The 288,358-nt window shown below is 42.1% G+C and overlaps 11 protein-coding genes and 1 pseudogene across 19 annotated transcripts; 7 read left to right on the top strand and 5 right to left on the bottom strand.

Annotated features, from left to right (window-relative positions):
• Positions 1-1,729: 1,729 nt before the first annotated feature.
• Positions 1,730-2,071, bottom strand: LOC120634654. Its single transcript, XM_039905384.1, has one exon. It carries the CDS (start codon positions 2,069-2,071, stop codon positions 1,730-1,732), a length of 342 nt encoding a protein of 113 aa, XP_039761318.1.
• LOC120634493 (transcriptional activator protein Pur-beta) lies at positions 2,046-27,989 on the bottom strand. Of its 3 annotated transcripts, none has more exons than XM_039905140.1 (9): positions 27,892-27,989; positions 15,882-15,926; positions 10,475-10,587; positions 7,029-7,193; positions 6,409-6,587; positions 5,507-5,630; positions 3,538-3,663; positions 2,911-2,994; positions 2,046-2,100 (listed from the first exon to the last, which is right to left on the bottom strand). In XM_039905140.1, the coding sequence occupies exons 1-9, from the start codon at positions 27,932-27,934 to the stop codon at positions 2,071-2,073; spliced, it is 909 nt and encodes a 302-aa protein (XP_039761074.1). In that variant the 5' UTR covers positions 27,935-27,989; the 3' UTR covers positions 2,046-2,070. The 3 variants fall into 3 exon arrangements, with proteins under 3 accessions (XP_039761074.1, XP_039761075.1, XP_039761076.1); XM_039905141.1 differs by lacking the exon at positions 27,892-27,989 and adding an exon at positions 27,486-27,580; XM_039905142.1 differs by lacking the exon at positions 27,892-27,989 and adding an exon at positions 26,869-27,479.
• A 3,709-nt stretch (positions 27,990-31,698) lies between these two features.
• On the bottom strand, positions 31,699-110,042 carry LOC120634531 (basic proline-rich protein). Of its 5 annotated transcripts, none has more exons than XM_039905215.1 (15): positions 109,552-110,042; positions 68,634-68,889; positions 67,906-68,225; positions 50,293-50,443; positions 49,476-49,607; positions 48,145-48,375; positions 47,235-47,428; positions 45,940-46,454; positions 45,221-45,870; positions 45,028-45,157; positions 43,678-43,747; positions 43,150-43,238; positions 41,816-42,077; positions 41,413-41,590; positions 31,699-40,579 (listed from the first exon to the last, which is right to left on the bottom strand). In XM_039905215.1, exons 1-15 carry the CDS (start codon positions 109,587-109,589, stop codon positions 40,457-40,459), a joined length of 3,339 nt encoding a protein of 1,112 aa, XP_039761149.1. In that variant the 5' UTR covers positions 109,590-110,042; the 3' UTR covers positions 31,699-40,456. The 5 variants fall into 5 exon arrangements, with proteins under 5 accessions (XP_039761149.1, XP_039761145.1, XP_039761147.1 ...); XM_039905211.1 differs by having other exon boundaries at positions 41,816-42,122; XM_039905213.1 differs by having other exon boundaries at positions 45,940-46,469.
• Positions 110,043-122,035: 11,993 nt separating this feature from the next.
• Positions 122,036-136,703, top strand: LOC120634655 (zinc finger protein 696-like). Its single transcript, XM_039905385.1, has 10 exons — positions 122,036-122,236; positions 122,308-122,411; positions 123,146-123,396; positions 124,399-124,544; positions 129,718-129,812; positions 130,367-130,448; positions 131,027-131,147; positions 132,724-132,823; positions 133,875-134,366; positions 136,582-136,703. Exons 1-10 carry the CDS (start codon positions 122,129-122,131, stop codon positions 136,595-136,597), a joined length of 1,515 nt encoding a protein of 504 aa, XP_039761319.1. The 5' UTR covers positions 122,036-122,128; the 3' UTR covers positions 136,598-136,703.
• A 7,875-nt stretch (positions 136,704-144,578) lies between these two features.
• LOC120634588 (hexokinase HKDC1-like) lies at positions 144,579-187,100 on the top strand. 3 transcript variants are annotated; one of them, XM_039905313.1, is made up of 11 exons: positions 144,579-144,777; positions 166,761-166,964; positions 177,032-177,185; positions 177,541-177,652; positions 178,684-178,790; positions 179,316-179,536; positions 180,096-180,304; positions 180,883-181,020; positions 182,262-182,404; positions 183,368-183,501; positions 184,501-187,100. In XM_039905313.1, exons 2-11 carry the CDS (start codon positions 166,791-166,793, stop codon positions 184,588-184,590), a joined length of 1,482 nt encoding a protein of 493 aa, XP_039761247.1. In that variant the 5' UTR covers positions 144,579-144,777; positions 166,761-166,790; the 3' UTR covers positions 184,591-187,100. The 3 variants fall into 3 exon arrangements, with proteins under 3 accessions (XP_039761247.1, XP_039761248.1, XP_039761249.1); XM_039905314.1 differs by lacking the exon at positions 144,579-144,777 and adding an exon at positions 159,686-159,882; XM_039905315.1 differs by lacking the exon at positions 144,579-144,777 and adding an exon at positions 159,686-159,882 and having other exon boundaries at positions 166,767-166,964.
• Positions 187,101-187,315: 215 nt separating this feature from the next.
• Positions 187,316-228,758, bottom strand: LOC120634591 (epidermal growth factor receptor kinase substrate 8-like). Its single transcript, XM_039905318.1, has 17 exons — positions 228,676-228,758; positions 210,817-211,061; positions 210,643-210,713; positions 209,883-210,088; positions 208,647-208,740; positions 199,397-199,575; positions 198,927-199,319; positions 197,951-198,043; positions 197,372-197,545; positions 196,828-196,916; positions 195,933-196,057; positions 195,252-195,407; positions 195,133-195,180; positions 192,155-192,275; positions 191,462-191,577; positions 190,378-190,566; positions 187,316-188,644 (listed from the first exon to the last, which is right to left on the bottom strand). Exons 2-17 carry the CDS (start codon positions 210,995-210,997, stop codon positions 188,573-188,575), a joined length of 2,307 nt encoding a protein of 768 aa, XP_039761252.1. The 5' UTR covers positions 210,998-211,061; positions 228,676-228,758; the 3' UTR covers positions 187,316-188,572.
• On the top strand, positions 200,878-202,945 carry LOC120634589. The gene is made up of 2 exons (XM_039905316.1): positions 200,878-201,490; positions 202,156-202,945. Exons 1-2 carry the CDS (start codon positions 201,044-201,046, stop codon positions 202,894-202,896), a joined length of 1,188 nt encoding a protein of 395 aa, XP_039761250.1. The 5' UTR covers positions 200,878-201,043; the 3' UTR covers positions 202,897-202,945.
• Positions 203,049-204,845, bottom strand: LOC120634590. The gene is made up of 2 exons (XM_039905317.1): positions 204,366-204,845; positions 203,049-203,582 (listed from the first exon to the last, which is right to left on the bottom strand). The coding sequence occupies exons 1-2, from the start codon at positions 204,714-204,716 to the stop codon at positions 203,103-203,105; spliced, it is 831 nt and encodes a 276-aa protein (XP_039761251.1). The 5' UTR covers positions 204,717-204,845; the 3' UTR covers positions 203,049-203,102.
• Positions 228,759-228,870: 112 nt separating the features above from the next.
• LOC120634503 (Na(+)/H(+) exchange regulatory cofactor NHE-RF2) lies at positions 228,871-229,613 on the top strand. The gene has a single exon (XM_039905161.1). The coding sequence runs from the start codon at positions 228,875-228,877 to the stop codon at positions 229,385-229,387; it is 513 nt and encodes a 170-aa protein (XP_039761095.1). The 5' UTR covers positions 228,871-228,874; the 3' UTR covers positions 229,388-229,613.
• A 16,114-nt stretch (positions 229,614-245,727) lies between these two features.
• On the top strand, positions 245,728-249,993 carry LOC120634656 (annotated as a pseudogene).
• A 1,245-nt stretch (positions 249,994-251,238) lies between these two features.
• LOC120634657 lies at positions 251,239-252,870 on the top strand. Its single transcript, XM_039905388.1, has one exon. It carries the CDS (start codon positions 251,239-251,241, stop codon positions 252,868-252,870), a length of 1,632 nt encoding a protein of 543 aa, XP_039761322.1.
• A 2,593-nt stretch (positions 252,871-255,463) lies between these two features.
• Positions 255,464-258,496, top strand: LOC120634658 (the record flags this gene model as incomplete). The annotated part of the gene is made up of 3 exons (XM_039905389.1): positions 255,464-255,970; positions 257,021-257,419; positions 257,561-258,496. Coding segments are annotated over 3 exons (1,842 nt in total), but the record flags the coding sequence as incomplete, so codon positions are not given.
• Positions 258,497-288,358: the final 29,862 nt, after the last annotated feature.

The raw sequence follows: 288,358 nt of genomic DNA on the forward strand, positions 1-288,358 counted from the left end.
TACTGAAGTGGTGTTCCGCATTTATTATTTTTACTGTCAGTTTAGTTCAGTTTCATGTTTTATATACAAGATAATCAGCACATTCGTGTACAAGAAGCTTCACAACAAAATAAAGCAGTTATTTAGTATATTATTTCATTTAGGAGTGTCTAAAAACTAGGAAATGATTCTACCGCCGGTTTTCCCTCCCGTGCCTGTTAAAAACATTGCAATCAATGTAACAGACAAAACGCTATAATTAAACAATTTATGATAATTAAAAAAAACACATACACCTACAATCTAAATTAGTGGCATATTATAACATTACTTTATCTCCCGAATTAATTATTATGTTTATTTTACAGATCTACCGCCGGGGACGCCTCCGTATTGATAAAAATTTAGATTCCGCACAAAACCGAACCTTTTCACTCCCCGTTCCATTGGTTCCCCGGTAGACATTAGTTGAAACTTAACAGACAAAAATGAAATATATATATATATATGACTTATACCGAAGTTGCTTCAGCCGCTAAATTTTACATGTACAAAGACGGCTAACGCCTCCAAGAGATCGGATGCGTACGAACAATTGTTACTGCGACTCTACCGACAGCTTACAAATATTGGTGAGGCGACATTTGACCTTGAAGGAAAATTGTTTCCTTAAAACCAGACATATTTAACTTTAGTCATGATGCCGTAGTGATATATTATTAAGTTAAAACCGTATCGGACTTTGGGAACCATACTTTCTCTAGTTCACATGAAATATTGCTAATTCAATGAAAATCTTGTGTTACTTTTCAAGGGCATTAATTAAAACCAATAATTGAATTGAGAAAACGGTGTTGCGTTCATCTGTTGAATTTACATCGAGTTGTCCTGTCACGATGTGTCAATATAAATGGACAGATTAACGCTGACGCCGTATTTAAGTTTGTTTCGAAACATTGAACTTTTCCCACGTGCGCGGTTTCCGTGTACACGGCAGGAGACATTTGACGCAGCATTTATCGGTGCGTTCAGCTGAGATGTCAATGTATTCACGAACGTGCCGTGTCTGTGTGTAAGAGTTCGTACTGCGTCATCACGTTTACGGCACGATCGCGGTACGATATGAAGGTTCCGTTTACACGGAAACCATACGGATTTTTAGTCCGATACGATTGCAAATGAACCGCAAGCTAACAATTTTTGACATTAGTACCCTTTGTCCGAGACTAGTATGTTAGCAATCGTAAAGTCGTTTTCAAGAATCGAAACGCTCGAATCTCAAAGTAAAATAGTACTTATCTTAAATTGATTAAAGTTCAAATTTGTTTACAATTCTACAGTAAGTTCTCTTAGAACCTTTGTAATTGTATAACAACATTTGTAATTTAATTTAAAATGACATTATTACCTATTTCTGACTATTGTATTTTTTTTTAATTGTAATGTAATTTTTATTTTATTTCTTATTTTTAAAACATTAAAATAATATGAGTAGCACCGAATTTGCGGCTCTAAGACGAGTGATTTTAGGTATTTTTTGCTACGGCGTTATTGTTCGATACGCGGAAGCGACTCAAAGATGCAAATCTTATAGAAGGGACAAGGGTACAGTATTTTCCTCACGAATTCGAAATGAATTCAGTATGAAAACACTAGCTTTTCACGTCTATTTTCCGATACGATTGCAATTCATCGCTTAAGAATATATTTAAAAATGTTATGGCAAGAGTGGTCTGTGGAGTCTTCGACCTCATGTCTGATGTCGTAGCGTCGTCAAGTCCGAGTCGCGAGTAACAGGATTGGAACGCATCCGCTCCGCGCGACACCGACAGCGCCGCGGAGTCGCCGCAGCGCATATCCGCACGTCCAGCGGCCGCCGGAGCGAGGCGCGGCGCCGGCGTGCGGCGCCGGCGCGCAGTGCGGCGCGCAGTGCGGCGCGGGCGCGCAGTGCGGCGCGGGCGCGCAGTGCGGCGCGGGCGCGCAGTGCGGCGCGGGCGCGCAGTGCGGCGCGGGCGCGCAGTGCGGCGCGGGCGCGCAGTGCGGCGCGGGCGCGCAGTGCGGCGCGGGCGCTCAGTGCGGCACGCTGTCGCATCAAATCCGCGAGCCCGACGCGAAGGGTTCCTGCGAATGGCGCCGACTACACTACCCGAGCATTTGCCCCGGGCGGCAGGAAGATGGTTTAAAATCCACCTGCCATGCACCAGGGTCGATAATTTTTAAAACCAAAAAAAATAGTAGTAGGATTAAACCCATTAGAAAAGGAGGGGAATATTATAAAAATAAAAGGAAAAATTATTTACGGGCCATCTAAGGTCCGGAAGGGGATGGGGTGAGTTTTTAAGGGTAAAAAACGGTTTTTCTCGATTTCCGGCAAAACTAAAAGTCCTATCGAAAAAAGTCAAATGGCAAAGTTGTAGGTTATAAAAAGATCGTTCGTTCGTATCGTATTTACACCCTTTAAAATTTAAACCCTGGTCTATGCGGGCCATGAAGATCTAGAATTACCAACATGTCTGCACCAGTTGCAATGCTTGGAAATGGCGCATATAATATATGTATATACGGCATCGGTCCATCGGTATCCCCATTGCGAGCAGGCGATCTCGAAAAATAGTTTTATCGAGTGGTACTTCTATCGGTTGATATGTTGATGATGGTAACGGTTTGAGCAGTCTATTTCTGTCTGTAACACCCACTCAATCGTCCCGAAACTCTAGATCTTTTGATAGCAGGGTAGTAACAAAAGAGTCCAAAGTTTCTCCCGAGACCGGATCAAAGAAAATTCCGAATTCACAAATTGTCAAATTGCACGCGCCGGATCGCCCCCCCTTTGGGAACAGCGCTCCCCCACGAGCCAGGGAGGTCGCTAAAATGACGGTCCTTGTCCTCTACTGTGTCACTGTCTCTGTGTGCTTGTCCCGGGCTACTCACGGCGTCTCTCGCGGGTTGCGCGCTGCCCGCCCGCGGGCCCGCCGCGCCGCCCGCCGCCCCCGCGCCGCCCGCGCCGCTGCCGCCCTGCTAACAAAGGGTTTTCTTATTTACACACCAACGCGGACTCACACTTGGTTGTAGCTGATGGTGCGGCCTGCGATAGACGGCACTTGCCTAAAGGGAGGTGGACACTGAAAACTCAAATCATTGGAAATAGATACATTTAGTATTAAAACGGCTAACAGTTTAACCAATTTAAAAACGGATTGTTTTTTTTTAACAATAATGCGATAGTAGCAACCGTTGCCAAAAACTTCGTCGGCTAGCAACGTATGCCAAGTAAATTTTTGAAATACAAACCTTCATCCGCTTCTCTTCACATACCCCGACGAGTTGCGATGCCCACCACCGATTTTACAATTTTTCTCAAGAATGGAGCCAATCCACATAATTATTAGCCCGGTCAAAAAAAAAATATATATAAGAAAGATAAATGTCAATATTTCAATTCCTATTTTATAAAAATCAACTTTATCTGTTTTTGGAGGCTCTACCAGCGACAAAAATACTGAGAGGTTATTTTTGTCCGAAACCATTGTTGTCGATGGGGCGGCGGCTAGGCCTCACCTGGTGGTGGTCCGCGGAGTCGGAGTGCGCGCGGTTCATCTTGTCGCAGTAGTCGGCGAGGATGTCGCGGAAGCGCGTCCAGCACTTCTCGGGCACCGTGATGGCCGTGCGGAAGTTGCTCTTCACCTGCGGACACGCGCGCGTGGAGGACCCGTCAAAAGCCCGTGCCGCCCCTCCCAGCGGAGGGGACGGTAAGGGGCTTATTTATTTTTTTGGCAAGGTGTTTTTACAAATCCCTTGGAAACTTTTTGATTTCCTGGGATAAAGAGTACCGTCCTTTCAACTTGCACTATGCCAATTTAAGTCGCTTTGTTAGGGACTGTAAGGAGGACAAACGAACAAACAAACACACATTCCATTTATAATAAGAATTTAAAGTAAGAAAAGACTAGACGCCTAACGTCGTTAGACAACACATTAGAGTTCGTGAAACCTTTTTTTTTTTTTTAAATAGGAATTCCCAAAATCACTAGGTATCCGATTAAGACGATTCCTAGCTTTAGTGAAAACGGGCATCGGGCATAACGATTTAGGCGATGTCTATCGAAAAAAACATTTCACCAACTCTTAGGTGACTATTGGTGAACGGTTGATGGATGCCTAGGTATCTCCTTCGATTAGGCGTAACTCATTCAGGCATTGCTTTGTAGATCATAAGTGAAAACGGGCATTAGAGTCGCAAATACTGTAATTATAATACTTGATTCTGTCAACAAAAGCCCGAGCTAAATAATTTTAGGCAAATGTGAACTTTAATACAAAGCCAATGAAAATCCACTTTACTCCGATATTCAAGTATTTACGTACTAGAAAACGACTACTCGATTGCGAGAGTACAATCGAGGTGTCGATCGTCATCGTTGTAAGATAGGACGTGCTTGCCAAGAAGATTGGTATGTTTTAAAGACACCCAGGTTATAAGAATTAGGAAACACTGAACAAGAACTCGGAAGGACGTTCCAAACCCCAGCCAGGCGTATAACAAAAAAATGAACTCTTATATACTTATAACAAAAAGTAAAAGTTTGTGATACATGCTTAATGAGAATTCACTTGAAACATTCATGATGGATATATAACACGTAAAATCTGCTGAGTGGATTGTGTGTGGATTCCTGTTAAATGAAGCACTCGGAAAGACATTGTCCATGATTAACCGGGAACTGGTGTAGGTACCGCTGAAACGTTCTTGAAGAAATTTGGCACATAGACTTGCATGGTGAAGTTTTGGCGGAATCTTAAAAGTTACTTATGCGCTATAAAACTAAAAGAACAAAAAAAGCTTCATTAAAACTTTTTGCCGTTTCTCTCCTTACAGACGTTTTGTGTTTTAGCAGTCTATAATTCCATGTCTGTATGTTTAACGAATCTCTGTAAAATCCCAAATTTGTGGAATTGACTATATGGATGGACGGATCCAAAAGTACGTAATAAAAGTAAGTAAGTCGACTTTACTGTGTTCTTACGTCACTCACTATTGTTAAATAGATATAAACCGTGCAGACATTTTGTCATTTTGGTTGAACGTTTTGGCTTTCAAAATCGTTCTTATCCAAAAGAAAATATAAGTAAATGAAACTTCATTATTGAACTTAATAACATAAATAAAGCATGCGGGTAGTAACGGAAACAATCGTAAACGAAAAAGTGCACTACGGGTCACGACAGTTGAAACTCGATATGTTGACCGTGGTTGTAGAGACAGATATATTTACAGGTACTGTCTAGCGATCCGCGACCAGTCTACACTTCGAACGTTAAAAATTGTTTTAATTTTATCAATTCAACTCAATGAACGTTTAATTTTAGATTTTCCATTGGGATCGTGTACTACAAGCGTACCCTCAGCCCCCGAGAGGATCGCTGCGGGAACGGAACGTTTCAAGGTCAGCGGTTCAAGTGTCGCGACCCGGCGCGGGCTCGGGGCGTAAGGAGGCATGCATTAGTAGTGGCGCGGCTTCACAATTACTTGCAACGAAGGTACCACCTCGCTGACTTTCATGTAGATGCCGCGGTTGTTCTGGCCGATGTCGAAGTAGAAGTTCTTGTTGTCCACGCGCAGGTGGCGGCCCTCGGGCAGCTCGCCCTTGAACCTGCGCACAACGACTCGGTACAAACACAGCGGCGCGACCGGCACCCGCTACGTCTGCTACTTATTTTGCAGCAAAACTTCATACACATATATATATATAAATGGAGCTAAAGAAGTTTTGCTTCAGTCGTGTGGTCAGTGACGTTGTTATAATTGACGGTCAAACAGATGGCCCACTATATGGTAAGTGGACAATACTCTCCTAAAGGGCAACAATAAGCAGGGCATGCAACGAACACATCCTGCAACGTGCCGCCCTCTGTTTATCGGAAAGAATTTACCACTTAAATTGAATTCGAATTTTTGGAAATGGAATGCAGTAGCAAATTAATCAGTGTTGAAGAAATCATGAATACTATGTTATACTAAGTTTTTTCTTCCAATCTAAATTATTGTAATCGATTGTCTCAGGGATACTGGAGCATTTAACCTGCAAGGAAGAATAGTAAGCAGTAAGCTTTAAAATAAATTTCCAATGGAAACTATGAGCGGGTGGAGAAGTCACAGCATGGAGCAGAACACAGGAATAAGGAACCAAGGGAAATCTGGAGTCTGGAAGCGAAACAAGATAATTTGGAGAAAGTAGGAACTAGGATTTTTTTGAGGAATTAATTAACAAGTAGAACAATTAAGAACCTAGTAAGAAGAACATTTAAAGGCAGTAAGAAAAGTAAGCAACTGTTAAGGGATTCTGAAAGCTGGAAGTGAGGAACCGTTACGGTTAAGGGTATGCACTGAGCAGGATGACGTGAAATGGGGGAAAGCCCTACGGCACGCACCCGCCGTCGTCGGTGCCGAAGTCGTCCAGCAGGTCGGTGAGCGCGTCGCGGAACTCGATCATGCCCTGCGCCGGCAGCGCCACCTGCGAGCGCGGGCCGCCGCGCGTGATGGTCTGCGACACGCGCAGGAAGCGCCCGCGAGAGTTCTCCTTCAGGTCCAGGTAGTAGCGCCGGTTGTCCTGCAACGCGCCGCGCACGTGTCAATCGAGCCGAAGTAGTACTTCGCGGGCGTCGCGGGGACATATGTACTGTCCCTGGGAAACCGACACCTAATAGCTTTTGACTAAACCACTGCTATAGTTTTTACTGAAGGAAATCATGTGACTCCTGACACTTTACTATGCGCGTTTCGCTATTTTATCTTCAATAGGGTTGTCACAAGTAAACACTTAGATTGTTTTGAATTCGTTTGTATGGTAAAATAAATATAGTTCTTTTAATATATTTTTACGGGGTAATTCCTTATAAAATATACTTATGCATCCTTCAACATTATTACACGTTGGATAATGTGAATCTCGGAAATTGCGACAACCATTTCCATGAAATTTGGTATCCAGGAGGTTTCGAGTCCATACGTCGATCTACTAGGTTCCATTTTTAGGAGCACGATGCATTACCTTGAGCATCATCTCTGATTTGAGCTTGCCGTCGTCTGGCACGTTGTCTGGATTGGGGGGGCCGAGCGAGGAGTAGAAGTCGCTAAACGCGGACAAGTGGTCCCGGAACTCCGCCGCTGTGGACATCGCCAGAAATATTTGGCTGCGGCGCCCGTCCGCGCCGATCTGAAACGAAACGAGGCCCTTGAAATTAAATCGCGGTTAACTTCTGATGTCCTGTTTTTTTGTAACTTAGGAAAAATTTTAACACTTTAAAATCAATGACTATTATTCTTCTTTCCTCGTAATAATAGCAATAAGACCGACGCTGAACCATTAATGTTACATCATTCGAATAGTACCGTGAAGACAACTCGGAGTCACGAGCGTCCAGAACAGTGGTTCTCACACTACGAGAAGAAGGTAAGCTTGCGATGTGCAACTAAAAAGTATGTGCCAAATCTTATGAGAAGACTTCGATGATCGAGATCCTCATAACCAACTGTGTTGTATGCGTGCCCCAAAAGCAAATAACTTTGTTCCACGAAAAAATAAATTGTTCGTCCCTTCTTGCAGAACTGCTGCCCGAAGCATCCCGCATTCACAGTAGTCATTCAATGCGCTTTTAGACAGCAATGTTTGATGGTATTGATTCTATGACGGGTGGACGGCATTGTTCCATGAGTTGTTGAGGTACTCTGTGAATATTGAATGACCTTTATTTGAATATTCGCCGAGTACCACTACAGTACGCTATATTAATATAATGTCTTTTATGTTTAATGTCATCTTTCATTCATTTGTGTTATAGTAATCTATAAATAATGTAGTTTGGTCTAGTTAGTGTAAGTGTCCTCGCCGTACTAAACAGATGAATAAAAAAATTACATAACTTTGTCTGATATTTATATAAAACTCATTAATTTAATCCTTTCGCGGTAGGTCTTTTGTAGGGTGGTAACAAGGCACGGCCGAAGCCACAAACCAGACCAGAGAAATTCAATTTCTCCTATTGGCCCTACAAAGGCGCAGTGACCTTCCAACGACAACTATGAAGAGCCTCCTAATAGTTGCTTATGACGACCATCCAATATTTTCCTCAGTAAGGCTCTTGAGAAAACTTTAGAGATTATTTAGTAACAAAATAAATGTTAGGACAATAGTCAAGACTTGAGATTGAATTTTAACCTATGACTCCTAGAATTTAATTCGGCCTCTTAAAACTGTTGAGCTATTGCGATTATTGCGTTTGTAGTCGTGTCGATGCTCCGCGGTACACGGTATCCGATCTTAGTTTCCTCACACCTGTTACAATTCACTATAATTACATCTCAGTGATTGGTTCGTAAGAACTAAATTACAATACAATTAGTTATTATACATTACTACGGTTGAATTACAAGCAGCACCAACTGCGGCCGATAACGCTAATAGGCTAAGAGCTCACTGCAAAAAATAACAATACAACTACATGAATAAGAATAAACTTCATAGAACCCAGAGCCAGAAATTCAATTATAACTATATACTTTTATGCACAAGTGCCTAAAATTGAGTTTTGGACCGCCTAAACAAAACCTAAAGTAAAATGTTAAGAGCATGAGAAGTTAAAAATCAATTTTTTACCGCCAGCTGAGCCATGAAGATTTAATTTTAAACTTTATGCGTAATGTCATACTGAGCATTCTGAAAAATAAGGTGTTTTCTGTTTCTATGCAAGTTCAGTTATTTTTCACGAAGAAACGTAGTTTTTCAATTAATGACGTGCCCAATACAACAACTCGCGTGCCGTCTTTGGCACGCATGCCAATGGGTCATTCCTCCTGTAAAATAATAATGTCAGTTGGATATGCACGTGGTCATAAGCTGTGTGGTCATACGTCTTAAAAGATTAAGCTAGACATAGCTTTTTTTTTTGTTCACTAGGATATTTTTAACTTTATTCGTTTATTTTATATTTCCCGATTACGGAGGGAGGATAATGCTTTTAATAAATAAAACTTTACGAAGATGTGCGAATGAATCCCAATCCGCTTTGACGCACTGATGTGGTACTTGGTAGAATTAAAAGAAATGATTCTGTCTAAAAAGGCTGTATTGCCCGCCGTATACAAACCAACAAAAAATGTGGGTATTAGATGGTTTATATTATGATGTCGACTGAAGTCTGTTATTCAACGAGCTAGTCTGTATTTGTGCCGTTGGACTCTCGGCCTACAGTATCCAAACTCGCAACAATCGATTAAGATACAAGTACTCGGCTTATCTTCATATCTGTTACATCAGCACCTCCTATCAGCCGTTACATAAGGTGGTGGATAACAGCCGGCGAATGAAAATTGTTTAATGGAAACTAAGTGCCGTGTGGTGACGGCAGATCAGAATAGTTCAGATCAGAATAGTAACAGATCAGTTTTCAACACTCCTCTTCTTCCCACGGGTCTCGTACGAGGCGACTAAGGGAATACAAAGGAGAACGGGCTCCAGCGTCCTCTGTGTTACCAGTACCATCTATTGCGATCACCAACCCTTCTACCCAGCTTGGTAATTATGGGTAAACCTTATGGTAGTTTAGTCCAGCGGTGGACTGTTAAAGGCTATTGATGAATGGACCATACATAGAACTACCTACCTATTACGTCACGCTGCTAGGCAAGGACCCATCACGCTGCTCCAATGCGATGCCGCGGGCTTAGATGATTATTGTCCTTAAACGTGACAAGACACTGCTGGAACGAATTCTTTTTTTGACCGAGAAAGCCTGATACAAAGTTGAATATCTTAAACACTAAATATAACAAATCCAAAATCAATTGTTTTAGTATTGTATTGTGTGTATTGTCATCAATTTCCTTGCCAGCTATTCGTTGCCAATAAAAAGACACTGTAGGAGAGACCCGTTGCTTTGTAGTTCTGTTGCGAACGGAAATTGGAAAACATCGATTGCTTTCATCCTGACAGCAGATGAAAAGTTCCACCGGTGAAAGCTGACGGAATTTACGTTATGCGACAAATACATTACGATCTTCAGATTTTCATTTTCGTTATCATAATATTACTTATTAGTCCTTAGTCTATGTCAAAGTCAGTCCGCGAAACCATGAGCGGTTGTCTTGATCCAGCTGTTTCAAATTAATTTTGCAAAGTTGCAGCCTATTTAAGTGCTGAACACCGGTCTCGCCTCTCATAGAAGGGACGGTTTTACAGCATTAACCCACCTCACTGCTCCAATACTAGCGTGTGGACTTCAACCAACCTATAAATAGTTATCAACATTTCAGCTTGTGGACGACTACTGCCGGCCTGTCCCGGCGTTTCCACAATATTCAAGCATCAATGGGAAATCTTAGGAATTACGCGAGCGAAGTTCTATGTGCACCGAGAAAGCGATTTCTGTCACGCGCCACGCTGAAGCCTAGCTAGCTAGCCTAGTGGGTAACAATCCAGACATATGTTGCACATGTTACCTCTGCAACTTTGATGAACCGCCCCCTCCTGTTCTGCTTCACGTCGAGGTAGAACCTCTTTGACTGTATCTGTAGCATCTTTGTCGCCAACTCCTGCTCCTGTGGCTGTTGACCTGCAACCATGCAAATATGTGGTGAGAGACATTCCGACGAATATATAGTACCGAGATCTCTCAGTACGCAAGTGGATTTATTATACAGCGCATATTTTGAACTAATTGCCCGTGACTATATCTGCATTTTGCTGGTTTATTGTTTTTCTGGGATAAAAGGTAGCAAATGGATTGATGCAAAATAAAAAAGTTAAGTGAAATTTTGTGATTTTTTGATAATTTCAGTAGTAGAAATATCATGTTCTACACTGTTTCTTTTTTTTTATAGAGCAAAATTAATGGGAAAGCCATTCACCATTAAATTTGTTAATATTAGAGAAATCGGCTAAAGATAATGGTTGCAAATTAAAATTAACATTATTCTGGCATTATCGACTATAGATTAAAATTATATAAATTAACAAAAATCTTAGTTTCCAAATTGAAAATGGGATGTCAAATTAATGTATTATCATTGGTCCTTGATATTTCTACAAAGTTTGAACGCAATCAGACTTTTGTAGAGGGTCAAAATCCATTCCAAAGGAGTAGATTACAAACATACAAACAAACATACAGGTGTAGGTAACTTCTTATGAAATGTTCATACATTCACCCGAACACACCAATACACAGGTAACCAACAAAGAAACAAAAGCACAGACGCGGGTATCAATATATTAATATGGATTTACATTAAACATTCAAATTAATCCATACTCACTACTATTCAAATTCGAAATCAACAATTTATTTTAACCTTTCCACGCAAAAACTGATCCGATTTCAATATTAGGCAAGATACTTGCACCGACCAACATGTTGCGTGTAGTTTATATATTTTCAATGTTTTATAATGATCACCCAACAGGTCCTCCAAAATATCCTCTCCGACACTGATGCAAACGATGACAAAGAAGAATTCCGAAGATTATGCTCAAGAGTTATTCAACCTACTGACCCCCTCACTTTTGCACCTACAATTGAACCACGAATAAGTCTGCATTGTTACGTAGTTCGTATTCCACGGATACGAACAAAGCGTTACGCTACCCCGATTCTAATTAACCTGGAATGCCGAGATTGCCCTTTCGGTGTCTGTCCGTACAGAACCACTTATTATGGACATTATCTAAATATAACCTAATCACAACATTTTTGTTGAATCAAAATAACTTGGAAAGTGCAGTCAGTCAACTAACTAATTAATAAAATTGAATTTAAGTTCTCTGATGCTTCCCAATCTGCAAAAAAGATCGCTTCCAATAAATTAATCCAGATTCTCCTGCTTTTCGCGGAGTATGTGGAAAATTTAGCTTAATTTTAATACCAAATTAATCGTTTTTTTTAACCGTTTATTGTACAACCAGAAAATAAATGATTTGCAAAAGGCGGACTTCATTTATTGATAGGTAATTTCGTCTTAACGAATGTGTTTTAACACTAAGTTTAGACTTATAATAAAATATAAGCGGGCCTACACCCTCAGCACGGCTAGCGTGGGCAGGAGACAATTAACTCCGCGGGGAAAGGATAAAAATTATATATACTCGTATGTAATAATAAACAGGCTTAAACTTCTACTATTCCCTGTTGCCGTGCTTTAGCAGGTGGTCACGTTAATTATATCCCGTGTCAGGAGATATCCGGGGAGTATAAATTTGTCTCCTGCCTCTGCTAGCCCTGCGGCACAGTTAGTATAGACATGAGACTAAAATGATAAAATTAACGTGTTTTTATTATATTTTATTACTTGTCCCTCTTTCAAGATATATCTATTATTACCACCAGTGTGCTCGGAGAGTTGATAAAGCTGTATGAGAAGATAACATTTTGTCCTATCCCCGGGGAGAATATCTAAAGTCCATGCTAGCCGTAAAGGGGCATGTTACAAAAGCTAATCACCCTAGAAATTCTTTTCAATGGTAAAAATAATGTGGTTACGTTTCTGTTCATAATCATCCTCATTAACCAATCCAATACCAACCATCTATAGGGCACTAGTCTCCAGGAAGAATGGGATGGCTTTACGCCGTAGTACACCACTGGCCAAATGCAGATTGGTAGACTTTACACGCCAATGAAAGCATTACGACGAACTCTCAGGCATGCAAGGTTTGCTCACGATTTTTTAAGCAAGTGTCATTTTAATTGTTTAAATAAAAATCACGTAACTAATATCAGCTGGCCGATTCTGTACCTCAGTTCACACCAAATTTAGCTAGCCAGGGTGGAAAATTTGTCACCAAATAAGGTGTTATATCCGTATTTCAACTGTGTTCATTTCATTTCGGTTGACATACAGAATAAAGTGGCAAGTGATATACAAAATAGCCTTACAGTTGGAGGTGCGTGCCGGGCTCAACCTAATCCCCGCGAAGGCCCTCCCCCTGGTCCTGTTCTGTTAGATATAAAACATAACAGAATTACGAAATACTGTTGAAGGGTAAGTATATTTCATAAGGAATCAATCCGTAAAATTATTAAATCAAAAGGAGCATATTTATTTTTCCTTACAAGCTAATTTAAAACATTTTAAGTGTTTGCTTTTGACAACCCTATAGAAGACAAAAGAAAGACACGTGCATAGTACGTTACGAAACGCTTATTTAATAAAGTGACAGGAGTCACTTGATTTAAATGTTGCATGTGATGTTAGGGCTGTATCTGATTCCTTCAATAAAAACTATGGCAGTTGTTCGCTTAAAAACTACAAGTGTTCTTCTTAAAGACAGTAAATAATGTACCTCTGAAGCATGTTAAACAATATTTCGGTTTTCGTTTACACGTTGTATAAGTTAACTAACTAGTCAATTGTTATAAAAAAGAAACAAGAACCCAATAAAAGGATATCACGTGATGAATTAATAACGATATCAATTTTATGAGCGGCGACCGACCGTATCGATTAACATGCTTCTTACACCTGCCCGCGACTGCTAGTGCCCCTCCCCTCCCCGCAAACGTTAGTTCCGCTGGACGCCTTCAATTTATATTAATAGAGCTTGCACGCCATGTAAGTCTAGACTTGTAAATTTCAAGTAATATAACCATAGTAATTTTAATAAAAAGACACTAAATGCCCTATAGAAAAGCATTGTCGTCGAACGACGGTTCCTAGCGGCCACTACGAGAACGCGCACGCGCATGGAGTCATACATTTCTGTTTTTCACAACAGCGTACACTAGGTGTTTTAGAGCGTAACAAGCAATGTAGTTTAAAAGTTAAGTCACTAATGCCCGTATTCGCTAACGTCGAACAAGGCGATGCACAAATAAGTGACGTGTAATCAAAGGAAATTCCTAGGCATATATCAACCGCTCACAAATAGTTGCCACTTAGAGTTTTTTTTTCCATAGACATCGACTTAATCATCAGGCAACCGATTGAGTTGATGCCTAGGTTTAGTGGAAACGGGCCTCACTGTTACAAATGTTTAAATGCTCTTATTCTCGTTCGCGGCGACAAGATTACGCGGTCACAACATTTCTATGAATATGCTGGTGTTATATTGATACTATTTTGTACTGCAGAAGAGGGCTGTTCGAGCAATATATAAAATGGGCCCAAGAGAGTCTTTAAGAGATAAATTTAAAGCAGCTAAAATTATGACGGTGCATAATCAATACATATTAGAAAATTAAATTTATGTAGGTACATAAAATATAACAAATTTTAAAAAGAAAGTGGACTGTAACAATATTAATAGTAGTAGTATAAAATAAACTTGTAGTGCAGTTTACTAGGCTGCATAAAATTAGTAATTCATTTAAGAGTAATTGGATATCTTTTTATAACAAATTACCAGATGCAATCCTTGAGATGTCTCTCAATAAGTTCAAAGTTTATTTAAAACGTAAGCTTATTGAAAAAGCCTATTCTAATATTAAGGATTACATGTATGATAAAAAAGCTTGAGTATGAATTGCTCTTACTTCATAGCTCAACATTAACTAGACTATGAGATGGTGATAACAAAAAAAAACCTGGCTAAGTTTGTTGTGGGCTCTCCTAGACCAGGGCGCGTTTGGAACCCTCCTGTAATAAGGTCTACATGAATAAAACATTTTTGAATTTGACATTGTACGATAAAGACTATAAGCGCTGGCTGTAATCAAACCCGATGGTAACAACATGTAGCAGGACGCGCTTGGCAGCTCCTATTAGGAGCTCCTAATCATGTGAATCCATACATATACCACATAGCTCAACTAGAAAAAGGAAATTCAGATTTGATTTTGATTCGATTTGTTATCTTCCTCTTCCAGGAGAAGCGGCTTTGTAGGATTTGACCAATCTAACCAAGGACCATGTCACGTTAACTATTGCTGATCTATTACGATCGCCACTATCTAGAGCCTAAACCTAAAGGCAAATCCTCATCAGCGGACAGCGAGTCACCAGCGAGCGCAGCCAAAGCAGAACGGGCGGCGGCGCGTGACCGGCGCGCCGCGTTGTAATCGATCGCGATTTCTAATTACGGCCACTCCAGTTTCCACACCTGCTGTGGTGATGATCAACTCGCATATTGACTATTGCGCACCTATTGAGTATTGACACTCGAGACAACTTTACGAACTTTTAATTACTGCCAATTAAGTGCCATTCCTATGCATATTACGTGTCTGCCTCGATTGTCCAGTAGTTAAGTAAGTTCTATCACGAGAGGTTGGGTATTGAGATTTCCCATGACCAAGTCCTTACAAAATGGGCCAAAGAGACTAGTTTAGGATAGTGATAAGAAAAAGGCATCTTGGAAACGACGAGTGATTTAAGTATCGATGAAGCTTTTGAGCAAGCAAGGCTAGGTAAAGTGAGACATGGTGAAAGCTGGAGTAAATTCAACTCGTTCTAGCCAACATCATCACCATCATAAAAGCCTTACCCATACCCATCAAGGGCCACTACATAGCACGGGTCTCCTCTCAATATGAGAAGGCAGTACATACTATTGATAATTATACCTAGTTACTAGAACAAAGGGGGTAAGGAAGTGCACCTCCATCTTCGCACTCCACTCTTATGACAACCTCATCGCTGACTCTAATAAACAAACGACGCTCTAACTAACGGACGAATCCCAACCGATAAATGGGCGGTATATCCATTTCAAATTGGCTTGATTGGATACATTTCGCATAAACGTATAATCAATCTAGACCTGCGATGACCAGCTCACCTATACCCAACGTGGTCATTAGGGGCCAAAACTGCAACAGAAAACGGCCAATATATCGTATTATATGCCCAGCTATAACTCTATCGGCTGAAATGATGATGACGATGATAAAAGGATCAAACAGATTGAACTTACCGGAGTCAAAATTATTTCCACCCGCGTCCATGCCTTGACCATATTCTGAAAAAGAAAGAAAACCATTAATTAATTAGGGACATTGAAAGTTGTCACAAAAACAGACGAGGTTGCATAAATAAAACCACCATTTTATTATTTATTTTTAATATCGAAATATGCTTTTGTCATTCACAAAGCACAACATTTTACGAATATTCATGATTCCACTGTCATTGATGCACTACCCATTAAGTGGAGACGAGTGGAGAAGAGCCAAGAAGACATGATCAAATTATACCTACCGCTCCTTTCTACTTAGGAGACAATCAATACAGACAAATAGAGGTCACTGTCCTGTCGGTTTCATCAGTGACGATGAAAAGATTGCATACAATTTATATGAATCCGCACACACTCGGCCGCAAAGGGAATCCGCACGGAAAGTGTTTAAAGCATACTAGTGGACTGTAGCAATTCACTCTACCCGGACGAATCATATATTGTCAAATTTAGAACCAAAACTGAAGACACTCATGTGGATTTCCTCATGTATATGTTGCTGTGTATGTTTGTATATTCCAACCATCAGCATTATCCTGGACTTTCACATGCTTGCAGGATCTTAGGTCCGCCGCGCTTCTATTCATTGAGTTTTACCTATGTTCCTAAATTTCGTTTCTGTTAATTGGAATAAAAAAAATAACACTAACGGCACATCTCAGGGGTTCCATGTTTGTGTCCTCTTCACAAAAAGCCCTGACCCTGATGACTGATAAAAAGGGACCCTGAAACACTTGGCCTGAGGATATCTTATTCCGCCAAAATGTACGTTCTACCTTATTATGCTGTTGTATTTGTATCTCTGTAAATTTTCTCTGTGGTGCACAATAAAAGTGTATTCATTCATTCATCTTAACAGATTAGTTTTTTTTATTTGTTTTGAATAAAATGTTTATTCACGTTCAACTAATTAACAACCTAAGAGGTAAAATGAAATCGTGTGTTAGAGGCGATTTTTGCAACACCCCTAGCACGCAACGTATTGCAAATGTCGATACCGTGACTGACGTAAGACCTGCTCTTGTATTACAAAGCTTGACGATTGTTTCCAATATTATAGTTATTATGAAGGGGTGTCTTCAAAAGGATTTCCTTTCATTGGGCAATACTTGAGTACGGTCATTCAATCCATTACACAACGAGTTGAATAAGCCGATTTCTCGTGTGAGCGTTGACAGAGTTGACTGGCCGCTTGTGTTTGATCTCGCACATAAGAGCATACATGCGGAGCTGCGGGAGTACTTTTTTTGACATGGTTTATTGAACTAGTGTGTTAGCTAGTATACGTTACTTTTTTAAATGAATAATTATTGAACACTTATCCTTAAATTACTGAACTGAAATTTGAATCTAATATGGTGGACTTCCAATGTAGGACTAATTATTTTTATGGGAAAAGAAAGAAAATTTGGTTGAAAATAATTTGCTTTAAATAAAAAATGTTTGTCCGTCTCCAGCTACGTGAATTAACACAATTATTGGTGTCAAAATATAATAAACCTTGAATTACTTGTGAATTTTAAAATATCATCTATATTAACAAGCAACAGTAACAGAACAAAATATGCGTGTGTCAGTATGCTAGTAGATGTTTGTAGTAAAAGCTAATAGCTTTCTTTTAGAAATTAAGTGTTTTAGTTATATCTTCAGCCAAGATTCATCATCCCTAGAATTAACACTTGTTAAGAAAGGTAGACCTTGACAATACGTTGTCCTCTTACAGTTTTGATATAATTATGTATATTGTAAGATGGGCATGGGAAGGCACTTCAGAATTTGTTTTCGCCATGGGTTTTCACTTAATTGAAGTAGTTGCACGAGTATCAGCTAACAACGAGGATAGCGATTACCATCAGGCCAGCTTCAAAGGTTCGTAATAAAGGCCCTGCTCCGCACAGTTATATTATCAGCAGGCACGCGAGCGGCGCGCCAGTTAGGCTAATAAGGCCATTTGCTCGCTTCGTTACTTTCATCGAACCATGATGCCATTCAGGGGCTCTGCTCTGTAATTGAAACATAATATCAGGGTTGACGTTTCTGTGTCAACTAGCTTCAAATACATAGTTTTATTATAGAGAGCTTGAGATTATTGTCGTTATTAAAGCGATATAAAAATAAATCGTTCTCAATTCAATGCAATCCTTGATGATTTGCCAGGAAGCAATTGGCCTCTGAGACATGATACAGTAGGATTGTGGGAGTTCTCACAAGAGATAAACAGCAGTGCACGTCAAACGAAAGCAATGTAGTAGGCATATGCTATACGAAATCCGCTTTTTAAACGCGGGGGCAATTTGGAAATTTTTCTGAACTTGTTTGCTTCAGTTATGGTTAGTTACTACCCTTTAGATTTAGCATGTCGGTACGATTCCGTGCAGCATCACAAAACTATTCTTTAGTTGCAGAAGGAAGTATTGAATCCTATTTAAATTTCATTATGGGGAATGGGACTGGCGATCGTATAGCCATTATTCCGTGTCAGAACTTAATATCTACAATAGAAGTCTATGCCAATTGCTAGTATGAGAAAAGGAGTTTTGAGCTTGTGTTACACAATAACAGGCGATGCGCACTACAAATGTATAGATGTCTCTTTGACACGCAAGTCGCATTCGGAATCGGAGTAGTGTGCCTAGAGTCCAGTGGACTCGGCCGAGTGGGCCGTCTCGGGTTGCACCGGACTACTTTGTTGCTCAGGCAGTCAAACAACGGATCCGCTGCAATTTCCAAGTCAAAAGAAAGGATATATGTACGTACAATTTTTTCCATTGCAGTGACCTTATATATGTACCAAGTTAACGAATACGGTGGTGTTCGTTCGCTAAAGCTACGAGTGTTACAAGTAACGCCTGCTTGTATCGAATATATGAAAGAGTTTGGTTAAAAGAGACTAGCTAATTATAAAAACATACGGTAAAGCAGCCTGCTCATTATCAAACTGCTCACGTGCCAGTTCGCACCAGGCTCTGACCTGCCACCGGCCTCCACGCCAAGACAATCAGGTCACCCGGGGCGCCGCACAATATATTATTTACATAAGCAATCAATACTTATAACGGAGTGATAGTTGCGGAATAGCCTCCCAAGGTGCTTCCCCATTGTTAGGTGTGTGTGTTGCAATCAAGCTGAAAAGATCATCTTCACATATGATGATGACCATCATATCGTGTGGTTATGGTAAAAGCCCTAGATATCGAAACTATATTTATATGTAAACTTTAATCACACGAATCCCTCCTAGAGAAATTTAATCAAATAGGTATACTTACTGTAGCTTCACAATATATTTATAATAATATAGTATTTGTAAGTCATAATATACGCATTTTTAATATGATTACTAAGGTAATTTTGGACCAACAAAAAGAAAGAGTCAGACAGACTAGACGTTTCAAATCTGCTTATAAGGTAAGCCTACTTGAAATAAATGAATTTTGAATTTGGAACCGATCGAGTTCACCGGCATTTTTGCATCTCGTACACATCACTATTAGATATTTCGTTCGAGCTATGATCGGCGTTCATTACCACTTAGCATCCAATACAAAAGACCCTAACCTAATTACTTTCCCCGCGCGGAGTTGTGCTAAGAATGTATGCTTACATTGAATAATTTACGTATGCTAAGTTGTAAACGTAAAAAAACAGAATATAACCCAATATGGCAAAAATTGAAACGACCACCAGTTCAGAAAATCGCGTTGTCCACCTCGTATCTCTATCTATTATCAGCTTGTGATAATATATAATCGTTATAGCCCACCCGAATTGGAGCAAGGAGGATATAAGCCCTAAATCCCTCTAACCCTTGTGTCTGAGCCTTAAATTCTTCTGTCCCATAAGAGAGCAGTCCTATGCCCAAAATTTGGATATTAGTGTTTTGAGAATGATGATGACTATGACCTATTTACATATTCTACCACGACTATATCAGCATGGCAACGCTTTCGTCGCTCTGCATAAGTTTAAGATACATTTTCTCGGAGAAGGCCGAACTCTTTTGATGTGCGTCATCCGCACCGACGAGCAAATCCCAAAAAGTGACTATTAAAAGAATTAGTGTCGTCGGCCGGCGGCAGTGAAATGTTGCTATCTCTAGAGTCCGCACAGTACCGCAAAGGCGGTTACACCTTACTTGTAGTTGTAGTATACAGACCTGAGTAATAAATCCTAAATAATGAAAGTGGCAGTGTGAGACTACCTCGTTTTCAGAAAATGCACGGATCCTGTGGGATGCATCTTAAGCTCAATACTCTGTTATTACCTCATCACGCTACAATAGCCTAACTACCTCTTGTGTTACACATGATAATAATTCCATTTATATTTTTGCAATCTGGATGTGGGAACATCTCAATAGGGATCACAAAACAAATTAATAATCATGATGTGACGAAGTAATTCCGAAATGTATAACTGCTGAATATACTACCGCAGACAGCATATATGTACTATTGATCAAATACAGATTAATATTAGCGTTTATAAACATGTTCAAAGCTTAAGTATCTACCTAAATTTTTATGGTCATTTCTACTTTAATCCAAAAATGTTAACACGAAAGAAGGGTATATACCCAGACAAAGATAACTTTAAAGGTGGCCGGGACGTGGCTAGATAGGTGGACGGCAGGTGGAGATACGCAGAGCCTACGTCGAGTTGACAAGTAGTTTGTGATGGGGGAGTTCGTTTGATTATCCTTTAATACATGAACAGAACAAATTTTATTATTTCTAAATTTCCTTTGGTCTGATTCTTTGGGAGGTTCCTTGCCAACAAAGACGTGCCGCTAAGCGATTTAAGCATAGAAACAGAATGGTGGTATCGGTTCGGTTTGCACTACCCGTCCTATTAGAAAAATATTTATTGCATTAGCCAGTTTATTGAGAAAGATTATAGGCTATGTAGTAACGCGATGCGTCCCATCGTTAACTCGAGAGAGGCCGCGGGGCCGTGCTAGTGTCAAATAAAGCTAATAAGGCTATGTAGCACGGTTATGTAAGTGGTTCAAGGCGGGTCGTTGACCGAAACATAATTTAGCCACAGACAAGAGCCAGACGGACAAAAAAGTGAAACCCATAATTTTTTGTTGAGTAATCACCACAGCGGCGCGAGGGGGCCTTTTACATCGCGGTTACTAAACTTCTGACGGCGTGAACCTTTAATTACGATAACTTTATTGTTACATAAAACTTTATTAATACATTTACGACACTCTTTTGCGTAGCGTTGTCCAGCAGCCTATTTCGGTTCCTGACGCGGGTAGATTTGGGATTTTTGAAGTACATTGGCTTGCGACCGGTCTGACGGCAGCTTTCGGCTGAGATTGGTTACTTCTCTACTGACGAACCGCCTTTTTCAATAATCTATCTATTCTTCATATTTGTAACCGTACTATAAATCTATCACTTTTTAGCTAACTGTCGTCGGGAGGAAGGATAACCTGAGATAGGAACGCTTATAGAAAACGTTTTTATAGTGAACCTACCCACTAAATAGCGTGGGAAAAAAACGACTTTGTTAAACATGATGTAGAATTGGAATAGGTAATTTTTTTTTATTTATTAATATGAATTTATCATAACAGCGTTAACCTCATTCGATAAATAATGACGTAGTGATTATGGGTGTGGGTTACAGGTTAATGCGCTGGGACAGGTTACACTAATAATTGTACTAATATAATCTATACTAATGTAATAAAATGTAATAAAAACTAAATAGTTCATTAAATCAAAATAGTTTTTGAGCATCAAGCTTACTCGCGATCTAGGGATGTCTTCATGTGGAGATCAGTTTCGACATCCTTCAGAGAGACGCATTTGCTGTCTTTCGTTTTCATTGAGCATGTATGTAGGCGTCGCACTTATCCTCGCTGAACCTACCTACCAATAGGATGTTCAAGACTAAACGTTCTTTGAGTAACTGGATACTATCCAGTTACTCAAAGAACCAGTTACTCCGTTACTCCGTCCTTTCAACTAACTGTACGCCAAAAATCAAGGTGATTGGTTGCTTAGTTAAGAGCTAGGGCGTGAAGGAAGGACAAACAAACAAACAAACTTTCGCATTTATAACATTCGTATAATCAAACCGATTAAAAAAATATCGGATTTGATCTGAATCTGAAATCTGGAAAAACCAACGAAACTCCTCAAATATTATAGACACAACTATAGCTATTTTCCCATCAGGAAAAGCAATGTTTTGGTTACTGATGGTTAGAACTTAGATAATTACAAAACCACTAAAAATTGTTTTTTTAGTGGGTTTGTAATTATCTAAGTTCTGCTTGCAACGCAATGCTTTTTCTTGTTGCTTATTTTTCAAACTATTATTTCGCCCTGAAATCTAATCATTACTAAATTAAAATCTAGCTTACTACCCACTCAAAACGTAGCATTCCATAGGAAAAAGATTTCTATAATTCCCCATACCCTATTGCGTGTTTCTATTATACCTTGTCTTATTGTCCTAGTGTAAAAGATCCCTTAGAAATGGCCCAACATGCTAATGGATAGGTATATAATAACGCAAAGTAAAGTAACAAAATTCGCAGTTCGCGAGTAGTTCCGTTTCACAACACTTGGCCAACGCGCTGGCAGCAACGATGGGCCGCTGGGCAAAGTGAATCGATTAGCAGTTGTTGCGCTTCGGTGATTAATGATTGATTTATTAATCGATATTAATATTCGATATTAGTAATGCAATTATGCGTATTTCTTTGGCGTCATATTTAAAGCTAGGCTTATTACTACTAGCAGTAGTCGCCTAAATTATATACTCGCTCTAGCCAAGAATGGCAGGATGGCGAGAAGCGGGCGTTAGAGTTCAGAGAGCGCAATCTCACTTAGTCTGCGCACTCTAAACCATACATTTGTCAACTTTAAGGTAACTAAAAAAAGTATTTTTATTCATATATGGGTGATTTTTGTTAATATGTGGGTCCTAATAGGTTAAATGACAGCACAGTACTATTTGTTGGTAGCATAATGGGTATTATGCGTTACCTTTTACACTATAAACAATACCTTTAGTGGTGCAAACCGGTAGTGTTAACAAGTCCAAAATTAAACAAAGCATCCTCCTTAAACTCAGCACTGATAACTATTACAACATCCATCACATTTAAAAATCAATTGAATTAAATATTTTTATTTAAAGAGTCCTGCTTTTAATCATTTGTAAACCCTGTTTACCGAGTGAACTCTAGTAGTAGTTATACATACAAGGTGGTGGCATGCACAGTTGAACAAAAGCTTTGACAACTTTAAGTTTTAGCTTATATAGCAAAGGTTATATGCCTACTTGTGTCAAGATTTCATTCAATTACCTACCAAGGAAATACTAAAACCATAAAAATTTATTTAGCACTGCTGGGAATAAACCTCTTCTCTTATAGATGGTGGGCATCATGAGTTTTCCACTGCGCTGCATATAGATCAGAAAGCTAAATAACAAACGTGTTAGTGATAATCCAATCACCAATCAAAGGAAATCAATCACCGCTTAATATAGCAGAAAGATAAGGGTTTAAGTCATTAAACTATCCAGCTATTGACTTTGCTGCAATAGTCGTTGGTGTAACTATGAAACCAAGGGTGCCAGGGCAATAATGACATTGGGGCTCTATAGAACTATATTCTTAATACCTATAATAAAAAATCAATTGCCACATGTATTTGACAATGGTTTGATTAATGTGGATTGTTTTTTTCAGTGAGATTGATGAGATTTTATGAAAGATTATTTTTGGAAAACTCACTGGATAATATCACCTACTCAAAACTGGGATTAACTGACCATAATATTATTGAAGTGTAAGTTTGCTTGTCAAGTTAGCTTTCACATCAACTATTGTATCACTTTGGATGGAACTTCACTCTCAAATAGAAGGTGCTTATAGTAAATGCAAAAACACTTTTGGACTTAGTTCATGTTCTGGAGCTGGAGCCCCAGGATGTTAAGAAGCACTGCACCATCTAATAACTTAACAATAGAAGGATATAATTGAAACTTCTAGGGCGTATGAGGAAATCGAACTTGGTGGAATATTGCCATTCCTTGATAGAAAAGCAAAAATACCTTCAAAACAAAAAAAATATATCCCTTTTGTTTGAGACATTTTTCCTTGTTATTTTTTTAATATGAAACAATAAAAAGATACAACCTTCATAGTATTTTAAAAAGTACAATCATCCTAAATGTGTATATAAGAATAGACTAGATTAAATAATTCATCTAAAAATCACAACATAAGTAAAAATGTTGCTAACCAGCTCAGATGTTTATTTACCAAAGCTAAAAATGGGAGAATCTATAAAAATATTAAATAAATAGCACATTCATTGATGCTATGTTATATTTTTATTTTATTTTAATTTAGTTTAAAATCCTAATGTTTCACTAATGTTTGTTGTACCACCTACTAATTTCGTATAGCATTTTCTTGTATGCCTTTGGTTGCCTGGAAGAAATCGCTATTTAGCGATAAGGCCGCCAAATTGTACGTTCTAACTAATAGTGCAATAACTAATAGTGTAATAGTTTTTTCAGTGGTGTATTCATTAATTCATTCATCTTATTTAATGACACTAAAGATTTCCCATATTGTGTAAAATATAAATGTAGGGCCTGCATTATGTTAATCTGTCAAATTTGCCTGATGGACATAATATATATTATTACTTAAAGCTTTCCACTACTTCTAGTGATCTGCAACGATGCACATTATATAAGCAAACAGCATATTAAGGGTGTGATTTGTGTTATCATCAAAGCAATAATTGATAAGTTCAGTAAGATATATATTTTGTACTACTTACTGTGTTTTTTAAATTATCATTGTATATAAAAATATATTTAGGCAATCAATCTTTTACATCATGTAATATTTTGTGTGTATTCCATAATAACCCTACTTAAGATACCGCCTTGAAAAAACATTGTTAAATAAATTGTTTTGTAGGGAATCGTTGTTGCCATTGTGTTGCAACCTTTACTGACACACTGCACTGTTATTTAATATCAAAAATCTGACCTTTGCTGCTCACACCCTAATTAAAGGGCTTAATGAAATAAATAAGTGGTTGACTCAATGGTAAATTAAAGTAAATGCATCCAAATCAAACCATATAACAAAACACAGTAAGTAAAGGAGATTGTCCTCCAGAACACCTGGCAAATAAGGTCTTCCTCACTCTGACAGAGTTAAAATACTTTGAACATAAAATACAGAACCATACTTTGGCTGCTCAGACAAATCAGCAAATTGTCAACGGACAATAAATTCTTAATCTACAAAATGATTCTCAAACCAGTTTGGATGTATGGAAAACTGCCAGAAAGCTCTAGAGAAGCACTAGAATCTCAAATATTGCCATGAACAAAGATCACAGAATATCATTTTGTATACCATCTTTAATTTTCCTTGGTTTATCACAAACAATGAAATTCATGAGAACCTAAAAGAACGGTGTAGCCTTGATCCAAACATGCAAATTAGTAGATTGCAATGGTTAAGCAATGATAACTTAAGTTGGTAAATGTATGGACATTCAACCTTGGACCATAATGGGGCACCTTTTGCTATGTGCTTCTCAGAATATTTAAGCACAAGCAATCAACTAATTTGTACTGCCACAACTAGGTCACCCAACCACACTTGACAACAATGTTATACGGAATTAGGTAGGATTGTGATACACAACAAAGTGAAGCCATGGAACAACCCAGTATTTCATGTGTACATAATCTTATATCTAGCTACCAGTATAAGCACTAACAATCACTGGCTAAGGTTGCAAGTTTATGTATTTAATGCATAATCTAAAGGGCTGTACATTCATTATATTAATTTAGATCATGAGAAACCCCTTTTGTGAAAAACTTTAAGACAGGTACACAAGACGAGTTAAGAATTTATAATATAATTCAGAAGCAAATTTTGGACCTAACAATGAGTAAGTTAAACAATGTGTTACAATTCATTTGTCACATGAAGGTTCCTATCCATTTGATGAATTTTAATGACAAGGCTGCATGGGAGCCGGCTGCTTTGCTTTAATCTCACGCAAGATAGTATAAATATTGTTGGTCAATAGCCACTGCTGAGTTTATTGCCAGCTTCTTCTAAGGAAGAAACATTACACTCATTCCTTAAAAGTATGCAGGAAGGCACAGTAAAGGATAATTTCATAAGAAATTCATCATTCATTGATGGTGGAAAATTGTAATGATTTAAATGAATAATTTAGGATCCCATTATTTATTTTTCTACAATCCATTTAGGGATAGGTATTAAACTAGTGAATTATGCTTGTTTTATAGAAAAACAACAGTTCTAAACAGACATTAGCTAGCATCTGTAGACAAGAAAAACTTTGTTTATCTTGAAAGACCGAACACTTATGTAATTTAACTCTAATACACAAGAAATTGAAAGTCAAAAAACTAAGAACCAGAAAAAAGAATCAATTCGCACTGCAATCTCACATAGTAGACTTTAATAAAAACTCAACATTTAATTGAACACGGTTGCAGGTTTGTCATCATTCAACCCTTTTATAATAATGTTGTTTACTTACTACCAATACATATATTAGTTGTCAACTGGGCATGTGCCTGTAGTAACTCTAAATAAGCAGTATATAAAAAGATTATTCTTGTTTAGGGGTCTAAACAGAGCACAACAACCCAAGGTGACCAGTTTCATATGCCTTTGGATCAGTGATATAGGACTCACAGCAGAACTTCTTATATATACTTATTTAAAAATCATTAGCAAATACACTTTGGTTCCCACATTTCTTCAAGAGGTCTGCATCCTGCAGTGGGACACATATGGGATATTGATGATCACTGTTGTAAGGTTAGGATAAAAGTTCCTCAGTCCACTTTTGTTGAACAGTATTGAAAGTAGTGTTACAAGGTTGAACAGTCTTACCTTCTGTCATTATCAGCTGTTACAACTTACTACCTTCCTCAGTGGCACCTGGAGCCACTCACACACTAGCACTGTGAGATTGCACAACTATTGCTTCTGAAGACACATAATTATATTTCTTTTTCTTGTATTGCTTTGATTTTAATTTGCTTAATTAAGTATTATTTTCCTGTCTTATTCATTAACAGTTCTTATTGGAATCTTACTGGAATAGCATTCCATGTGCAATTGCAGTCTATGGTATGCCTTCACTCCCTTCATTATAAAACTCAATCAATAAGTAGTCATGTAGTTTCAATGCTGAGTATGAGATTGTATGCAACAGACATTTCCTTTGTCTTTCTTACTGATATTTGATGTTTTGATAAAAGGTGTGATTTTAACGTTCAGCTCAGCAACTCTACTCAAAAGCTAACACTTCTTGCACTGACACTAGAAAATCACCACAGCACTGATCACTAGATCACTTGGGAACAAAGGAATGCCACACTTGGGGTAAGCTTAATAAGACAGGTTGGGCTAGGAATGAGTTGATGATGCCCTGAGCCAAGTTCGAGACCCCTAGAACGACGAGGCAGGAACCCAGCACCCCTTGAGGCCTGGCGGAGGGCACTGACCTGCCATGCCTGCCATGGAGCGTCAGCTGACAAGGCGGCGGCTGGGACCCGGGGCAGTGCGAGCCCCGCCAGCTGAGCTACCCTCACCAGACATCGGCCCGCCCGCCGACGAGAGGTCGCAGACGAAAAAATCGATAGGTCGTCAACCTCCGCCGGCGCTGACGACGGGCCGGGCCAGCCGCCGCGCCGTCGCCCGCCGCCGCACCAGCAACCCACCGAGGCCTCCCGCCCCGTCGCCCGGCGGATAACAGACTCGCAGACCCTAATTCGCCATTTTGAAACGGGAACAATGAGATATTTACTTTCAAACGTTACGACCGCTAAAACACTCGACCGCGAGGTGCAACGGAAACGGCGCGAAACGAAACACCCTTCGGACTCTGCGCCACTGTAAATAAATACGTACTCTGACTAGAAACCCCTTCGTCACCGCTGCCGATATCCGACATTTCAATCCACACACCGAAATCTACAGGCAATCCACCGATCTTTTCGGACCTCTTGTAGAACTAGACTAGAAGTCAAATTGTCTATGGTTTCGAAGCCATCAAACTAAGGTTCTTTATGATGTAATAATTGAATTTAATACTCTCGAGGTACAATTTTTTTTTTAAACGCTTACTGATTTATCAAGAATTACGACCAAGTATTATTTTATCAAGGGGCTATTAAAAATCAATACACATGTTTTAATAGGTTCATAAAATCTTCGCAAAATTATATTTACGTTTACATAAAAAAGTTGACACGTAAAGAACCTTATAACTTTTGTCGTCAAGTAGACTTCGGTACATAGATATCCGAAGTATGTATAGCATTTCAATCCAGCTGTGTCAACTGAAGATCTCGGTTTTGAATTTCCTTCATTTTTGGCTCTAAATAAAAATGCATTTTTCAGCTAGATTTCGCTACAAAAATGGAATAAACAACAAAACTATATTTATTCTCCCTGAATCTTTATTCTTAAGAAGTTGTATAAAGGATATGTACAATATTTCTATATAAAATGTAGATAATTTTCAATAAACTTTATTCAGAAGAAAATATCAAGGATTTTTCGTTTTTTTTACAACACAAAAAATAATCGGGGGGCACGGCAGTGCCCCGCCAAGTATCGTTTACCTGATATATTCAATATTTAAACCATAGACATTAAAAATCTATGTTACTCTTAAAATACTTCCATAGTTCTTATATATCTGTGCCACAGTGACAGCGAATAATATGGAGGGTAGAGGTAAGGAGAGTCATCTGTGTATATGAAAAAGTGTCGTCAAAATGTATTAAATTAGGATGGCGCCACATTTGCATCAGGGTAACTCTTAAAAGAAGCGCCAAATATAAATATTGTTAGAGTAGGCTTGAAAAATAAACAAGGAAGTATGGAGATACAAGGAAGTAAGGTTATATTTACCACAATATTTTGTACAACGTAAGTTGTTGAAATTCTCAATAATTAACTACTTTAGTCGATAATGACATTAAATTTTTTAACTCGGCATACTTCAATTCATCTACGATTGGTACATTCATACCATAACCTGTGCATCCTCCAGCGCCATTGTGGAGGATTTTTGAACTGTTATTTAGCGCAACAACTGGACACTTTTTCAACTTTACTCCCATATAAGATGACTCTCCTTACCTCTACCCTCCATAGCGAATAAGGAGGCAATAAGTTTTCCCGCCAGTTTTGAATGAACATAAAAGTAAAAGTGAATAATGTAATAATCAACAATCAAGAAACAAACCTGTTATGCCTTCAGCTGACGTAGGTAATTATTTATTGTGTTCTGTGTTTCCATAATATGTCAAAATCCATACTTTTTTCTACATGACTTAAATTTCCAAATAATAGGTTTTAAAAATTTAAAGAACATTTATTTGATTGGGATCCGATAGATAGTCAGTTTCGGAAGCAATTCAGAGTTATTTGCTGCTGCCCGTTGAGGAATAGGTAGTTCAGATCAGAGGTGGAGATTTACTATCTCATCACATCGATTTTCGACGATTTTCAACAAGATTGGTTCAACGGTTGAGCCGAACATAGGTAACAAACAAACAAGCACGCTATGTCATATATTATAAAACCTAGTATGGAATTGCAATGAAAATAAAAACAAGAGCTAACTGTAATCTACATTGCCCCCGCAGATTCATCTTGAAATAACTTCGGATTCCGTAAAAATTCTTCTCTGCGAGACTCAACGGCGTTGAACAACATTAATATTCAGGTACCTAAATAATATTACAAAGTCACTCACACCATTAAATACTTCTAAGGTTTTAAATGTCAAACTATCGACTACCTACTGCAATACCTATATCCACAATAATACTACAACAGCGAAATACCTAAGAACTACCTATTTTATGTTTATTTAAGTCCTTACAAATCAATATTTGATTAAGATTGTACCTACCACTGTTCTTTATTGATTGTGATCAATTAAAAAACTTATGGCGTGTGCGGTGCCCTTATAACTGTCCCCGCGTGTGCTCACGAACTTATAATCTAGTTCCTCCATCGCCATTCTACCGCAAAACAGCGACTCGCTGTGAGCGATGGCAAGTTATATTGTTGACATCCAGACTATGAAACATACACACATACATACATACGAAACGTCTTTCATGTGCTCTTTTGCCATGTTTCCCGCCACGTTTTTAACTTAATACCTACATTAAAGCCAAGCAAGTGTATAGGTATTTTCTGGTGTACCGCGTCCCAATCTTTGTGATGTGTCATAATTTCGTATCTATACGGGCGCTCAAGCGTAGCAATATAAAGAGCTCCCATTGAGCTGGTGTTGTGCTAGGTAACAATTTCCAACTGTTCGTCTTTGATAAATTATATTTTATACCGCTCCCATTTGTGTAAACTCCAAAAGCGTGATGTAGGATCTTGTGGCGCCACCTAGTTTGGTAATTTGGAGACAGCCACATCTCTCTCTCTCTCTATGGTTGTTCCTTCATTACGGATATGGAGGGTAGAGGTAAGGAGAGTCATCTTATATGGGAGAAAAGTTGAAAAAGTGTCCAGTTGTATGCGCTAAATAACAGTTCAAAAATCCTCCACAATGGCGCTGGTGGATGCACAGGGTATGGTATGAATGTAGCAATCGTAGATGAATTGAAGTATGCCGAGTTAAAAAATTTAATGTCATTATCGACTAAAGTAGTTAATTATTGAGAATTTCAACAACTTACGTTGTACAAAATATTGTGGTAAATATAACCTTACTTCCTTGTTTATTTTTCAAGCCTACTCTAACAATATTTATATTTGGCGCTTCTTTTAAGAGTTACCTTGATGCAAATGTGGCGCCATCCTAATTTAATACATTTTGACGACACTTTTTCATATACACAGATGATCCTCCTTACCTCTACCCTCCATAATTACGGAAGATCTCAGCTTCGAGTGGGTAAATTGTCTCCATCGGCTTCAGTTTTTTTTTGACGATTTGTAATAACCGCCACGAGTTTGTCTTTTTCAACTGGTCAGCCCGTCTCGTGGGGGACCGCCATATTAGTAGGTATAGACAAAGTCGACCATGAGTAAATTACAAACGCTGTCAAATTATGCGTCTTATGTTCAGATCAGGTGGCAATTTTTTGATAAAGCTACTGAACTTGGCAGCTTTCGTAATAGGTTAAGGTGATTATAGCTAGAAAAGCTATTTATCGTTACGGTTTAATGAACTGCCACACCCGTTCTATTTTAAACAGTATTCGCACTAACCTCCAGATGAGATCGCAGTCAAGCTAGGTTTATTAGCAAATTAAGAAACAAAGGCTATAAATAAACAAGACGTGGTAAACATGTTAAGTACAACAAACTTATCATACCCCGGTAGACAAATAGAACTATAACGACATATTGCAAACTAAGCCAATAGCAGAACTATGCTTATAATATTTTATTTATTAAAGCTCCCGGATAGATCTTGATTTCTGGTACTATAAACAAACAGCATAATTGCGTATAAAAACAGGAATATAGAAACTTTCAAGTGCTATTAATTCCAATGTTTTTTATCTCGTCTGGTTGACTCTACTTTACTAGTGTTACCATATTTTTAAAAATAATAAAGATACATTAAGGAAAATAAATTAGGTATAGGGCAGAATAAAACATCACTATAATATTACAAATGACTATAATTTTGTCACAATTTTTCCATACAATGTTAATAACTTTTTACCTTACACCTATTTTATAATACATTACTTAATATTAAGTTGTATTTTATTATTTAAAATTTTCCAGTTTAATTTCTAATTACATCCTACGGAGTCAGTTTCCAATGAGACGTACAATATTATATTCCAAATGAAACCTCACGTACGATCTTAAAATGAAATTTAGAAAAACCTCGAGTACTTTATTATGTTACACTAGAATGTAATTCGATTAGATCTTACCATATACTAAAATAATTCTTGCTTAGTTCACTACGAGAAGTTCGTTTAAAAACTGTACAAACATATCAACTGTTACCGCTAGCGTAAATATATCAACGGACACTCAGACCTCTCGGCGGTCGCGTCGGCGACTGGCGACGCGACGACAACAGTAGCACTACCATATCGTAATAATTCATAATAATAGAGATAAAGGTATATCGATAAATTGTACTCTATAGCGCGCTCGCGGACGCGGCGAGCGGGGCGGCAGTAATTGACTCTCGGCAGAGGCCGCGAGCAGCGTCCGACTACAACATAAGCACCGTGGTCCTTCGGCCGCCCGTCTCGCGCGGGCGGGACTGATAACAAGCGAGTTGCGATAATAAATTACAATAATTAAGTATCAATAAAATTGAGCTAGGTTCGAGCTCCGTCAACTGTCGGGCTCTGCTGAGTCGCGATAACAATATACAATAGAACGTCCAGTATTATTGGCGATACAAACTTCCGATACGGACGCTGTTGGCAGTCGAAGGATTATTGCTTTTCGGTTGAGACTACATTGTAAAAATATTGCTTCGGAGATCCTGCATCGGGTAGGGTTTGGCACGGCAATACTGCGACGTTGGAGCCGTGGCCCCGCTGCACGCGGGCCACGGCTCGGGGCGAGCGGCCGACGGAGCCGCCAGCGACATTCACAACCAAGCGCGCGCACGGCGCACAACTACTCTACGTGCGTCCCCGCACGCCGCCACCGCGCCGCGGCCGACCCGCGCCTCTGTGCCGACCTCTCGCACGCAATGGCGTCGAAGTTCACTTTCTTTATCTAGTTTCGTTCTATCCGGTGCTCTGGTGATTAGCACCATTTAGAGGCCTCGTACATTTGTATCGGCGACATCACAAAATGTAATGCAAAATGTGCGACAGGCATTCCCAACTAGCACGATGAGTGTATGAGCATGAACAGTGAGTTAGCAGGCTTTCGGGGCTATATAGCTGCTTTAGAGTTCGTACAGCTTCTTTGTCTATCAACGTTTGCGAGCAAAATATACTGTGCATCTAATTTGTCGGATATCATCCGAACTAAATGGTTGGCTTGCAGATCCAGTTTAAGGCGTTGCCATTGTCAGCCTAATTACCGGCCCACTGCTGGGCATAGGCTTCATCTCTCTTTGTATGTTCATTTGACTTCTACAGTGTGCTCCAATCCGGATTAGCAGTAGTAACTGTTACTAGGTGGGAAAGCAACCGACCATCCAGTTTCTACTGCCTACCCTAGCCGTCTATGGCTCGCTGGAGTATATTGACATTGTAATTGGAACTGCCCGTGCTAGTCGGGTCGGGCGGGGTCGCGCAGCGGGCGGCTCGTGTGAGGGACTCCTTAATATTTAGACTGCGGTGCGAGCGTGAGTCGTGCAACTACATACGTCACGTGAGAACGGCTCGCGCGGTCGGCGCGGACGCCGTCGCACGAAGCGAAGCGCACCGGACCATTTGCCAGCTTAATTTAGCAACCTGCATCGCAACACCACCACTTTATCAATTTCACCGCTTTGTAAATGTGTAATAATAGAACATAAACAAATGGCATTACGTGGATTATCTCTTAAGTAGGAATATGTTTTGAAGTTACCATTTTCCTGAAATATTACTGAGTCGATTTGAATGCGGTGTTTTGTAATACACAGGTAAACGGCGCGTTACCTTAAATTTCAACTTTTACGGTACTGTAACGGGGTTTTGAGAAACCGCGGCCGAAACGTTACAAAGTTTCAGACCGTAGTCAATTTAGAAATTATTAATTTTCCGAATTGGTTTCCAATTCCGGGAATCTATCCTAGCCAAACACCGCTGCAAGTAGTAGCCAAACCAGAGTAGTCAAGCATCTCCTTTCCATAACAGCACTCTTGCGGAGGAAAAGTATAAGCACTATTAACTATTGCATTTGATTGATGCCGAAATTCCAGTTTGTAGTGGTGGTTAAAGTAAGGAATTTTAACCACCGCCACGAACTGGACGGCACAATCTTTCAGATAAAACGAATTAGTTCCGATTTAAAGGAAACGATGAAAAATTTGATATATTCGGGGCTCAAGGTGTGGCGCTGCGATGCGAGCTAGGTCAAGTACTATATACGCTCAGCTTCGTTCGGCGGATCCGACGCTCCAATACCCCTAGCGGTGATGTTCTCGTTCGCCCCTCGATGCCGAAGTGCGGAGCGGTGACCGAAACGAACCAAACATTATAACAATTGTACTAAATATCAATAGTATTAGAGATAAATTTTAAAATTTTATAATATTGCCACAAGTTAGAACGAATTTTACAAAAATATACATACTGTACAAAATAGTTGAGCGACTCAACGCGCGCGCCGCCTCGCGCCGCGCGCCTACTACTTACACCGGCGGCGCGTGCGGCGCACGCCTCGCGCTCACTAACACTAACTCGTTGATAGAGACTTACACTAGCTACGGCTCCGAGCCCTGCGCCTATCCCTAGCGTGGCTCGCGCGCGTGGCGCGGGGACCCGGGCCGCTCTTGTGGAGCTCGCAGTGCCCGCGACAGCCGACCCGCAGCCGGCACGTCACCCGCGCCACGTCTCCGCGTTGGCCACGTCGAGCCGAAAATCCCGCCGGGAACGATAAGTAAACGTAACAAAACTTGAATTCGAACTAATAGCCGTCGCGGGAACATGTATTCGAAGGCGCATGTATTCGAGAAAGTAAATACGACTAACGATCACAAACGGGTCGTGTCGCACCGGGGTGGCACTAGCCCGCTCCCCGGGGCCGCCTGCGTCTCTAGCAACCTATATATCGCGTAGTATCTATGACTATGCCGCCGAAAATACGTCCTAATACCGCCTAACACTTTACATTGTTAAGGACGTATTGCCTCTATAGTGATAGGAATAAACCGAAAATGGCTATCGATTATGTTAAAGTTATAATTTGGGACGAATTGAAAAGAGATAATAGAGTTCTACAAAAAAGGCAGAACAATATTGTGCTAATGCGAATAGTCTCAAATTCTACTGAATGCATTGACTGATACGAAAATATTGTATCCCTTTCATGTGGGATCGACCTCACAGTATTTCTAGACCAGACACACTTTAATGAGTCAACCTTGGACAGAATGTTGTTCTTAAGGTAACATATGATGGTTGGACTGATTTAAGTCTACACGCTCCTGAGCTAAGGTTTGAACTCTACGTCCTGTAATAAGAACTTCGGGGTCTTGGCTTCGCCAGCAAAAAGGCTGTGCAGAATGACTGGTCTAAAATTAGCTATCGCACTGCACGCGTTTGAAATATATTGAATTTCTGATAGAGACGACGATACAGTTTAGACATTTGATCCTTATAATTTATCAACGCGTAAATATCGTTAACTGGATACGCAGGCGACCCTTGCGACGCGATCCACAATAATTAATAAAAACGTTGTTACAAAAGCAAAAAATACATTACAAAGTAAATAAAAATATAGTAATATCAAAAAAGCGTAATAAAGCACTCATTATGTACAAAGGCGATATTATGTGCTCGTTGAGACGAACTTTTACGCTACGGATCAAAGCGAATCGCTGCAAATACTATTGTGTTTTCACATACTAAACCCCTTTTGGCACTTTTAATAGGTATGTACTTCTGGTGATCCGGAACCTCCGAATATCTGCTGATGGCTCAAAAGGGACTGTAAAACCCACAACACTCGCGTTGATACCGATAAACCTAGTACACAGAACGATTGGTTATCTAGAGAAATGTTCCATAATGATGGCTACACATCAGGAGCTGGCTAAACACACGTGGTAACCAGCCACGACCTCACACTACACAACCCGAAAGTTAAGCAAGGTTTAGTACCGTAAAACTTTCTTATAAACATTGCATAACCTTCAAAAAGGATTTAAAATATTCCATCACTTTTATGATGAAGACTGAACGCAGTACATATTCTATGATTAACAAACTTAACATACAATCAATTTCAGCAACCGAATATTTGTAAACAACAGTAGTCGCTAAAAATTAAGTACGATTGCAATGATCTAACAATAAATTAGATTTTAGTACCCAAATAGCGCGAAGAGGAGTAAAAACGCTATTACAGCTGTATAATGGTTTTAGTGCTCTGCTAGTAGTTTGCCATTATGCAACTCCGATAGTTGCTCTTCGTGCTAGCAGGGTAATTGTTTAAAGCAGACTGCGCACCAAAGTCGGCCCCGCCAGGATTATTACATCGTTGAAAAGCTGGCGGCAGGAGACATAGTATTTTAAGACCGTTTGCTTTGATATGCCGAATGCTTTGAGTTTTAAAATCACTCTGATTAAATTTTTTGCACAAAACGAAATCATTTCGGCCAACGGTGTCATTTATCACTGTTTACAAAATGTGTTTCTTTCTCACTCGCACGAGGGCGTTCCTAGCCTTAGTTAGGTTAGTTAGATAGGCTTTTTAATTCCATTTCATTTGATTCAACATACAGCCTTAGTACAAGATTTTCTCGCTCGCAATTGAAGAGTCGTTTTCAAGTGCAAATACTTGAATATCGGAGTAAAGTGAATATTATTGCGTTGCATTAAAATCTAGTTCAAATTAGCCTACAATTCTTTAGCTCGGGCTTTTCACAGAACTTTTCTGAAACAAAAATTAGAAGAACAGGATTTGCGACTCTAAAACGAGTAACATTATGTCCATTATAAATTGCATTATGTCCATTATAAATTGACGACACAGAGTTTGATATAAGATTCCTCTATGGCGAGCGAGCAAATCTTGTACAAAGGCTAAAGACGTGGCATGATCATAGTGTTATGGAAATTGTATTCATATTAGTAAGCGAGTGACAGAGACATTGCCGTAATTCTTTCAATTTCGTGCGTGAACTTTAGTTGTAGTTGCAGTAAAATATACTAGAATTTAAAGGAAGCGTAAAAGTCGGACCCAACAAGCCCAGCCCTGACACCAATCTACTAATGTCCACTTATACGCATAAGAAAACCTTTTAGTGTACTGATTGAACGTATATTTCCCACCTAACTTAGTGTAAAAGCTAAGAGTGGGTTCGATAATAGGCCTACGAGTATGGTTCCACATGTACATACAAACAATACTATGAACGACCGATCATATTATAGAAAGATGTCATAATATCTGAGCTACACGGCCCCTACAAGTATTGATGTTTAAATCAAAAATATCGGTCTTAATTTCCAGAGTAGAGAGACGAAATATAAGTAAAAATTTAACAAATAATAAACATTACCCCTCTATGTGTGTTAATGGGTATGTATGTAACGGAATATATTTTAATATTTGTATTAGAGATTCTATGTCGATTTATGCATGTACTAACTATGTATATCTAATACTGTCAAAGATGTTATAAATCAAATATCGATTAACATAATAATAGAGGTGAGGGCATGATAAAATGGTTATAACGAAGGAACAAAATTTTATTATTTTTCTATCTAACTATATAAAAACCAATTCTCATCTAACTAGGTTATCCCAAACATAATTTCCCATGTTTCTTATCAGCATTTGCATATTTGTAACATGCACAAAAAAAAACATCACAAATAAACTGTATTGTTTGCAGGTGAGTGTCAGGGCGGAGCTCCCACTTGGAAGTCGATAAACAACATCAATACAGTGAAGCTGTCCGTTCACAACCGTGCAGCGTCAGCAATGTAGCCGGGACAGAGCCAGAAAGATATACCGCAAGGTACAATTTATATGAGATCATAATCATCCTTTGTGTAACGTGTCGTGATTACATTCCTTGTAATATCAGCGTATAATATACGTAACGTGGCATGAGTTTTAATAATATTCCGCATACCAATACATGTCATGATTTATTTAGAAATACTTTGCGCCCAGAATTTGGTAATAGTGGGCCATAAAGTGCTTCTTTATATAAATGAGCTCACCTAAACCCACACGGTTGTGCGCGGATGCTCCTTTAAATAACGCTAAAAAAAACGCGCGCACGCACACGAAAAAATAAAAATAAATATAAAATAATATCTCTTACGCAATCTTAAATACCCTGTTGATTTCATTTTATAAACTTATCAAATTTCCACCTGAATGACGAACTAAATAAATAAATAGAAAACGCGTTTAGAACAGTGCGACCTCGGCGACACCTCGCGGCTTCTACCGCCAACGTTACAACCTACTTATATAGCACACTTCCGCAGTCTACGATGCACAACTTGCCCCTCTCGTTCCCTGGCTGTTTGTCGAGCCTCGCAGCCCGGCAACGCACCCCTCGCATCAAACTTTAACAGATCGCTACATTGTTCTGATTGGCTAAAAGTATTATAAACTCAGTCATAACAACAATTGTAGGGTCATCGCGATAGCCAATCACAAGATTGATGTTAGGAGTAGGTGTTACAAACATCCATTAAAGTTACTTTATAACAATTTGATCATCAACAAATTAAATCTCTAAGAGAATATTCTTCCCTTCGAATAACTAATCCTTCCTATACAAAAAAAAAACAGTATATTACCCTAAAAAGAAGGGACTCGCCCGGGGTTTTACAGTGAGACTTCCTTCACGTGTCACAATACAATGTGAACATAATCTAGGCCGGTATACACCGGGCGGGAGCACAGCCATATTTATAGTTTAATTTTCCAAATTCATGAAACGAATTCTATTATAATATGCCATATTTAATTATATTTAAAACCAATTGAAAGAAAATTGTAACGCGCGTGTATCAGGAATACGAGATACAGTCTCCAGATAAAACAGATTAAGTGTTGATGATTAAAGTTTTAGAAAGTAACCACTTTGATCCGACTTATTTTAATTTAAATAAAAGGTAATACAAGAAGACCATTCTGTCATTACGTCACACTTTAGAACACGCGACCCCCCCTTTTCACCTTTGCAGTACAAAATATAGTCTCTGCTACACACATGTAGACACCTCCCAGGTTGTGTGTGACGCAACGCATGCACGCAACAGACTGAAGTCAAAATACGTTTTTAGACATTCCCAAACCTATACTACTCTTTGATGTGAGATCGCTGCACTACCAGCGCCTTGAGCACGAGTCGACTCCACTCCACTCCACATCACTATAATATATATAAATTCTTTCGAGTAAACCTATTATTAACGTATATGTCTTTCTTACGTATGTTATTTCGTTTTTACCTTACATTAATTTTTTTTTATCGTTTGTGCAATTAAAATAATCCAATCGAGGTTTCGAGACTCCGATCGGAGTTTCAACAAACCGAAGTTCCTCACTCCACTGGGCCAATGGATTCTCTTTTATACAATGAAATCGTATCTATGCACCGAATGTTATTTGCGACCATCGCTTTACGATGACAACGCTCGACTGCGATCTCACCTACCGTTAAAGTTAATCTATAAACTCTCAAATGTACCCGAGCCGGGATTCATACTTCGAAGTTCCACCTAAAGACTAGTGATAGAGATGACTTCATTCGACACATTCTAGCAACTTCGACGTCATAAATCGCAGCAGAAGTGTGATACGATTCCAATGAGAGACCGACGCCCGATACTCCATCGAGATAAAAATAAAAACATCAACAACATACCAAAGACTCACAAAATAAACTCCACGGCGCGCGCCCGCCGTGGCAGCCGCGTCGCGGCGAGCCTTGCAGCACCCGGGGAATATTATGCACTAGGGGCGCAACTGGCGGGCGCCACGAGTGGCCTTAACATAAGATGGCGCGCAATAAACAATACGTTACAATATTATGTAAAATTATGCTAGTCACTAGCGATCCGAAGCTATGCAACTGGTTCGGTAACATCAGTGCGGATGGCCGCCGCCCTCCGCCGCGCGAGAACATCTAAAGGAACTTCGTGTTTGTATAATTGAGCTAAGTTTCTCGACGCGTGGCCCCGCGCGGGCAGCGGGGGCGGCGGGGCGCCGCGAGCCGGTCAAATAACTACATATTCAGTTACTGTGTAAAAATGCTTAACTCGATTCGTAATAGCGTAACCGACTCCACGTAACACGTAACTAAAGCTAAATAAAAATACATTACACATTCGTAGGCCGCTCCTGTGACTTAGATAAAAACAAATTTCAAGACGGTTCGCGCGGGAGGCGCGGGGGCGCGGTCATTTTTCTTCATAAATTTGACTAGCCGACACGAATTAGTTAGTGACTAGAACACGAAACGTTTCATTGGCAAGACGGTTCTCCTCAGAGGCTCAACCTTTCAGAAGTTCGCATCGAAGAGTAAAAATGAAAAGGTTTCGCCGGCCGCGGACCGCGCGCGGCGCTCGTCGCAAACGACACAAATCACAGACATTCCGAATAAATTAAGTACGTAAATTGGCCCCCCGCCTCCCTCCGCGCGGACACCTCGCGGGCGACAGTCGCGCGACCGGCGCCCGCGACTCGGTTAAACGTGTGATGGACCGAAATAAATACATACAATATTTACAAATAAATCCTAAAAATTAAGCTCATCAGTTTGAAAAAGATTAAGTTACATCACTAGCGGCGCCTGCCGGCGGGAGCTCGCGCACTAACAGAAGCCGCCGAAGCCGACGGACGGCACGGACGGCACGGCGGGCACGGACGGCACGCCGCCCGCGTGCTCGCCGTTCTTGTGCAGGTCGATGAGCGGCGGCGCCGACAGGTAGTGCGTCTGCGGAGCACGCGATAAACCCAATGATTCAAATATATCAACAAACCAATGTTTGTATACTCATTCATAGAAGAATCATAGTGTTTTGAAAATAGAATAATGGCCTTTACTAGACTATCAAAGAAAAGTATCATCCTGTAAAACTTCGACGAGATCGATTGGCGGGAAAGAAAAGTTAGCACGGATTTAAATTAACTAATTGAGAAAAAAAAAGTATGGTGATAAAAACGTTACAAATTGGGAATACATGATTTATAATGGAAACGATATACTCGATGAAATATTGTTGTGGCGGAACAAGAGTTGATTGAGTTGTTGAAAGTTTTTGGTACTATGGTGGTACCTGATATTGTATCAGATAAGTATATCTCATCCTAGTATTAAAGTTAATACCTGGCCACCATCACCCCTATTTTTTAGCACACGCGTTAGCACCGGGCACGCTTGCGGGCGCTCGGCGCTCCCGCGAGCGTGTTCCGATTGTACGCGCATAGGTGGTGGGCACTAATGTTCTAGAAGAGTCTAGTCGAAGCAAACATGACTCACCTTTGTAACTACTTCAACTGACATAAAATAAATATCTGGGAGATCTAGATAAGCACGTTTAACCACACAACCAATTTTTAATATTAGTATGGACAGGTTCTGACAGGACTGAGCTCAATTCCTCGATCGTATGTGATTTAATTACAAATTAGTATCATTACTCATGAAATCGCCTGAGTATCTCTGTAACACGGAATACACACCAACGTACCCATATTAGCTTTTTAGTTTACTTTCGTGACAGAGCATTTTCTCAATAAGTGTTCGGCAGTCAGTGGGGGGAGTACCTGCTGGTGGTGCGCGGGCGGCGGGCCCGCGTAGCCGTTGTAGTAGGAGTTGTAGGGCGCGTAGGCGGGCGGCACGCCGGGCGCGTAGCCGTACTGCCAGTCGGGCAGGTAGCCGGGCGCGGGCCGCATGAGCTGCGTGCCCCAGCCGCCGCCGTAGCCCACGAACGGGCCGCCGTACCTGCGCCGCCAAGCGCCGCATTAGCGTACGGACGAATCAATATTTTGAAGGCCGTTTCGGGTCGAGCGATCTGCGTTCGGTTCATGTGAACATACACCCGGCCGTTCGCGCCAAAACGTAGTTCGTTCGATCGCTGTCCTATCGCCTCTCATCATCCCCTTTGTCAGTGCACTTTCGCTATCGCTGCGCATCGCACATCGGTCGGTATTGCCCCGCGGCACTCACCCGTTGTTGCCGTAGGCGGGCGCGCCGTAGGCCGGGTAGGGCGGGTACAGCGCGGGCGCGTAGTCGGGCAGCGCGGGCGCGGCGGGCGCGGCGGCGTCGCCCGCGCCCGGCGCCGCCGCGCCGCCCTCGGCGATGGACGGGATCTGGTCCACCAGCGACTCCAGGCCCGACAGCGACTTGGACGCCACGTCCTGCGACTTGCTCTTGGGCGTGCCGGGGCCCGAGTCGCCGCCGCCCGCGCTGCCGTACTCGCTCGGCGAGCCTGCGGGCAAGCGCGCGTTACTGCCGGTGTCCTCGGAGGCGTAAGCTACGGGAGGCGAGTATAAACATTCAATGTCATTCGTGTCATAAATTGTAAGGGAAGTACACGAGGTCATGTGAAAACGAGAAGGATAATAGATGAAGAACTAATTGTACCACGAAATCAGAATTTTTCTTTGGTGGTTGGACCAAAGTTTCTTGTTCCTCGGTTTACTGACCTCTTTGCTGAGTTTAGGAACACAAATGTCGTTGCATTTGTGTCCTTAATCACAGTAGACAGTAATTTTTAAAAAAGTATACTAAAAAAAGGCTCAGTGAGATATTTTTTTGAGGAACCTGTAAATGCTATTAAGTAACCATTTGCAGCTCCATCATGAAACCATTTATAAAACATCAAACATTTGTTTCTGTACACTAATTACCTATTTATAAATCTAAATAGTTTGAGCATCTAAACATATGACTACGTTATTATAAGAGTGCCGATCCGCTCAACAAACTGTTCTACAGTTTGAAGAAATGTTTGTAAAATATCTTACTGTAGTAATTGTGACTGAGAGTAAAAATATAAATAAATAAATAATAAAAAAATATGCTTAATAAACAAGCATTGATAATCATTGACTGTTCGAATGGTCCTATAAACATACTATTCTTATTTAAAAGTAATTATAATTTAAAGTACGGAAACGTGCCCTTGAAAATATGTCTCGGCATTCGGTCGTAGGTTCAATTTATTACACGAGACCTGTAAGAAGCGGTAGCTTTATACCGTTACACAACCTAAAAAGGTTTCACTTCTTTCTTGTGTTAATACACCCATCTTTTATAATATTATTGCAGAACCAGTTCAAATAATTTCATTAAGTCCCCTTTTAGTCCAGCACTTAGGTCTTGCGGGTTATTTAGGACATAGCGGGGATATTCCCAAAGGTAACGTTTTTGATACTTCGGCAGGTTTGTTTAAAACAGTGATAGCGCTGTTAAGTTAAGGCGTCATAATTGAACTCACACAATTAGCTGCGGAAAGGCCAAATGTCCACAGGAAGTCCTTATGCTAAAGTGAAGCTTACCGGGCGGCGGGTGGTGGTGCTCGGGAGTGGGCACGGCGCGGAAGGGGCCGCGCGCGAACCCCGTCTCACTGTCGCCCGTTGGGGTCGACCTGCGGAATGAGCTCATTAGTACCGTACCGTAGTTGACAGTTACTTACACCCCTTCACCGTCGATTATTATGTCATAAATGGCTCTGTGTTTCAATAGTTGTTAATAAACATTTGATAATTTTGTGTTAAAATCCCCAAACAGAAGAATCGAATCCAATGACTTTAAGCGTAACTTGAAAGTGTTTAAACTGAACATATGGTGGTGATGGTATGGTGTCCTATAAACGAGTTAATTTTAAACTTTTACCAACTCAATTTGTGATCTCCTAGGCCTAAACATATAAAATATCAGTGACTGAAAGACTATGTTATCTTTGCTCTTGAGATCTATATTAATTAAAATCAAGAATATTGACAGAAGTGGAGTTTGTGAGGCAACATATCGCCTTATTTTCTGCGTTGGACGAACCAATAGATCAATCGCCAAAGTTCACTCACCTATTGTAATTGCTAGGATACATAGAGGGGTGTAGTTGATCTAACCGTGGACTGTCTCCAACGCCATTTCCTGGAAAAATGTTTTTTTTTAACATTATTGTGGGAATAAATTTCTTTTATTTTCTCAAGTTTTCTGCGTTACCTTCTGCCTCAATTACACAGCAATGAACTTTGTAAGCTTTAAGATATCTAAACCAAACTGTCGGTAGTATGCAATTGAATTTACTATTACGCTGGGTTCTCAGGACTATTTGATACTAGGATAACACATCGATAGCGGGAGACAAAGTACTAGTGTCACCATCTATCACAATCAAATTATACTAATTTAATTTAAATATTCTAGACATTCTTAACTCAAATTCAAGTTATTTCAAACATCCTCCAACGCCAAGGAAAATACCGTCCTTTTTTTTTAACCGGGTTAATGGCACAATTTGTAGAGGGCTCTTTGCTTTATTTCTGTTATTGTACGCACCTCATAAACGTGAGTTAGCCCGTCTTTATCTGGATACGCTCTCTCAATAAGACCCAACTGCCAAGAACCAGGGGGCAACCGGTAATCCTTATTTAGAACCTGCTGTCCGTAGTCTATTAGGCTTAGATTATCTAATAGGCTTAGGCTTTTTTCACTTTGGGCGTTGTTATAGTCTTGATATATACTGATAGTCAGATTGCGAATGAGCCTAAAAGTCTCGTAATATTCTCTCCGTCAGTTGCCACCGGTTTAAGCGTGTTATTGCAACGCGATACCGTTAACTCCTGTCCGGTATCGTAACCATTGGCTCTTCAAGAAGAAAATGACCAGGCGTAAAATGATCTAGGTCTTCGCCTAAAGCTGAGTTTAGGCAAGCTTCAATTTGGGTCAGTATGGTGTACAATTCTTCAAAAGTAAGTGAAATGTTTTAAAATACGTTTTAAGTGGTATTACAAAACACTGTGAAACTATTTCAGATGAGCTACGCGTTAAATGTAAAAGGGGATTATTTCAGTCACCTGCTTTATAATTACCGCGGTACATCTCAATTTGAATGATCAATTTGTCATGATGTCCTAACTCCACTGCATACTTGATAGGAGTTAACATTTTTCCAACTCCAGTAACTTGACCTTTCATTTCTCTTTTTCTCAATTGTAATCGTTGTGCGGTTGACTCTGATATAAACGACCGTAGCTAATAATGTGCAACCATAATCTATCTATATTTTATGGTCTACTTCTTTGTTTATTCAAATGCATTCTTAACTATGTTCCTACACATGCCTATTATTATATTGTTTGCAGTACTAACTATAATCGTCAATAAAAAAAGTCAGGAACAGGTCCTTCGAGCCGGATGCAACTACACACCTTGGTCTTGCGGGTAGTGGTCGGCGCCGTAGCGCATCCGCTCCGCGTCGCCGAACAGCGCCGAGCCGAAGGCGCCGCCCGCGCCCGCGCCGCCGGCCGGGGACAGCTCGGCGCCGCCGGGGTTGCTTTGCTGCAACGACAGGGAGTTACACGACCGCGCGGGCGACTCGGCGTCTGCGGTCGCGCGGCGCACCTTGTTGTAGTCGGACAGCGACGAGTTGCTGTTGCTGCCCGGGTGCATGTCGGTGCTGCCCATGGGGCTGTGGTCGTCGCGCGGCGGCTCGAAGTCCAGCGCCGCCATGCCGGGCGACACGGGCCCCGGCGACGAGATGGCGGCGCCGATCTCGCTGGACAGCTCGGAGGCGAAGCCGGCGGGCGCGTAGTGCTGCTCGAAGGCGGCGGGCGGCGCGGGCGCGGGCGACGAGTGCTGGCTGTAGGGCGTGTGCGCGGGCGACGGCGTGTAGGACAGCGCGGCGGGCGACGCGGCGGGGAAGGGCGCGGGCGCGGGCGAGCGCGCGTAGCCGTCGGGCGGGAAGCGCGGCGCGGCCGGGCTGGGCTGCTGGCGGTAGGCGGCGGGGCTGCTGGCGTACAGCGGCGAGCGCGCCGCGAACCCGCGCGCGCCGGGCGAGCCGTAGCCCGCGCGCGGCGGCGACGGCGCGGAGAAGGGCGCGGGGCTGGGCGGGAACTGCGGCTGCGGCGTGGCGGCCAGGCGCGCCGGCCCGGGCGAGTAGGGCTGCGAGCGCGGCGACGCGTAGTGGCGCGGCGACTGCGCGTAGCCGCCCGGCGACGCGTAGCCGCGCGCCAGCGCCAGCGCGCCCGCCTCGAGCGGCGCCTCCAGCGCGCCTGCGGGGCGGAACGTTAATGCATTGCCTCCGGCGGCCGGACACGCACACGAACAGCACATGCGCCTACCGTTGTTGGGCTGGTAGTAGGGCTCCGCGTCGGCCAGGTGCTGCTGGTGCGGGTGGTGCGCGCCGTACATGACGCCGGCGCCCAGCGGCGACGCCATCTGCGGGAAGTCGCCGTGCAGGAACTGCTCGTGCGGCAGCGGCGGCTGCAGCATGGGGTTGGCCTGCAACAGAGCTCGCGTCACGCCTGCGCCGCGGGCCGGGCCGCCGGCGGGGCCTACCTGCTGCTGCTGCTGCTGCTGTTGCTGTTGCTGCTGCTGCTGCTGCTGCTGTATGAGGAACTGCTGCTCCTCGGGCCGTATTTTCTTCGGCCTCCCCCTCTTCTTCTTCGGCGGGTTCTCCCCGTTGGGGTCGAGGCTGGGCGGGGGCCGCGGGGCGCGGGGCGCGCGCGGGGTGGGCGGCGCCACCTCGCCGTTCTCCAGCTTGACCTTCTTGGGCCGGCCGCGCTTCTTCTTGAGCGGCACCTCGGTGCCGTCCTCCAGGATGATGGTGTCGCCGGGCTCGGGCTCCATGGTCAGCCTGTAAGAAGACTCCCTTTGGTACAGTATTTTTAATCTGCCGTTCACGAGTCATAAATTATTGGGGTAGGACTTGGCGGCGAGACCCCAGCCTCGGGACCCCGACACACTTGCGACACGCCAAAATTTTAGTGTTCGACGTGAATAGAATCACCCTACAAAGAGTTGGCGTGACGAGATATCGAGCATTTGTAGTGTGAATCTATACACGCCGCGTGGCGTATTCGTAATATTTTATTCAATATTGTTAGCAAATGCGAATTTTATTAAGGAATAACGTTTTATGAAACAAGTAATAAATCTAGATATGACCTGTGTTGATCTCAGTTATTTATTAACTTTATGAATTTTTGAGCATACAAGTGGGGCTAATGAGGCTCACCAACTACTTACATTTGCAGAGGTCGTGTGGTGATCACGGGCCGCAGGTAGCACAGCTAGCACATGTGATGCTTACTTACTTGTCTAGTAACTAGGAGCCGATGTTCAAGGTCATCACGTATTACAGCAACGAGCGGCATCGCCTTCATGCACAACGGACCAATTAACATTACCATGGAAATAAGCCCAGGAATAGGGGAAGAATTATAATTCTAGGCTCATGTTCTAAAACTTAATGCGTCCGAATCCTGTATTCCCCACATCGACGAGGCTGCGACTGTCGCCCTTGGAGAGAAAAGGTCGCAATGTCCCGAGCTCTATAAATGTAAGTAAGCAGAGTGAATGCGCGAGTCAATGAGCCGATCAGCGCGGCGCCGGGCCAGGCGGCGCGAGCAGGTACCTGCGGATCTCCATCTCCTCGTGCGGGCGGCGGCCCGTGGTGTCGGGGAACACCAGCTCGGCCTCGTCCACGTGCGGCAGCAGGCCGTTGAGGTAGTCGCGGAACTTCTTGAGCGCGGCGTAGAACGGCACCTTGTCCGCCGCGCGCGGCAACTGCGCGCAGCGCGCCGACGACGACGGCATCACCCACATGTACTGCAAGCACGCGCCCGTCACACAAGCGCGTCCCGGTACGGCGGAACCACACGCGAGTTCTCGGGCTCTCTGGCTTCAGATCACAATTGAACCGAACGAGAAGGAGGAGGGTTTAGGCCTTCGTCCACAACGCTGGCCAAGTGCGGATTGGTAGACTTACACATCTTTAAGAACGTTTTGGAGGATTCTCAGGCATACGAGTTTCCTCACGATATTTTGAATTCTTAAATTAAAATTAAACTGCTCGAGTATCGGATATAAATACTGATTGTTGGTCGGTGTATACACACAAGATGGCCGCTTGCTACAAGAATCTTACTCAAAAAATTCAAATGTGATATGCGGCCAGAAAACAACTTTGGTGATTTTATTGTTACGTGAATATTTTTTTTACCCCCAAAAAGTTAAATTAACCCCAGTATGTCGGGTCTTTACAATTTTCCCCCCGTAACTTTTACTTGGAACCAGATATAATTTAATCTCCTAATTAAAAATTGTATTCTGTTTCTGTCTCTTTTTAAAACTGATTTGACTGACTCGTGAGTGTGTATTCCATAAAGACTATACAGCTATAGTCAACTGTTTTCAGTCTAAGCACAGATAAAGATAGATACGATGGATGACAGAATGTCCGGTGATATTCTGTCATCCATCGTTGGGGGTATAGAATGGGGGTGAATATATTTTCCGTGCGACAACGGGCATCTGGCACTCACGGTGTTGGTGCCGGCGACGGTGTCGGGCTGCTTGCCGAAGCAGAAGTCTTTCTTGCCGGAGAACACCTCGTAGATGAGCTTGCCGTTGAACACGGCCACCTTGGGCCGGAACGTCTGCAACTTCTCCAGCAGAACGGCCGAGCCCTCCTTGATCTCGCGCCGCGTCAGGTCAGCCGAGCCCTTGGTGGGCCGCGACACCATGTTCGTGAAGCCGATGCCGAAGTTCAGCAGCTGGCGCACGGGGAAATTTCCAATACGGAATATCAAAAAGTTGTAAGGTTCCAGTACTTTTAACCGAACAGGAGTGTGGGTTCAACTGCCAAACTCCATTCCAACCAGCATTCCTAGCAACTAACCAAGTACGCTGGTTTCATGCCCGCACATAGTGCAAAAATTCTATGGATAATAAAAGAATTCCACAACTTGTCAAGTCCAAAAATCTGATCTTCCCGCAATGTTTTTTGCCCACCAAGAGGACCAGTTCGGAACTTAGAAACCGATAAAATGAGAAACGCATCGCGTTGCGATTGGATCATAGGGCAAACACTTTTGGCCATTGCGACTTTGCAGTTTGACACTTTTTATCTTGGTAAAGATATTAATCTAGACAAACGGCTTGACGTACTCGCGAAGTTATGAAGCTAGACAATGCTAATTTCTTAATTTCAAGATGGCACTAAAAATTTATTGTCACAAAAACCCTATGCCGAACAATTTAGTCCTTACCTTCCCCAACTAATTCTAGTTTTTAACATGCTCGCTACTGAACCAAGAGAGAATACACTGTCCGATGATAGAAATGTAAAAATTACGTATTCGGTATTAGGACCCCAGAATTATATAAGTCGCAAAGCCAAGCTATGAATACCAATTTTACCTAACTCTGTCCACGCTGATCTATTCCCGTCACATTGCGTTGCAAAAACTAAATTTCACAATTCATCAGTCACGGTTAAAGGTTTGAGCGAGCAGTCAATCGAAATAGATTTCTACAATCGCTATCGCAATTTGCAACGTGTTATCTATGATCTTACGATAACTGCTGTGAATGTACCGAGCAGAACCACGCGATGGAGTTTACAAATGTTGTGCGTCCGTGGCATTATAGGCAAGAGGTTCGAAGAAAATACCTTGGGGAAGACTTATTCGGAGGAGCGAATGATTCAGCAGAATTTTCCTCAGCGCACTATTTTAAAGAAAGGTATTCCGTTTATAGAATAACAGATTCTGCTAATCAGAAAACCACTCTGTTGCTTACAGAATGAGACTCATCTACATCCTCTTACAAGAAAGGTAGAACGCCCCAGTCAGAACTCAATCGTCAAATTTACCTTGTAGTCCTCATCAGCGCTCATCTGCTCTCTCGTAAGGCCGGACAGGTAGAGGCACTTCCAGAAATGGTTCCCGGGCCCTGCGTAGTGGTGGCCCTTGTACGCCGCGAACAGTCCAGGGTTTATGCCAATCTGGAATCATGAGACAACATAATTTATAACAAAACAGCTTCGCAGGAAACAAAATTCGGAAAGTTTTATCACGGCAGGTCGAGAGAGGTTTTTACCAGGTTCATTAACATTATCTTCAACCAATGAATGTCCCATATCTGGGCCAACGTTTCCTCTTTTATACGAGAAGGATTAAGATTTGAATAAACTCCATAGGGCTCCAAAGTGTGGGTTCTATCTATCAGGATCTTTTGTACTCTCCCCACAGAATAGTGTGGGTTGTGGTCGTTTATCATTTTATCATTGTTAGTTAAAAAATTTGCCTCGGTTTCCGCTGAATCATTACTACTAACTTTGTATGTCAATACAAGCATCTTATAATTGCGGAATTTTGGTTCGCATAGCTGGTTTCAATTATCGGTTCCATATCTTGAGTGGCGTGCTCTGAGTGTTGTTATACCATCGGGACCAGGATTCATATCCTGCTCGCTGATGAGCAACCAAAAATCCTTCTCCAGTACGAGTAATAAAGGAACAACTTTACATAGGAACTCTGGTCTCAAATCATTATTACAATAGTCTTCAAAAGGAACACGTTTCGTATCGAACTTGCTACCTTTCATTACTCGTACCGGAGGGCGCGGACTCCCGCGACTCGGCGAGGGGCCAGTACTACTAGGAGGCGAATGGGCGCGATCGTACTCACAATGATGATGTCGAGGTTCTCGGCCAGGTGGTCGGGCAGCGTGCGGCGCGACACCTCCTCCTCGCTCATGCCGTTGAAGCGGTCGTGCTTCTTGCGCTCCTTGACCGGGCGCGGCGCCCCGTCCAGCGCGCCCTCCACCTTGATCTCCATGCTGGAAACAGGCGCCAAGTCTCTCACTGACGGCGCTCAGCGACAGGTCAAACGTTGGATAGAGGCTTCACTTTGCGGGACTCCGTACAAAACTACAGTGGACTTACTTGTCCTTCCTTCACGCCCTTACCAGCGTGAGCCACCAATCAACTTGATTTTTGGCATAGAGTTAGTTAGTTAGTGAATCCCTCCGTGAAAAATTTAAAGAAATTGGTAACCTACGGTAGCCTCACAATACATTTATAACAATATAGTATTTGTAAGACAACATATTAGTCTTTATAAACAAAAAGTGGATATAAACAGTCGACTTACAAGAAATGGTCATAAATTAGTGACATCTGCATATCGTCTGCGAAAGGTGCAGAAGTCATTTGTGGGATTGAGTATACGCTTTTATAATATGATTCCTAAGGTAATTTTGGACCTACCAATCCATAAGTTTAAAGAATGTGTTAAAACACATTTATTACAGCGAGGTTATTATACAATTGATGAGTTTCTTAATGACAAGGTTGCTTGGAAGCATCCGGCTCCGCTTTCATCTCTCACAAGATAGAAAAATGAATGTTAAAATATAAAATGTAAATTTTTGATGTTGGAAAAGAGCAACTGCTATGTTTCTTGCCGGCTTCTTCTCGGTAGAATCTGCCTTCCGAACCGGTGGTAGAGTCACGACACACGGACAGACTTGACGTTTCAAAAGGGCTTGTATTAGGCCTACTTGAAATAAATGAATTTTGAATTTTGAATTTTTGAATTTTGAGAGTGAGAGTAAAAGAGGTGAGATACACAAGGAGGGTGGACGTAAATCAGCCAGTCATAAAAATACGTCCAAACCAACAGTCAGTATGTCTGCAAGTTTGAAGAAGACATGCTGTGTCAACCTCACATAATGTAGGACAAGGGCAAGAATGAGGATCAGAGAGAGAATTGAAGAGCATAATGGTGGACAAAAGGTAAACCAGGCTCTGTAATATAAGTCCGCACTCAGATGCTAATTCATTAACAGGTTTAATATCTTATGTTTTAATGTATTCAAAGCGTCTATCTAGTTAGTTACGCTGTTGTTCCTATACCCGTAAAACGAAATGTATTATATTAGTGAAGTTCTATTCGGTTTTGGGTTTTTAGTGCACGTCTTGGTCATGTTACTTTACGCAAGAGCTACCACACATTTTTTTTATGTGAAAAGTATCGCACTTTTCATATATTTGCTCACCGAGGGTGAATTTGAACTCCTAGGCAGGGTGAGAAGGCATTTGATGTCTATCTAATCAAGATTAGATTTACAGGCCCCTGGGTTAACGTACCTTCATACCTATTACCTTTTAACCTGTTACGTATTTATTTTTACCGCAACTTTAGTTTTCAGTACAAAATGTATTTTAAAACGAACCTTTACAGAAAAAGGGATGGACACGTGGACGGATAGACGGACCGACATTTTAAGAGCCTTATGTTTTACTCCCAACGGTCGCGATCCGGTTAGTCAAATACTTTCACTGAAGGTTGTCTGCAACAGATTGCTTAGCAACAAGACTGTCTATGCGCTGAACTGTAAATAGTAAAGTGTTTCTTATTTTTGGGTATCATGACGTATCTTTAGTTCATTTAAATAGTACAAAATCAAGTCGCTGTTTGTACTCTAAGGTCTTTGAAATTACGCAACGGTTTGTAATGCAGGTTAACAATTGTCAGATTGATTCAAGAGGGAGGTTTATATGTAGCATACATACATAATCTAGTAGAGACAAGCCAATCAATTTAAAGATTTCATTCGTTTGATTTGATTCCATATGTCGCAACAAAAATTTTTATGCGCCTAGAATTCAAGCGCTGTCTAAACCTAAAGAAAGCGATCAAATTGTTGTTCCTTGGAGTTGTAAATAGACTGATCATAATCATAATATTATTAATGACTCCAACTGCCCGACACTCTCCTGGAGCATCTGCTTCATATAATTTCGAACCGTTTCGGGGAAGCTCCTCTGCGCATCAGAATCTTTGTACTTTGTTTTGCGCCCTAAAATAATTTGTGAACAATAGTAAATTATTCACACGCCAGCGAAGTCGCATAAATATTAGCTACTTATAGCGTACACTAGCGGACGCGGTGTTCGGAGCAGATTCCAAAATATGATAATTTTTTGCTTTCAAGACCTCGCGAGCTTGCGTCAGCGCGGGCTGGCGAGGCGGCGCAGGCGCCATTTGCATGCTAATTATTACTTGTTAGCTGGCATCATAGAAGCTGCTGTTTATTGCAACTGACAAAAAATGTGTGGTCCGTTTAGTTTTTAAAAAATCCTAGTATTTTCCCGAGCAGCAAAATCTGAGAGACGGGAATCTTACAGCAGAGTGGGGAGAGTCTTACGAAGGTCCGACTAAGCAGTAAAGACAGAGCAAGCGAACTTTAAGTGTGGCAAAGGGGAGGAACCTAATCTACTAAGGCCAGTAAGGTTCCTATAAGCTGTAACGACGCTGTCTAGACGTCCATTTACCACTACATGAACGACATCGAGCAACTGTAATTTTCCTTTTTACTGTGCTAAAAATCTATTGAGGATTTAGGGCAGTTAGTCTGAGACGCAATTGAGGATGATGAAGAATCCACAAATCTGGTTGTAAGATGGTGGGTAAAACCGTGTTCGTCAACTTAAAGGTACCAGAAACTTGTCGGTTTCATACAATTAGTATGTTATGAGTTAGTGGAGCGGAGACGGTCACTAAAGCCACGAAAGCCTTATATTTGGTCTGATGGGAGGCTTCAGCAGACAAAGAAGAAAAAGAGAGAAGTTCTGCCAAGTACCCCGATGCCGCGTAGATACGATTAGGGGTGAGTGTTTATTATTGCTGCCATACCGCGAGCCAATCGAAGCAGTTTTGATGCTCCATCATTTGGTTTTATGGAAAAGAAAAAAAAAATCTAACATAAGCAGACTACCTACTGAGGAAGGAATTCTCTTATACTTTTCCTCCGGGAGTGAAGAGAGTTTTGGGGCGGGGCTGGGTTTTGTGGATTTCCATAGACACATTTTCCTCACACCGTTTTCCTTTATCGAGCTATGTTTACAATACTTCGAATTCAGAAGTTATTATAATTTAAATATTAATTAAATGAATAAAAGTAATATAAAAAAACATTGACAACCATTCATAATTATATGTCTTGTCTATGAATCACATTTGTTGTAATATTTGAAGGTGTGTATTTGTATGCATTCGTTTTGATATTATCTAATACAATAACTTTTTCTGTTGCCATAGTAACCAGTGACCCCAATTGACCTCAAATGTTATGGTTGTCACTGCGTATTTTTATGACAACTTTTTACAGATATTTCCCTAAAATTATAGACGCCTTAAGTGTCCGTATGTCTGTATCTTATAAACCGTAGTAGTTCATAGAATACGCATTTTCATTGCTGCTCTAACCACAAATAAAAAATAAAACAAGAAAAGAGTTTCTTATGTTATTTCGCAGGCTCGATCTTAATAATGTGAATGCAATGTAGTGTTTCATATCGCACCTAAGAGCGGAACCCTTCGTGTGCAAGTGTAACTCGGACTTGGCCAGAGCACGGGGGCGGGCGACACCGCGGAACACGCAGTAATCGAGGCTGACACAATTATATTGTGGAAAGCATCTCGGCGCTGGATTCCACCTTGATCTGGTTATTTCGGCGCGTTGGCTAGCGATAGGTTCCGGTACCGAAATACGCGCCGCGTAAACAGCGCGGGCGGCTGCGCGTGCGCCGTGCGCCTAGCCCCGCGGGGCTGAACTCATACCTTACCAACCAAACGTGCCCTCCTGGGACAGTGTGGGTTGACAGCCTTTTGCGAACAACACAAAACGTTAGTGATTAACAACTGACGAGTTATTTTAGGCACTCGCGCAGGCATTTGTCACTCACCTTTGCCTAACGCGATAAGCATCAAGCACAATAGCTATTATCATACCGTGCGAAGAACTCTACTATGAGCGCCTGCATGTGTCCTTCGTCACTCGGATACATTGTCGTGACGCCAGATGTCGGCATTCCCTACTAGATCAAAGGCTTCGAACTAAATCTGAGTAATGCTATCGCCGCGACTACTATATACATAAAAAAAGTGTAACAAAGAAGTGTGCAACGTCATTAATGTCTAAACGTTCAATTAAGTACGGAATTTGACGTGCGCGCCGATCATTAGGAACACCTTCATGCGCAGTGCGTTTATTAATCCCGACAGAAAAGAGGGGTGTTTTAATTCGGACCACTGCTACTAGTCTTCTTAAAAACTGCAGAGCGATTTTGATACGGTTTATTCATATATCTACATATTGACTTCCACTGGTCCAGCGGCTACCAGCGACTCGCTTAATGTCATCAGGTCCAGACAGATGACGGTTTTTACATTACATAATTACATTCTGCCTACTAATAATACTAATTTTGCAAATGCGAAAGTATATCTGTTTGATTGTTTACTTTCTTTGTTACCTGTGTGCGCAAAGCATTGCACTTATCTTGACGAAATTATGCACACAAGATAACATACGGTTCAAAAATATACCTAGTAACCTGAAAGGCTTCACAAGAAAAACAATCTTGGCGAATGCGTGGGGTTAGTATTTATCCTGGAGGGGAGATATCCATAGAATGCTTTTACTCCGTAACAGTCAAAGTTTCATAATAATAAAGCTTAATAGTTTTTATGCGATAATCTGTGAAACTACATCCATAGTTTTTGCCTGTAGTGTAATAACTCAGGCGGCCGAGTAACGCGCTGGATCTGGGTATATTGTATAGAACAACAGAAGAAAGTTTGTTATGGAAACTTATCAGATGAACAGACGAAGCCGCGTGCGAGCAATAGTCATTTAAATACGCATGTACGCGGTTACGCTCCGTTACGCGCCGCGTTTTTATGCTTCGACAATGATTCACGCACTTCATATAGACACTATCATATCATTATTATAATATTATGTATATGATTGATACCTTTCTTTTAATAGTTATATTTGACGGACCAATAGAGTGAACCACCCGAGTGGAAAAATATCGCTTATTAACACAGCAACATTTCGAAGGGCAAGCGAGGAAGTGCCTGTAGTTACACCTGCAACCACGCCCTTGAGACCTTAACTCAGCATTGCTGCTTCACGGCAGACATAAACATAGCGGTAGTTCTTCCCGGTAGGGCTCTGGTGCAAAAATCTCTATTACTAGCGAAACATACACTACGCCTCTCCGCTGGGCGTAGCCATACACGAGGTCACTTGGAAACGGTGTCTCTCTTTGAGACCTTAGCAAAAAAAGTATCCATAAAACTCTCTGCTACTAATACTTCATGTTATTTCATATAAAAATGACAAATACGTTCACATCACATTAACACGTGTATTTGTGTACGTATGCACTTATTGTGTTTATCTAGGAGTATAACTTTTTTGCTGTTGCCAATTGCCATTCGTCATTGTATTCCGTGACTCCATTTGACCGTAAATGTAAACACAGCTGATGTGATCGTTTTTTATGACAACTCAGTAACGTCATATCTTTGAAAGTTTATCTTCTCAGGTAAAAGTTGCGAGACAAAAGTTATTCATTAATAATGAAGCGGTTGTTTTGTTTTTGCCGAACAAAACTCGATTGGTTGCTTAGTTAGGGCGTAAATAAAAGACAAACAAACAGACACACTTTCGCATTCATAACTTTTAGTAGGATACCACGTCGGCTCAGTACCTTTCAACATAAGCTTGGCAGTAACGAGTTAATGCAAAGTTGCGAGTACTTGAAATGGCCGAAACTTTTAGTTGCAAATCGGCCCTTTCACATGAGTTCGCTGGGATCGCTCGCGCGGCGTGTTAAGTAACGGCGCGAGGACAGCGGCTGCTGGTGACCAGACGTAAGGTCAGCTGTAACCGGACGACTGACCTAACTGTGCCGCTACCCAATTAGGACATTACTTTCTCCGCGGCGGAAGCCTTCAGCTCCGCTTAATAAAGCCCTTTAATAACAGCAGCTGTGCCGTTAGCTCAGTGGTTTGGTCTACGGATCAGGAACTCCTGGGTATTCGGTTTGTGTCACGAAGTTTCAGTTGGCAGTATAGTGATGGGGCTATGCTCTTATGCCGTCTCTAATATGTGCGAGAATGACGCACAATTACATTCGAAAAGTAGGTATGGTTATTTTATATACAGTTTTGTAAATAAATATTACTAGCTGTATTCTGCGATTTTCGTCCGGAATGTTCTCCAGAAGGGCAAGCATGGGCAGGAGACAGTTATGTCCACGGGAAAAGGATAACAATTTATCTTCTACCACAGCTTTATCAACTCTCAGAGCACTGGCGCACAAGTGGAAATAATGTAAAAATTATAATTGTGTAATAATAAACGGGGGTAAACTTCTCCTATTCCACGTTCCTTCCACGTGCTTTAGCCGGTGGACAAGTTAATTATCCCTTGTCGGGGGATAACATTTCTATCTCCTGCCCGTGCTGGTCGTGCCGGGGCAAAAAATAGCCATAGCTACTCTCCGTCCTTTTAACTAACTAAAATCAAGTTGAGGGGTTGTTTTGTTAGGGCGCAAAGGAAGCACAAACAAACACACTTCCACATTAATAATATTAGTAAGGATTGAATTATAACTATAATTATATTACATACACACCAATATTAGTTGTGAGGTACGAATTTGTTTGTATAATTATTATAATTACTTTACGTTACTATACTTGTACATGTACCTACCTATGATAAATAAAAAAAAAAAAAATATATTTTTTTAAAACCTAGGTTACCAACCAGTTATTTAAAATCTTCAAATTTTCCCCGTCTTTAGGCACTAATAAAGAAAATAACTAAAACTGTGTAGGTTTCATATTGGCGCAACGGTCGATGTACGTTGTGGTCTTATATGTGGGGGGTCACAGGTTCGTTTCCCGGACAGGGATATTTTAGTTATTATAGTTTCTGAACTTTCCTTGGTCTTTAGTGGTGGGAAAAGAGGTGCCGACAAGCCGCGTAAAAAGCGATAAAGATCAATAAAGGGATAGTTAATTTCGCTTCCGTTTCCCTAAAACAGGTTTTCCCGTTACATCGTTTACCACCTGGTCAGATTGCAGTTGACCACTCGACTATTGAGCTATTGCTGTTATGAACTTTCCTAAAGACTACGGTCATCTTCACGAATAAAAACCTGGTGAGTAAGAGTTAGAGCCGCCAAATTTGCGTGTTCCGTAGCTTTTATAATCCTATAATTAAATATGATTTCCAAGGCAAATAAAATTGTGTTTCAGGATTTTCTTTGTAGACAACTCCGAGAAGGGGAGAATTGATTTTTAACCAAAAAAGGAATAAGAAAATGTAAGAATTTCATTTAAATAAATCTCATTTGAAGCTAGTCCCTAGACCCGTAAGTCCTTTTACATATTTTTTTTTATTTAACCTAGAAACATGCATTCCGAGCAGTGGCGTGCACTTCATACATGCACAAAAGCACTACATACCCTAAAATTGATATATAACTCGTATAAAAGGAGGATTTTTGCCGTTTTATGCAATTTTCCTGCTGTATGCATACCCTGGTAAGAACCCCCAGTGCACGCCACTGATTCCGAGTGGTTGGTTGGTTCATAGATGGTATTTTATTCCTGAAAACTACTGAACCGATTTTGATGGCATTTCTTATGACAGACAAATCAACTTAGTGCTGCTAAGTTAGATATGTTTTAAGGTAGGACTAGAGCCGCAAAAGGTGCGCTGATGAAGTTTCCTTATTTCATGTTTTTTTTTCTTGTATTTCGGCACGGAACCCTAAACGTTTCGCTAGGCAACATGTAGGTCAAATAATACAGCACTAAGAGCGGCCGCGGCAGCTATTTGGGGCAGCACTGTATCAAATCCTCCGCACTTGTCCGCCGCGCGATCTCGCGGAGAGCGGCCTCACAGTCGAGCGCCCGCTCCTTTCACTACCCTTAATTTACATCTGTGTGTCGGTGTATCGCAACTGGCTCGTAGCGGCGAGCGACACTGTGCGAGCTGCTGGCCGGGCGCAAGACTGCGAAGCCGACTGTTATGCCCAGTATACACGGTGACTCTTTACACGCTGTACAACAACAACCCAGGCCACTCCCAAATGGCGGGGTTGCTTACAATCACCGCACTGGGGCAAACGAGTTGGTTATCGCAGTAGATAGCACAAGAAGGACTGAGCACGCTGCTTCTTGGTTTCCATTGCCACACGGCAAAATTGATTTGATAAAACTATTAATAAGAATTATTAATTTGAACGCTATCAATAGAAAATAATCTGAAGTTGCAAATCTCATGCGAAACGACCAATAGCAAGGTTTTGATTTTACGGCTGTTCCTCTGGGTTTTTGTTAAATATTTATAGAAGATTTAATTCTGTCACGTGTACAGTGCTGCACGCACGGCACAAGATCCGCTAAGAGCAATAGCCGTAGAAGTGTGGAGCAACTTGAGCTTTTAACTTGGTAATTTAAGTCCATTTTACATTGAAGCGTTTCGATACTGAAAATCGACTCTTGTTTCGCGAGATGCAGATCTTATTGTATATGGAGCAAATCGACTAGCACGCAAGCTCGCCCAGTGTAACGACGCCATAATGCAACTCTTATTAGCAATTAAGACACGCTGGAAATTGGAAACGACCTTCAAAACGTCGAGCCGATTGCGGAAATTGGCCGCGTCCAATTCGATTTCCATCGGATGAAGTCGTAAAACTTCGTAACTAGAGTTTGTATCAACATTTACGTTATCGATGCGAAAGTTTGTCTCACCGTTCCCCTTTCACGGCGAACCACTGTCCCGATTGTGATGTAATCGAAACTGAATAACCTCGCGATGAGGAAATGTTTTTTTAGGAGGGAGAATACTAGTATATCCATACTTAATCCACGAATCACTTGATGGTTGGTGACGACTTCATCTAAGTGGAAAGCGCGAACCTGACATACTTGGAAGGAATTGTTGAAACTCTAATCCCTTTAAATGCTGCATTTTAACGGAACACATATTCGTTAGAGGGCACGTCTTTCCCGATTGGTTGGAGAACAGCCTAGACTAGGTGGTGGCAGCTCTCCAAACGAGTCCTCAGTCAAGTTATAAATTCTCGCCGATAATCAAACACTGGACCTTCCATTTGTGAAGAAACAGCGCACACTTCGGAGTGGTACAATATCTATTTTAGTATATCTGTATATCTTAGTATGCTTATATGTATCGAAACACTGCAATTTCGGAGTAAAATATAACTTATTTATTTCACATTAAGGATCAAATTCATGAACACCCGTAAAGATGGCGCCCTAGGCGCAACGTTCGCAAAATAAAATCAGTACCGAATTTAAGACTCTAAAATGAGTGACGCTAAGTCCATTTTAGTTTAAAGTCACTTCGATACTCGAAAACGAATACACGAATAAGAGCATGCATATTCATATATATACATATAAATTAAATTACATTAAAGTGTCCGTATGTAATGTCAAAATAAGAGAATTTTACTAAATGCATATGATATCTAGTACCTAATAACGACAAAAAAACTTTTTTTTAATTTTTGTCTGTCTGTTGTTCCGGCTAATCGAACGAGAATTTCAGAAGCAGGTAGACAGAAGATTAAAATAGTTAAGACTCACATGCAATAAATACTCTAAAAGCTTTTTTTAAACTCTCTAGGGTAGAAGAAAGAGTTCATATAATTTGGTATAGATTTTTGTAGTCTTTATAAATTACAATTAAGTCGCGGGCAACTGCTAGTGGTATACTAAGGGTCCAGTAGTTACAGTTAGATATCAAGTTTGGCTTCGAACGAGTTGGACCCCGCGATTTGGGCGACTAATACTGTGATAAAGTAATACCTACCGTTTTTGGTCCGCGCGATTTTGGAGAAACATTTTTTGCGCGGAGCGCTCCACAGTTCTGTATCAGTTTAGTGAATCGTTCCCGTCCATTTATATGAACAATGACTATTACAGATCCTTCTTGAAAAAATGTAGTCATGAAAATAGGTTCACGATCTTTGTGGGCATTTTTTATTTAATTTTGTTTTGGGCATTACGAGAACTTTTATTAACTTCTTTCTTCGTTATTTTATTTCACTTTTATTAACCGTCCTGCGCACGCAGGACGGTTAATAAAAGTGCTTTTTGTTTTGCGTATTATTTTTTTAAGTATCTACGTAGAGCTACCAACTTTTTTAAATTGCCATCGTCAATCAAATTCAAGACCTCATGATATGCGGCGAAACACGCTAAGTTGCTCAGCACTAAACTACCGAGCACTCCCAAGTGATAGTCACGTTTCGCAATCGATTTGCAGTTTCTAGCCTCCCCAGTATCACATGCATCGATGTTATCTCTGGGATCGTGTCGCGACAAAGCGCGCCACGGCCTCTCCGCGTCACCGAGCAACAATGGCGGCCACGCGGCACGAGCCAGGCCCCGGCGAGCCGCGCTATCGGCGACGCCATCGCTGACGTTGGGCGCTGCGGGCACGTAGCGAGCGTGCGCGCACAGCCCAACGGTACCGGCCAGTACTACAACGCTCCGATAACAAAATAAAAAGTGACAACCCTAAAATATTCGTTCGAAATAGGGGATTCACTAATCTTACATCTCAGTGGAACATTTTCACTCTCCTAATTGAAACGTTCGCCGTATGATGGCAGATCAGAATTCAGTTGTCACTACTCCTCTTGTTCCGGCGACTGTCGTTTGAGGCCACTGAGGGAATATAAAGGAGAGCGGACAGCAGCGTACTCTGTGCTACTACCACCATCTACTGACTGTGATTACCGACCCACCTGCCCAGCGTGGTGATTATGAGCAATCCATGCTGTTGGACTATTGATGATGATGATGAATCGAAGGTCAGATAAGTCTGCCGCTACTCTGTAATGTCAGTAAAATGGAATTTATAAATGGTTTTTGGGTGCGGAGACGCCGCTGCATTTAATGTTCCTGCCCCGCTCTGATGCATACACGTAGTATCCTTTTGGGAATATATGTAATACAACCAGAGGATGCTTCATTTCTTCCAGCTTCTAAAAAGAGAGCCTTAGATTCATTTTGCTTTGACGTTACACTGTTTCGTTACTCCAAAAAGAGTCCACTATTCGCGCATGTAAATCTTATACTTAGCGTACTGTTTGAGGTTGTGAGGATTTACCTTCTGGATTGAGATGGTTATGTGACCTGTTTCTCCGATAACAGAGAAGAACTAGAGTGAACTAACAACCTTTGCAGTAAAAACATTAAAATGCATTCTGGTTTAAAAACCTAGATGAGGTGTATCCTCCTTCTTTTAAGGTTTATACATCTGTGCGATGGCTAAACTACGCCATACGCGTGACGTGGTACCGCGGCGCATCGAGAATCGACTCCAAACCAACTGCCTACTATTTTCAGCTGCCCCATTCAGTTACTCATACAACCAGTTGCCAACCAGGCGTTTTTAGTATACGCTCAATTTGACAGTTGCATACGCATCGCGAAAAAGTGGTGATATCTATATATGGCCACAAACCCTAACTTGCACTGCAAGTTAGGGTTTGTGGCCTCCCTTTCGGAGTTCGATCCACCGCACGCACATATGCTGTTTTATTAAATATCTCTGTGAAGTCTGTCAATCCGCACCTAACACTTTAAATTTAGCTCTCCGGTCTCCGGTAGTCTCCGGTTTAAAAAAAATGTGGCACACACCTAACAGATTAGCTACCACCCGATAAGATTGCAGTTGGTTATTGTAAAGGAAAAAAAAATACATTATACAGTTATTAATTAATAGCGATTCTCTGCGACTTCGTTCGCTAACCTACCACTTCTGATAATAATATTCTCTTGCAAGCTTCCATCCGCTATTCTAGACATTATACCCCAATTCGATGGCTCGACTACGAGCGCTCGTAGCCTTTCAAACTAGGCGGTTTAAGAAATTCGCTCGTTAATCTTATTTTTGATAAAATAAGATGCCACAGTTTACCTCACCGGCAAACCAATTGATATATTGATGACGATATAACGTGTAATCTGAACCAATTTCGAACACTTTTTAATTTATCGATGTTTAAAAGGGACCGGTTAGCTTTTTAAAATAAATAAATCCAGTTCATAATAACTTCATACGCGTATACTTTTATTGTATACAAACAGAAAACAGGACATATAGCAACGAATCATTCGACCAGTGCTATAGTTATGTAAACTTCCCACCGCTACTTATATCATTATAAAATGTATTGAAGTCGATTTAGTTATATTTCTTCCGCCCAATTCTGTTAAATAACTCACTGGAAACTTAATCAGATGTCTACACCTAATAGAAATAATGAAATAGTTTCGGCCGCGTATTGTACTCGTAATGCACGTATACGCACAGTTTATTTCGGGCACGGTGACGCAACATGTCAAGTTGACGGACGTTAACTTTCGGACGTCTGCTCCGGTTGACGAGCGTAAGTTGCGATGGCCGACAGGTTGCAACAACCGGTCTGCGGGCACGGCTTACAGAGGAATCACTTGAAGCTGACACTGAATCAAACGCTCATTTTCTTGCTATTGGATGTAGGCCTCATATGTGCACTTAGGCAACTGTTGGATCATCATAATCATATACACGGGTCTCCTCTGACAATTACAAAGGGCTAAGGCCGTAGTCCACCACGCTTGCCCAGTGCGGATTGGTGGATTATTAGATGTGAAAGAAAAAGCAACTGATGTCTCTGAGTATACTTTTTCAGTCACGTATAAAAGATAAGGGTCAAATCCTTCAACTGACTTGGTGCAACCTGTTTATGTACTATAGCTGAGCGCAAAAGCCTCTCTCTCTCATATAAAAAAGAGTGGAGATAAAGAGTTTCATTATTATTATAACAGGTTAGTGACTGAACCGGTACCGTTGGCTTAGCCTACTTTTGGGACTAAATTTACAACTTTGTAACTCGTTAACTTTGTTTTGCTCGAGACAGGTATTGAACTCTAACGAAGACTATGGCAATTTGCCGCTCTTCAGCTTCTATGAGAAGGCGTAACCTCTCTTTTACTGTTTGAGTCTCCCTGCCAGAGGAGGGGTGTTAGACGCGGGGTTCGCCGGGCGCAAACCCAAAAACAACAACAACAGGGACATGCCGTGGTGGTTTTTAGTTCGGCTAACCATTCAGAGAGGAAGTGTCGCATAACCTCCGTCTTGCCCGACAGAGGTACCAACCTTTTCCACCGCGAAGAAACAAAGGAGGTATTTATTGAACTCGCCCGCTCTGCGTAGCATTGCACTCTCCGCAGCTATAAGTGTCAATGGTGGGCAGTCAAGGTGCCGCGTGAGTCACGGCGTGAGCTCACGGCGCGAGGAGAGTAGCGCGTGTTGACTGTTGCGCACGTCAAGGTTGCGCTTTGGAAAGAGAATGCAAGTGGCACATCGTTGGCAGCAGCTATGCCCACGGTTGCACATGCGTTTTATATTAAAATGTAAAAGAAAAGGTTGTTTTTCGTACGTTCATGCCCTAACAGTCTTAGCAAATGGTTTTTGGTATACCCGGTTTTAATCCCAGGAAAACAAACGGTTTCCACGGGATTTGAATAAAACTGTAAAAAAGCGGACGATGAACGCGGGCAACAACTACTTTGTAACATTCTTAATATAAAATTGATTGTACATACAAATCGAGTAAAAATACCTTAATTTTTTCGGGTGTCCCACGAGGGCAGCTCATAGTATGCGGGGTATAGAGCTTAAGGTGGGTTTAAAGAGTTACCATCCATGTTAGTGCTAAGAACCCGCCGAGGCGCGGGTGAGGGCAACGACAATGATGTCAGAGGTTTATTTGATCGCCATGTTGTTTATGCACACCGTTGGCAGTAAACCGCTCGATTACCTAAGGTCAGATTGTCAATCCTCACGGACTTTTGCCCTTTGGCAGGGCGTGTCCGACTCGCTAGGGCTAAAACAACCCCCTCATGTCTTAAACCTTGAGAGTCAACCCGACATAATTTGCTCACACGTGCAAAACAGGCCGACGCCCCTTCATTAAACTTTACTAATGTTATAAATGCGAAAGTGTGTTCGTTTGTTTGTCTGTCCTTCCTTAACGCCCTAACTACGCAACCAATCATCTTTAATTTTAACATAGAGTCAATTGAAAGGAGCGAAAGTAACATTGGCTTCTAAAAGACGTGTTGGCCCGGGAAAAAGCTAGTTTGAGTAAGAAGATTATAAAGGGTCGACGATGTGCTAGGTGTCCTGGAGACGGGAGATGTAGCTAGATCACAGTCCATGGGGACCAGGGCAGCAGCGCAGCGGCGTGGTGGATGTGGGTCGACTAAATCCGTCGCGGGGTCAGCGGCCTGCGCGCCCACGCGTCCCGAGCGCGCGGCAACACCACGCCGACGCTTGCCTGACTTCACTTCTCATTACAATAATTTTCAAAAGCAGATTACAAAAGTCTAGTCCTCTACCGAAACCCTCCTAGCTTTAGTTTTAAGTTAACCAATGTAGTTATCACCATCACCTAACAATTATGTAAACATATGAACGCTTCATAAGTGCCTGTGATAGGCCCACATGAATAAAGAAAATTTGAATTAATGGTATCTAACATATTTTATGTATGAAGGTCTACTTTTTTGAATTGAAACCCGGTCGGGTCACAATACTGACAACGGTCGATGGTACCCGGGTAGTTCAATCCCTCCACAGACGAAATAGGTAAAACTTTTTGACTTTGTAGAGGCTATAGAAGGTATTTTTAACAACCTTTATTTTATTACTAGTGTTCCCCTGCGACTTCATCCGCGTATGAGTCAGAGTCAACCTTTCTTTTTAAACTTTTAAATAAAATCAATTCCGTTACAAAAAACATTGTTTTGGCGTAACTTTAACCGTTTACGCATCGCATGCATGAGAAGTTCTCAAAGGGAATAATTTTTTGCCGTTTTTGCAACTTTTCTCATTGAAGATCCACTCCTTTTGGTAGTAATGAGACGTTTAATTCCTTTCTCGATAAATGGACTGTCCAGCACAAATTAGTTTTCCAGTTTGAACTAGTTCATGCTTCAGCTTTATAATATAAGCATAGATTTTGTAACTTACATCTTTTTCGAAACAATTATAACAATTTAGTAAACTCTGGCGTAAGTTAATAACCTTCTTATCCAAGCGTGAACGAAAGTTTAATGAGGTCTTTTGGAGAGCATCCTCTAACGAATAAAACAAACTGACGCTGAATAACGGCTAAGGAACGGCGCAGAAATCGCTACACGCACATAAAAAAACTAAAGGCAACGAATGGAGAACCTGTGCCGTTTTTGGAAGTAGTTTAAAAATAAATGTGTCATGGGATACTAAACTTAAGCAAAGGTTTTCTAAAAAAGCTGTACATTGACATCAATACAAATTTTAGAAGATGTAAATATGTAATAATAATTTGTATATAGGTTTGTACTATATAGCCAGCTATTGGAATTAAAATGAAGAATTAATAATAATAAACGTATAAGTAATAAAATATATATATATAAGCTATAAAAATAACTAACTCTACAGCTATATATAGCTGCTGTAGAGTTAGTTTCTTTGTTTTTTCAAACACGCTTATCTCTGAAAGAAAAGCGTTTGATAGACGAAATTATTATGATTTTTATAGACGTTACAGCTTAGGAGTTCAGCAACGGGTAGGGCATGCGACGCGGTGGCGCGGATAACGAAAGCTTGTGGGGAACCGCTATTGTACAAATGCAGATATATAGCCGATGTCACAACACATAACTTCTGCTCATTCGTTTCACGCTATGCAAGTTGGGTCCCCGTCCCGTACGCGACCCAAAGTTTCTACCGATCCGCGTAGATCCGCGCATTATATTAAGAAATAAAAATAAATATTTAATAATGATTGGTGGCCAGTGAGTTTCAGAAACGATTACGTGCTTATAGAATTAGTAAAAAACAATCAAATAGAAATCACGTGCAGTTTTTGCTGCGCGTATGAATCCGCCGCGCTCAGTGGAGTATGACACGCGTGTGTCGCGACTCGCAAACCTATTTTCAATTTCACAGCCTTAGCACAACATATGCTCGCTCGCAATCGTTTTCGAGTATGAAATACTTGAACATCGGAGTAAAATGTATGTTATTTGGATGGAGTTAAAGCTGAAATTTGCCTACAATTCTTTAGCTCGTGCTTTTGACGGAACGTTTTTAAAACTATACCAGACGTACAGGATTTGCGTCTCTAAATCAACTGAAAACTAGGTCCATTTTACTTTGACGATGTAGAGTTTTATATGCGAAAACGACTCTTCGATTGCGCGCGTACAAATCGTGGACTAAGGCTAAGTGCTATCGCTTGGTTGACCGCTCGCCTGAGTAAGGACCCAATTACACAAATGTCAGTATCGGTTACTTCCTTTGCGTCTCACATCGGCCTTTTAAAATATTAATAATATTGATCTCGGCCAAAATATATAAAACGATCTCCTTCATAATATTATGAAACCTTTTTTCATTAGAGAAGACTATAAAACGGCGCAAATGGAACTCAAAACAATCAAATGACATTCAATCAGAGCAATAGTTTAGTAATCAATCTTGTACCTATTATTTTTGCTGCATGTACCAGCAAAATTAACGCAGAAAGCGTCAAAAGCTCATAGAAAAATCCTAAGGATTACATGTATGATAATAAAGCTTCGGTTTGAATTGCTGTAACTTCATAGCTCAACATTAACTAGACTGTGACATGGTGATAACAGAAAAAAAACCTAGCTAAGTTTGTTGTGGGCTCTTTAGTTTTAAGTTAACGAATGCTGTTATCACCATCACTAACATTAGTGTTTCATGTTAAATGTATGAACGCTTCATAAGTGCCTGTGACAAGGTCTTAATGAATAAAACATTTTTGATTTTTGAATTTGAATTTGGATAGATTTCGCAGCTCGGAATATGGGATGCCATCCACTAGATAATTTATCTCGTATAATGCGTATGCTTGATAACTAGAAGGATTCGTCCGTGCCGGTGTGTCATCGCTCATCGGCCACGCAGCCAAGCCGGTTACCATTAACTTTTTATAGGATATTATGTAAATCAGACTGGCTTCGAGAATTCGTAGATATATAGAGAATCTACATCTTTGGCATAGGTATTCAACGAATTGCTATTTCCTAAGAGACCTAGGAAGGTATACTTCTACGAGAAGAATTTTTGGAGAACTATTTAATAAAATAAAAATTAAGCTTAATTTGATATACTCCGCGAAAAGCAGGAGAATCTGTATGGTGTAATTATAATTTCTTCAATATTCATACTCCACACCAAACAGATCTTCAGCGATGCATCCTCGGGAGATGTTTACAAAGAATAAGTCAAGTGGAACGTGCGCAGAGGGTACATTGCCGGAGGTCTGTTTGGGGTGGAGAGTAAGTGAGGGCGCGGGCGGCGGCGGCGGCACTTACCCGTTCTCGTCCTTGATCTTCTTCTTGCGGCCGCGCTTCTTGGGCTGGTGGTGCAGCAGCTGCTGCGGGTGCAGCGGCAGGTGCGCGTGCGCGTGCTCGTGCTGCAGGTGCGGCAGGTGGTGCTGCTGGCCCAGCATGGCGCACATGGCCTCCTCCTCCACGAAGGAGTAGGGGTCGTCGCACTCGCGCTTCACGCCGTTGTACAGCTCGTCGTCGCGCTTGGCCGCGTACTGGTGGTGCGGGTGCAGCGGCTGCGGGTGCTGGTGGTGCTGGCTCATGTCGTAGGGCGCGTCGGGCTCGCGCTTGAACGCGTACGGGTCCTGCGGGCAGGGCGGGCCTGGCTGGGTTGCTCGTTTTATTTCACAAAACCGGCTCTGTATCGGACCTCGCGATAGAAGGCCTGGCAACAACAGCACGGCTAGCGTGGGCAAGAGACATTTAACTCCCCGGCGAAAGAGACAAAATTTTATCTTCTCCCCCAACTTTATCAACTCTCCGAGCATAGGCGCACGGGTGAAAATAATTTCCTAGCAATAAACGTGTATTACTAAACTGGGCCGAGTTCGTTTTAAGAATTAAATATCGCTTCAGCGGAGAAACATAGTGAGGAAACCTGCATATCTGAGAGCTCTTCATTGCTTTCTTAACGGCTTGTGAAGTCTACCAATCTGTAGTGGGCCGCTAGTGGGTTGGTGACGTGACGTGTTGGTATGCTCGTGGCGGCGCACCTGCGGGTACTTGGGGAAGGGGAAGTGCTGGTAGGGCTCGGGCTGCGGCGGCGGCTGCGGCGGCGGCTGCGGCTCGAAGTGCCGGTAGGGCGAGGGGAAGGCGTAGGGCTCGGGCGGCTCGGCGGGCGGCGTGGGCGGCGGCGGCGCGGGCGACGCCTCGGCGCTGGAGGGCTTGCGGCGCGCCTCGCCGCTGTTACTTGTCTCGTAGCCGTCATCCTGGCTCTCCGCCGCCTTCGGCTTCTCGTCGCCCTCCTCCCTGCAACGTGAAGTCTCGATTAGTTAACATTTTCTACGTGCTACGTTTACTTATTCGAAACTTAATTCCGATTTATATGGCATTTAAAGAGCGCCATCTAGTGGCATTACTATTTCCATACATAAAATCAAAGAAAATATTTCACATATCGCTTGTCTCACACTGCATACTCTGAAATGTTTAAAACTATCGGCATAAAACCTTGCTATGCCAGGTACAAGTTGCTCAGCCACATAAATCACGGTTATTTAAAATGAAAAGTGTTTATTGAATGCGAAAGAAATGGTGCGTTTTTTTTATTCTAACCGTGTCTCCCGAGTGAGCTTCTGTGCTGATGCTTACGCGGTAGAGGTCTTGTTCGTAATAGTTTTCCTGTGATTAGGTGCACAGATATTTTCCAAGAAGTTAAAAGGCCCATGATAATTTTTTTTATGTTATTTTGAATGGGGGTAGGTATATGGGAATCGTATCGGTTTCAACTGTGCTTTAAAGCGATGCTAATACTGAAGTGGTAGTATAGAAATTATATGTCTCATATTGACCTGAGCTGAGAATCGATCCTGGGACCTTTCTCATAAAGCCGCTGGGCCAGGAAGCCCGCCCCGATCGTCAAAAGAAATGAAATGTACAAGTACAGCGTCGGGCGAATACGTTCAGCGCGCACTAATTGGCGCTCTCTTGTGTGGGACAGGTCGATACCTCGCAGAGCCTTCCCCGCGGCACGGGCTGCGGCCTGCCCCCTGTCCTGACACTGGAGATATATTTGGAATTCGAACATATAAACTATAACACACCCTCGATAGAGACTGAGGAAAATCTAGTGTAACTTCTGTAACAAGAGATTCGAAATTCACAAATCTGCAGCCCAAAGTGAATGATGATAAGTTATATTTCGAATTCTGTGAAGATAGGCTTATCAGATGAAACAGTTAACACTTTGAGAATCTATAAACAATTTAAAAAATTTGTCATATTATCAAAAAAAATATTGAAGGGGAAGCTCTCACTTTGGCAAATAAATTTTAGGGTTTTAAGATATCGCAAGAAAGCACTTTTAATCAGCATAATAACATGGTGGCCTTGACCCGATGATTGAATCTCAACAGTCAGAGAAATAACAACTTCAGCAGATTTTTAGTGTTTGGATGCAAAGGTTTGCTCAAATGGAGTAAATTAATTAAACTCGACGCTTATTTCGGTACAATTTACAATTTACAATGAGTACACCTCTCGAGAAGTCTCAATGCCCTTTGCGTCCTGTATTGGGTTATCACATCGATGCAATGCTGTTTCCAATACTCCTTTAAACTAAGCATAACATATTTCAATGTTGGTAGTTGTCTAGATTCCGAAAATATTGTATATTCTGTAAAAAAAAAAGTTATAGAACCCTGCTGGCCAACCATTTACAGCTGACATGAATGTTTTTCAGTGTCTGGGTGTTTATATGTATGTATATTATTCATATAAATAATCATCTTAGTAGCCATAAAACAAGCTAAACTTACTTGGGGCTAGATGGCGATTTGTGTATTGTCGTAGTATTTCATTGATTTTATTTATTTATTTACTACTTAGTCAAGAACGAAAATCATAGCAAAATAGAGTTAATGTCACTCGTCGTAGTCACTAATTAGGTACTAGGCTACACTATTTTATAACGGACTTTTTTTATAAGAGGTCTTGCTGCAAATTTGAGCTTTAGTACAATAAACATAAGTTCCGTTTTACTCTCAAATTACAGCATTTCGACTTTACGATAGGGAGTACTAATCTCTTATTAAGGGTCATTGTCATTATTGACCCATTAGCGGCCCACTACAGGGCACGGGTCTCCTCTCACGCGCCTTTCATAAAGTTATGGACTATTCTCAGACATGCAGGTTTCGTCACAATGTTTTCCTTTACCGTTTAAGCAAAAAAGTGAGAGGTGCGTGCCGGGGATCAAACTCGGTCCCCCCGAAGGGGTACCGAAGCCTTACCCACGAGGCTATCACCGCCCCGAACTAATGTATAACTGACGACAGTGGTAAGCGGCAGACGGCATCAGTCCTCGCCTGCGACTGTGGCGGCAGTCACCTGTCCTACGGCTCGGCGGGCGACGCGTCACGACCTTTGAACAAAGGCCCGAGCGCGCACAATGGAGCGCTTGCCATTAGGCGACCCGCTCACTAGTGCGGCGGGGGAGGCGCCGCGCCACCCCCCCTGACCGACTGCCAGCCCTTTCAAACAGTTACAAGTACGCCACAAAGTTGGGAAATTGAAGAGTAATGCATCTTGGGGTACCAAGTGGGCATGAATTGTTGATCTCCGGCGCAGTGTTATTTTTTGCCACCATGAACTGGTTGTTCACTGTATTTTTTAGGAGTGAACTGTACTTAATCCCTACCAAGCTAAAAGCGAAAGTCCCTTTGGATTTTTAGTGTTAGTTTACACGTCCACAGATGAATCATTTATCATCATAAAATTGGTAGAGCAAAGTTAGTTTTTTGGATGGGTACAGCAGTTTGCATTAGAATAATAACAATAATTTTGATTTAAGTAAAGTTCTTGTTGTGTTAAGAGAAGAAATTGAAATGAGGAAAGTTTTATTCCTTAACCGACTTGAAAAAAAGTTTTGCAAAGTGAAAACAAATTTTGACATTGCTATGTATGCATAACGGGCAATTTATTAACACAAAACAACACTATCATTTAGTGGAATAGGGTACTTTTTCATTGAACGCTGGTAAAAATAAAGCCAATCCCGTCCCCGCACTGTCCTCTCCTAGGACGTGTAGCTCGTCAGCGGTGAGGTAACTTTCGAATGTGACCTTTATTATGCCGCAAAATGCACACACACACACACAGACACCGCCGTGGAAGCCGTGTGACCCAATACATCACTGGGTGTTGCGTTGCGTTTGAACTTTGAACAATTCAACTGTTACATTGAACTAGTTAGCTTTATACAGCCCCGAGGCAAAAGGTTGCTGGTGGAGGCGAAACAAACAGACACACGTGGCGGTGCAGAAGTGAAACTAGACCTTCTTGAAATGAATGATCGTTTTTTTCTAGCACCCCAATGGTTTCCACTTTGTCCATCATGCACAAAAGGATTTGAATGCCATTTTTTTATAGAAATGAGTGTTAGTCATTACCAGCCACCCTGGTCCACCCTAACATGCTCCTCGAGGCATAGAGTTGGCCACCACCAATTTAAACTCTGGGGTGGTATTGAGATCCATTTATAATTTTTTTATTACTCTATAAGCACTATGCGGTCTGTGTGATCTGTGTGTAGTGACTCTACCAGACTACAACAATTCGGCAGACTCTACCGAAAAAAGCCGGCGAGAAACTCAGTTGTTGCTCCAACGACATTAGTAATTTGTTTCATTTTCCTTTCTAATGAGATATAAAAAGCGGATTTAGAATTTCATTTATTTAAACTTATGCCTACTTAGGTTCATAATTACCTCAGGAATCATATTACATACTTAATTCCACAAATTATTTCTTTACTTTGCAGACGTAATTTATGTCCATTTTAAGTGAGAACATTGAATACACCACACAATTTTTTTTTTAAATTTATAATTGGAAATAATTATGTCACGCACAACTTTTTGCACAACTTAAACCGTTTAAACTCCACGGAAAGTCACAAAAGAAATAATTTTTCCCCTTTTAACAAGAATTTACGTTAACTCTCCGCTTCTATTGGTCGTAGCGTGATGTTATAACATCAAGCCATCCTTGATAAATGGTATATCGAAAAAAAAAAATTCTATCCGAATAAGTAGTTTCTGTGTATATCGCGTGTCGTGTTTGGGCTCATTGATTTTGTCTGGGTAGATTCTATCGGTAGAAGTCATGAGAGGGGTCATGTTTTGTTTTAATTTCGCAACTAGTGTACTACCGCGTAATCGCTGTAATCTCCGAACAGCCGCTCACGGCCGGAAGCGCCGCCTGACAACTCACAATCGCTAATCACGTGGCCAATAGCAACACAACACTACTTCCGCCTGACACCGCCTACCTACACGCGCGGAGACATTGTGTGATAGTTCATTCGTAATAGGTATAGGTAGACTGAAGTTATGGGAGCCTGGTACTCAACAGTCCAATACAATGTACAAAGATAGGAAATTTATGGTATGTTTTAAAGTTTCATTTGGATCAAAGACGACCACAAACCTACTATCCAGATGAAGACGTTGTTACTCATCTACGTAATAGAATAAACACTTGTGAAAACACATACCGCTAAACTCAGCGTCAGTTCATGATACAGTCAGTTACTAAGTTTGATCAAGCAAAAACAGACTAAGGAATAATCGCTCTTTGAATGCCACGGATGGCCGCTTACAAGGGGTTCTCAATGCAGCTTTTTTTAAAGTCAAAGTCAAAAATATCTTTATTCAAGTAGGCCCATATGTGGCACTTTTGATGCATACATAAGAATTACACGGTAGTGAGATGATGTCGAAAACCACATTCGTAAACTTAAAACTAAAGCTACGAGGGTTCCACGCGTCCTGGTCCAAGAAGAAGCCCACAATAAACTTAGCCGGGTGTTTATTGTTTTTTTTAATCACCATATCACAATGTCATTTTAAATTTTTAGAAGAGCAAACTGGTTAGAGCAATAATTTACACCCAAGCTTTTTTATCGATTACGTAGTCCTTTATACTATAATAGGACTTTTCTATAAGCTTACGTTTAATAGAAACTTTGAACTTTTTAATTGGTATTTTATTGTAGAATTGTATGCAATTTCCTTTAAACGAATTATGAATTTTATGTAACCTAGTATATTGCACTGTAAGTTTTTTCTTACTTCTAATGTTTAAATTATTGCAGTCACATTTTTTCTTAAATTTAGAAATGTTTTTTATGAACGTACATTAAATTTTCAAATATGTACTGACTATACACTGTCATTATTTTTAAATCTTTAAATTTCTCTCTCAATGACTCTCTCGGACCCATTTTGTAGATCGAACGAACAGCCCTCTTCTGCAGCACGAAAATAGTGTTGGTATCAGCAGCATTACCCCAAAGTAAAATTCCATATGACATAATGCTGTAAAGAATAGTGTTTTAAATAGAAGAATAGTGTATCTTCTATTCTTCCATGCTCGTATTAAGAACAGGTTCGTTTTACTTCGTTATAGTGTTTCGGTACTCGGCACCCCGCACCGACCCTAAGATTCATCAAAAGTGAAGGAAAAGTGTTTAAGTTGTAGTCCTTCACGCTGACCAAGTGCGGATTGGTCTTTACAGGCTTCTGAGAACGTTATGGAGAATCTCAGGCGAGATTTTCTTTCGCCGTTAAAACAAGTAGGTTACCCAATATTTTAATTGCAAGACTTAAAAACGCTTATACCTCTGAAAATTTAAGAGGTGCCTGCCCTAACGAGTAGACGTTCAAATATCTAGGGACCAGAGCGCAACTGAAGCCCTAGTAAGCAATACATACGCCTTGCATTGAGTACCACTTATTTTTGGAAGCGGTTTTCAAGATGAAGGTTACGTTAGGTTTAAATAATACGCATATATCCTTAACGTGGCCAAGTGACCGAGCGTTGTGAGGAGGTAGTACCGGAGGTAGCGCGCGAGGCCTGTGACCCGGCGCTCTTCGTTTTCCTTATCTCGCAGTTGCGCCGCCGTCACGGTGAAGCGCTAATTGCGAATGCACCTGATATACCTATCTGCGCATATAAAAACGCAGCCGCTGCAAGGTCGCGCCAATAACTCCACCGCTACGTGCAGTGGACCAACTTAACTACCTATTTTATGGGTATTCTTCGAACAAAAACTTATGGAAACCCATAATAAAATATTTACAGGCTTGTTGTTACCGGCAACTTTATCATTCAGCCTGTTAAGGTCCCACAGACCTCTTGGATTAGCTTGGCAGGGATTGGCTTTATTTTTACCAGCGTTCAATGAAAAAGTACCCTATTCCACTAAATGATAGTGTTGTTTTGTGTAAGTAAATTGCCCGTTATGCATAAATAGCAATGTCAAAATTTGTTTTCGCTTTGCAAAACTTTTTTTTAAATCGGTTAAGGAATAAAACTTTCCTCATTTCAATTTCTTCTCGTAACACAACAACCTCTGGGCTCCCTCTGGGCAACCTCTGGGCATAACAATCAGCCTCACATGTAAGACATATCAGGGATCAAACCAGAACGTCGAGATTTGTAGTCAGACTCATATCCCTTAGAACAAAGACAGCGGCAGGTTTTGGCAACTACTAATTTTGCGTACCCGTTTCCCGTATACAGGTGCAAATTTTCCGGATTCGAAAAGGTTTAAGCGAAATGAAGCACGGTAAAAGCCTGGAATACTTTTTGCGAAGTGCTACTTGCCTGTATGGTGACTAGAAAAATACGTAGACAATTTAAAAAATCCGGCCAAGTGCGAGTCGGCATCTCGCACCCCGTCTCATATCTTTAAAAACCCCCTTATATGTTTATTTTGCTCTGTTTTTATAGTATTTGTTATTATAGCGGCAACAAATTTCATCATCTGGAAAAAAATTCTAACTATCACGGTACTTGAGATACAGCCAGCTGACAGACGGACAGACAGACGAACGAACAGCGGAGTATTAATAAAGTCCCATTTTATCCTTTGGCTTAACCCTTAAAACGTGTGTTTGGGATACGCAGTCGATCAAATAACCACATGTTAGCTTATATACTCGTATTTAGCTAGCATCTTCGGGTTCGACCTAAAATATTGGTTTTCAGTTAAGAAAAACTAGAAATTAGAAAATTGAACTTTTTGGACCCCTGACATATCAGTGCTATCCATAGATAGCACTTTATGCCGTCGGTCATCCCAGTTATGTTTTTATTGAATTTAATAAGCGGAACCGAATGCCTAGGTCCACCGAATCTGAAAAAAATTCAAACAAATACAGTATCGCGGGGTTCTCAAGATGAAGGTTACGTAAAATTTGAATAATCCACGTATATACATATCGCGGAACTCCTTTTTGTTATCAGATCATCGCCTCAAGGTTTATGAGGTTCGAAGCATAATATACAAATTACACATTGTCTGTGCGTGCAAAGAATAAGAACGAATAATGCAATCGAAAAAACACACAAAGCGGCGTTACTTTACCACTGTTTTTCTTGTCTTACTGCACTACTGTTGCCCTGGTGCTGCTACCGGTCGCTCTTCAATATGCAAGTTATCACCATGTAGAATTTCATCAAGATCGCTCATCGGAAATAAACTCGACTAAATTGACTCGATTACTGTGCGTACGATTTTTGGGCAGTAGCGAGTGTTTTAGCAACTGAATTACTCGCTACTAGACTAAACTACTAGAGTAGTGCGAAGTAGGCTTTAAGATCGCTCGAGACATCAGTCAGGCTGCATCAGTGCTCGCGAGCACGGATCGGGTCGATTGCGCAACGCCGATAGTCGATACAGAAACTCGATCTCGCAAGGTCGTCCAAACTGAACGCAAATCCCTGCCCGAGGTCGAGGGTGACCAACGCGACGCAACACCGCACTGGCCCGCACTCTGCGAAACTGATCTACGTTCTCTTCGGCGGGCCAGTCGAGGCGGCCGGGTAGCAGGAAGTCAAGAAATGTCAGTACTTACTCTATGCTAAACATAAGGCGATTGAGGACTTTATTACTGTCGACACGACCGAAAATAATTCTTCAGTATTGCGGTATCCCAGAAACCGAAGATAAAAGAAATTTCAAACTTATTGTGATGGCAAACCATCCGACTTGCTAACAGGCAACGTGACAAAACCCAGATTTGTTTTTTATGTTTAATAATAGTTGACGAACCAAAAACATAACTCACCGGATGGTTACTGGAAAACCATCAGCAACACTTCGCAGAGCATGTTAGGAAGTTGTGCAAATGTCCAATCTGAGTTTATCAACCTGAGGCGAAGGTGTTAAGCCTCGTGCGCCTGTAATAGCACCGGCAGCCACGCCCTGCCGACGAGAACACAGCATTGCAACAGTGCTGCTTAGCGGCAGAAATAAGCAAGGTGGAAGTACTTTTTCGGATGAGCTCTGTCACAAAAAGCTCTACTACTACTACTAATCATGGCCAGGATCTCGACCAACAAAGCTACTTTTTTTTTTAAATTATTTATTCTACTATAAGTTAGCCCTTGTCTGCAATCACACCTGGTGGTAAGTGATGATGCACTATGCAGTCTAAGATGGTAGCGGGCTAACCTGTTAGGGAGTATGGTACTCACACACAACACTACATCGCTTAGCGACTCATCATTGTCTGTTCCAGACCAGAGAAAATTCAGAAATAATAAATTCCCAAATAGCCCCTGCCGGGAATCGAAGCCGGGAACTCCTAATTAAAGTCGCAGCGCTCACCGTTGCGCCAAGGAGGTCGTCGTGTTAAAAGAGATTAGCCTGAATTGAGTTCAAAAAGGGGTACCTTTAAAAAGTATGCGAGTAAAATCGCACTTGCTCGCATTTAGCTGAGTGAATTCGTATACACTTAATATTCTGCAGTCAATGTAGTCACGCATCGCGAGTCAAAGGCTGCCTTACTTGGCTATCGCATGCTTTCATCTGCTCACCATTCCATCCGTTCGTTATCTGCACTCACAGCTGAGTAGTTAAGGTAAAGCTGAATTGAGACTCCGCTCTAAGCATTTATTCTTATAATCAAGCAAATGAAGATTATTACTATTTCCAGCTAAGCAAAAACACCCAAATTATTTAATTGCGACATAAGTTACCCATAATTTAACGTGTGACTTATTCGCATTGTCATAAATGATCAAAATAATGTATATAGTGCTGTTGTACGGAACTCGTTGTGCGCGAGTGCGACTCGCATTTGGCCAATACTGAGTGCCTTATTCTCTGAGATTGCGTTCCACAAGCGACGGCCAGCCTGCACAGCAATCGTATGCTTATAGAACTTTCTTTGTGATATATTGGTCAGCTATTTTTTAGGTAGGTTGCATTTAGCTGAGACGCGCGCGGTGACGTCACTAATTGGTGTTTAGGAGTCGCGTGCCAAATGAGCATTAGACATACCTACTCCAGTCTGATTCTTGTTGAATAGCCACTGGTGCAAATACACGCTGTCCACCCGCATTGAAGCAGCCGGGGGGCCAAGCTTATGTACAACTTATATAAATGTTTTTTATTTAATTAATAAGAAGCCAACTTTGTATACAATGCATTATAAATAAATATACTACAACAATACACACATCGCTACCTAGCCCCAAAGTAAGCGTAGCTTGTGTTATGGGTACTAAGTTGACTGATGAATATTTTTGTAATGAATAATATACATAAATACTTATAATATACATATAAACACCCAGACACTGAAAAACAGTCATGTTCATCACAAACATTTTCCAACTGGGGAATCGAACCCACGGCCTTGGACTCCGAAAGCAGGGCAGGGTAATATTATAACTTATACATTGTATACCCTACTTACAGGCTAACTCTGCATGTTATTTAAATCATAGATAAATAATCAAGTACATTATAGGGCTATTATTTCTGTCAGTTTTATAGAACTAAAGGAAGATGGTACTTTCATTGTGGCAAGCAAAGGGCTAGAAGCTCATCTGATTACGAGGCGTAGACTATATAGATGGCACTTAATATTCCTACATTGAACAGAGAAGGATATGTGGGTTCCAACCCACCATCCGAAACGGAGAGTCAAGTTTATTACCGTACATAATAGTTATTCAAATCAGCTTAGAAAATTATTTGAAACATTCGGTTGAGAACGTGGAAATATTAAAATAAGCAAGCACAGAGTGCTATAATACCTTTAGTGTTCAGAAACTAAATTAGCGTAGCAGAGTTCACGATTAGTACATTTTAAAAATAATTTGTAAGAGATCGTAAGAATTAATTGTGTTGCAAAAAATATAAATACCAAGTGCATACACACGTACTTCATCACAGATATAAGCAGCGTCCCGTAAACAGAGCGCTAACAAATGACCTTCACAGCGGAAAATTCAAACAATTACATGGGATTAAATTAGTTACTATGCTCACGAGCCCACATCGGTACAGCGCAGCCAAAAAAAGGGGGTTAATCTTTGGAATCTGACTACTGCGGTAATACTTTCTAGTATCGACTTGTAAAAGTACCGCTGGTGGTGCGAGATCTTTTTCCGTGACGCGACTTATACAATCATAAAATTACGATGCATTCTTTAAAACTGGTTTTGAGTGATTCCCTAAAAATTTGTAAATATTAATAAATAATTAACTGACTTTACAAGATTAGGGTTTAGTAATATTAGTGCGACTGTATAGCACGGAGGCCTGGCTTCGACACTCGAGTCGGGCTAACATCGAAGGGTTTTCTGCCAAGCAATTTATAGAGTTGGGAGTTGAAAATCGTCGTTGTACAATCGCTTTTCTGGGAGACCATGTCAATGGCCTAATTAATAAACTTGGCATAACGTTGAAAAAGCTATGCGGTGCCATAGATAGCATGCTCAGTGCAGTTGTGAACAAGTGGGGGTTCAACTGACAAAACCTGCGCAACTATTCCAACGTTACGCAGCGTTCTTCAATAAGCAGGTATGAGTAATGAGTAGAAGCGGTGATAGCAATTGAATCAATTAAAATATTACTTGCTTTAACGGTGTAACAAACAACCTACATGTCTGAGAGTTCTCCATATCGATCTCAAAGGTGTGTAAATTCTGCCAATCCGCAGTGCATGCGTGGTGGAGTTCCGCCTCAACCCTTCATTCTGAGGGGAGACTTGTGCCCAGTAGTGGGCCGGTAATGGGTTGATAGTGTTGTTAATGACAGTAAGTACAAGTCAAACACGACGAGTAGCGGCCGCCGCGTCGCGAGGTCTCGTATGAACTGTAAAGTCCATTAGCTCAGTTTGTTTGTGCACAAGCTATGAATGTATCGCCCCGTGTTATGACTATGACACTAATGACCGCCAAATTATTATATTTGTGTACCCGTTTCAGCTTTACAATCATATTACAACTGCTTGTTATTTGTTTACCTGAGTTTAATCTAAAAAACGACCAACATTTATATGTATATCATTATTTCTGCTAGTGAAATAGTATGCTTACTAATATTATAAATGAGAACGTGAGTTTGTTTGTTTTCAATAACGCCCACACTAAACAACCAACCTATCAATCGACCAAAACTAATTGGTTTTTGGCATCTAGTTAGTCGAAAGGACGGTGAGCAACTATTTGAGCACTTGGCTACTTTTTCTCCCAAGAAAGCAAACGGTTCCCACTAGTTAGCGCGGACAAAGAACATCTAGTTATAATATACTTATGATAATGAATACTAATCGAAATAGTCAAAATAACCTATAAGTTTTATAAAAACTATGTTATTGAACCACTTTCGATAGCATCCCATATCGAATAAAAAAAGAACATACAAATCGGTCAAATAGCAGCCGAGTAATGAGTGTATAATGTGTATTAGCGTCGCACGTAAAAACACGCCATGAATTGAAACCCCCGCGCGTATTTTTCCCGCAAGTCCATTACACAAACGATTGTAAAAACAAACCATAATATTATAATAACGAGTTGATACAGAACCGAAGTCGTAAAGTGGAATAACATAAGAAGTTACCTCTTAATATTCGCGCAGTTCGCGCAACAGCTTCATTAATCAGCCGCTCATAAACAAAACAAACAAACAAGCCGGCGGCGGGACGACCAGCCCGACACGATCCACGCCGAACTGCCGAAACAGCTGATCGACCTCTAGAGCGCAGTTCTGACAGTGATGGTCAATGGAGAACTAGTCATCATTCGACGAGCACCCTGACGTAGCGCTGAGCGCTGTGGCTTTAAGTCGGACTTTCAGATTTTTTTAGGTGAGTTTTTTAGGTCTGGTGGAGGCTTAAGGTCTTATCTAGTTACCACCCCACCTACAATGGGTATGGGTTTAATAAAGCTGCTGAGGAGCGATCCTGCGTAACCATCTTAGATTGTATTATTTGACCTGATGTGTCACTTTACATCAGGTCTAAAAGTCATCCGACGACTTGTTCCGCACCGCGTATAACATAATGTAATAATGAAGCTTGTATATTTAAGATACATTTCTTAACGACATGCTTCCTTGGAAAAAGTCTATACGGAATTTTGATCCCATCTTTCACAAGATAAAATAATGATGTAAAATTTTTTTGCTGGTGTGAAGCAACTGTTCAGTTTTTTGGCGACCGTACGAGGCGTCTCCTGGACCCATGGTAGAGTCTCTACACTAACATGTCTACCTTGTTTTGAAAGTAAAACCATCTACGCACGTTTCGCTCCGAAACAGGAGCATCCTAAGTAATTGATTTTTTTATTAGTTAGGGCTTGAAGGAAGGACAATTTTGGTGTAAAACTACGAATTTGGTATTTTTCCAAAAGTAGCCTATGTTACTCACTCACTAACTCTGGTTTGGTTGGGCAGTTGCAGTACTTGAAGAAAGGATAAACAGACAAACAAACTTTCGCATTTATAATATTAGTATGGATAGCAACTATTACGATCAAACATTTCTACGAATCAGATAACCCGATTATAAAACGATGACACAAAAATTCTGACTTACTTACAAAGCTCCTTTAATTGCTACGGAGTCTAATAAAATAAACATCACTACTCAGGGGCTTTCTTACGAGCTCATAAATCAAGAGCTACTCGTCATAAATACAAAGCGTCGTCGAATCCCAATCGGCATCGGAATGGGCAAGAAACAGCTGATCGTGATCGCGCCATCACGTCCTCAAGTGCCGCGCTTTAATTTAACTGCTCGCGATGTAGCCCGAGAGACGGTGTACCGTTTATTCGAGCTGTTTGAACACATCGTATTTATTGAATTCAAAAATTACGCTTACTATATCATTGTAACGACATTTATAACAATTTAACAAAGTAAGAACTACTTACGATAGTTTAAATTTTAAGAATCCGTCTACATGACAATTATAACGTGCTACGTTAGTAAAGACGTGCTGCTATGAGATTTAATATTCTGGTCCGATGTCGCGTAGAAGCCGATTAGGGGTATGACTACCGTACTCCCTGACAGGTAAGTCCGCCACTATCTTCATCACCACTTACCACCAGGTGAGATTATTGAACCTGTTTTAACTACTAAAGGAAGCCCGTCCACCGGCTCCGCGCCTATAATGCCGCAATAAACATAAACGGCTGGTTCGGACGGGCTTCATTCATAAAATTGAGTTGAATTATTGCCCGCGCGCCACTACGCGCCGCGCCGTGTAAACAAAGCCGTGTAGTAACAACGCCGGGGCGGTGTCGCGCCCGCCACGCTGGACGTGCCAGTTGGGTCCTACTTCTAAAAATACTGCCTCGCTGGTCTAGTGGTTAGCGTCATGACTCTGAACCACGAGGTCCTACATTCAGTCTAGGTCACGCACAAAATTGTTCATCAATAGCCAATCCACTGCTGGACCTGATCACGAACGTGTGCCCAACGTGACCAGTCGGTAGAGTAGATGGTAGTAGTAACCATACTACGTTTTATTTCTTTCACTAGCATCGTACCCTTTGACCACGGGAAAAGGAGGGGTATTGAGATCTTTAGCCATTGTGATCTTTCGACAACCAATTGTTTTTCTATTAAGATATTTCCAGGTGCATTCCTGTATCTCAGTGAAAACGTTAAGCTTTTGGTTACAGCCTATATAAGTAGCTGTGAAAATAACCAATAAAGTTTTCCAATCGGCATTAGAGCCACGTGGAGTCTAAGCTCAATATTCCTCCCCGCCATGAGAGGAAGCCCGTGCGTGGCAACTAGCAGCGGAACGCTAATAGGATATCGATCACTGTGCCACATAGTATAATACCGATTACATAACGTAAGTTATAAGTCTCGTATCATAATTGGACATGCAGCGATGAATGATTGTTTCACTTTTTGTCATAACCATGAATGCACATATTGTAACAATGATGGCACCACGGTGCACGCTTGTCGCGGCGGCTGTCATACCGAATGTAACCATCGCATCGAGCAGAGTGATTTGTATGCGTGATACTTTGTTATGCTGTTTAGAGCTTCGATCCACTACAGACTTTCTGCAGGGCTACTTTTTGTTTTAACGCGTAACTAGTGAGTAGTTACGCGTTAGCACGAACAATTCGCTCGGTTCAGACAGATATAGGTCTCGGAGTTAAAAGCCACAAATATCTGTCTCTTTGTATTCAATAACATGTAAGACGTGACGAGGTACAATAAAGGGTCATTGTTTCGAAGACACTGACGGTATGTATTGTTATGGTAATTATTTTGTCACTTGGGATCAACAGATGTGCCAACCAGTTACGAAGTTCGAACCACATCATGCAGAAAATAACTATGATACTTTAATAATTGAAACTTCTCTCCTGATTTTTGAAACTGCATTTGGTTTTTTTTAATAAATCACTTGTTTGTTCGTTAAAGCTATATAAAATCACTTAAAGATTATAACCTATAGGAGTTGAACAGTGGCCATAATCTTATACTTATAAAGCTGAAGAGTTAGTTTGTTTCCCTGAACACGATTATCTCAGGAACTGAGATATGAAAAAATCTTTCTGTTTTGGATAGCCCATTTATTGAGGAAGGCTATGTATCATCACGCTAAGGCCAATATACGCATAGCATCGATGAAAAGATGTTGCAAAATTTGGGTTTTTCTAACCTTCTGAGATCTTCCGCACTGCGTAAGCGGTTCAAGTTTCGATAAAATCATGCATGACAAAATTGTTCTCATTTAAAAGTCTAAAAAAAGCTGGCTATCTTTTAGGTTTGACTTATACGCAGACAAGGTTGCGAGTGACCCGCTAATCGTAAAATAAAATGGCAAATAGCAACCGAGAAGGCCCGAAATTGTTCATATTTTTGAAATTAAGCGAGGCGCAGTCAGAGTCTTCAGTAATGTATTAGAGAGAGCACAAAAACTACAACAAAAACAATAACATACTAATCGTCAACGCATTCGTACTCTAACAATATAGTAAATTATAAAAAGTGCTATGTAATGTTATATTACAGTTGGAATTTTATATAAGCTAATAATACATATTATATATATATATATATATATAAACATATGCAAGTATACTACTACTCAACTGCTATAGACAACATTTCATAGAAATCGTCACTTAATATTAAAAACGTGAAAGTGTGTTGTGTGTTTGTTTATTTGTCCTTCCTGTACGCCCTAATTAAGCAACCAATCAATTTGTTTTTGCGTTGAATTACTATTTTTAATCTTACGAAAACAGGGACGAAGTATGCGGGCGTTGGCTAGTCGAAAATAAAACCTGTGGTCATTGAATCGACAATAGCCGCGCGACTTGTGTGTAGTGTGAGGCCGAACTGGCATGCACGACTGGGGCGCCTGCGAGCGCCGCTACCTCTTAGTTTTTGTGCCTCCTCATAATAATTGTTTAATAGCTCGTAAAGTTGTTTTAAATGAGAGGCATTTTATATATGTCGTTTTGGTTTTTTATTAACCATTCGTATAATTAATTTGCGCGTGTTTTATTCAATTTATTTAATTGTACGGTGTTCATCTTTATTAGTAATTTTAGTGACATTTTATTGCATTTTAAATCCGTCCATATTAGTTTCATGAGCTTTTGTGATATAATCATTCGTTGATTAAATGAATGTTTACCTTTAATGTTCAGTTCTCTTTATTTTATGAGCTGAACGTTCTGCAAGCTTACAAAATGGTTATTTAAAATCCCAAATCGAAAAACTGAGGCGAAGGCGAGGATTTCATTAGCACGTGTATGGTTTTAGTACATTTGAATGTAAGTACAGTTTAAAAAATTTATGGTTTAGTTAATTACTGTTTAGTTATTTAGGTGTGGTGAACACCTAAATAACTAAACAGTAATTTTCAGAGATAGTTTTTACAATTAATTGAAAAAGTTACTTTTACAAACTACACGTACGTTAGTGTACGCGTATGGTGTGACCCTCAGATTCAGGACCTATACCCAGTTAACCTATGTTGCTGACTGTATTAAACTACAAAGTCAACGTTCCATTATTAAGTTAGTCAATACTGCGTCTTTCATTTATGCAGGCACTCCTGGGTAGGTAGTATAGAAATGGAAAGTGCGCCCTCGCGTAGCCCTTGTATTATATGTGCAGAAGGTCCACTGTAGCGGACCCCTATTGGGCGGAGTTTGATTATTCGGGTGCCAGTCGATTCGTCTTAATCACAATTGTCATAGGCTACATGATGTCTTGAAAAATCCAGATATTGAGAGACAAGAATACCTAGGTAAAGGAAATAAATTATAAGACTAACATCGACTATCGAGTTAGTATCAAATGAAGTAGTTACCCATCAAAAACATAAATGTGAGAATGTGAGCCAAGTTCAATATGAAGAATATGGTTGCCGACCTGCTATAATAACCCAAATTTTACGTATTAAGTTTTTAAGGAAGCAAAAGTCGCTCTAAATGGTTGGTGTAATTTATAACATTGCGTTCCTTTCTCTCGGCTTGAACTTGCCTTGGCACGCTCCAGTCTTGATTTTGTATACATACTAAGAACAAGTAGTTGTTATGTAATTATCGCAAAACTGAGATAACAATTACACCACCCGTGGTACTCTCTCGTACCATGAGAGATCTCGTCAGCATTAATAGGCCGAGGTTGACGATGATATCGATAAACAAACGCGAAAATTTAGTTTGAACGTAGTCTCGTTAGTTTTCTACAGGGCCAGCTGACACGGTGTAAATGAATGTAAAAATATTCATACATGCCAGTGTACCGCATGCACGGTGGCTGTGGGCAGGTACGCGGCGGACGCACCTGTCGTGCCGCGCCGCGCCGCGTGTACTGATTGCCCAGCTGCGGGACACTTGGCCGTTCAACGACAAACGCGCTTATCTATAACTAAAGTCACAGCCGACTCCGAAATAATTCTGTATTACCACGTTTCAACAATAAATTCAATGCGTATATTTGAAACAGCGAGCATATGAGTTTATTTCTATAAATGCTATCGACATCGGTAAAGCCTTCGATTTTCCCACAGATGGCAGCATCGATGCACTCATTTTTTGTTGTAAAAAATTAAAATGTCATGTAACCGATGCTGCTTTTTAAAATAAAAGTTGTGATGGGACGTTAATCACCATTCCAGATTCAGCATTGCGAGAATCTTCATTTGTTTAAAAAGTTGGATATATCTAAACCTTGTGCATCTTGTGTGTTTTTACCATTTACATTGACTTACTTAAAATATATTACTTTTACTTAAATGTTAAACCTAATGCTGAGGTATTGTAGTGTATGACATGAACATTTAAAGCAAGCTTTTGAATCGCCAATGCGTTGCCAGCATTTGAGGGATTTGTTTATCAGCCTCTTAAATAAATCATTATTGAAACTTAGCGGAAACAGCAGTCTGGCTGCATCCACGATTTGCATGTGCGCGGAAACTATTAGTAGTATCGGGACTTTGCAAAGTCGCTCTAAGGATCATTCAAGTTCCATTAAAGCGTAAAATTTCCACTGGTATGTATGTATGGCTATGGAATGACTCACTCACAACCTAGATCTAAGTGCCAAGTGTGAGACTATCTACCTACTTGTGGTAGTTATGGTAAATGGTATCAAAAAACGCCATCTAGTGACAGTTCGGTTTTCCAGTGTTTCAACTAGATGGCGCTTCTTCCACACCACATAAATGGTAGTTAACTATCACGCGATCGAATAACTAAACGTAGATATTCCACTCGGCGCTCGGAGGTAAACTAACGTGCCTACATTTTCCCAGAATCGAACGCGTTAGCCAGGGTCAGCTTATTGTTCCACCCCAGATCTGACACGCAATCATTTTTTATTTGACGCGATTTACACACAGTAGCTACGCAGAGGTTATTGTAAACTTTCCTCCGAGGTCTAACCATTTAACGAGCACGGTTATAACAGCCGGAACCAATCCGCCTTTTTGTATATGGTACCTACTCGAATGTTACACTGTACACATAAGTACTAAAATCACTGTCTTTTACGCTCTAGTGCAAAAGTTTTTACGTAAAACAGAATCTGACGGTAAAAGAAAAATAAATATTCTTAATTTTGGTAATACATATAGCTCCACTATAATTAATTAATCTTAACTTATATCATAAATGCGAAAGGTTGTTTCTTTGTTTGTCCTTCCTTCATGCCCTAACTAAGCTCAACTTGATTTTTGGACGGAGAGTAACAATGGCTACGGTTCCTACGGGATTAGTAAAAAACCGTAATAAACGTGGAAGCGGGCAACAACAAATTTTTCATATTACATAACATTGAACATCTACGAAAAATGCAATTCAAGTTACCAGATTAGCTGCACGGTTCACTAACTTTCCAAACAAGTTGCTAAATCGTCGTCTTCATACAAACGCATTATCGTTAGCTACAGTTGCCAACTCATAGGATATTTTGTATGGGGATAACAGGTGGCCACTGCTTAGCAACTGTCGGAAAGGTAGTGAATTGGGCAGCAGTATGATCAAAAATCTTACTCTTAGCTAAGGGCGTTAACACATTGGCGATTTGCAAGCGAGCTTGAAGCGTGGCGAAATCGCACCAAACGCGCACCGACGACGCTGATGCGATTTTGTATTTGTACTCTCGTTACAGCATGATGCATCATCGAATGACGGCATCGTCTAAAGAATCAAACGTTGACACACACATATACAGTATAATGTATAATTGTAATTCAAAGTCTTCACATTCTAGGAACTCTTTAATTCGCTTGGAAAACACCAGTGTGATAACGGTTTAATGATGTACAATACAAGGCAAAAAAAGTTAAATTAAGTCAAAGTTTAAACTTCATTCGTGTATAGTAGGCCTAATGAAAGCGCTTTTGAAAAGTTTACCACCGGTTCGGAAGGCAGATTCTACCGAGAAGAAACCGACAAGAAACTCAGCAGTTGCTCTTTTCCAACCTCAACAATTTTCATTTTACATTTTAACATTCATTATCAAATAAGCAACATTCTCATTGTGCAAAATGAAAGAGCAGTAAAGTAAGTGTTATTTTTAGTTTTTTTTTTTCATTATTTTATTGGAATAAATCCGTGTTACTGTTAGGATGCTGAATCCTAAAACGTGGTTCAAACAACACACCGATTTAAATATATATATATACCGATTTATATATATATACACCGACTCTAGAATGAAAGAATGAAGTTGCCTCTAAGTCAATTTTATTCCCGCAACAAAAAAGTGGAAAGGGAAAAGTGCACGTAGCGGCCAAGTAGGATTTTAGGTAGCGTTCTGAAATGGAATCCGGTCATGCCACGCTATTAAGTAACTATAACTCGCAAGTAAGTGCGGGTTTTAGAACGGGCCTAAAAAAATGTCGCTCATTGTCGGACTTGGCGTAACTGTACCGAAAAATTAGGAATGTGGAAATAAATTCGTTCCGCGTCTTAGCTCGCAGCAGCGGCCGGCTAATTTTAGTTTCCAATTACTTACGGCAAAGGCAAAAACTATCTCACAAAGGGTTACCCAATAGGCGGTAGATTTTATTAAATGTTACTTCAGGTCTGAAGGAAATTAAGGTCAAACCTTTTTTTTCTTACGGGCCCATACAAGCAGTAGGTAATAAATATTGATAATATTCATATAAACACCCAGACACTGAAACATTCATGTTCAACACTCAAAGATTTTTCCAGTTGTGGAAATCGAACCCACGGCCTCGGACTCGGAAAGCAGGGTCGATGCCCACTGCGCCAATCGGCCGTCAATATTTTTCAATATTGTCTTGATAGATGTTTTGAATGCGAGCGTGTACACTTTTCCAATGCAAACTTTCATCTATATTTTGTGCAGAATTGCTGCACAATATAGCCCGACCACACCTCGCCCTACCGTGCTATTTCTTAGTTTGCTCCTTATTTCCTCCAACGTATGATTCTAAACTTTTCTCCTTTCTTGTTTCAAATCAAACGGTTAGTTCCAAGGATTTGAGCGTTTAAACAAAAAAAAAGCTTCGGCTATAATATTGATAAGGCTGCCCGCACAGACAAGTCATACAGACAATATTCTGTATGTCTTTAATATTGACAATGGGCGGAGCGAATAGAAGCAGGCATGGATAAAAATAATGTGAATACAGATGTCTTATTTTATCTCATGGCTTGGTTTTAACATATAAGTACATACTAAGATCACAATTCGCACGTCACGGGTTAGTAATAACTCAGTAGTAGTAGAGAGGAAAAGTGAGAGTTCCCTAATTCAGGTTAACTACTGCAAGAATCAATGTTAGTCCGAGGCCTTCGCACAGTTTTTACCCAGCAATTACTTTAATTACTCTTCATTTAGCGGCGCGCGGCGGCAATAATCCATTTTTACACATCGGTAAACGTGACAGCTTGTCCGTGAGTATTGACATGTTCTTGAATTGAGACTTGTTGACATGTTTGCATTCGTTTAACAGCCACGCAACTAATAATACATCCCAGTAGCTCAGTGGTTCGATGGGTGGGCTCAAAACTTTTACTGAATTATAGTTTAGTTCAGTTAGCACTTTTGAAAAGTCAATTCTGTCCTTTTGTAGACTCTACCAAGATAGAAATATAAAGCAAAACAGTGACCTTGGTTTAACGTGCTCTCGGACATACGAGTTTGCCAAACGAGAAATATCTATATCAGTGGACTGGTATGAAGTTATTGATTCAAAAACTCAATACTATACTAAAAATTGTATTCACACTGCCTAAGAATCGAAGTAATTATCTCGAAGTATTCGAACATACTAAACACTACACCATCGGTTCCCATACCTACATTTAAAATTAACCTCTTTGCTTAAAAACGTTGTTAGCGGTATTACGCACTGTTGTCTTTTTTATTTAACGTGTCTGCTAACTGATGTCAAATAGAGAGATAACATTGTTATGTATAACTAATCACCGTTTATAAGTTACTAAGTAAATAGGGATCTAAGTTCGAATTAAAGATCAAAGCGTAATCCATACCGATTCGCTTTCAAATCGGTCCATCCGTTCGTGTGCTACGATCACACTGACAAACAGACAAAGCTGTGAAAAGCAGCTCTTTCGTGTGGTTAGTATATCAAAGTCAAAAATATTGGATATTGGATAGAAGCAGGCGTTACTTTGCGGAAATCCATGATATATTATCAAAATTAAGCTTAATTTGCTATACTCCGCGAAAAGCAGGAGAATCTGTGTGGTGTAATTTATAATTTCTTCAATCCTTATACCCCACACCAAACAGATCTTCGGCAATATACCCTCTACGCACGTTTCGCTCCGAAACCGGAGCATCATCAGGAGATGTTGACTTTACAATGAATAATTGTTAACAATTATTCATTGTAAAGTCATCAAAGATAATATGATAAAGTCAAAAATATCTTATTCAAGTAGGCCCATAAATGGCACGTTTGATGCATTATTACATGTTCGCGATACATTCGTAAAACTAAAGCTGAGAGTGCCAAAGGCGCCGTGGTCGAAGAACAAGCCCACAACAAACTTAGTCGGGTGTTATTTTTGTTCTCATATTGTCATTTTATACTATTAAACAAGCAACCCGGTTAGAGCAATAATTCACACCTAAGCTTTTTATCGTTACTCTGCTAACGTAGTCCTTTGTACTATAATACGACTTTTCTATAAGCTTACGTTTTATACAAACTTTGCACTTTTTAAGATACATCTCCAAGATATCAACTAGTAGTTCATTGTAAAATTGTATATAATTTCCTTCAATGAATTACTTATTTTATGACGTCTATTATATCACAATGCAAGTTTATTTCTGTTTATAATGTTCAAATTATTGCAGTCAATTTTCTCTTCAATTTAGATAAATTATTGTGAACGTATTGTAACATAAAATTTTCAAATTGCATAGGCTATGATCTGTCATAGTTTTAACATCTCCTGAGGAGCGAAACGTGCGTAGTGGGTAAATTGCCGAAGATCTGTTTGGTGTGGAGTATAAAGATTGAAGAAATTATACTCGTAAATGACTCCATTCAGATTCCCCTGCTTTTCGCGGAGTGTAGCAAAATAAGCTTAATTTTCAGAATATATCATGGAATTCTGCAAAGTAACGCCTGCCTCTAAGCAATATTTAACAATTTTAAATTTATCTCTCAATGACTCTCTCGGACCGATTGTCATTTTCATACCATCTCGTATGGTCATATCGCAGGCGAAGTCGCGCGCGGCCGCTAGCCGGGCACAAACGGTCATTAACTTGGAACTTGTTTGTACGTAGCCGCTGCTCGGGAGATCGATCGCGCGACCTCCACGGAGCACGGAGGATCACGGCTGACGGCGCCCCCTCCCGCCCCGCGCCGCGGCCGGGTGACGTTCCCGGAGCGCGCAGCGTGGCGGCTTTTGTTGCGAGCACATTTTGTTTCATCTGGAAGGCTTCGGCCGTGGCTAGTTACCACGCTACCATACCATAGACATAGACATATCGCCAAACGATACGATACGATGTCGCGTAGATATCAATTAGGGTTGTATGAGTTAACTTCTGAAGGCTGCGTTTCCTGAATGTTACAATCTGTATCTTCGAATAAATTCTTTCCTTACGGCAGCATTTACATTGTCCATAAGATGAGATTGTGGTAAAACTTGAGCTTGAGCTTGAAACATAAAATGCTGATATTTTATATAAAATACAGTCCGTCCGCGCGCCGCTGGGCGCTCCCAAAAGGCCACCCTGCCTAGTCGCAGCTCGCTAGTCGCACGATACCTACTACGCTCACGTCCTCTGCGGCGTCAGCGCCCACTCAATGCTATCGCGTGACGTCACTGCGCGTCTGCCGCAAGCGTGGTGGGGAAAATGCTGCTAAGTCGCAATCTTTGAAAGGATAAATCCTATTTGCTAACTAACTGTGCAAGCAGTTTATCTGTAGTACTATAAGTGTTTGTTAGTTTGTCCCTCTTTTAAGCAGCAATGGAGCAACATATCGACACGATTGCTAAATAGAGATAGTTAAGAAGCCGAAAACTAATTAATTTGCATAAGAAACCGATTGAGTAGTTAATTGTCATGAAAAATTTTGAAGACTGAAAGTTTGCATTAAAAGTGGCTCCGTGGCTTTATTATTGGACGACCGAACTAATTTCATTGGAAATTCACACATGCGCTTTTTCATTTAGACAGGTAGTCAGAGTACTTATTACAAACTGTATTTTAGCTACTCCATACAGAGGATAAAATTTCTGTTACTACGTGACAAAAACAATTCCGCACCGACGAAGTAGCAGGTAATTGCGAGTATTACATACATACGTTGTGTACAATACAAATTACTGAAACAAATTCAGCATATTCATACTTCAATCTCTACACGGTTTAAAAGTGTCCTCAAGTTTCGACATACATAAATAAGTTAATCACAGAAATTACAATAGAACAAATAAAAGTAGGCATAAAGCAAACTATATAATTAATCTGTACAAATATATAAAATTTAAGTGTTTATTTCTACTGTTAAAATAACAGCTTTTTTTCTAGATCCATATAAAAGTGTAATATTTTAGCGGTTGTAAGATGAATCCAATAGGTAGGTATTTTAAGTAAGAGCAAACAAAGTGAGTTAAACAACAAAAAAAACCGATTAGGAGTAAGGGTTAAGCTGGCAACGCATTGGTGGTTACAACAACCAAACGTTGCCAACTTAACATAGAAGCTAGAATAGGACTTGTACGCTCATGGCCCAAGGACCGTTTTGATGATCGAAACTCTGTGATGTCAGAATCGAAAGGAATATATGCACTTTGTTTTAAATCTCCCCCATCCAAGTTCTGTCGTGTACTGACGGCGGATCGGAATACAGTTGACCCCACTCCCCTTCCCGCGGGTGTCGTACGAGGCGACTAGGAAACACAGCGAGGTACGGGTAGCAGCGTACTCTGTGCTACCACCATCATTTATTGATTTACCAACCCGTCTGCCCAGCGTGATGCCTCCGAGCTAACCACCCCATTGGGAGAGACCAGCAGTGTACTGGCTATTGTTTAAATCTCACAAACTCGTCTACACTTCTATAGCTTTATCTTGGTATTATAATAACCAGGATTACAGAATTTGCCACTTTGAAACTAGTAACGTTAGGTCCATTTTGTTTTAACGTTGTAGTATCGATACTCGAAAACGAAGGCACGATTGCGAGAATGTAAATCTTATACTAAGCGTGCGGGTGACCGGTACTGCCTGGGGGCCTGTTCATTTGCCCGCTATCCTTACTAATATTATAAATGCGAAAGTCTGTTTGTTCGTCCTTCCTTCGCGCCCCAAATTAACTCGATTTTTATAGACCAAACGGTTCCCAAGGGATTTGACAAAAACACGTAATTAAGGCAGGGCAACAGCTAGGGGGAGTATATAAAAAAATAAAAGTCCATCCCCGTTTATTAAGACTTCGCATTATTATGATGTTCTCAAACCCTTTCAGCAATGAGTAAAACGGACTGGCCCTGTGCGATTATCATAGGCAGTAGACAAAAATTATATCCCCTGACTAGGGATACAATTAACGTGTCCACCTGCCAAAGCAAGGCAACAGGGAATAGAAGTTTACCCCCGCTTATTATTACACATATGATTTGGATATGCTCGGAGAGTTGATAAAGCTGTGGGAGAAGGTAAAACTATATCCTTTCACGGAGAGAAAAATGTTTGCAGACTGACATAATGACGAAGAAAAGCCTAGAAGTAGTTAAACTTCAATTAATGAGCATGGCAACGTAAGTGCATATACATGGTGTACATAGAATGTGCCACGCGGTGTGGCGTGGTTCGCGGATACCGCGGGGCGGCCAAGGCCTCGCCGCGTCATTGTGTAACTTTTATTTTTCTTGGACTCCTGCTCCCCGTGCGGCGGTGACCCAACGAATGTGCATTTTTAATTTCATCCGCCGCGCCTCTGCAATTCGGTCTCTGCCGGTAATCTTTTAATCGTGGAAGTATAACCGTAGAGCTGACAGAACAAAAGCCATACATAATAAGTTTTTATGTTTTTAGAGTTCCGTTGTCAGCGGGTGTCGTTGGTAAACCCCGACGGAAGTGTTTGTCTGACCAACGCTCGAAGGAGGAGATTGTTTTTATTGCAGTTTTCTGCATTAAGTAGCAAATTTGCTCTATATTAATAGTAAGAGGCCGGTACTGACTATCATGTTTTGTTACTTTCCTGAAAACTACTGGGCTGTTTTCGATGTTGTATGACTAAGATCGTTAACATCGTGGACTCTGTGAATTATACATAGCTCGTGTTTCAGTTTTTATATTTGTCGATCTGTAAAGCTGTAATTTAACAAAAGGTTAAATAAGTTCCTTTATCCCCTGCAATCGTTATTCCGAAATCACTATAAGGTTTCTTAATACTTCCGAAAATAGTTATGGCTTACGAGAAAATCAGCGCCAAGGCAGTTCAGTGCGAGTTGAATGACCCCCCAAACTACCGGAAGGAGTTTATTAAATGGGTTGACTAAAATACGATCTCCTAATTGGTTCTGTATGAAATCTTTGCATTGTGGGGACGCTTAACCCCTTGATGTCATGGTGGTGAGCATCAGCAGCGGTCGAAGCCTTCCATCTGCCCAATGAGATATACGCGACTGTTAAATTTATCTAGAAACGTAGTATCTGGAAGAGACATCGCGAACAACTTAAACTTCAATGTTCTAGGAAAATGGATAGCACTAATTGTTGATACAAGTTTTTGTTCGCGGTTATTTTTGTAAACGAAACTACTTACCTGCAGCGTAAAGGCAATTCCTATAATTCAGAAGCGACTTCGAAACCCGTTAACCAATTCTAGTAAATGAAGTTGGTGAGTTCCACGCAGATACTCGAACATGATCGCTGAACGAGTTCCGCTTTGAGCAACAACGCCCGATGTTGACTCCAAAATATTTCATGCATTTGGAAGAACTTAAGGGCCGACCTTCATCGAAAAATTTAAATAGCCTTTTGTTTGTTTTATTGGTTAGGTTAACTTACAGTTAATTCAGTTGATAGAAGATCCCGTAAAGCATTAGAATAAGGCCACTTACAAGGTTTCAAAATAACACTTAAATGAAAAGAAGAGAAAAACTCACATGGGAATAGGAGTTAAGAGGTTTTATTGTTGACAATGATGTTGACTCATATTTTTTTTTAATACGAGTAGAGATTGTGCTCTCTTGAATCGTAAAGGTGTAGTGACAATTTAATTAAAACACACTATATCAATAATCGTTCGGGTATTAAGGTGCTGGAATGGCGACCCCGCACCGGGAAACTCAACGTAGGTCGGCCCCCAACGAGGTGGACAGATGACAACAGGCGAGTCCCTGGGAGCCTTTGGAGGCAAGCGGCCCGGGACCGTGTATTATGGAACTCCCTACAAAAGACCTATGTCCAGCAGTGGACGTCGGTTGGTTGACATGATGAGTATGATGATGATGATATCAATAACAACAAACCTGTATTCACCTAGTTCCTAGTAAGTAGTACATAACGAATTCGTTGCTTAGATGGAAATAAAGAGAAATTCGTAATCAACTTCGACTAATGATAAAAAAACAAGATACTTGGAGGAAGTTATTGATTGTTATTAATTTTATTTAACAGATTTTTAAGATAATAAGGCCCGGAGCCTGAGAAAGATATTAAACTTTTTTAATAGTTTCCAATGTTTGTCGTTACACGTCAATACGGCCTGCCCTTAAACGTTGAGCTCTGCACGTGCAGATCTAAGAAGTTAGCAATTATTTTAACTCAATTTTAACTTTTTAGACATATTTACTTTGAAAGGAGTAAAAAAGAGGGCTAAAGATGTTATTTTATTTATTTCGCAGAATAATGAAATTACTGAACTACCGTATGTATGCAACACATGTAGGTATGAATAAATGTTTATAGGTATATAAGGTCTCTCTGAATGTAAACATATTCCATATAACATCATCTTCAGTCACTTTCTCTTATGAGAGGGGTGGTTGAATTCTGAAAAAAGAGCTGATTTCAAACCTTAATTTTTCTGTACCTACAATTTTCACAAAACCTAATCGACACTTAATTTATTTGAGACTTTTCGATTTGTAGACTTTGCCTACAAGGAAGGTGAAGCTATTTTCCTTAACATTTATTAAGGTGATTCAAAAACTATGCGATCCAAAACAAATCAAAACCTAAAGCAGATTTTTATAGTCCTTCCATATATGATATACCCCAATGAGTCTAGTTGCCCAATTTTAGTATTCCACTGCCCCCATAACAGATTTGTAATTTTGTTCCATTTTTACTAATTGCTAATAAAAATGAGCAATTATTCAAATTTTCAAGTCGATACTTTAGTACTGACGTCTATTAGCACGTGTATAAAGTTGTGACAGACGGACGAAGTCGCAGCATCATTACTCTCGTCCACTCGGCGAAACATATTTTGTAAAAAAAGAATCAATAATACAGAATTGGCGACTTTAAAACGGGCGGCATTAGGTCCACATTGGTTTGCTCCTCGAAAACGAATACAATTGCGAGGTACACTCGTTACAGTCGTACAAGAGTAACATGCTTTAGTAGTTAATACGGTAACAAATAGACAGTAGCGGTGATAGCCTAGTGGTTAGAGCTTCGGCTTTACTTTCGCGAGGCCGAGTTCGATCGCATCTAACTTTTTTTTTCTTTTTTGAAATTCTAAAATAAGTGATGATGCGGCCTAAGATGGAGCACACTTGCCTAGGAGACGCCTATTCACTCTTGATGTGAAGGAACCCGGGCAATATCGGGCAAGACGGAAGCCGGAAGGGCATTCCAGATCTTTGCGGTGCGAATTAGGAAAAAAGCAAAACGCTTTGTAGAAGGCCTTCTCTCTCACAGAAGAGAGGGGTTTTATTAGCTCACAGCGCTAAGAGGCTTATTATTATAATATGTTAGTGATAATAACTGAAAGTACTACTTGACGCACGGGCTTGAAAACTACCTATTCATAAAAATTAAAATTTACTATACTTTAAGTTTTTGATGCGACCCGGGAATCGACCTCAGGACCTATTTATCCGTAGTTGAACACTATAACAACGAGGGCATCGGAAAAAGGTTATAGGCTGTTAAAATTAACAAACTCTTCGAAACCCTCTCCCGACACCTTAGCTTTAAAATCGGGCTCGGCGACTCGAGAATCTCCTACATACCAAGATCGCTTGCACTTGCCATTGTAGTGAATCCTTACTTAATATTTTAATTGCGGAAGTGTATTCGTTTATTTGTCCTTCCTTCACATCTTCAAAAGTAGTATGCGCCGTTGCTGCGTGAAACATGAAAGCACTAACAGACGTATTTTACCACAAGCTGCTTATGGCACGACTTTTTTTGTTGTCTAGTTACATTCAGTTTTTAAACTGTTACTAATATTATAAGTGCGAAGTTATGTTTGTTTGTACATCGTTCTTTTTCGCCCTAACTGAGCCACGAATCAACTCAACTTTTGACAAAGAGTTCGTTGAAATGACAGAGAGCAACATAGACTTAGTTTTATTCCCGGGAAACAAACGGTTCCCACGGGACGAAGAACACGGGCAACAGCTAGAGTAAAAATAAGTACAGCGCGAGTGGCATGCGGCGGTGCGGCGGGCACGTAGCAGTGCCGAGGCGTGCAATTATCCACCTCATTATGCATTTCATATGCGCGCCGCCGCACGCCCCGCGCCCGCTACAAGCTCGCCGCAGGGACCGGCGCGCGGTGCGCAGCCACAGCTCATACGGCTCCATCCCCCACGCTTCTTCTCCTGGCGACGCCTGTAGCGAGGCCGTGCAAATATAGGATAGACGCAGGCGTTACCTTGCGGAATTCCATATGTACAGTGAAAATTAAGCTTAATTTGCTATGCTCAGCGAAAAGCAGGATAATCTGTACGGTGTAATTTATAATTATTTTAATTTTTATGCTCTACACAAAACAGGTCTTCGGCAACTTTCTGCGCACGTTTCGCTCAGACACCGGAGCAACCTCAGGAGATGTTGACTTTACAATGAATCTTTTGATGATTCAAATGATTTTTTTTTTGTAATATATATCATCACGTCATCATCATAATGTTTAAATTTTTTCGAGAGCTTCCGCTGCATGAACTGCGTTAACATTTAAAGTTTCAATAAAATCATGTATGACATATAAAAAAAACTCCGCGCCAACATATGTCTTCTCTTCTTCATCTTTTATTGTTGACTTATACGCGGACAAAGTCGCGAGGGACCGCTAGTAATTAATAAAAAATATTCTTTGCTAAATTTTCATATCAATTCAGATGGTTACTATAAAGAAATTACATATGGAGCATTTTTAGCAATCCAACATCGGGACCATTTATACAACTTCCAAAGATGAACGGTTGGACCTCGGTCCCGGAACCCAAGACCAGCTCTGTGAAGATATTCGTATGTTACGGTCGCTCCATCAGAGCTCCCTTACAAACTTAAGTAAAATTCTCTCTAAGCGGATGACTACATCTTTGAGGAATCTTACTCTAACTTTGAAAAAACGACAATCTTCTAGCCCACATTTCTGAGATGGTTCGGGAAAGTCCGTGAAAGTCGCGTCATAATTGATTTAGCCGGCTAACGGCTAGTCTTTAGCCGCTATGCTCAAAAACAATCATGCGAGCGGCAGCTATTTCAGAATCACGATCAAACACTTACAATTTCATTTATTGGTGTAGATAAAGATCAATGGATGGCTTTTATACGGCCCAATAAAAAGGTGCAAATGATAATAAGAGTTCGACTACCAAGATTGCTGTGTTAGCAGATTTGAGGATTCCGTAGCCGTACCCAAAGGGTAAAATACCAAGACTCAGCTGTTCGTCCGTCTGTCTGTCTAACCGTTAGTTTTCCTGGGACCAAAAGTAGCCTATGGTATTCTCCGTCCTCTCAACTAGCTCTATGTCAAAAATAAGTGGATTGGTTATTAACTTAGGGCGTAAAAGAACGATAAACAAACAAACATACTTTCGCATATATAATATTAATACCAATTTCAAAACTGAATGTAATTAGACCCAAAATCAAATCGTTACGTAAAATACGTTTGTTAGTGCTTTCATGCATCACGCAACATTAGGTTAACACAATAACACAATACTTTTTATCCCTTACCTTAATATGATTACGAAAATGCCCGAGTGGGTATTTTAAACTTAAAATAATAATACGAAAGTACGGCGCCGGCAGAACTAGTTAGATAATGAGCTCCCCTAACATTTTAGCTAATAGTAACAAAAAAAAGAAGTTAGAAAGCTGGTAATGTATCGAATTTCGGCAACTAGACCAAATTAATATTCAAAGTCCGACCCGCCCACGCTGTCTGCGTGCATATGTTAGTGCCACTAATCCTTCGCAGGTTAATCCGCAGCTTACCGACAAAACACTATAATTTACACTCGCTAAGACTTAGCGCGCACTGCAGCTTAAGCTGATTCGCATTTCCACTACGTATTTGTGTTATGGTAACCCTTTGGTGCAGATTAAGGTGACCAAGCGTCTAGGACTGTTCCGATTTTTTTATAAATTATGGTGTCGAGAAAATCCTAACTAATATTATAAATATCGAACGTGTGTTTGTTTGTCCTTCTTTGACGCCCTGGCTTATTATCCAATCAACTAGATTTTTGACACAGAATTAGTTGAAAGGACGGAAAGTATCATATAATGCTACTTTTTTCTCGGGAAAACAAACGGTTCACGCGGAATTTGTAAAAAAACCGTTAATATCTAATAGATACATTAGCTATACGTTTTGATAGCTTATGCGCTTGTGAAATAATACACTATTGGAACTGTTACCACCCTAGAGACTAGACGTCGAGTGCAAAAGATTTGAATGAAAGCTTATTTTTGGGAATCGATTTAAACAATTACGTAAAAAGGTTGAAATTACCGCCGTTGTGGCGAGCATGTCGAGTACCTATCACGAGGTTCGACTTTTAATGCAATAACAATCGTACAGTAGTGGCTTTCTTTCAAGACATTTTAAGTACCAGAACGGAGTTAGGACATTTGCGTTGTCCATCCCCGTGCCCTAAAAAGTACATATAAGTATATACCGCCAGTGCCGGATATTGTCAGTAACATGTGATTATATTATTTAAAACGTGCATCCGCGAATATAGGGAAGCTTTATCTCCTCTCATAATAATCTTAAGAGATGTATGTGCATCAGTGACACATAATGGCAATGACAAGCGACAAAATACTGTCCCTGGTCTAAACTTCTTATAAAGCCAGCATTGTGAGCTACAACGCGCTAATTCTAAGAACAGTTAGCTTTATTACCTGTATGATCAATTTATTAAAGGTTATGACCTATATATTTCCACTATATCGTAAAACATATAAATTTAGTATTATACACAAAACTGAACCAAATTAGGGCGTTTTTGCACGAGGTACCGGACGGCACGATTTGCGGTCACGAGACATAACACACGACACACTGCACACGACGTGACGTTCCTTCGGTTTACCACGAGTAACGATTTTGTACGGTATCGTTGTCGTGGGGTGCGCCATCAGCAACTCCATACTTGATTCTGCACCGACGACATAGCCACTATATCGTCTGCAAAATGTGCTGTATTCCTTAGCGACCAGATTGCTTGGAAGCAAGCCGCGCTTCCATCTCGCACATTATCACAAAAATTATTGTTAAATTGTAAAATGAAATGGAAAAGAGCAAATTCTGGTTTTCTAGCCGGCTTCTTTTTGGTAGAATCGGAATTCCGAACCGGTGGTAGATTCACTACAAACAGCCATAGTTATAATTTTTTTCTAATTTTGCAACGCGACTGTCCCAGACACCGCGCGCACCTGGCGACCCTAGGCACAGCGCTCCGTGCACAGTGCGGCGAGTAGAGGATCAAGTACAACGACCCAGTTCTGCGAGATAACGCGCCCGATACGCTGATACCCTGCCCCCGGCGCGCCCTGCCTACTGCCTGGAGCGCAGCGGAGGAGAGCTTGGCCCAGTTATAACGGTCAGTCGCCCATAGGAGTTCACTCCTCGGGTCGGAAGACGCATCCAGAATTTCCCAATACGTCTTCGACATAAAATCATAGAGGTCCCCGTCAACAGGCGAGTTAGTTTGGAACACCTCTCGGTCTATTACCGTTTGGCTACAGCCATGCCAACCAACAAATCAGTCGATCGCTCTACTAAGTTACTTCACTTTACGAAATTCGAATTTACGAAATTCAAACTTTTGACGGCCGATTGGCGCAGTCGGCAGGCCCTGCTCTCTGAGTCCAAGGCTGTGTGTTCGATTCCCACAACTGGAAAATGTTTGTGTGATTAACATGAATGTTTTTCAAAGTCCTGGTGTTTAATGTACTTTGGAGCTAGATGGCGATGTGTGTATTGTCATAGTACCTGTTGCGAATTAACTGATTAAAGATGGACCTTCGAAAGTATATCTAAAATGCAATGACTGTTACTAGATGGTGCTGGCGGTCGCTGCAGTGATACAAATACAAATCTTAATTTCAGCATCGGCGGCAGGTGCGCCGGCTCAGTCGGGAAAGCACTCCGGCCGCGACAGCCAGGGAGATGCGGGCACAAATCCGGTTCTGAATTTTATTTTGCGTTGTATACACTACCATTTTCTTAAATCGAACTCAGGACCTCGTTATTCTCAATCTGCAAATCTCTGAGTCGATTACGGGCCACTCCACAGCTAGACTACAGCAGTTAGTGGACGTTCGCAACAGATTTACAGATTTGATAACAACAACACCTAGTTTGTAGGTTTAACAGAGTGCCAAGTGCAATTTTGACGACCTCACAATACAAGTTACATAAAATACTGGGAAACCGTACTGCCGTTTGATGGCGCTCCTTCGATTCCAAATAAAACGAAGATAACTTTCCCGTGATCGAATAAGTAAACCTCACACTTATACTCAGATCGACAACGGCCAAAGCGCGGCTACATTGATACAGCCTTTACTCCTAGGACCGTATCCCAGATACAGATTTGCGCGTTGGCGACACCACTACCTAAATTACAGCATGTTCTAGTTCGTTCGTTCGTAAGGAAGAAAGGTTCTAGACCACCGAAGCGGTATAGCGAACTGAGTCGGTCTGCTCTGAGATCCGACTGGTAAGTGTGGAATGTAGTGACCTCGGCTACCATTCTGGATTACGGCTGAACTTACGGATTGGAAGTGTGTTCTGGAACTTTGTATTGAAGAGAAGTCTTACAAGACTCATCAGGTGTTCTTATTCCAAATCAATGAACCCTAGCACGTAAGGATACAGTTCCAAGCTAGCGATTTCAAACAAACATTTATTGATACAGTAACATGTTACAAAAAGGAAATTAAAATAACTGATGACGAAGACACTAAACTTGGTCCAATTCCTGATCTTTACGTTACCGTGTTACGTGAAGTTACTTCTCGTAACTGGTACCGATTTAAACTTTACAAACATCAAGAGTTTTTTAACCAAGGAAATAGAGAAATAACTCAGCCAAAAAATCGTGCTGTGCTCCCCCGAGTTGTTGACAATTGATACGCTCGGTTCATTGGTTCGTCAATTATTAATATACCAGCGTACTAAATATGTGTCATTCGGAAATAAAAAAAATGGGCAGGAGTTCTGTTTCAATCAACCTGAACTGCTTCTCAAAGGGAGGTTTCAAAATATCAGTTTTACCTTTTGCAGAGATCCCTTGACATTTTTCTCGCTAGTATGGCTTTGCCCGGCAGTGCGGTATGAATAAGCTGATACTGAAGTAAAAATAAAAGCCATAAACAAGAATTGAATTTAATTGATGTAAAAATATAAATTATATTAGGACTGAATTCCCCATATCCAGGTAGCTACACTATGGCTCGGGATGGCTCTGCCAAGTATCAGTTTGATGCCTTAGATTCAGTGGATCGCCGTACTAGAAGGCTCATCGGTGACCTAGGCAATAAAAGACTCGAGTTTGGAGCCACGTCGCAAGGTTGCCTGCCTTTCGGTATTCTATAAGAAATATTTCGGAAAGTGTGCTCAAGAACTGTTTGATCTAGGTCCCCCTTACCTTTTTACCATCTATCCGCGAGGCACCGTAAGGATCTGCATCCCAACGTGAACGTACGTAAACATTTGTGTTTATTTTACGGCTTGATTTTTGGCATAGAGTTAGTTGAAAGGACGCTAGAGGAGCATAGGCTACTTTTAAGCCTAGGAATTTGTTTTCCTGGGCTTAAAAGTTTCCCACAGGATTTTTAACAAACCGTTATAAATGCAGACGTAGAAAGCGGGAAACAGTTACTGTCATAGAGAATCTTTGATAATTTTAAGTTGGAACGAAGTCGGCACATGGTTCGTGTGACATTTGAGATGCTCGCGCTCACGACCTCGGGCCGTCATCTCGCGGCGGCAGTCTACAGGCGAGGCGCACACGTCCCGCGAGACGCGAGTGCCATTCGTTCACTTCACTCAGTATCGCGGGGGAGTCGAGGGGAGAGACGCATTCCGATTGCTTTACCACGAACATGACTTAGCAGACAAACGTGCGTTTACGAACTGAGCATGCAAATTTTATACTAAGTAACTACCGCGACTAAGTATATCGCCGTCCAAGCCAGTATTTCCCAATAGCATCTATTCACTGCTATGTAATCGCCTCACGCCGATAACATAGCAGTGAATCTCAAGGAGTTGCGATGCTCTCATGCTCTCATACTCATATGGAGGTTATCTCTTGTCTGCAATCTCACCTGCTGGTAAGTGATGACGCTGTCTAAGATGGTAACGGGTTAACCTTTTAGAAGTATGGCAGTTATTAAAATCGGTTCCTACGCGACACCGTACCGGAACGATATATTGCTTAACTTTGTCGATAGGGTGGTAACTAGCCACAACTGAAGTCTTTAACCAAACCAAACCCTGACAAAATTCAGAAATTATAAATTCTTAAACTGTCCCTTCCAGGAATCAAACGCAGGGAACCTGCTTCAGGGAAAACCATCAAAGAGTATTGCGTGACACTCGCATGCTTGCAATCGGAGAGTCGTTTTCGAGTTCCGAAAAACTAGAAAGGCGATGTAAAATGGACCTAATGAAACTCATTTTAGAGGCGCAAATTCAGTACTACCGACTCATTCGTTTTTTAGAAAAGTCCCTCCTTGCTGTCTGAATGGGCACTAGTAAACCTTGTATTGCTTAAGTTCGTGCACACAAGCCATGAAAAATTCTTAGATGGACGTGTGCAAAATAAAAATCAGTAGTACAAAAAGAACGACTTTAAAATGAGAAAAATTAGGTGCATTTTACTTTATCGTTCATAGTTTCGATAAGATTAAGATTGCGAATGCGTTTGCACTAACGCGTACTAAGGGTAACATTTCGTTTTCGCTTGTGCAAATTAACACTCAAGTGCTGTAATATATTAGTTGGAGGGTACTGAGGCTTGAGCGGCATAAGTCATTGAACCCCTGCTGCGACCGAGGTCATTGAAACCCGGTTGCGCCAGAGGGTTGAATTGATTCTGCAGCTCCCTTGTAGCCGAACTGCGAGATGGTGGTGATACCATTTTGTGACAGTGGATAGCAGTCCAGTTGCGACAAAGGGGTGAGATCTAAACGCAACAGTGGTCAGAGAGGCCTAGATGTGACAGAGGGGTGAGAGCATGACCTGATTGTTTGATGAGGCCAATTAGTAGCAGAGGGTGGTGATGCTCAGCAGGTGAGTTGTGCTGTGCATAAGTCATCACTGAGAAACAGTAAAAGTTCTGCTATTCCTAGTCTCTGAAGTGTTTTTTGTAAGTATGGGTTAAACTGTCCAGACGCAAGTCCTTCAATATAAAAAACCTACAGTTTTAATGAACAATCAGAAACTGGGACTTGCAGTGTGAAAATAAGAATTGCAAGACTTTGTGTGAGATTTTTTACACCAACGAAAGACTGTTGAGTTTAGTTTGAATACAAGTTTAAACTTGATACTTTATGACCACAAAAATAAGAATTGGACGGTCACAAAAGAAATTGTTTTAACAAGGGTTCTATATAACAATTTTTAAATATTATGTTAAAGTAAAATGGATCTTTGTATAATTGTGACACACAGTTGATCAAAATAATTGGTGATGTCACAAACATGTGATTCAAATATTTATTTCAAAATCTGACTCTTAGACTTAAGACACCTGGATCATTGATAGATTGCATTTAATTCCAGAGTGTTCAAAAAACACTGTACAGTGTACATGGCTGTTGTAGGATTTCCCCTTCATTTCAAAATTAATTTATTTCAATGATTCCCCAGATCAGAAATTGACTTGGTGACAATGGGGTCACCAAGGTCAGATAATACCCACTCTAACAATAAAATAATTGATGGAGAAATCAGGCAACATTTAAAAAAGTCATACAGAAAACTAAACTCCTCCATCTTGAAGTAATTTAAAAATAGATTTTGTAAGCAGTCAAAATTATAAGGCCATCAAGAATCAGAGCCCAGGTTTTTGTTGTTTCTTGCTTCAGTAGCTGTAGTACAAATGTAGTAATATAATTCATTCATACATTCTATTTTAATATTGTAATTATTGTAATGGCATGGTAATTGAACACTCAGGTATAAATAACAGTTATTGAACTTTTATCTTTAGTTTTGATTGGGTTATTAAACAATGAATGAATAAGTATCCATTAATTCATTAGGGGATTAACCGACTAACACTCACTTAAGAATTTATTTAGTAATCTAACTCACCTGACCAAAATTTTATAAATTTGGATTTTATTGAAAAAATAAATGTTTGTTACTTAGCTCAATTTTAATTGCAGTAACTTTATTGTTTTTTATTTAATTTTAAGATATGGAGCTAAAACATAAGAAAAGAGAAGTGCTAACCTACTCTATTGCTAAGTTAGTAACTCTGTGCTCTAGATCCTCACATAATGAACATTCAGCCCACCAACCAGCATTGGAGGAGCACAGTCGGACTATACACTAAAACCCTCTGTCCTATGAGCAAAGAGGCTGAAGATGATGATCATAATGATAGAGGGAGGAGGTGTAAAGCAATAGTTGTTTGTTACATCACACTTGTTTACCTAAAGATATAGACCACAAAGGCTTGCTTCCAACATTTGACAAAGCTTTACTCTGGCAAAGATTGCTACTATTTGTGATTCCAAACCAAGGTAACAAACATGAGTGAACTGGTGAGTCATGGGAACCATAGCACTCGTAACTATACTTAGCTAGCATAGCTATCTGTATCTGCACCACATTGTTACGCATACATATTACTTAGGGACAAAAACATGGTAGCAAGCAACATATTGCAATACTTATTAGTTTTTTATCCAATGTAGGACTGAAATATTTTTCACTATGAAAGGACCTAATAACTAACTATTTTAAAGATTGGGCTAATAAAATGCATATATTACAAAAAGCTTAAAATAAACACATTTATATATCAATGTTCTTGATCAGCCTATTGAATGTCTCACTTCTGAGAATCTTTACCACCTCAAAATTTTTGATCACCGTTTTACTCCACCTTGATTGACTGGCTGTTATTATATAGGTAGTGTTATTGCTTTAACTATAATCTGTTAAGAACTTAAAGTGTGAAGGTATCTACATAGCTTATAGAGTTTTAAAATCTGATTTGCTGAAAGATGCTGGGTTTAATTCAGTAGATAACACTCAAACCGATAACACTTTTCAAATATGAAGATGCAGATTAAACCTCTTTTTAATAAGAATCATGTTATAACCTCAAATTAATTTTGTTCAAATACATTATTTAAAACTCATAAATCTTTCTGCCATCCTTAATGCCGACATTTTCCTATTTATTTGAATATTTGTACAATATCAGATTTATAACTTTCTTTTTAATTCAATTAAATTTCTTGTGTAAGGCTTTTGTGTGTGATTCTGAGTCTGTAGTAGCTAAGAACTATCTCATTTTCCTTTGATCAAATAAGTAAAAGTATTATACAACTTTTTTGAAAACAGCTATCAGTAAGGGGTTGTAAATGGTAGAATTTAAGTTACGACAGTGGATATATGCTAAAAATATCTTCTTGAAAGAAGATTTTACAAAGACGTATGCTAACTAAGGTCAAAACCATTTGAGGCAGGTATGCCTATTCTGATGTACTCAAATCACTTACCTAAATTAAAACGACAAGTCAAGAACAAAGCCATTCCTTTTATTGTGTTACTTGTGGAAAAGGACAGCAACATTTTTAGACTTACATTTTAGGTTTAGAGGTATATTGTACAACAGAATTGCACCAATGTATTTTTTGCTATAAATTGTAGAGTTTCAAAAGGAAATAAATGATTATGCTAAGGTTATACCCAAGCAAGTTTTTTCTAGGAATCTGGTGGAAAATTCAATGATATTAGGAATTTTAGCTTTATTTTAAGGGTAATGAATATATGTATGATACTGTTAATACTGTCATCACGCAATAATGGAAAATTGTGTGTTCAAATGAATGTTCAAAATTATCTTTGATATGATTGTCCTTTGAAACTACCAAATATTTAACTTGTAAATGCTATATCACTGCTATTAAATGGATTCATTGTTTAAAAGTTGAATCTTGCCATGGCCAAATATACACACATACATTTTGCCCTTTATACAAGGATAGCAGAGAACTTAAACAATTAAAACACACCTGATGGTGAGTGAACAACCATCAGCTATAAACAGAGCAACATACCCTTAAAAGTGATGCCCTATATCCATCAATCTGAGGTGTAGTTGATAAGTCTCATGTGCCTTTAATCACACCTGTAATCACGCTCTTCAGACTGGAACACACTTCTGATCAGAAATATACATAGAAGTACTTCCCCAGACAATTTCTGTCTCAGAAAGTGATACTACTACTGTTAGTACACAAGACTGCTTTTCTCTTTTCCTTCTAAATAACAATGTTACCAATTCACACGTTAGTACTGTAACAATGTTCTGTTGTCAAAGTCCATACAAATACTGCCCTCATGCACTCTTTCATACAATGCAACTGCCATGGCTGTTGTGTTTACAAACAATCATTTCTTTCCTGCTTTATCACTATGTCATTAATAATTTATTTACTAGCGTTTGTGGCAACATTTCTAGGCAATGTAAGTTAGTAGCATGCACCAATATGTTTAACTAAAATTAAGTTTAACATATTGACGCATGACTTTGACTTTGAAAGTAATAGAATCTGTTTTCACCCTTTTACTGTGTTCACACACCTTAAGAGTATTTGGATTAACAGACATCATAAATAAAGTTGCTACTCATCAAAGTAAGTTATTGTGATTATGTTATGTCATGTTTTAACTTCATACCTAGTTCACAACTGTGCATATTACTATGTTCGATTTGAACGGCAAGGATCCTTAAGGTTATGAAACCTCATTAATAAGTACAATATCACATGAATTCTCCTATAAGGAAAATTACTGCTTTGCCTTCATAAATTAAGCACATAACCAGAATATGACATCCCATCAAGGCAATGGAGTCATGAATTTCATTTTTTATCATTCATGGGAATGTTTTAATGGTTTAACTCCTTTGGTTCAATACATTTTAAGGTACACTATGGTATTTGTTTTCTTGATTTGCTGTGCATGCAAATGAGAGTTATTCCAGCACATTCACTCATGCACACTCACAAACATCACCTGACCGTGCAGCTGTGTGGTGGGGAGTGAGTAGCCTAGACCCTAAGCTTACTAGCTACAACTAGTTCATTACCAGTGAGCTTCCAACTGCTGCATTGAACAGCCTTCAGCGACGCGGGCGAAGGTGCTGCCAGCTGCCCAGTCACAACAACACAAACATTTTGGTGTCTCACTCAACACAGGGCACTGCCAATCAATATTGCACTAGGCTTTGCTAACATTGTCTGCCCCTGCACTCCCAACACACTTTAGGCACAAATCACGACCTAACCTCAAAAGGCACACTTAAATTGAACGATTGACAAACACAGATGTTTTGGAAGACAATAATTTTCGTCGCGACGTAAACACTGGTCGGGCGACGCACTGTTTTCACAAAGAACGCGAGGTTTTGGCTCGCGCTACGGGTTCGTGGGCAATTGCTTTGTTTGAGTAGGTAGGTATTCGCAGCCTCCGCTGCACTGTACGTGTGTGCGCGCGGGACGTGTGTGGTGCAGTCACCGCGCGTGCAGCGCCACGGCTGCGTCCGTGAGCGCCAGGCGAGCGCGAGCGGGGACTCGAGCCCGACAAAGGGCGCAAACTGTAAACACGGCCTAATGGGCGATGCGCTCGCTCGCGCGGCCCGGGGGACAGTCGCGGCCGCACGCTGCGGTCACGCTCGGCCGCCGCGCTGCAGATCGCTATCGGCGCCCTGCCACCCTGCCACCGAGCTCGCCTCACTCACCTCGCGCCTCGCCTCGCTCTCACGGACGACCCGATCGCCGAAATGGCGCAACGGCACGGAGGCCGTGACGCCGTCAACCCGAGAGAATGTCGACTCTGCGAGCCGAAAACGATCGCGCACCGTTTCGCAACGAGCTAGCAGGGACCGAAATAATCCCCGCGCCTCTTGCGATCGTGCTAGCGAGCTGGCGCCCGAGCGGTGGACGCGATACTCACGGCCTGTCCGGTCGCAGCGGGTCGGCGGCGGCGTCCATGGCGCGCCCAGGCCCTGGCCGCGGCCAGGCTCCGGCCGTCGGCCGAGCGACGCGACACTCTCCGATCTCACTTGGAGCACGCTGAGATATACCGTCGCACCATCTCGACGACACTACACTTCACCAACACTTCGACCGCGACGCTTTAATTCGCGTATAAACACTCCGCGAACGGTGTTTTGTTACATCGGTTGACTTTTCTTTGAAAAATCAATATACATTTTCCCAGAGTTAGATAGGACGAGTCGATGTCCAGCGCAGGTTATGTGCGTGAAGTTTGCAAGCTTTTTTAGCGCACCGGTGTTACCATAATTTTTTTGCCCATTTTTTTGTTGGGTGTTGTGATTTTTTTTTAAATGATTTGTGATGCACTTCAGGTTGGTCTGCGAAGCGTTGGGTCTCTCGTAATGCCCGCATGCGCGCTATGGTGGCGCCCCACTCACGAATCGAATGGCGGGGACATACAAATTGCTACAATAATACAAATACCTCAATTTGCACCTCAAAACTTTGATGTAGGATGTTAGGAAAAAAATAAATATTTCAAATAAATGGAAATGTAGAAAATAAAAATGCACAGAATATTATTTAATAATTTTATTATTTTACTATACACATTTTCTTTCTTAAATACATTCATTTCACACAAATACCTAAAAAGTACAGTCAAATTACATGAAATTTAAATTTAAATAACATTAAAAGTTACAATAAAAGTGCTTGATGCTTCATGAAGGATGAAATTGCGAGTCAGGGTTAAGTTGGAGGAGTTGAATCTCACTTTAAGCATAAAAAGTGAAGAGATCACACCTCCACTTAATCCTTAACGCTAGTAATCTCTCTTCTTCTTGGTCTGTTATGTTCGATGAGCAGCTGTTGATGGAGGTTCCACGCGTGAGCTGGAAAGATAGATCTGGCAGCAATAATAATCAAACTGTCAAGATCCCCTGTCCAACTCAGACGTGAAACCTATCCCGTACCAGGAGCTGGTTCTGAAACACAAATTAAAATATTAAAGTACAGTAATGGTGAAGCGAGTATGTTACTACCTGACAATCAAAGTGCGAGCCTGTTGTAGAGCGTCTGAGCGCGCTATCACCACTCGAAAAGGTGCGGCTGGCGATGTGATAAGAGCACGGCTTTTCCCCCTCGCGTCAGCGACCCTACGCCGCTCTGTATCAAATGTATTTGCTATTTCTTAATTCAAATATTACGAGGATAAATCTACAGAGGTAATAATAATGGCCGGCAACCGCATGGGATAAGCGAACACATGTGCCATTGGACCACCATATGTTGTTACGTAATCAGCGGTTAAGTACTTCATTACTTCAGTGACACTTGAAAATACCTAGCTCGCTGTAACAATGGGATGTTCGGAACACATTAATAAAATATATTTGATAAGTGTTCGTTTAAGTACCACGTCAGCAAATACTAAACTTTTGTATATATTCGTTTGAAAAATAAAATGACATCCGCGTTTCAAATCACTGGGAACTAACAGAAATATAACGGACAACGGCACCCAAGTTACCAACATAGTGCAGGACTCCAAGAGGACACTGAGTTCGAGTAAACAGTCAATGTTAATCACAGAGCTAACTTCGATAGAGACACGATCGATCGATGGGCCCATATTTATACACTCGATGATATCTTCAGATACGATATCAGGGAACCGACAGAGGTACGAATGTCCACCATGATTGTGATAAGATTCGATGAAAGGGAATCGATTGGTCCTCGCGGCCCGTATCGGCCGCGCAAACACTTCACTCCACCAATCGGCAATGTATCACCGATAAGCGGCTTTCGACGGTGACGCCACATGTAGGGCTTCGCCGGCGCTCCGCTGGCGTCCGACCCGCCACCATTCGCTGTCTCTTAACGACTGCTACATCACAATGGCTGAATGTTTACTATGGAAATACACCTTTATTAGATACGTTATATCTCGACGGCAATAGATAATTTCACTATTTTCTCATTCGTATGCACATTTTAAACTGATTTATGGTTATTATGATTTAATTGTGTTCGTCTGCATCAAATATGTGAATATTTCACGTGGGTCCGCACCGTCTCTCTGTTATGGGAGCTTAACTAGGTGATATTGAGACAAGGTTTTAAATTATACAATGGAATATTAGTTATTAATGTACTGCATTGAAGTATCAGTAATTATATTATACAACATAAAAACAAAAGGATTACTTCGATAACGCATGTAGATACTTTGTACTTAAATCTATATCTCAAAAATTAGACATCTTATCTATAATATTCTTTAACAACAATTATATATATATATAAAATGCTCAGCGGTTTTATTATTATGAGTTTTGACCGATATAATATCTACGGGATTTCAACTATTAAAATAAATGTTTGTACATTTCTGCTATAGATACTCTGCATAATTCAAAAGTTACGTAATTACTAGTTGGTGAATTAATTTAAGAACGAGAAATATAAAATAATAATCATAGCACTATTCTGATAAACACAATGTGTTAACTAGAATAGGTAGAGATAGTACGTGGAAGAATTTCGACATGACAGATAAGGTGGCAAAAGGCGCGTATCAAACGGTGTCATTTGATAAGACACGAGGTGTGTGCTTTCTGGAACGCTTATAGACAGGTGCATTAGGTGCCATAACTTCAATTAAAATTTGCTAAATCTCAAAATATTTGTAGGAAAGCCACTTAGTTTTCATTTAATGAATGAATGAACGAATTAAGTGATGTAATGGATACTATTATTGATACATTACGTACACAACAATAGGTAAAATTACACAATTTAAAAGAATTTATTAACTTGCAATGGTTTTGTTTTAAGTCGAATGTGTATTGCACAATCTATACTTATAATAAAACTGTAACTGGAAGATTTCTGTACATTTAATACATTTAGAAAATTTTGACCGGGGGATGCTTTATAATCGATACTGAGTCCAAAACAGACTTTTATTTAATTTTTGTCGGTCTGTCTGTCCGGGCATCACGTGGAAACTACTAAACGGATTTAAGTAAAATTTGGTATAGTGGTAGCTGATTTCCCGGGTCAACATATAGGATACTTTTTATCCCGATAAACAATAAGTTTCCTCCGGGAAATGGAATGAACATTTTTATCAATTTTACTTCATAGCTCAGTTAAATTTGCGCCAATTTTAGTAATGCTTTTTTTATTTGACAGTGTATACTACCAAGCATGTATTGTCTAATTTGAATGAAGATCTGATGAATATTGTCAGAGATCAAGGACATAATTCTTCACAGATAACAGCAAGTCGCAAGGACAACGATCGAATGCAATATTATAAATACGAACTTTTGTGAGGATAGATATTGGATAGATGGATGTATGTATGGATGGATAGATGGATGGATGTTTGTTACGAATGAACCGATTTGGCTAAAATTTGGCAGAGATACCTACAATATAGTCTGGAATCTCTGGGTTTCCTTTTATCCCGGAAAGCAAACAGCTTCTACAGGATAGCATCGCTATTTTTTCCGCATTTGTCTTTCAAAATCCGCGCAACGGAGTTTTAGATTGACGTGGTTTTTTGGATAGGCATAGTTAAAAACAATTATAAAGCTTTTAAATTTTGTCTGGTTGTTCACGCTCTAATCCCAGAAAATGCTGTTTCGATTTTTTGGATTGGTAGTAACAATTATGGCTATATGACATCACGCTACGACCAATAGCTACTATTATTAATGAGAAATGTTGAAAAAACTGAGAGATTCTGGTGTGTGCGATGCGTGAACGGTAAACGTTAAGCCAAACGACGACAGTATGTAGTAAGTATATCGGAATTGCCGGAATTGTTGTTTCTTTAAAGTTCTATAAAACAGTCCACGACAACATACGATTATTTTTTGAAGTCGACTCATTCGAGGACGAAGTAGCGCGGGTATATATACATAATTTTAATTGTAGTTTCATAATATTCTAATTAATTTGCATGTCGTTTTAAAGAAAATGTTTTATGTGAATTAAAAAACCCCATACCTAGTTATTGTATCAGCTAGCAGATAAAGCAAATGGTAATTTTTGTTACACTCCATTTTCAACCGACTTAAAAAAAAGGAGGAGGTTCTCAATTCGACTGTATTTTTTTTGTATATTTGTTACTCAATTACTCCGCCATTTATAAACCGATTTGTACGGTTATTTTTTGTTCGGAGCGTTATACCTCAGAGATATTTTGTGAAGATTTGTTGGAGGGATCTTGGAGAAAATAAGGAAACTCTTCACATTTTATAGGCACACCTATAGCAATCTCAGTATTTTTTAAAGGAACTCGTGCATCTTTTGAAAAGCACAATATGGCCAAGGGAATCCGTTGATAAAGACCATGGATATACAATAATTAGTATTATGTACAAGAGTTGCGCTTCGATTATGGAATATGGCTGCTAAGCAATTTATGCTCGTCATAATAATAAAGCTGATGCTTGCGGTTACTCCACGATTTATGAATTTCTTAACCACAAGACTGCTTGGAATTTGGCCACTCCGCTCTCATCTCTCATAGACAGAAAATTCTAGAGAGTTTCTTGTTGGCTCCTCTCAGTGGAATCTGCCTTCCGAACCGGTGGTAGAGTCACAACAGACATACTGATTTGAAATTTCAAAAGTGTTTATAAACTAGGCCACTTGAAATAAATGAATTATGAATTATGATTTTTTTTTAATTTTTATGGTGAAGTGGGAGAACTCCTCAACCATTAACACCCCGGCCTCGGGAAAAGCAATATCTTGTAAAGGGTTATGAGCCGTTGACATTAGGCCCTTAAAACTTAGAAAATTGCAAAACGAAACCAAACACCGAAACATTTTTGACAACTTAATAAAGTCTGTTCTTTGTCGTCAATATTTTTTTAATGGACACATTTAAGTTTCTGGAAAAAAATCCTATCATGATATAGAGATTTCAAATAAAAAATTACCACAGAAGCAGATAATATGGCAAATAATTGTGTATGTTCTACTCTTGAAACAACAACTGTTTTTAAATATCAACATTACAAATAAATAAAAACCAAGCTGCTAAAAATTTGGCCATTCACCAAAAAACTGAACTTTATTTTTTTTCATTGTATGTAGTTGTAACAAAATAGCCTAGTGATAGGTCTTCGGCTTCTCTTTCGCGGGGCCCAAGTTCGAATCCCGGCAAGCACCTCTAACTTAATAAGTTATGTGCGTTTTAAGCAATTCAATATGACTTGATTTAACGGTGAGAGAACACATCGTGAGGAAACCTGCACGCCGAGTGATTTAGAGGCTCCTAACGTTCTCAAAGGAGTGTGAAGTCCACCAGTTCACACTAGGCTAGCATAATGGACTACGGCCTAAACTCTTCTCATTGCAGAAGGATACCCGCACCCTGTAGTGGGCCGGTAATTGGTTGATATGATGATGACGACGATGATGTGATTAAGTAATCTATAAATAAGGGATGTGCATCAAATACTATTTTACCAAAGGATTCATCAGAGAGCGCCATGAGATATACGGTAGCAACCTTGATTCTTCTCCTTGCAATAGCATGTCCAAAGCCAGCATGATGTTGTATTGAAACTGATTCCAGGTAAATTTGCTTCGATTAGACTTCACCGCGTCTCAGCTCGTGTGTTGTAAACATGTGAAAGCCCTGCATTCTGCATGCTTCTGAGATGTACATATGAGTGACTTTATGAAGTCATATATACGTAGATTTATGTATTTAAGGATAAGATATAGCCCCAAATTAGAATAATTTTTTTTTTAATTATGTACGAAGTGAGTTGTAAGTTGTTATCGAATAAGAATAACTTTTGAGCCAAAGAAGGTGGTCCAACCGCCGCAGACGGCTGTGGGCGGCCGGGGTGGCTGAAGGCTCGGCGGTGGAGGCTCGGGACCGGGGGTGGGGGCGGGGGCGAGGGCGAGGCGCGACGCCGGCCGTCGCCTCGCGGCCGTGAACTGGAACTTCGGAAACTTCGCCGTATTGTGTTTACATTGAACTTTGTTATGTGGGTTAAAGTTAAGCCAGAGTTCAGAGGCGTGTGTGCTCGTTTCACTAGATTGCAAAGTTGACTCGCAAGTTTGTCGTATCGATTTTCATCTTATGTTTATCAAATGTTTCAAGGTTCCCGCTTCCAGAGTTCATGTTTGAGGTCGCATATGATATGATTGAAATGTCTGGGTTGTTATAGTTCGGCGGTACCTCGCAACCTCGCCCTGATTACACTTTGATTAAGCCTACAGTGAGTTGACATCAATACAGTGATTGGAGGACATGCGGCCCAGTGGGAAGAGTAACGCTAGTCTCGAGGCGCCTCTAGGTTTTCCAAAAATTACACAAATCTACCAAGATACAGACGACAAATCCATCAGTAGTAGATAAGTACATACGTGTACTTTTGGAAACAAATACATTTGGAAAATGCACCTGTAACCTTCGTTTATTGGGAGATGATTATAAAACTTATTCTTCTTCTGGGCCTTATCCTGCGCTTTGAGCGTTAAACTTCGAACGATCTTCTTCCACTCTCTGTTATTACAATTAAACTCCCCTTTTTTAATTTGGCAAAAAAAAACTTTAGTTAAGCCACAATTTGTAAAGCCTAGAAAAGTTCCATACACATAAATACTACAAGACTCCAGTGAAATGTTGTCCGGCTGTCAGCAGGCTGCGTTCTGCAACATCTGACGCAACATACGGATGCCCTTTTGGCCTCCCCTGCGCAATCAACAATCGTACTCCGTTAGAACTTAGAACGCACGGTTACAGATTCTCCAACAATTAAACATTATTTCTACGTTTCCGATTTTGCCACAACTTCATGATACCTTTAAAAAGTACTTATGTTGAATTTGAGAATTTTGAGCACATACAAGAGACTAATTAATTATTCAATGTTGGGTGGATCTGACTCTTTGTTACCTTCTCGCTGGTAGTCACTAAAGATAACTTGACGCAGTGAACTTATATTCTAGTGATAGGTATGTACTATCTTTAGTTTCCAACCTGCTCTTACTGACGGAAATATAAGTCCATTTACACCGTGGAATTATTTGAAAAATACATTACAAAGGAGCATTTTTTAAACCAGGGTTCTTCGTATACTATCTACGACGTAAGCCCGATTGAATTCCTTTGGAGCGGTATAGAGGCTATTTAAAAATTAAACAATGACATTATCATTTTTTATTAGGACGCTACGAGCACAGGAATTTGAAGTTTAAAAAGCCCGGAAAAAACAGGATTTATAAAAAAATATTTTTAAACACATAATCTAAAACAAATGTTTTTATCTACACGTATCAGTCGCTTTCGTGTTTTTTAAAGCTTATTTTTCTAGAATTAAATAAATAAAATAAATACTATACTAATAATATACGACGACAATACAAACATGTCACCATCTAGCCCCTAGCTATAGCGTGTGTTTTGGGTACTAAGATGAATATTTTTATGAAGAACTTACATAAATTCTTATAATATACATATAAACACTGTCTGGGACACTGAAAAACATTCATGTTCATCACACAAACATTTTCCAGTTGTGGGAATTCAACCTACTGCCTTGGACTCAGGAAGAAGGGTCGCTGCCCACTGCGCCAATGGGCCGTCAAATGTTTAATTGCTACAAAAATCAGATCAAATGTAGGAACATTACTCAACACACTTCAGTGATCAAAGTAGAACTCAAGATCATAATAAAAAATGGACTAAAGTCGTCTAAATACCGGATATACCTATAATTACTTACATTGTTTAATTTTTAAAATACCTCAGAGATTAGGGTGTAAAATTGGTTTTTCATGTTTACATTATTATATAGTATACTATTAAGATTTATTGATAAAATGGTGAATTGACAGTTATTTATGTAAATACCTATTTAGTAGTAATCTGTTAGTAATTAAATATCTACGTTCTCGGGTAATAATTGTAATCAGTGTTTAATTAGAACACCACATCATAGATTACCATTTACGCGCAAATTATAACTCAGTTGAATAACTGTTTTAGTTTTAACGAGGCATGCATGTACCTACTCAATATCACACCTTATTTTTAGTTCGGTACTGAACTTTCAGTACCTACACAAAAAAAACTAGCTTATTCATTGTTCAAGTGTTGGGATACTTGAGCAGTGATTTAAACCAAAATCTCTTTTTTATTCAAATACGGGTTATATCCGACTCCCCAAAGATTAAATCGTGGCTACGATTGGGCAAAAAGCGAAATGGTTACAATTCTGGAAATATAAAAAAAAACCTAATGGCAAAAATGGGAAAAATTTGGAAAATCCAAAAGTGCACGCCTCATAATCTCATTTTTTTCACAATAAAATTGAATTTTTTTTAACTGAAACTTTCAATGCTCATTACATTTTTTTTTTCATATTAATTATTATTCATTTTTTGTAAACAAGACACGGGAATGTCATAATGATTGCACATTGAAAGTTACAATTAATATTAGCTAGAATAATTACATGGAAATTTAACGACAGTGAATTGAACGCTCATATTAACTAAGAATTTATGTCGTGTGTTACTTTAGATAATTAAAAAAAAAATATTCCGATACGATCATTTTTTCGACCAATTTTGATGCCACATACACCCGTCCATACACGGACGTCCAGAAAAGATTATGTTTAATGTTATTATTTACTATGTTAAACAAAAAAATTGTTATTGAAATGTATTTTATGTGCCTGACAAATTACTTGACTTGATATTAGTGTACTCAAATTAACCTGTAAGTGCAATATAAATAACAAAAAATCAATTTCAGTTTCGAGAAAACTGCTTTTTTTGAAATGTCGAGAGCACAACCTCAACGCTTCGCTTATGAGGCGTGCAAAACTAAACCCAAACTAAAACCCAATGGGGAAAATTAAAATTTGTAGTGGATTTAGTCGCGAGGATTACCTTGTAAAATGTAATAGACATTATCATAACTATACCTTCTAAAAGCAACCACATGGTGTCATATGAAACGATAAGTCTTTGTTATTTAGGTCATATCAAATAAATGACCTATTATAATCAACTCGTTCTCTACTACTATTGTTTCAAAAACACTTCTAAAAAGAAACAGTTATAATTAATTTATTAATTAACTACCAGTTAAAGGGGATTGAAAAAACAACGTGTAACCGAATTACGAACAAATTTGAAAGATGCCTAAGTAAATTTACATAAGGAAAAATATTAAATCAAAGAAGCATATTTATTTTTCCATACAAACGAATTCAAAACATCCTCAGTGTTTACTTATGACAACCCTATTGAAGATAAAAGACCGACACGCGCATAGCACCTACGCTACGCGACGTGTAACTTATATAGTGGCAGGAGTCACATGATTTTAATTTTACATGTGATGCTAACGCTGTATCTGATTTCTTTCAGTAACAACTGTGACAGTGGTTAACTCCAAAACTTTCGAAATTCGTACAAGAAACAGAGTTACCGACATAGCACGACGAATCGCGTAGCTGAAGTGGCAATGGGCCGGCCACATAGTTCGGAGAAAGGATGGATCTTGGGGTCCCAAGGTGCTGGAATGGCTTCCTGAACTGTTAAAAGCACAGCGTTGGTCGACCCCCCGAGGTGGACAGGCGCGTCGCAGGTAGGACTCCAATATATATAGTTTTAAAATAAAGAAAATAAATGAAGAAAACCAAAAATAATAACCAGGGAAATCTAAAGCCTTTAAAAATCCTTAGTGCTTTAAATTATGCATTTAGTACACATCACACATTGTGTTCTGTGTTTGGTTTAAAACCTTCCAAATAAAATACTTTATAAATAAATATATGAATAAGCAATTTTTATTGGTACTGAAAAGTTCGGTTCGCGTTACATGTGGGGTTTAGAAATATTGAACGATTCCAAATAACCGCCTAATTAGCAAGATTTTTTTAATAAAGATACAATATACTTAATTAATTTGATAATATATCATGTAAGTATCTGTTGAAATAAAAATATCACTTTGATCACATGCTAAACTTTGTCAGTTAGTTTGTTAACCTTTAAAATTTACCTTTTTAACCTGCGTGTGTGAAATATTGTGTCTTATCATAGCCTATTTGATAAGAAATTGGAAAATAGGTTCAGGTGTGGCTATCAGTAATGAATCTCATGGACTAGCGACTTGGAACTCACAGATAGGTGCATCGGCCACTCCCTGATAGACATATTTTGTTAGTTTTATATGTCGTTTAAAATATCCATTTATTACTAACTTTACATATAGATATAATAAAACAGACGAGTCTGCTAATCATAGGACCGGCTGAATCAATTTTCATCGAACATTTTTTTTTTGCTTTATTTCACTGCTTTACTCTCAAACCGTCCTTGATGAAAACTTTCCAGTTGATAATAGTTGTTGTAACAGATGATACTCAGTTCAGGTCAGGTCTTTTATTTAGCTTTCTTTATGCGACGGTTTCTACTGCTCGTCTGCCCACCTATTGGGAGTCCATTAAAGTTTCTTTTATAGACTCTAAGACTTTAAGACAACTTATACCGACCCGCAAATCTGCACACACTGCGACTTCATCATGCAGAACATTAATATACTTATGTCGGTAATTGTAGTTTATCTATATTTCCACTTTGATCACGTAAATAAACTCCTCGCTCTCTTGTATATTTACTGATTCGTGTACCTTTCATTTTAATCAAGATCTATAGAAAGAGAAGTAAGTGAAATTGAAGCCAACGTCACGTCAGCCACAATGGTACTTGGGTTTTATCTCGTTTTTTTACACTTTATTTGTCGAAGGCGCACGATAAAGATAAAGATAAGTGGCAGTCGACGGTTATCGCCGGCTATCGCGCGAAAAGACCGCGCTTCAGGAAGTTACGGTATGCCGATCTAAAATATAGTTATTACTATTATAAGAACTACCTAATTTTTACTTATTTTGCTACTATCAATTTGCTATCTTATTAGTATGTACAAGCGATTAAAAATGTTTCACCAGATCCAACCCTAAAACTCCTCGGAATTAATAACTAGCCACTTCTCACTGGCCATTGTATCGTCAGTCCTCAAAGAGGACTCTTCATTTTACACTTATTTAGGACTTGGTACTTGCTCTACAATCCTCTCCTACGGCCACGGTTCTCATGACAAGTTTGGCAACCTTAGGACCATTCTGCTGTCATACCCATTCTTACAGATATTCTCCCATGACCATCAATCATCCAAATATTTCGGTGATTTGCTATGCTCCTGCGGATTTTACATTACTTGGGATTTCAAAAGTCCAAATACAGCTTTATCCAAACTTCGGGCTGTCATTTATGTACAATCTATACTTTATTTAACTGGAAAAGCATTTGTGACTAAATGCTACCCTTTTTGTGCTTTGAATTGATATAGAAACAATGGAGTTTAATTATTTCAAAAATCTCATGAAATTGGCAGGTAAACTAAAAGAGTTCCCAACCTAAAACTCTAGCTATACATTTTTTTTGAAGACCAAGTTTACGAATGTGTACCTACCACGTAAACACCAGACGTGTAAAAGTATACCTACAAGATTTATTGTTCCGTGCGTGAGTATTAGTTATTAGAAGCATTTATATTTATAATATATATAATAAGTAATAATCATTTGTTTTAAAAGCCAGAATAAAAGAATGAAATACTTCACTGCGAATGATTCTGACCTATAATTTTAACATTGTTTCCGTGAATTAAAAAAAAAATTCATTAAAATTTTGCCCAATGTTTTTTTTTATCATCCTACAATGTATTTGTATACTAAATATATATAGCCTAGTAGTGAGCATATTAGTTAATACACTTGTGTTTGTTTACTTATTATTTCACAGTACCTGTATAGAGATTTCTTAGTATTACGTATAAAATATTGTATTAACGTCACCAACAGATGACATATTTTGCGTGATCTAGGTTTATCGAGACTTGTAATGTGTTCGTCGTAATGATGAATATTCATTAAGCACGACTGTAACCATTACACATTTGTTGGGTTAGCATTCATTAAACAGAGTAGGAGGTATATGGGTAGCGAGTCATATGCATATGTACCTACCTACCACTGAAAATATTACGACATCAGAAATTTTAAATCTAAAAATGGAATAAAGATCGCTAAACGCCAAAGTCAAGTTTACAATGTTTTGAATATTTGCAATTTAACTGGAGTAAGTTAACTTTACAAACGTCGTGTTCATTAATCAAAAGTTTGGCGCAGGCCCCTGTCGCGCCTGCCTTCTCCACCCACTCTCTAGTCTGGTAAAACAGCTACATATGCATAGAGTTATATATTTGTATTCAAGTTTAGGTCTCTCATAATGTCTACATGGTGCAACGAATAGCTGGCAACATTAGCCACAGAACTCAGAAGGCCATTATTCAATTTGACAAATGGCTGAACTGTCACTTTTTGTAGACACTAGACAGAGAATAAACATCGTGGATGGACAATTTTAAACTTATTCTTATTTCTTGTGAATACTTTTTTTAGAAAATGGATGGTATTTGTCGTCTCTGCTGTTCCTCAAAGTTTGTCAATAACTACATCTTTGATGACGAGAATGCCTTGTTTATAAAAATGTCACTTTATTTGCCAATTAAGGTAAGGAGAATTAGTATTCAAAACATAAATTAATTGTTAGATTTTTCGTTTAATTGATTTGCCTTCGGTAGGTTTTTAGGGACGACCAGCTCCCTCAGAAGATTTGCGACCGATGCAGCTGCAAAGTGAACGATTTTTACCAGTTTTGCAATGAAACTATCGAAGTTCAAAACAGGTACCGATTCGCGCTTTTACTTGTATTTCAAGTATCATAATTTATTACCTACATATTTTTAGAGCAGTTCATTCATAACAACAACAAACTTTGACACTCAGTGTTTAAGTGCCAGTCTTATCATAGTAATTATTAGTTAAAGTAGGTAATTTTTGGTAAAATTTACATAAGTTTGGTCTGATTAGCGACTAATTTATTTTTGAAAAACAGATAAAACATTTGTGTTAAATTTAGATAATTTTATGTATTTTAATTATTAATGAGGTATAATTATGCCAAGTATTGAAATTGTATGCAAACAAATGGAAATTGGTTTGTTGCTCTTGGTCTGCTATACACACATGAATATCAAGCATAAGGTTTACTAACCAAAAAATAAGCAGATGTTGTGAATTTGATGATGTTTTAAATATTACCTGATGGTGTTAGCCTGCTCTATAAAATAAAATATTGCTTCACCTGATGAGTCAGTCATATCTAATAATATTACTTTAATTTCTAAAGCAAAATAAGCTCTTCTTGTTAACCTTATCTCATGCTATGTGTTGTCAGCACAACTTGACTTCTTCAAACTTGAATACCAACTTGCAAATCTTGGTTTTGGCAAGTTATTCCTGATAGGCTGCTAAGTCTTAATAGCCATAATGTTGGAGTTGATGTAATTATGTGAGTCATACAATGCAATGAAATTTGTTTTTCTTGAGTTTAGAAAAGTTTTTTTTTGTTATTTTCAGATTAAAGGCACTAATACTAGCAAATATTCCAATAAACCAGTCAGTGGATCTGACAGTCATCAAACAAGACCTGGAATTGCCCTCACCAACGCTCGCCCATCTTCATGAAAAGAGCACACAAACTGAGAGTCTTATAGCTAGAGATGTCAAACAGGAGCCTGAGTGCCCACCCAGTGCGGCCATTTCACCCAGTGTTATCAAGAAAGAGAATTATGATTCAGATGATTTTGCTTCACAGGATGTACCATCAGGTTACTAGTTTATTCATTTACTTAATTAATTAGTAGGGAAAATCCACTTGCACTTATCAACAATTGATATACCTATAACTGGCTGTTGCCCTTGACACTTGGCATGCAGGCATTTGTTTCATTTCAATAAAAATGCTGCAGAACGTCTGTTTTCCTGGGATAATAAAAGTTGTATATCTATCCAGATTCAAGGTGTCTCTATACAAAATATCAACAAGATTGGTTTTGCTGTAAAGCATAATGTAAGCATGCATAAATATCAAAGGTAATTACTTTTTAATCCCCCAGTCTCAAGTCTTTGTGTGTGCTTCATGATACATTGTATAGAGAAAGTTCACAGCTATGTTTGATGACAATGATGAACATCTCTTCTCATTCTCAAAATTTATTGTAGTTCCATTTGTCTATTTACAGCAAGTACTTAATAACATTCCTTTATATAATACTAGCTGTTTATCATATCAACCCATTACCAGCCCACTCCGGGGCAAGGTCTCCCACAATGGGAAGTGTTGTCACCCTGATAGCTCTTCTTCTTCTTCTTTCTCTGTTTCCGTACTTGGTCGGCCGGAACCTCCTGTTGTACGTAGTGCCACTGGTACGGGTCCTCGCTGGGTAACTCCAGCCAGCCGATCTCACTCCAGAAGCACAGCAGGCCGCCCAGGTCGCCAAGTGAGCCTGATAGGCAATGGTCAGGCCAGGCTTGTCGTAGGTGCGATGGCCATTTGATCAGAAAAGTTCTAGAGTGGAGACCACGAACAAGCAATCGGAGTCTGTGTTGTCTTCCAGCACGACGGACATGGACTACATGAGGAGAGTGACAGGGAGTGGGTGGGTGAGGGAGACTGAGGAAGGGGTGCGGTGGCGCTTCTTGGGAAAGGCGTATGTTCAGCAGTGGACGTCAGCAGGCTGAAATGATATTTCTTAGTAGATAATATTTTAGGTTTTTTAAAATCTGCCTTTAATAATTTATTACTTAAATATTTTTTTTCTCGTTTTCAGCCAATAGCGAAGACGAATTGCTCATTGAGATTAAAAAGAAGAAGGGAAATAGGAAGCTCAGCCCAATTAATGGAGAGGTTCAAGAGGCCAAGAGGGGGAGGGGGAAGAAGAAAGAAAAACATGTTAATTGGGACTTGGGAGTGAAGGTAATGTAATTGTTATAATAAAACTAGCTGATGGTTGCTATTGTATGTTTGTAAACTAAGGCAAACCCACAACATTTTACTGAAGATCATATTTTTAGTTGCCATACTGAAGACATGTTGTGCTAATCTCATATGGTGGGCTGGGGAGTCTAAATTTACAGACAGGTATAAAATTGTAGTGTAATTTATGCTAATGCCACTTGAAGCAGTGATATAGCAAATTCAAATTCAAAATTCAAAATTTCTTTATTCATGTAGGCCTATCACAGGCACTTATGAAGCGTTCATACATATTTGTTTACATAATTGTAACGGGATGGTGATAACTTCGTTCGCCAACTTAAATCTAAAGCTACGAGGGTTCCAAACGCATCCTGGTCTAAGAAGAGCCCACAACAAACTTAGCCGGGTAAATTTATTTTTTTGTTATTACCATCTTCCAGTAAATTTATATTAAGCTATGAAGCTAGAGCAATTCACACCCAAGCTTTTTTATCGTTTAAATAATCCTTAATATTATAATAGGATTTTTCTGTAAGCTTACGTTTTATATAAACTTTGAACTTATTGAGATATAGATACAGCCAAGTGGTTGGGACCTCATCATTGCTTTATGGTCCAAGTTTAATCCCTGGCAAGCACTAAGTTATGTCCGTGTTGAGGTGCTCATGTTCTTAAGTAATTAAATATCACTTTTTTAAGCAGTGCAATGTGCATGGAAGTCTCATTTATAACTTGTAGACTTGTTCCGTTTACAAATCAATCAAATAGGCATATGCTGTTGCCGCCTATTCTTTAGAACTTATAAAGTGGAACAACTTTGTTGTATATAATTTTATCGAAACTATAACCGCTTACGAGTGCTATATTCCTATTCGTGTTAGCGTGACGATATACAGCTTACCGCGCGCCTCGAGTGCTATTTAACACTGGAATAATTTTAATGGGACCAGTAGTTCCTGAGATTATCGATGTCAAGTGAACAAACAAATAAAGAAATCCTTCAGCTTTATATTATGCCGATTACGATCGGATGCCAGCGGTGGTAGACAAGTGAATACGGCCTCGGCTTCCCCGGCACGTACCGCTAACTTTTCGGAGTTACGTGCGTTTTAGTAATCTATCACTCGCTTTACCGGTGAAGGACCACCGAAGCAGCAGAGACTATGAAGGCTAAAAATGCTTCAGTGGGTTGAATTATGTAGCGCGTATGCCATTAACAGCGAGATAACCGCTCATCGGCGTGCACTTCACGAGGACACAAAAGCACTGCCTACTAATTACATTTAACATCATGCAGGAGTCTCTTGACTTTTTTTCATCAAAATATGACGAGATAAAACACGAATTAGATGAAGCCAAGAATGACATGCATCTCCTGAAAAAAGTAAACGAGGATCTACGTACCGATGTGAGGAATCTTCATAGTAGGTTGTACCTTTTCGAAAGGGAGTCAAGAGCTTGTAATTTAGAGATACATTGCGTACCGGAACATAGGAATGAAAACTTGGTAAATATGGTCGAACAGATTGGCAAAATAACGGGGAACCCCATTAAAGAAGGCCAGATTTCGAAATGTACCCGGATAGCGAAACTCAATAAAGACTCCCCTCGTCCTAGAACTGTTTTGGTGAAGTTTTTCAGCCCCATTACAAGAGACCAGTTTTACGCTAGTATAATTAAATTCAATAAAAATAAATCCAAGGAGGATAAACTTAATACTTCGCACCTAGGGCTCGCAGGCGAAAAGTATGGCGTTTTTATCATGGAACATCTAAGCCCCGAGGCGAAGGCTCTTCATGCTCAGGCTAGAAAGTTTAAAAAGGAAAATCAGTGGCAATTTGTCTGGTCTCGGAACGGAAATATTTTCATGAGGAAAAATATATCGAGTGATGTTGTTTATATAAAAAATGCAGACATTTTTCATACTTTAGTATAATTTAGTATAGTTTGGTAATTTTTCGTGAAACTTTTTATTGCTTGTTTACATAATGATATATCTTTCAAAATGTCGTCGTTACGAATCTATTATCAAAATGTACGAGGTATAAAGACAAAGTATTCTGATGTTTACTTCTCAATTTTAAACTCTGATTACGATGTAATAGCTTTTACTGAGACCTGGTTAAATTCCAATATATACGATAATGAAATTATCGATGAAAGGTATCAACTATTCCGTCGGGATCGTGAAACCACTGAGTCAAACTTAAAACAAGAAGGAGGGGGTGTTATGATTGCTGTGCAGAAAAAACATAAATGTTATAGAATGTTTGAGTGGGAAGGTACTTCTGAATGTCTATGGATTAATATAGTATATAAGTCTGGATCTGTATCTCAAATCTTATCACTATGTACTGTGTATCTGCCGTCCCCAATTAGATTTGATGTACTAGAAAGATTTACTGATCAAGCATCTGCTGCAGTGCTGAAACAAGAGCGCACTTTAATTCTTGGTGACTTTAATATATCTGCGATAAATTGGCAACCATTCCAAGGCAATCTATTGCCTGAAAACTACAACTCTCATATAGGTACATGTCTTATAGATTTTATGTCTGAAAACAATTTGTTGCAATTTAACGGTGTTCGTAACTCATTTAATAAAATCTTAGATCTGGTTCTCAGCAGTGTAGGTAACATTCAAATTTCTTATAGTTCGATTTGTTTATGTAAGGTGGATAAATACCATCCTCCTTTAGAAATTTCCTTAGACTTGGTAATCGAAGAATTAGTCACCTCTAATAAGTACAAAATACAAGATTTCTTTTCAGCTGATTATAATTTGGTAAATCGAGACCTTGAAAAAATATCTTGGACCCAAGTTTTCTCTGACAGTTTGAACGTAAATGACATGGTGTCCTGTTTTTATTCTGTAATTAAGGATATTGTTAAAACACGTATACCATTGAAACCTATTAAAAACAAAAAATATCCTTATTGGTATACTAGAAACCTCATCGAACGAGTCGAGGAAAAGGATAAATATAGAATTCGATTTAGAAAATTTGGTAATCCGCTTGATGAAATCGAGTTCAAGTTGCTGAGATCTAGGTGTGAGATACTTATAAGTTCTTGTTATAAAAAATATATTGATAGGGTGGAAGCTAGTTTAAAGTCCAATACAAAGTATTTTTGGAGTTATCTGAAGCAGCGACGCAATAATAAGTGTGATTTCCCTGCATCTATGGTTTATAATAATCATACTTTTACTGATGGCGTCAGTATATGTAACCAATTTGTTAATCATTTCTCCAGTGTTTACAACACGTCTGCTTCAGGTAACTCAAATGTTTCGGCCTTTTCTAATAAGATATCTGATAATATACAGAATTCTGTTGGTGTCTTGGATAACTTAATTTTCTCAGTAGAAGATGTCAAAAAAATGCTCTTAAATATTGATATAAATAAAGGGGCCGGAGCTGATCAAGTTCCTCCTATTTTTATCAAAAACTGTGCTAAGATTCTTGCGATTCCCCTTACTATCATATTTAACAGATCGCTATTTGAGGGGATTTTTCCTAAGATATGGAAAGTCGGTCTTATAGTACCTGTCTTTAAAGATGGAGATAGAAGGGATATCACAAAGTATCGGCCAATTTCTAAGCTGCCTATATTTTCTAAAATTTTTGAGTCACTTGTTTGCCCTCACATTAACTGGCACATGAAGTCTATTTTAACTACAAGACAGCATGGCTTCTATAAACATAGATCTACATCATCGAATCTTGTTACTTATATTGATAATATATCATGTCATGTTGATAGAAATATACAAGTAGATGGACTATATACAGACTTCTCAAAAGCGTTCGACCTAGTCGACCACGAACTTCTTATTAACAAGCTTAAATATTATGGTTTTATCGGAAATATTCTTAACTGGTTTGATTCTTACCTAAGAGATAGACATACGACAGTAGTTTTGGGAGGCTTTGAATCCTCTGTTTCTTATATAGCTCGCTCAGGAGTGCCCCAGGGATCCATCCTGGGTCCGGTGCTTTTTAATATATTCATCAATGACATAATACATTGTTTTAACTCTGAAGTTTTGCTTTACGCTGATGACTTGAAAGCGTTTAGAGTGATCAACTCTTTTAATGACTCCTACTTATTGCAGGATGATCTAAATTGTTTAACTCAGTGGTGCATCGCTAACAAAATGGATCTAAATCATAAAAAATGCTATAGTGTTTCGTTTCATAGAAAAGTTCATCCTTTTCAATTCGTGTACAGTATAAATGGCCATGATGTTCAAAATGTAAATTGTGTTAGAGATTTAGGGATCACCATCGACCATAAACTCAGTTTCATTCCTCATATTGATAATATATGTAAAAGAGCATCAAAAATCACTGGGTTCATTAAGCGTAGCTCCAAAGACTTTCGGAATTCGAACACCAAAATATTGTTATTTAACGCTCTTTCAAGGAGTCTCCTTGAGTATGGTTCAGTTGCTTGGAATCCTCATTATAATGTTCACTCTATGAGAATTGAACGAATCCAAAAGCGCTTCCTGCATTATGTAAGTTTTGGTGATAAGTTATGTAATATTAATTCTAGCTACTTTTCCAGACTGCGGCACTATAAGTTATTAACTCTATCTGATCGTAGAAAACTATTGGACCTTTGTTTTTTATATAGACTTTTTAATAATGCCCTAGATGCGTCTGATCTACTTTACAAAGTTTCTGTCAGAATCCCAAGGCCGTTCAGTCGTGTAAAAAATTATATGCCTTTTAAAGCTGCCGTCTCGAAAACAAATCTGGGGGTCTCAGCGCCTATTAATAGGTTGTTAACTTTGTATAACAGCATTAATAAAGTGCTTGACATAGACATAATAGGGGATAGTCTTCCTATATTTAAAAAAAAACTAAAGGATCACTTCCTATCGCAATACGGTGGTACTGTTTAAACTTAGTTATTATTATTATTTTTTTTTTCCTTTACTCTTTTTTGTGTTAGTTTAGCTAGCTTATGTCTCTCTTAATCGTTTTTTCTCCTTCTAACTAACAATATAGTTTTTATTTGCAAGTTGTGGCAGTCTTTAAGTGGGTCTACAATATTACATTTATATGTTATTTCATTTTTTGTTTAGTTTTTAAGAGTTGTTGTTGTAACGTGTTGATTGTCCCTTAAATAAATAAATAAATAAATCTCCGGCGGGTTGCAGGGCGCGGCGGGCGGCGCGGGCGAGGCGCGCGCGCTGTGCTGCTGCGTGTGCTTCGCGCAGTGCGGCTCGCGCGCGCTGCTGCTGCTGCACTACCAGTGAGTGCGTACCAGTGGACACTGCTGCGACACTCCGTGTGACGGACACGAACGTTTTTCAGTGTGTCGGTGTCTATCTGCGACACAAGCGACACTTGATTTGGAGCTACATGGCAATTTAGCATATTATTGCCGTAGTATATTTATAAATATAGCAAAATAAAAAGAAGGGGGGGGGGGGGGGGGGGAATGACGAAGGCTGGACCGGGGAGGACCGGGTATGGAGCTGTTGAAAAAGATTTATGTTTAGCTGAGAGCAGTGGACTCCCTTAGACTGATGACCGCATTGTACTGAGAGAGAATCTCAATACTGTGCGATTTTTGTTACCCATATACCCCGCTCTCTTTCTCTCTCTTATATCATCCGTCTCATGTAACAAAGCATGCCTTCCAATGCACCTTTGATATTTCACTCTCGGTTGACTTTAATTTGAAGTAATTTTGTGCCTGCTCAAGTTTCTAGTTTGCAAGCGTGTACAGCGTACAGTGTACAGCGTACAGCGTACAGCGTACAGCGTACAGCGTACAGCGTACAGCGTGCAGTGTGTCCGCAGGACGCACGCGCGCACGCACGCGGCCGAGCCGACGCCGCCGCCCGCGCTGGGCGAGCCGCCGCGCTGCCTGCGCTGCCAGAAGGTACGCTGCCCGCACGCGCTGACCGGCGCCGCCTCGCATGCCGTTCACGAGTGACAGCAATGTGTTTTACAAACTCGCACTCATAACCATGAGTGCGAGTTCGTAAAACACATTTAACAAATCGTGGTTAAAATATCTTTTAAGCCCATCGGTGGCACTTTTGATGCGTACATTACATGAGAAGTACACGGTAGTGAGATGATGGCGATAACCATATTCGTAAACTTAAAACTGAAGCTACGAGGGTTCCAAACTCGTCCCGCTCTAAGAAGAAGCCCACAACAAACTTAACCGAATGTTTTTTTTTATTGTTATCATCATCATACCTTGTCATTTAAATTTATTAGAAGAGCAACGTGATTAGAGCAATAATTCACACCCAAGCTTTTTATCGATTACGTAGTCCTTTATACTATACTAGGAGTCCATTTTCTATAAGCTTACGTTTAATACAAAGATAACAAAATTTGAACATTAGGAACTGTAAAATAATTAATAATTTTGAAAAAGAGAAATGCTTTCCGAATCGGTGGTGGGATCACTACTACGCCTTAAGTCCACAAGTGGGAGTGACGCAGGTGGTGCCGGCGCCGCAGTGGGCGGAGCACTGGCGGCGCCACTTCGCGCGCGACGCGCGGCCCTACCACTGCGCCGTGTGCGGCCGCGCCTTCCGCGACCCGCTGCTGGTCCTCAAGCACGGTGAGCCCGCACGCAGTGCTTTTGTGCACGTATGGAGTGCACGCCACTGACAGTCGATCACAGCGTTGCAAACGTTCAGTTCATTTGCTGAAGTGTTGGATGTGTTCTCACTTTTGGTCACATCAATTTCAACATATCTATTTTTATCGCGATATCTGGAAAAATCAGGAAACATAACAATGCCAATTGAGTGAAATCTGTTCTACCGACGAAAAGATCCGGAAAGAAACTCTGCAGTTGCTCTTTCCCAAAATTAACAATTTTCAGTGAAAATTAAATTCCACTCTAATTAAACCTGCAAAGATTTTGTTAAGAATATAGTAATGTAGTAAAAGTACACATTGAGCTCCTCCCCCGCCCTCGCTACCTTGAAACAGTAGTATGTCAACAATAATAGTTATAATAGTCTTCACAATTATTCTCAAAGCAACGTAGAAGTAATTAAAATAAAGAAGATAGAAAAAACACACATTAACAATTTAGCGCCGTGGCAGTAGGATCCTTCCGAGGAATACTGCAATATTGATTTTCAGTAGGCACCCAGATGAAGAGTTCTTTTCCAATATATGCTCGGCTCATAATAACAAAATAAAAGTTAAATTATAACAAATTTTTATGTGATAGAGATAATCAATTAAGTTTAAATATAATATTGTTTATTAGTAATATAATTAATCCTAACTTCCTAATTAATATTATAATGCCATTAATGTACGTTGGAAGGACGAAGAGTTACGTAGGCTACTTTTTATCCCAGGGAAACAGACAGTTCCCACTGGATTTGTAACAAACAGTAATAAACGCGGCAACAGCTAGTATTATGTATATTTATTTATATAATATCATAATTGAATTTGGAATTACTAATTTTATTCTAAATATTCTTTGTCTTTCAACAAAAGTCAATAACTGAGCACACTCAGGAAAAAAAACTGAAAGTATGAATAGGTGCAATTTTTTTGAAAATTAACATAAAATATTAAAACACGCAAACATATTAGTTCATTAATAACGCTTAAGAATCATAATCCTGATGGCTTCAAGGTCAAATAAATTGTAATTAAAAACGACGTTTTAAGCGACTAGCGGCCCAAGTACCCTTAGTACAAGATTTACTCTCTTGCAATCGAGCAGTCGTTTTCGAATAATTAAATTCTGCTTCGTCAAAGTACAATGGTCCTAATGTAGCTCGTCTTAAGAGTCGTACACTCGGTACTCGTGATTTATTTTACAAACGTCAAAAGCCCGACCGAATTGTGAGCAAATTTAGCTTTCTTACAATGCAAATAGGATCCATTTTATTGTGATGTTTATTTAATTATTTACTTATTTATTAAGAACACTAACAACATGCATATTACATGTTCTTAAATTTAGCACACACACAAACACGTGGATTGATATGCAAGTCAATTACAAGTACACAGCATTGACAAAGCGTCGTGTTAAATTAATTTGTCAAAAAGATCAACTCGCCGATAAGCGGTGATAACTCGTTGTATTTCGCACAGATACGTATAATAGGCGCTCGTTTTCCGAGCGTGCCGAGTATTCCATGTTAAAACCGTCGTCGCAGGGCTGTCGCACTCGGCGCAGGAGCTGCGCGCGGACGAGGCGGCGGGCGCGGCGCGGCGCTTCGCGTGCGACGTGTGCCCCGAGGGCTTCGCGCACATGCGGTGAGTGCCGCCGAGGCGTCGCGTCTCGCGAGACGCCCGTTGCCCCGAGGGCTTCGCGCACATGCGGTGAGTGCCGCCGAGGCGTCGCGTCTCGCGAGACGCCCGTTGCCCCGAGGGCTTCGCGCACATGCGGTGAGTGCCGCCGAGGCGTCGCGTCTCGCGAGACGCCCGTTGCCCCGAGGGCTTCGCGCACATGCGGTGAGTGCCGCCGAGGCGTCGCGTCTCGCGAGACGCCCGTTGCCCCGAGGGCTTCGCGCACATGCGGTGAGTGCCGCCGAGGCGTCGCGTCTCGCGAGACGCCCGTTGCCCCGAGGGCTTCGCGCACATGCGGTGAGTGCCGCCGAGGCGTCGCGTCTCGCGAGACGCCCGTTGCCCCGAGGGCTTCGCGCACATGCGGTGAGTGCCGCCGAGGCGTCGCGTCTCGCGAGACGCCCGTTGCCCCGAGGGCTTCGCGCACATGCGGTGAGTGCCGCCGAGGCGTCGCGTCTCGCGAGACGCCCGTTGCCCCGAGGGCTTCGCGCACATGCGGTGAGTGCCGCCGAGGCGTCGCGTCTCGCGAGACGCCCGTTGCCCCGAGGGCTTCGCGCACATGCGGTGAGTGCCGCCGAGGCGTCGCGTCTCGCGAGACGCCCGTTGCCCCGAGGGCTTCGCGCACATGCGGTGAGTGCCGCCGAGGCGTCGCGTCTCGCGAGACGCCCGTTGCCCCGAGGGCTTCGCGCACATGCGGTGAGTGCCGCCGAGGCGTCGCGTCTCGCGAGACGCCCGTTGCCCCGAGGGCTTCGCGCACATGCGGTGAGTGCCGCCGAGGCGTCGCGTCTCGCGAGACGCCCGTTGCCCCGAGGGCTTCGCGCACATGCGGTGAGTGCCGCCGAGGCGTCGCGTCTCGCGAGACGCCCGTTGCCCCGAGGGCTTCGCGCACATGCGGTGAGTGCCGCCGAGGCGTCGCGTCTCGCGAGACGCCCGTTGCCCCGAGGGCTTCGCGCACATGCGGTGAGTGCCGCCGAGGCGTCGCGTCTCGCGAGACGCCCGTTGCAGCGCGCTGTGCCCGCAGGTCGCTGCTGGCGCACCGCACGCGCGCGCACCCCGAGGCGGCGGCGCGCGCGCTGCGCCTGCGCTGCGGCGTGTGCCAGCGCACGTTCGCGCACGCCAACTCGCTGCGCCGCCACCTGCGCGTGCACTCGGGCGAGCGCAACTTCCTGTGCAGCGTGTGCGGCAAGGCGCTGTCGTCGTGGGAGCACCTGAAGTTCCACCTGCGCATCCACTCGGGCTACAAGCCGCACGAGTGCGCCACGTGCGGCAAGGGCTTCGTCAAGAAGTGCAACCTCACGCTGCACGAGCGCGTGCACTCGGGCGAGAAGCCGCACGTGTGCGCGCACTGCGGCAAGGCCTTCTCGCAGCGCTCCACGCTCGTCATCCACGAGCGCTACCACAGCGGCGCGCGGCCCTACGCGTGCGCCGCGTGCGGCCGCGCCTTCGTGGCCAAGGGCCTGCTGTCCATGCACCTCAAGAGCGCGTGCGCCGCGCCGCCCGCGCCCGCGCACAGGTACGCACGCCGCGCGCTCCACCCCGGATATCCGGCCTCGCCACCAGACGTCACGTATTTTCTGACGAAGGAAATGTAGACGATTGTCGGCCATATTGCTTTGCAGACGCTTTAAAGCCCCCAAAATAATTACTTAACTTCACGTAAATTCCGAAGCTCCATTTTTTCCTGGGAAATTGTTAATAACGAATCAGGAAACATTAAGTCCCGCGATATGGACTACGAGTTAATTGTTAACGTAAGTAACTTCTTTCAGAATGTTCCTGTTTTGACAACAGATTCTCTAAATTCCTCATCTACAGCTGTTCATACTTTATTAAGAGACAATGTTAAAAATTGCAATGTTTTATTTAATTTTAAACATATATCTGCATCAGATATTATAAAAAAAATTGAATTATTAAAATTGAAAAAGACAGGTGATCTATGGGGTATGTCTGTGATAGTGATAGTGATAGATTGACGTCATTGCCCCATATTTAGCCAGAATTTTTAATGATTGTGTTGATATGGATATTTTTCCAAATCTATTTTAAAAAATTATACTTAACCAACTTTTAGAACATTTTGATCTTAATAACCTTATTCACCCATATCAGTATGCCTTTACCCGCACCCGCACCCGCATCTGTTGTAGCACTGATGCTACATTCACAGAATGCTATTGGTGTATTTTGTGATCTTTCTAAAGTTAAAAACATAGTTTTTTTTTTTAAATCTTTATTTATTTGGGACTTTTATCCAACACGGATATGCCAGCCCCATTATCCCTTAAGTAACTAGGAAACAAAAAACCTAATAATTATATTAATATAAGGGAAATGTAACAGATAAAATCTGTTATTGCTGCCTACGCAAAAATATCTCAACAACAGCACGGCTCGTTAGAGCACCCACGTCAAATCTGTTAACATCTAGTCGCTCCAAATTGTATCCGCTACATTCCACTAGTATATGCTGGATATCATCTATCGTACCGCAAATATAAAACTAAGCCATTATGGATTTAATAACTTTGCACTTGATTTGATTGCCTCTTACCTCAGGGATAGAACGCAAAGGGTATGCATAAAGTATATATAGTCGCAGGGTTCGCCTGTCTTAATGGGTGTCCAACAGGGCTCAATTTCTGGTCCCTTTGTATTTTTAGTGTATATAAATGATGATATATATATATAGAATTCCACAGTTTTTCTTGGGGTGACCTTTGATTGTAAGCTTCAGTGGGGTGCCCATATAGAGACATTAGCGGGTAAACTTAGCTCAGCTGCCTATGCTATACTTGCAGTAGCTTCGCAATATATTTATAACAATTTAATCTTTGTAAAACAAAACATTAATTAAAAAAAGTGGCTATAAACAATCGACTTACAACGTTAGAGACTTACTAGAAATAGTTGTTTGATGGACATTTATAAAAATGGATCATCAGAATTTACGTGAAGTCAAGTAATTATTTTGGGAGCTTTGAAGCGTATGCAATGCAATATGGCCGACTGAAAGTGTCTTGGAACATAAGCGACTTATTTTTAAGGATCTTGCCTAAAACATATGTAAAATTCAGTTTGGAGAATTTACGTGAGGTAAGTAATGTTTTTATGTACCTTCATTACCTGATACCCGAAAATTGGCCGTCTAAGCAAGCCGGCAGGTAGACATGCGTTCTTAGTACATACTAACACTGCTCAATCATCCACATTTCCTTGGCCAGAAAATACGTGACGTCTGGTGGCTCTGGGATATTGGACTATAAATCCATCTCGTTTTGACACAAGGTAAATTGCGAGGAAAGTCTCAGTACGCACTACACTTGTCAGTCTTAGATATGTTGTACGACTGTAAGCTACAACCGTGGATTCGTCTGGAAGTGGCCAGCACTACTGCTATAGTTGACGTGCTCAACTGGGTTTAGGCTCGATGCTGCTTGCTAGTTGAACGATTGTGCTTTAATTAATTTACAAGTTAGATCTTGACTGCAATCTCACCTGCTGGTAAATATGTTCCAGTCTAAGATAATGCCCTGATCGGTTTTTATGTCATCGTACCCGAACGCTTAATCGTTTAGCGACACGTCCGTCCCCAAAACCAGACAGAAAAAAACAGAAATTTTAAATGACCAAATGACTCCCGCCGGGGTTTCGATGCCGGGACGCTATCACTTCAAACAACAATTAAATAAACGATTATTAAATGTTTGACTTATAAATGATTTCAGGCTCAGTTCGCGGTAACAGCGTGTGGCCATGACGTCACCTCCCATATCATCGGGCCACATCATCGTCACTTGTCACAAATGGATTCCTGGAATACAGCAGCTCCTCTAATGTGAATAAAATAATAAATATTAAGTGTTTAAGGAATTAAGTGTTTTAGATAGAAGATAGAAGTTATAATTTAACTGTACGACTAGCCGACACTAACCGAAATAGACTGAGATTGTTGCGACAACGTTCAGGTGACATTGTCCCAATTAACCGTATACGCATAGGCGTAACTGAGATTTTCTGCACAAGGATGCAGAACAATGTGTAGAATTGTGTCGATTAGCTCGAGCTATTTCATGTTATAACTTACTACTGATACAGAAGATAGAAGAACGAGTGAGCACATTTAGAGCAAGTAAAGAACTTAAGTAAAAGGAAGAAAAAGAGCTCACGTGGGAATAGAAGTTATATGTTTTATAAATAGGAACATAACGATAGGGATGACCAACACTGAGTGCTTACAACTAATACATAATTAAAAGAAATAATAAGGAAGAAAAATGGACTAAATATTTTCCAACTAAAACTAAAAGTTTGATCATATTTATTCGTAATCAACAGCGTTACAATAAATATTTATTTTTAAATAGTTTAACTTAACTTCCAAGGCCACAATGATTATATAAATATATGATTTTGAAATACGGTTTTGGATTTAATATAAAACAATTAGGTTATTTTGATTAAATAAATATATAAAAGAGTTATTAACATACAAATGTGAACAATACATAAAAAACCAAAGAATACAACTAGAATCGATTATTAAAGTTTAAAGTGAAGAATTTTACGCATAGAGGTGGCATTAGTACTAAAGAGGTCAGCCATTATTGCTACTAAATTTGTGAATGATAAACAAGACCTAGACGAATAAGCGTTACTTCCGAATTACGAAAAAGGTGCTGGCAAGATTAAATCTTGTCTGCTTGTAGGCCGAATGTAACTCGATGCATTATTGGTACTTGTTACACTCAGAAAGAAAACAGTTTATTACACGTGGTCTGTAGTACTAGCAGTGGGTGACACGGGGCAACAGCACACACAACACATAGGCACATGACATTGCTGCGCCTAAATTGCTGACGACCTTGGCCGCTATACCAGGGAACGATTATAAATTAATCTTATTTTATAGTACATTATGAAACAAGTGTGGAGAATTGAATTTTACTGATTAACGATGAAGGTGAATGATCAATACACACGGGTTTCTCGTCGGAATTGTGGGGACCAAGACTTGTATTGGATTTGAATTATTAACTTTGAATTATTAAAACATTTTATTTTCAATTATTGAAATGATACGGAACAGTTTTTATTGGAGTTTTGAAGTTTGAGGTTAATGGTATTTAAAGTTTATGGTATTATAAATAATTTCATTATATTCATTTTCTTAAGTAAATGTCGGCTATGGTGGAATATTCTCATAGGAGTTGGATCAATGTAAATCACCACCAAATAATTAGTGTCACGAGAAGTAGTCACGACTCAGGACAAAGCTTCTTCGACTGTGTCTGATTAATGGCACTTGTTACTTTCGCACTGATCTTGAATAGAGTCGTAACGTAAGACTCGGCCACTTTGCCAGAACTCAAATCGTCAGTCGCCATGACGCTTTGAGGTTGGCAATTTTGACGAGAAGCCTTTCACCGTGGGTTTTTACATCTTTTGCTAACGTCTAAACGCACCAATTGATCATAGTAAAATGCAATTTAGCTTTCTTGTAACATAACCTATTATTATGCACACTTATCATAACATTTGAATATAGTGGGGGGGGGGGGGGGGGGGGGTGGTTTAATGTGATATAGTACATTTCGGGATAGTACGGGACAGTGTCACTGAACTCTGAACTACTGAAGACACAAGCGGCAACTAGTAGACAAATCAATGATGTCTGTCAAAAGTTGCCACTGTCACTAGCCTGTCAATCTGGTGACTCTGAATCTTGAATCAGTTTTCCTAAGTATATGTTAAACTAGGCTTCTCGCGGCTTGTTATCGTACAATTTCAATTTCGTTTTTCAATTATTTTGATTGTAAAACAGCCATTACAAGTTACTTTACGTACTTTTATCCGCTATTCTCTCTTCGCCGCTTCGTACTTCTTTCTTTACTCAGTTCCTAGGGATCGTTGCGCTTTGTTAAACCTTCCCCAAAAACAATATCGAAAGGAAGAAAGAATGCGACCCATTTTCCCAGGAACTAGCGCGTTTAAACAAGCAAACAAAAAACTAAATTCTTCAGCTTATTACACACCTATATAATATAGTCAAGGTGGAAGCATACTTATAAACGTTCTTACATAAACCTGCTGCGCATTCGAGTCTGTTGTCCGTAAGCGCAAAACGTTTTAATTACGTTTCCGCCTTTACTCCCCATAGATTCTAAGGTTTTTTTTTCTCCACGGTTGTCTGCTTGACACGCGGTTCAAAGTGTAAATATCTAAACATATTTTAGACAACCAGTTCGATTAAAACTAGCGAATACGATCTTAACAGTGTTCCTAATAGTGTATGCGCTTATAATTCGATATAAATTACGAACTGAGTGTTATATTTTATACATAAGTATGTTTATGTACTCGTATAAGTTAAGTAACATCCATATTCACAAACATTACAAGAAGTCACAGAAGTTATCCAAAGGTACAGTTTTAGACAACCACTTTTTGGAAATGTCACGCAATTTGAGTCGTCCATACCTTAAAATGACGGGTTCCTGGAATGTGCTTATTTGGTACGAACAATCAGACTGCATTTCCAACGTAGACGCAAGCTCGTACCGATGTACCCACATGTGGGGTTCACAATATCATAGATATACAGCGCGGCCAGCATCTATAGATGGAGGAGACATTTTTATCCCCGGGGAAAGGAAACCATTTTAGGTTCTCCTACATCTTTATTAACTCTCCGTGCATTGGCGGACGTGGAAATATTATAAAAGTGAATTATTTGTATATATAACGGGGGTTAAATTGGCGTGCTTTTGCAGAAGACACGTAAATTGTATACCTCTGTCAGGTAATGTCTCTGTGTATGCAAGCCGAGGGAATAAAACCGGGGTATTGTCTTGTGTCCATGCATACCATAATTCCCCTTTTTTTCTGAAATATTTGCGCCTTTTAAACGTACATGGTTCTTAAAGAACTTACCTGTACTTACTTATTATTTCAGATTATTTATTTCTGCGGTAATCCACCTGTCAGTCAATCCAGTAGTATCCATCGTCTTGCGCTCGCTTGTGCGTGTTCGACATACCTATATAAATCCCAGAAAGTAGTTATTATAAGTTGGCGAAATATGGGCTCATATTACGTTATCTTTCCATAATCTGACTAAACTATGCGCTAGGAATAGCTTTTAGCCTATTTCAATATAGAAAGTTCTGACTTACTAGCATAATAATGTTTGCGTATACGGGTTTTAGATTTAAGCACCGAGACTAGTTCAAGATGTTAACTTAAGTGTAGCGGTGAGAGAAGCGCACGCGGTGACAGAGCTCGTCGCACAACCCTGCGTTGTGACACCTCTCCGTGCAAGCGCTTACTGTGTGTCGTACGTCCTGACATTTACTATAATTTAGCCTTTGTGTCGATCGTAAGAGATTTGCGCTCGCAATCGTCGTGTTGGTATCGCATCTAAAGAGACGCACCACGGAGTTAAATTTATACAGTTTTCCTGCTTCTTTTAACAACATTTTGTAACGTAAACGTTACCAGTTCTTGTTTGGAAACGTGGCCAATCGCACGTGTTTTTGTGTGATAAGAGTACAACGCAAAAAAAAAAACAACGTCGTTAAGGCATAAAAAGTGCGGCCCAAACATAATTTGGCCGAGACCATTTTTTCAAACAATGTGGACGCAACGCTAGCGTTGGGCTGCAATGACACTGAATGATGAATTTTAAACGGTGGAGATAAAGCAATTTCTAGCTGTGATGAGGGTTTAGAACAAACAATAGTGTAACTGTCGAAAGCTTAGTATAACAAGTTATTTCAAGCCAATGCAACTTTAAAATAAACTTCAGAAGTGAAGATAGGAATATTAGGTGATTAGGTCATTTAGCTTTGAGTGTGACAATATTAAAAAAAAAAGGGTCGTTGTGAGCGCAAATCTTGGACTAATGACACTGTAGTTCAGAAGAGAATATAAGATTGAGTAATAATGAAATATTGTGAAGTAGGTAAAACAAGTGCCTCAATTTGTGATATAATTGTTTTGTTTGTATTTATTGTGCTGACTCTGGGTGATAGAATTAATTATTGTCCAAATCATTGCCCATTCACTTGTACACTACACCGGCTGAGCACGCTACTATATTAATATAGGGCATAGTATATTAAAACACTTTTCTATTACGACCCATAAATATATAAACAATAAGTTTAACAAATTATTACAGAATTTACTCGGGTTTCTGGGGTTAAAAATATCATTAATCAGCTGTCAAAAATCAATCTATCTGTTAACCAAATCTTGTCAAGTTTCGTGGCTTCTTTGCATTAGTAACGACTAAACAAACAAGCGATGCAATCCCGCCTTTAATTTCAGCTTGATGGAAAGCAGTGGTTCAAGGTGTAAGCGCGCGTTGGCTTACAATATCGCCAGAAGCAGCAGGAGCTAAAATCCCAGAATGTTGTTACGCATGTGGCCTTAGTGCGAGTTAGCATGTAAATTAACGTTAACCTTAATGTAATCTTATTTGGATGCGTGAATATGCAGCCTAATCTACTATTATCCGTGAAAAGCAGGAGAATCGGTACGGTGTAATTTGCACAACGGATTCCAGAGCCAGAGAGTAATTTTCCTGCTCTTCGCGGAGCATAGCAAATGTTCATGTATATCCTGGAATTCCGAAAAGTAACGGCTGCGTCTATCAATTATTTAAATGAATTATCAAACGTCAAAATTCGACAACTCTTCCATACGAATTTGACAGTAAGTTTCACTAGGGGCTCAGCCAAATTCGAATGGACAATAGCTTTATACGAGTTGGCCAAATGCTAATCACATACTTAAGTGTTCAGTGCTAGAATGGGGATGCAGAAACGGAGCGTGGAATTCTCTACTACTATATGATATAGCAGTATACGTTCAATGATTTTTACATTAGTTAATAAAACAAGTAAGTTAAATGATATAAGTTCAAATATTGTAAATGTGAGGCGGCCCGCTCATGGGATACTTACTGTCCGGCTGGTTTTCGCGGGAAGTTTGAACCACAAATTGAGAACTAGCTCGGTCGCTCGTGTAACAGAACTGTCGCTTATGCAACTATAAATCTATAAAGTGGCGAAAATTGTGTTGTCGATGCAGTCAGTGAGATGATTTACCTCTAGAGGTTGGATTTTAAATAACACTTACCTACTTACATCTTGAAATCAATCGTCGCCCTGTCTTTTAAGTAATTTGGTTAACCTTGAATAACATCGTAAATGGGAGCTGCACCAGTTAGAATCTAGAAAATGGTGATGAAATTAGTTTCCGCGGACTGAGTTAAGATTAGAAAACTGGAAAGGTTTTTAAAGTCTCAAGAAGTAAACGTTTATTCCTTATACTTACAGTCACAACTGACATTATAGCTATTTAACATATCGATCTGACATTTTTTTTCTTGCTAATTTGAATGTCCTTATATAAAAGAAGATCCCATGCACAATTGATGAATTTGAAATCGAACGACACTCACTCACACGTAGACCGACTACGTTACGTAAATTCTACGTCAAGACTACTGACGATTGATCGATGAAAACATCCCAAAAACTGGAACATATCAAAAACTGGAGGTATTTAGTTAAGTATTTGATTCAATTACTGTCATAAGTATTACACAATTTTGAGGAATATCTCTCGATGAAATTAGTGATTACCTTGAGGGATTGCACTTGCGAGAAGAAAAGAACAATGAGAAAAAGGTGTAGATGTAATATCATCACAACGACTTCATATTTCAAAGGCTCGACATACATCTCACTGGTGGCATTCACCAATTGCGCGAGCGACTCGCTGAAGCGATGGTGGCCAATGAGCGGCGCCCGAGGAATGCATCACAGGCTGTTTATCTTTAATAAATGAATTTTGAAACAATCGTTATCTTTATTTATGCACCTTCAATGATCATACATGGGAGGCATGAAGAGGTCTATGCTCTTAAACCTTCTCTCCTATGAGAGAGGTGGCTACGACCTTGGCGTCGTGCAGTCGAAGTAGTTATCTGATGGACAGTCTTAAAATGAACCTTCTGTGTATATTTTTGCCCTTATCCCAAGCAATGACGGGTCGTGACGATACTACTTCAAAGTTGAAGTCAGACTTGTTTTAGTTCGGTCATATTTTTTACGACCTCCTTGGAAATCTGAAGGTACTAGTAATTATATATTTTGTGCTTCAAACTACTCTACATTATTCATTAATCATAGTAATTTTGCTCCGTGACTGTTATCTCGAAGATTTAGTTTCAGAATGAACTCTGTAAATAGTCATAATATTATTTATTATTCCAAGCCACAAAGTTTATCTCGTGTTTATTGTTTTATTTTGTGGAATGACTTTATCAAGTCTGTTATAATATAAAAACATAAATGGCTTATTGAAATTTTCCTAAAATTATGCAATTTCCATATGATAATATTCAGTCAGATATTGTCCAAGTTATTAAGTTATTCTTATCAAGGTAAACACATTGCAGATTTCTTCTCACCTATTTTAAGCGTAAGACAGTATACGACGGTTTTTAATAGGATACTATAAAAAAAATATTATCTACATATGTTAAGGTATACAAATAGTGAAAACTCTTGAAAACGAGATTGCTGTGCTGCAGAGTGACTCTATTGGATGACATTTAGTTTGACGACTGCCAGTATATCGCGTGATATACTCGCTCGTGGAAGTGCAGCCTAAAGCACGCCGAGATAACAGTTAGCTCTTATGTTTGCGGAACCAAAACAATGCCTGACGTTAAAGTTGCCAATTAGTTGACGTGAAACGCTTAGTAAACATAATATCTTAAGTAAGAGTCCGCGACTTCGTCCATGTTTTTCTATTTTTTACGGCGATCTACAGGACTTAGTGGCTGCCTATATTGAAATGATCTGATCGTTTTTTTTATATATAGACTGCTAGATAGGTACTATATAAAATAACACAATTTGTAGCACGCGGCCCGCACTATCAACATGTCGACGAACCCGCAGACCTTTTCAGTTGCTCTCTGAACGAGCTCTCGAAGGCACCGTACCTACTCTATGGAATATGGTAGTTAGTGAGCCTGTCTGTCGCATTACATAGATTTATTTATGCATTTAATAAACCCACTTAGGTTTATTAGCTGCATAAATGAATATTACGAAATCGTATTAGGGTCCTGGACGGAAATTTCGCCCGGTCATAAGTGATGACGCAGTTTAAGATGGTAGCGGGCTAATCTGTTTCAGTTATATTGAACCCCTAATCCACACCCCACCGGAACACAAAATCACTTAGCGGCAAGTCTTTGTCGGTAGGTTGGTAACTATCCACGGCCGAAGCGTCCTATCAGACAGAAACACAAACCAGACAAAATTCGTAAATAATAAATTACCAAATCTACTCTGCCGGGAATCGAACCCAACAACTTCAAACCTCAGCGCTCACCGCTGCGTAAGGGGGGTGGGTCGCCAAGACTTCCTGCCCCGCCTACGGCGTGGCGCTAGCTCATCGCAAAATAGTTTAAACTATTTTAAGGTTTTAATATTCAGTATTTTGACACTTTTTCTGACATTTATGTCTATCGTCGAACTGCGCATTACTGCACAGTGTTGTCGCCGGCAGCGCAGTCATCGCGGGCGCGGCGCCGGGCCTCCAAACTCCGCTTATCAGCGCAGTTTCGGCCAACCGTTATTGGTGGTGCATTGGCGATTGGCCATGTTGGGCCACCGCGGTTGGGTGTCAAGGGCTATCAGCAGTATTGGCTCGACCGCGGCCGGCTCAGGCTGTACACAGCTTCATAAGTTTTTCAGTTCTCAGTTTAGTTCAGTGATCGCGCAACCGTCTTCCAAAGAGCACGCGTTTCGAGTTTTCATAACATAATCTGCAATCGCATTCTCGCCGACCAGTCGTCTGTTTTGATTAATTGTGCGACAAACAACACTTGGACCCACGTAAGTATTTATTTGCATTCTTGACTCAATTAAAGTCAGTGACTGAAAATTTAGAGCGCGATTTAGTAACTGAAAATTTAAATTACATAAACCGAATTTTAAAGTAGGTAGAGTACCTAAGCTTTATTTTCCAATTTCCCTGAATTTATATCTACCTAACCTGAAATATGCTTGATTCCTAATAATTGTACCCTATATATGTATATGTACCTATATAATATAATACATATGCGTAGCATTATGCTTTAGAGTCTTCCACAATGTGAGCGGAATATCTGACTAAAACATAATAAATCATTGGGTTGAACTATGTTTCTGAGATTAGAGATTCAAACATATCAATTCAATAGCTGTATACCTATTTTTTTATCATAGTCATTATGTATAAACACCTATAACAGTGAGGTTATATATATATGTATTTATATATATATATTATAATTGTTGTTTTAACTGCCATAAACTTGGTGGCTAAACAAGGTCCAAGCTGCCGCCGCTGGCGGACACGCCAAGGAGGTTCTACTAAAGTAAGGTAGTACTTCGCATATATTGCGAGTCAACATATAAATTAGAATGCAAGCGGTTATACCTACCTATATTTAGTGAAACACAAAAAAAAAAGATGTAACAGTCTGTATGTTCGTTCATTTACTTGTTTTTATTGATGAGAAGCTGAACATTTTTTTAAATCCTAAAGTAGGTATTTAAATATTGGATAGAAGCAGGCGTTACTTTGCGGAATTCCATAACAATAATTCATACTTAACTTACATAATTATTCATTGTAAAGTCAACATCTCCTGAGGATGCTCCGGCTTCGGAGCGAGCGTAGAGGGCACATTGCCGAAGGTCTCTTTGGTGTGCAGTATAAGGGTTTAGCTTAAGGAGCTTAATTTACAATCTTTCCTATCCTATTGACCGCACCGTGCATTTCAGACTCAGAAATGGTATCCGAAATGCACGGAACTGGTAGCTTTCCTCAATCAATTGTTAGAACAGATTATGGCTTTGACTACGTACATCTAAATAGATAGCCGTCTCTTTCTGCAGCTCTTCCTCTGTAATCGTTTGAATGTTCGATTGAAAAGTTAGGAAGTTTCTTGAAGTAATATTTATTATGATAAGTGCACGTTAGTTGTTTGTTGAGTAAACAGGCGTAGAGTCGGCCACATGCTGACATAATATGTTGATGAACTAAACAAGCGTAGTAAAAAAGTAATAAATTAGCATCAATAATCTCAATGACGACGCGGACAGCATTCCGATGAGATCGCTCGTATTAGCTAATATTTGATGAGGCTTCTGCGGGGGGTCCGATATCTTCGTTGTTATTCAAACTTTTGCAGATCCCGAAAGGTGCGTTTTATTGTTCCGTACCCGAACTTCCGAAGGGTACAAATGGGACTCTATTACTAAGCCTCCACTGTCCGTTCGTCCTCCTGTCTGTCTGTCCGTCAATGTTGTGTATCCCATGAACCATTATAGGTAGGGGGTTGAAATATTCATGGGTCGATATTTCTATTGCCGCTATAACAAAAAATAAGAAACGTTGAATGTCACATACAGAAACACGGGTTTATTGATTGTGTTTTCTTTGTTATTATCACTAAGTAAGTATAGGCACATATTGTATCTTGGTACGAAGCCCTTAGGTTAGATTGTTACTGGAGAAGAGCCTCGTGACGTACAAACGGCCTCGTTTTTCTTTATATCTTGGACTTCGGCGAGATATTCCCCGAGAAAAAAATAAAAATTCTTAATTTCTGATTTAGCCGCGTTGGGACGGCTTATAAAAATACAGTCGTCACCATCCCTCCTCTTCCCACGGGTTACGTACGAGGCGACCAAGGCAACATAACAGAGGGTAGCAGCATCTTCTGTGCTGCTACCACTGCGATCGCCAAAAAATTGATTGTAAAAAATCGTAATTAACACAGACAAATAACTGAGGCAACAGCTTGTGCTAAAATTTAATGACTTCCTATAGAAAATTCAACGATAACATTTCAGTTTTGTTGCTCGGTATCAAAAATGTTGCGTTGGCGTCAAAGATCTATTTTGGCTACGCACTCTCTCACACCTACGCGCTGTAGAGTCGCAAATGTTTACATCGCACATTGATGAGTCTCATTTCTGTAATCACATGTACATTCGCAAACCGTTTAACGAAACATTAATATTCGGGCCCAGCATTGACCCCTGCGGTACACAATGTTATGCAAGGGTACAGATAAAAACAAACAACCTCAGTTTTATCGTAAAGTCGGTCGTGGTTCGTCTTATTTAATTAACGAAACCAAAGATGAACACACAATCATTGTAGTCAATGATTGTGTGTTCATCACACAACACACTCCTAGCTTCCGAAGGTATAGTTACCTTCGGAAGCTAGGAGTGAGTTATATCTTATTAATTACTTATCTATGAAACTGTAACCGTCAGATATGACAACTTGTACATGTGTAAAGTACTTGTACTTTTATAATCCATGCAGTTCATATTTTGTTTATGCAATATTCTTACTGCATATACGAGTAACTAACTAAACTACCTCCATATAAAAAATAATTGCTCTCTTTTGCATTTGCCACCCAACCTTTTTTAGAAACTATACGAATTTAAATTTTTACAATCATTTATGTTTTTAACCGACTTACAAAAAAGGAGGAGTTCTCAATTCGGTTTTATTTTTAAGTACGCTCAGAACTCTGTCATTTATAAACCAATTTGGATTTTTTTTTGAGACGGTATGCTTTCCATGTGGTCCCATTTTCATAACGTTAAGATCTGTTGAGCGGATCCTATAGATATTGAAGGAATTCTTCAAATATTATATCGACACCTATATCGCTTTGAGTATTTTGTTAAAGTAAATTGCGCATTTGCTATCGAAAAGCACCATTTGGTGAAGTAACACTGATGATGAAGACCAAGGATGGTTAGCGGAACTACACAATAATAATTATAACACTGGTTGCGTTTCGATTATGATATATAGGTAGTAGGTACCTAAGCAATTTATGCTCGTCACAATAAAGGAGCTGATGGTAAAGTGCCGGAAGAACTCCTCAAGCATTGACGCCCTGGCTTCTGGAAAAGCAATATTTTGTAGAAGGTTAAGAGCAGTTGACATTCGGCTATTAATACTTAGATATGATTGCAAAACTACCAACTAAAAGGTACGAAATAAATATTTTCTACAACATTTGTCGTTGCCAAGTAAAATGTAAAAACTACTGGTCCTTTTCTTTTCAAAAAAAAGGAATACGAAGTTTATTATGATCTAAACAGAGCCTCTCTCTCTCTTTTTGTGCCTCTCCACTACTGGACATAGTAACTTTCTACATTTTACGTGGCACAGATTTAAAAAAATGTAGAAAATATTGATTTCTTGTGTTTTAGTTGTATAACAAAGTCATTATTACGTCAGCTTAACAAAGCATGCAAACTTTTTTAAGGGAAAGAATTATACCTCTACATGCTGCTTTGGGAGCACTCATCGTTTGACAGCTTAACTCCTTAAAACATTAAATTTACTTTCGCAGAGTACCAACGCGACGCGCTGCTACCAAGTGTGCGTTTAGCTTAATTATGAGTTAATTAAAGAAGATGTTGCGTGATTCGTATTGTCACAGACATTTAATTCATTGACGCTACTTACGTACCGTATCTACCTACCCCTGACCCAGTACCCGGTATTTTTGCGTGTGCAAAGTAAAAAAAAATATGAATGGCTTATGAATTCGTTTTTTTATAAATGTTTCTTATTTTGGTGTCCCAAATAAGAAACATTTACAAAAAAAAACGAATTCACACCCCCCTCCCCCTCGCCTCTGTGTCTTTAATATAATATCTCTCAATATGTTATTCCTACTTAAACAAATCTAGGTAATAAATAGGTACAAATTTGTGGCTTCTTTCTACGATAATCTTTAAAAATGCAGAATGTTGCGGTCATTGTTTGAAAGTGCTAAATCATGTCGCAATCTATCGAGGCGCAGTCAAAACGACTTCATGAACAAATATTTTATCTGATTTCCATTATCTGTAGGCTTATTAAGCTGATAGACAAACATTTACAAAAACTCCTCGTACACGTAAGAAATATGATGGTATTAGGTCTTTTTCGTATTAAAGAATTAGCATTTTCTGTTTCAACTCCTTTTGTAAGTTTAAGTAACGTTCAATTTAAATGTATTCCGCCTAACCGACCGACCACTACTTCCAATATTTTCTCTTCCTCGCGAGCGTTTGCATTCTTTAACGTACAGAAATTGATAAGTGGTTGTGAGTGTCGATTTTAGCATAATATAGGTTTATAACCTACTTTTTTTTAAATATTATAAAAGCAAAAGTGTGTCTGTGTATTTACCTATGTTTGGCTCCTCCGCTCAATCGATCCTGATTAAGTAAGCCACAGAGACAGCTTGCACCCAGTCTGACAGTGGAGGCGCACAAAACAACAAGTGTCAAGTAAAATAGAAAATTCTCTGAACTGAAGTTCAGGAGCTGTTCTGGCTTTTCCAAGTTTACATTAATTTTTAACTTTGCGATAACATTTACGACCTGTTTACATTAACGGTATGTGAAGAGTCTGAACGCATATAATTGCGTGTGATAACGGTCGATCTTACGAAAACAATTTAAATCCAATTCAACCAATCCGTACCGCTTTTTTATTTAAGAATACGCAGTAGTAGGTACTTAGCATTAATTTGGCATGCAAGAAATAGTACCTACCTTAACCCTGTACGGCGGCGTGTATACAGAGATAAGCAGGAAGCGGGCGGACGATTTAAAATTGTCAAAATCCCCAGTACGAGTTATAAAAACTTAGATGTACTCCATTTACATCTGAACGCTTCGTGCATAGTGCATACCCTGTGCATCCATTTATGCACGAGTCTGACTGTAACAGTGTAATACGCGACATCTAAGCATAAAATACTAGTACCCATATTTTTATGTTTCACGAAAAACACACGAATTGTTATAAATATACTTTCTACCCACTTTTTGCACCGTTCGCGTTGCGTCGTTGCTGCGTAAAGGTTGCTGCGCAAAACATCAAACTAACTTTCGCATTTACGATACGATAAGTAGGATATTACATGGTTATACGTAAATTACAATTACATAAAAATTATAAGACTCCGCCCAGAAAGCCATCCGTCCGTCTCTCTTTTTGATTTTTGAGTTAATTGGGTAAGTTTTGGCTTTCAGTTTAGTTCTAATTTTTTGTCTTAAATTTTTGTTTTACTATAATTTTGCCACTGTAATGACACTGTTGACACTGATGATACTGTTGACACTGTATCTTCAAACTTGTTAACTATTGATGTAACCTGACGATACACGATTGCATACTAGTACCGTTGCATAGCTGTGGTAGCCCATGAGTGGGTTTGACGTATGCTAAACGCTTACCATTTGAAATATGTCGTATTTACATTTGTTTATTTCTATAAAACTTTGCCCATAATAAATTAATAAATGAACCTCTCAAATAGTTATGAAGTCGTCACTTAATTATTTGGGAGGTAAGTGAAGTGAAACTCCCTACAACGGAAAAGTTAGTCGGTTGAGAGGAGGCGCGACGGCAAATATTTTGACATTATTTATGAAAATTCCTGTCAAATGTATTCCGATTATAAATACATTTACGTGGACTGGTTCCTAAGTCACATTATGGCTGGCTGCAAGATAGTAATTATTTTAATAACTAATTACCGATCTAATTGCCGGTACCTAATGGTTTGAGCTCTTGTAGAGTCATTATTATAAGTAAACCGCCTTACCGTATAAGTAAAACGTAAAATACAGAAAAATAGTAACAATCTATTGATAAATATTTTCAACAATAGCCTCTCTCGTTGGAAAAACTTGGCTATATCTATAAAGAATACTATATGAATAGAGTTAGAGATATAGAAAAATGTAATAAAAATTTCCAAGTCCACTCTTTACTAGCCGATTGTTCTATTCCGAGTTATTCGCTGCTGAGGAGTTCCCTCCTCCGTCCCCGTGACTTTATGAGATCCGTGGACAAATTAAAATGGTTCAACTGGACTATTATTAGACTAGTATCAGCCAAATAACCCACATCCTTTCTCATAGCGGAGGTGGATAGTGTTCAGACCCACCACCCTAGATGGTATTAATATCAGGAAGTAATTATCACCATTACCAATGTATGACTCAATGTACCACTCTCTGAGGCACTGAGTGAAGATACGCGCTGGAATAGAACCTCTAAAGTGTTACAACTGATATATGTTGAGGCAACACGTTGGTAGACTCAGGGCACTTGCGGGATGTGTTGCTCTGTTATTTTATACTCTGGATGTCTATTTAACCATCAAATTCCCTTTTCAAATTAAAAAAAAGAATCGATTATGGCTTGTCGTCGTAAAGTCTGTGCGACTATTATGCGGCAGAGAATTTGATACCTCTTGAATATAACACAATTAACTGTCAATATTATTTCGAAAAAATTGAGTTCAAGTCCACAAGGGAAAACGCACTTCAGTAAAGTCGAAGTTAAAACCATTTTTTATTCAAGAAGGTACTTTTGATGCTCAAATTATATCTTATTCGGTAAGACGATGCTGTAGACTTCATTCGGTATCTTGAAACTGCGTGCGAGGGTACCAAACGTGCCGTCTAAGAAGCCTACAACAAACTTGTCTGGGTGCATTCTATGCTAAATGCTTCAGAAGAAGGGCAGGTCTATAAATATAGAGAAATGATCGTAAAAGTTGTTTGTGAGTGCAAGGCAAGGCGCGGTCGCGGGAGTCGTGCCGAGCTGCGTCACGACTCACGCTTGCCGGTAAACACCTCTCGCCGCGCTGGGACGTTGCAGATGGCACTAATTCCCCGATGCACTGTGGATATTTGTTGAATACATGTTGTGGAGTCCTCCTAGTAAGCATCAAAATACACAAAGGTATTTTGATGCAGGAAGCCTCACTCTTCCAAAATTGAGGCTCATGTACCTACAGGCGACCTGTAATGCATAATATTATAGCATAATAATATAGACCGATTGCCATTGTAAAACTACTGAAGTCATCAGTAGGCATCTTATCGTTTTGAGTCTTTCTACAAGACTGTGATCCACTTTATATCTTGTAATAGTACAGGCGTAAAATACCCTCTTGAAGTATAAAAGGTAAAAAAAGGTAAAAGTCTTGAAGGTAAAGAATAAAACTATTGATGACTTTCATCAATAGTTTTATTCTTTACCAGTGAAAAATTAAAATGTATCGTAAGATTTAATTCAAAATATACAAATTGAAAATGCAAAAAATCCCCGACTTTCCATAGATTATTGAGTACATTATTCTACTAGTCAAGCCCTTTCATTTGATACCAATATTGAGGGAGTAAAAAAATATCGACACTTTGTGGCGGCGGCCATCTTGGGGCTAAAACACTCCCAAATGATTCACCTTTCAAACAAAAAAAAAAACTAAATCCTTATCAGTGCGTCCGTTCGGCTAATACGATGCCACAGACAGACATACACGCACACAATCAGACTCTTCAAACTTATAACACTCTATCGTTTTTTTAAACTAGTTAAAAGCGTGCTCAGTTCAGTTATACTTAGGGAAGAGTGGAAGATATTTCATTCAACTAAAAAATTTTTGCGAACTTAAAATTAATCCTAATAATTATACAAGGCACTTAGATACGTTATAATGATAGTTAAACTAAATATAGAACTATCGTAATTCAAACTTTTCATTAAAAAAATTAAGAAATTAAATTAGAAAATAAACATGAATAGAAATGTGACGCTTGTCGGTCTGATTTATAACCTCCTCGTTTTCAAAGTTGCTTAACCAACCGCTCATAATTTTGTATAATCAGTACACAGACGGACAGTATAAGGACTTATATAAAGCATCGTCGGCGGAGCAGCGCGTTGAATGGCCGCAATCTGCCACAATGTGAGTCGTACGTACCGCGTGAGTTGAGGTTGCGAGTCCTTGGCAGCTGATGGATTTGACCGCTCGCGGTTTTCTGTGTTCATTACCGCTCCCCTCGATCGTCCGTCTTCATTTAGTGCACAATAAAGACTACTAACGTGTTGTCCATTTTCTACTGACTCTAGATAGCACCTATTTTAAACTTAGATTTTTTTTATCCGGGTTACAAAAAACCTAGAACCCGCCGCGGACTAAGGGACGGATCGAGAATCGAGCCTCTAGCGTCTGGTTCTGGGGGTCTCTAGATGTCCTTTTATTATGAAACTCAAAAGTATGTTTATTAAGTAAGAAAGTGGTAGTTTTAGATTTTAGAATTGATGGCTCCGTAGGTAGGTGTGAAATATACAAACAAAGTTGCCGTATATAAGTTGCTCTGTCCGGTTGGTTTGTCTAGTCAGGTCTAGTACAGATTAGATTAGGTAAGATTACCATAAGTAAGATTGCAGTCCAGAGTAACTTTTAAAAAGTCTGACGATCGATCACCACATAGATAATATTGTCCGCCCTCCTTAAAAATATGTGTAGGTATACAGAACTGTTTATTTCTTTGTATTAGCATCACATTGGTTACGTTTAGTTTTCGCCCCGGGCTACTGGGCTAAGACGCCACTGACTAAACCTTATTTGCAAAATTCTCTTATCTAACTTAAAAAAAACATTGCAAAGCAACTTCATCTGCTTGTTAAATATTCGTCTTTAAATTCTCGTGCTTGTTAATAATCGGTTTTGAAAAATTAATGATAGTGTCTTCAGAACACCTGTTAATTTTGTTGTTTTATTTACTTACTAAGGTTAAAGGGTAAAGAGTAACCAGTTTATGTAGTTTAAATGAGGTTTTATAGGTAAAAAGAGCTTGATAATATACTTATGATAAGTCAAAATACTTAAATTAAAAATATTTATTAAATAAAACACAGATTTAGCAGTTAACAAGTTGTTCTTACATACAATGAAATAAACAATTAAACTTTCGCATTTATAATATGAGTATGGATTATTTATGAGAAGTTTTTTTAACAACTTCGTCATCGTTATTGTTTTTCAACGATTCATCTAAAGTTAATACAAATGCAGCTCATCTAGCAAAATTGATGAACCCAAGAAATTGTAGTTTTTAGGAGGTAAAAGTGTCCACCGTATGCTTTTTTGTTTACGACACTAATCTCGTGACAGTTCCACCACTAAAACATCTAGTGACACCTCGCTTATTAAAATCTATGCATCCCTAGAGGTTGTAGGCCTAGGTATTAAAGAATTATTATTATTTTCGGTGAAACATAGACATTTGTGACATCACTCACCCTTGGGCAAAAATAGAACTCATGACCTCGCTATGGCTTTGAGTTAATTTGTGCCTTGTCCTAAAAGATGAAGTAACAATTGCAACAAAATCAAGAAGCCATTGTATTCCTGTAAGACTTCTGATTGGCTGGTGACGCTCTTGTAAGTGGTCTCCGCTTTAACGGCGGCTGATGTACTGGTCACGGCAACTGGCCCCCTGCTGGATTCCCATTACCTGTTGACCCAATGGGGCGTGATAACAGGACCTTAAAAAAGATCTAGGATCAATACCCTATAATCCCAGGCTCTCCAATGTTGTAGCTAGTCATCGTCATCATCTTGGTTACCATTATGTCATATGAAATTTTACTATCGGGTAATGCTGCTGATTCCTCTGCGGTTTTTACAAACGCCGTAGGAACGGTTTGATTTGTTGGGATAAAAAGCCAAAGTTACTCTTATGCCCGTATTAACTAACCCGGCAGGCAATTCCCATATAACGCCTAATCTAAGGATTTAAAGGAAGATTCCCAGCCATATATAAACCGTCCACCAATAGTTATCACCTAAGTGTTTGTGAAACGTTTTTTTTCTATAGAAATGGCCTTAATCATTCGATTAACGTGATAATTATGGTTAGTGAAAACGGCCATTAGACCTTTCAACTAACTCTAAGCCCAAAAACAAGTTGATTTTTTGCTTAGTTAAGGCGTGAAGGAACAACAAACATACAAACAAACAAACACATCATTTTCTTTTAAATATTAGTTACGATTAAAATGCTCGGTCATCGCAGACAGGCTGGCGTGTGTTTAGTTTTTACTAATCCGATAAGTAGCGCTATAAAGATCGTACCTATATCAATATGACCTAAGAACTTTGCCACAGGGAGCACGTTATCAGTAATTAACTTATCACTGATCAGCAGCTCTCACTTCAACTACGTAGTTCGTACTATTGTTTACTGTCTTTTAATTGCGACGAGCTGGCAAACTGCGACCGGCAACCGTTATGCAACGAGTCAAGATTACGCTTTTAACTAAAATGCAATCATGGAACGTCTTCACACGCGCAATTAATTGCTTCATGAAGTTATTTATAATGTGATATATTATTATTATAGTCTGTTTATACATACTAATTAACAATAAACTATCCATGGATATCTTGGAGATGTCTCTGAGAAAGTTCAAAGTTTGTATTAAACGTAAGCTATTAGAAATTTCCTATTATAGTATAAAGGACTACGTAAGCGATGTAAAAGCTTAGGTGTGAATTATTGCTCTAACCAGGTTGCTCTTCTAATAATTTTAAATAACAATGTGAGGTGGTGATAACAAAAAGAACACCTACCTAAGTTTGTTGTGGGCTGCTTTTTAGACCAGGTCGTGTTAGCAACTCTCGTAACTATAGTTTTAAGTTTACAAAATATATACTTAGTTATCGCCATAATTGCATTACCTTTATTAGTGTAGGTACTCATTTCTCATCATAAGTGTACTGTGACATATATTTTACCACCATGATGTAGTATTTGTGAAAAACGACATCGTACTTAGATTTTTTAATTTTATTGAAAAAAACACTTATAGCCACTATTTTTGTTCATCTTTTCAAAAACATGTAGATTCTCGTAATTCAGATAATGATGCGACAAGGCGCATACAGTGTCGAGCCCGCACTGGAAAGCGCAATGATGGTAGGCTCCCAACAAGGTGGGCACAAAAGAGCTTCGTCCAGCAGTTGAGATGATGACAATTATATAATTTGACCTTCCTTAACATCACGTTAAGCGGTGATAGCGCATTGGGTTAAGAGCTCGACTTCACTTTCGGGGGACCGTGTTCGAATCCCAGACGCACCTCTGACTTTTCGAAATAATGTGCGTTTTAAGTAATTAATATATCACTTGCTTCAACGGTGAAGGAAAACATCGCGGGGAAACGTGCCGGTAAGTTTTACATAATGTTCTCACAGGTGTGTGGAGTGAGGAGTCCACCAATTTGCACCGAGCCAGCGTGGCGGACTACGGCTTTAACCCCTTCTCATTTTGGGAGGAGACCCGTACTCTGGAGGGGGCCGGTAATGGGTTCAAAATTCAAAATTCAAAATTCATTTATTTCAAGTAGGCCTAATATAAGCACTTTTGAAACGTCAAGTCTGTCTGTTTGTAGTGATTCTACCACCGGTTCGGAAGGCAGATTCTACCGAGAAGAAGCCGGCAAGAAACTCAGCAGTTGCTCTTTTCCAACATCAACAATTTACATTTTGCATTTTAACATTCATTTTTCTATCTTGTGAGAGCTGAAAGCGGAGCCGGAAGCTTCCAAGCAACCTTGTCTTAAAAAAATTCATCAATTGTATAGTAACCTCGCTGTAATAAGTGTGTTTTAACAAATTCTTTAAACTTGTGCATTGGCAGGTCCAAAATCACCTTAGGAATCATATTATAAAAGCGTATACTCAATCCCACAAATGTCTGTACCTTACGCAGACGATATGCAGATGACACTAATTTATGACCATTTCTTGTAAGTCGACTGTTTATGTCCACTTTTTGTTTATAAATACTAATATGTTGTCTTACAAATACTATATTGTTATAAATATATTGTGAAGCTACAGTAAGTATGCCTATTTCTTTAAACTTCTCACGGAGGGATTCGCGTGATTTAAGTTTATATATTGACCGTACAGCTCTTTTCTGCAATATAAATATAGTTTCGATATCAGCTGCTTTACCCCATAACAAGATTCCATAGGACATAACACTATGAAAGTACGCAAAATAAACTAGCCTAGCTATTTCAACGTCAGTAATCTGTCTAATTTGTCTGACTGCGTAGGCAGCCGAGCTTAGTTTACCCGCTAGTGAATCTATATGGGCACCCCACTGTAGCTTATTATCCAAGGTCACGCCCAGAAAAACTGTGGAAGTCTCTATTCTTAGTGATTCACCATTTATCATTATATTTTTATCAATTTTCTTTACATTTGGTAAGATAAATTCGACACACTTTGTTTTTTTTGCATTTAAAAGTAAGTTGTTAACTGTATACCAGTGCGACACATGCGACATAACACGGTTTACTTCGTCAGAGTTATCTTCACTCCTATCAGTCTTAAAAATTAGAGATGTATCATCTGCAAACAATACTATGTCGCATGTTCCACTGACATGGTACGGTAGATCATTTATATACACTAAAAATAGAAAAGGACCCAAAATCGAGCCTTGTGGGACACCCATTGAGGTATTTGAACCCTGAGACTTTGCATCATTTATGCAAACTCTTTGGGTTCTATTGCTGAGATAAGAGGCAACCAAATTTAGTGCAACGTTTTGGATACCATAGTGGCTTAGCTTAAGAAGCAAGGTTTTGTGATCAACACAATCGAAAGCTTTAGATAGATCACAAAAAACACCCATGGCGTTCTGTGAACATTCCCAGGCATCATAAACATGTTTTATAAGTTTAGCGCCTGCGTCCGTTGTGCTACGACCTTTAGTAAAGCCATACTGCTCAGGGTGTAGTAAGTTATTTACATTAAAATGATATAAAAGTTGATTTAATATAATTTTTTCAAATATCTTACTAAGAGCTGGTAAGATTGAGATAGGTCTGTAATTATTTATATCATTTTTATTACCAGATTTAAATAGAGGAATGAGTTGGTTGATTTTCACGTCGCTTTATTTCTGAAACAAAGTAATAGAATCACAAAGTGCAATTTCATCAGTGCTATAATTTTTGGAAAATAATAAGGCACACTGATGTTGATAAAATACTTCATCAATAGCCTATAACAGTCCACTGCTGGGCTAAATGGAGGGTTTGACCACCACGCTGTCCGCTAGCCAGGTGGGTTAGTGAGCGCAGTAGATGGCAATAGTAGCTCCGTAGAATCTACAAGTATAAAATACTCCGATAAAATACTTAGGCAATATTTAAATCTGGAAAGCATTTCTCGCAACCTATAATTATAAAGCAGTCATGTAGGGACGCGCCCCACATTCGTTTCTGGGTCAGTATCAAGTGCACAGACATGTGACAAATAAAAAATGACTTCCTATGTGATGAAGTAGGTCGCCTCCAGGACTTTCAATCTTGCGAGTTGCAATATTGGCTCGCTTGTTCTCGGATGTACTTATGAATAGTCTTAAGACCTCGAGTCGAGTTATTAGCCTAACCTACTATAGTTACAATTCTAAACTATTATTTTCAACTATAGGCTAAATTTTAAGCACTTTTAAAACGTTAAGTCTGTCTGTTTGTGGCGAGTCTACGGGTAAGGTAAATATACTTTAAAAGTTTAAAGTCTAACTGAATTACTTTTTTCAAATTCTGTCTTATTTAACATTCAATATGAAAAGCGAGGTGTGCTTAGGTGACGTTGTCAGTCTGTGTATCTGTTACGTTTTGACGCTCCTAAGAATAGACCGATTTAAATGCAACAGGTTTTGATTAACGTACTAATGGATAATACTACTTTTTGAAATCAGTAAAAACTAGAGGTTGATTCCATGACGCACAATTACTACGTTAGCAATTCTCTACTGAAGACGCTCTGGAGTCGGAGCGAACCGTGTGTACTCTACACACGGTTAGAGTACACAGCGGTGCGTTTATTGGACGGACGAGCTCTTATCTGCCCGGAGTTCATCGTTATTTGTTTGGTGTTTGTTTCTGCAGCGTCAGGGTCGAACGCCTGTTTGTTTTCCAAATTAAATTTATTAGTTTCCGTTCATTCTCGTCATTTAGTGAATTTAAAAAATGCTCCCAAGAACTTCCATTCATGAATTTATGTATGTGTAAAGGTATTTCAATCACACAGCCGATAATTTTGTTACACATAAAGATTATATAATGCACTAGCAGGTGCCCGCGTCTTCGTCCGTTTGTTTAGGTTTTTAAAGAATCTGGTCGGAACCGTTTATTTAACCGGGTTTAAAATTATGTACTGTATACCTATCTCCAGGATGCTATATCTATGCAAAATTTTCTAAATAAAAATAGGTAAAATAACACTATTTTTCAACCATCAGTATATATACCCCTGTGCATTTTCGGAATACAAAGTATTATATGCCCTAAGCCTATTTTTGTAATAAATTCGATGAAGATCGGCAAAGATTGAGTCAAACATAGAACAAACAGACAGACCAACTTTTCACTCCATTTAATAATGTACTGCTAAAAGCAGCACCAATAATTTGTGCACCGTGTAATGTCTCTAGGACCAGCGGTTTAGGCTGTGCGTTGCTTTTTCAGTCATATGCTCTCAACATATCGTTTGCAAAATTGGTTGGCCTTTTTCAAAAGCAGAAACTCCCTGGTGCAAGGGTACTTTGTAACAAAGCGGGAGGTCTCAGGTTCGCTTAACATATTCTGACAGATCATTGACAAGTAAGTCCCTCAAATTCGTGTGAACAGATTATTTTTTATTAAAACAGTTTCGAGCGACTGATGCAACCCCGACGCGATTGCGACATTGTGCGTAGCGAGATACATCATACAACAGATAAGTATCAGGGACCGTCTGGTTACACCCGCCCCGCGCCCCGCACCCCGCACCCCGCCGCTTATCAGCAGAGGTCGCCGATTGCCGCTATCTGGAGGCGCGACCCGGCGATATCTCACAAACAAGCTGAAAATCTTGCATATCTACATTACACGAGCATTATTGTATTAACTGTCCTCTACCCTGGTGGGGTGGCTCGTTGATTGAACGCTTAACTTCGCGCATCCATTTTGTGCCATAAAATTTGGTTAGCCGAGTCGACAAAACAGTGAACACTTAGTGATAACTCCGACGCCACATTCTTAGAGTGAGTTTAGAGTTACTTTAATATTTTTAAGCACCTTTTATGCTTATATGCATCTATTTTTTTTTAATTTAGTTAAATTACAGTGTAGCGTCGTTTGATAAATAATCAGACTGGTCGGTGTCTGCTACACGTACGAAAAGTAATCATGTAATTTAAACCATCTTCATGTTGAAATTGCAAAATTGGGATAAATAGGGATTTGTATTCTCTGCAGGCTGAATATCAGCATCTGCGGGAGGGCATACTAATGTTCACTAGTTCTTTTTTATATTATACTTTAGTAAGCTGCAACACATTTTTTTTCTCAAACTGAAGGAAATTGAATTGAAACGAATTGCATTCTTAGTTACGTAGGCAAGTTACCGCTAAATCAGTTAAAGCCTCAACATAATGCTGTAGCGCTACTTTTCACGCGTAGCACTTTGTAGGTGTGAAGGCGCAATAGCTATGCAGCTTAACTCTTTGACTCTTTATTCTTTGCCCTCTACCGAAAAAGATGAAGAGGGTCAATGACAACTAAATGAGAACTACTGGGCTTGTTTGGGCCAACTACCTACTTTTTTGTTTTGAATAAAACTTAAATAAGAAGTTACCTGTCTGCTATCACGAAAGTGGTCGATTTTAATAAATTAATCGGTTTTATTTCCTTACATAATCTACTATAGCATTAAGTCCTTTATTCCATGGCGCCTTATTTTTATGTTATTATAGGTGTATCGTTTTTTTGGCCGAATAAATGATATTTTATTTTATTTATATTTAATAGTTTGCATTACAAACACTTTATTCATTCGAAAGAGATATGTTAGAAGAGCGTAGAACTGCGTACAATAGGAATTGATTCCCCGTTCGCCCGGAGCGTCCAGTGACGCAGCAGGGACTAGGGGGGTATAATTGGCGGGAGGAAATGCATTGAGGAACAGCGCAGTGGCGTTGCACTGCCATATCCTTCAATTACGAACAGTAGTGTACTTAACAAGATTTGCTCGCTCGCAATAGAGGAGTCCATTTCGCATATCAAACTCGGTATCGTCAAAGTAAAAATGGACCTAATGTGACTCTGCTTCCTTACATCGCGCGGAAAATTCGCGCTTCGCGATTACTTTGGCCAGAAAGTTACGTATTTGACACTAGAGGTATGCGTTGAGCCTTTATAGCTGAACTATACAGGGTGTGGATGCGTGCGAAATCGTAGTGTGGGATACCATTCGGTGATTCGATTGCAACGTAGTGTGGGATACCATTCGGTGATTCGATTGCAACGTAGTGTGGGATACCATTCGGTGATTCGATTGCAACGTAGTGTGGGATACCATTCGGTGATTCGATTGCAACGTAGTGTGGGATACCATTCGGTGATTCGATTGCAACGTAGTGTGGGATACCATTCGGTGATTCGATTGCAACGTAGTGTGGGATACCATTCGGTGATTCGATTGCAACGTAGTGTGGGATACCATTCGGTGATTCGATTGCAACGTAGTGTGGGATACCATTCGGTGATTCGATTGCAACGTAGTGTGGGATACCATTCGGTGATTCGATTGCAACGTAGTGTGGGATACCATTCGGTGATTCGATTGCAACGTAGTGTGGGATACCATTCGGTGATTCGATTGCAACGTAGTGTGGGATACCATTCGGTGATTCGATTGCAACGTAGTGTGGGATACCATTCGGTGATTCGATTGCAACGTAGTGTGGGATACCATTCGGTGATTCGATAGCAGTTTAAAGTATCGTATAGTTTATAATATTAGGAATGATTATAGGATTATTTTTCAACTCAACATTAAACACGTTTTTCCGTGTTCTTCGTTTAGAAAGTTTTTACTAAGTTTAAACTGTTGATAATAACCATGTGACCGAAACTAAAACTTCCTCTGCATGTGTAAATAGCTAATAAGCAGTAGCGTGCATAGTTATAACTCGTACTGGAGATTTTCTCCATTTTATATCATCTGCATACCCTCTACGCACGCCACTGCTAATAAGTCAACCAACTTTTGTGATTTCGATGAATCAATCATAGTGTAGGCTCAAGCAATTCAAGTGCGAGTGTCGCGCGTTATCGCGTTGGGAATCTTGGTGGCAAATGGTAATCCGCCGTCGCCTGATACCGTCGTTAATTGATTACTGGTTCCATTATCGTTTCCACCAGCGCACCTGCTCGCACGTTTTAGTCCCTATCAGGACCAATCGTTCAATCGGCGCAGCGTCTTCGTCGGCGTAGACGAGGTCCCCGACTACTGACGTCATGCGGAATAATCACCATCCGAAGCCCCTTAGCTCCAATCGTTGCCTGAACCGAGGTTCGGCTGGGGCGCCCTCAGACCGACAATTTTTCGAGCCACGCCACGTGAGGCACGCAAGCAAGCCCACGCTACGCTATTAAAATCATTAGGGTTAATCAGCTACACATAATCCAAAAAAAGGAAACGTTTTAGTGTTTCTGAAGACGGCTGGGTTGTCATAGAAATACTTGTCCTACCAGCCTGTCCCTAATGTCTAAGGATCTCTAGCTGCAAAGTAAGCGAGGCTTGTGTTATGGGTAGGTACTAAGATAGCTGATGAAAATTTTATGAATATAATACACATAAATACTTAAAATTTATAGATAAATACCCAGACACTGAAACTAATCATCAGAACTTTTGAATTTGAATTGTTAATATAGTTGGCGAACAAAGTGAAACCATAGTCGGAAAACATCTCCTAAAATCAGAGCAACAATTCTCAGGGCATCGTGCATACAAGATGCATACAAGATGCATACAAGATGCATACAAGATGCATACAAGATGCATACAAGGCCCGCCCAATGTCCTTCAACATTAGACTTCGGTATTAAGCCTCATGTGTCTGTAATCGAAGTAATCATTTTCTGGCTTACGATATCGATATGGCCACTTTCAGCTTCGTATTAGAGCTATGTCGAAATTGGGGTAGGTAATATTCACAAGATAGAAAAATTCTAATCTGTAAAATAATGTTGAAAGAGAGCAATCTGCTGAGTTCCTGGGCAGCCTCTTCTCGGTAGATCTGCCTACGAAACCGGTGGTAGAGTCGCTTCAAATAGACTGACTGGAAGTTACAAAATCGCTTGCAATCTAGGCCTACTTGTAAAAAATTAAAATATTGAATTTTGGGTGTTCTACGGATCTTTGCATTTATTTTTGTTAAAGTATAAATAAACGGAGCATGGCACTGTTTATGCGGTTCAATATGTAGTAATTGTAAAATAATGGACATTCTTAGTCATATTTTATTTTTATCGATCAGCGGTAACAACATGGTAATCCGATATAACTAAGGAAATACCGCGCGCGACCACACACTCTCGCTAACAATGCCTGTGGGCTACCGCTACAAGCTTGGCAAACTGACGTGACTCGAACCTACACCCTAATATTGAAGGTTTTGAATTTTTTCTCAAGTTTAACATAAGTTTTACATAGTAGCTCGTCCGCGCCCAGAGAGCCTCCGGTGTGAAGCGCGGGGCTGCCGGTGTAGTTACTGGCTCATGAGCCTTAACACCACTCCTCAGAACGATGTAGACAGATCAGTACTCTGTAGGGCGAGCCCCTCGCATACTCTGTGAAGCGCTGCTTGCTTGCTGGGCCATCACCTGCTGGGCCATCGGTCAATTATTAGTATAAGTACACGAAGTTCTTACTTTCTCGTTAGGCCAAATAATGTCAACGCATTTATCCAAAGAACCTTATAATATATACCTTTTATTTATTTTATTTCCGTAGACGGCGGTGTTAATAAAGTCAATAATTCAAACATTCCACTTCACTGCAACAATACAATAGAGTAATTAATTAATTAGCATTGTTCAGGTGGATTGTTTTATTGCTTCTCGGAGCTGCACCTAAGCACATAAGCCTGTATGATACGGCGTACTTCGAAGTCTAATTAGTTAGGTACCTACGTCTATTATTTGCCTAGGCTGCCTACGCGTTACTTTTCGCTATCAGCGTTAGGCGCGAATTCTGTATAATAAAGTAAGCAAATAGCAGATAAACACAAGTTTATATACGAATTGAACTGTTTATTTAAACTTCTTTATTGTATAGTAAGTACAGGAAAAACTCAAAATACTTACAAAATATTACAGACAAAAGGCGACCTTATCACTAAAAGTGATCACTTCCAAGTTACCTAAACGAAAGGAATACACATCAGAGACTGGAAATCGCAATACATAGTTTTACACTCATATAAGTATAATTAAGATGATCATCTTAATTTATATCTTACTAGCGACCCGCTGCGGCTTCGCACGGGCGCAATGTAGATACTAATGTGGATAATTTGATCTATCTCGTTACAGCCCGTGACGGCCAAAAATATGTTTGGTACGATATCAGATTACAAACTTTGATTTTCTTAGCTTACATACAAAGCTGATAACTGCATTAAAATCCGTTGCGTGGTTAAAAAGATCTGAGCGTACAGACAACGGGAGCGACTTATTGTTGTTGTCGTTGGCCAACCTACAGTGGAGCAACAATGTGGGTTAGGGCTCTAAACATCTTTTATAAGAGAGGAGAGGGGCTGTGTCCGGCGGTGAGGAATAAATAGACATCATCATGGTGAACATCGCCAACGGTTATGAACCACCACAACGAATGTTTGGATGTTCGTTCCTCGTTGACGCTACAATATTACACAATATACATACCTACTATGAAACATATTAGACATATTAAACGTAATACATAGCAACGAACTCTAAGATACTACCTACAGAGACACATTTATCGCGGTTAATGACATGGCTGACGACTGTTATCAAATTATGTTCAAAAATGTATCCATTCAGCGCTAAATTTTACTAAAATGGCGTTCAGTGTACTTGAAATGACGCAAACGGCCGAACTCTACTCTCACATTTTATTCCTCTCTGGAGCCTATTCTTAAGTCCGTGACAGCGTTTTTTGTGACAGAGGTCATCCGCTATGCTTATTTCTGCCGCTAAGCAGCATTGATGCAATCTGGTGTGTAATTGTCACCGGAGTAATTACAGGCACATGAAACTTAACACCTACGCTTCAGGTCGTCGGGCGCAGGGCGGCACTTCGTGAGACAAGCACCTTGCAAACACTAGTTCTGTTGAGACCGACTCACCAACCAAAGGAAACTGATGCTCATACAGACATGCTTAGATATAAAAAAGAGCTATTTGCTGCATTGCTATCTCATAATTGAAAAGCCGTCCTCACCGGCATACAGCCTCCTTAACCTCATTAGTGAAGCTCCCGCCATCACGAGGGCGCCAACCAACGCAGGGCGGAGGCGCGGCGCCGCGTCACGGCCGCGCCGCCCGCTGCGCCTGCGCATTGCATCAACACCTATTTATACACCCGCCGACTCGTCCTCGTTATCGCAAACCGGCCCCGCACAGGGCTCCGGCTAATACTAAAATTAGATGCGAAAGTTGTAAATGTATATGGCGTAAATAATAGATAATCATCAACATCATCATATCAACCGATTGTCGTCCCCTGCACGGCGTAGACAGAAATTATGTCTCACAATTATATCTATACGAACCACACATTCTGAGAATAGGTAAAGCTGTGGGAGAAGATGCCATTTTGTCTTTTCCTCGAGGAGGAAAAGGTCTCTTACCCATGCTAGCCGCGCTGGGAGGGAACCCTCTAGTGGGCTGGAAATGGTTTTATAATGATGAACATTTTATTTATATATTAAGGAGTACCTACCGCGGGTTTCCTAATCCAAAGACTAATATTTTGAGGCATCTACTAACATACTAAATAATAAGATTTTTATAAGGAAACAAAACACCTCTAGGCGTCAACACATCGTGCAGACACCTCTTATGATGTAATCAGCACATCGGCTGTTCAATGTCGCTCCTTGGGCAGATTATCCAAATATTTCGTAGCTGATAGCAGACAGTAGATAGCTGTTATCAATCTGTATCACTGTGTCGAAGGTATCTGATGCTTGCGCCAAGCTGACGACTTGCCTGGCTAGGGCTTGGTAGAAATTTATAAATCTAAATTGCGTCTCATCAGTCATCAGTTTTCCGGGCAAAGCAGCGACCCAGTACACAGGAGAGTAGAACTTATTGCTATTGTTATTTCAACATAAACTGCTTCGTTCCTTCTACTATATCGACACTAAACTATTAATGGGAATGGAAATCAAGAGGTAATATAGACTAAAATATAGCCATTTCTTTTTTTTTTTTTAATGTATACATGACGTTCGATTTTAGTGCCGTGACGGGGCGTAATGACATTGTTAGTTAATTTATATTAGGTATGGCATCAATATCCTATAACAGCCCACGGCTGGACTAAAGCCCTCTCCCAACGGGATGGTTTGTGTAGTGTAGGGTTTTCAGATGTGCCGTCACCACGCGGCACGGTTTAACATGTAAATGAATGTAAATAAGTAACTAAATAAAAAAACAAACAATGAAAAATATCGTGACATGAGTCGATATTAAATATAGGTAAATGGATTTGTAGCTCCTCATAAATTTTACATGCAAGGTATAAAATGACATACCTAGAACTAACTGGTTTTTGACAATAAACAACTCGCAAATGCTTTTTCCTAACGCAATACTGGGCGTCTACCGTCTAGGTCTAGGTTTGAGAACATTGAAATGTCTAGCCATTGGTATACTGATGAAGTGACTTTCATTTTCTACAGTGCCTGTTATTTATAGCGAGAGTACCGAGAATTCGGCCAAAAACATTACGCGAGAAAGTGTTACTTTCAACTTAAGACCAATTTTGATAAAGATAGAATTCAAAAACTTTAGACCGACCGAGAAACATCTGCAATAGCTGATTTTGAAAAATTTTTGATAATTTGTTTTTCATTGATTGCAGAAATAGCAAAAACTACAACCCGTCACAGCCATGTCGACCGCGGTGGAAAACATCCCGGCAGTGGAGACGCTCGTGAACGGCCACTCCGGCGCCTACCACGGCGGCGCCACCAACGGCGCGGCGCTCGCCAACGGCGCTCTCACCTGGGAGCAGCAGTTCCTGCCGCCGGCACTGCACCTGGACGACCGCGCGAGGGCTAGCCAGGTGAGGCATGAGCTCCGAGCGGGTTCAGGCAGGGCGACAAATCATTGATACCAGATAAATCTATTCTTCAAGCAACTACCGCGACACAAAATCACGAGGCTTCCTACATAGCACGCGTCGCCGACATTTTGTTCATTCGACACCAGGCGGGCAGAATCGTTGCGACAAATGTTGCTGCGATTGCCAAGTTGGCGAATCACTTAATACTAAATTTGATTTATATATATATAATATATATATATATATATGACTTGAATTATTATGACTTGAAACTTGAAAGAATATTCCAAAGAGGATATCACGGAAACAGCTTTGGTTTGGGATTTTGATAATGTTTAATATGAGACCTATAATATATGTAGTTAAGTTGAAAATAAATAATATAGCACTTAGCAATTACTGTTAAGTCCTATTTTTTTTTATTATTAATGTAAATTTTATAAAAAAATATTTCGCACTCAAATAATCTCTTTATTTGCGTGTACTGTTTAGTGTGCAGTGTGCACGAAGGGTGTAACTGCGCAGTTCAACATTCCGTCACGGGAACCGCATGCAGAGAAGCAGGAATAGACCAATCAATTTATTAAAAAGTGACGCGATAATAATATACCTAAATGAAAACCGACCGGTCCTTGAATAAGATAGTGAAATTATTTCCTATGATGTGAAAATACTATTTTATCTATCAAATAATTTTCCTAATTCCGATAAACCGATTAAAATAATCACAGATAGGAACCTAGCGGTAGTGTTCCAGTAGGCCTACTATTCAACTATTTACCTATATTATTTAAAAAATAAATATTATCGTGGAGACATTTTTCTCTCCGGGGAAAGGATACAATTTTATCTCCCAGAGCTTTATATGCCTTTATATTGGGGGGGCCTGCCGCGGTAGCAGCGCTTCAACCATGTTGGCCGAATCGGGAGCCTGACTTTTATTGTATTGTTAGAGCTTCGGTAGCATCCTTTTGGGAGAGGATTGGGAACTCTAACAATAGAATACTTAGGGTCGTCTGTGAGGGTATGTCTGTTCATCGAGACTGGAACAGAAAATTAACTAAGAACCTATGACATCTGAAATAAGTTTCTTAACTATTTCAGTTAGATGTAAGTTTTAATGTATACATTCAATTATGCATTTCTTTGTATATAAAAGCTGATATATGGGTTTATATGCCGCTAATAAAAAACTATTATTATTATTATTTAGTCATTAAAGGGGGTAAATTTGTCGGGGGTAGATTCGGCAGGTGGACACGTTAATTTTATACCTTGTCAGGTCGTTTAATCGGGGGATGTAATTTTCGTGTTGCCTGACAGGAGCTTAGAACCATAGGTAGTGCGAATAAATTGCTTGATTGGAGAGTTTTATTCGGGCATTCCACTTTTACAGACAGTACTTTTTTTCTCGAGTTCGTTGCATGACACTTTAAAGGTCTTTGAAAACCAAAATATTTATGTTACAATAACGTTCCTAAAGAATTAGATTTTTAAAATTGGATTGATATTTTCTGAGTTATTATGCGCGTTGTCAAAAATAACTTTTAGGCCCTCTGGTTTTAGAATTACTAAATCCTGAACAAGTATTTATTATTTAAATTGTCAACTGAAATACAAATTTAAATTGGTATAACTTTTAAAAATTACGTACATTCATACCAAATTACATCCTGTACTTCTGAGGGGTCACTCAGGGGTGAACATTTTTAAAAGATACTATGTAGCCTTTGTCAAGAATTGGACTATTAAACTAAGTTAAGGTTTTCCAAATCCGACTGATAGTTCTGGAGATTGGCGCGTTCAAACATACTAAATAACAAACTCTTCAGCTTTATTATGTAGTAGAGATTGATAGATAAATACTATAGATAGATTTACAAAATGATTTTATTTTACCTATTTATTTGATTGTGAACTCGAGGAGACTTTGACCGAATGTTCTGTTTTCGCTGGTAATGACCTCTACTCACCCCTGTCTTTTTAAATTCGGATAATTATTGAAATATATAAACAAAACCAGAGCTGCAATTAATAGTTTACGGGTGTCAGGTCAACTTGAAATGAGTGTGGAATGTTTGGCCGCTATCACACTATACCTTATCAGTTCATATTCGCGAGTGCTAATTAATATTGTAATTAAGTATATTAATTATTTTTAACTGAAACTTGCTTTCTGTTCAATAAGCATACCTGATCTTTGTAATTGCCACTGTTGCTGCCTAACTACTTGACCTCTTGGCGCAGCGGTCAGTGATGTGGTTTTGAGTTGGAGGTCCCGGCTTCGATTCCCAGCAGAAGCAATTTGTTTATTTATAACTTCTAAATTTTTTCTTTGAGGTTCTCACGGAGTTTTTGAAAAACCCTAATAAAAAAACAGCGGTATCTAATATTTAGGACACGGCAGTAGAAAAAGGGAATTCGGAAGTGTATTTTTAAGGGTTTTCGATTGTTTTAGTTTGCCATATTGCGCATATTTGACATCTGACAGTTGACACCATAAGGTATTTATACTCTATGAGTGCTGCCATGAAGTTGTGATTTTTTACTTTTGTTATTAGATGTTAAAATACGTTTCGAGATGAGAACTTTTATTGTAATTATGAAGAAGATATAAACATTGCCTCTTAATGAGCTTAAATGAGGCGTAGCGCGTGTAGTGACGCGGGCCCCGGACCACTCAATTCGCTGCAATTGTGACAGATTGCGTTTTGATTGACGAGAAGTGATGCAACTTATGATAGGGTCAACCTCAGGCAATGATTTTCATAAATAGTCTCGAGTTACTTTTCCATTGACTTCTATAAGGAGCTACTTGTGAATTCTACTCGTGTATTTCATCTTATAAAAATGTATTAAAAAACAAATAACCCGACTACCTCAATATCTGCAATCTTTATTAAATTCATTAAAGAACTGAAAAGATAGAAACCATTTCATTTAAATATTTTATTTTGGTTTTGAATAATTTTTAATTGTTGACACTCGACCGTGTTCATCAACGCTGTCGGAGGCATTACACGCTCACTTTTCATAATTGGGTTGGTGTTACAGGAATAGCAGAAAAATCTCGCGGTGAGCAGATTTCTCCGAGATTAATTATATAATAATTTAATTTTTATTTGACAACTATGACCCATCTAAACTTTTACATAACAGAATAATTAAAAACTAAGCAAATTAAAAAAAACTATTAATATTAAAATAGTATATTAAAATTCAATACACAAAAAGTTACAAATTAGAATTTCTGCGTCCAGGCTGCCCTACGTGGGGTTTAGTATAAAGCTTGTAAATCGGAGAGTTGTATCGATTTATTAATGCTTTCAGATGCCGTTCATTAATGGCTTGAACGCTTATCAAGGTGACACTTTGTGTAAAAATAGTTACCATTCTGAAGACAGCCTTTGAATACATTTTATCAGGCGAAAATAAACTATTCAAGTGCCGGTAATCACACCAGCAACCGCGCCCTTCAGACCGGAATACAGCATTGCAACAATGCCCCTTTGCGGCAGAAATAAGCATTGCGGTTACACTTCCCCGGACGAGCTCTCCCACAACTCCTACTCCTAAAAGTTCCTTAAGTTCGGGCTGAACTGCAATCTTAAGCTCACACTGGGATTGGAACTCTTTCTAAGTGATCTGTAGCCGGACATGATAATTACTGGACCAACGAGGCAGTCTATTGCGTGGCGCTGTGTATTTATACAACTGGCGGCGACGGCCTTGAATATGTAAAAAGGCAAAAAGAATACGAATGTTTAGGCAACGATTAAATCATGGTCATTAACAACCGACTTTCAAAAGGAGAAAAATAATTCTATGTGAATGTCTTCATAAGACATGATTGTCGGAAATGCTCGGAGTACCAATTAACAATAACTACTGGAAACCATTTAAAATGCATCAACTTCTTGTTTTTGAAGTTGGATCTGAAGATTTTCTTTGATGTTGAATGTAAGTAAGTAAGTCAGTAATGGTGCGGACTGCAGACTAAGATGGTGGTAGCTAACCTGTTGGGGCAGTTATAATAAACCCGCCTAATCTGATGCACACACGAGGGTTTGGGGATCGCAGTATTACCCTTAGTCGCTTCGTACGACACCCGCGGGAAGAGTAGGGATGGTGACAACTGTATTCTGATCTGCCGTTATCACACAAAAGTATTTACCAATATAGTACGTACGGATCAATTTGAGTGGGGACCAGTTCCCAGCGATTGTGCGGACCACCGCGCCGCCTGCGGCAGATCGGGGATCTTGATTGAAGACCACTTGCTCCAATTCAATGAGTGACGGCCGAGTGGCAGCAATCAGAGTTCGCAATTGTTCGCCTGCTGATTGGCTGACACTTGTGCTCTACATAACACGCTTTCCTTTAAGATACAACAACGAGATGATACGCTCATAGGGCGACTTTCTGTGTGCAAGAGTGGGTCCTAGATAAAGCTGATTTAGGCCGTTGAGTTTGATTCAATTAAATTTCAAGTAAGAATTTTAATGTCCTACCACCTTTCGTTTCCCTGCCTTCTATAACATACTTTTAAATCAAGATTTAATATCTATATTCTTGGCAAGTAAGCTGGATCTCAAGGTCAATTGATCTTTGATTTCGAAAACCGAAATATTACTTCACAGGCTTTAGAGGTATATTATTTACCGTCTCTGAGACTTATCCTTGAAACAGAAACGCTAATCTTTTTCTAGTTAACCACTGCCATGGTTTATACTGAAAGAAAACAGATACAACGACACTACAACAGGTGCACATTATAATTTATTCAATATTTAGGTATACTCAACACCCGACATATGCTCCGTCGTGTACCTACTCTCTACGCACGTTTCGCTCCGACACCGGAGCATCCTCAGGAACGTTGATTTTACATTGAGTTCAATGTAAAGTGAACATCAAAGATTGGAGAATTTAAATTGCACCGTACAGTTTCTCATGCGCTTCGCTGAGTATAGCATATTAAACGTAATGTTCACTACGCGAAAATAATTCGTTGATTAAAATAAAATTCTTTAGCGATAACTGTTAAATGTGATCCGAAATTAAACGCCATTATTAGGAACTGAATAAAATATGGTAATTACTGTCAAGTGCACGAGCGAGCTTCTGGAATACGCCCAAGTTTCATTCGAAAACAAAATTTAGTAGCACTTGAATGGAATCCCGCATAATATTATAATGCAAAAGTGTGTTGGTTTGTTTGTGCTTCCTTCACGCCCTAAGTAAGCGGCAATTTATCTTGATTTTTGGCATAGAGTTAGTTGAAAGGACGGAGAGCAGCATAGCCATCATTTGGACGGCCGATTGGCGCAGTGGGCAGCAACCCTGCTTTCTGAGCCAAGGCCGCGGTTTCGATTCCCACAACTGAACCATGTTTGTGTGATAAACATAAATGTTTTTCAGTTTCTGGGTGTTTATATTATTTATATAATTATTATTAATAAATAAAAAATAGTATGATATTAGGGAAAGAATATTCCGTTTAATTCAAGGCCACTCTAGAAGTTTTAAAATAATAATTTAATGTAAAAAACAGTTGCCTAACATGTTTTGTAACTAGTTTTCGTGAGCGCTGTGATATCGATTCACTCACATACATTGAAAGACGTTTAACCATCCTTAACGAAAATCCCACTGCTGGGCACTCCTTTCTCCACATGCCTACTCTATCATAGGAAAAAGAAATTGGAGCTTAGGCCCGCCACCCTTCTAAGATGCGGTTTTTAAGGCTGCCCGAGGTATGGGCCTATGGGGGTAGACAAAGCTTATTTCTTTCATCGAGCTGGTACTAAAACTTAACATAGATATCGAACTCTATACTTCATGATACATTGTCCAACATGCAAAATGAGAATAAGAGAAGATAGAGAGAGACAGTTGACAAGAAAGACTATGTTACAAATCACGCTTTCAAACAATCAACGATTCAGTAATAGCAAACTTGCGTAAAAGCCCTGTGGGGACCGTCTGTTTTCCTGGGATAAAAAGTAGCCTGCGTTACACTCCATCCTTTACGGGTGTTGAGGAAGGACAAACAAACAACATACGAGTATTTTCATATTTATAATATTAGGTGAGGTATCTTACGAAGAAAGTCTGTGTATATTGCTGTATTTTACAACCGTTCTAAACAGTTTGCTTTGCCATTGATAGCATCATTGACGTCAGGCTTTAGATTCCTAAATCTTAGTTTGTAAAACGCTGATCAGCAATTCGTTAATGTAAAAGTGGTCATCCATGCCTGACGAACACTGTTTAATACTGTATGAAAAAAAAAATTACAAATAAGGGCAAAACTGCATGGCAAAATTATTTTTCATATATACACTTCCACACGCGCGATGTTGCATTCAGAATGTACAATATTATATTTAATTTGTGAGATGGAAATCCAAATACACATATTTGTCTATTTCACTTGACTGTTGACTTGATCAACCTTTTAAACAATTGAGCTACATTTTAATATTATTTATTTTTGTTATTGAGCACGAAAAAGTTTCACGATCAAATTTGGTTTTACGTGACTGCTGTGATAGCACTGACTGATTTAAGTTCTTTATCGTTTTACTGCTTTGTATATATTTTAGCTCCTTGTGCAAGTTTTGATCTAATAAAAATTTATAACATAATTACATATCAGTTTACGGCATGCCAACAGGTTCATTTCAAATGGTTTCGTTTGAAATATTATAAGTATCGTATTTCTTTAATCAGGCCTATATGAATAAATTTAATTGAATTGGTGAACGCATTTGGACGGAATGCTATATATTTTTTAAAGTTTTATCTTTCATATTTCGTTTCATCAATAAAATAATTTTGTTATATTTATTATATATATTTTGATTTCCTTTGTTGTCTGCAATCCTGCATGCGCTCCATGAGTACTGATTTTACAGTGTTAGTAGATGTGTAGGTCCATATCTTCTTTTCATTTCATTTATTTATTGCTTTCATGTATGAAATCTTATTAATCATGGGATACATCTTAGGCTTAGACAATTGAATCTGAAGTCTTAGCTGTGTATGTCTCTCGTACGAGAGGCCTGCGCGCAGCAGAGCGACACCGAGACTACCTACTTCGTTGAATGTGTCTGCTATCACGGTTTAGGTACAATACGATTATGAATATAATATTTAATCCACGTGTATATTTCTTTATAGCAGATTAGTGTACGAATGCGAATAACTTTCGTTGTTATATCAGATATCTAACACGGGGGTGTTTATATTGTAATAGATAAGTTTGTATTTTATAGGACTACTAATGATATAAAATGTTACGATTATAGTAATATAAAATAAATTGTTGTAGAACAAAATTGATATCGTAAAAGGCCAATTCAATTCAGAGAAAGGCCAATAAACCACCCTTTATGCTAAGTTAAAAAACTATGGAAGGGTCTTAGGGCTATGCCTAAGATTTAATACCTAACGCTAAAGTTAACAAATCAGTGTACACTCATTTGAGTATTTTATCAGTTCTATTTTCAAAATTCGGGTTCTGATCCCATATAAGTAATAATTTAACAAACAGTACTTAGTTGAAGTAATTTATTGAAGCAAACAATTTTGTGTTCCCAAATAGGGTTCATTCCAGAAACGTGGAGAAATGTCCGAGCTAGATATAGCTTACATAATAATCTGTAGCCAGTTCAATGTTTATCGTCAATTTGTGCAAGTTGTCATGATTGCCAATATCATGGCCATTCGCTATCAGGCTCGGTGCCCTGACCTGTGACAGCGGCCTATTGACTCCGTTTAATTGCTTTGCGCATTACTACTAAAGTATACTAATTAAAATTAAGATTTTTGTCAATATAATCATCGTAGGTAGATATTTACCATAACTTATTTCAAACAAGTTAAACTGCACAAACTTGGCAATTTGTCAAACTTACAAAAACAAGTTTTCAAGTTGAAAGAACCTACTTCAAAAACTAAAAACAACGAGGCCAGTCTTAACTATTTTTCTGTTTCTTGTTTTAAGTGTGAAATTTTAAAAGGTCTTTCTGTTCCTTCGTTTATATTAGAAAAGTTTTCTTACTTTTGAGTCAAATATTTCTACGCGTTCGCTCGTTCGTTCCACTACACGGCGAAAGTACTAGGCCTACAACTCGAGGGCTTAGTTCGGGGCGAAACACTAGTTTAGCACTTAGTTGTGGTAAAAATAACTATGCACGAGTTTTAATATACTTGCACGGGTCGGCGAGCATGATAAGTCTTCGGTTCCGTTTGTTATTATAGAAATTGTTGATAAAAAGGCCTGCGAGATGGAAAATTATTGTGACCTTCGCGATTGTGGTCAAATGGCATTCACGTGGTCGTACTTACTGATCCTAAGTTCTATGTGGATCATAAATAAAACCAGTTAATAACAAACTTCCAACTAAACTACGCATCATTAATCCGAAACTAAATTAATTATGAATTTGTTGACCAAAAAGTACCAATTCAGCATCCTACTTATTTATTTTGAATTCGCCGGATAACATTTTTACTGTTCCTTATGAGAAGGGAGTTCCATTGGATGGGTGCGTTGAGTCTCAAAATCGGTCGTGTCGAAATTATGAAACGAAAAATTACGAATTTAAAGATATTCTGGCGGGCGCGGCGGCGCCCTATATATAACCGCATTTGTCCAGGATCGTCTTAAGCAAATTAGCACATTCATAGATACTATGAAACAAGAGTCTATGGAACAACCGAAATCGAAACTAATAATATGAAAGTTTCCATATAGCTTGTGGTCTATGGCAGCCGTTCCTTATTTATCTAGTTTATTATTATTTCCGCCCCACTCGATGTTATCAGAGCGGCGTAACGAGCGACAGTTCGGACATTGCTATGTCAATCCATGGCATGTTTTGGTAAAAATTTGTTCGTTCATTATATCTGCTTACCATATGATATTTGGCATGGTTGTTTTCCAAATTATAGAAATTCAAAATTATCGACCTAAGATTGCTAAGTATATTTAAGCTTTCGCTCCGATAACGGAGCATCATCAGGGGGTGTTGACTTTAGAGCATTAATTGAAGTTTGAAAAGTATTTTCAAAAATTATAAACTACATCATGCAGTTTTATAAGTTGCCTATTACGGGTATATTGTCGAATTCCGCAAAATAACGCCTCATTTAATTATATTTACAAATAAACAACTGATCAATTAACGTCTCAACTGATAAAATCGATCTAAGTTTCTTACAGTTTTCTCTCATTAAACTTTCCTGAGTGAAATGTGTTTTCCAAATGATGGATAAGCATCTTTAACTAATCGCTCACCGGTCGAGTTTTCGTTTTCTATTAATGTAGGTTAACTATCGACGTAGGTTCCCGCCCAGCTTTCTTGATGTGACGGACTTGTTTACTGTTCATCCATCATAAGCTTTTTCATTAATGTTCTCGATATTATTGTTTTTTTGCTTCTTAGACATTCTTAGCTATCCTAGTAACTTTATAAATGCGATAGTTTGTAAGGATTTAATTATGAATGGATGTTTTTTTTAATTTTTTCATGCAATAAATAATGAACGAATTTGACTGAATTTTGGAATGGAGATTTAAATTTTGGAATGGAGATTTTGGATAGATTATACCCTAGATTAACACATAGGCTGCTTTTTATTCCGGGAAATTTACGGTTTCCGCAAGATTCATGAATAACCAAAAAACTGCGTACGAACTGGGATCTGTTGGTTAATGGGGTTCGAAAGTCCTAGAATGGTGACCCCACACCTAAGAACGCAATGTTGGGACACCCTCTGGATGTACAGACGACATCAAGTCAAGCATATCAACTGATGCACGACGACTGCTTGACTTACGATTATGTGCGGGGAGTCCTAAATGCCACGGTCGGTCATATATTGAATGATGGATTCTACACTTCATTCTTTCCTACATGTCTTGTTATGTAAACCAACTTTCAGTTACTTTTTAATGTAAAGCTTGTTAATAATTAATTGAAAAATTATATAAGCTTTCACTCTTAAAGAATATTTCTTTTTTTTAATTTGCTTTCATTTGCTTTGGTCTGCTGCAGATCGAGAGCCGTCTGGCGCCGCTGGTGCTGTGCGGCGCGGCGCTGCGGCGCGTGGGCGACGTGTTCCAGCGCGAACTGGAGGCCGGCCTGCGCGAGCGCCCGTCCAGCCTGCAGATGGAGAACACGTACGTGCCGGAGCTGCCCGACGGCACCGGTGGGTCCCTCACTAGCGTGTAGCGCGTGTAGCGAGCATGTAGCGAGACAACTACCACCACGCACTCGTCTGCACCGCAGCCATTCGTTGCCCTATCGGCTGGCCGAGTTGACTCACTATATAAATAAATAAATAAATATACTACGACCATACACACATCGCCATCTAGCCCCAAAGAAAGTGTAGCTTGTGTTATGGGTACTAAGATAGCTGATGAATATTTTTATGAATATGATACACATAAATATTGACCACTCGGAGAAATAATGAATGACGAAGGCTTCAAAATAGCTCCTTGTTTATTCTGATTGAAGGTTATAATCTGTAAAAATAAATGTTCTGCTGTTATTGACAGAGGAAGGAGTGTTCTTAGCGCTGGACCTGGGCGGCACCAACTTCCGCGTGCTACTTCTGGAGCTGCGCGCCGGCCGCCTGGTGCGAGAGGACGTTAAGCATTACCACATAAGGTAATTACCTTCTTAGACACGTTATTATTCTTTCACCTTTTGCATCTTCGTGTCGCCAGGAGCCGCCGTCGATATTCCTATTAAGCTCAAAACTCTTGGTCCCCTACCTTTTATTTATGTACACGCTCAAATATCAGTTCGGTTTGTATTTCTTGACTTATAAAAGAAACTCATTTCTCTAACACATTCGTAACAGCTGTAAAACAAAGCTTCTACAAACGCATCCGGTCTCTCGGCTACGTAATTATTTATGCCAGTATTGTATATATGAATAAAAATTAAGATGATAACTTATTGAGTTGATTTTTCGATTACTTAAAGCAAGCTGTGGGGGTCAGGGCGGGTTTACTGTACCTATTAACCGGTTTGAGCTGGGAGCGTCAGTGCATAGAGCGCCATAAATCTTGGTTCAATGGATCTGTTCCCTGCAAAATGGGCGTAATGTGAGTCTACAGGGCTCAGCTATGAATTTAATATTTATTAAGAATTTCTAGTCCTCTTTGTTATAGAATTGAAACTTCATAAGTGACCATTTGATAATTTTCTGGATGATAATTGGAGGTGCAAGAATGCGCCACGTTGACACACATTTCGTTACATAAGAGAGAAGCAAAGTATATAGAATGAGAAAGGCATTGTGGTGCGCTTGCGCGCGATTTGTACGTGAAACTCCGACGCCTTAAGAGTGGATCAAGAGAATGACATAATTAGTATTATCAATAAAAAGAGATAGTTAAGGTTTTTTCGCGCATGCGCAAGTTGTGAAGGTTTATTTGTAAACCGTGTCAACTGAAACGTGTCAACCGAAACTTTTGACAGATTTTCGTACACGGACTGAGAATGTGTACGTCACTATTGTTTAAACTGTGTTTTATTCTTAAGATAGGGCAACACGCGGGTAGTAACTAATACTATATCATCTGATAATTATCGTTGATTGACTATCTATGTCGGTGTTCCTTAACCGGTTGAGGAAATCAGATCATGGCAGTAGTCATGTCATAGTTTGATTCATTGATAACGTTTGCCAGTGATGCGTTGCGGCTGGGCCCCGGCGAGGAGCTGTTCAACTTCCTGGCGGACTGCGTGCAGGACTTCGTGCGGGCGGAGGGCATGGAGGACGAGGAGATGTCACTGGGTAAATAGCCTACCCTAATTTACACCGCATCTTCGACAGTCGGCGAGAGCTTATAAGATGAAATGTAGTTGTACTAATTCTGGGAATTAAATTAAATGAAATCATGCCCAAAATCATCATTTTTCTTTATTCAAATGGACACGTTTAATTTTGAGTTTTGTTTATTATGAGGTGATCGTGATAGTAGTTATTATTCTCATTATTATATTCGTTAACACAACAGTTTAGACACAACATCAAACGAGTTCATACGAACATTGATTAAGTATCTGGCAGTGGGTATCCAGTTGTTTATACAACGTTGGCTAATAATTTACGAAAAGTAGTTTTCGCACAACAGTTTTAAAAGATGTCAGTCAATTAAATAGAGTACTACATACTTATTTTCTAAAAGATTATAAAGTCCCATTATGATAGTTGAAATAGCACAGTAGTTTCTCCCTTGATTCCTTACCAACTTCAATGACTGACTCTGAAAGTTTGGAACTTGGATCGTGTGGAAGTTGACGACGGCAACATTTCCAGGTTTCACATTCTCGTTCCCGATGAAGCAGCACTCGATCTCATCGGGCGAGCTGATCACGTGGACCAAGAGCTTCAAGTGCAGCGGCATGCAGGGCGTGGACGTCGCCGCGCTGTTGCAGCGCTGCCTGCGCGAGCGCAACCTGCGGGTCACGGTGCAGGTGCTGCTCAACGACACTACGGGCACGCTGGTCGCCGGCGCGCACACCGACCCCGAAGTCGCGGTAACGATTCCTCCAACGCGCAAACATTTCAAATCTTTACTTAAATTATAAAACGTGAAAGTGTGCTTGTTTGTTGGTCCGTCTTTCGCACCCTAACTAAGCAAACAAATAACTTTGACACTTTTTTGGCACATACTTAGTTAAAAGGAAAGACAGTTCTTTTTATCCCAGAAATGTGTCCAAGGCATTAGTGAAAAAAACTTTTGAAACGCGAGAGAATTCGAGGGGAAACTAAATAAGTCAAGTGAGGTAACTATTTTGGACACGAGGTGGAATGGACTTATTCAGGCAATGGTAGGCGTCCTCCCGATAACTACACAGTCAAGGTCACCATTGCATCATCGTCATACATGTCGAGTAATTTTCGCATCTTTTCTTATTTTGATTGCAGTCTGACAATTTGTTTTCGGTGTTGATTTTGAATTATTCAAGTTGTCTACTTCATCCTGCATTATTAGGTATATAGATTACGGTCAAATAGTTATCTTACTTCATCCATCCAGTTTCGTCCAAGCCCGGCCTGGATTATCGATCGCTGTATTGTCACTTGTGCCGGCAGATTGGCGTGATCCTGGGCACGGGCTCCAACGGCTGCTACATGGAGCGCGCGGAGCGCGTGCAGCACTGGGAGGCCAAGCACGAGCGGGTGCGGGACGTGGTGGTGGACATCGAGTGGGGCGCGTTCGGCGACAATGGCTGCCTGGACTTCCTCCGGTCCTCGTTCGACAAGGAAGTGGATGAAAATTCCTTATTGCCTACGTCGTTCACGTGAGTTAACCTTCGTGGTAACTGGGGACTGTTTCTTATTCAAATCTTCTTTAGATTATTTAAATACAGTTTTCAGTTCTTGATATAGTGTTTCTAGAGGAAAGTTTGTTTGCCGTTTACAATATAAATGCATATTATAGCAGAGGAAACTCAAGATATAGTAATCGTAATCGTAATCATAATATTATTATTCACTGCAAACTGCCCCACACTTGCCGGACCGGGGTGGGTCAGGGCTCTGATTGAAGACTTTAATCATGTTTTAAGCCGTATGCTGTAGAACAAAAGGTTGAAAGTAGTAAAAAGTTTTGTAGGCTAATTTATTGAAGATACTGAAATATCAGTAAAACGGTATGATACTGTCAGTTTTCTCCCCGGGGAAGGCACAAAATCTTATATTCTCCCACAGTTTTATCCACTGGCACAAGGGAAAATAATATCCAGGTAATATTAGTGTAATAAAAAACAGGGGTAAACCTCTTCAGTTCCCTGTTGCCGAGCTCTGGCAGGTGGATACGTAAATGGTATTCCATGTCATGGGATATAATCGGGAAATATAACTTGTGTCGTGGTTGCAGCTTCGAGAAGTACATCGGCGGCAAGTACCTGGGCGACCTGCTTTGCGCCGTGCTGCGCGGCCTGGCGCGCGATGGGCTGTTCCCCGCGCCGCCCGCCTGGGGCGCCGTGGACTCCGCGCACGTGAGCCTGTTCGAGGAGTGAGTGCTTCTGCCAGCTAACCATCATCATCACTTCAACTTTTTTTCTTCCAACCACTCCGTTGCGGGCCGACCAACGCTGCAAATACCAGTGCTGGTTCAGTCGCCATTCCAGCCCCTTGGGACCCCAAAGTCCATCGGTTCTCTTCTTCTACGAATCTCCTAATTTCTGACCATATCACGTAGAGATACTAACGTTCATCGGTTCTGTTCTTCTACGGATCTCCTTAATTCTGCCCATATCTCGTACTCCTAGTCTCTCCATCGCCACTAATGGAGTTATGGGGAAGATATTCAAACACTGAAATCAAAATCTTCCTAATGTTTATCACATAATAGTAATTTAGGGCCAAAGATTATAGATAGATGTTATCATGAGACACTAACAGGCCAAGCTACTTAAGCGATGCATTAATTAAAGAAATGGCTGGCGTTACTTGGCAGAATTCTAGTATATAAAATTAACATTAACCTTAATTTGCTGTCCTCCGCAAAACGCAGCAGAATCATACGGTGTAATTTATAATTTCTTCGATCTTTTTCTCATTGTAAAGTTAACATCTCCTGAGGTTGCTCCGGTGACGGAGTAAAACCTGCGTAGAGAGTACATTGTGGAGGATCTGTTTTGCATAGAGCATACATTGTCTTCTCGGTACAATTAACCTTTAAATCTGGTGCTAGAGCCACTACAAATAGACAGGCTCACATAGTAGTCCTACTTGGATTTTATCATCATACATAGGAAGTGTTCTTCAGGAAAGTTACATAGGAACTTTAGGATATTTTTACTTCTTCTCTTTTTTTTTTTTTTTTTTTTTTTTTTTTTTATTAACGATAGGCCAGCGTTTGACGACAATCATGCCCGTTAGAAAGCAATGATGAGGTCTAGGTTGGAGCACGCTTGCCTAGAAAAAGCCTATTCACTCTAGCCTTGAAGGTACTTAAATTATACGTGGCAGGAAACACAGTTACCGGGAGGGCGTTCCACATCTTAGCGGCACGTATCAGAAACGTGGATAAAAAACGTTTCGTGCGTGTTGATGGGATATCAACCACATAAGGATGCCACCGCTCTCGGTGTCTCGCTGTTCTGTGGTAAAACGGGGAAGGGGGAACAAGATTGTGAAGTTCCTGAGCACACTCACCGAAGTATATCCGGTAAAAAACCGATAAACAGGCAACATTGCGTCGGTGCTGGAGACTATGTATATTCTCTTTTCTAACTGCGTGTTTATCGCCAGAGAGAATCTGGTGGGCGCTTGGTCGCAGACGTCGGAAGCCTTACGAGCTGCGTGCGGCGCGCCTGTCACGCGACACGACGCGTTAGTCGCGCAGCACGTCGCGAGGATCGTGTCCAACCGCGCCGCGCAACTCGTCTCTGTCTGTAAGTGTAGCAGAGCATCCCTGGCTTACGAGAAACTTGGACTACTCAGTGTACTCCCTGTGAGACTAACCTATAAAATGGTTCAAAACTTAAATAAAATTTATTATAACTAAAACAGCTTCCTTTGGTGACCAATGAATGTTTTAGGTTACATTTCTTAATCCTTCATCATCATCAGCCCATCACCGGCCCGCTACAGGGCACGGGTTTCTCCTCAGAATTAAAATGGTTGAGGCCGCAATACACCACGCTGGCCCAGTGTGGATTGGTAGACTTCACACAGACTTCAGAACATTATGGAGAAATCTCAGGCATTAGGTATGCAGGTTTCCTCACGATGTTTTCCATCGCCGTTAAATCTTTCACCTTAACACTTCATGCAGATTATATGTGAAAAGGGAGTGTAGGTAATGTCATTCTAATATTTAGGATTTGAACGACATAAAGCCTCGCAATAAAATGAGTAGCGGAACTTGTAAGTGCTTGTAGAGGCACATATTTAATTTATTTATATTATTTTATTTATTCGGTTTTATATTCGTTATCAACAGCGTTACATTTAAAATATAGTTATTAATGGTTTCACTTAGATTTAAGGCACAGGTTATGTAAAAAATTACATAAATATAAGATTCGAAATAGGTTCTCGGATTGAACATAAAAATAATTAAGAACCTAGTTAGTAGAACACAATTAGTACGTTAAATTTGTGTATGTGTGTGTGTTTGTGTGTGTGTTTATGCGTGATTGTAAGTGTTTATATAAATCTATCTGTCAGGTTACCCCAATGCGACAGACAAGCTAATTAATAAATTACCATATTCTATAAATGACATGGTGGCCTTCTTGATCTCGCTCAGAGAGTGAGTGAAAAGTTATGTACAGATGTTCGGCGACCGTGTTATTGTGCGGATATCTAGGCGCAAAACACTCCTCCTTTACTCATCTCCTCCACACGTGCAGGCATCGCCAGCATCCTGCGTCGCATGAACCGGGCGCGCGCCGCGGTGGCGGTGGACGGCTCCGTGTTCAAGAAGCACCCGCGCATCAGCTCCCTCATGGACAAGTACATCGCTCTGCTGGCGCCGCACCACCAGGTCAGTGCTCTGGCCCCGATGCACACTAATATCGATAAATACGAAAATGTGTTTGTTCCTTTGTCCTTACTTTACGCTCTGACTAAGCATCCGATCGACATGATTGGCATTACGTTAGTTGAAAGGAAGGTCATAGGCTTACTTTGTATCCCAATAAAGCAAACGGTTCCCACGGGAAAGTTGGAGTTGGAGATTTTTTTATAGCTTCTCGTATTTCTTGTTGTAGTGCGATTGCCTAAACACCATCTAAAATTTGTTAACAGCTGCTCTAAACAGTGACTTTTTTCTTATGTTAATTTCAAAGCGCATCTAAGTAGTTATATCTACAGATAAAAATTCAATTGTCACTAAATAAAACATGATTTGATCCAATGGTATCTTAGTTAAGATCATAAAACGGGCTTTTAAAAGTCAGAAACCTCGAACTATAGCATAATTCCACGATACCTGGATACTAACTAAATGCGTAACTCAATACATGTACCTACAGTAACTTGCCATTTTAACACGACTTTCCCGGGGTTAACAACATTCCTTGGTGGACGGTAAATATGCTATTCAAGTGGCGGCATTTGCATTTCACTTACCACTATTACAGTGAGTTAGGGAATGTACCCTTTCTGCCTTTATAGTCTATGTTATGACTGCTTATTTTTGCCATTATGACACCCCGTGTGCATTAGGTATCTACGTGTCTTCTTTACACACTAATTCTCTACTCTTTTTACACGCATATGCTCTTTCACACCATATCTCCATCTCTCATTTATTTTTCAACTCCGCGGTCCTTTCCCATAGGAACATATTTTACATGATTTTCTTTCTTCCGCATAATCATATACCTATTTCAATTATTTTATACTCCTAATCTTTTGTGTCTAAAGCGTTACTTTTTATTTTCGTTCCTTTTCTTATCCATTCTTGTCACACATATATGCCCATCATCCCTTATTTATTAGCATTCGAGCCGTCATTAATGAGTTATGTTTATTTTTCCAGTTCACACTGCAGGGAGCTGAGGACGGCAGTGGAAAAGGCAGCGCTCTGACGGCCGCCATTGCTGCACGAGTCGCAGCCCGCTCTCCTTAAGCAACGTCGCACTACTGCATGAATCACCTCAGCATGTCATGTCATGAGTCATCAGACTCAACAGATCACGGATCATTGCAATCTATCAACACCGGGAGGCACGCCCAACGTGGCCGCCGTGAGAATACCGCCATCGAATGGGGAAGAACCTTTTAATTTCTCATTTCTTTTTTTACTTCTTAAATCAATTTGTCACATGGTAAGAAGCCAAGACATTATTGATATCCGTAATTTTTTGAAGATTTTTTAGGCGCTAGTGAGCTTTTAAGAGAACTGCATTTTTCCAACACAATATGTCAAGAGCAAGATGTTGCGGTTCGATTTGAATACAAAAACAGCTGCCTTCTTTTTGACTTACTTACTACAAAGGCTTGATAATGATCAAGCACGTACGAAAATATTTGTTAGCAAAATAGTTTGCGGTTCGCATTCCAAGTTTACATAATAGATGTATTTATTGTTTGCATATTGTTATGATATAGAGCATTTGTATTGTCAATGTTATTTTGTGAGGAGTCGTTAGCCGGGAGGCTGGGGACTGTTTCAAACAAAGTTAAAACTAAGTACTCGATACCTTTATTTTGGTTTCAGATAAAAACGAATATTTTATAAGTTGAGTTTTTGTTTCCGAAACATAAATGACTGCATCGTAAGCATTTAAGTGTCAAGCGAAGCATTGGACGAAATGTGTATGCAAAGAAATTAATTATTAGTAGTGATATCATGTAGATGGCCGCACTTGCAATTCCGTATTATTTCATGAAATTGTCCGACGGCTTTGTTAGTGTTGTCATCTCAGGATAATTCAATATTTAGTTTATTAACAATCTCTTCATTCATAGCAGCATATTTTTGAAGCAAGTGTCTCGCCTCCCCCGGAGCTAACTTTACGTATTTCATTGCGATAATCATCATCACAGTTGTTGTGACGCAGTTCATATCATATTGTGTCAAAGCGGATGGAATTCGTCTGATTATTATTTTAAGGCTGTTTGTGTATATGACTGAAAGCGTGTATTAATTATGATTAGATTTTAGAGTATGTATTTGATTGATAGGGGATTGATAATAAGGTAATCCACTTCTTAAACTCTGAACCTATGTAACTGATTATTTAGCCTTCCACGACAACGACAAGTACGTACGTACAGAGACGAAGAGTATTTGTAACGTTATATTAGAAAGGTGAAATAAAACAAAAAATAAATAGACGGGGACGGCATATTAGTATGGAAAATTCAATGCAAGCTATGGAACGTGAAGCTTCACGTTGCAGACATTCCATAGCTTGCATTATAGATAAACTCTAGCTGGCGTAAGCTTGTAACGAAAACTTCGGGTTTAACAGCCCTTTGGTTTTCCATATTAGGAACATATTTCTCTAAGCATGTAACTCTTTACATATTCATTCTACATCCGTCTATTTTAGTTCTATTTCATACAATCAATGCAAATTTTAGAATTAAAGGCTTTGTAAACTTTATAGCAAGTTAAGGACGTATGATATCTTTAACTTCACGTTTCACAAAAATAATTGTCCTGTTCTAGAAAATGAAATACGTAACTTATTCCTCTCACGTACGACGCAGAGCGCACGTGACAAACAGACATTTGTTCGGCTTGTCCAAGGCTTTCGGTACATAGTTCGGGGTTCCTGTATATATATTTATGTTAGTTAGTTCGTAGTGTAGGTTAAATATTATTTGTGCCATACTCATTAGCTGTAGTTAGTTGTGATTTGTCTTGCCGACTCGATATACAATTATAAACACTGATGAAAGTGCCGTTCGTGCAATACCTACTTACGACCGATATTTCACGTCTGCGACAGAATAATTTGATATTATATACCATGGGGTACATGTCGATTTGGGACCCAAGGACCGGGAAAAGTTACCCTTTAAGCGGAAGAACGACCAGTCAAAGTAGAAAAAAAAAAGTATTTTTTTATGACTATTGTAAAAATAAACTTTAAAACGTAGACCTTATGTATAGGTATCATTCATCATACAACACAGTTGTACACCTCACTGCAAAATATACGTTCGGAATCTTGTCCGTGAACTGAATCGCGAATCATTTATGTTTTGCCGCAGTTTATCTTTCGGTCTGGAGTTTTATTTGATACATTATTGTTTTACAGTGCGATTAGATATATCTGTGATATCTTTGCACGTCTACTTAGGATGTACATATCTACTCGCAATTATCACAAACTGATATGATTGGTTGTAGTATAATTGACGTTGACGAAATTTGAAAATGTCCGTGTCATTTCCGAGCCGTCGTCATTCCGGTGTGGCTTAGGCCCAATGACATGTTTCAATATATGTTACGCTCATATAACAAGGAGGACCACATCCACATCATCATCTCAACAGAAGCATGTCCACCGCCGGACACAGGTATATCGTAGGGGTTCCTACGCGCTACGCTTTTGTGTCGTACAGCGCCTTTCTATTTTATTGGGTCTCCACCTAGCATCACCACTCAAAAAACACAAACTCAGATATAATATGACAATATAAATTAATGTAGGTGCAATATCAGGGTTCGGCTGAGTTAGATATTAGTTGAAATCAAAAGACTTTAAAGTTAGACCGCAAACTTTTGTATAAAACTTTTACTCTAATGGAAACCGTATTATATGTTATTCTAGTAGAAGACAGTTTTATATACAAACTTAAATAGGATTAATATTATATTGGTTGTTTGAAAAAATATATTTAAATTTATTATAAATATAGGAAATGAAAAGGAATCATAAACTCAAGATACCACGGTTAGGTACTCATAATATAGAGTGTGGCTGTACACATTAAAACAGATTATATTTATTACAGCCAATTCATTTATTTTTATTTACAAAAAATAGAAATATCTTCTTTTATAACATAACATTATAATACTAGAGTAATAAAGGTACCGCGTACAAACTATATCTTATAAGTAAACAATCTACATATTACATTGTTTGTTATACTAGGCATATAAATAAATATTTACTATCTAATATACATTTACGGAAGCTGTAAATTAATTTATATTCTAATTTATCTTTAATCGTGTCTTTATTGTTTTCAAATTTGAAGACAGTTTTAAAATAAAAGTTTTATAAAAAAAAGTGTTCTTATTTAATTGGATTCATCTGCAACTTATGAACATTCCACAGCTGCTTCCGTAAAAACGTTAGAGAAGACCGCGTCACTGCCCACGGCTGGGCAAAAGCCATAGGATTCAGAGCTTTCTCCCTCCACGCGGCTCAAACGCGGTGTTGCGGGCTGTATGTGTACTGCAATGGCATGTCACTGATGACTGCTTTGCTTGAAACGAAAACTTCATCATTTGAATATTTCGCCAGAGTGTTTTACAAGCGAGGCATTGGCTTGGACGGTCATCGGCCGGGACATTTTTTTGCCAAAAGATTGCATGTCCTACATTACACAATGATGACTATTAATACTTAGGGATATACCTATACACCCTCGTAAGACAATCTTCAACCGATTTCAAATCTGCAAAAGTCATACTGTTTGCGATGCCTGCAAAAAGTCGGTTAAATCGGTTCGATTATAAAAATGACAGATGCTTGGTGTGACAGTTTACTAGAATAGGTATAAATACTACTAAAACCTGATATTTTATATCGATGTATAAAAATATAAATGATATAATATCGCCCTAAAATTAAGCTATATAAATTTAAAAATATCCAGATAGCGATACATAGACATTTCTTCAGAAAGCATAGACAAGGTTTTAATAAAAATACGTGGTGACAACCATAATATCAGCTGTGCTTATATTTTAAGGTCGTTAAATTGTACTTTTTACCTAACTTGTTTTATTGATAGTATTCGTGTTTCTAATGAAAGGGAATCTGTTCCCAGTGGGGATGTCAATACTTCAAGGAGCCGGAACGTCGGCCGCCGCAGCCGAGCTAGCAGTCGGAGCAGCCGCGCCGGCGGGTGGCGGGGCGGGCTCACGAGACCTCCACCTTCTCGCGCACCTTGCGCAGGATGCTGGCGAGCTCGGAGGCCGACGTGGTCTTGTACTGCGCGGGACAGCGCCCGCAAAACAAAATGCTTTAAGTTAAATTGGATATAAATAAAAATATTATGAGTAGCCTCAAAGATATGGATTACCAAGCGGACCCGGCAGACGTCATAATGTCCGTTAAAGTGACCCCATTTACCGGGTTATCATAACCTACTTTTATTATGATTATGGTAAAAAAATGTGTCTACGCTGTTTGTTAGTTAGTTTTTACTTATTTGAAGCCAACTCTGGGTAAAGCAGCCATAACATTTGGCCAGACATCCAGCACTTAGCCGTTGAGGAGTTCCTCATCGGGAGCCAACCCTGAATGCAGCAATGCTATAGTGGTATTACGAATGGACTGCCATAATTAAATACGTATGCAAAATTTCATGTCGGTTTTTATAACCGTTGAGGAGTTCCTCGCGAGTGTGTTAGGAAATAGGGAATTACAGCACTTTATCTATGATAAACCCGATGATTATATTAAATATATCAACAAATCATAGTTTGTATACTCATTGATAATGTATTGAAAATAGAATAATGGACTTTGGTAGACTGTCAAAGAAAAGTATAGGATCTATGGCGGGAGACGCGAGTTTGACAAGATCGATTGGCGGGAAAGAAAAAGTTAGGACGGATTTAAAAGTAATGAATTGAGAAAAGGAGATTAAGTAAAGTATTGTGGATAGAACGTTACAAATTGTGAATAGATGATTTATAATGGAAACGATAAACGTAACTAAATATTGTTGTGGCGGAACAAGAGTCGTATATACTGGTGATGGAGTTGAGATAAGTTGTTAAAAGTTGTTGGTACTATGGTTGTACCTGATGTTGCATCAGATAAGTATATCTCTTATATCCTTTGGGTTATTAAGGTATCATATATGGAGCCCTAGCATTATTTTATACAGATAGCTTATGTGGCAGAGGTTGCTCTATAAAAACAATTTGTTCCAAAAGTCCTGATGTTATAAGTGATAATAGTAGTTATGTTTGACTTGTCTTAAAATATGTCTTGTATCTTGTAGCGTTATTACATATGACAATGTTGTAATCGTGTTTATAAGTTGTTTTAATTGATTGAATAAAAGAGCAACGGTAGAGTTTCTTGTCAGTGGTCTTCTCTGCCGAAGACAGCATTCCGAACTGGTAGTAGAGTCATTTGAAGGTAACAAGTAATATGAATTATAGAGAAGCTTAATATAGAGTATTAGAGTCAGTCCAGTTGTTTTATTTCACTCCTTGGGAAGTTAGGTTTATAGAGTACAGACCCACAACACTGCTCTAAAGCAGGTTGGTGGGCTTTAATGATGTCTTTTATAAAATGAATACTTTAATAGGAAGGAAGAATAATAGTCATGAGAATAAATAATTACTGCTAAGAAACTAGGTATTTAGCTTCAATAATACTGTTAATTAATGAAAGATCTAAGTGCCATCCTGAACATTGTGGGTATTGAAGTGAATATCTGAATACCTTGGCCTTCCATTCTTAATATTTTTTTAAGCAAGTGCATCGGCGAATTCATGGCGGTTTCTAGGTGGGACTATTAAAATGTGAAGGGTATCCAAAATTGCGAGTCTCAATAGAGGCAGTGGCGCGCACAAGTTGGCAGATAGAAGAGTGTCAGATAGGCGAATGCCAATGATCGGATGCCAGAGATGGCTCAAAATGGACATAAGGTTTGAGTGTAAAAGCGTACATTGATAGTTATTAATGAAATATGCCGGCCCGCTCACCCCGGACACGTTGCGCTGCACCAGCACCTGGCTGTACAGGCGCCTGCCCTCGTCGGCGCCCAGCACGCGCTCCAGCTGCGCGCGCGACAGCGCGAACAGCTGGTGCCCCGACACGCGCAGCTGCTTCTGCGCCGTGGCGCTGAAGCCCTTGGCCTCCAGCCACTGCGCCACCTCGTCCGGGTTCGACTTCTGCAAACCATATACGTCGCGGATAACAAGTTCACCGACGGTCTAGCCCCTTGTACTGTTAACTGGGTTAGTAATTGGAAGTTATTTGGAAGGGTTATTGTTGCGTTTATTGGATGGACATGCTTAGTATCTGATTGAACACTAACCAGTGAGTTAAAGTTAAAAGACAGTTAGATGAAAGTTAGAAAGAAGCCTCGCAGGCTGGTTAGTTAGATCTGAAAGAGCGTTCGCTATAGTTTGTGACGGGGGGATTTACACCATCTTTTGATAAATAGGAGAATTATCTTTAAGCTAGCTTAATCGAAGTTAACCTGTTATGAGAGTGGATCGGGAGATGGTGCTTGCAATTTTATTTGTTGAAAAGTCATCTTATAAGTTTGAAACTACGCAACAAGTATAACCTTTTGGTTTCCTCCAAGAGATCGCTACGAAGCGATAAGGCCGCCTTTTGTATACTTCTTCTGTCTGTGTTTTCTTTTATTCTTTTTTTTGTATTTTTATTTGTGTGCAAATAAAGAGTATAAATAAATAAATAATAAACCATCTAAGTAATTCGCGTATTGGTTGATAACATACTTAAAAAGAAACATCAGAGAGTGGCGGTGTGATGTACAATAGGAAATAAAGCTGGAAACACTGAAGGCAAGTACATAATTTAATATATTGTTCATCATTTACATGTGGGTAGGTGTGTGATACCTAGGTAAATTTCCTGGTACGGTAGATTGACCCATAGGAAGTGTTGCTCGGCTTAGGTAGAATATCGGACGTATCGTCATTACATTGCGACCCAACAACAAATATAACATAGCATCAACGCGGGTTAAAACGAGGGGACCTGTTAGTCTCATGTAAAAGTACTTATGTTTAGGGACCCTGTAAAATGGCGACTGACCTGATGTATGAAGATGTCGGGCGTCTTCTTGAAGTCCAGCCGTCGCTGCGTGATTTGCGGCAGCACCATCTTCAGCTCCTCGTGCAGCGAGCCCGTGCTCACGGAGGACTTGGTGGCTGCAAGAGGACCATTGTGCTATCGTTACTGCTTCGACGACCAAACTTCTGCCTAAGTTGTTAACTCCCAACGCGAAAACGATATAATGGTATAAGTTGGGCGTATCTGTGTGAGTGTGTCTGATTTCCTAGCTCCGTTCATCCGAACCGATTTTGATTTTTATGATTTATCGAGAATCGGTCGACAGTGTTCTTAGCTATATTTAATGAAAATCAGCCCAGGATGGCCGCCATACCTCCATGACTTAACCATAAAAGACAACCGAGACAATGAAGATCCGGACTAGTCGACGGCAAGTTTTCAACTCTGACATAGTTAGAAACCTTTCTTTCCAGCCACGCTTATGACCGAGCTTTATGACCCGGTGTTATAGACCATTGAGCAATTGAGAGGATTCTGGAATGAAGCCATGCTCGACGAACGAAGAAGATCGAGAAAGCACAGCCACATGACGGAGGACTGAAGAGGGCGGAGGGCGTCTCCTCTCGATATCCGTGAGGTGTTCTGAAGATGTTATGGTCGGCACCGATCAGCGTGTCTGGCGGGTGCAGGAGCGAGTGCTGCGGGAGTACGTACACTTCAAGGTGTCGGACTTGGCGGGCGCGGCGAGGGGCGCGGCGAGGGGCGCGGGGCGCGGCGGCGGGGGCGGCGGCGGCGGGGGCGGGGGGGGCACCGGCCTCTCCGCGCGGCGCGCCGGCTCTGGAACTGGAGCCAGTCGTGCAGCTGAGGAAACTAAGTGGAAGCTAAATTAATAGAAATCATGTCGTTGCGAATAAATCTTCACTAGTTAAGTGCAAAGAAGAGCTCGCAGCCCCTGGCTTGTTTTCTGATAAGTTAGGTTTCGTGTAATATTAATTTGTTCGTCGGCCCTTCGAGATCTGGAAATCCCTCAGATAAAAGTACAAAACTAGGCTGTAACTTCATGAAATTAAACTATAAACGAGAACATTTGTTTAATTAATAGAAATATAAAGTTGTACGTTAATCCGTTGAAAAAATGACTTCTTTCTGAATACTCAAATTATCGTCCTCATATTTGGCGCTTAAAAGGTAAATATTTTCCTGCAGCGTTAGTTCACTTTGTATCACGAGACAGGATATATACAAATATAAGAAAAAGGCAGTAAGTACCTAATCGATTTAACGGGGACGAAAAATAGATACATCAAAAACCAAATTAATTCCTGTACTCCCAAGGTATGTCAGATTATTTATTGGTTACAAATTAAAAAACTTCAAAACAGTTATTTCGACAACAAACAGCACACAATAATTAGTAGCACTCACCTCACGACGCGACACGACACAACACAACACGACACCAATCTGCAATCGCAGGCACAAAGCAAAGCGACAACACACGTGTACAGCAGCTCCCTCCATAAACACTACAGTAACAGCAACTTATTCTTACTGTTGCTTTTGTATTGCTTAAAATATATTGATTTAACGCAGTTATGTAGTTTAAATACGTTAGGTAACCAAGAACTAAAAATTTTTATTTCAATAATAATGTTGTAAACGCATAAGTGAGTTTTATTACTTTGTCGCTTCATCCAACGTAGAGAAGTATAGAACCGGACATTGAGTAGTTTAAATCACGTGAACACATCCAAGCGTAAAATCTTCTACGTTATTTTTGACAATAACTGCGGGAGACGAAAAAAATAGACTTTTTTGTATACTTTTATAGAAAGTTTATTTTAAAGTATAAAATGTAAATATAAACATGGAGCGGGCGCGTCGCTCGCCACCAGACGAGCTACATTCATTACAATTACTTTAAGTTTCAGTAAACTAGATATATATCTCAAACATTACGGTTTAATGTGTTAGTGACATTATGTACAGCGCTATAATATATAATATGTCAAACACGCGACCGCTCTGATATACACGAGTACAAAATGTACTGAACATTATAACATCTCTAATACAACTTAGATGTTACATAATAACTTATTACGGACGCATAAATAGACTCTACTCTTTATGAAAAACAAGTGCAAAAAGAAACGAATTGGAAATACATAAAATTCGTTTCATTAACAATGCTCGTTGAACAAACGTGGTGAAACTGTTAATAATTTGTTACCTATCATAAATGAGAATACCTAACGAAGTGTTCGTGGAGACAGTCAGTCGTTTGAAAAAGCGGAAAGTAAAACATCAAGCACGGACATAAAGGAACAACTATATTCTATACACCAGTCAACGAATTACTATTGTTATCAAAATAGCAAACACTCAGCGTAATGTTTTCAAGTAAACCAACGTCACATGTTGTTGGCGTCAATCTATTGCTATAGATAAAGGATAAAATTTGATAAGTTCATATACATTTTAAAGATTTACTTGACTCCAACGATAACTTGATCATTATGTTACACCCCCTAGGGGAGACGTGGTTACATGCAAAATGCGACAGATTTGACAACTGTTCGCCATACATATAACCTACGAAAGCTGTCAAGAATGTCGCATATTTGCTGGTTTCAAATTAATTTTACGTCAATAACAAAAGCCAGGAGCGCGAAGTAACAACTACATATAAAGTTCTGAATTCTAAACTCGAGAGATAAAGTATATAAATACTAATACAATGTTAGAAATGTTTCTATCATATTCATGTAAGTCGATATCTTAGTTGGTATCTAGCAGACTCTACTTTAAGAAGGGCTGACTTCAATAAACGTTGTAGCATTGGTATAATAAATTATTAAAAATCTTGGTTGAAAGATTAAAAAAACGGTGTTTTATTCATTCGTTATTTACACAAAAAACTTTTAGGGCCCACTTATGTTTTTAAAATGAAAACATTAACATTTTAGTAAAGAGATATTGGTGTCTGCTTCGGCAATCGAGATATCGAAAGAGAATTTGATCGTCAGCAGACAGTAATGTAGTTGTTGCTTCATTGGACAGTTTCCCAGCGAACACACACACACGCGCAAGCGGCGGGCGAGCGCACTCACACACGAGGGGCACGTCCGATACTCTGCTGGCGCCATCTAGTTGTCGCCCAACGCTGCTATCGACTGTGGGTGTTTATGAACAACTGTAGCGTCCCAGGACGCGCAATAATAAATAGCTTAAACCGATACATAAATTATGACTAAGCGATGTCCGAGCGGACCGCACGCGTGCGTAAAGCGCTTTGGTAGAGGACGTCAGGCACGAGGCGAGCGGTGCAGCTCCGCACACATTAATTTCCAAAGGGTATGTCAATAGTCTATCTTGTGGCTCCGTTGAGCTGTTAAAGGCTCAATCGAGCCAACACTTTGCAGTTACTAAAATAGGCATAGATTTGTCTGTGGTTGAATTCAACAAACTCTGGTTATCTGTGTACTAGAGCGTCAGGCGGGAGCTGCACCGCACGGCCGTGGTCGGGGTCGCTAGAAGTATCGGAACTCGCCCTTCTTGCCGAGCCGCTCGCGCCGGATCCAGTCCGCGCCCCCGCGGCCCTCGCCCGCGCGGCCCTCGCCCGCCCGGCCCTCGCCCGCGCGGCCCTCGCCGCCCCCGCGGCCCCCGTCCGCCCCCGCGCCCCTACCGGCCGCTCCCGTGGGGCTGCTGCCGCCCGAGCCGCGGCCGCCGCCGCCGTCCTGCAACAAACCCGTCGCAGTCATGAGCTCCGCGCGTCCGCGAGCAGCGCCCGTGTCGGAGCGGGCCGTACCTGGTAGTGCGTGTAGAGCGGGTTGGGGTAGAGCAGCGGCTCGGGCGGCGGCGAGGCGGGCGGCGACGCGGCGGGCGCCACGATGGTGTGCGGCACGTGCGCCGTGACGCCGCGCCGGTTGCGCGCCTTCCACCACTTGCGCGAGTCGTCCAGCACCTGCGGCGTGTATCGACGGACAAAGGAATAGTTTATGTGTTTCGATAAACAGGCTCAGTGCTGCGCGGTATTCATAAATTTCGCTTAATAGCTACGATTTAAAACATGCTAATAAAACTACAATTAGTATTTATGCCAATTCCGCAGCCAAAAGTGGGTCAATCTTCTTTCTTCGCCTCTGAAGGCTATGGACACAATTTTTCAGCTGGGACAATTCCTCTGTCCGACTAAGCCATATTGTCAATTTATTAACTGTATTTGATTTGCATTGGCCGTGGTGAGCATTTACTAGAGTAGCGTGAGATTATGTTTGCGAAATATGATTTTACATGGTGTCCACCATATTGTGTCAGCTTCTTGATGCCGTATAAATAAACTTGGGATGAACGAACTGTTTTTGTGGATAGAAACGGTGTCTAATAGGTATGTCAAATATGTAGTATGAATGTCTACACCCTGATGTACTCGTAAGTTTTTTGTAAATCGAATACTATTCTAACACAAGTGCACGCGACAGACACTGACCTCCAGGTACTCTCCGCGCACGACGCTCAGCTCCTTGTCGTTGTTGGCGGTGCGCGGGTACGTCACGCGCACCACGCGCCCGCCGCGCGCCGCCACGCCGCGCGCCCACGCCTCGCCCAGCTCGTCTGCGAGCGTGGCGGACATTAGCACCATCGACCCCAATTACCCGGCGGGGTGCCGGTGTAATTCAGGCACATGTGGCTTAACAGAGGGACGTATCCCTCGCATACCCTGCGCAGTTTTGCTCTGCTTATAGGCAAAGGGTTTGCACTTCCCATAATTGTACAGAAAAGGCAAAGTCGAACCGCGCCGTCCCGCGTCCTCAGCAGCGTTCGAGGTGGTGTCCAGCGTACGACCAATCACATCAAGCGAGTTTTGTGATTAGTCGTACTCAGGATGCGTTAAATGAAGGTCGGTCGGTCGGTTGTGGCGATGTGGCCCTCGCTTTTAAGGCAATGATGAAGAAAGACATAAAAGTGTTTGTTTAGCTACTGCTGAATTGCTGAACTGAATTTGTATGTAAATAAATAAAATGAGCAAAAATATATTTGGTCAAAAATTTCAAACGATTATTATCTAATTTAGCAGCTTAATATATGCTCTCAGTATTTAGTTTATCTGATGTAACATTGACGAACGTTGTTGGATGAGATCGCTATATAGCGATAAGGCGAAATTATACCGATTCTAATTCGATCTATGTATTCTAGTTTCTGTTATATTTATTTTGCTGTGATGTACAATAAAAGTGTATTCATTCATGCATTCTTTTTGTCATTCATTCATCATTAAAACGTCGTTAATTTCAATGACAGTCTTAGGTCCAGCGAGCTTCTGCTGAGTGGTGACAGTAAGTGAGAAGTTCTCGGAAAGTAGCAACTATCAGTACCCTCACCGTCGTCTCGCTCGCCCCGGTAGGGCGGCTCGCGGTCCGGGGACGAGGCCGCGGAGCCGGAGTCTTCGCGCGTCAGAGTACGCGTGTTTCTGAAAGGCAACGTCAACAATATCAACATTATATATCGATGACAAGGTTGCTTGGAAGCAAACTGCTGACATCTTGTAACATAGAATATTTATTGTTCAATTGTAAAAAAATAAGTAATTTTGAATTTGAATGTTAACTTATTTAAATGTTGATCATTAAAGGTAATTTCGACCTCTCAATCTCGGTGATATGTACATTAATATATCAATTTGTATTTGTTTAAACACCAAAATAAAAGTAAAAGATTGTAATAAAATGATGTCCTATTTTAAATTTTATATATTTTCGATCATAATAATATTAAGATTTAAGTGACTAAAACTGAAAGACGCGTAAGCAATAAGCAATTCGCTACCTACCGTTGTCGGCACATTCCCATTATGACTGACGAATGTGAGCTCAGTGAGGGTCAGTCGTAACAGGAGGGTGCCGTACGTGCAAGGCGCTCGCGTACCTGGGGTAGGGCGCGTACTGCTCGGCGTACACGTCGGGCTCGTCGCGCTCGTAGCCGTAGCCCTCCCCGCGCTCCGCCTCCCCGCGCTCGCCGGGCGCCGCGCCCGCGCCCCCCGCGCCCCCCGCGGGCCCCGCGCCCGCCCCGCGCGCCGCCTCGCTGCGCCGCGGCGACAGCCTTCCCGCGCAACACACGTCACTCACACAAACAACACTCGTGGCACTCACGGACAGCGGCACCAGGGTCACATGAGCCAAATGATGGACAATTCAAATGAAGGAGTTGAACTTATTTGACATGAGAAATCGAAACAAGTTTGATGGTGACATGAAACATTTTTTTTAAAGGTCACAGTTTTTTTGGAATCTTATAAAAGTCTCATCGTACGGATGAGACTTTTATTAAATACTGAACATTTTAATGCGTTGTTCTTAAAAGGAATTATGACAACCAAGCTTGTATAACTCGATCTAATGAGCAGCCTTTAAATTACTCGGAAAAGAAACATATTATACAGTAAGCAGACAAAGACACACACTGTGACAATCGCAACAACATAGGAATCCATCGAAATCGACTCACCGTCTCAGCGGCTGATCGTCCACCTGGTAGTCCGGAGACCAGCCGTCCATGAACACAGGCTGATATGGAGGTATTGCAGTCTTCCATTGCTCCCTGAGTGTGAAAAAATCATTAATGTACTAAGCTTTTGCTGCCGAAGAAAAAAAAAAGCTGTGGAAGAATCAGAGTAATCTAAATGGTTCGAAGACTTCTGAAACAGACGTGACAATGGCATACAGGTCAGAAGGCCTATCATATAATATGTTTTATTGGGTTTGCACTGGAAGATGTTTTGTCAACCAAAAGAAAAATCGTTGCAGATTTTATCTTTTGCGGAAACCTAAGTCCTTTAAAGATTAATGATACTGATGCAAGGCGCCTGGAAACAGCGAGACATCTCTTTTGAATCACCCGGACACGGAGCCAAACATTTTGGGAAGTATTAAAATCCTGGGGTGGTGTAAATGCACTCCACATAATTTGTACCAAAGTGTGGGAAGAGTGTGACGGGACAGTAGCCGAAAGACTAAACAGATTTCATCATACTACTCCTTCACAAAGAGAGATCCACAAAACTATGTGACTATGTGATTACCGCACTCTAGCCCTCGTTTCACACGCAAGCAAAATTTGCATTATATACATGCGTCCGCTATTATGTGGATTGACCGATTACGCAGAATCAGGTTTTAAGTTGTGCGTCAGAATGCATTCTTAAATTTCGTACGGCAAATACATTATGAGCCAAATCTGAAACCAGTGTAAAGGAGGCGTACATATTAGCGGAGTAGAACTATGATTCTGGCCGCAGATAAAGCCGCAATGGTCGAAATACTAAACTAAACAACTAAACTCATCTTCTCCATTTTCCTCACGCCGTCGGGACACGGATCCTACGATCCGAAGATCGCAAACCATCGACGCATCCGAGATCAAAATCCAAACGAATCGTAGATTTATTCGGCGACATCGCTAGAAGGGAAGGCGGAGGGCGTACCGGGGCACGAGCCAGGCGTCGCCCAGCGAGTGCCAGAGCTCGGTCTCCTTGCTGGTGACGCAGTTGGCGAGCAGGTTGAGCGCGTCGCGCGACAGCAGCGGCTGCAGCACGCGCGCCGCCAGCCGCGCGTCCGCGTCCTGCGCCGCGTCCACGATGAGCGCCAGCGGCGTGAACAGGAAGTGCACCAGCTCGGGCGCGTTGGGGTCGTGGATGTGCGCGCGCAGCCGCGCCAGCAGGTTGAACGACAGCTTGAACTTCTGCAGCACGTCCACGAAGTCGCGCGCCGGCGGCGGCCGCGTGCGCAGCGCCAGCAGCCCCTCGCCCGCGCCGCGCCGCGCCCCGCGCGCGCGCCGCCGCTCCAGCTCGCGCGCCGCCGCCGCCGCGTGCTGCAGCCTGCGGTCACGCGGGTCAGATAGGAGCTTAGCCTGCTTCCGCTGCGTGCTGCGCGAACGGGCGAAGTGGCGCCTCACCTCGCTATGAACTTCTCGATGTCGTCGAAGCAGCGGTTGAGGATGGCGATGTCCTGCTCGTACAGGCGGTCCGAGCCCGTGGACGACGCGTCGTCGCGCTCGCCGCCCGACCCGCCGCGCTCCCCTCGATCCCCGCGCTCCGCCCGCTCCGCGCCGCGGCCCAGCTGCGCGGACATTTGCTACGAACGTAAGAACATCTTGAGCCATGGAACTTTTCGACGATTATCACAATACCGAGTACATAATAAAAGCGGCAACAGACGTATTCTGCTGTTAGTTGTCTCGTAATGGATGAGGCATTCTGTTTCTTATACTAAAAATTACGCGATCGAGCTAAAACACAAACCTTGCGGAATGCATTAATAGTCAAACGAAGCAGAATATAGCTTGTCGATGTGGGGTCGAATTTTTTTTTTCTTAGGCTCGCCAACAGATCATACCCTAAAACTCTCCTAGGAACCACAACATCGAGAAGCACAATGTTATAGTGTAAATTCTAAAAATCAGGAAAAATAAAAAAAATCTAATTTACCAATTTTAGCTCATGTTTGTTTATAATATCAATATAAATATTTTTGAACTCTTGAAGTGATCAGAGTTTAGACTTTATCAAAGCTGTAATGAATGTAAGCTGAGATAAGGTGTTATTGATTGCCGAGCTGTCAAATCGTTTATTAAAATATTCGTAGCCGGTACATATTCCGTACCTACATGTATTCTAGTTAAAACGTCAATGTTGAAGTTCGGAACCAAATGAAATCCAAGCTGTTTACGAAGTTTATTATCTGTTTCTTTAACTCAACCCAACAATTATTACGTATAATTGGGTCGTACGACGAAATTTAACCATTATTTGCTTCATTCCGCGACGACCAGACATAATTGCTAAGTTAGTGTAACAGCTGTAAATGCTAATAACAGTAGATTTATCGCGATAAAATTTTCTTGTGTTTAAGTCCACATGTAAATATTTCTTTACAACAACAAGAGATTAGAAGAGATTATTGCCTTACATTTATCCTATGTGAACCGTACATCTTTTCGGAATAAAAGCCTATATCTCTCTCCAACCATAAACTAACATCATGTGAAATATTTGGTCGATTCTTGCTCTGTAACTGCGTGCTGGAAGGGCAAACAAACGTATAATTGCATTTACAATAAGCGAACCGCCCCGGGTCGCATGGGTGCAATGAATGTAAGTTTGGTCATTTTGAATTCGTTTCCCAGGAGTTTGGTTGCGACCGCCACCCGCCCTGGCCTCACTTTTTAAATCTCTGATATCCTCTCACATATTCATTTTAATGATAAGCTGCAAAGAACAATTTTGATCCACATTAAATGTATATCAAACGTATCTAATGTATTTCATTAAAATGTGGATAATCCTTTGGAAAGAAATATATACACCATCGCTGACTTTGTTATAGTACCTACATTATTTTGGTCTATCGGGTTGTGTTCCGCCAGCGTAATGGCGCATCCACACATGCCGCCGGCTTATGCCGCCGGGTTTGCCGCCGACTTTCAGACCGCCTTGCCGCTGACTTTGCCGCCGGCTTTACCGGCGGCCTGCAGTCGCGGTTGCAATTTACGCAGTAGTGTTGTGACTTTCGTTGAAATTAGTCGTGTACGTAGAATCGAAAGATGTTGGACTATGATATAGTTGCGTGTATCGCAAGTGTAGTGTTGTATGTCATTATTCATAAAAAGAACCGCAAAATCAAACGAAGATATTGGGTCAGACCAAGTCTTCGAAATAGGCCTAATGTGTCCCCGATACTTGAAGATTTTAGAAGGGACGACATAAACCGAAGAAATATTCGTTCGAAATTTAACACTTTTCTAAGGATCTCTAGTGAAGAATTTGAAATATTACTGAATTTAACTGGACCCATGATATCAAAAACTGACACCCGCTGGAGAAATGCTGTGTCAGCTTCCGATCGACTAGCAATTACTTTGAGATACCTGGCTACAGGAGACTCTTATTTTTCACTCGGTACACTGTTTAAAGTGTCTCCACAAGTTATTTCTTTAATAATTCTAGATGTTTGTCAAACTTTGGTGTCTACATTATCCAATTATTTAAGGGTAAGTACAAAATATCCGTAACACATTAGGTAGTTAGAAACTGAACACCTACATTAGAAAACAAAACAGACCACATACATTCACACAGTTACGGCATGTACAAGACACAATTATAATATTTGATTTTATACTGTAGGGGAGAGTGCAATGGGTAACAGTGAATCAACTTTTTTGTAGAGCTAAATATTGCCACAATTTAACACTTTTAGAATGTGTTTTTATAATAAAGCCTGAGCAAAATCAATAAGGTACACACTGCCATAGCAATCTTAGGGCTACCTTTCTCAGGTTTATAGATATGACTATTTTTTTAAAGAAAGGATTTCCCTTTCTTTAAAAAAAATAGTCATATCTGATGACGCCATGTGACTTTTGATTCATATTAAATACTTTTTACAAACTGCAGCATTACATTTTTAAAACTTCAAAATATTTTGCTTTCATACTTACTTTTCCGTCGCACCCCGGTAGCGAGTCAAGGGCAATACAAAATAGAACGTAAAATGCTATATCGTGTAAATGTGCGCATTATATAGGCCGCGTTCGATCCACTGTACCCCTTGATCCACCGTTACCCACTCTCCCCTACCTGGAACTTCACACACATTTTACATACATATAACTAGAACTAAACACACAAATATCACAAACAATTTTTTTTACAGATGCCGAATACACATGGAGAATGGCTATCAGTGGCTCGAAGTTTCATGCAGAAATGGAATGTACCTAATTGCGTAGGTGCCCTCGATGGGAAACATATACGTATACTATGTCCAACTAATAGCGGTTCTGAGTTTTTTAATTATAAGTCATATTTCAGTATTGTTTTGCTAGCTTTAATCGATGCCAATTATAACTTTTTATACGTAGACATTGGATGTCAGGGCAGAATATCTGATGGTGGAGTTCTACGAAATTCAACTTTATTTGATATGATACGAGATGGAACTTTAAGTCTGCCACAAGCGATTCCATTACAAGGGAGAAATACACCTGTACCTTTTTATTTCATCGGTGACGATGCTTTCCCCATCTCACAGAATATAATAAAACCGTTTTCTGGATATCATGCAAAAGGATCACCTGAGAGGGTTTTTAATTATAGACTTAGTCGCGGGCGCATGGTTGTAGAAGACGCGTTTGGCATTTTATCTAATAAATTCAGAATTTTGCATTCACGCATTGGTTTACAAAATGAGAAAGCAAAAATTGTCGTGATGGCTTGTGTGCATCTGCATAATTTTATGAAGAGAAATGAAAGAACTACTGATGGAGTTTTGAACGAAATGCAACAAAATATACCGCAGATCGCTCTAAATGTAGAACCAAGTGTAATTAGAAATGAGCTAAAATGTTATTTTCTATCGGAACAAGGTCAGCTTCCTTGGCAATATCAAATATAATGTTTGAAAGAAATAAAATATGATTATTCAAATAATTGTTTTATTTAGGAATCAGAAACATGTATCAATAATTTTAAGCTTTTATTAAAATAAAATAATTTAACCGAAAATATAAACATTTATTTTAGTTTTAAGTAAAGGCATTGCGTTTTTCGTCATTTTAATATGTAACCTTATTTTAATCTATTACACTATTTTCGGTTAAATTATTTGGTTAAATTATTTTCCAAGACTTGTAACAGACTGTCACTTGTATTGACATCTGGGCTATTTTGCATTTCATAGTCTGATTGAACAGAGTAAGAGCGCGAAGTTGAGGGCGACGGTGACATTGCTAACGTTGTAGGTTGGCCGGTGAAGTATCCTGGACGAACATTTTGATAACGAAGAGGCTGAGTAGTATTACTAGTATCAAAATTCATCGAACCCATTCTCATTTCTGCTTCATAGATAATATTCTGGATTTGATGTTGTACTGTACACATCGTGTAATGATCCATCTTCCTCAACTTGCTACTTATATAGTCTGCAAATATAGCAGCATCATCGCGTTGCCTTGCATTAGACGTGATCTCCCTCAGTAATTGCAAAGCTTCATCAACTTCAGGTTCTCTCTCTATATTTCGCTTTCGTGAAGTCCTTGTCGAAGGTAGCGTAGTCTGGGGAGTGATATTATCTTGAGAAGACTGAAAATAAAAAGGAAATCTTATAAATAATTGCAAACAAGCTTCAATACTATATTTTGAATATATCCTATCAGTATGTAAATATTAAATAAAAACCAAGCTTATAAACATAACATGTATGTATAGTGTATACAAATAATTATGTAAGTTTAAGCTACATTTACTCAGTAAATAATTGATATTATTTCTTTATATATTTTTTTTCATCTTACATATCATACTTCATACTTCATACTAATATATACTAATATTATAAATGCGAAAGTGTGTTTGTTGGTTTGTCCTTGAATCACGCCGCAACAGAGCTACGGATCGACATGATTTTTTGCATGGGGATAGTTAAGGTCCTGGAGAGTGACATAGGCTACTTTTTATCCCGGAAAATCAAAGAGTTCCCAAGGGATTTTAAAAACTTAATCCACGCGAACGAAGTCGCGGGCATCAGCTAGTTGGCCATATATCACGTCCTCAAGTATTGCAAATGTCTCACCAGTAACCCTGTACACTCTTCACGAGCGCTTATTCCCGAATACTTCGCTTTCGGTAAGTGTTATGCCGACTACATAAGGTCAAAAACGAGAGTATGCTCGCCCGCGCTCCGTGGTATTATGTATTGTTACCGGGTTGTAGGTAGTAGGTATCTAAAATATTAATACGCGAAGCAAAAACTTTGTACCTACCCCTATTAACGAAAATATTGCATAATGAAATATGTATTTTAAATTTATTATGGTCGACCAACTAGTCTACTTAGGTAATTATAAGAATTTGATGGGTACTTACACTAGGTGTGTGGCTGTTCAGAGTCGGTACCGGTGCATTCTTGTCATTAAGAAATGATAACGCCTTATAAGCAAACCATTTCGGCAATTGAACATCATCCCGTCCAGATCCACTCCTTTTAGATTCTTCAAATTTGCGTTTTTCTCGAAAATAATGGCTAGATAAATTCTTCAGTTTTCTCTCAATTTCTGTTGATGCTATGTTGAACACAGAAGCAATATCCCTAACAGCATCGTTTCTTTTGTTGCGATTCTTGAAATCCATATGCCTTGGGTTCCACAATAGTTCATTTTCTTGATACTTTTCTATTAATAAAAGTACAGCACTATCATCCCAGTTAAATTCTGTCATTTTGTTATTTAAATGAATACGACAACACTACCACTCCGTATCGAAGCCGCAAGCAAACTGCCGCCGGCACCAAAAGCCGCGCGTGCCGCAGGTAAAAGATGCATGAGCCGGCGGCATGGCCGGCGGCCCGGCCGCCGGCCATGCCGCCGGCCGTGCCGCCGGGCATGTGTGGATGCGCCATTAGCCATATAAGCGCACAAAAATGTGCTTATTTACGACATTACATAAGAAACCTCTAGAATGCTTAGTGTTTACCACTATATTATGCAAAAATTATACATACAAACCTTCCTCTTTAATTACTTTATCTATTTAAAAAATTGCAACAAAATCCGTTGCGTAGTTGGAAACATCTAAGCATATTAAAGGTTAGACAGACAGCTGGAAGCGACTTTGTTTTATTATACTAAGTAGTGATAACGATTAAACGACTACGTATTAGTGAAACCTATACTTTATAAAATTAATATTACGAACCACTAACGAAGAGATCGCTGTGTAGCGATAAGTCCGTCTAATTTTACCTATTACCTATTTTGCTCAACTTTTATTTAATTTATAATTTATTTTCCCCGGAGGTTTACAATGAAATAGTACCTATTTGAAGAACTTTCCCCAGCGGGTTTCAATGCAATGCACGTCCCTGTATTCCTGGTAGCATCTTCACAATCATGTCGGACTTGCCCTCAACCCGACTTTAAAAAGAGTTGATAATTTTCCAACATCCTTATTTAAATATATAAATGCGTTTGTGTATCCTCCCTTGACGCCCATAATGTAAGTATCCCATAGCCTGTTACTGTCCGTCCTTTCAAACTACCGAGCAATCCTTTTCTAAAGGTACGTGAAAATGCTCCTGTCGTGAGCTGCGCTAGTACAATACAAGACTCACAGTCAGCACAGCCTCCCACTGTTTCCGCGTGAAGGTGTAATAGAGAGGTGCCATGGTGTCACCGCGCGACCACAGAGCGGCGTGGCGCACTACTGCGCTACATGGGACAGCGCGAGCTGTGGCGCAATCAGAGATAAGGTGCCGGACTCCGTAATCACACTTATCTCTTTGCTATACGGATTGCGATATTTTTCGACATGATCAACGACCGGAGAGACACAATCTACGACGGTGATTTTGTCGTCATATAAATGAGTTCTCCGACCCACTTACTGACTTCCTAGCTGGTTATCAAGCACAGCCATAATATTTTGACACAGCATTGTTTAAGGGGTAAGAATATTCGTTACTAGCGGCATTTAGTGTCTAGCTTATCAAATATTGTGAAAAATGTTGTGTGTAACACTTTGTTACCAAATCATAACTATGCTTCACAGTTTACCTATCATATTTAAGAGCGATTATGTAATTTCTATTTTTTTAAGCACACATGTTGTGTTTAGGCTTAGAAGTGAATGGAATACATATACTTCTAATGTACTTTGACTAAAATCTGATTTGGTCTGATGCAAAACGAGAAGGGGCAGGGAGGAAATTCATTACCATTCCTCTTTTAGGTCAGCGCTCTCCCATCCTGGACGCCATCGATTTGTGTTAGCCCCTGGCCCGGCAGTTCTCGGCGACTACAGTCTAGCTACAGCTAACTAACCGATCTGATAACTACAACACGTGGTGCGTATTCTCGTGTATGTCGGCGTAGTTTGAGTTAACTCGGTAACTTTGTTCAGTTCCTCGCTATTAAGACATTGTGCTCAGCATTCCTTAAGAGAGTTTATTTCAGTCTCTCATTTCATGTAATAAATAAATATACCGCGACAATATACACATCGCTATTCAGCCCCAAAGTAAGCGTAGCTTGTGTAAGGAATGTTTTTATGAATAACATAAATACAGATAAACACCGAGACACTGAAAAATATTCATGTTTATCACACAAACATTTTCCAGTTGTGGGAATCGAATCCACAGCCTAGGACTTGCTCAGGAGTCGCTCAGGGTCGCTGCCCACTGCGCCAATCGGCTTACATACGTCATTGCCGTCACAAATTGGCAAAGAATGTTCAAAATGTGTAAGCTTTCGTCAATCTCTATTCCACCCATCGTAGGACAGAGTTTGGATGAAAACAATGTTGCCTGATGTCTATTGACTATGAAACATGGGTTACAGCCACCCACGCCTCAGGTGGATGGACACAGGGTGGCGGGTGAAGTGTTGCTCTGATTATGGTGATGGTTATCCACTTACCATCCGGTGGTTCATCTGATTTGGCCGGCAATTGTTACTTTAAAAAAAACCTTTGTCCAACAGTACAAAGTTGTTTCGATGCTCACGATGTAGATCAACAATTAGACAAATAACACAAAAGTATTGCGTCGCGTTTGTACAATTCAGTCGACGTCGCTCGTAGTCGAAAGTGACGTGAGGTAGGAGGCCTGAGCCACAGTGCCTCGATAATTACACGGACGATGATTTGCACTAAGTATCCGTGATTTAAAGTCGCATAAACAACAGCCAGCCCTTAACTTACATATGTATAATAAAACGCATATTGTCAATATGGAGAATTCATAATCACCATAAACATTAGGGCCTCGATACTGGTCGTTCACGGAAATGGTTCAACGGCCAATAAAATTAATGTTTTCGGAATTTAATCAATACGTTTGCGCAATAAAATCTATTGATTGTTAGCTCTTATCTGGCGCTGATAGAGCGCGGGCCGATAAAGACGCCTGCGCCGTTCTGGAATCTGCTACACAGTACACTCGTGTATTGAGGTTTATATTCCAATATTTAGTTCAGACCACGTACCTAGAATATATATTTAGGCACGTTTTACAATATATTTTAAGTTATTGGAACACACGTCGCCTTATTTTGGCATTTGGTTAAAAGGAGAAGCATTTAGCAACATTCTTTATGTGCGCAGTTTAAATGGTCGATGTCCCGATTTTCACGTCAAACTTCTTATTCAATTTAATACTGAAAAATGTATCATTGTTTAAATAAACAGTAGGTATATCCAATTTGCATTCATTAGCGATACAGTAGCAATTAGCAGTCGAGTTCTTATTTATTTAAACAAATTATATTTCTTTAGACTTTCATTATATTTAAATTTTCCCGCGCTCCAAGCCGTCCGCAAAGCAGTTCAAAAGTTATGATAAAACAGTGACAATTAATATGGGAGTCGAAAGACAATCTCATGTGGCATTGTGAGTGATCTAAAATAATGTTCACAACGGAATAAATCTATTTATAAATTTACTTAAGAAATAAACTTTAAATGTCGTTTTATAATAGGTTTATATTTCGTGTGATTCGATCGTCAAATGAAACTACTTGAATGTGTTGCGTAATGATCATATTTTAATATATTATGAAAATTAAGCTTCATTTGACCGCGAAAAGCAGGAGAATCTGTTTGGTGTAATTTATAATTTCTTCCATCCTTATACTCCACACAAAACAGATCTTCGGCAATGTACCCTCTACCCACGTATCGCTCCGAAACCCGAGCGTCCTCATAAGATGTTGACTTTACAATGAATAATTGTTAACAATTATTCATTGTAAATTCAAAGATCTGTTTGGTGTGGAGTGTAAGATTTGAAGAAATTATAAATAAATAAAGCGTATGTTGAGCTTTTTACGGGAGAACTATCTTCTGAGAGAGGAGCGACGCCTAGTTACAATACTGTGACACTTTCACGCGATCGAATAAGTAAACGTAGGTAGAAAATCTCACACTTTGCATTCTGACTTCGCATGAAATACACCTTCAATTAAACTACACTTGTGTTTAACAGCTCATACCTATCATGGTTCTGTCGAAGTACACTTACCTTGACATAAGTATGATTTATATTCATAGTAATGTATTTTTGCACATCAACAATGTTAGTACTGAAAACTCCGCACTCTGAACTCCGCTTGAGTAAACGCAATGATGGTAAACGAGAGCAAGTTACATTACCTGCCGCCTGGGTCGCTCCATCTCATTCTCTTTCTCCCGCTCGCGCTCTATCACGAAGTCGCGGCCGCCCTCCGAGCCGCCGCTGCTGACGCCCCTGCGCACACACAAACACAACACATTGCTTTATTTTCCTTCTAAAATGAGTTCTTAGGAACAGCGAGGTAAGAAAAAAAGATATATTGGCACGGATCTTTATCTATCCAAGATATGCATCGCGCTACTAGTGATGAGTTATAGCTCCTAGCTATATCCTTTTGTAAGATAAAAAAAGCTCTACGTAATCGTGTCAGAAATAAGGAAACCCACAGAACCGAAATAATGACGTAAGTAGGTTGTGAAGTGGCAACGGGTTGGACTCAAAGCTCAAAGAACCGCAGGTTGAACTCAAAGCCCCAAAGAACCGATGGGCAAAATAAGGTACTGGAATGGCAGCCCCGAATCAAAAAAAGCAGTGTTGGTGAACTCTCGAGCGACCGTTTTCAGCTGCAGAAGTTTGTGGTGAACTGGTCACTGCATTTCTTGCAAAAATATGGTTACACTAGCACTATTCACTGAAATTCATTTACACACCAGGTGTAGGCAGACACTGGCAATGGGAACAGGAAGCCCTTGTTGAACATGCCATGGAATGATTCACGCACAACTGCCACCAATGACTTGTGAACAACTTTAGGACAGGTTAGTGTTCGAGCGGATCATCGCAAGGCCATCTCTATCTAGATAAGATTAGGTGCACGAATACCACGAACAATAATAAGATTCATTTTGTTACACTTTCTAGTACGCAGCAGATATGTATGACGCTGTGTTAGAGATACGGTATTCCCTGCGCCTTTAAATAAACCATTATTTTAAATCGTTCAGATGGTATCGGTTCAGATGTGATATGTCTCACTCATTTAAAATCTAAAGGAGCCAATCTTCAATGCTGACTGGCCGATATCGGACGCTATCAATGTTCACCTGGGAAAGTCTAGCATGATTCGTCATTGCATTGGATAGATGGCGAGACTCTAAATAAATTCGAGATTTTAAATAAATTTTGATGCAAAACGTCATTTTCAAATGTTTGCACCAGTGTTCTTAAGTTAAAGAGGTTGTTTCTATAATTGTTATTTTTGGTATCGAGGGAATTTACGATGAATCCAAAGTCAACGAAGATTAATAATATCCTCCACTGTATAGCCGGGACCTGTATGCGCGCCGCCGCCGGCAGCGCTGGTGGGTCTCACTCACTTGAGCGCGTTCAGCTCCTCCACCAGCGCCTGCGCGCCCACGTCGTGGCACTGGAAGATGTGGAGCTCGCGCCGCGCGCCCGGCGAGCCCGCGTCGGGCGCGCCCACCACGAAGGCCAGCACGTTGTTGTACAGCTCGGCCGGCTCGGGCGACGTGAACGCCGTGGGCGAGTGCACCCACGACGCGGGGAAGCGCTCCATGATCGACTGCAACACGAGACCGGCGCAGTTCAGTCAGTCGGTTCACTTGAGAATATCAGTTTTTCTGTTAATATTTAACTTGTGGACTAGGAGACGCCTATCCTGGTGGCAGATAATGTCAACTCTGCGACAATTTATAGCGGACACATATTAGGATTACATATACCAAAAGAGAGAAGTATGTTTCCGATATAATAATGGGTATGGGTGCGTAATACACATATCGCCATCTAGCCCCAAAGTAAGCGTGGCTGGTGTTATAGGTCTCTCAGATGACTGATGAATGTTTTTCTATTTGAATGATATAAATAAATACTTTTAATATGCAGATAAACATCTAGACACAGATAAAACGTTCATGTTCATTACACAAACATTTTTCAGTTGTGGGAATCGAACCTACAGCCTTGGACTCAGAAAGCAGGGTCGCTGCCCACTGCACCAATTGGCCTTCAAACGGATTTGGAGTTTAGGGATATAAGAGAAATAACTCTTGCAATAGATAAGTCTCGACAAGCCACATTATATACACTTTATTAATAATGAAATGTGCAACTCACGCCAGTTTCGTAGTCCATCACCAGAACCCACTGGTCTTCTAAAGATAGTTGCATTTTTTGGCTCCATATTCCTGGAAAATAAAGTGAATCGAAATTGTTTATTGCTTCCCAACAAAGAATTCGAAAAACCTAAATCGGTTTGTTGAAGCGTTGTTATTATCTCAGGCTCGCTACCGTTGGTCTTCTCCAGCTGCAGCAGGCGCCGCATGCCGTCGGCGGGGTAGGCGATGCCGGTCTCGCGCGTCACCGTGAACGTGGCCAGGTGCTCCAGCACGTAGGCGGCGCGGCGCAGGCCGGCCAGCGCCTCGAAGTCGTCCAGCGCGCGCGCCGCGTCCGCGCGCGCTCGCTGCGCCATGGCGCTCACGCCCGGCGCATCGCGCGCGCAAGGTGCGGAGATGTCTGCGGCGACGGACTCGGTGCTGCCGGGGAGACGGAGTTCGGTTAGCACGAGGCGACAAGGCAATCTCTTTTTAGATTATAATAATATGTATTCGTGTTGTATAATAATAATAATAATACAACACGAATACATTATCACAGGGAACTGTGTTCTATACTGTCTTATAGTAACCATCGGCTTCTTTAGGAAACTCGATGACTTAGCATTCTTAATCCCATTCCTATGAATAATCTTACAACTAAAAAGTAACTGCTTCGTTGGTATGTGGTCATGCTCGACTGTAAATCACAATATCTTGGCTACAATGCTCGGTTCAAATATCAACCCTAACTATAAGCACCGCTGAGTCGTTGCTGTAATTTACGTAGATTTGGTGACATTTTTTTTCTCTTCGCATCACCGAATGATTAGGCAACTAATGTAAGCGTTTCCAAGGTTTAGCGAAAACGGGCATAAGAGTTCTGCAGAATACCCTCAAAAGCGTACGAAGCTTACAAGTCCTCACTCACTAGCGTGGTGGACTACATCCTAAACCCTTCTCATTCTGAGGAGACCCCTACCCTATATTAGGCCGGTAATGAGTTTTTAATGAAGATAACGATGATTAATTAAATTTTGACGGTAAGTTTCTTTTATAACGTAGACTAAGTAAGGAATTTTGAAATTCCTCTGTCAGATATTTGTCCGTAAAATTCTCGCACTTATTCTAGAACTGCTCAAAAATTTTAAAATACTGATTAACAGAAACTTTGCTGCATAGAACGTATGTATGCGTACCATTTAAATAAACGATAGGTAACTGTTGTATACGGATTAATTGAACAAATAGTAGAATAGCCGATAGCGCTCTACACTCGGGAACAATCGCGTCGTGCTTCCGAGTCGCCACACAATGTGTGAGCACCGATTGTCTCACTACACGAACTGGCATTGACGTGACTTCGTGCTCTAGACTTCTAGTGGCACACTGTAAACATGCCACAATACTTGATGCATTACAGTTCAGTAGGTACATATTAAAGGTAATATTAGAACATCGAAATACCTTCAAGGTCAACGTAATGGTCAAAATAAAGTTGAGAAAACCGGGGAGCAAAGATTTTTTTTTAAATGGCGCGCTTTCTCCCTGAAATCGACACGAATGGCGTTTTCTTCTGGTAAAGAATTGGTTATAATCGTTCGAAATGTTTCGGTTTAACATACGTGTGGGTGGGTTTAACAAACAAACGATATAGAAAAAATAGATAAAATATATCAAATGACCTAGATTTCACGGTAATGTAACATGAGTGACAGACATGGGTATCATAAGTTTACTCAAAAATATCCATAAGCTATTGATTTTCGCTAGTGGTACAAATACCACTAACGAAAATCAAGAGATAAAACCAAACTTACTGAGAGGTGAAACGATATCTCCAGCTCCTACTGGGTTCTCCTACTGGTACCAGCTGGAGGACAGCTATATCCTTAAGTTCCTAATCCTCAATCCAAAGTTGCAATCTTACAACAGCAATAGGGACCCAAGGGTTGATGTACTTTATCACGAGTCTAGTAATCATACGTAAGTCATATTTCATTTATTGATTGGAATTAAGGTCACGGTCCACCGTTAGCTTAATTAAAAGCATGGACTTACTAGTTCTCTACCTCTCGCTTCTACCATCAGGAAGCACCCCTACTGAGTGTGGGTGAGTACCTCTCATATAATAATTATTACAGCGACGGTAAGCAGCTTCATTAATAGTGTGAGCACAAGAGTGAGCGAGAGGGCGGTAGCGTGCGGCAGCGCCGTGCGAGCGAGAGCGCGTGTCGCGGTACCGTTGCGCACGCACCTGTCGCGAGCGCGGGTGCCGTCGACACGGGTCAGTGCAACCGGCGATGAGCACAGGATCAGTTATTGTCACAGCCTTACTATATTTACGAGTATGTGAAACATTGCGCCGTGTGTGTGTTCATAATAATTCTTCTCCTGACGATTTAGATTTTTTTTTTGTAATAACAGGTTTTTAGCTTTGGTTGCAGCGGGTACTATTATTGAGGCGAAAACGTTTGTTGGTTCTTCTTTCATACAATAATGGAGTAACGGATTAAAGATTTTTGCACAGACTTCCTCAGAAGGTTTACAGATAGTTATATAAGACTAGTTCAAATTTAATCATAGCTATGCCCCGCGTTCAACCTTAACATCCTATCGTACGGCTCATACAAAATACTACTTGTCTGATTATGGATAAAAAGAAAACGTGCTAATCACGCGTTTTCGTTAGAGGACGTTAGAGGACACTAGATGCTGCTTGCACCATTTAACGACAAGCGCCGATTTTTTTCATTAAGAAATTTTGTAATCAAACCACTGAAAAGAAATAATGTCAAATCCAAGCATTTGTGTCAAATGTTAAATAAGCATCGCCGTCGCTTATTGCAGCTGTAGGAATGACTTCGCATCTAACGTGAAAAAGGAATGGCAATCGCCTGAACTGAAAGTGTGCGAAAACGAATCGACGTGCCTAATGCTAGTAGGCCTTTTCTTTACAACATTATACACTATCTCTCTCACACAATGGGATCCGAAGCATCTCTAATCCCCGTGCCAGCAGAAGTGGGCCACACCACACGCCGAGCTGTTTGTACGCCGTGCAGCGTGCGGTGAGAGCATGTCTGTTTGTTGTAGTTCAACACTTTCTCCGCGAGTGGCTTTCAGAACCACACGGCCGGCTGTTGACTCAACAAGGCGGGCATATAAATACCACTTAAATACTTCTTAAACGTGTCGAAGTAAAGTTTCCGCGTTGAAAGCGAGCTTGTCTAATGAGTACAAACATAATTAGGTGTATTATGCACGTTTCCAGTTGAGAGCGTGTGTGCACTACGCACGATCCCAATTGAGATAAATCGGTTTTAATTGACGGCACGAACTTGAATCGTAGCTCAGATGTCAAATTATGAATGATTTGCGAGCGGTAATCAAAACATAACAAAAAAACTAGACGAATGTTTCCAAATGGTTATATCGAAATGTTCATAATATCCCAAAACTTTAAGTGTTAAGTAGATTTCAGATGAGTGGCTGGGTGGCTTCAGGAAATTCAAGGTACTTTACTTTACTAGGTATTCAGCTTTTCATCTGAAACTCCTTAGGGCCTGGAGATTTAAGGGCGACGAATAGTGCTGTTCGCCAGCGGTTGAGATTCAGCGGACGATGCAGCGCCCAGATGTATCACAACAATTATATATATTTTTTTTTATTTTGATCATATCAGAAATAAAGAGAGGACAACGTTGGAACAAGACCCTTGTATTTAGGATTTCCTACAAAACACCTATCTAGAACACACAGATTGATGTGCAGACAGTTTTTTTTTTTTTTTTTTCGGATTGTGTGTAGCTGATTAACCCTAATGATTTTAACAGCGTAACGCGGGCTTGTTGGCGAGCCTCGGAATGGGGCTCTGCCAGGAAGAGTTTGAACCCTAGGGCTCGAAGAAGCGAAGGGATCGTCGGCCTGAGGGCGCCTCATGTGAGGCCGAACCTCGGCTCAGGCGACGATTGGAGTGAAAGGGTTACGGACGGTGATTAATCCGCACGCTTCCGAGAACGTGGTGCGAGCCCACGTCCGGTTGACGTTAGAAGTCGGGGACCTCGTCTTCGCCGGCGAAGACGCTGTGCATAGGTTGATTGTGTGTTCTGATAGGGAGCATTGTCAGTAGTAATCTGATCGTCAGGGTCGTGAAGGATATGTTTAGGCCTCCTCTTGTTGAGAGTGGCGCTAAGGTTGGGTGAGTAAAAAGAAGCCGCAACTATGAGAGGGTTGGGATGTCGGATAGACTTCTCAAAGTAGATTTTCGAGAGTTTTTTAAAGTATTGAGCAATAGTGGGGAGTTTGAGATCTCTATGGAGATCGACGTTGCGTACGAACCAGGGGCACCCAGTAGCGTTGCGCATGAAGCGGTTTTGGAGAGTCTGGAATCTCTTATATGCGGAGGGAGGGCGAAACGCGAAGGCGACGCTCGCATATGACATGATGGGGCGGACACAGGTTTTATAGAGTGTCACTTTATGACGAAGTGACAACTTGCTACGTCTGTTTAACATGGGGTAGAGTCTACCGAGAACGAAGGCAGCCTTGTTACGGGCTGCGCTAATGTGATCTGCGAAGTTAAAGCGACTGTCAAAAGTTACACCCAAGTACTTGGCTGTCTTTTGCCACGGTATAGGACGGTTGAATAAGTTAAGGTCCCTTTTGTCCCTGAGGTCAGGGCGGGCTCGTCCAGTGAAAAGCACTGCTGTGCTTTTATCCGGATTCACCTCTATCCTCCATTGGCGAAACCAAGCGCCTAAGCGCTCGATGGCCTTTTGGAGGCGGGATATGATGCGAGGTATGGTTCGGTATGTTGTATAGAGGGCGGTGTCATCCGCAAATTGGGCTAGCTCTACGTAGGGGCTCTTTGGTATGTCGCTAGTGTAAAGCGCGTATAGGAGGGGTGATAGAACAGAGCCCTGAGGGACTCCGGCTCGTATGGGTCTGGTAGATGACAGAGTGCCATCTATCCGGTAACGGAAGGTGCGATCGCTCAGGTAGTCTCTTAGCAGTTGCAAGATTCTGTCTGGGATGCCCTGGTCGTGAAGCTTATATATTAAGCCCGCATGCCAAACCTTGTCGAAAGCTTTGGCTACGTCGAAGAATACTGCTCCTGTGAGCAGCGGGTATCTTTTTTCAAAGAGACCTCTGGATATGTGCTCCGTCAGGCGGTGCACTTGGTGGATGCTAGAGTGTTTGGCTCGAAAGCCGAATTGCTCGTCGTTGAGAAGCTTTTTTGCTTCTACGATGGCTTTGAGTCGGGCCAGTATAATTCTCTCATAAACCTTTGCTAAGGAGTTGAGTAGACTAATCGGGCGGTAGCTGGTAGGGAGATTGGCGGGTTTGCCAGGTTTGCGTATACCTATAACTATTGCCTCTTTCCACTCCTTGGGGAAAGAGCATCCTGCCAGAAGGGCGTTGAATATTAGTACCAGTAGGTAAAATAGTTGTGGGGGGAGGCATTTTAATGCTTTATTGGTGATGTTGTCGGGACCGGGTGCTTTCTTTGAGTGCAGCTTGTTGACAATCGCTTGGACCTCGTCGACGGAGGTGGGAGCTATAGGGTCGCTGTCGGGAGACGGGATACCAAGGCTACCAAGTTTACTATTGACTAGCCTAACATGGTCGGGATCTATAGACACATTGCTCGGAGTGCATTGGGATTCTATTGTGTCTGCGAGGCATTCGGCCTTATCCGAATCTTCGAAGGCGGGTGGGAGATTCGGGCGTAAGAGCGGAGGGGTGGCTGAGATTTGGTCGGCTTTGAGAGCTCTCGCTAGGCCATAGTACGCAGTATGGGATGGCGTGAGCTCCCCTAGCTTTCTGTCCCATGAGTCGCTCCTCAGAATATCAAGGCGAGCCCTGAGTTTTCTTTGGAGTTTCCAGAGTTTCCTCCGGTTGTCGTCAGTCGGGTAACGGGCATGGGCTCTAGCTTGGGCATTTTTACGTGTCAGCAGCTGTCGGACATCCGCCGGCAATTCTCTACGACCTAAGTCGTTGGGAATTGTACGGGAACAGTCCTTCAGTGACTCACTAATGTGCTTCACAAAATGAGATACCGCACATTTGGCATCTTCTACTGAGTCTATAAATTCAGGGATTTCGGACAGGTGCACAGATTCGAGCGTCTTGAGTCTGTCTGTCAGACTTTTCCAGTCTACGATGGTTTTGGTCGAAACGGGAGTATCGGCTGGGGGTCCTAGCTGGAGTAGGACGGGACGATGGTCGGAGCTAAGCTCGTGTAGCACTTCTAAAGAATGCACATGGAGTGCGACGTTCTTTAGAATAGCTATGTCCAGTACGTCTGGTCTGTCGTTTGAGTTATTTTTAAACGGGTAGCGAGTGGGTTCGTCCGGGGCTAAGATATCAAAGCTTAGGTCGGGACAGAGGTTGTACAGTCTGTATAGTGTGCAGACAGTGATGACAGTTTAGAGAAGGGTCCACCTTACGTCTGCCGGCTAGTCTCACGTCATCAGCATCTCACAATCTCAAATCTAATCGATGTAAGATCAGGGTTCTCAGAGATGTTAGAACTGTCACTCGTGTGTGAATTTTGAAGACACAATTACGCAACACTTGTGAAGTGTCGCGTTTGCTCGACAAATAAACCTCCGTGTTAATGGAGCTGAAGGCGATTCGCATGCGCGCACACACACACATACGCGTGAAGCGAGTACGGACGAAGGCATCGGATTAAGGTACATGATTTGGATGTTTGTGTTATGTTACAAGTTTGACCACTTTGTATGTCGTTGTGATAGCTTAGTGGAAAAGCAATTTAATATCACTTGCTCTTACAGTGAAGAAAAACTTAACGAAGCTTGCCCTCCCTGGGTGGACTGCTGCCTGAGCCCTTCGGTATTGGGTTGGTAATGATGATGATGATACTTGTGTTGTGTGTGTGCGTGTTATCGAAGCGCACAAACTGATGATCCTATATTATTAAATGTATTTTTTAATCGAATTGAAAATTAATCGTATTGGATTTCGGCAGCTTTTTCTTTAGTTGTTTGTTCTGAAATGTGCGTTAAATTAATTGTTAATTAACAATGTTTTTCAGTGCCTGGGAGTTTATCTGTATATTATAAGTATTTATGTATATTATTCTTAAAAATATTCATCAGTCATCTTAGTACCCAACACTAAAAAACATTCATGCTCATCACACAAACATTTTCCAGTTGTGGGAATCGAACCCACGGCCATAGACTCAGAAAGCAGGGTCGCTGCAAACTGCGCCAATCGGCCGTCAAACTAAGCAACCAGTCCACTTGATTTTTGGCGTAGTTAGTAGAAAGGACGTAGATTATCGTTAGTTTGTATCCCAGGAAAACACACAGTTTTCGTAATAAACGCGACGCTGCAACAGCTAGTTACCAAATAAAAGGCCTCGTTACCAGCGTCGGTAGCTCGCAGTTTGCAAAGGCTGCGTAGGTATCTATCATAATTCATTACATTGATATGCATAACTCAGTCGGAATGCGAGGCTCGAAACCTGTCTGAACTCCGCACCTACTCGCACCTACTGCCTGCTCGCTACTCCCGCGGTTTGTCCGTGTATTTGTGCTCGCTCGTACTCGAGACGCGAGCGTACGCTCGGGGCGTTCATACGAGTAAATAACGTAAAACTCGTCTCGGGTTTTTAATATTGATTTTGACACCTACAGCAGAAATTTGTTACTGATAACTTACTGACGAGTGTTTTACTTGTTTGAAAACAAATCTCATACACTTAGATACATGTATCACCGTCTTAAATTTTTTAACACTTTGCTGGCCCGCCAAAAAGCAAGAGTCCCTTCTCATAATGACTAGGGTGGTGGCTCACGCGTTTGGGAACATTATGGGGTCTCTTAGGCGAGCAGGTCTCCTTACGATTAAGTTACAGAACCAGAGATCGAACTCGGTCCCTCCGCATGAGAAGCCAAGGTTCTTACCACTAAGTTATCACCGCATCACACACCACGCCGCGCGCCGTTCAAATAAAATAAAATCATTAAAATCGGTTCAAATTATCGCGGCCATATTCAGCAATATAAAGTAGAACACGTGGCTCCTAATCTAACAGCCGCGATAGTAACATGATTGCAACACGCCAAGCAACTGAACTTATTAGAAAAGATAAAGAGCTATCTACGCTTTAATTATACTAAATTTTCCTAACGTCCCTAGCATCGATACCTAGGCGAAAGAAATCACTTTGAATTGATAAAGCCGTCACTTTAAATTGACTACTTTTGTAATTTTGTATTTGTGTGCAATAACTGAGTTGTTTTGATTGCCAGCGATGTTTAGATCTTTCAAAGTAATTAAACTATTTTCCTAAATTGCTGTTACCCAAAATACTTATCCGGATATTATTACAAATTCAGTTGCATATATTATATACCTAACTGTCTTCTTCCACGGGGATTTTTGTGAAAAATATAAAGGAGCCGACTATATGATAGAGCTGTCAACTTAATTCAATTCAATTATTTCATCTTAGTTTCATTTATCGAAACTTAGTTTAATCGCCATCAATACATTACCGGTTCAATATAGGTAATGCGCGATCATAGCTCACGCTGGCCCCCGGCCCGTGGCTGGTAGTGCGAATTGGTAGACCCGCCGATGCCTCACCCACTTGGCTGTCACCGATTTAAATTAGGTTAGTAACTTGTATTTACGTAAAAGCGAAAGCCCTAAGTTCAGCCTAATCCTCTAAGTTAAATTAAAATGATAGACATGAACATTGAGAAGAGGTACATACCCAGTGGTGAAGTAAGAAAAATCCGGAACACAAACAATGAATCACGGTATCAAGTGAGATCTACCACGTCGCACGTCACCGCCGAGCCGTGAGGGCGCTCAGCTGACTAACCAGGTACCAGCAACTGACCGAATGACTGACTGGAAACTCGCTGGTGCAACTGTTATCAGCTGATAAGGACGTGCGCGTGTCCGACACTGACGTCAAATTTGCCAGTTGCCAGTACTGTAGATGCGGCTATGGGTACATATTTCGAGGTCAGGCTCTTATTTACTTGTATACGTTAAAGAAACCGTTCAAGTGCGAGTCGGGCTCGCGCACGGAGCACTCCACATATTACGATATATTATATACCATTATATAAGTAGTATTTCAAAACAGCAAAAAAAATCACGTTGGTTGTATGGGAGCCGCCTTGAATATGCATTTTCGGCAACACAAATCGAAATGAGATACAAATATGAGTTACAGCCTGATGAGGACAGACAGACGGACAGATGAATGCAGAGTAATAGTATGCCTTAGTAATAGGATCTCATTTTATCTTTTGCGTCCGGACTTTCATGTGTTGTGTGCTAGTAACAGTTGCAAGTAGACACTTTGTTACTAGCGATAGCGGTTCCCCGCGACTTCGTCTGCATACAAATACATACCATATTTTCCCATACAAACTTTCATCCGCTTTTCTACACAATACAGCCCGACCTACTTTCTGTCGGCGCTATTACTTCATTGGGCTTGATGTTAATCGCTTATAACCTGCCTTAAAAATTTAACTTTCAATGCAAGAGAGGAACCCATACGTACCTACATCCAGAAATTAGCGTGCCCAAAAAACCGAAAATAAAAACTTCAGTATTAGCTGTGAGCATAGAACCTAACTGTTGTCGGATTCCCCGTCCGCGTTAAGCCTACTTGAATAAAGAAAGTTCTGAGATATCAAGTTTTGTAAAAATTAATAAATTAAAAAAATAATTCAGTTTAAAAAAAATTAAAGTTATTATTCAGTAATCAACGTAGCGACAGTGCTGGCAACTACTAAATTATATTAAAGATACAACTGGAGCCAAAAAGTCACAGTGCCGCAATTAAGTAAAATTAACCATAAAAGTTACAATTTGTAAAAACTATCACCAGAATACGATCTCGGCTTTATGTACTTATGCAGATAGAGGTAGCTTGTTGTGTCTAATGGAAGAAACAAAATTCCTTAGGTCCAGTCGAAAGTCAGCTGGGAATACTTAATTGGAGTTATAAAACGTACATATCATAGTTATAGCAAAAAATTATATTTTGGGAGTTGAAACAGTTATAAAACAGTTAGATCCATTAGAAGGATATTTAAGCATTTTTTGTATATACACTTAATGTAATAGTTATAAATATAATCTTCTGGTAACTCTGTCATATATCGTAATATTCACTGTTTTTTTTATCTCAAACGACTTTCCTTCCTGTTGGGGCATAATAAACCGCTTTGCGTCGAAAATCCCAAAGGAATGAAATGTGTCGGCCGGAGGGATGTGCCAGCGTTGAACTCTTTTGTAGGCTATCTCCACGACGCAACCACGTTGTGCTATGGAGCGCAACTCCTTCGCAGCTAGGTTCGCGACGCCAAGCCTGTGAGAGGTGCTAAACTTTCGAGCTCTGCTTACCGAGTTTTTAGTCCTAAAGTGCCCTTCTTCGCTAGCTCGGGCGTGCGCTATTTCTTACTGAAACATTTTGTAATATTAATACATTACTAAATCAGCCAGAAATAATTATGGTATTAGTAGAACTTTTTGTGATAAAGCTCGTACTATTAGGTAAGGGGAAATACTAATGCCATGCTAGATTCTGGCGCAAAGCAGCCTTGTTGGCGTGCTGTGGTCCGATCTGAAGTGAGGTTGTTGGTATAATTACAGGCCTGAGGCCCATGAGGCTTGATGCCTCCGCCTGGGCTGATAGACGCAGCGGCACGTCGCAGGGCGTGCCGTGGACACGTCACGCGTGTTGCTTTGTTTATAGGCGATGATTTTCCTAATAGCGCTTTTCAAATCAAGAGTGAATGGCATCCTTTGGGAACTGGTGCACTGCTGTATCATCATTTACCATCACGCGTGATTGCATCTATAGGCTATGCTAAAAAAAAGCTAAAGAACTCAGCAAGAGTTGGCAGGAGACCTAGATCCAGCTGTGGACGGCCGCCACATTGCGTGAGGTCAGGCCTCTTGCAGGTACCTACCTGGCAGGCGCATGCGCACGAACGGAATAATAATGGCGTTTCTAAGAACCACTGAACCCCTTCCGAGAACCGACTTATACTTTCGCCGGATCTTCCCTCTTTCCGCGATAAACGAAAGAAATCTCATTTAGATACATATCTATTAAGTACTACATTATTCACTGTGTACTTTAGTACACTAAGCTATATCGCCAAGCTTATTATTTAATATTGTTGTAGTTCTTGTTTATTAATAATTCTCACTCACGTCGAACGATGCAACTTGAATTATGAATAAAAGAATGCTGCTTCAGCGATGGGATGACTCTCCCCCGGACTCATTGATGTCATTTTACTGTCAATTGACGGTTACACGTGCGTTCAAATTTAATTTCATGCGGAATCAGCAATTGTTTGCGTTCTATGAGATGCGAAATTAATGGTTTTCATATTTGTCCCTAAAACTGATGCTCAAAGCTTTGTTCTCATTTAAAAATATTTTCCGAAGATTACCTGTAACTTTGTAAGGTAATGAACCATCCGTGACCAGTAGATATGATTAATTATAAAAATACGATTAATGGCTTCTAATGGCTAAAATTTAATGGCTTCTCGTTTATTGCGTTTTACTAAAAGTATTCATTATAGGTACTTCTATTGTGAACTTGCCCGCTATCTACGTTCGCGATTATTCGGGTTTTTCACAAATCCCGTGGAAAAGGTATCCTTTAAGGTAAGGTTTTCCTGATTAAAAGTAGTCATGTTACTCGTCCTCCTTTCATCTAACTCTATGCCATACTTAAACTCTAAGCGGCGTAGAGGAAGGACAAACTCACTTTCGCATTTATTCATTAGTTAGGATATACCGCGAAAAGTGAACTTACAATATAAAATATGCGTTACTTTTTCCACATTCGGGAAACCTAATGATGAAAATATTCAGACGGGCTGATAAATATTACAAACACAAGCGCGATGTGTCAGCGCCTAGGTATTTTAGAATGTTCTGGCAGATAGGTTGTGCGGATGCGATCGCGATGTGGACTTTTTGTGTTGACAGACACTGACGCGTCTCATGCCTACCATACGTTAGTAATAAGAAATGTTATAAACAAAATTGCAGTTAGTAGTTTTAAAGAAAACAATTATAATTTCAGTGCCTTTGAAACACTCTGTAGCGAGTGCGAGTGATGCGGTGCGGCGGCGGTCTCTTATCATCGTTCCGTTTATTCACTGAAGTGAAACAATATTCGAATGTTTATTGTTTCAAAATTGCGTTGTTTTTCTTTGTAGGTGTGTACCGTACCCAAGGGCGGAACTCTTTTACTAAGACACCGTCTGTCCGTCTGTCTAACTGTCACCAGGCTTAATTTATGAACCGTGATAATTAGACAGTAAGAGTTTTGACATATATTGTTTATCATTGCCGCTTTAATAACACATACTATAAAACAGAATAGAATAAATATTTAAGAAGGCTCCCAAAGCACAGGCATGACTTTTTTGTAGTTTTATTGATAATGACACGGAACCCTTCGTGCGCGAGTCCGACTGTCGCTTGGCCGGTTTTATCAAAACCAAACTTCATTACTAATTGTGTGGACTGCGGCCGCCCTGCGTGTAATGGGACGGCAATGGGTTGATGATAGATGATATTGTATGATAGATTAAAAGAGCTGTCGCCCGTAAGGCAGTAAATACTCGCCGAGTAGGTATATACATACAGTATAACAGTAGGCATGGCGCCCTCAAGGTTAGCGAGAGGGCCTGAGGGCGATCGGCGAGCAATTCCAAACATATTTGCACTAGAATTCAGAAACTTGTATTTGACTTATGGCTATGAGAAAAAACAGATAACTGACTAAATATCTTTTCCGAGAGTAGGCATAGTGTTTGAACAGCAGAGCATCTTACGATAAAGGTACTCTGACGACCTGACGAAAGATCTACGCAAAACAAGCTTGCCAACGTATCAGTTACGTTTGTGTGAATTTGTTAAATTGCCGAGGATTTCATGACGTCTGGTTCAACTGTATTAAAGGAGTTTTGACAAAATCGTCCATCTCAAACTCATCACTTCTGTATTAAGATAAGTCTATCACAGACTTTTACTATTACGGGGTTATATTTTTTGTTATTTATTTAATCGAAAAATACAAAAAAGTTTTATATGTTCAATTTAAAAGGTGTAAAACCTAAACTCTAAAGAGTTTTACCGTTACACCCTATATATAAAAACTACAATTAATTTTAATTTAAAATACAATAATTAATTCAATTATAAATGCGCAATTGAGTTCGTTTGTCAGTTTGTCCTTCCTCTACGCCCTAGCGAAGCAACCGATGAACTTGATTTAAGTTTGGCAAACAATTAGTCGAAAAGACGGAGAGTACCATAGACTCTTTTTATTCTAGAATATATTCCCACGAGATTTGTAAAATACCATAATATCAAAGACTAATTGTATATTTTGTAATAATTTCAGCAAGATATTTAGTAAAACAGTTGCAAGATGTGCCCTAAACATACTTGGATATCATATACATTTGTTTCGCTTAAAAGTCGATTTGTTGTAACTCAATCAATGATTAAATACTGTCCGTGTATGTAGTTGTGACAAAAGTCACGTCCATACGTACAGATATTAATAACTTACTCGTACACTTTATTCAGCGAGTGGAGCGCGTCATCACTTGGGAATGTTGAATCGACGGGCCATCTGATAGCGTGGCAACCTTCGTCATTAGCTCTTATCTATTTAGCTCTAAGAGTCACTTTTGCGTGAGCGTCGTCACCATGCTTACCTGGCTAGCCCTGTTAGCGGACTAGTCTTGCCCAATAGGTTTAAGTTTAAGATTAGAGAGATTTAGGAGATAACCGCCATATTGGGATGTTTGTGATATGTTATCTGTATCGGTAAGTTATATTTGTTAATCTAGTTGTTCTAGCTAGTTCTAGATCTATTCGCAGGCAATGTGTCTGACTTCATACAAATCAATCATATGTTTTATAATTTTACTAAAGACCTGATGATCTGAACACGCTATAGAACCTCACCTTTTTAATGTATTAATAATAAATTTAAAGAATTAATTTATAATGAGTATAGAAAAAGCTTAGTTTTCAGAATTTAGATATTTCGCCTGCTGCTTTAGCTTATTTCTAATTTAGTTACTTTCTTAACTGAGTTATAATATACACACAGAAGTTTGACAGGTTAAAGCTTCAGTAAAATGATTGGTAATTATATCTTACATTCTGAATAAAATTCCAACTGCTTTTCCAAACGCACGAGCTGTTAAAAGGCTGTATACTCTTTCGAAACTCTTATTGTTAACTTTACATACTACCACACTAATATTAGGAAGCTGAGTACGTAAGTTGAATGATTGAATCCGTTATCCCAGTTCCTAGGTAAGTACCATTCCGATTTACTGAAAAGGCTCACGGAATATATTTAAAATAAATAGAAATAAATATATTACGACAATACACACATCGCCAACTAGCCCCAAAAGTAAGCGTAGCTTGTGTTATGGGAGCTAAGATAGCTGATGAATATTTTTATGAATATTATGCATATATACTTATAATATACAGATAAGGACTTAGACACTGGAAAACATGATCATCACACTAACATTTTCCACAGGTGGAAATCGAACTCACAGCCTTGGGACTCAGAAAACAGGGTCGCTGCTCACTGCGCCAACCGGCCGTTAATATGTTCACTAGGGGTCGGGTTCTAGACAAGTTTTGAATTCCACGAAAGTCGTACCGCTTAATGAGTTCAGTTAGTGACAGAAAAATGTGTAATATTGCGTCATCCATAAAAAATATCACATTAGGTATTTCAAATTCTTAACAATCTCGTTTATCAACATTGCGACATGGATATCGATGCTAATGCTAACGCTGGCGGAATATCTTTTGCCGTACCCGCGGCGGCAGCGGCGCGCCTTGCGCAACCCGGGACGATAGCTAATTACATGAAAACCCAAATTACAGGTGATTACCAAACCAAACCACCAAACTACTTTGATTAATGTATGTTTTGTTGGCGCAAACCGACAACGAGACGTCACATCCATTTCCTTGCCAATATTATGAAAATTGGTCCGTCTGTTGAATACCAGTCGAGTAGAGGCGTAACTTAGAGTGAGAGAAACAAAAACAAAGGGCCAGCAGAAGATGAGATAACTATTGCCAGTTATCATCATCATCAACCCATAACCGGCCCACCACAGACAGCACGGTCTCCCCTCCGAAGGGCAGACGTCTTTGACATGCAGGTGTCTCACGTGACGATAAAGACGACATAGACAGATATGAACCAGGGACACAAGGGTCTGCTAGTTGCGTAAAATATAAAGATGTAAGAATCCACCACGACTGGTTAAGGTTCGAAAAACTTTACGACTTTGCTCTCTTCTAAAATGTTTAATGACCGAGATGATATTATGATGTAAAACGAGAACATCCGCAGAAGAATAGAGTAGTAGGCGAAAGTAGAAGAGTATCCGAAATATCTCAGTGAGTTGTGAAATGAAACTGGCAATAAACAGGGTACCGATAGACTTCGGGGTCTCAAGGTGGAATAGCAATCCTGCACCGGCAAGCGCGAATGCTGGAGAGTTTAATTTCCATGCTTTGACACTAATAAGTCAATCGGCTTTCGACACAGAATTACTAATTCAATTTTGTAATTCTGCTTTGGGATTACAGCAGAATTGTTCGCTTAATTATGCGGGCTTATTGCAATCAATCATCATTGAAGGTATGACTGGATCGAGTAGGCGAATTTTGCATTCATTACACATGAAGTACTTTGTTGAATCATCGTGTTTTGAAGGTTTACAGTGACTCTTTGTAAAAATATTTACTATCGCTATACTCAAACAGATTGTTGGTCTTCTATATTGTGCGATGTTGTGATTTATCTATAACCATACATAGTTCACTGCATGTCTGACATTCCCTCGTATTTTCTGTAACTTTTCTTTTGGATCCAAACTAAACAAAATTAAAGTCAAATATTTCTTTATTCAAGTAAGCACATAGATGGCACTTCGGATGCGTTCATTACATACAACTAAGATACGAAATACGTTCACTACAACCTAAGAAGCAACAAACAACAAACTTAGGTGTTCTTGTCGTTATCACCATCTCATCATTGACATTTAAAAATATTAAAGAAGCAACCTGGTAAGAGCAATAATTCGCACCCAAGCCTTTTTATCGTTTACGTAATCCTTTACACTAAAATAGGACTTTTCTTTAAGCTTTCGCTTCGTACAAACTTTGAACTTTTTGAGAGACATCTCCAAGATATGAAACCGGTAATTTATTGTAAAATTGTATACTTTGTTAAATAATTTTTTTTTATTCATAAACAAAAATAACCTATTTACCAAAACAAAACTAAATAAAATCTAAAACGTCTTCGAAATCACCGCAGAGAGGCACAGTTCCTAACATACTGGCAGCATGGCCCCATTGAATGGCCAAGCTATGTTTTTGCCAAGGCCCGCTCACCGGTAGACTCGTTAACCTTTTATACAATTTTAAAAAAGAGCTCAAGCCCCCTTTTCATACGGTATATCCTTTAAATAAATTACTTATTTTATGTAGTCATTAAAATGTTTCAGTTACATTTCCTCTAAAATTTAGATATATTTTTCTGAACATACATTAAATTTTCAAATATGTTTTGCTTTATACTGTTATTATTGTAACGTCTTTAAATTTATCCTTCAATGACTATCTCGGAACCATTTTATAGATCGCACGAACAGCCTTTTTCTGCAGCACGAAAATAGTGCCAATATCAGCAGCTTTACCTAATAGTAAAATTCCATTTTAATGCTGTGAAAGTAACTAAGATAGACTAGTCTAACCGTTTCTATGTCTGTCATATGGCGTATCTTCTTTACTGCATAGGTAGCAGAACTAAGCCTGTTCGATAAATTATTTACATAAGGGCCCCATTGAAGTTCAGCATCTAACGTTATTTCTCGTAATACTATCGTATCCACCAGATTCAACAATAGCAATCTTCTTGACTGCCTCAAAACAACACACCGTTGGTCCTCCTGTATCTTATTCCAAGGAATTTACCTAAGAATGACACGATGAACCTTTACCATTTTCGCCGTTGATACCCAATAACTTAGTCACTAAGGATTTTCATTTTCATTACAGTCCGATAATTCGTGCGTGATTGTTGTTGTATCGATGATGCTAATTATCTTGATACGGACAATCTTATCAGAGATTAACAGTTTTCACGATACTTGAAGTAACCGTCATTTGACTTTTAGGAATTTATGATTCCACTCTGATTCCGAATTGCAATAAATTGTCTAAGCACATGCCTATATTTGACGTCAAACTTGATAGATAATTGTTGTATCAAAGCCGCCAAAGCTTGCATCACAGAATGTTTTTTTGCGCTAGACTGGATTTCAATGTGACAGGAAATCAGGCTCCTGGAGTTATTATTCAAGACTGCTGTTGTTCGGTCACCAATGTAACAAGAAATCAGGAATGTAAGAATACAGGATTGGCTGTTGTTTTGTGACCACCACACCAAGACGTGTGCGTTCTACGGCATAATCAAGTTATAATAACAGTTAAGCTAACGAGCTCGCTGCAGGCCGATAGCGACTTCCTGCGCGGGCGCCGTTGCCACATTGCGCGGCTGAGCCGGCACGTCCCGAGCAGGAACTCCTTACCGGAGCTGCCGGGGCCGCTGCCGCTGCTGCCAATAGTAATTAGCATGCGGAGCGAGCTGGCGTGTGAGAGCGCGGCGTTCAACGACCGCTCGCCGTGCGCCACCTAGCGGCCGCGCCCGGTCGCCCGGGGCTCCGGCGGCAGTTCCCGACGAACGTGCCCAACCTATCGCTAGGGCCGCTCGCCATGCGAAACTAACGGCGGACGTGAGATACTTTTTATGGCTACTTTCTTAACTTTCATTCGTTTTAATTACGAGTGGACGTTCCACGGTTTCGACGAGAGAACTTAAACGAGCGTCGCTCTCTCGATGTCAAGGGGCACGGCGCTCCGCTCTGGCGTATCGGGATCTGACACTCACCCGTGTGGCAGCGGTCCCAGGTCCGTTCGTTGGCACGTCACACTCACTGCACTCGCGATAATACTTGACGCCTCGGCGGCGACTCAGCGAGCACTGGAGGCGGCGCGGGCGCGGCGGGTGGCGCGGCGCGCGGGGTGGGGGCGCGGGGCGCACGCGGCGGGGCGGGCGCGAGCGCGACTCGCGGCGCACAGTCGGAGCGATGGCCGCGAACGGGTCGGCAGCCGCGGACACGCGGCTCTGCCACGTGCGGAAGGTGCCCAGCTTCGATGGCTACGGATTCAACCTTCACGCCGAGAAGGGCAAGCCGGGCCAGTACATCGGCAAGGTGGACGCGGGCTCGCCCGCCGAGGCGGCGGGGCTGCGGCGCGGCGACCGCATCCTCGAGGTGAACGGCAGCAGCATCGCGGGCGAGTCGCACAAGCAGGTGGTGGCGCGCATCAAGCAGCGGCCCGACGACGCCGAGCTGCTGGTGGCGGCGCCGGCACCCGGCGACGCGCTGCCCGACCTGGACGCGCCCGAGCCCGCGCCGCCGCCCGCCGGCGCGCCCGCCGACGCGCCCGACGCGGCCGACGCGCCCGACGCGCCGCCGCGCCTCAACCTGCACATGACGGCCGCCGAGATGCGTGCGCAGCTGCAGGCCAAGAAGCGCGTCGACCCCAAGAAGGTGCCGCTGGACCTCAAGTCCAAGTTCGATATCGTGAAGAAACTGTGACGTGCGCGAGTGCGGGGGACGAGGGGCGCTGCCATTGAATGTTGTACATACGTACTGCTCGTTGTTAAGGAATTTATTGCAATTTAATTTTATTACTATACATATTTATATTACGTAGGCGCACCGATCGACTATGAAATGATTATCTAAATGTGTAGTTAGTTTTACAATACATACCTAATTAAGTGCAATTGTTGTCGAGTGATCAATAAAAGATTTAATTTTACGTGTTGTTGTTCTGCTCGCTGTGACACCCCGTAGCCGCAACTAGTGACGTCGCATTTAACAATAGCTTTACGAGGAGGTGCGGACGTGCAAACCAGTAGTATTGAATGAATGCCAGAGATTTATAGACGAAGGTTCTAGAGTGTGTGGGAGAGCGACCCTTGGTCACCGGCCGGGCTGTGGTGATCACCACTAGCATCTTATAGGAGCAGGATTTGTTTGATTTCATGTTTATGTTCAAATGATTTCACTGGTATTTCGCAGCAATACTCGTTAGTTCACAGGCGAGGTTGTAATCGAAGTGTCTACAATTAACACTACGCTCGTCGAGACGGATGTCCAAAACAAAGAGGTTTCATTAATTCTTTATACATATTCATCCAAACTACTCACACAAGTTTAAAAGTAATGCTATAATTTTAATAACTTTGATTACCTATCAATTTTCCTGTTACAATAACAACCGTTGCATATTGTGTCAGTTTAGTATTGCATTTGTTTTCCTTACCTATGGCAGGCTATTCAAAGACAATCCAAAGTGTACCAAGCAATCTTCTGAATACAGACAGACTCGGAATTGATCAATTTTTGTAGATATAGGTACGTACTTATCTTCAAAAATTGATTCATTCTGATACTCTTGTTGGATGTAGAACATTCAAAATTCCAAGGAAATTTAATTTCCTTATTTTATCGTAGGTGTTCTTGAAAATACATTCTGTGACTATTAAATGACATCATTGTTAGGTATGATGTTTTAAAAACTGTGTAGGTACCTACGTGCTTTACTTCACAATGTGATAATAATCATTATTTTATTTTAAAATCCTATGAGAGTAAGGGTTGCCTTGAACTGTGCGTCGCCACGCCCGCGCCACGTCGGTCTGACCCGCCGTAACAATAAGAAAATAGGTATCCAATAGCCATTCTGCTGTAGTAGTAGTATTTAGAAGTGTATAACGTGCTGCTAATTAGCTTCAACCGTCATTATCCTTATCAGTAGCGTTAGTACAAGATTTGATCGCTCGCAATCGTAAAGTCGTTTACTCATATCCAACCCTATACCATGAAAGTAATATGTACCTTATTTTATTCGTTTTAGAGTCGCAAACCCTGTACTTCTGATTTTTTTTTAACAATCGTTCTGCCAAATACTCTTACTGAAGAGATGTAGGCAAATTTGAGTTTTAATGAAATCTAGATAAAAGTCATTTTACTCTGATTTTCAAGTATTTCGATGCTCGATTGTCGATTGCGACCGGCGATCTTGTGCTAGGGCTACAGATATCAGTGACCCGTTTCAAATCTCTGTCAAACAATACGAGGGCGATAAGCGCAGTGAGTGCCTGCCCACCTTACAAGTTAATTGTTCAGTTCACGAAGGACGTTATAAACCTGCGTGCATTTTGTACCTGCCTCGAGCTGACGACGAGTAGTCAAGCTGTTTAACTACCTATACATAATTTATGCATTATATATTTGTTACTGTTTGTTTGCAGAATGAAAAATGTTTATACCTAGGTATATTGCCTTGAACTGTTCTGCTGCTAGCTGTAACCGGGTTTGTTTTTATGAATCCCTTTTCGCCTGCTTCTTATGCCAGAAAATCCGCCGGTTTTTCTGGCATAAAAAGCAGTCTATTTTAACTCTCCGACCATTCTACTACTAACTCTATATCAAAAATCAATTGATTGGTCTCTTAGGGCGTGAAGGAAGGACAAACAAACACACTGTCGCATTTATTATATTTAATAAAGATGACGTTTACCAATTGAGAGGTAATTCAAAATTTTAAATTTAAAATTCATTTATTTCAAGTAGGCCTAATACCTATAAGCACTTTTAAACGTCAAATTATATTTTAATGTTCCTATGTATGTATTAGCGACTAGCAAATAAAGTTTAATTCTTCGCATTATTATAATAGGTATTCGGCGCAACAAATACATTTATTTTGCTACAAAAATTATCACAGAGCTTGCACTGTAGACTCATAGGGTAAACCGTCCTAGTATCGGCCACTGCCTTGTATCGGCCCTTTACACAACTTTCTCAATAAATTATAAAATAACTAGTTTAGGAGTCTAATTTTCATAAGAAATTATACCTTATTCAATTGAGAATGCATGTATGAAATATGGCCGATGTCAGTCGTCTCTGGGCCGCTCAGTGACAAAATGTTCTTCTAACGGTGAATTATTGAATTATCGGATTTTTAGTGCTCGAGTTCAGAGAATCAGCACTACGCGGAGGTAAGATTTATACGAAAAACTAATTGTATCAAGTACTAATGAAGAGTCATATCGTTAGTTCATTAAATTAACTGGCATTCTAAACATTTTTTTTTTGTGAAATATTCACCTGGAATACGAGGATAGGGACGAAGAATGTGTTAAAATCGGAAGAGAAACAATTCTCAATAGAAAAGAGTAGGATGTAATAGTTCGTTGGTCAATGCCACTACCAAAGTGTCGTTTCCTACAGATCGTGATTGAGAGTAGCCTCAGTAAAAAATACCCCTATAAGTTAAGCTAGATCAATAGTAATTGAAGATAAATTAGAAGTTGTTGTCACCTACTCAGCTCTGTGCCACAGCACCATGGCAGTAAATGCCAAGGAATACTACAACGCTGATTTTCAGTAGGGACCAACAAAGAGAGACAGGAAATGATCACGAAATAAATCACGATTCCAAAGAATTCGTAATGGCAATGAGACCAGCTTCAGTTTTTTCCCCCAGACCGAAAAGCTAGATAAAGAAACAAAATATGAGGTAGAAAAAGAAAACGAAAAGGAAACTATCACTATCACAATTCTACTAGTCATTTCCTTATATCTGCAGACCTCCAAAAGAAATAGTCAATAGTGTTCCATCACCGTCTTTTATCGGTTCGTAGGATACATACGGGTCAACGATGGAAATATACTAAAAAAATGTTTTTAGTAGATGGCCATAAATCACTTTTGAACAAGGCCTTGAGCTGAGAATATTTTTTTTTTTTATTGTTTATTGTTATTAGGTACACAAAACAGGTAATAACTAAAAGTAGATCTAAATATAAGTAATAACAAGTTTTGTTCTAAGCTACAACCCAAAGTATGTGTACACAACTTGGAATTAAATTAAACAGAAAGTAAAGATAAAATTAAAGTTGAAACAAAAAAGAAACACTTAAATAATAATATATATATATTATTTCCCTAAAGAATTATGTGGAATAGTGCTTAATAATTTGATTTTTAAAAATAATTATCCTTTTGTTAAAAATGTCAACATTATGATTACTTGATACTAAATCATTATAAAGGCGGCACATTCGAACGATGGGATTGTAAAAGGAAGTATTGTTCTTGTAGACACTTAGGGAAAATGGTTTAAAATATTTTAATCTGGGAATAACGCGAGTATTTATAGTAAATTAAAGCATGCGATTGATGTCCTTGTATCTAATGATTTGCCGATTTTAGGCAGTAAAATTTGTGTCACAAAAGTCCGATATCAGGAGAATTAGTGAAGTCTGCAAATAAAACGTAATAGAAAATTAAATATAAGGAGATGATAAAAAGTAAATGATGTTAAGAATAATTAATTAATGCTTAACCTAAAAATATCACAAGTGCATAAAAAAATTCAAACGTATCAAAACTACATAAAGTTTAATGTCAAAAAATGTTGACGTGGCCGATATTTAGTGGGCTTACCCCAGAATAATAGTTTTTACCCTGGAAAAATTAACTTTGTTATATATATATATGCGAAAAACAGCACACCTGTTTTACCAACAGATTATGAAGAATTTATGCACATCAAGTTGCATACTAAAGACAGAATCCTTTTAAGCCAGTACAAAATTCAACATTAATATACTTTTTTCGATTATAAGTGCTTTTCTTACGAAAAGTCAGACTGTTTGTAGTTACTCTACCGCCGATTCGGAATACAGATTCTACGGAGAACAAACCGGTAAGAAACTCAGCAGATTGCTCTTTTTCAAAGTCAGTTTACAATCTTAAGAATTTATAGATACAATATACATGCGGGAACCAAGAAGTAAACGTTTGGAATCTATAATATAAAACTGATTGGAATCTATACTATAGTCATCGTTGTCTACAATAATTTCACAATAAAACTTTTATAATATCGGTAAGTGTAGGTACATTGTCGTATGACGTTATCTAAGCAGGCATTCGAAATAAACAGAATGAACGCACGCGCACAGCCGGCGTGCTTGTGTGTGTGTCTGAGTGTGCGCTTCAGTGAGGCTGTGTCGCTACAAGCTGAACCGGTTTCGATATTCCTCGAATCGCGGCAAGACGATTACTTCTCATAAGAATTTGAGGTCAATATCATATTATTATAAGCCCTGAACATCTAACGAGCACTTACGAGTTAGGTCGTACTTACTTGAATATGCGACTCTTTATTTACATACTTTAAAAAAAGGATGAAGATTCCCAATTCAGAAAGTGTTTTGGTGTGTATGTTATGAGACATTTCCGTCGAATGTTGAGATAATATATATATTTTTTTAATGCGTAGGGTATCCATAATATTATATTAATACCTCTACTACCTGACTGCCATCTTGTCAAAATAGGAAACTTTTGAAATAATAAGGTACAACTTCAGATAAACATTTTATACCCATATTTTATTTATCCCGTATTCTACTCAACAAACCATAAACCAAACCCGCAACGCATTACCCGCCCGCATTATTAATTCATTTGCTCGGTTACAGGTAAGTAGATTATGTTTTATTCACTAAAGGCTGGTGGTTCACTAATGACTCTTGTGCCATCGTTTTACACTTAACGCGATAACTACGGTTTTTTACGAATCCCGCGGGAATCGTCGATAGATTTCTGTCCATAATTGATAACCGTATGAGACTTTGTTTATTCGAAATCACGGGCTGATTGTTAAACGTTAATTATTAGTACGGGTCGGAGGCGTCTTTACTTGTTTACGTCCATCGAGTATTGTTAGGTACACAGGCTGCAGCGGACGGCCTCTGGCAGCAACGCACTGGCCTCGCGCCAGTCACGAGATGCCGCGGAGTACCTGCGGCGGACCTACTCGCGCTCATTGTGAAGCCCGCGGCGCCACTCGGTGGCGGCCTTGCGATGCGCATTGTTAGCGCTGTGATTTACGGCGCTTATGTGCTGACCCGTAAGTAGTAGGTACCCTTAGTAGATGATTGTTTCCCTCTTTATTTAAAGAGCAAAAAAAACTCAAAATTCAAAATTCATTTATTTCAAGTAGGCCTAATATAATCACTTTTGAAACGTCAAGTCTGTCTGTTTGTATTGACTCTACCACCGGTTCGGAAGGCAGATTCTACCGAGAAGAAGCCGGCAAGAAACTCAGCAGTTTGCTCTTATCCAGCATCAACAATTTACATTTTACATTTTAACATTCATTTTTCTATCTTGTGAGAGCTGAAAGCGGAGCCGGATGCTTCCAAGCAACCTTGTCAGTCGAAATAGTGAAGAAAAGAAATCACCTTATGAATCATATTATAAAAGCGTATACTCAATCCCACAAATGACTTCTGCACCTTTCGCAGACGATATGCAGATGTCACTAATATATGACCATTTCTTGTAAATCGACTGTTTATGTCCACTTTTTGTTTATAAAGACTAATATGTTGTCTTACAAATACCTACTATATTGTTATAAATATATTGTGCTACAGTAAGTATGCCTATTTCTTTAAACTTCTCACGAAGGGATTCGCGTGATTTCTCTGTTCTGCAATATAAATATAATTTCGATATCAGCTGCTTTACCCCATAACAAGATTCCATATGTCGAGCTTTGTCACATAATGTGACCGTGCCGCTCTGATAGTTAAATCGGTACAGATTTTGATCTCATAACCTAAAGATGTCCTAACTGATTTATAAATCAGTTTTGTTTCAGAACTAAGAGGATGCGTCTAAAAGCTAACGAAATGAACTATACTTAAATAACTTCTTCACACTTTCGCATTAGTACAAGATTCGCGCGTTCGCATTCGAAGAACGAGCGAATCTTGAACATCAGAGAGAAATGGATCACAAAAAGTAAAGATTTTAATGTATGTGCATGAAAGCAATTAATTAACAATAAACAGTATTTTCATGGTCGTGTGAAGCTTTGGCCTAAACTCTCCTTGAAGTGGGAGCCGTACCGTGCAGTGGGCCGGTATTGGGTGGTGGTGGTATAGACTTAGTTATCCGACAACGAAGACGGAAAAAGTGTAGTAGCGAGGCCGCCGGCACTAGCCGTACTCAAGCAGCAACGATGAGTTTTGCAACACTAGCTATTTCCCACGACTCGCTCGCGTTGCTTCCGGCTATTTTAAAATTCTGCGGGAACCGTAGTTTCAGTGGCTAAAAGAGTACGAGTTGATCATTTATAAAGCTTCAAAGACCGCTACCTATTTAAATAGCTTTTATGCAATGTGCATTAAGATTTTCAACCTGTTACCGAAATATATACAGATTTTACCACTGACAAGATTCAAACAAGCTTTGAAGAAACGGCTCTCAAAAAAAAATATTTGACTAGATACGATATATACCTAATTACCTAGACTGACATTGTACTTAATATTATGCTTTTTAATTAAGCTCAATATTTGGACGTCGACGTGAACGGCAAAATATGCGTGACACAAAAAATGTTCTCAAGCCCACGGGATAGAAGAAAGTAAAGCTCGTTCTAGGGATGTCGATGGCCAGATCCTTTTAATTGTTGTAAAGGCACACGGAATTACAAATTCCGTCTAGTGCCTTAATTTCAAGCACTCATTCTAGCAATGCTCACTTTTTTATGAAAGCTACAAATGAATTGCTGGTGTTTGTTATCAGTTATCAATAAATAAAAAAATGACCTGACGAAGAGACCTTTCAGGTAGATAGTCAGAATGTGACGAGCCAGATCCAAATACTGGTTGTCAGTGTTATGCATACAGGGTATGCACTCAGCTGGCAGATGATATAAAATGGAAAAACGTCTAAAAACGTAAGGGAAGGCATTTTACAAGTTATAGAAAAGCCTACCTTTAAGTTTTATAACTGGTACTTGTGATTTTTGCCTTTATATATGTTCGGGTTGCTTCCTGCATACTCTGTGTGCACCGTGAGCACGCCACTGGACTGGTTGCTGAGTACACAATACCGATAGAGCGCTGACCTTGGCACGATGATAAAACATAGAAGTATTCATAGATAATGCACTGATCTCGCTATAGAGTGCCTTAGCTCCACTACGTACCGAATCCAAAAAATGTCAAATTAAAAATACCTTAAGCATTAAAAATATACCGTTTCTAAGTCGGGTTTTAGTTATTTAATCTTTTGCCATGTAGGTAGGCGGCTGGGAGATAAAGGCTTCGCGTAAACCTTTTTAGTTCATACCTACCTGCCGTGCGGCGTGCGCACTCCGCAAGGCCGCGTGATGGCATTGCGGCGCGGGTGACTCACGCTTGCTTAGCCTCATCCACTCGTCGCTTGTTGAGCATGTACCTACGTGTCATTAGCTTTTGCCCGTGGCTTCACACGCGAGCCAAGTAGGTATCTTTTTCTCACAAGACTGACATGTGCCGACAATACCCGTATTAATATCAAAATAGTAAATACCCACCAGCCGAATGTCATGGACATTGCAAATGAAATGAATAAATAAAATGGAAAATGATTATAGCACAATAATGTGATCCCGAAGCATTTTGTGGTTAATGGTATCGTTGCTATACATTTAACTCTCTGGACTGAACTTTTCTTTTCAGCAAGTCCCAAACGTGCTCTATTGGGTTTATATCCGGAGATCTCGCCGGCTACTCCATAACAGTGATATTCATATCATTAAGATAAGCTTGAGTTACCCAAGCGGTATGCGGCCGAGCATTATCCTGCATTAAAAAAAAGACGTCACCGATATATGGGGCAAACGGTACGACATTTTCTTCTAAAACTTCTCTGATATAGCGTTCTGCAGTCAGACTCCCTCTGTCAATCACTAACAAGTCTGTGCGAGCTCCCAAAAAAATGTCCGCCCAAACCATTATTAATAGACCACCGTCTGCAACTGTAGTTTAAAAATTTGTCTGGATGTATCGTTCTCCCTCTACGTCTGTATATTCTCGCAATATAACGTGTACATTGATGCAATTGAAAGGATTTATAATAAATTTCTGCGTTATATTAAACGTCGTAATTTAGTATTTGATCACAGTATATCTGCAACTGAAATTACTTTAGAAAAAATAATAGTTTAAAAAAAACTAAAAAACACGCTTTTTATAGAAAACCCAACGTTGTAGTTTGGTTTATTTTAAACTGTTATTTGATGTAATCTACTATTAATTCCGTGATAACTCTAAGTAACTGTAATTATTTTCCAAATTATTAATGTGTACGGAAAGAGCCCCATTACCCGTTCAGGAATCTATATTAAGACGTATATACCATAACAGTCCCTACGCAGGTGCATCTGAGTGCCCGATCAGAGTGTTTCTCGAAATGAAAATTAAAAAGTCCGCCCAAACAGCTAACGCCCTCTACCATGTAGTAGCTTAATGTTTTCTGTGGAATTAGTATTTTACCTTAGATTTCGCTGTTAGGTACGCGAACGCCATCTGTTGGTAACGCCATAGGTCTTTTACATTTGGGTCTAGATGGCGCTGTAGTAATTGTAATTAATATTTCGAAAAAACTAAAATATCTTATTTTTTATTTCGAAAATTGGAATAATCTTCTCAAATTAGTGTATTGTCATCGGTCTTCGATATGTCTACAAAGTTTTAACGAAATCTGACCGATTAAAGTGGGCCAAAATAGCGTCCACAAATGTCGGTAACAAACATACAGGCTAATAAAAGCGTGTTAAAAAGACGCGATTTAAGAGATCAAATGTTGGTATATAAAATAATACAATTTAGTTGACTCCCCACTTCTTCTAAGTAATATCGATTTTGCATGTCGTAGGTTAAATGCAAGGCGTAAACCTCCCTTTGCGTGGGCTATGGAAGACAAGGTATTCGGCAAATAACTTTTTATCTCGTGCAATGCTTTCAACAGCAAATATTGTGAGAACATTTTTCGTGTCAAAATTGGCACTTTTAGGAAATTTATTATGGCAAAATAAGTATTATATAAGCTTTAAAGTTTTTGTTTTCATTTAATTTTTTTTTCTTTGTTTTTGTACCTATCATTTGTATAAAAATACGGCATTTCTTTTATGTGTAATAGTACTGTTTGTTTCCCTTGAAAAGCTAATAAATAAAATAAATATTTAGTAAAGTGTGTCACTTGCAACCTGGAACATGACGTCAAGCATCGTTCCGAGTCGCTGGAACAAATAAAGCACTTCACTGAATGAGTGGATTACTTTGTTGAGCGAATAGATATAGATATCTAATACTTTAATTTATTTTTCATCACACTTGTTTGTAACATCGACCTAATTACATTGATATAAGGCTCATAATCCAACATACCGTACTTGTGTTTTATTAATGATGTCCTGATTAAGTTATGTTTGTACCCCACTGCAAGTTATATGCATGAAGATGGGCCACTTTTTATTGAACTGGTTAATACAGTGATAACGACTAAGACACCGGGAGGTATGTTTGCATCGTTCGAGTACAGGACGTAAGTGTATCGAGAATACAGTCGTATTAGTATATCAAAATACCCACCAACTCAATGTCAAGCAAAAACATTTTTTCCTTGAGATTATCTGTTTGTAAACCGGATACCCTTTGTAATTCGTCGGATTATCGAGTAGACATAAAGCACATTTGACTGGGGAGTTTCTATTCCTTTTCGGATATTCGAATGTTTTATGGCCAACACCACGGCCTCATGCAATTATTCTTGGAGTGACCATATTGTTGACATCTGTGGCATTGTACAACTATTTTCAGCTATTTTTATACAATATTCTAAAAACAAGTTTCTGGATGATTCCTCTAACATTATTACACTTAAATTACTACTGTTTACTTTTTTATTTATTTCCATCTCTATCTCGAATCTTTCTTTACCATAGATAGGGCAGTCGAGGATGATGTGTGTCATACCCGCTTCGCAGAGACATGATGCTTCCTTCTTAAACGTAGACCGATTCAAGTATTCTGAGAACCCACCGTGACCCGTTAGCACCTGCGGCATTTCCATCGTTAATTCTAGCTTTTTAACAATCTTATAGCAGCTTGTGGCATCTGGAATGAAAAGCTTTGTAACGGCCGCTGTGTCATCCGACTTGTACCTCCGATTGATGGTAAGATGGAAATGAATTCCACTCGTCAATCGACTTTTCACGGAGTTGTCGTTTGTCGGTCTCCGTTCCAGCGGGCCCTTCGCCTACGCGTCCAGCAAAGACTCGCTCGGTGGCAGGAACTAAGGCCACTAAGCCTACCGCTGCGCCGCAGACAGAGTGCAGCGTCCCCACACGTAGTGCACAGCCACGTGAGGCTGAAGCCACGGAGATCACGGCCCCAGCCCCACCAACCCCACCCGCCTGGTCAAAGGTAATCGGGAGGAAGGCCAAAGCCAAGACGGCTAAGTCCACTATACCCAAGGCTTCTAACTCAGCCTGCGCACCTGCTAAGGCTACGCCGGTTAAGCGCAAGGGTAAACTGACCCCTCCGAAGTCCTCAGCTGTCGTTATCACCCTGAGGCCAGAAACCGTCGCAACCCAAACTTACGCGACGGTCATGAAGACAGCCACCGCGGGCCTGGCCTTGAAGGTCGGAGTGGATCATGTCCGGGTGCGCAAATCAACTACCAGGGCCAGAGTTATTGAGGTTCCGGGGCCGACAGCGCCAAGGCTGCAGATGAGCTGGCGGGCAATCTGCAAGGCCTGGTCGGTAAATGGGTGACGGTTACACGGCCCATGAAAACCGCAGAACTGCGGCTCGCTGGTATTGACGACTCCGTCACACCTGAAGAAGTGCAGCCAGTGGTGGCGCAAATGGGAAGTGTTCCGCGACGGGCCTAATGTATTAGTGAAAAAAAAAAAAATTAAACTAATTGTTATTTTACAATATCTTCTAATATAAATAAGAGTACTTTGTAGTGGTACCCGTACCCGTACCCGTACCGGGTGGGCACCCGTCTTATTCATGTTCTAACCTAACCTAACCTATCCAAACCTTTTAAAACTAGTTTGGATTCCTTTAGACCTAAGCCCACCGGCAACTACGACTAACTAAACACTGATCTAGCTATCTGGCTTTCATCAGTGCATCAACAGCAGCATAACTAGTATTAAAATAGTAATGAGTTTTTATTAATGCATATATTAACATTAAATCTTGAATCTAAAGTCTAAAGGTAATTAAAACTAGTTTTAGTTTAGGTTTTTAGTTAGGTTACGTTAGGTATATGAATAAGACGGGTTAATCATACTTATGTTCAGTTCCGTTAAAAAAAAAAAGACAAAAGTATTTTCTATTTTGTACTCTTATAAATATGTATATATTATGAAAAATAGCGATTACATGAAATTCAATAATAACAATTCATATATGATTTTTTATTAATGCAATTAATATGCAGATTAAATTTTGAATCTAAAGTGTAACGGAATCAAAACTAGATTTAGGTTAGGTTAGGTTAGAACATGTACAGTACAGTCAAAATTATATATTATTTACTATTATTTATATTTGAATGAGAATGAAAAATAGCAATTATTTTGAATAGTTTTCAGAATGAGACAGACGGGTGTGGTAGGTTCGGTAGTATTAAATATGTAAAATCTCCAATTTCTATCGTCTGATAGACATTTATATATTGAAAAACGGTAAGCGGTTCGTGTAACGATCTTGCGCATCTATATTTACAAGTGTGTGGGCAGTTCGTGTACTGATTATTCGATACTTTTGAAATATTTATAATTCTCAAACTCAACTCTATGTCATTACCAGTAATTGTACTGGTACTCGTATAGGATATTGTACCCCGATGTACATCTTTCAAATGTCTGCCTTTATCAACTATATAAATAAGGGAACTTTAAATTGGAGATTTTACCCTACCACACCCGTCTGTCTCATTCTGAAAACTATTCAAAATAATTGCTATTTTTCATTCTCATTCAAATATAAATAATAGTACCCCTCATATACATGTTCTAACCTTTTTTTTTTTTTTTTAACGCTGGGAAATGCGTTTATGCATCCCCTCTGGAAACAGCGCATCCGAAGCTGCACTGTTTCCGGAGGGGTATGTGGGGCTCACCGGCATAAAACGGCCAGAATACCCACTAAAACCCAGCGATGTTCCTACTCGTCGCCTGGTGACTGGGACACGGGAACACTTGCGCAATCGTCCGCATCCCAGCCAGCGGCGTCCGCCGAGGCAGACCCTCCACAGGGGGACCTTTTCGAGGTCTCCAAACTCCGTCAGAGGCGTACCAGGAACATTCGGTGCGCCTCCCGACTCGCCCCACACACAGAAGCGCCCCACCCCGCCTCGTGCTAGTTTTGGTTCGCGCCGGGTTTCCCCGGTACCCCCCATATCTGGGAGGCGTTCCCCTATCCACCACCCGAGGATGCGCCCGATGGGGGACTAGCAACCCCACACGGGATACATGTTCTAACCTAACCTAACCTAAATCTAGTTTTGATTCCTTTAGACTTTAGATTCAAGATTTAATGTGAATATATGCATTAATAAAAACTCATTACTATCTTAATACTAGTTATGCTGCTGTTGATGCACTGATGAAAGCCAGATAGCTAGATCAGTGTTTAGTTAGTCGTAGTTGCCGGTGGGCTTAGGTCTAAAGGAATCCAAACTAGTTTTAAAAGGTTTGGATAGGTTAGGTTAGGTTAGGTTAGGTTTTTTTTTTTTTTTTTTAAATTATTCTTCCTTTGGGAAAGAATAGCAGGACACCTCCGACATGGTGGTCGGAGACCTTGTAATTCGTAATCTGGTTTAATTTTAGTATACCAACTTCTTTTAATTTAAAAATAGGATGTGATAAATAAATAGATAAGGGATGTAATAATGATTTTTTTAAGGTTGTTTCATATAAATAATGTTTTCATTATACGTATTCTGAGTCGGGCTAAGTTTCAAATTATAGTGTTAATATGCCAATTTCTATTCATGCTTATTTCATATATTCTTATAATATACGGTAAACATAAATCTTTATTGTACATACTGTGTTGGTATGTTTTAATGTATTGTGATTAATGATTATATAGTTAATAATTTGGTAAATATGTATATTGTTTATTTCCGATTTTATTGTATTGCTTTGTCTACTTATTTTATTATTATAATTATTTAAAGTTCCTAATTTTATCTAGTATTGCAAATATTAACCGTGTTATCTTAGTAACCCTATATTAATATTCAAATCTTTTTTTTTCTTTTTATTTTAGTTGTATATAGCGCATCGGTGGCGACTTTCGGTTTCGGCGTGACGAGCTTGACGTTTGAGATTGGTAAGTGATGTTTCCTAAATTTATTAATGTTAATTTTTGGTTCTATATGGGCTATTTTGATGAAATATAAGTTTATTCCTTTTCTATGCTCAATTAAAATTTGTTCGAGTTTCTCATGAAACCCGCTCAATTTTTTCCTTTTCACATTTTGTTTGTTATTCTTTAGTTCTATTTTACTGATTTCGAGGTTTGTTGCAACTTGGTTTAAGCTCGCCGCTCTGCCGTCGCTAATATCATGCGCTACTGCTCTAGTGATGCCTTTAACAGTAGGCGACACTAAGTCTTGCCAGCCTATCCCATTTTTTTGGGATTGGGCATTCTTTGTCAAAGGTGTCGTGGTCCAGTTTATCCAGTTTGGCCGCCTGACAATTGCGACACGTAGCCTTTTCTCCTGCCATCCAGTGTGGGCAGTCCCTCCTCAGGTGCGGCCCAGTACAATGACTGCACTGGTCTGCCGCTTCCGTGCAGAGTTTCCTACCATGCCCGTAAGACAGACATCGTGTGCACTGGATTAAGGGAGACTGGTCTTCAACCTGCACCCTCTGCAAATCCACGTGCACCTTGCCCGCCCGGGTAAGGTTTTGCCACACTGATGGGGACACCTGCAGGACCGCGTGGCATTCGAGTGGGTTTCTCGCTTTCCGTCGATACCGCACCACGGCCCTGTAGTTCCCTTCAGGTATCCCCGCCAGCAGGTGTGCATTCAGGTTTTTCAGAGCGCTCGTTATGTCTTCGTCTGTATTATAGCTAAGAACATTTTTTATTATAATCAACGGGTCTTTATTTGCTTTTTCTTCTATTAGTAGTGTTGGATTGCCAGACCTGAGCTTATCTGCTACCTTGGCCAGCTCTTCCTGGGTCTGACATCCCAACACCACTTTTTGATCTCTCACTTTCCTGAGCCGGTCCACCCGCAGGCCCGATATCTTTGCGCTCACTGTAGTTCTGATTTTCACTATAACATCGTCACTGGTATCATGAGCGTCAACTGAAGATACGATCAGCGAGTGGACCCGCTCAGGATGGGAGAAAGAGGTCTTCTCCGATTTGGTGGTTGCGGCCATTGCCGCATATGAGATGCCGCCTAAAGTGTTTTTGTTGATGTCGTCGTTGAGTTTTTCGACCGTTTCTCTGACGGCACCCATATCAGTTCTGGCCGCAACCACAAGATCACTTTGTTTTCTGATTTCTTCCAAGACCTCCTTGGCAAAGTCAGCGACGGGAGCAGTTTGAACGACTGGACACGGTGCTTTGTCGTTGAGTCTCAGCGCAATTGTGTACAGGCCGCTAAGGCACTCGATCACTGTCTCTTTTATAGTCGCTTTTATATTTCCAGACTGCTCCAACTGAGTCTTGGCTTCCTGGAAGAGCTGGTTTGCCGTGGTAGCCAGCTCCTCAAGGGGGCCTTCCGCGGCTGACTTCGCCAAGAAAGGCAGGTCTTTAGAGGGTGCCTTGACAGGAGGGCGCTTGCGGTTTTCTGGGACAGCGTGCTTAACGTTGACACTGGCCACGTTAGAAGATTTGGTTGCATTTGACGCTCTGAATGCCATTATAGTAATTCGTAAGTTGATGTGGAATTTAAAAGTCACTCAACTAGCAATACAACGATACAAACATACAAATTTATAAATAACAGGGAATTACAAATTGGCTATATCACAGTAATTAATGTGGTCCTACACTATTCTAACCTAATTAAAATAATTGGGAGGTGTAAATTGCCTGCCAATAATAGATATTTTTGTAATTTTTATTGATTAAAATTTGTCAAGAGCTTCAGTCAGTGAGATATTAAGCGGACTGAAGTTCCTCTAATGTTGTTATTTTTGGGGGTGTAAAGTGCCCCAAGTCATGTAACAATTGGTAATTGTTATGTTTGGGCTGTGTATAGAGCAACCCAAACTGTCACTAGTAAATTGCCTGGGAGCAATACCAAGATATGTCAATTAAACTTTTTGCCGGTCTCTTTAAGGTATTGCTCCTCTCCTATACCCACAGTAACCGATATAGGGCGGGTTGGGTGGACAAGCAGGCCAGGAATCGCACCCCGACAGTGGACTCGTAAAAAGTCTCGACCAGGAGCGGCGGTAAGTGTGTTTAGTAGTCAATTTGTTGAATGAAATCACTCAAAGTATGGCAGTTTTGTAGGGCCTATGAAGCCTCGGTTCAAAATTTTTGTCTTTTTAGACAGTCTAAAGTGTGCGAAATTCGCGTGCGCGCCGCTCTCGCGCGTGCGAGTGTCGTGCAGTCCAGTGAGGAGCACACGCTTATGTGGAAATTTTGTTTGAAAATTTAGAAACTCGGAAAATTTTCGGAAAAAGTCCAAAAATTTTCCAGTGAAATTAATTATTTTTCTTTTTGCAGGGTGGCGCAGAAGGCCAGGAATCGCACCCCGACAGTGGACTCGTAAAAAGTCTCGACCAGGAGCGGCGGTAAGTGTGTTTAGTAGTCAATTTGTTGAATGAAATCACTCAAAGTATGGCAGTTTTGTAGGGCCTATGAAGCCTCGGTTCAAAATTTTTGTCTTTTTAGACAGTCTAAAGTGTGCGAAATTCGCGTGCGCGCCGCTCTCGCGCGTGCGAGTGTCGTGCAGTCCAGTGAGGAGCACACGCTTATGTGGAAATTTTGTTTGTGTTGTATAGATATACCTATGTGTGCGGGCTGCGACCCGCGACGCCCGCCTACCTTTATATTATACTAATCAGTGTGCTAATGGCTGGCTTGTTTTACTGACGTATACGTACGCCCTCCCTTGCTAGATAGAAACACAACAGTGGCGACGAGTGCGGATTAAAAAAGTTGTTCGAAATGTCTACGGGAACGACTTATGGGGTTCTGACGACCTTTGACCATCTCTCACAAGAATGGGACAACTACAAGTCGCGTTTAAATCAATGGTTTATTGCTAACGACATAACCTCAACAACGGACAAAACAACAATTAAAAGGAGGGCGATCTTGTTAACATCATTAAGTGAGTCATCATTTAAGTTAGCAAGTGACCTGGCGTTACCCAAGAAGGTGGAAGAACTAGGATACGAGGAGTTATTAAAGCTACTCGACGATCACTTCACACCAAAAAGGCTTGGGTTTGCGGAAAAGTCGACATTTTATGCCGCAACACAGCGACCAGGGGAAAGTCACACTCAATGGGCAGCCAGGATAAGAGGGTTAGCGGCTCACTGTGAGTTCAAGAACTTGGAGGAAGCCTTGTTAGATAAGTTTATCATGGGCATGGTAGCAGGACGTGAGCGGGACAAGTTGTTCGTGCAGAACTAGCGGGAGCTGACCCTCGCTAAGGCCATAGATCTGGCAGAGAGCGTGAGGTGTGCACGGCAGGCCTCGTCACAGGCGGCGCCGGGGGCGAGCAGCGTTGGCGCAGCAAGTCCAGACACCGTATTCATGATAAACAAGAAGGAAAAGTGCAGTGTGTGCGGGTTTACCAACCATAAGTCTCAGCAGTGTCGTTTTAAAACCTACAAATGTAAAAAGTGTAATTTTAAAGGTCATTTACGTAAGATGTGTCCTAACGAGGCAAAAGTTAAATACGTGGATGAAGGTACTCTGGACGACGGAGACGACGGTGAGTCTTTTTATAATATTCGGTGCGTTAAAGGGAAACCAATGACGGAGCGAGTCATGATCAGTGGTCTGGCGTTAGAATTTGAAATAGATAGCGGTTCAGCGGTAAGCGTGATTTCCGAAAGTACGTACAAGTCGCATTTTAAACAATTACCATTGTCAGTAACCAACAAAAAATTATTTAGTTATACGGGCGAAAATATTAAAACAGTCGGAGTTGTATTATTGCCTATATCATATAATGGCCGTACGCATGTTTTAAATGTATACGTGGTATGCGCAAGCGGGCCGCCATTGCTAGGCCGTGATTTCATTAGGGAGTTTGACCTTCAGTTGGTACCTGCAAATGCAGCGGCCGTGCATACGTTACACGCGGAGATGCAGGCCGAATGCAAATCTAATATTGTCAAACAACTCGTCGATCAGTATCCGAAAGTTTTCTCAGACAATCTTGGATCGTTTAACAAATACGAAATAAGCTTGCGCCTTAAACCAGATGCTAAGCCGATTTTTTTTAAAGCGAGATCAGTACCCTACGCTTTAAAGGAAAAAATAGACAAAGAACTGGATCGGTTATTATCATTAGGCATTTTAAAACCTGTGGAACACTCCGAGTATGCATCGCCTGTGGTACCTGTTTTAAAGAAGAACGGCAGCATACGGTTATGTGCCGACTATTCGGTTACAATAAATAGACAGTTGGTTATGGACCAATATCCGTTGCCGACAGTAAACGATTTGTTAGCTAAATTACATGGGGGCGTACAATTCAGTAAAATAGATTTATCTATGGCATACAATCAGTTTATATTAAATAAAGATTCGCAAAGTCTAACATGCATCAACACGCATCGCGGTCTCTTTAATTTTACCCGTTTAGTTTTTGGGTTGTCCAGTGCGCCGGCCATTTTCCAGCGGGCGATGGAATGCTTGCTTTCGGGTATAGATGGAATCATATTTCTGTTGGACGACATTCTCATCACAGGAGCTAATAAAGACCAGCATATACATAGGCTGTATGCAGTGTTACAACGCTTAGATAACGCGGGTTTAACGGTACAGATGAGTAAGTGCGAATTCTTTAAAGATGAGATTTCATATTTAGGTCACATCATAGACAAGTACGGAATAAGGAAGTCGCTCGATAAGGTAAAAGCAATATTACAAGCTCCTAAGCCTACAAATGTGTCACAACTACAGTCGTTTCTGGGTCTCACTAATTATTATAGGAACTTTGTGCCCGACGCGTCATCCGTGTTAAGCCCATTATACAATTTATTAAATAAAAATACAAAATGGGAGTGGACTAGCATTCATGATGACGCATTCGTTCGAATAAAAAACATTTTAGCTTCTGACAAGACACTAGCGCATTTTAATCCTAGGGCCAGGTTAATATTGACTGTGGATGCGTCGCCAACCGGGTTAGGTGCTGTACTGTCACAAGTCGGCAGTGACGGGTTAGAAAGGCCAATATCGTACGCATCTCGGACGTTGAACTCTGCGGAAAAAAATTACGCACAAATTCAAAAAGAAGCTACAGCTATCATTTTCGGCATTAGACGGTTCCACCAGTACTTGTATGGACGGGCCGAGCCCTTTATATTACGAACGGACCATAAACCCCTGCTGGCAATATTTGGGCCACACAAGGGCGTCCCTGAAGTGTCGGCAAACCGGCTGCAGAGGTATGCCATATTCTTAACGGCGTACAATTATACTATAGAGTATATTAGTAGCAAGCTAAATAGCGCGGATTATTTGTCTAGGACAGGCGGGGAAGGGGGACCTGCGGAAACTCAGGAAGAACTCGCGGAGTGCGAAGATCGCGCAACCTACGTCAACTTTGTAGTAGAAGGCGACTTGCCAGTGACACTTAGTGATATGCGGCGCGAAACGTCTCGCGACCCCCACTTATCTGTAGTTATACGGTACGTCATGAACGGCTGGCCTAGAAAAATAAATGACGATAATCTCAAACCCTTCTTTAATTGCCGGTCACAGTTGTCACACGAAAATGGTATCCTAATGAGAGGACATAAAGTTGTTATTCCCTTAAACTTACAAAATACTATTTGTAAGGAACTACATAGTTCACACTTCGGGGTAGTAAAAATGAAGGCGGAGGCTCGCAAGCGGCTTTGGTTCCCGGGCGTGGACGCGGCGCTGGAGGCGCTGGCGGCGTCGTGCGGCGTGTGCTGCGCGCTACGGCCCGCGCCGCCGCACGCACCGCTGGCGCCTTGGCCTCTGCCGCCGCACCCGTTTTACCGAATCCATGTGGATTTCTTAGGCCCGTTTCATAATTGTATGTTTTTAATCATTGTAGACGCGTATAGTAAATGGGTAGAATGTTACGACGTGTCTTCAACATACAATTCGACGGCGGTTATTAATAAATTGTATGATACGATGTCAAGATTTGGAATTCCACATACGTTGGTGAGTGACAACGCTACCTCTTTCACTTCTGTAGAATTTAAGGATTTTTGTAAACGAAACGGTATTGAACACGTTTTATCTCCAGTTTATCACCCAGCTAGTAATGGCCAAGCCGAGAGTTTCGTAAAGATTGTGAAAAGGGGCCTTAAGGGTATTATTTTAGAGGGATGTAATAAAAGATCTCTTCACGGTAAAATTAATAAATTTTTATTTGATTACCGAAATTCAAAACACAGTACCACTGATCAGTCGCCTGCGGAATTGGTATACGGGCGCGCGTTACGCTCGAGGCTGGACTTAATAGACCCAGTCGCGCCGTCACCCTCGTCCACCGACCTTACACGTACCGTCGAACGTAAACAGTCCTCACAGGCTAAAGATTACAAAGGAGTACAACGTGCGGGTTTTAAAGAAGATGATAACGTATGGATAACTAAAAATAAGGATACTAAAAAATTCACTTGGATGGAAGGAGTAATAAAAAAGAAAATTGGACACGTTATGTATGTGGTATATGTGCCAAGTCTGAAAAGTGAAATTACAAGACACATCGATCAGATTAGACCACGAGTGTTTTCGGCAGCTAGCGACGACCAGACCTGGGACCCGGACGTGATACCAGACCTACCATCACATGCTGCAGTCCACTGCGATGCTGTCGCGGCACCAGGAGGGGAAGGGGAGTCAGCTAGGGAGCCTGGGCAAGGTGCGTCGCCGGTGGGTTGCCCGGCAACACCGCTGCGCCCTTGCAACGACGCTCAAAGTACCTGTGCAAGATCGCCGGTAGGGAACCTACCGAGGAGTGCCACGAGTGCGGCTGCGCTGTGGACACGGCGCAACACACGCTTGCCGATTGCCCGAGCTGGGCGGTGCAGCGGGCCGCACTCGTGGCGGTAGTGGGACAAGACCTCTACCTGCCGGCTGTGGTCAGGGCCATGGCCGGCAGTGAGACGTCTTGGGATGCGATAGTCTCGTTCTGCGAAGACGTGATGACGCAGAAGGAGGCTGCGGAGCGGCTGAGAGAGGATGCCGTGGACTCCCAGCCGATCCGCCGCAGGAGAGTCGGGCGCAGGCGGCTTGCACAAGACCGCCGCCTGCCTCCATAAGGAGGACCTCCGGGCGATAGATGCGAGGACATTTACCGCCCGTGGGAGATAGGTCCTCGTGCTGGAAGGCGCACTCTGTGTTCAAAGTGCGCCTTTGGCGAATGAGGGGGCACGAAATGCCCCCGGAGAAGGGTCCGCTTTAGCGGACGCCGCTGGCTGGGTCGCGGTCGTGTGCGAAAGCGTTCCCGTAACCCAGTCACCAGGCGAAGTGTTTGAACACCGTGGGGTTTAGTCGGTAAGAGTCCGACATAACCATTGCACCTCCCCGGGTGTGTTGGTATCCATGAGGATTCCCCACGTAAAAAAAAAAAAAAAAAAAAAAAAAAAAAGGTTAGGTTAGGTTAGGTTAGGTTAGGTTAGGTTCCCGTGTGGGGTTGCTAGTCCCCCATCGGGCGCGTCCCCGGGTGGTGGATAGGGGAATGCCTCCCAGATATGGGGGGTACCGGGGAAACCCGGCGCGAACCAAAACTAGCACGAGGCGGGGTGGGGCGCTTTTGTGCGCTGCCACTGAGGGTGGGGCGCTTCTGTGCGCTGCCACTGAGGGCGGGGCCTTATAGGCCGCGAGGAAGGACAACCTCAGTAAAAAATCACCGGTGTGGGTGGAAACGCCCTGCGCGGCGGGCTCTCCGGTCTTCATGGCCGGTGAGCGCTGGCTTCGGCCACCGTCGGGCAACCCGTAATCCGCACTGAGCGGAACCGGGGGTCCCGCGCACTGAGCGTGGGGCTGCGAGGAAGACAACCTCTATAAAAAACTACCCCAATCCTAAGGTTTGATGCCCGCCGATGGGATGCATGGTTGCTGGGAGTGCAGCCACTAGGGTGTCTGGGGAGGGTCCCCATAAGGCCCATAAACAAAATGGAACTACGACATGGCAAAAAATCTACCCGGGAGGGTCCCCGCGAGGGGGAATCCCTTGGTGCGTCACTAGTGGCGCATCGGCCCCATGTATACGGGGGGGCCACCAGTCGTGAGGGAGAGGAGAAGATTGTGGGGGGCGTAGGGAAAGTTGGAAATGTGCAAGGGGGGAAAGAAGTTATGATTGCTTTAGAGAGGTGCGAAGTTTTAGCAGAGAAGCACGAGAGGGAAATGAGGAAGGACAGAGAGGGAAAGAAGGACGATTCGTCCGTGAGGACGGAGATGTCGGACGAGGCTATGTCAGACTGCAGCCTCATAACAGTAGAGACCAGGCCCAGATCGGAGTCTGAGTCTTCTGGCAATGCGTCTGGCGCAGCTTCAGGCCGTCTGTGGAAGGGGCCGAAGAGGCCGCGACTTGGGGAGTTCGACGTACAACTCTCAATGTCCTCGGATGAGGAAATGAAAGATGCGTCGTCACCCACTAGAGGGAGAGGCAGACCACCCACTACGGGTAAATACGTTGGGCTAGCTAAGGCCAGGGAGGCCCTCAACAGGGCTAAGAAGGAAGAAATGCGCTTGCAGGTTGAGCAGGACCTGTTGAGGACCTCACTAACGTCTAGATTCCGCCGCGAAAAGCAGCGGTCTATTGAACGCGAGATTGGGCCAATGACCGACGATATGTCAGCGGCCCAAATCCAAAAAAGAGCGCTGGATGAAGTGGCGCTGATATCGTCGATCGCCACCAAGTCCACAAATTTGAAGGGGACATTTGTGCGCGAACTCAAGAACGCGGCATCCTCCATCAAAGAGGCGGTTGAGGTCTTGAGTTCACGCACCATATCGGATGAGACACGGCAACTGCAGGCGGACAATGCACGTCTGCAAGCTGAAATGGCCAGCCTGCGAAAGGAGTTGGCCACCTTAAGGAGTGACTTGGAGAAGTCGCGGAAGCAGGGTCCCGCGTCCTCTCCCCCGGATACGACAGAGGGGCTGCGCCCTGACCCGCAGCTCGCTCAATCCAAGGCGAGAACTGAAGTGCCCAAGTCGCTACCTTCAGTGATGGAAGAGGTCTGTCGGACGGTGTTGACCCAGGTCGGGACGATGCTGAATGCTCGTCTGGCAGCACTGGAGGACAGGCTCCTTCCAGAGAAACGGATCCGGCCACCACTGGCGGCTGACAAGAGGAAGGCGACAAGGCAGCCCGCATCGTATGCGGACGCCACACGCGTGCCAGGCCCAAGCCAGCCTGCTGAAGAAGGGCGCCACGCTACGGAGACGCCACCTGCTCGCCCTGCAAGTCAGCCAGCGGCGGCAAAACGCCCTACTGACCTTTCTGCACCCAAGGAGGCGCAATGGCAGAAGGTCAGCCAGAAGAGGGCAAAGAAGAAGGACAAGGGTGGCTCGCAGTCGCAGCCGCAAAAGACGCAGCGGGGAGGGGGGCCGGGGACTGCAAAATCAGGGCCTAAACTTCGCCCGCCTCGTTCTTCGGCTGTCGTGCTCACACTGCAGCCGGAAGCCGAGAAGAGAGGCGCCTCATATGCCGGGGTATTGGCTGAAGCCAGACAAAAAATCGCTCTGTCTGACCTCGGCATAACCAGTCTCCGGTTTAGGAAAGCCGCTACTGGGGGACGCATTCTCGAGCTGCCTGGCGCCTCCAGCGCCGAAAAGGCGGATGCCCTTGCTCTCAGGCTGAAGGAGGTGGTCAGCGAGGAGATCGCTCGAGTCTCAAGGCCGGTTAAATGTGCTGATATGCGCTGGGGTGGCCCAAGTTGTGGCTCGGATCCGACGGTTGGGGCTGGAGGTCGCCCTTAACAAATCTGAGGCTTTGTGTTTTCACGGGCCTCGGATGGCACCTCCAGCTGGGTCGAATCTGGTGGTGGGAGGAGTTTCCATCGCTGTCGAGTCAACGATGAAGTACCTGGGACTCGTCCTCGACAGCCGATGGAAATTCGAGGAGCACTTTCGGCGCCTGGCCCCCAAACTCATCGGGGCTGCAGGGGCGCTGAGTCGGCTCCTCCCTAACTTGGGCGGACCTGGCGTTGGCTGCCGCCGCCTGTACACAGGAGTGGTGCGGTCGATGGCCCTGTATGGAGCACCGATCTGGGCAGACGCTCTTGTCGCCCGTAATAGGACCCTGCTGCGAAGGCCGCAACGGGTCATGGCGGCAAGAGTGATCAGAGCGTACCGCACCATTTCGCACGAGGCGGCCTGCGCGTTGGCAGGGACACCCCCGTGGGACCTGGATGCGGAGGTGTTGGCGTGTGTGCACGAGCGAAGGGTGGAGGTCCGCATGCGGGGAGAACACCCTTCGCCGGAGAGGGTCACTGGGTGGCGGCGTTTAGCGCAGGCCGAGCTCTTTCGCCAATGGCGAGAGAGGCTCGAGTCGCCCAGTGCCGGTCTGCGGACTATTGACGGGATTCGCCCCGTGCTTCAGCAGTGGGTGGAGAGAAGACACGGGGTGATGACCTTCCACCTTGCGCAGGTGCTTTCAGGACACGGTTGTTTCGGAAAGTACCTGTGCAAGATCGCCGGTAGGGAACCTACCGAGGAGTGCCACGAGTGCGGCTGCGCTGTGGACACGGCGCAACACACGCTTGCCGAATGCCCGAGCTGGGCGGTGCAGCGGGCCGCACTCGTGGCGGTAGTGGGACAAGACCTCTCCCTGCCGGCTGTGGTCAGGGCCATGGCCGGCAGTGAGACGTCTTGGGATGCGATAGTCTCGTTCTGCGAAGACGTGATGACGCAGAAGGAGGCTGCGGAGCGGCTGAGAGAGGATGCCGTGGCCCAACAAAAGACGAGCTCATTGACAGGGCCAGGAGTGCGGTCTCCTCAATAACGTGCGAGACTCAGAAGTCCAGCAACCTCAAGGGCGGCGTGAAGGGTGAAATAAACCGGGCTACCAAAGAAATCCGCGCTGCCATGGACGCCCTACAGGCAATGACAATTGACGAGGAAGCCCAAAGACTCCGGGCAGACAACAGGAGGATGAGACAGGAGATGGCCACCTTAAGAGCGGAGGTCAAGGCCCTCCGGTTCGCGTTCTCTGCAAGGGAAAAATCCCCTGCACCAGTGGGTCAGCACGATCTGGGCATGGATCAACAGAGCTCCCCGGCACTCGGCGAGATGCTTGAGATCTTAAAGAGGGATCTCTTTATATCCATCGGGGGGATGGTAAATGACCGCCTCGAGCAGCTGGAAAAGCGACTCCCACAGGAGCCCATTTTGAGACCGCCACTCGCGGCTGATAAAAAGAAAGGAGCAGTTACCCGCCGCTCTCCCGATGAGCCATCAGCGGGCCCCTCGCCTGCGCGTCCAGCCAAGGCTCGCTCGGAGGCAGGAACTAAGGCCACTAAGCCTACCGCTGCGCCGCAGACAGAGTGCAGCGTCCCCACACGTAGTGCAGAGCCACGTGAGGCTGAAGCCACTGAGACCACGGCTCCAGCCCCACCAACCCCATCCGCCTGGTCAAAGGTAATTGGGAGGAAGGCTAAAGCCAAGACGGCTAAGTCCACAAAGCCCAAGGCTCCTAACTCAGACTGCGCACCTGCTAAGGCTACGCCGGCTAAACGCAAGGGTAAACTGAGCCCTCCAAAGTCGTCAGCGGTCGTTATCACCCTGAGGCCAGAAGCCGTCGCAACCCAAACTTACGCGACGGTCATTAAGACAGCCACCGCGGGCCTGGCCCTAAAGGAGGTCGGAGTGGACCATGTACGGGTGCGCAAATCAGCCACCGGGGCCAGAGTTATTGAGGTTCCGGGGGCCGACAGCGCCAAGGCTGCAGATGAGTTGGCGGGCAAACTGCAAGGCCTGGTCGGCGAATGGGTGACGGTTACACGGCCCATGAAAACCGCAGAACTGCGGATCGCTGGGATTGACGAGTCCGTCACACCTGAAGAAGTACAGAGGGTGGTGGCGCAAATGGGAAGTGTTCCACTGGAGATGGTTAGAGCTGGTGCTATTCGGGCAGGACCCAGAGGGACTGGATCGATATTGGTCCGATGCCCTGTGACTACAGCGAAGCTACTCGTAGCCGAGGGAAGGATAGTCGTTGGGTGGTCGTCAGCCCGTGTTACCCTTTTGGAACCTATCCCGATGCGCTGCTTTAAGTGCATGGGGGTGGGTCACACAAGGGCTCTCTGCCCGTCACCGGCCGACCGGAGCACTTTGTGCTTCAGATGTGGCAAGGAAGGGCACAAGGCGGCCTCGTGCTCGGATGAGCCTAAATGTGCAATCTGCACGCAAATGGGCAGGAAAGCTGGCCACGTTATGGGAGGGCTAAAGTGTTCCCCGCCCCCAACAAAGGGTAAGGAGGCTCCTTTGACTCGGGCCCCAGGCTCTTCAAGAGGCCGAGAAGAACCGCCACAGGAGGACATCGAAATGGCGATTAATGACCATACGCCATAGCGAATTTCTGCAGGCCAATCTGAACCACTGCGCCCGTGCCCAGGACCTCCTGATACAACACATGGCGGAGTGGCAGATTCAAGTGGCGACAGCCGCCGAGCCCTACTTCATCCCTACTCAATCAAATTGGGCTGGTGATGTCGAGGGATCGGTGGCTATTGTGGTGCCGGCACATGGAACTCCACTGGTTCCACAACGCAGCGGACCAGGGTTTGTAGCGGTCGTGTGGGGGGAGGTGACACTAATTGGAGTATACTTCTCCCCAAACAAACCCCTGTCTGCCTTCGAGGCTTATCTTAGAAGTCTGGAGCCAGTGGTGAGAGGTGCGGCCCCGACCCATGTAATTCTGATGGGGGACTTAAATGCGAAGTCTGCCGCGTGGGGATCCCCCATAACAGATCTGAGGGGAGTTGAGTTGGAGAACTGGGCTGCCATGGTCGGCCTGGTCCTTCTCAACCAAGGACGCGCGAACACCTGCGTGCGACGGCAGGGGGGGTCAATAGTGGATGTCTCATTCGCTACCCCTGCCATCGCCTCACATGCCCAGGATTGGCGCGTCCTCGAGGAAGTGGAGACTCTGTCAGACCATCGGTACATCCGGTGGAGAGTCTCCGCATCCTGCTCGTTGCCTCAAAGTCAGACCGGAGGAGGGAGAGTAGTGTTTCCGAGATGGTCCCTAGCCCGCCTCGACCGTGAAATGGTGGAGGAAGGAGCCATTGTTGAGGCCTGGAACGCAGCCACCCCGGTGTTGACTGATGTTGAGGAGAGGGCGAGGCGTTTCCGCATCGCATTGACGAGGGTATGTGATGCAGCGATGCCCCGGACCAGGTGCCTCCCAGCCCGGAAGGCGGTTTACTGGTGGTCGCAAGAAATTGCTGCTCTCCGTTGCGACAGTAATCGGGCACGGCGGGCTTACACCCGTTGCCGCCGAAGAAGGCCACTGGACGCGCCGGAAGAGGATCGCCTATATAAAGAGCTCCAGAGGGCAAAAAGGGCATTCCAGGTGGCCATCGCTAATGCCAAGGACTCCGCCAGCGAGGAGTTCCTGGCAACCCTGAATAGGGATCCATGGGGTCGGCCATACCGCATCGTCAGAGGTAAGATGCGGAGTGCCCCGTCCATGAACTCCATGGAGCCGGAGCTCCTTAATCGGGTGGTGTCTGGACTCTTTCCTCAACCACCAGCTTTTACGCCCCCGACTATGACGATTCCATCATTCGGGGAGCTAGAAGAGTCGATAGAAGCCCCTCCATTCACAGAGAATGAATTAGGAGAAGCGTGGAACCACCTGCGGCGGTGCAAGAAGGCACCGGGACCGGATGGAGTCCCGGGAAGAGTCCTGGCGATGGCCTTGAGGCACCTCGGGAGCCACCTTAGGCAGCTATTTAATGACTGCCTGGAGGCGGGGCGGTTCCCGAGAGTATGGAAACAGGGACGCTTGGTGCTGTTGCGGAAGGAGGGTCGTTCTCCTGATTCTCCTTCGGCATACAGACCAATCGTACTTATTGATGAGGTGAGCAAGATGCTGGAGTGAGTTCTGGCCTCTCGTATTAACCAGCACCTCGCTCTGCAGGGCCCTGATCTTTCGGAACACCAGTACGGCTTCAGGGTAGGCAAGTCGACGATAGATGCCGTTGGTGCTCTGAAAAGCTTCTGCGAAGGAGCGCAGAAGGAAAGCGACGGGGTATTGGCGGTATCACTAGATATCGCCAATGCCTTTGGCACCCTGCCATATAGCGTGATAGAGGAGGCGCTCCAGTATCATCGGGTGCCCCTGTACCTGCGCCGAATGATAGGGCACTACCTGGAGGAAAGGGTAGTGATCTATCAGGGAAGAGACGGGGCGAGGCAGGAGAGGCGGATGGCTTGTGGGGTTCCGCAGGGATCGGTCCTCGGACCCCTGCTGTGGAACCTGGGCTTTGATTGGGCAATTCGTCCGGTTCTGCTGCCCCGGATGGTAATTATTTGTTACGCGGACGACACCATGGTTGCCGTCCGGGGAAGCAGTTATGAGGAGTCGGTGAGGAGGGCTACGGTGGCCACCGAGCTGATGGTCACCCGAATTGGCATGTTGGGGCTCAAAGTTGCCCTTCCAAAGACGGAGGCCGTCCTATTCGGGGGAGCGGGCTGGCGGCCCCCGGCACACGCAAGCATTACGGTGTCGGGGGAAGTTGTCCAAATCAGGGCCCACATGAAATATCGCCTGTTCGCGGGGGTGGTAAGAAGTATGGCAACGTATGGAGCCCCCATTTGGTTCGATGCACTCCGTGCGCCAACCAGGGCCCTTCTGCGGAGGCCGCAACGGGTAGTGGCAAACAGAATATGCCGGGCATACACGACCGTTGCGTTCGCGGCTGCCTGCGTGTTAGCTGGCACCCCCCCGTGGGAGTTGGAAGCAGGAGTCCTCGCTGAGACGTACCGCATCAGAGCGGAGAGTCGGGCAAGAGGGGGGCCACCGGCCATCGAAGTTATCGGGCGGGCACAGAGGATGGCTGCACGGAGGATGCGGGACCGCTGGAAATCGAGTCTGGCGGATGCCCTCTATGGAAAACGGACCATAGAGGCCATTCGCCCGGTACTGGGTCGGTGGTCCCGTCGCAAGCATGGGGTGCTATCATACCGACTGGTGCAGGTGTTAACCAGCCATGGCTGCTTTGGCCATTACCTGTACCGAGTCGCGAGAAGGGAACCAACTCCGACGTGTCATGAGTGTGGCGCTGTGGATGACACGGCTCAGCACACCCTAGAAGAATGCAGTAAATGGGACACACAGCGCCGCACTCTGGTGGCGGCAATCGGCGGGGACCTCTCGCTGCCCAGCGTTGTGCTTGCCATGCTGAGCAGCGAAGCGTCTTGGGACGCTGTGGCTGATTTCTGCGAAGAGGTCATCTTGCAGAAGGAGGCCGCGGAGCGGATGCGTGAAGAAGATCTAAACGCGCACCCGCTCCGGCGCAGACGGGGGGGAAGAAGACGGGGGGGAAGAAGACGGCGGCAATTTGCCGCTCGTCAGCTTCCCTTGGGAGGCGGCGGGTAGCTATTGGGCTAGCTGCCCGCCACTATAACTAGTCTCCTCACTGTCTAAGGGGGGATCACGCTGTCCCGACCCCCTCCTTTTTAGCGCGGGAGCCCCGGCATTCGGCTGGGGCAGTTGGCAGACGCCTGGGAAGTATACAACGGGTTCCCCGGGCGTCTAGCAAAGCCAACGAGAGGGACATGCCGTGGTGGTTTTTAGTTCGGGTATACCCCAGAGGGGGGAGTCCCACATAACCTCCGTCCTGCCCAAGGGACGGGGGTAGTCATAAAGCTTTTCCACCACGACAAAAAAAAAAAAAAAAAAGGTTAGGTTAGGTTAGGTTAGGTTAGGTTAGGTTAGGTTTTTTTTTTTTTTTTTTGTATCTCGCTGGTGGGAAATGCATTTACGCATCCTGTTCTGGAACTACGTTCCGAAGGCGGACCGTAGTTCCAGCCCAGGTATGTAGGACTCCTGGGCTGTGACGATACCCAGACTACCCACTAAAAACCACCAGCGGTCCTACCACACTGTCGTTATTAATTATACGACATCTTTGTTACAGCAAATTGACAAAAACATTTATGTTATTCAACCATGACTTACGCGCCATAACTCACCAATTCTATATCTAATTTTACATGACTACATTAAGACTATAATACCTATTTATATACTTAATTAAACTAAAAATACTGTTTTTTTTTTTTTTTTTTTTTTTTTTTTCCCCTTCCCTTCCCTTTTCTTTTCTTTTCTCCCTTATTATACAAAGAATTTGCTTACAACTAGGGGGTTAGTACACGTTTTAATGTTGACATTACTGTCGCTTAATTTAGGTGTTTTTTTTTTTTTTTTTTTTTTTTTTTTTTAACGTATATTGCTTACACTACAGGATTAGTACTTATCTTAACTTATGTATCTTAACTATCTTAGATCATAAACATCTGTCTAAGCTATTAAACGCTTGCCCCATTAGCCCTTGCCGATTTCCGGACCGCATCAAGAGCGAACTCCAGGAATATCGGCCTGCAGTCTTCCTCATTGATGGCATGACATAAATTAGTACTATTGAGGTCCAGGTCCATTCTGTGCACACAATCCAACCTAAGATTGCTAAATCTAGGGCACTCTAAAATTATGTGCTGCACCGTTTCTTCACTAGATCCATCGCATACACAGAATGGATCCTGGGCCAGTTTAAATCTGTGCAAATACTGTTTAAATCCTCCATGTCCGCTGAGTAACTGTGCCGTAAGGTTGTCCATCTTCACATGGCGGAGGCTGTGGTACGCGTCCTTAATTTCCGGGAAGAAGAGCTTAGTAGTAGCCCCCGTTGGTGTTGCGATGTATTTTTCCTGCCATCTCGATGTGGAAGAGTCCCTTATGAGACGTTTTGCGTAGGACAGAGGGAACAAATCGTACGCAATGGCCTTCTTGCTATTTAAAGCTGCTAGTTTAGCCAGCTCATCAGCTCTCTCGTTTCCCGGTAGATCGTTATGAGCTTTGATCCAGAACCAATCCACACTACCCCCTCGCAGCTCAATGGTTTCCAAGTAGCCTCGGATGCTAACTGCGATGGGGTTGAGGCTATTAGGGTCGACTATTGACTCTAGGGCTGACCTTGAGTCGCTAAGGAGTCTAGCGTGGGTTGGTCCTTTTTGTTGCGACAGGAACTGAACTGCTCTTCTCAGTGCTACCATCTCTGCCTGGAACACAGAGCAGTAGTTAGCTAGTCTGAGGGTAAAGTTAAGGATCTCCTCTCCTTCCTTGAAGAAGCAGACTGCGGCTCCCACTTTACCCTCAATCTTACTGCCATCCGTGTAAACCATAGTCTTATCCCCCGTCAGTGCAGCGAGGTCTTCTTTCTCGGTGATAAGTCCAAACTCAATCTTGTTCCTAAACATGGGATGCGGTAGGTCGAAGGGGCTGACGAGTTTTTCAAGTTTCCTACCTGGGAGTTCAGGCATAGTGGAGCATCTTCTTATCTCATATAACTTTTTGTGCTCCTCAGCACGAATATCAAGGGGGAGGATCCTGGCCAGGACCACACTAGATGGTAAGGATGTGGTCCTGTGGGATTTACAGATCATGATGGCGAACAGCCGCGTTATTCTGTCTAGGCGTTTCCTTATCTGCACAGTCTTACTTTTATCCGCCCATACACTGGCTGCATACAGGATGGTTGGCTCCACCACGGCCACGTAAATGGTACGGATAATGTCCGGGTTAAGTCCCCACTTTGCTCTTGCAGTTCTGGAGATCATTTTGTACAGGTTTACTGCTTTTTTGGAGACCTGTGTAATATGCTCCATAAAGTTGAGGTTGCGGTCAAGAGTCAACCCCAGAATTTTCATGCTCTCGCAGTACAGGAGTGGTAGACCGTTCATGCTAAGTCTTGGGGTGTAATACTTCATTTTTTTGGTGAAAAGCATGGTCTGCGTTTTTTGTGGGGCGAAGTTTAATTTGTTCAATCTTCCCCAGTTGGTAACAATTCCCAATGCTTGGTTTACTTCAGTCTCAACCACCGTGCCTTCCACTCCTGTACTGATTAGAAGCAGGTCATCTGCAAAAGCCTGGATGTGCGGTTTTTGATCCTTCGTGGTCTCAAGGAGTCCGTCCAGCAGTACGTTCCATAAGAGTGGTCCGCAGGTCGAGCCCTGTATGCAGCCCTTGTTCGTTGTCCTGACTATCTCTTTCCCAGCATACCTCACGGTAACGCTTCTCGATTTGAGATAGCTCCCCATCAATTTTATAAGAGGTGCGCTGACTTTTTTCTTGATAAGCTGATGTAAGATGGAGGGCCACCAGGCATTATCGAACGCTCCCTCTATATCAAGAGATACCGCTACTGCTAGTCCTTTATTGTTCCTTGCTTCTCTTATTCTCTCCATGGCGGCGTACAGAGCATCCTCAGTGCTGCGCTGTGGCATGAAGCCAAACTGGTTCTTACTAAGCGAGCCTTCCTTCCCCAACTGCCAAAGAATTCTATTGGAAACAAGCTTTTCCAAGACTTTCCCCAAAATTGGAAGTAGGCCAATTGGCCTATAGGCCTTTGGGACAGCATAATCCTCCCTATTGGGTTTGGGGATGACCTTTACAGCTGCGTTCTTCCAAATTTTGGGGAAAAACCCCATGAAAAAACACCTGTTGTAAAGGGCCAACAATACCTCAGGTACCCCTCCAAACGCTTTTTGGCATATGTCTGCAGTCAGACCGTCCTCCCCCGGTGCCTTTTTTGGGCTCATATACATGAGGGCATTCTCGACTTCCTGGTGTGTGAAAGCTATGGATGTTAAATTTACATTTTCTTTGTCTTCCAGGTAAGTAGACACGTTTCCCCGGATCAATTTCTGCTCCTCAGTGTCCATGTTTGGGTCGTCATGGGGGAAAAACGTCTGGGCCAGCAGAGCCACTGACTCCTGTGGTGACAGTATCTCGTTGGTGGAAGGGGACCTGAGTAACCTATCGTCATTATTTTGTGAGCACTTTAAGGTGATGCGATAGATGCTTTGCCACATGGTTTCCTTCTCCTGTCGATTGCAAAACTCCTTCCAACTGGAGGTTATGGCCTGAAGCATGCTTAGTTTGTAGTCCTCCTTAGCCGCTAAATAGTCTTGTACAACAAACTGTCTTCGTCTTTGATTGGCCTTATTTATTTTCTTCCTTAGACGAATCATGTTCCTCTTTTTCCCTGTGAGTTCTTCCGTCCACCATTCCGTTCTTCCCGATCTAACAACCTTTGAGATGAGAGGTATGGCTTTCTCGCAGGCATGTGTAACACAGCTAAGATATCTCCTCACCATTTCCTCTAACCCATCCTCATCTTCGAGACTACCAATGCTGGTCAGTGTTACGTCATTTCCAGTCAGTTTTGCCTTTAGGGTATACAGAAATTTCCCCCAGTCTGCCTTCGACGTGTTGTATCTCCTCGTCGTTTTCCTGGGCGCGTCAGCCGGGAGCCTTTTATCCTTATTAATTGCGAACTGGATTGCTCTATGGTCAGATAGGGTGACCAAGTCCGGATCCACTCGCCAACTTGAGATTTGTTGGTACAAACTCCCAGAACAAAAGGTCACGTCAACAATGCTGCTATAAGTTGTAACTCCCCTGATTGTGTAAAAAGTCGGGGTGTTTCCTTCGTTTAGCACCTCCAGTCCTCGACTAGCGAGCCATCTTGCCACTCTTTCTCCCCTTCTGTCCTCGGCATCACAACCCCACCAGGGACTCTTCGCGTTTATATCTCCTCCTATGACAACCTCTGCTGTATTAAGGCCATCAATTGCCCTACTGACCAAGGCGAGATCTTCTTCTATGTCCTGTTCTTTTTGAAGGTAAACACTAATTATGCCTATTGTCCTATTCTGGATTTGGACCTTACACGCTACAATATTTTCCGAGATTAAGTCCGGGTTCTCTGTTACGAGTATATCTCTATCGATGACGAAGACTGCAGATTTTACCGGTTTGTCCGAATTTCGCGTTGTCTTTTGCACGACTCTATGTCGACTCGATACATGGGCTAAGGCACCGACGTATGGTTCCTGTATTAACATGATCGAAATGCCTTGTCGAGTCGCCTCACGAATGCACTCTTTCTGGGCTGGATAGCCCCTTCCCAAGTTCGCTTGGATGATTTTAATTTTCCCCTCAGTCTTCGAGCTGTCATTTCTCGAGCCCGTGTTTGGAGCTTGGGAGCCCTCCTCAGCAGTATGAGACCGAACTGCGTGCTACTCTGTCCCATTTCTGCCAAATTGGACATGCTCTACTGTATGCCGCATGGCTACTAGCCGAGGCTATTGATCCCGCCTTGCTACAGTTGATGCACTTTGGCGTGCTGTCTTTTCTTGGGCATTGTCTAGTATCATGCCCCTCAGCGCAATGCCCACACGAAACCTCATTTCGGCACTCCCTAAAGAAGTGCCCAAAACCCAGGCACTGATAACATTGTACCAGCGGCGACTGATCAGCAGCGTAGACGACCTGGTAACCCACGCGTAATTTGCTGTCCCTTATCAGGTGGTGTAGGCGCGGCGCTACCTCCAAAATCACGTTGCCTACCTCCTTGGTTCTGCCTTTTGTCCTTCTGACAACCTTGATTTGACGGTCTTCTAGCGGTACCCCTATTAAGATAGAGGAGTTCTGCTTTAAAATAGCCTCTTCCACATGCCTATCTGATATATCATTGATAACCCCAGAGAGCCGGAGCAGAGGGTTTTTCGCCTTCATCTGCGTGACGGTCAGCTTCTGGCTGGAGGTTTTTATTGCCTCTTGCAATTTGGACCTGTCATCGGCGGTATCACAGGCAATGACCACTTTTTGATTCTCCCTCTTTCTCACGGAGTTGACCCCAACTCCCAGTTCTATAACGTTGACGCTGTTCTTGATGGATTTAACCACATCATCGCAGGTGTCCCTGGGGTCAGCTGATTCTATCATGAGTGGGAAGCTAGACTGCATGCCGTCCGCGCGTGCGCTCTGTTTATGAGAGGAGGCTGCGCCTGCGTAGGTTTTCCTGGCCTCGCAGGCGACCGGTTCCTCTTGCCTGCTCTGCTGCCTTGCTTGTATGCGATCAAGGCTGTCCTTCACCGTTTCGTTGAGCGTACCGACATCGAGCCTCAACAAAGCGATGTCAGTTTGAATCGCCTGCAACGGTTCGTTCTGCGGGGTAGCCTTTTCGGCTCTGGTCAGGGACAAGTTCTCCTTAAAGCCCTGCTCTATATCGAGGAAAAGATATCTCGACGTTTCGGCTTCCCGATGTGCCGCTTTTATTGCGTCAAGAATCTCTTTTTGCGTGGCTTGAGTGGTTTCCGAGAGGGAACGCAGCGCAGCTGCATACTTGGCTTCAGTCTGGGTCAGACGCCTCTCATAACTAGCCCTCATCTTCTCTTTATCCGCGATGTGGCGGTTGCGAGAGTCGGACAACCGCAGGATCATCTCGTGAAGGCCGTGCAGGCCGCTGCATACGTCTTCCCGAATCTCCCTATTCATGTTTCGGCTTTCCTCCAACCTAGTTTTTGTTTTTTGGAGAAGAGCGTTTGCGAGGCGAGGCATTTCATGAAGCGCTCCTCCTCCCACGGCTGAAATGTCAGAAACAAATGATGACTCCGCCTCTCTTTCCTCCTCCTTTGGTTCGTCCACCTGTCTCACACTCTGTTCCATGCTGACTTCAGCCGCCGCTCTCAGCTGAGCCCTGATTCGTAGCAGCGAAGACTCCGAGCGTGGCTTAAGGTTGGTTAGCTCTGTGCGTGGTCGAATCTCTGGCGTTGATGTAGCCGTCAGGTCCCCCTCACTGTTTCTCCGTGTACGGGTTGGTGACTCAACTCCTGAGATACTACCCGGCGATCCAGCTGCACTGGCATAATCGCTGCCATCAGTGGTGCTACTCCCCACACTCTCAGTGCGCGTGTCAGTCGATCTTGAGGCCGTTGCGTGATCCGGAGGTGACACGATTTTGGTAATTCTGGGGTTCTTGGTGTTTTTGGGGGACTTACGGATTGCCTTGCGTACCGCCGATACCAGCCTTTTGGTAGGTTTTGCAGGCGAGCATGGTTTAGCCGCCGTCCTGCTGCTAGTAGTGCCGGTCGAAGAAGAAGACATGTTCTGGAATACCGTTTCGTTCCCAAGTAGCGCCGGGCTCTATGTAGAGCAGCCGAAGGTCACCCGGATTAGCTCCCGACAAGGCAGAAGCAGGATATTAGCGAGCTAGCACCGATGGTGAAAACCGCAGCTCTCTGCGACACCCGGTTCCCGAGCTAACGAGGCTTGAAAGTTTCCAAGATGGCGGAGCAAAATGGCTGAAAATTCCTAAGTAGAGACTGTGGCCACCTGTTGGAATTGAACTCACAGTGACTTCAGTCCAAACCGCAATCTTCTACGACCAAAAATGGAGAAGCTACAGCAATCTCAAAATTTCCAAGATGGCGGAGCAAAATGGCTGAAAATTCCTAAAAGGAGACTATAGATAATTGTAGGAAGTAGAATCGCAGTGTCTCAAGTCAAAACCGCAACTTTCTACGACCAAAACTAAGGAAGCTACGACTGTTTTAAAATTTTCAATATGGCCGCCAATATGGCTGCCAAGGCCACAATTAGGTGTAACTCCGCAACGGATTGGCCGATCCTAACAAACGAGGCGTCCAGAAATAGGTCTTGGCGCCCTCTGTAGGGTAAACTATGCAAAAATATTATAAAATTAATAATTGAAAAGAAAAACCCATAAAATCGGAGAAAAATCAATATCTCTGCGAATAGTAGGCCTAAAATTAATCTGAAAACGCTGATTATCTTAGAATTTTATGCTCTTTGTAGGGGAACTAAGTGAGCAATTCCAACCCCTTTAAAAGGGGTACCACGTGGAACGGTAATTTCAGAAAAAATTTCCGCGCTCGGAAAATACTGAGCGGAAAAATCTAAAATTTTCCAGACGTGTAAAGGGTCCTCTGCCCGACGTAAATCCTGCAAAACAATGGTAGGTCGTCGATCTATTTTCCGAGTTATAAGCTACTAAATATACTGCTTTCTGGAAAATTTCGGTTTTTTTCCGAAATCTCCCGAAATTTTCCGATTTAAGAAAAACCAAAAATGAGGGCTCTCTAGTACGATGTTTACGCTTGGAATGCCGTTTGAATTTTTTCCCGGGCTGACTTCCTTCAGGTACCTCGTGGCCACGTGGTCTACCAGTTTTTCCCCTATAACTCTATAATTTCCAATAGGAAAAATCCAAATTTTTGCACCAAGGTAGAACTTAATGCGGCGCTAAAAATGACGTTATAAAAAATATATGTTATCGATCTAAATCGCCCAGCGTTTTAGTTTTTCTACTAAAAACTTACCCAATTTTTAAACAAGTTCCAGGTTTTCATAAAAAACCCAGATGAATCCAAGGTGCACTGACTTCTCACTCACTTAAACTTATAGAGGGCACTGAGACACACACTTAGACACCAATTTTTCACAGATCGGACAACTTTTTCCTAATTTCTCGAATTTTTGAACAACGCTGGAAAGTGACTGCTCGCGGCGGGGAGCGGCGCGTAACTCGGGTTAGGTTAGGTTAGGTTAGGTTAGGTTAGGTTAGGTTTTTTTTTTTTTTTTTTTTTTTTTACCCCCGATGTGGTGGTCGGAGACTTTTTCTTTCCTGTGTTCGGTTTATTGAGTTTAATTTTATTTTATTTTTTGGCTGTGTGTGTATGTATTTTATCTACGTTATTGCCTGTATTCTATTAATACAAGGTAACTGCAAATCTACAATACGTACATTTATTTGTTTTCGTCTCTGATTTTTTTCACTATTTTTATTGCATATTCCAAAAAGTCTGTTCTCGTGTATTTATTTAACATTATTTCTTTTAGTGTTTCTACGTTTATGTTCACATCTAACTTTACTTCCAGGTCGTGACGAGTCTGCGCAAACCTCGGGCATTCCACTAGCAAGTGAATAGGTTCTTCGTCCTTGTCTGTATCACATTTGCATGCTGGGGTGTCTTTTAACTTAAATCTATGTAGGTACTTAGCAAACCCGCCATGTCCGCTTAATGTTTGGGTAAGTATCGGGGTTATTTCCGTGTTAGTCATTATTTTATGGGCTTTTCGGACATCCGGGAAGAAGATCTTTGTGGTGCCGGCCGTGGATTCTGTGTCGTAGCGATTTTGCCATATCTGCTGTGTTTCTCCTCTGATCATCCTCTTAGCATACGATATTGGGCAGGCACTGTAGGTTGCGGTGGTCTTGGTGTTAAGTGCTGCTTCCTTAGCGAGGGCATCCGCGCGTTCATTACCTACATTGCCAACGTGGGCCTTAATCCAGCAGAGTTTGATGGAGCGCCCTTGAGCCTGCACTGCACCGATGTTTCTGCGTATACTGTGAGCCAAGGGATGGGAAACTTTACCACTTTTTATTAGATCCAAAGCGGATCTTGAATCACTCAGGATGCAGTATTCGCTTTTGGTATTGTTCCGAGCCCATTGGGTTGCCCTATATATGGCTAACAGCTCCGCCTGAAACACAGTGCAGTAAGGCTCAAGCTTAAGTTTTATGGCTCTAGTTTCCACGCCACGGTCCCACACAGAGACGGCTGCCCCCACCTTGCCCTCAATCTTACTCCCATCTGTGTATATGAGTGTGCAGTCAGGTGTGTGTCCATTGGTGGTTTCAGTCAAGGTTACGGGGAGGGAATATCCAATCTCGGTTCTGTCTGCGGGATGCCCTATGTGCTGTGCCGCATATTCCAGCTTTACCTCTATCGCTCTGTCATCCGGAAGCTGGTGGAATACTCCTTTTTTTGCCTTGTAAAGAGCGGCTGCCTCTTGCACCCTAAGGTCAAGGGGTAGTATTCCAGCCAGGATCATCGCCGCATTTAAGGACACAGTTCGATAGGCCTTTGTTATTTTTTGGGCAAAGGTTCGTTGGACCGCATTTAGTTGCCTACGTACTCCAAGCTTTTTTGTAGCTGGTGCCCATGCGCTTGCCGCGTAGAGGACTATTGGTTCCACAACCGCCGTGTAGATCGTTTTGATGACCTCGGGGTGGAGGCCCCAGCTCACCTTGGCCGCTCTACATAGCTTTTTGTATATAGCCTGTACTTTCTTACAGGTACTCCGCATGTGTGCGTTAAATGTAAGGCTCTGGTCGATCGTCAGCCCCAAGATCTTTATCTCGCTGGACAGCCCAACGCCGCTCCCACCCATGCTCAGGAGCGGAGAGTCATACTTCAGTTTCCTCGTTATGACCATCGCCTTGGTCTTTTGTGGCGCAAACTTTAACTTGTTTCTGACTCCCCACTCCTGGACAAAGGCAAGAGCGGCGTTGGCCCGTTCAGAGACCCTGAGTCCGGTGTCGTCGTCGAATACGAGTATGACATCGTCAGCGAAGGCTTGACAATAGTCACCCCGCTGCTCTAGGCCTTTAAGGAGCGGGTCTAGGAGCAGGTTCCACAGGATCGGCCCACCAATTGAACCCTGTACGCACCCTTTCGTTGTGCTCCTGACATGCTCCTCGCCAGCATACCGCACTCGCACTCTTCGATCCCGGAGATAGCTGTCAAAGACCCGCCTCACATTTATGGGACACCTTTCCTCGGCCAGTCTTAGTTTGATGGCAGGCCACCAAGCACTATCGAAGGCACCCTCTATGTCCAGAGATATTAAAGTTACTATTTTCTTCTGCTTAAGTTTGCTATTAATATGTTGCATTAGGGCATAGAGGGCGTCTTCGGTGCATTTTTGTGGCATGAAGCCATATTGGTGGTTGCTAAGACTGGGTAAAATGTGCCATTTCAGTCGGGCCAACAACATCTTCTCCAGGGTCTTTCCAAGAACTGGCAACAGTCCTATTGGTCGGTAAGCTTTGGGGTTTGTGTAGTCTTCCCTTGACGCTTTTCGAAGAACTACAACGGTCGCTTCCTTCCAAATTTTTGGGAAGTGGCCGAGGTACAGGCACTTATTTGCCAAGGTGAGATACACTTCGGGGTTAGACAAGATTGCGTGCTGGCAGACATCCGGTGTAAGTCCGTCTTGTCCAGGGGCTTTTTTGGGGTTAAAACTCGAGACAGCGCTGCATACTTCCGCAGTGGTAAACGGCGGGTCCAAAAATTCATTTTCTGTTCCTTCGTTTACTTGCTCAGCGGATACTCTAATTTGACGATGGTCTTCATTGTCGTCTTTTCTAGTGTCATCTGGATAGAATGTCTCTGCCAACATTTTGACTGATTCCTTAGGGTCATGAGTTTTACCGTCTTTTATTAAGGGCAGATCTTCTTGCCTTTTGGTAGTTCTACTCAGGACCCTGTATATTCCATCCCAGAGTCCTTCCCTATCTTGTTTTCCACAGAATGACTTCCAGCTCGCAATTTGGGCATGTTTTGCTAACAACTCATATTTTTCTTTTATTTTCAGGTACTCTTCTACGACTTTCGTTCTTCGGACTGATGCTGCGCATCGGATTCGGCGTTTCTTCGTGACGACTTCCTGCTTCAGGGTGGCCAGCTCTTCACTCCACCAAGGTAAGTTTAGTTTTTCAATTGTTTTATAGATAGGTATACTGCTTTTACATGTTTTGATAATTATGTTAGTGTAGGTTTCTATGATTTGATCCAGTTGCGTTTTATTTTGAATTTTTTCTATTTCTATTTTGTTTATTTTGTTTTCAGCTAACGATTGAGCGAGTTTCACATGAAACTCGTCCCAATTCGCTTTTTTGGTATTGAAGATCCTCGTTGTCCTATTAATTGTAATGCCTTTACCTTTTTCCAGACGGATTTTAAATTTTAGGGTGTTGTGATCTGAGCTCGTCACGCTGTCGTCAACCTCCCAGTCCTCCACCAGGCCCAGCATGTCAGAGGAACACGTTGTAATGTCTACAAAGCTGGAGTATGATTTAGTACCTCTAATCGTATCGAAGGTTGGGGTGCTTCCCTGGTTTAGAACTTGTAAATCCAGTTCATCCAGGGTGCTTTCCATTTCTTCTCCTCTGCGGTCCGTATTCCTACTTCCCCACCAGGTGTTTTTGGCATTTGCATCCCCCCCCACCAAGATATAACGTGGCCCAATTTCCTCTACCACTTTTCTTAGTTGATCGAGGTATGGCTCGATGGGTTGGTTGGGTTCTAGGTAGAAAGAAATTACCCCTATTTCCCATGCATTGGTTGCTATTTTAACCGCGGCAATGTTATTTGTTGTTAACTTTGGGTCCTGAGTTACCACCATGTCTCTATCGAAAACGGCAACTGCAGCTTTTACGACGCCGCTATCAGTGCACTGAAAAATTCGCACCCCTGGGTAGTCCCTCATTCGACCTATTCCCCCCACGTAGGGCTCCTGGATTAGGGCTATTGCTGTCTTGCTCTTTTCCGCCTCGATCATCAATTCCTGAGTGGCGAGTTCTTTTCTCTGGAGGTTCGCTTGGAAAACCTGGTAGGGTCTCAAATTGAGAGGCCTGGTTGTTGCTCCGGTTTTGCCTGGGACAACTTTAGCAATAGGCTATGGTTGCGCGGGCCAGAGCCTCCCACTTCCTTCTTACGACACACTCTGAGCTAAAAGCGTTATGGCCCACTGTGTCCAGCCCAGCCTGCATGCAGTTGCAACAGGAGGGGGTGGTTCCAGCTAGCCACTTTTCGCAGTTTGATTTGAGGTGGGTACCCCCACAGTGACTACACTTGTCTTGGGTGTCTCTGCAGTGTCGCCTAGAATGCCCATAGCCCAAACACATTGAGCATTGAATAAGGGGAGATTGATCTGTCACCCGTATCCTCTGTAAGTCAATGTGTACTGTGCCTATTGTGGTCATGGTGGCCCAGAGTTTAGGGGAAACTCTCATAACAACGTGGCAAGTGAGAGGGTTTCTTGTCTTCTTCCTGTACCTTATTTCCATTTTGGTGTCTTCATTATTAAGGTCTTTTAGTAGGGCTTGATTTTGGTTATTTATCGCTCTCAGGATGTCCTCGTCAGTATTGTATTGAAGGACATCCTTAAGTACCACTAGCGGGTCTTTATTTTGTATCTTTTCTATATTAAGGTGGTCTCCAGCCTCCCTTAATCTTCGTATTACCTTCTCCCTTCCCCTCCTTCACCTTCGGACCCCTGCTCTTCCCCTCCTTCACCTTCGGAACCCTGCTCTTCCCCTCCTTCACCTTCGGACCTTTGCTCTTCCCGTCCTTCACCTTCGGACCCCTGCTCTTCCCGTCCTTCACCTTTGGAACCCTGCTCTTCCCGTCCTTCACCTTCTGAACCCTGCTCTTCCCCTCCTTCACCTTCGGAACCCTGCTCTTCCCCTCCTTCACCTTCGGACCCCTGCTCTTCCCCTCCTTCACCTTCGGACCCCTGCTCTTCCCCTCGTTCACCTTTGGACCCCTGCTCTTCCCCTCCTTCACCTTCGGACCCCTGCTCTTCCCCTCCTTCACCTTCGGACCCCTGCTCTTCCCCTCCTTCACCTTCGGAACCCTGCTCTTCCCCTCCTTCACCTTCGGACCCCTGCTCTTCCCCTCCTTCACCTTCGGACCCCTGCTCTTCCCCTCCTTCACCTTCGGAACCCTGCTCTTCCCCTCCTTCACCTTCGGAACCCTGCTCTTCCCCTCCTTCACCTTCGGAACCCTGCTCTTCCCCTCCTTCACCTTCGGACCCCTGCTCTTCCCGTCCTTCACCTTCGGACCCCTGCTCTTCCCGTCCTTCACCTTCGGACCCCTGCTCTTCCCGTCCTTCACCTTTGGAACCCTGCTCTTCCCGTCCTTCACCTTCTGAACCCTGCTCTTCCCCTCCTTCACCTTCGGAACCCTGCTCTTCCCCTCCTTCACCTTCGGAACCCTGCTCTTCCCCTCCTTCACCTTCGGAACCCTGCTCTTCCCGTCCTTCACCTTCGGAACCCTGCTCTTCCCGTCCTTCACCTTCGGACCTTCCCCTCCTTCACCTTCGGCCCCCTGCTCTTCCCCTCCTTCACCTTCGGAACCCTGCTCTTCCCCTCCTTCACCTTCGGCCCCCTGCTCTTCCCCTCCTTCACCTTCGGACCCCTGCTCTTCCCGTCCTTCACCTTCGGACCCCTGCTCTTCCCCTCCTTCACCTTCGGAACCCTGCTCTTCCCGTCCTTCACCTTCGGAACCCTGCTCTTCCCCTCCTTCACCTTCGGAACCCTGCTCTTCCCCTCCTTCACCTTCGGACCTTTGCTCTTCCCGTCCTTCACCTTCGGACCCCTGCTCTTCCCGTCCTTCACCTTTGGAACCCTGCTCTTCCCGTCCTTCACCTTCTGAACCCTGCTCTTCCCCTCCTTCACCTTCGGAACCCTGCTCTTCCCCTCCTTCACCTTCGGAACCCTGCTCTTCCCCTCCTTCACCTTCGGAACCCTGCTCTTCCCGTCCTTCACCTTCGGAACCCTGCTCTTCCCGTCCTTCACCTTCGGACCTTCCCCTCCTTCACCTTCGGCCCCCTGCTCTTCCCCTCCTTCACCTTCGGAACCCTGCTCTTCCCCTCCTTCACCTTCGGCCCCCTGCTCTTCCCCTCCTTCACCTTCGGAACCCTGCTCTTCCCGTCCTTCACCTTCGGAACCCTGCTCTTCCCCTCCTTCACCTTCGGACCCCTGCTCTTCCCGTCCTTCACCTTCGGACCCCTGCTCTTCCCCTCCTTCACCTTCGGAACCCTGCTCTTCCCGTCCTTCACCTTCGGAACCCTGCTCTTCCCCTCCTTCACCTTCGGAACCCTGCTCTTCCCCTCCTTCACCTTCGGACCTTTGCTCTTCCCGTCCTTCACCTTCGGACCCCTGCTCTTCCCGTCCTTCACCTTTGGAACCCTGCTCTTCCCGTCCTTCACCTTCTGAACCCTGCTCTTCCCCTCCTTCACCTTCGGAACCCTGCTCTTCCCCTCCTTCACCTTCGGACCCCTGCTCTTTCCGTCCTTCACCTTCGGACCCCTGCTCTTCCCCTCCTTCACCTTCGGACCCCTGCTCTTTCCGTCCTTCACCTTCGGACCCCTGCTCTTCCCCTCCTTCACCTTCGGACCCCTGCTCTTCCCCTCCTTCACCTTCGGACCCCTGCTCTTCCCCTCCTTCACCTTCGGAACCCTGCTCTTCCCCTCCTTCACCTTCGGACCTTCCCCTCCTTCACCTTCGGAACCCTGCTCTTCCCCTCCTTCACCTTCGGACCCCTGCTCTTTCCCTCCTTCACCTTCGGACCCCTGCTCTTTCCGTCCTTCACCTTCGGACCCCTGCTCTTCCCCTCCTTCACCTTCGGACCCCTCCTCTTTCCGTCCTTCACCTTCGGACCCCTGCTCTTCCCCTCCTTCACCTTCGGACCCCTGCTCTTCCCCTCCTTCACCTTCGGACCCCTGCTCTTCCCCTCCTTCACCTTCGGAACCCTGCTCTTCCCCTCCTTCACCTTCGGACCTTCCCCTCCTTCACCTTCGGAACCCTGCTCTTCCCCTCCTTCACCTTCGGACCCCTGCTCTTTCCCTCCTTCACCTTCGGACCCCTGCTCTTTCCGTCCTTCACCTTCGGACCCCTGCTCTTCCCCTCCTTCACCTTCGGACCCCTCCTCTTCCCGTCCTTCACCTTCGGACCCCTGCTCTTCCCCTCCTTCACCTTCGGAACCCTGCTCTTCCCCTCCTTCACCTTCGGACCCCTGCTCTTCCCGTCCTTCACCTTCGGACCCCTGCTCTTTCCGTCCTTCACCTTCGGACCCCTGCTCTTCCCCTCCTTCACCTTCGGACCCCTGCTCTTTCCGTCCTTCACCTTCGGACCCCTGCTCTTCCCCTCCTTCACCTTCGGACCCCTGCTCTTCCCCTCCTTCACCTTCGGACCCCTGCTCTTCCCCTCCTTCACCTTCGGAACCCTGCTCTTCCCCTCCTTCACCTTCGGACCTTCCCCTCCTTCACCTTCGGAACCCTGCTCTTCCCCTCCTTCACCTTCGGACCCCTGCTCTTTCCCTCCTTCACCTTCGGACCCCTGCTCTTTCCGTCCTTCACCTTCGGACCCCTGCTCTTCCCCTCCTTCACCTTCGGACCCCTCCTCTTCCCGTCCTTCACCTTCGGACCCCTGCTCTTCCCCTCCTTCACCTTCGGAACCCTGCTCTTCCCCTCCTTCACCTTCGGACCCCTGCTCTTCCCCTCCTTCACCTTCGGAACCCTGCTCTTCCCGTCCTTCACCTTCGGAACCCTGCTCTTCCCCTCCTTCACCTTCGGACCCCTGCTCTTCCCCTCCTTCACCTTCGGACCCCTGCTCTTCCCCTCCTTCACCTTCGGAACCCTGCTCTTCCCGTCCTTCACCTTCGGACCCCTGCTCTTCCCCTCCTTCACCTTCGGAACCCTGCTCTTCCCGTCCTTCACCTTCGGACCCCTGCTCTTCCTGTCCTTCACCTTGGGAACCCTGCTCTTCCCGTCCTTCACCTTCTGAACCCTGCTCTTCCCCTCCTTCACCTTCGGAACCCTGCTCTTCCCCTCCTTCACCTTCGGAACCCTGCTCTTCCCCTCCTTCACCTTCGGCCCCCTGCTCTTCCCCTCCTTCACCTTCGGAACCCTGCTCTTCCCGTCCTTCACCTTCGGACCCCTGCTCTTCCTGTCCTTCACCTTGGGAACCCTGCTCTTCCCGTCCTTCACCTTCTGAACCCTGCTCTTCCCCTCCTTCACCTTCGGAACCCTGCTCTTCCCCTCCTTCACCTTCGGACCCCTGCTCTTCCCCTCCTTCACCTTCGGACCCCTGCTCTTCCCCTCCTTCACCTTCGGAACCCTGCTCTTCCCGTCCTTCACCTTCGGACCCCTGCTCTTCCCCTCTTTCACCTTCGGACCCCTGCTCTTCCCCTCCTTCACCTTCGGACCCCTGCTCTTCCCCTCCTTCACCTTCGGACCCCTGCTCTTTCCGTCCTTCACCTTCGGACCCCTGCTCTTCCCCTCCTTCACCTTCGGACCCCTCCTCATCCCCTCCTTCACCTTCGGACCCCTGCTCTTCCCGTCCTTCACCTTCGGAACCCTGCTCTTCCCGTCCTTTACCTTCGGACCCCTGCTCTTCCCCTCTTTCACCTTCGGACCCCTGCTCTTCCCCTCCTTCACCTTCGGACCCCTGCTCTTTCCGTCCTTCACCTTCGGACCCCTGCTCTTCCCCTCCTTACCTTCGGACCCCTGCTCTTTCCGTCCTTCACCTTCGGACCCCTGCTCTTCCCGTCCTTCACCTTCGGACCCCTGCTCTTCCCCTCCTTCACCTTCGGACCCCTGCTCTTCCCCTCCTTCACCTTCGGAACCCTGCTCTTTCCCTCCTTCACCTTCGGACCCCTGCTCTTCCCCTCCTTCACCTTCGGAACCCTGCTCTTCCCCTCCTTCACCTTCGGACCCCTGCTCTTTCCCTCCTTCACCTTCGGACCCCTGCTCTTTCCGTCCTTCACCTTCGGACCCCTGCTCTTCCCCTCCTTCACCTTCGGACCCCTCCTCTTTCCGTCCTTCACCTTCGGACCCCTGCTCTTCCCCTCCTTCACCTTCGGACCCCTGCTCTTCCCCTCCTTCACCTTCGGACCCCTGCTCTTCCCCTCCTTCACCTTCGGAACCCTGCTCTTCCCCTCCTTCACCTTCGGACCTTCCCCTCCTTCACCTTCGGAACCCTGCTCTTCCCCTCCTTCACCTTCGGACCCCTGCTCTTTCCCTCCTTCACCTTCGGACCCCTGCTCTTTCCGTCCTTCACCTTCGGACCCCTGCTCTTCCCCTCCTTCACCTTCGGACCCCTCCTCTTCCCGTCCTTCACCTTCGGACCCCTGCTCTTCCCCTCCTTCACCTTCGGAACCCTGCTCTTCCCCTCCTTCACCTTCGGACCCCTGCTCTTCCCGTCCTTCACCTTCGGACCCCTGCTCTTTCCGTCCTTCACCTTCGGACCCCTGCTCTTCCCCTCCTTCACCTTCGGACCCCTGCTCTTCCCGTCCTTCACCTTTGGAACCCTGCTCTTCCCGTCCTTCACCTTCTGAACCCTGCTCTTCCCCTCCTTCACCTTCGGAACCCTGCTCTTCCCCTCCTTCACCTTCGGACCCCTGCTCTTTCCGTCCTTCACCTTCGGACCCCTGCTCTTCCCCTCCTTCACCTTCGGACCCCTGCTCTTTCCGTCCTTCACCTTCGGACCCCTGCTCTTCCCCTCCTTCACCTTCGGAACCCTGCTCTTCCCCTCCTTCACCTTCGGAACCCTGCTCTTCCCCTCCTTCACCTTCGGACCCCTGCTCTTCCCCTCCTTCACCTTCGGAACCCTGCTCTTCCCCTCCTTCACCTTCGGAACCCTGCTCTTCCCCTCCTTCACCTTCGGACCCCTGCTCTTCCCGTCCTTCACCTTCGGACCCCTGCTCTTCCCCTCCTTCACCTTCGGAACCCTGCTCTTCCCGTCCTTCACCTTCGGAACCCTGCTCTTCCCCTCCTTCACCTTCGGAACCCTGCTCTTCCCCTCCTTCACCTTCGGACCCCTGCTCTTCCCGTCCTTCACCTTCGGACCCCTGCTCTTCCCGTCCTTCACCTTTGGAACCCTGCTCTTCCCGTCCTTCACCTTCTGAACCCTGCTCTTCCCCTCCTTCACCTTCGGACCCCTGCTCTTCCCCTCCTTCACCTTCGGACCCCTGCTCTTCCCCTCCTTCACCTTCGGACCCCTGCTCTTCCCCTCCTTCACCTTCGGACCCCTGCTATTCCCCTCCTTCACCTTCGGACCCCTGCTCTTCCCCTCGTTCACCTTCGGACCCCTGCTCTTTCCGTCCTTCACCTTCGGACCCCTGCTCTTCCCCTCCTTCACCTTCGGACCCCTGCTCTTCCCCTCCTTCACCTTCGGACCCCTGCTCTTCCCCTCCTTCACCTTCGGAACCCTGCTCTTCCCCTCCTTCACCTTCGGACCTTCCCCTCTTTCACCTTCGGAACCCTGCTCTTCCCCTCCTTCACCTTCGGACCCCTGCTCTTTCCCTCCTTCACCTTCGGACCCCTGCTCTTTCCGTCCTTCACCTTCGGACCCCTGCTCTTCCCCTCCTTCACCTTCGGACCCCTCCTCTTCCCGTCCTTCACCTTCGGACCCCTGCTCTTCCCCTCCTTCACCTTCGGAACCCTGCTCTTCCCGTCCTTCACCTTCTGAACCCTGCTCTTCCCCTCCTTCACCTTCGGAACCCTGCTCTTCCCCTCCTTCACCTTCGGACCCCTGCTCTTCCCCTCCTTCACCTTCGGACCCCTGCTCTTCCCGTCCTTCACCTTCGGAACCCTGCTCTTCCCCTCCTTCACCTTCGGACCCCTGCTCTTCCCCTCCTTCACCTTCGGAACCCTGCTCTTCCCCTCCTTCACCTTCGGACCCCTGCTCTTCCCCTCCTTCACCTTCGGACCCCTCCTCTTCCCGTCCTTCACCTTCGGACCCCTGCTCTTCCCGTCCTTCACCTTCTGAACCCTGCTCTTCCCCTCCTTCACCTTCGGAACCCTGCTCTTCCCGTCCTTCACCTTCGGACCCCTGCTCTTCCCCTCGTTCACCTTCGGACCCCTGCTCTTCCCCTCCTTCACCTTCGGACCCCTGCTCTTCCCCTCCTTCACCTTCGGACCCCTGCTCTTCCCGTCCTTTACCTTCGGAACCCTGCTCTTCCCCTCCTTCACCTTCGGACCCCTGCTCTTCCCCTCCTTCACCTTCGGACCCCTGCTCTTCTCCTTCACCTTCGGACCCCTGCTCTTTCCGTCCTTCACCTTCGGACCCCTGCTCTTCCCGTCCTTCACCTTCGGACCCCTGCTCTTCCCCTCCTTCACCTTCGGACCCCTGCTCTTCCCCTCCTTCACCTTCGGAACCCTGCTCTTCCCCTCCTTCACCTTCGGACCCCTGCTCTTCCCCTCCTTCACCTTCGGACCCCTGCTCTTTCCGTCCTTCACCTTCGGACCCCTGCTCTTCCCCTCCTTCACCTTCGGACCCCTGCTCTTCCCCTCCTTCACCTTCGGACCCCTGCTCTTCCCCTCCTTCACCTTCGGACCCCTGCTCTTCCCCTCCCAACCACTCTGCTCTCAACGATGTATTCCCCTCATCCCCACCCGTAACCTCTATTGTATGTATTCCCCTCCCAACCCCCATCAAATTTTGGCCCAATAACTGTAAAATTTTCTAAGTTGTCCTTTCTCCAGTCTGACGCCTTTAAACCCTTGCCACATTTCCTGCTTCACCTCACTTTAGCCTAGTTGACTCTTCCCGTATTGCAACCCCCCTTAAATGCTGCTTTGCTTTTATCTCCCGTGAATTTATCATTTCAGCCCTATACTCTGGCCCTGTACTCTCTTCGCTGTGCATTCTCCCCTTACCTTGATTGTAATCATCATCCCTTGCAAATTCTTTAAATATTCGCCCTTTAGCCGTTTCTCCTGTCAATTCTTTCTTAGTTTAAGCGAATAAATTTCATCTAATTGCTCTCCACCTTTAATCTTTTAACTTCTGTATTTTTCGGAGCAAACAAAACTACAATGTAATTCAATCAATTTATTATTGTTTCATACAACAACCAGTATATTTTATTCTGACATTGTTTTAGTATAATTATCTTATCAACGATACGCTGCTTCGCTTTAATTTTAATTTTGTAAAAATAGTATTATTTTAATAACTTATCCCATTCTTTGAGTACAGATTTAATCAGACAACTGTCTGTACGCTGGGGTTTTATAGAAAAAGTCGCAAATTTTTAGCTGTTTCACAAATTAAGAAAAGTAGCGAATTGTTTCCGGTAATAATGGACTGGTCTCCGTGTCCGCAGAGGCTACCCCGCCACTGTGCTGGGGGTGATCCCCTACGCGGGGGTGTCTTTCTTCACCTACGACTCGCTGAAGCACTGGTACCTGGGTGAGTCGCGGGACATTGCTACACGTGTTTAACTCACGACGCCCGAATGTGAGTGAATGAACAAATGAATGGGACGTGTCGCCCCGTGTCCTTCAATTTGAGACGTATACCGTTGCGGATAGGTATAGCTACAAAGGGTAGAATTGCATGTAACACCTTGTACAGGTAACCACTGCTTACCTTAGCAGCAGTATCCCATAGTATTGACCTAATGCTGTGAAAGTAACTAAAACAGCAGCAGCAATTTGGTGGGTAGGTGTTTGGGCTCGTGTGACTGTAATCACGCGCTTTAGATCGGAACGCTGCATTACAACAATGCTGCTCAGCGACAGAATAAAACATGGTGGTGATACTTCCGCGGATGAGCTCCGTTTCAAATAGCTGTTCATGTTGAATGATATGTAAACGAAAGAACGATTGAACGAAAGAGCGAACTATGAGAGCGGAAAATTTGTATTACCATTTTATTACCTATAATCTCTAAAGTTTTATATACACATTAAGCACCTTAATGAATGAATACACATTTATTATACAACAGACCAAAGTATAGAACAAAATAACATAATACGTAATAAATACATTATTTTAAATTAAAAAAAAAACTGACTTCAACATACGCCCAGGAACTTAAATACAAAAAAAAATTTGCTACTTTGGGTTACATTATTGTTGATTTTTTAATAACAGCAAATCGGTTCAGGCGTCTTCGAGTAATCGGGTAATACATTAAAAAAAAAAGATTCCGACGAATTAAGAAACTCTTCCTTCTTGAAGTCGGTTAAAAAGCCAGTGGCCTCGATCTCTTCAAGGCAACCAATGGCGTGAAAAACCCGTGTGTATAAAACCATTTTACCGTTTACTTGGAATAGCAATGTCAATGGGAAGTTAGCAATATGCGGTCGATGGCTTGAGTTGTAATGGATGAATTAAATGAATGAATCGAGCTAAATCTGTTCCGCAGAGTACACGGGCTCGAGCCCGCGAGGCCTCACTAACATGGCGTTCGGCGGCGCGGCGGGCGCGCTCGCGCAGACCGCGTCGTACCCGCTGGACATCGTGCGGCGCCGCATGCAAACCGCGCGGCGCCGCGCCGACCGCACCTACCCCTACCCCACCATCGCGGCCACGCTGCGCACCGTTTACAGGTAACGACAACTTTGATTACCTGCACGTGAGACGGGTAATATTGGTAATAACGATTACTGGGGTTACCTGTTACTTTAGATGCTTGAATGACGTATATTTTGTAAAGTTGGCTCGTGGTACGTGGTGACGTAGATACTTGCTCGACGAACAAGCTCCTACACATACCTTGTAGAATCCTGTTAGTGAGGTAAACTTGCGACGTTGCTACGTGATTCACCATCATCTTCATCCATAGCTTGAATGTCCCATTGCTGGGTACACGCCTCCTCCCTCTTATAGTAGAACTACTTTTAATATCACAAGTTAGTAATAACGGGGACCGACACTTTAATGTTCTGTTCAAGCCACTGGGGCTCAGACCCCAAATTTCCTATCTCCGTGGGTGTGCTAATATATAATAAACTCTGTACTAAAATCTGTGTGGTGTATAACGATGACAGAAATTGTATAATCCACCATGCAGATCCGGTTTAGATCCCACAGGGCACGTGCATACGTAAAGCCAAATGGTTTGACTGGAGCTATATTATATTGGTAATCGTTGATTACTGCGGTTACCTGTCAATGTAAATACGTAAGTAAAAACAAAAAAGTTTGATCTGGCGATATTAAAAAATATAAGGATTGGATGTTATCTAACCTAACCTATTTTTTTTTTTTTTTTTTTTTTTAACGCTGGGAAATGCGTTTATGCATCCCCTCCGGAAACAGCGCATCCGAAGCTGCGCCGTTTCCGGAGGGGTATGTGGGACTCACCGGCATAAAGCGGCCAGAATACCCACTAAAACCCAGCGATGTTCCTACTGCCTAAGGTGGCTCCCGAGGTGCCTCAAGGCCAGCGCCAGGACTCTTCCCGGGACTCCATCCGGTCCCGGTGCCTTCTTGCACCGCCGCAGGTGGTTCCACGCTTCTCCTAATTCATCCTCTGTGACCGGAGGGGCTTCCATCGACTCTTCTCGCTCCCCGAATGATGGAATCGTCATAGTCGGGGGCGTAAAAGCTGGTGGTTGAGGAAAGAGTCCAGACACCACCCGATTAAGGAGCTCCGGCTCCATGGAGTTCATGGGTGGGGCACTCCGCATCTTACCTCTGACGATGCGGTATGGCCGACCCCATGGATCCCTATTCAGGGTTGCCAGGAACTCCTCGCTGGCGGAGTCCTTGGCATTAGCGATGGCCACCTGGAATGCCCTTTTTGCCCTCTGGAGCTCTTTATATAGGCGATCCTCTTCCGGCGCGTCCAGTGGCCTTCTTCGGCGGCAGCGGGTGTAAGCCCGGCGCGCCCGATTACTGTCGCAACGGAGAGCAGCAATTTCTTGCGACCACCAGTAAACCGCCTTCCGGGCTGGGAGGCACCTGGTCCGGGGCATCGCTGCATCACATACCCTCTTCAATGCGATGCGGAAACGCCTCGCCCTCTCCTCAACATCAGTCAGCACCGGGGTGGCTGCGTTCCAGGCCTCAACAATGGCTCCTTCCTCCACCATTTCACGGTCGAGGCGGGCTAAGGACCATCTCGGAAACACTACTCTCCCTCCTCCGGTCTGACTTTGAGGCAACGAGCAGGATGCGGAGACTCTCCACCGGATGTACCGATGGTCTGACAGAGTCTCCACTTCCTCGAGGACGCGCCAATCCTGGGCACGTGAGGCGATGGCAGGGGTAGCGAATGAGACATCCACTATTGACCCCCCCTGCCGTCGCACACAGGTGTTTGCGCGTCCTTGGTTGAGAAGGACCAGGCCGACCATGGCAGCCCAGTTCTCCAACTCAACTCCCCTCAGATCTGTTATGGGGGATCCCCACGCCGCAGACTTCGCATTTAGGTCCCCCATCAGGATTACCTGGGTCGGGGCCGCACCTCTCACCACTGGCTCCAGACTTCTAAGATAAGCCTCGAAGGCAGACAGGGGTTTGTTTGGGGAGAAGTATACTCCAATTAGTGTCACCTCCCCCCACACGACCGCTACAAACCCTGGTCCGCTGCGTTGTGGAACGCGACTTTTCGCATCAGGTCGCTTCTTGGGACCTACTTTCGTCCATTCCGACGACTGGCTCTTCCCCTGGTGTGGGCCAGCCTCCTGATTCCCGTTCTTTTTCTTCTTCTTCTTTTTCTTCTTCTCCGCGGAAGGTGGAGTAGAAGAGGAAGTAGAAGGGTCTGTCGTCATCCGTGCCCGTGGCTGACTCCACGAGGACCCAGCTGGGCGATGAGGTGGTGCCGAGGGCGCCTGCCCTGCGAGCCTGCTGTGTTCAGATCGGGCGGGCCCCTTAGGCGCGCTTTCAGTAGGCGGTTTTGCGGTGCCTGGAGATCCCGATGCCGCGGCAGCATATGTGCGCCCGTCTCGCCTTTTGTCGGTCGCCAAAGGCGGCCGGAGGTTCCTCTCTGGGAGGAGTCTGTCCTCTAGTGACTCCAGGCGGGCATTCAACATTCCTCCGACCTGGACCATCACCGTACGACAAATCTCCTCCAATGAAGGCGCAGCTGGGGTAACCCCAGGGCGGCCAGTTTTGCCTTGTTGAGGAGGACGCATTGCAGGGGGCGCCTCCTCTGTCTTGTCCGGGGAAGAGTGAGCGGAACCCTGCTTCCGCATACCCTCCATCTCTGTCCGTAATTGGGCCAGCTCTCTGCGGAGGCTAGCCATCTCGGCTTGCAGGCGTGTGTTGTCCGCCTGCAGTCGCCGCGTCTCATCCGAACCCCCACGTTTGGGAGTAGTCGGCCCAGCGAAGCAGCTGCACCCACTACTCTAGGGGCGAGGCGGCGGAAGTGTTCCTCAAAGTTCCACTTGCGGTCCAAAACAAGGCCCAGATATTTCATGTGGGCCCTGATTTGGACAACTTCCCCCGACACCGTAATGCTTGCGTGTGCCGGGGGTCGCCAGCCCGTTCCCCCGAATAGGACGGCCTCCGTCTTTGGAAGGGCAACTTTGAGCCCCAACATGCCAATTCGGGTGACCATCAGCTCGGTGGCCACCGTAGCCCTCCTCACCGAACGGCAACCATGGTGTCTTCCATCGGCAACCATGAACCATTCTTCGGCGGCAACGGGTGTAAGCCCGGCGCGCCCGACGGGAACCTAACCTAACCTAACCTAACCTAACCTAACCTAACCTAACCTAACCTAACCTAACCTAACCTAACCTAACCTTTTAAAACTAGTTTGGATTCCTTTAGACCTCAGCCCACCGGCAACTACGACTAACTAAACACTGATCTAGCTATCTGGCTTTCATCAGTGCATCAACAGCAGCATAACTAGTATTAAAATATAGTAATGAGTTTTTATTAATGCATATATTCACATTAAATCTTGAATCTAAAGTCTAAAGGTGTCAAAACTAGATTTAGGTTAGGTTAGGTTAGAACATGAATACGAGGGGTGCCTTTAGGCTAAAAGATAGCCCAGCCTGCGAATGTGACCCAAACGAAACAGAAACTGTCGAACACCTTATAGTAGAATGCCCAAGATTCTCGAACCATCGCTACGAGCTCGAACATCAAATCGATCGGGAAATCTCAACTAGAAGCTTCCACGATCTCGTAGCGGATCCAGAGAGAAGACCAGACTTCCTGAGGTATGTGGAGAAGATCTTCCTCATTGCCGTCAGGAGAAACAGCAACCCGACGCCGCCAAGCCCAGACTTGAGCAGGACCACCCAGGCCCCGTTACCCCAACAACCCTGCCCGGTGCAGGATATGCCTACCAGGCAGCTCTTGCTAATGGCAGAAAGGGGAAATCCGGGGTTAAGAACCCGTGGTGTGGCACTGTTTATGGATAACAGCTCTGAGAGATTGGGGATAGGCTTCTGCATCGCGAGCGACTCGAGCAGGGTGATGATATCGCCAGGACTCGCAGCGCTAGCGAACGGAAGCACTTCCAAAAATACAATTCGACGCAAAATCTATGAAGCCCTGCCAGAAGTTACAGTAGCTCAACAACCCTGTAGAATATTGCGCACAAAGAACAAAGTTCCCCCTTGATACCGGCGTCGAGCACCGCGACATCGACGAGTTCCGGGAGCTCGGCGAAACGGAATCATCCCGGCGCGAGTACCTCGCAACAACAGGGGTACGGGCCGAAGCTCCGCCCCTTACTGCAACCGCCCTGTTGCTCCGGCGTGAACGCGTCTGCGGCCCTGGAGCGCCATCCCTCCCCGATGACAATTCATCCGCCATCTCCGACGGTCCACCTGTCTGTAAAGCCAGCAGGCCAACAGTCAGGGACAGCCAAACTTAACAATTAACAACAACAAGTGAGAAAAACAATAACAACAGCCAACAGTCAACAGAACAAGATAAGAAATAACAACCTGTGGCCCTTAAAAGGGCCCTTTGACAATCCCCCTATCCCTGTTAAAACTACAATAACAATAACAATAACAAACAAAGGCAACCACCCACAAAAAACAACCGCAATCCAACCTAAAATAGACTTAAAACTACAATAACAATAACAATAACGATAACAACAACCACTGACAACAACAAATAACAACAACAACCGCTGCCACTACCACTGGCCCTGAAAAGGGCCTTTGAAAAACCAACGAAACCAACTTTCAACCTCCAAAAAAAAGTTCATACAAAGCGTCAGGATTCGAACTCAGATGCCGCGATATATCAACCTAACCTCAAAATATTAATGTTCATCACACAAACATTTTCCAGTTGTGGGAATCGATCCCACGACCTTCGAGTCAGTAAGCTGGGTCTCTGCCCACTGCTCCACTCGGCCGTCTCTCTGCCCACTGCTCCACTCGGCCGTCTAAAAATTATGCTCCAGGTGAGGCCCGAACTAACCTAACCTAACCTAACCTTTTTTTTTTTTTTTTTACGTGGGGAATCCTCATGGATACCAACACACCCGGGGAGGTGCAATGGTTATGTCGGACTCTTACCGACTAAACCCCACGGTGTTCAAACACTTCGCCTGGTGACTGGGTTACGGGAACGCTTTCGCACACGACCGCGACCCAGCCAGCGGCGTCCGCTAAAGCGGACCCTTCTCCGGGGGCATTTCGTGCCCCCTCATTCGCCAAAGGCGCACTTTGAACACAGAGTGCGCCTTCCAGCACGAGGACCTATCTCCCACGGGCGGTAAATGTCCCCGCATCTATCGCCCGGAGGTCCTCCTTATGGGGGCAGGCGGCGGTGTTGTGCAAGCCGCCTGCGCCCGACTCTCCTGCGGCGGATCGGCTGGGAGTCCACGGCATCCTCTCTCAGCCGCTCCGCAGCCTCCTTCTGCGTCATCACGTCTTCGCAGAACGAGACTATCGCATCCCAAGACGTCTCACTGCCGGCCATGGCCCTGACCACAGCCGGCAGGGAGAGGTCTTGTCCCACTACCGCCACGAGTGCGGCCCGCTGCACCGCCCAGCTCGGGCAATCGGCAAGCGTGATTTTGCGCCGTGTCCACAGCGCAGCCGCACTCGTGGCACTCCTCGGTAGGTTCCCTACCGGCGATCTTGCACAGGTACTTTCCGAAACAACCGTGTCCTGAAAGCACCTGCGCAAGGTGGAAGGTCATCACCCCGTGTCTTCTCTCCACCCACTGCTGAAGCACGGGGCGAATCCCGTCAATAGTCCGCAGACCGGCACCGGGTGACTCGAGCCTCTCTCGCCATTGGCGAAAGAGCTCGGCCTGCGCTAAACGCCGCCACCCAGTGACCCTCTCCGGCGAAGGGTGTTCTCCCCGCATTCGGACCTCCACCCTTCGCTCGTGCACACACGCCAACACCTCCGCATCCAGGTCCCACGGGGGTGTCCCTGCCAACGCGCAGGCCGCCTCGTGCGAAATGGTGCGGTACGCTCTGATCACTCTTGCCGCCATGACCCGTTGCGGCCTTCGCAGCAGGGTCCTATTACGGGCGACAAGAGCGTCAACCGCCATCGACCGCACCACTCCTGTGTACAGGCCGCGGCAGCCAACGCCAGTTCCGCCCAAGTTAGGGAGGAGCCGACTCAGCGCCCCTGCAGCCCCGATGAGTTTGGGGGCCAGGCGCCGAAAGTGCTCCTCGAATTTCCATCGGCTGTCGAGGACGAGTCCCAGGTACTTCATCGTTGACTCGACAGCGATGGAAACTCCTCCCACCACCAGATTCGACCCAGCTGGAGGTGCCATCCGAGGCCCGTGAAAACACAAAGCCTCAGATTTGTTAAGGGCGACCTCCAGCCCCAACCGTCAGATCCGAGCCACAACTTGGGCCACCCCAGCGGTCGCCAACATGCGTGCCTCCCTAAAGGTACCGCCAGATTCTTGGCTGTTGCCACTGCCACCTTCAGGGTCCCGACGGCTTCCCGGTAATTGCCGTACAAGCGCAATCCGAGAGCGCCTCCTCATCCTGCAGAACCTCCCAGCCCGACACACGGCGCGCCAGGATGGAATCTGCGAACGTCACGTCCACAATGGACCCACCCCCGCAACACCTCTAGGCCCGTCATAACCGCCCACTCCTCGAGTGCCTCACCACGAGCATCGGTCGCCGGGGATCCCCACGCAGTAGACTTTGCGTTGAGATCTCCGACGACGAGTACCCGGCAAGGACGACTTCGGCCGATAAGAGCCCCGATCTCGACCAGGAACTGTTCGAACTCGACCAGAGCTCTGTTCGGCGAGAAGTACGCTCCGACCACTAAACGGATCTCGGCAGTGCAAAGCGCCCTCATGTGGCCAAATTCCAGGCAGCGGTAGCACCGCTGGGGCCGCTCGTCTAGCACCTTGACTTGGGTTGACACCCAGCCGACGAGCAGCCTGCCACCCTCAAGCACTTTCTTGGCTGCTGCCACTGGACAACGCAGCCACACTGTACCCAGGCCCCCCGCGTCTTGCCTGATTTCTCCCGCCAGCACTTGCTCTGGAGGACAATCGCCAACTTTCGCCACAGCGCCAACGACATCTCCTTTTGAGACCGAGTCATCAAGGCCCGCTATGCGCATATCAGCACATTTAACCGGCCTTGAGACTCGAGCGATCTCCTCGCTGACCACCTCCTTAAGCCTGAGGGCAAGGGCATCCGCCTTTTCGGCGCTGGAGGCGCCAGGCAGCTCGAGAATGCGTCCCCCAGTAGCAGCTTAAGCAGTAGGTAGGAGTAAGAGTAGCAAACGGTTCCCCTGGTTTGCCTTCTAGAACTTGTAATGGTAATAATACGTGATAGTTATCTTGCCCTATTAGCAGCTGTGGCTTATAATATTCAAGATTAAGTTGATTTTTAATTTGAGAAATATGTCCATATCGTGAAATACCTAAATTAGAGGTATCTTGAGCAGGTAAATTCAGATCGCTAACGCTATGCGCCGTAAGTGTAAATAGCTGGCCGTCTTTGTTGGATGCAGTGAAATTTACTATCTCGCTGTCGCATTCTAGCTCATTAGTGTCCCATGCGCCGCGCACACGCATAGTTTTTCTATGCCCGCGTAGCCCCACTCTTGCGGCTAGTTCCGAGTTCATTAGCGTTACAGTTGACCCGTCGTCGAGCAACGCGGCAGTTGTTACAGTTCCCATCGGTCCGTGTATTTGTACCGTTACAACCTTTAATAGTACCTGACGATTGTTTTCTTTAATGTGCGTTACTTGTTGTGCTTCGGTAGTGGGTTCGCGTTCAGAAGACTAGTGTAGGCCCGTAGTGTTATCATTTCCCGTACTGCTCTTCTCATAATGTAACAATCGGTGATGAGCCTGCCCGCAATTGTTTTTATCACAAGCAGGCGCCGGGCAAATATCCCTGTCGTACTTCGTGGGTGACAGACATTTATAACATATACCGTACCGCTTTACGTGACGCCACCGATCCTTTTGTAGTGCCTTTTTGAATACTTTGCAGTCCGGTAGATTGTGTTTCGGCCCGCTGTAGCAAAACCGACATTTCATACCCGCGTCCGTGTTAGATTCGCTTTGTAATAACACATGAGATTTGTTTACATAGTTTACGGCATATTTTCGCTTTGAAAAGTTTTGATCGGCTTTGATGCTATTAATATTAATCGCGGTTTTTGTAGTTTTAACTGCTTCCTCTTTTAAAAAATCGGATAATATTACGAGTTTGGCTTTAGATCCGTCGGTTATAAGCGGATAGCTGTAGTCCGTCCATTTTGATAACAAAACCGTTGGGAACTTAGACAACACGGCCGACATGATATTCATGTTTTTTAGGTACTCATCTTCACCGATAGCGAGGACTGCTGCGACGAAATTTTGAACTTTAACGGAAAACTTGACTATATCCTTATGATATTCCTGTGCCATTGCTGGAAGCTTCTGGACATCTTGTACTATTCTAGTGATAATAATATCGGGGTTACCAAATTGTAGCTCCAGTGCTGACATTACTATGTCCGGTGTGGTGGCGCTAATCAGCAGCGCCGTGACGGCTTCCTTTGCTGGTCCGCGGAGGTAACTACGTAGCCTCCACAGATTCTCCCTGGGGCTAAAGCTACATACTTTTGTGGACTCGTCGTAAGCTTGC

The sequence above is a fragment of the Pararge aegeria genome, chromosome 24 (genome assembly GCF_905163445.1).
Source record: "Pararge aegeria chromosome 24, ilParAegt1.1, whole genome shotgun sequence".
In the NCBI taxonomy this organism is placed as follows: domain Eukaryota; kingdom Metazoa; phylum Arthropoda; class Insecta; order Lepidoptera; family Nymphalidae; genus Pararge; species Pararge aegeria.

Excerpts from the sequence above, each read along its gene's own strand:
- LOC120634654 (XM_039905384.1), bottom strand. The coding sequence starts at position 2,071 with ATGCGACAGCGTGCCGCACTGAGCGCCCGCGCCGCACTGCGCGCCCGC.
- LOC120634493 (XM_039905140.1), bottom strand. The coding sequence starts at position 27,934 with ATGTCGGATATCGGCAGCGGTGACGAAGGGGTTTCTAGTCAGA. Across the intron at positions 15,927-27,891 it reads CGAAGGGGTTTCTAGTCAGA|AATATGGTCAAGGCATGGAC; the intron begins GTACGTATTTAT and ends TTTCTTTTTCAG. Across the intron at positions 2,995-3,537 it reads ACTCCGCGGACCACCACCAG|GGCGGCAGCGGCGCGGGCGG; the intron begins GTGAGGCCTAGC and ends CTTTGTTAGCAG.
- LOC120634531 (XM_039905210.1), bottom strand. The coding sequence starts at position 109,589 with ATGGACGCCGCCGCCGACCCGCTGCGACCGGACAGGCC. Across the intron at positions 68,890-109,551 it reads CCGCTGCGACCGGACAGGCC|GGAGGAGGGCGACGAGAAGC; the intron begins GTGAGTATCGCG and ends TTCACGTTGCAG. Across the intron at positions 43,239-43,677 it reads TATCCTAGCAATTACAATAG|GTCGACCCCAACGGGCGACA; the intron begins GTGAGTGAACTT and ends CTCATTCCGCAG.
- LOC120634655 (XM_039905385.1), top strand. The coding sequence starts at position 122,129 with ATGGATGGTATTTGTCGTCTCTGCTGTTCCTCAAAGTTTGTCAATAAC. Across the intron at positions 122,237-122,307 it reads CACTTTATTTGCCAATTAAG|GTTTTTAGGGACGACCAGCT; the intron begins GTAAGGAGAATT and ends TGCCTTCGGTAG. Across the intron at positions 124,545-129,717 it reads ATTGGGACTTGGGAGTGAAG|GGCGCGGCGGGCGGCGCGGG; the intron begins GTAATGTAATTG and ends GGCGGGTTGCAG.
- LOC120634588 (XM_039905313.1), top strand. The coding sequence starts at position 166,791 with ATGTCGACCGCGGTGGAAAACATCCCGGCAGTGGAGACGCTCGTGAAC. Across the intron at positions 166,965-177,031 it reads ACCGCGCGAGGGCTAGCCAG|ATCGAGAGCCGTCTGGCGCC; the intron begins GTGAGGCATGAG and ends GGTCTGCTGCAG. Across the intron at positions 179,537-180,095 it reads ACACCGACCCCGAAGTCGCG|ATTGGCGTGATCCTGGGCAC; the intron begins GTAACGATTCCT and ends TTGTGCCGGCAG.
- LOC120634589 (XM_039905316.1), top strand. The coding sequence starts at position 201,044 with ATGTTGGACTATGATATAGTTGCGTGTATCGCAAGTGTAGTGTTGTAT. Across the intron at positions 201,491-202,155 it reads CATTATCCAATTATTTAAGG|ATGCCGAATACACATGGAGA; the intron begins GTAAGTACAAAA and ends TTTTTTTTACAG.
- LOC120634590 (XM_039905317.1), bottom strand. The coding sequence starts at position 204,716 with ATGACAGAATTTAACTGGGATGATAGTGCTGTACTTTTATTAATAGAA. Across the intron at positions 203,583-204,365 it reads TGAACAGCCACACACCTAGT|TCTTCTCAAGATAATATCAC; the intron begins GTAAGTACCCAT and ends TTTTATTTTCAG.
- LOC120634591 (XM_039905318.1), bottom strand. The coding sequence starts at position 210,997 with ATGGCGCAGCGAGCGCGCGCGGACGCGGCGCGCGCGCTGGACGACTTC. Across the intron at positions 199,576-208,646 it reads TGGAGCGACCCAGGCGGCAG|CAAATGTCCGCGCAGCTGGG; the intron begins GTAATGTAACTT and ends TTACGTTCGTAG. Across the intron at positions 199,320-199,396 it reads ATCGAGAAGTTCATAGCGAG|GCTGCAGCACGCGGCGGCGG; the intron begins GTGAGGCGCCAC and ends GCGTGACCGCAG.
- LOC120634503 (XM_039905161.1), top strand. The coding sequence starts at position 228,875 with ATGGCCGCGAACGGGTCGGCAGCCGCGGACACGCGGCTCTGCCACGTG.
- LOC120634657 (XM_039905388.1), top strand. The coding sequence starts at position 251,239 with ATGATTGCTTTAGAGAGGTGCGAAGTTTTAGCAGAGAAGCACGAGAGG.